The 261,115-nt window shown below is 41.7% G+C and overlaps 29 protein-coding genes and 3 pseudogenes across 29 annotated transcripts; 17 read left to right on the top strand and 15 right to left on the bottom strand.

The window, feature by feature from the left end:
- Nucleotides 1-1,461: 1,461 nt before the first annotated feature.
- LOC121609260 (extracellular calcium-sensing receptor-like) lies at nucleotides 1,462-5,897 on the bottom strand. The gene is made up of 9 exons (XM_041940845.1): nucleotides 5,731-5,897; nucleotides 5,165-5,459; nucleotides 4,916-5,002; nucleotides 4,444-4,713; nucleotides 3,933-4,136; nucleotides 3,569-3,844; nucleotides 2,697-2,921; nucleotides 2,487-2,610; nucleotides 1,462-2,375 (listed from the first exon to the last, which is right to left on the bottom strand). Exons 1-9 carry the CDS (start codon nucleotides 5,895-5,897, stop codon nucleotides 1,462-1,464), a joined length of 2,562 nt encoding a protein of 853 aa, XP_041796779.1.
- A 2,653-nt stretch (nucleotides 5,898-8,550) lies between these two features.
- Nucleotides 8,551-13,417, top strand: LOC121609353 (extracellular calcium-sensing receptor-like). Its single transcript, XM_041940957.1, has 8 exons — nucleotides 8,551-8,699; nucleotides 9,128-9,422; nucleotides 9,524-9,813; nucleotides 10,101-10,396; nucleotides 10,804-11,009; nucleotides 11,104-11,325; nucleotides 12,309-12,432; nucleotides 12,519-13,417. Exons 1-8 carry the CDS (start codon nucleotides 8,593-8,595, stop codon nucleotides 13,415-13,417), a joined length of 2,439 nt encoding a protein of 812 aa, XP_041796891.1. The 5' UTR covers nucleotides 8,551-8,592.
- A 1,125-nt stretch (nucleotides 13,418-14,542) lies between these two features.
- LOC121609511 (extracellular calcium-sensing receptor-like) lies at nucleotides 14,543-19,267 on the top strand. Its single transcript, XM_041941160.1, has 8 exons — nucleotides 14,543-14,643; nucleotides 15,043-15,337; nucleotides 15,439-15,728; nucleotides 16,019-16,314; nucleotides 17,266-17,471; nucleotides 17,607-17,828; nucleotides 18,170-18,293; nucleotides 18,369-19,267. The coding sequence occupies exons 1-8, from the start codon at nucleotides 14,615-14,617 to the stop codon at nucleotides 19,265-19,267; spliced, it is 2,361 nt and encodes a 786-aa protein (XP_041797094.1). The 5' UTR covers nucleotides 14,543-14,614.
- Nucleotides 19,268-22,064: 2,797 nt separating this feature from the next.
- LOC121609258 (extracellular calcium-sensing receptor-like) lies at nucleotides 22,065-27,187 on the top strand. Its single transcript, XM_041940842.1, has 8 exons — nucleotides 22,065-22,159; nucleotides 22,385-22,679; nucleotides 22,784-23,073; nucleotides 23,354-23,649; nucleotides 24,519-24,724; nucleotides 24,869-25,090; nucleotides 26,080-26,203; nucleotides 26,289-27,187. Exons 1-8 carry the CDS (start codon nucleotides 22,131-22,133, stop codon nucleotides 27,185-27,187), a joined length of 2,361 nt encoding a protein of 786 aa, XP_041796776.1. The 5' UTR covers nucleotides 22,065-22,130.
- Nucleotides 27,188-30,572: 3,385 nt separating this feature from the next.
- LOC121609257 lies at nucleotides 30,573-34,345 on the top strand (annotated as a pseudogene).
- Nucleotides 34,346-38,530: 4,185 nt separating this feature from the next.
- LOC121609256 (extracellular calcium-sensing receptor-like) lies at nucleotides 38,531-49,070 on the top strand. Its single transcript, XM_041940840.1, has 9 exons — nucleotides 38,531-38,628; nucleotides 39,141-39,435; nucleotides 39,536-39,648; nucleotides 45,006-45,182; nucleotides 45,507-45,802; nucleotides 46,770-46,975; nucleotides 47,114-47,335; nucleotides 47,963-48,086; nucleotides 48,166-49,070. Exons 1-9 carry the CDS (start codon nucleotides 38,600-38,602, stop codon nucleotides 49,068-49,070), a joined length of 2,367 nt encoding a protein of 788 aa, XP_041796774.1. The 5' UTR covers nucleotides 38,531-38,599.
- A 5,074-nt stretch (nucleotides 49,071-54,144) lies between these two features.
- LOC121609444 lies at nucleotides 54,145-59,031 on the top strand (annotated as a pseudogene).
- A 3,844-nt stretch (nucleotides 59,032-62,875) lies between these two features.
- Nucleotides 62,876-69,247, top strand: LOC121609551 (extracellular calcium-sensing receptor-like). The gene is made up of 8 exons (XM_041941213.1): nucleotides 62,876-63,024; nucleotides 63,410-63,704; nucleotides 63,801-64,090; nucleotides 64,413-64,708; nucleotides 65,490-65,695; nucleotides 65,834-66,055; nucleotides 68,138-68,261; nucleotides 68,349-69,247. The coding sequence occupies exons 1-8, from the start codon at nucleotides 62,918-62,920 to the stop codon at nucleotides 69,245-69,247; spliced, it is 2,439 nt and encodes an 812-aa protein (XP_041797147.1). The 5' UTR covers nucleotides 62,876-62,917.
- A 3,614-nt stretch (nucleotides 69,248-72,861) lies between these two features.
- LOC121609255 (extracellular calcium-sensing receptor-like) lies at nucleotides 72,862-77,741 on the top strand. Its single transcript, XM_041940839.1, has 8 exons — nucleotides 72,862-72,959; nucleotides 73,345-73,639; nucleotides 73,734-74,023; nucleotides 74,306-74,601; nucleotides 75,452-75,657; nucleotides 75,796-76,017; nucleotides 76,633-76,756; nucleotides 76,843-77,741. The coding sequence occupies exons 1-8, from the start codon at nucleotides 72,931-72,933 to the stop codon at nucleotides 77,739-77,741; spliced, it is 2,361 nt and encodes a 786-aa protein (XP_041796773.1). The 5' UTR covers nucleotides 72,862-72,930.
- Nucleotides 77,742-85,674: 7,933 nt separating this feature from the next.
- LOC121609451 (extracellular calcium-sensing receptor-like) lies at nucleotides 85,675-90,658 on the top strand. The gene is made up of 8 exons (XM_041941094.1): nucleotides 85,675-85,823; nucleotides 86,209-86,503; nucleotides 86,597-86,886; nucleotides 87,200-87,495; nucleotides 88,279-88,484; nucleotides 88,621-88,842; nucleotides 89,535-89,658; nucleotides 89,745-90,658. Exons 1-8 carry the CDS (start codon nucleotides 85,717-85,719, stop codon nucleotides 90,656-90,658), a joined length of 2,454 nt encoding a protein of 817 aa, XP_041797028.1. The 5' UTR covers nucleotides 85,675-85,716.
- A 4,994-nt stretch (nucleotides 90,659-95,652) lies between these two features.
- LOC121609250 (extracellular calcium-sensing receptor-like) lies at nucleotides 95,653-100,574 on the top strand. The gene is made up of 8 exons (XM_041940835.1): nucleotides 95,653-95,753; nucleotides 96,264-96,558; nucleotides 96,661-96,950; nucleotides 97,221-97,516; nucleotides 98,186-98,391; nucleotides 98,629-98,850; nucleotides 99,467-99,590; nucleotides 99,670-100,574. The coding sequence occupies exons 2-8, from the start codon at nucleotides 96,298-96,300 to the stop codon at nucleotides 100,572-100,574; spliced, it is 2,304 nt and encodes a 767-aa protein (XP_041796769.1). The 5' UTR covers nucleotides 95,653-95,753; nucleotides 96,264-96,297.
- A 3,412-nt stretch (nucleotides 100,575-103,986) lies between these two features.
- On the top strand, nucleotides 103,987-108,642 carry LOC121609249 (extracellular calcium-sensing receptor-like). Its single transcript, XM_041940834.1, has 8 exons — nucleotides 103,987-104,297; nucleotides 104,625-104,919; nucleotides 105,021-105,310; nucleotides 105,598-105,893; nucleotides 106,443-106,636; nucleotides 106,752-106,973; nucleotides 107,535-107,658; nucleotides 107,738-108,642. The coding sequence occupies exons 1-8, from the start codon at nucleotides 103,987-103,989 to the stop codon at nucleotides 108,640-108,642; spliced, it is 2,637 nt and encodes an 878-aa protein (XP_041796768.1).
- A 1,211-nt stretch (nucleotides 108,643-109,853) lies between these two features.
- Nucleotides 109,854-117,175, top strand: LOC121609247 (extracellular calcium-sensing receptor-like). The gene is made up of 8 exons (XM_041940828.1): nucleotides 109,854-109,951; nucleotides 110,458-110,752; nucleotides 110,855-111,144; nucleotides 111,499-111,794; nucleotides 112,319-112,524; nucleotides 112,653-112,874; nucleotides 116,074-116,197; nucleotides 116,277-117,175. Exons 1-8 carry the CDS (start codon nucleotides 109,893-109,895, stop codon nucleotides 117,173-117,175), a joined length of 2,391 nt encoding a protein of 796 aa, XP_041796762.1. The 5' UTR covers nucleotides 109,854-109,892.
- A 1,467-nt stretch (nucleotides 117,176-118,642) lies between these two features.
- On the top strand, nucleotides 118,643-123,395 carry LOC121609244 (extracellular calcium-sensing receptor-like). The gene is made up of 8 exons (XM_041940826.1): nucleotides 118,643-118,791; nucleotides 119,292-119,586; nucleotides 119,692-119,981; nucleotides 120,278-120,573; nucleotides 121,288-121,493; nucleotides 121,632-121,853; nucleotides 122,289-122,412; nucleotides 122,497-123,395. The coding sequence occupies exons 1-8, from the start codon at nucleotides 118,685-118,687 to the stop codon at nucleotides 123,393-123,395; spliced, it is 2,439 nt and encodes an 812-aa protein (XP_041796760.1). The 5' UTR covers nucleotides 118,643-118,684.
- A 1,509-nt stretch (nucleotides 123,396-124,904) lies between these two features.
- LOC121609243 (vomeronasal type-2 receptor 26-like) lies at nucleotides 124,905-126,701 on the top strand. The gene is made up of 3 exons (XM_041940825.1): nucleotides 124,905-125,015; nucleotides 125,588-125,711; nucleotides 125,791-126,701. The coding sequence occupies exons 1-3, from the start codon at nucleotides 124,905-124,907 to the stop codon at nucleotides 126,699-126,701; spliced, it is 1,146 nt and encodes a 381-aa protein (XP_041796759.1).
- A 3,777-nt stretch (nucleotides 126,702-130,478) lies between these two features.
- LOC121609240 (extracellular calcium-sensing receptor-like) lies at nucleotides 130,479-134,697 on the bottom strand. The gene is made up of 9 exons (XM_041940821.1): nucleotides 134,465-134,697; nucleotides 133,861-134,155; nucleotides 133,643-133,729; nucleotides 133,123-133,392; nucleotides 132,668-132,874; nucleotides 132,290-132,565; nucleotides 131,717-131,911; nucleotides 131,471-131,594; nucleotides 130,479-131,392 (listed from the first exon to the last, which is right to left on the bottom strand). The coding sequence occupies exons 1-9, from the start codon at nucleotides 134,695-134,697 to the stop codon at nucleotides 130,479-130,481; spliced, it is 2,601 nt and encodes an 866-aa protein (XP_041796755.1).
- A 1,688-nt stretch (nucleotides 134,698-136,385) lies between these two features.
- On the top strand, nucleotides 136,386-140,455 carry LOC121609482 (extracellular calcium-sensing receptor-like). The gene is made up of 12 exons (XM_041941130.1): nucleotides 136,386-136,535; nucleotides 136,734-136,889; nucleotides 137,041-137,193; nucleotides 137,285-137,489; nucleotides 137,752-137,942; nucleotides 138,024-138,218; nucleotides 138,376-138,506; nucleotides 138,618-138,714; nucleotides 138,886-139,009; nucleotides 139,165-139,637; nucleotides 139,802-139,882; nucleotides 140,099-140,455. Exons 1-12 carry the CDS (start codon nucleotides 136,386-136,388, stop codon nucleotides 140,453-140,455), a joined length of 2,313 nt encoding a protein of 770 aa, XP_041797064.1.
- A 5,046-nt stretch (nucleotides 140,456-145,501) lies between these two features.
- On the top strand, nucleotides 145,502-149,536 carry LOC121608851 (extracellular calcium-sensing receptor-like). Its single transcript, XM_041940249.1, has 12 exons — nucleotides 145,502-145,651; nucleotides 145,850-146,005; nucleotides 146,168-146,320; nucleotides 146,409-146,613; nucleotides 146,840-147,030; nucleotides 147,112-147,306; nucleotides 147,464-147,594; nucleotides 147,706-147,802; nucleotides 147,974-148,097; nucleotides 148,256-148,728; nucleotides 148,883-148,963; nucleotides 149,180-149,536. Exons 1-12 carry the CDS (start codon nucleotides 145,502-145,504, stop codon nucleotides 149,534-149,536), a joined length of 2,313 nt encoding a protein of 770 aa, XP_041796183.1.
- An 808-nt stretch (nucleotides 149,537-150,344) lies between these two features.
- Nucleotides 150,345-155,534, bottom strand: LOC121609238 (extracellular calcium-sensing receptor-like). Its single transcript, XM_041940819.1, has 9 exons — nucleotides 155,527-155,534; nucleotides 155,219-155,392; nucleotides 154,407-154,695; nucleotides 152,956-153,042; nucleotides 152,238-152,699; nucleotides 151,974-152,177; nucleotides 151,682-151,888; nucleotides 151,365-151,488; nucleotides 150,345-151,246 (listed from the first exon to the last, which is right to left on the bottom strand). The coding sequence occupies exons 1-9, from the start codon at nucleotides 155,532-155,534 to the stop codon at nucleotides 150,345-150,347; spliced, it is 2,457 nt and encodes an 818-aa protein (XP_041796753.1).
- A 3,795-nt stretch (nucleotides 155,535-159,329) lies between these two features.
- On the bottom strand, nucleotides 159,330-166,694 carry LOC121608853 (extracellular calcium-sensing receptor-like). The gene is made up of 9 exons (XM_041940251.1): nucleotides 166,561-166,694; nucleotides 165,428-165,716; nucleotides 162,460-162,546; nucleotides 162,014-162,205; nucleotides 161,320-161,589; nucleotides 161,056-161,259; nucleotides 160,764-160,970; nucleotides 160,357-160,480; nucleotides 159,330-160,231 (listed from the first exon to the last, which is right to left on the bottom strand). The coding sequence occupies exons 1-9, from the start codon at nucleotides 166,608-166,610 to the stop codon at nucleotides 159,330-159,332; spliced, it is 2,325 nt and encodes a 774-aa protein (XP_041796185.1). The 5' UTR covers nucleotides 166,611-166,694.
- A 4,707-nt stretch (nucleotides 166,695-171,401) lies between these two features.
- Nucleotides 171,402-174,622, bottom strand: LOC121609237 (extracellular calcium-sensing receptor-like). Its single transcript, XM_041940817.1, has 6 exons — nucleotides 174,534-174,622; nucleotides 174,122-174,404; nucleotides 173,435-174,007; nucleotides 172,960-173,082; nucleotides 172,598-172,721; nucleotides 171,402-172,309 (listed from the first exon to the last, which is right to left on the bottom strand). The coding sequence occupies exons 1-6, from the start codon at nucleotides 174,620-174,622 to the stop codon at nucleotides 171,402-171,404; spliced, it is 2,100 nt and encodes a 699-aa protein (XP_041796751.1).
- Nucleotides 174,623-176,219: 1,597 nt separating this feature from the next.
- On the bottom strand, nucleotides 176,220-180,962 carry LOC121609236 (annotated as a pseudogene).
- Nucleotides 180,963-182,676: 1,714 nt separating this feature from the next.
- On the bottom strand, nucleotides 182,677-186,068 carry LOC121609235 (extracellular calcium-sensing receptor-like). Its single transcript, XM_041940816.1, has 6 exons — nucleotides 186,022-186,068; nucleotides 185,506-185,776; nucleotides 184,582-185,385; nucleotides 184,175-184,405; nucleotides 183,757-183,880; nucleotides 182,677-183,590 (listed from the first exon to the last, which is right to left on the bottom strand). The coding sequence occupies exons 1-6, from the start codon at nucleotides 186,066-186,068 to the stop codon at nucleotides 182,677-182,679; spliced, it is 2,391 nt and encodes a 796-aa protein (XP_041796750.1).
- Nucleotides 186,069-187,079: 1,011 nt separating this feature from the next.
- LOC121609233 (extracellular calcium-sensing receptor-like) lies at nucleotides 187,080-193,032 on the bottom strand. The gene is made up of 10 exons (XM_041940814.1): nucleotides 193,020-193,032; nucleotides 192,118-192,265; nucleotides 191,153-191,441; nucleotides 190,941-191,027; nucleotides 190,395-190,586; nucleotides 189,960-190,229; nucleotides 189,696-189,899; nucleotides 189,404-189,610; nucleotides 188,096-188,219; nucleotides 187,080-187,981 (listed from the first exon to the last, which is right to left on the bottom strand). The coding sequence occupies exons 1-10, from the start codon at nucleotides 193,030-193,032 to the stop codon at nucleotides 187,080-187,082; spliced, it is 2,436 nt and encodes an 811-aa protein (XP_041796748.1).
- Nucleotides 193,033-194,455: 1,423 nt separating this feature from the next.
- Nucleotides 194,456-199,236, top strand: LOC121608852 (extracellular calcium-sensing receptor-like). The gene is made up of 8 exons (XM_041940250.1): nucleotides 194,456-194,586; nucleotides 194,729-195,077; nucleotides 195,631-195,918; nucleotides 196,441-196,992; nucleotides 197,093-197,314; nucleotides 198,018-198,141; nucleotides 198,254-198,726; nucleotides 198,814-199,236. Exons 1-8 carry the CDS (start codon nucleotides 194,576-194,578, stop codon nucleotides 199,234-199,236), a joined length of 2,442 nt encoding a protein of 813 aa, XP_041796184.1. The 5' UTR covers nucleotides 194,456-194,575.
- Nucleotides 199,237-201,587: 2,351 nt separating this feature from the next.
- Nucleotides 201,588-204,792, bottom strand: LOC121609232 (extracellular calcium-sensing receptor-like). The gene is made up of 6 exons (XM_041940813.1): nucleotides 204,704-204,792; nucleotides 204,309-204,591; nucleotides 203,612-204,184; nucleotides 203,137-203,259; nucleotides 202,775-202,898; nucleotides 201,588-202,486 (listed from the first exon to the last, which is right to left on the bottom strand). Exons 1-6 carry the CDS (start codon nucleotides 204,790-204,792, stop codon nucleotides 201,588-201,590), a joined length of 2,091 nt encoding a protein of 696 aa, XP_041796747.1.
- Nucleotides 204,793-210,962: 6,170 nt separating this feature from the next.
- LOC121609231 (extracellular calcium-sensing receptor-like) lies at nucleotides 210,963-214,231 on the bottom strand. Its single transcript, XM_041940812.1, has 6 exons — nucleotides 214,109-214,231; nucleotides 213,714-214,002; nucleotides 212,661-213,473; nucleotides 212,293-212,520; nucleotides 211,986-212,109; nucleotides 210,963-211,885 (listed from the first exon to the last, which is right to left on the bottom strand). Exons 2-6 carry the CDS (start codon nucleotides 213,966-213,968, stop codon nucleotides 210,963-210,965), a joined length of 2,343 nt encoding a protein of 780 aa, XP_041796746.1. The 5' UTR covers nucleotides 213,969-214,002; nucleotides 214,109-214,231.
- A 3,607-nt stretch (nucleotides 214,232-217,838) lies between these two features.
- LOC121608711 (extracellular calcium-sensing receptor-like) lies at nucleotides 217,839-221,085 on the bottom strand. The gene is made up of 6 exons (XM_041940011.1): nucleotides 220,937-221,085; nucleotides 220,537-220,825; nucleotides 219,525-220,337; nucleotides 219,210-219,437; nucleotides 218,935-219,058; nucleotides 217,839-218,758 (listed from the first exon to the last, which is right to left on the bottom strand). Exons 2-6 carry the CDS (start codon nucleotides 220,789-220,791, stop codon nucleotides 217,839-217,841), a joined length of 2,340 nt encoding a protein of 779 aa, XP_041795945.1. The 5' UTR covers nucleotides 220,792-220,825; nucleotides 220,937-221,085.
- A 399-nt stretch (nucleotides 221,086-221,484) lies between these two features.
- Nucleotides 221,485-228,716, bottom strand: LOC121608705 (extracellular calcium-sensing receptor-like). Its single transcript, XM_041939998.1, has 6 exons — nucleotides 228,556-228,716; nucleotides 228,038-228,335; nucleotides 227,100-227,870; nucleotides 226,657-226,884; nucleotides 226,356-226,479; nucleotides 221,485-222,398 (listed from the first exon to the last, which is right to left on the bottom strand). The coding sequence occupies exons 1-6, from the start codon at nucleotides 228,585-228,587 to the stop codon at nucleotides 221,485-221,487; spliced, it is 2,367 nt and encodes a 788-aa protein (XP_041795932.1). The 5' UTR covers nucleotides 228,588-228,716.
- Nucleotides 228,717-230,074: 1,358 nt separating this feature from the next.
- LOC121609230 (extracellular calcium-sensing receptor-like) lies at nucleotides 230,075-236,597 on the bottom strand. The gene is made up of 6 exons (XM_041940811.1): nucleotides 236,404-236,597; nucleotides 235,886-236,183; nucleotides 234,928-235,719; nucleotides 234,526-234,753; nucleotides 234,226-234,349; nucleotides 230,075-231,000 (listed from the first exon to the last, which is right to left on the bottom strand). The coding sequence occupies exons 1-6, from the start codon at nucleotides 236,574-236,576 to the stop codon at nucleotides 230,075-230,077; spliced, it is 2,541 nt and encodes an 846-aa protein (XP_041796745.1). The 5' UTR covers nucleotides 236,577-236,597.
- Nucleotides 236,598-237,846: 1,249 nt separating this feature from the next.
- On the bottom strand, nucleotides 237,847-243,599 carry LOC121609228 (extracellular calcium-sensing receptor-like). The gene is made up of 6 exons (XM_041940806.1): nucleotides 243,406-243,599; nucleotides 242,887-243,184; nucleotides 241,912-242,706; nucleotides 241,514-241,741; nucleotides 241,221-241,344; nucleotides 237,847-238,772 (listed from the first exon to the last, which is right to left on the bottom strand). The coding sequence occupies exons 1-6, from the start codon at nucleotides 243,492-243,494 to the stop codon at nucleotides 237,847-237,849; spliced, it is 2,460 nt and encodes an 819-aa protein (XP_041796740.1). The 5' UTR covers nucleotides 243,495-243,599.
- A 1,272-nt stretch (nucleotides 243,600-244,871) lies between these two features.
- Nucleotides 244,872-260,019, bottom strand: LOC121609227. Its single transcript, XM_041940805.1, has 12 exons — nucleotides 259,826-260,019; nucleotides 259,310-259,607; nucleotides 258,348-259,139; nucleotides 257,952-258,179; nucleotides 257,636-257,769; nucleotides 252,682-253,570; nucleotides 251,272-251,489; nucleotides 250,751-251,048; nucleotides 249,780-250,571; nucleotides 249,383-249,610; nucleotides 249,077-249,200; nucleotides 244,872-245,797 (listed from the first exon to the last, which is right to left on the bottom strand). Exons 1-12 carry the CDS (start codon nucleotides 259,996-259,998, stop codon nucleotides 244,872-244,874), a joined length of 5,100 nt encoding a protein of 1,699 aa, XP_041796739.1. The 5' UTR covers nucleotides 259,999-260,019.
- Nucleotides 260,020-261,115: the final 1,096 nt, after the last annotated feature.

Genomic DNA, 261,115 nt, shown 5'->3' with positions numbered 1-261,115 from the left:
AGGTAACAAAGACAAGACTGATGTGAACCTTGGGTCATACAAGACATTCTGGCACAGGACGGGGAAAACGCAGACAATATATACACGAGGTAACAAGCAACAGGTGGAGACAATCAGGGCGGGGCAGACAATCAGACAGGCGGGAAACACACCAGGAAGTCAGGGACCTGAAACGAGAGGGCAGTTCTTTATTGGCTTATATAAACCCATGGTACAGTCTCCCCAAAGCATGCAGTTAAGGCACTATCTCCAATAGTAGGATACTAAGCGAGGCTCAGAAGAAAACATTTAATGACCAGGATAACCATCTGAACTTGGTGAGGTGTCTTAAGACACTGCCATTCTAGCAAGTCATAGGCATGTGGAAGAACTGTGCTTGAGAACAGGTCATGTATGGGGCAGTGATAAAGAGGGCGCACTTGCTTGTGCATTTCAGGTGATTGGTCTGTCCCCTGGCAGATGTGGTGGTAGTGGAGCTTCCATGATTGTTCTTGCCAAAGAGAGATACTTTACCCCAAACTCAGAGAACCTGCGTAACCTGGTAGCCAAACATTGTCCATTGGTGCAAATAAACCTAATAATAAGGGATTTTACTGTATTGTAATGCACTGTTACGTCAACTTGAAGGTTTCTCTCTGCCAGTTACGAAATTACTTAATTGGAGTAATGGAAATATGCTGGTTGTCCATTTCGCTTGATGACAATTACATAAACCAATAAGCAATCATTTATTGAACCTCAAAATATCATAAAATTGTTTAAGCACTGCAGTACCATTACTATAATTAAATGTTATACAATGAATTAAATAGGATGCTAGAAAAATGCTGGCAAGTCCTGTTTACTTACTGTTGCATATTAAAAGTAAATCATACTATCAATCAAACCATCAAGGTGAGTAACATTTGACCACAAAATGCAAAATATCTGCTGTGTTTATATTGATGACAGAATCACTATTCTTTTGGAAGCCTGTACATACAAAGAAAAAAGAAAAGAGGCCATGCTGAGAGCCAGACCCAGCCAGCTATAAGTTATTTAAAGACTTAGTTGAATTAAGAACTTTATTAATCAGGTGTAAAGCCAAAAAGTGACTATCAACTGGAAATCCACAGAAGTTGAAATCACATCGATCATAGAGGGAAATTTTATTTTAATATTTAAGTCTGTATGCACATAGAACATTAAAGCAGATGTGTATTTCAGTATATGGAACTGTGGGATTCTCTGGACAATGATTTAAAATGTTGAAAATGTTGCTCAAATATGATTACATTTAAGAAAATTAATAAAGAAAAAATAATGGGACACTATGAACGTGCTGTATAATATTTATGTTCAGGTATACTGTGTCAAGCCTATGCCATGAGGGAAAAACAAGAAAGCAACTTTTAATATGTATCAATTATAAGCAGAGCGCTCTTGAAGGTATGAAAAATAAAGAGAGTATTATGTGCTGAATTACATCTTAGGGGTGGCTCGACCCATGATCGCTTTCTTTGTGTTCCTCTCTGGTCTCAGCAGGATTATGAAACATTTGGGTCCAAACAGAGCCACCAAGAGACCAAAACTGGAGGCCAGGATGGCAAACACCTCCACTGCATCTGCATATTTGCCAGGTGAGTTGACATAAGCAGGGACAAAGGCCACCCACACAGCACAGAAGATCAGCATGCTGAAAGTAATGAGCTTGGCCTCGTTGAAGTTGTCTGGAAGATTCCTTGCCAGAAATGCCAACAGGAAGCTAAGGATAGCCAATGAGCCAATGTAACCAAGTAAAATTGCAAAACCAACTGTGGACCCAACAACACACTCATAAACTATCTTATCTTTGTGGTATTGAGTGTTTTTATGAGGAGCTGGTGAAGCAGAGACAATCCAGGCAGTGCAAATCGCTGCCTGAATAGATGTAAGAACAATCACTGTCCCTCTCTGCTGCAAAACACCAAACCACTTCAGACTGGCTCCACCTCCTGGCTTGGAGGCCTTGAACACAGCCAGAACCACCATGGTTTTCACGAGGATGCAAGAGACACAAAGCACAAAGCTGATTCCAAATGCTACATGTCTCAGCTGGCATGTCCACAGACTGGGACGACCGATAAACAGCAGTGAACACAGGAAACATAGTTTGAGTGATGCCAAGAGCAGGAAACTCAGTTCTGAATTGTTGGCTCGGACCATGGGTGTGCTGCGATGATAGATAAAGATCCCCAGGACAACAGCACAGATAAATGTGCCCAGCAATGATGCAGCAGTCAAGCAGATACCCAGAGGCTCATGGTAGGAGAGGAACTCTGTTTTCTTAGGTACACAGTGGTCACGCTGGGGGCTGGACCAGAAGTCCTCTGGACAACTCGTGCACTCAGTGGAGTCTGGTGAAAAGAGGAACAATGTTAAGTAAATATCTGGATTATTTGCTCAAATAGATTTTCTTTCATTAACTACGAAAAACTGAATTACGTTGTTTTATATATGATACCAACCTGTTTCATTGCTGATCTTTCCCTCAGAACAAGGTATGCAGTCAAAACAGCACACAGGTTGCCCTTTCTTCCTGGCCATGCGAGTACCTGGTGGGCAGCTCTCACTGCAAACTGACTGGGGTGGCTGTGAGGATTAGAGTTTACATTGTTTTACATCATTTCATGCTGCTGTTTGAGTTGTTTGGAAACATCAGTAAAAACAGTAGGGACCTGTTTGGATTCAAAGTTCCAGAAAATTCTGCCTTCATCAAGTGTGAGTTCTTCACCTTTGGCCGACTCTTTAACCTCACCCACATTCTGAATCTTTGTTGTTCCATCAGGGAGCCACAGCCAGTTCATGACGTCATATATTGGTAAGGCATCACCATTCTCATCAAACGACACTTGATCACCAAATGCTGTGGTGAAGTTTACTTTATCCAAATAATAAACCAGCTTCAAATGGGTGAAAGGAATCAAATAACAGATATTTAATGAACAAATTCCATCCAAACATATACCTGATTCAGAATAGCAATCAATTGTTCTTTGCTTCATTATTATAAAGTATTCTTCGTTCTAGCTTTGCTGAAATTTTGTTGTTTAAAGTGTAACATAACACCAGGCTCAAAAACTTCCTGCTCTGGTTCAAAGTTTCAAGTCTGTTTCATCTCTGACCACACCAAGTTAAATCCACTGGAGGTCAGCAAAGACAACATTTTCAGGGGGTGTTAAGTTACTCTTCAAATGACAAAAACAGAATAAATTAACCTTTCACAATTTAGTCAATTTTTTGAGGCACCAGGCTATTTTGTCTGATGTTCTATGTGTGTGTGGCATGACATGTTTGCAACTTGTGTTGTAAAATTGCAAATAAATGACCTTGATTCCTTGATTATCACTGTCACAAAACATAAAGGAAATTTGTTTTGAATTAATATTTTACTTTGTAGAAGGCCTTTTCACTGTCATGTCATAGCAGGATCATGTGTTATTATATTAAAAATAGTATTCCCACTTATACACTACATTCAGTTAGTACCTCAAGGTGCAGCAGCTGTATTTGGAAACATAAAAAGGTGAAGTGTAAACTGATGTCACACCTGCCATGGCTCCAGTCTTTGTAAAGTGGCACAGCTGTGCCCACTGAAAGGCCCTCTGCCTGGCACACAGTGCAGCATGTCATCAAGGGCATACGCCAGAGCATACACAGCTTTGTACACGTTGTACTCTGGCCTGAGGTTTGAAATATCAAACAGCTCATTCTCCACATTATGTAGGTCTTCCTGTCCAGTACATAGTGCTCCACCAGATTCCACCCAACCTGCTGGAGGTGGTGGAAATTTACAATGAAATATGTCTTCCCAAAATTGATTTACCTGAAATGTGATAAAAAATCAGTGTTAACAAAAATAATGACAATTTAGTAATGCTGCAACAAGTCAGATTATAAGATTAAACTCTCACTATACTATTTCCATAGTTGTTGTGGTGCTGGTTAGGGTGTATTCTTAACAGGAAGTCATTGAACCCAGCCATTTCTCCTCGACGGATGGCAATGCCCAGTGTACCACCCAGATACGGCATGAAGTCGGGGGTCTGGAGTACATCAACTGATGTCCAGGCTTCACTGGCCATCCACTGCAGCCCTGTCACATTCTGCCTCACCACCTGCAGTTTGCATTATAAAACAATTTTTTTTTCCAGATATCTAAGGCACAAATTTAGTCTCCTTTGTGGTATTTCCTCAACTTCATAAAATTATGCTGTGGTAATATATGTAATCTTCACTTTATTTTTCTTTGGTTGGCCTACTGCAGTATGAAAAAAGAAGAAGAATAAAGAATTGCACTTTGTGAATGTGGACCTTTTTATTCTTCTAAATCTGAGCATATGCATGCACACATAAGAATGAAATCAAAAACTGTTGACTGTTAACTGATAAAATACTATTTTAAGTGAGTATTTTGAACCCAACCTCCTCCATTAGTTGATAAATGTGGATTTCATGTGCAAACACAATGACCACGCGAGCTGTGGATTTCTTCATCACATCCACAATCCTCCTGAGTTCAGCTTGATCATTGCCCCAAGGCAAAACCTCTAAGTAGGCCAGACAACCTTCACCAGACTGGGCCAAGCTGGATTGGAAGGATCTGGCTACATGTAGCCCATAGTCATCATCACTGATCAGCAGGCCAATCCAAGTCCAGCCAAAGCGTCTCAGAATCTGAATCATAGCACGCACCTAATCAGATAAAAATAATGTTTGAGTTACCCTGAGATTCACATTATAATTAAAGGTAATTCAGTGCTATCATCTCACACTACATGCTTTCAAGCACAAAGCACACATTTCCTGATTGGGGATTATTTGGGGACACTTATTTTAAAATTTGCTGTACTCGCTGTAAAACATATTTTCCAGTCATTCTGCTAATTAGTTTCACCTGGAAAGCATCGCTTGGGATTGTTCTAAAGAAGGATGGAAACCGTTGCCGATCACTCAGGCAGGAACACGTGGCAAAATGACTCACCTGAAAAGAGACATACAGAATGCACACAGGCTGTGTTCAGTATTTAATACAAGCAAAGTAAGGCATTTGGAACATTAAACCCACTTCAACAATTTAACAACATTTACTATAAAATAAATTCATAAACAGCCTACTCAAAGCACAGAAGAAATGTAAACTCACCATGGGCAGTCTGAATAAACCTAGCACATTGGAGGTTGCAATAGAAAATGTTGAGTAGGAATCACCCACAATCCCCAGGACCGGAGGCGCCCCTGAACAGTTTTCCTGAAGCAGAAACTGCTGCTCTTGACCACTGGCCAGCGCCAAGGCAGCTCGAAATCCAATAACAAGCGCACCACAGTTATCATAAAGACTGTATCCCAGAGTCACATTAGGGAGCAGATTCGAGTTTCTGTTGATCTCATCAACGGCAAACACCATCGCCATGGCATGCCTGAACCCTTGAGTGTCAAAGCTAAAACACAAAATGTTTCGCTTAACTAAAGATATTGTGAGAATGCAAGTACAGACCTATATTATTCACAGTACAAAATTATTCAAACATCCTGTATTAATATGTCCTACCTTTAGCAACTACTTGCAACTGTAGAAATATCTCAACATCTAATTAAAGACCCGAATTAAAGTAAATGACACATATCTCAGCATAGTTTTTTTGTGTTAACTTCTCAATTCATATAAAGACACATAAAGACTTGATGCAGTTTGCTATGTGTGAGACTTACCCTTTGCAGGTGGGTTGTTGTGGCTCTGAAGTGAACGTCCACTCAGGGAAGAGTGAGGTGTAATGGACCTCAACCAGGCCACCCAAAATCACATCCCCAGCCTTGTGCAACCCATTGAGATGAAACTGTCTCCGTAATTTACAAGATGGGGAAAGGGAGGAAGTCATGGAGGAGAAAAAAGGAGAGAACAAAAGCAAGATTAGGCAGACACAAAGGGGTAAGTATATGTCGAAACATAGCCCCATAACTGCACTCCTCCCATCACCCCTGTTTCTAATCTTGATGCATGGTTTCTTAATTTTATATGCAAGACTATGTCATCTTCTTTGCGCCTTTTCTGTCATTGATCATTGTGTCATTGTTTAATCTTTCACGCCACCTATCAGAGCAGTCATTAGTGTGGGCGGAACAAAACACACAGAGTATATCGATTCAGTACAGGTGCAGTGTTAAGAGTGTCATGACTAAACATACAAATAATTTTATTTGTTCATTTGTGTACAACATTAACAACTATTTCTTGTGCCAAAAAACATACATACATATAGAGTTACTTAAATGTTGAGTTCTTTTTTCTGGTATCTGCAAATTGAAGCCCATCCCCAATCCTTGTCTCTAAAACTCAATCACATAAAGAATATTGACGTTCTTGGAATTATGGGGAAAAAAAAAAAAGTTTTCACCCCAGAAACATATTGAGGGGAAAAAAAACTTAATTATAGTGAGAAAAGTAAAAACAAAGCAAATGCAAAATAAAAAAGCATTTAAAGAAAGTTTTAAAAAGCAACTGTAATCCAGTTTTTGAAATTTAAATTAATACACTGAATTGCTCAAAGACTCGGTCAAATATGTGGCAGTTCTTGAAACAGATAGAATGCAAAGCATTTGCAAAAATTATTTTGCATGAAATATAGGCTTGTTTTTAAAAGAATGGTTTGTAAATTAACTGCTATTTTGAGCCGCCTTAAGGACAGAGATGAAAAATAAAATGTTTCATAGAGGAGACAGAAGTGTCTACTTACTGAGCATCACTGCAAATATGTAAATCTAAAGCATCTGATGGTTTTATATTTGTCACAGCTGCACACATCAGATTGCAAAGAAAATAAAAGAATCAAGCTGCCAAAAACGGGCCACCACATTTAGTATCTGAGGCATTTCAGGCACCTTTTCAGGCCTATTCCCAATGTTGACACCACCCGTAGTCAAGCAGTAATTACTCCTACTCTACTTTGACGTCTATAGCATAAAGAGATTAGCATTTTGTTGAACATGCTGTAGAATGATAAGTTGCAGCCTCTGCAGGTCTAAAAAAAAAAAAAAAAAAGTGACATTTGCGGTTTTCAAATTTGATCCAGCAGAGAATACTGGCTGTTGTATGCATCACTTAAAAGCTGTGGGTTGCTGTGGATCAAATATGGCTCAATGTGCCCCACAACACACACACATACACACACACACACACACACGCACACAGGCTCCCTTCACCCCACGTGAACTCAAACTTTCTCGCAGAAGCTGTGCGGTGAAAAACAATATTGGATGATAACTACTGTTTTCAATCATTTTCAGTTAAATAAGTTAAATAACAGGGTCAAATTTGACCCGCCAAAACAAAGGGCGTGGTCAGCTTTCTAACACATTACAAGGCTCTCTAACACATTACAAGGGTTAACCACAGAGCTGTAAGTCATCTGTGAAACAGTTTCTCAGTTTGACTATGATGTCCTCTAGGTGGTAGTAGTGGTAGCTTACGGTATACCTGGGTGGCACCTTGCATTTGAGAGTAAGGTAAGACATGCACATGTGACCATGCAAGGTCGGTTACCTCATTAGGTCTTTTGTTGCTCAGTGAAACCCTACATACAAATTTCATTTTAACTGAGTCACAGTCAAACATGCATGTTCACATACACTGGCAGAAGCAATAAAGCATGGATTCAAAATATCAAATATCACACCATAAAATGTGCAAAATAAATTTTACCTACATATTGGCCATTTTTAGAGCAACATCTGAGTTTATCGAAGTCAGTTCTTTTCTGGTGGCTTTATATTAGGCTTTCCTACCATCATTTTAAACTATCATCATTCTAAATGGTATTGCTGTCATGGTTGAGCTCAACATCAGACTCAGCTAAAGTTCTTTTTCAAGTTAAAATACAGTGAATCAGGCTAAATATCCAGTGCTTCCCATATAGCTTAGATAAATTAATGCTATCTGGTGGACCATAGACTGCTTCAAAGTGTGTATATCAACTATTATACTCTCAGTTGATTATTTGCAATTGAAGCAGATTATAGAAAAGCAGGATTTTGAAAGGGAGACAAGAAAGTTGGATAACATCATGGATTAAAAAAAAGATATTATTTCCAAATAAATCATAGTGGAACAATAAATCTTGTGTTTTAATTAAAACAGGATTAAACCACTCAACCGACTGAAGGTGTGAATTTGTCAAGTTGAACTGTAATATGAGGTAAAACTAAGCCAAAATGCTGAAAGCAGCATACAGAAAACACTTGAGCAAATCAAAGAACACTGTGTTAGGGCAGATGACGTACACTAAAAGGAGGGAAGTTTTTATTTGAAAGCCTTTATAAACCAGTCAAAACACACACACACACACACACACACACACACAGTATGCCCACAAGCAATCACAGATGGAGATCTCAGCTCTCTTTATTGGCCTGATCTTGTCTCTGGGTTTGTGTGAGCTGAGCTCAGCTCAGTCCTTCAATGGTTCTCTGGATGGTCTGATACAAAGGGCTGGGCTTACAGAGGATAGGACTGGTGGTACTGAGGCCTCATCTGTGAAATGTAAGCTGCAGGGTGCCACTCGTCTCCCTGCATTCTCAATGGATGGTGACTACAACATCGGGGGTGTTTTCTCCATACACTACTACATGCACACAGTGAGGCGTAGCTACTCCACCATGCCTAAGCCACAAAAGTGCACAGGGAGGTTAGTAAGAGGGAGAAGTGGTGAATTAGAGGATGTTAGACTCTGTGGGCTTAGAAATGTGTTGATCTGTATGGTGTGTTTACAATAATATTGCAAAGCTTTTGTATAGTGTTGAAACTTTTATTTTATTCATCTATTCATTTATTCGCTGACTTATATTAACTTCCAAATCATTGTTTGCCCATTTAAAGCGTAGGTATTGTTTTTGCAAAAAAATAATAGAGTGTGACTTTATGAAAAGCTAAGCATTTTTGTGTTTTTAACTGAAAATATTGGCGTGTACAACAACTTTCTTAATATTTTACAGGATAGAGACAAATTAAATCAGTTATGGTCCAGAATTGCTGTGTTCCTGTATTGTTAGTTTTATTTTATTGTTCTCCTCATCATACCTAAATGTGAACAGTGATATCAGTGTCTGTGTGCAGCATTGACTCCCGTGAACTGCGCTTCTCACGCGCAATGGTCTTTGCCATTGAGGAGATTAATAACAGCACGGAGCTTCTTCCGGGCATCAAACTCGGTTATCAGATCCACGACTCATGTGCCTCAGTACCTGTGGCCGTGCATGTGGCATTCCAGCTTTCAAACGGACTGGACCCGGTGTTTCACACCGGTGACAACTGCTCACAATCTGGTATGGTGATGGCTATCGTCGGTGAGTCTGGGTCCACGCCATCCATCAGCATGTCGCGCATACTCGGGTCTTTTAACATTCCTCAGGTGAATATTTTGAATTTCTGACAAAGTATATGTTTAATACAGGCTAGTGCTGATGTCTTTTGTCTGTCTGATCAAAGAATCACACTTTTGGTTTCCTATAGGTGAGCCACTTTGCCACTTGTGCATGTCTGTCTGATAAGCAGCAGTACCCGAGTTTCTTCAGAACAATCCCGAGCGATCAGTTCCAGGCTGACGCACTGGCCAAGCTGGTAAAACACTTTGGCTGGACTTGGATAGGTGCCGTCCGGTCTGATTCAGACTATGGCAATAATGGGATGTCATCTTTCCTGGAAGCAGCACACAAGGAGGGAATCTGTGTGGAATACTCTGAATCTTTCTATCGGACCCACCCACGGAGTAGGATCCAGAGAGTAGCTAATGTTATCCGCAGGTTTCTGCAGCACTTTTTTTTTTAAATCTTTGTACTGACACTGACCCTCTGCACACAAAACCACAAAAAATGTTCAGCCAAATACAAAATGTAATATTATTTTACCTTCAATTTCAAATTGGAAATACATATTTTGTTGTCATGTTTAATTATCTCATGTTTATTACTCATAAGGTTACAAAAAATAGAGGGTCTGTGAGTCATAAATATTTGTTGATTTGTTGGTGTTAACACTCTTACCTTGCATTGGTATAATATAACATAGGCCCACTATAATGTCTCTCCAGGTCGACAGCGATGGTTATTGTGGCATTTGCAGCATCTGGAGACATGAGGCTCCTGCTGGAGGAGCTGTCGCTTGAGGCTTTTCCACCTCGTCAGTGGATAGGCAGTGAGTCTTGGGTAACTGACCCGGACATGCTGAGGTTCAGCTTCTGTACTGGAGCCATCGGATTTGGCATTCAGCAATCTGTCATCCCAGGTCTGAGAGACTTCTTGCTGGATCTCTCTCCCACTGAAGTGGCTGCCTCTCCAGTGCTGACTGAGTTCTGGGAGGATTCATTCAACTGCAGGCTGGAAAAAAGTGAGAAAGTTGATCTGATTTCTAACATAGTTGACATTCACAGTTGGGTCCTTGTCATGTTGTTTTGTTGATTGTGTATCTGAGTGGAGCTTCCTATGTTACAAGGTCATCAGCTGCTTGACAAGACAGTTTAAACCTAAAACAGGCCCCAACATACACTGAAACAGAAGCTATTTCAAAGAAAACACATGAAAGAATGTCTCCAAACTGTACTTTCAAATGCAATGTAAAGTAAGCATGTTTTATCAATAAATTACAAGAACATAGATACATGGATTTTTGCAAGATACATTTGGCAATACAAATAGAGGGCAGCAAAGACGAATGAGAAACACAAGAGAAAGAATCATAATGTAATTTCACGGCCAAGGCTATAAACACCTTCCTCTGTCTCTGTGTGTTTTTAGGTGCAGCCACAGACGAGAGTCTGTGTGATGGGACTGAAGCCATTGACACTCTCCAGAGCCCGTACACCGACACATCTCAGCTCCGCATCACAAACATGGTGTACAAGGCTGTTTATGCAATAGCACATGCCATTCATAATGTAGTGTGCCGAGACACAAATTCTACAACTCAGTGTGACAAATTAACCAGGATAGAGGCCAAACAGGTCAGTCAAAGTGAATAAGTGATTCATTTATTCATTTAATTTACATGTTTTCATTTATTTAAACTCTGTATCTTACTTTACTTCATCCTCACAGATTCTTACTCAGCTGAAAAAAGTCAATTTTTCCCAAAATGGTTATGACGTGTCATTTGATGCCAACGGGGATCCTGTGGCCAAATATGAGCTGGTTAACTGGCAAAAAACTGAGAGTGGCAGCATTGAGTTGGTGACAGTCGGGCTCTATGATGCATCGCTGCCGGTGGGCCAGAAGTTCCGCATCAACAGGAACCTCACCTGGATGGAGGGTGGCATTGAAGTAAGGAGCTCTTTGCAGAAATTTAACAAATTCAAATTCAATGATCTCAAAGGTTGGGACATGCATTTTTTGTTCCTGTTCCCACCTGTCAGTTGTGGCTGTGAAGAGATCTATTCCTAATGCAAATACAATGTCAGAGATGTGGGATAAAATCCACTGTCCTCATTCTGTGTAAAAATGGTGCCAAAGAGAGAAGCATGAAAGTATGAAAATATGTTTTGTTGCTGAGTGGCAGCAGAGGCATCATAACAAAGGGGGAATTTGTGCTAAATTTACTGTAAATTTAGAGGACAGCCATATGATTTGTCTAAAATCTGAGTGCTGAAGCCTTATTTTAGCTTCACTTGAACTTCAGACCTTATTTTTACACAAACCGAGTACTGTTGGTTTTATGCCCCAGGAGTTACATTGAAATGGCTTTATGAAGGGATTTCTCCGCTGCCAGTACAAACAACAGGAATGGTTACAATTACCAGTCACATTTTCAATATCGAAATTGGCATATGAAAATTGTTTCAAGACAGACTTGAAAAAAATGTGAATGTGTCCTTCAATGGACCAATGTGTAGGATTTAGTGACATCTAGTGGTGATGTTGGAGATTGCAACCAACTGAATACCCCTCCTTTGCAAGCATGTAGGAGAACCCACGCTGGCCTCGAAGCTTATGACAAATGCAAAAGCCACGCTCTAGAGCCAGTGTTTGGTTTGTCCATTCTGGGCTGCTGTAGAGACATGGCCGTGCAACATGGTGGACACCTTTGAAGAGGACCCACTCTGTAGATATAAAGAACTCACTCTAAGGTAACAAAAACACAGCAATTCAGATTTTCAGGTTATTAGACACTAATGAGAACATAAATATGGATATTGTGTTCCATTGTTGGTAATATGTCACCGTAAATCCTACACGTTGGACCTTTAACCCTGAGAGCTGTGTAGCACACCTGAATATGTGTGAATTTGTCTGTATCTATGTTCCAGGTGCCTGTGTCAGTGTGCAGTGACAGCTGTGCTCCAGGAACTCGTAAAGTGCTGCAGAAAGGAAAACCCACCTGCTGTTATGATTGTGTACCATGTCCTGAGGGAGATATTAGCAATGCTACAGGTATTTTTTATTTATTCTTTTTTTTTTCATATCTAAAATTTCAAATATATAACAGCTAAAAGCCCTTTTTGATTTTGTTTTTTCAGATTCCCCTGATTGTTTCCCTTGCCGAAAGGAGTTTTGGCCTAATGCAGAGAGAGACACTTGTTTCCCCAAACCTGTAGAGTTTCTCTCCTTTGACGAGGTCCTTGGAATCATCCTGGCTGCATTCTCAGTTGGTGGAGCCTGTCTTGCCATTATAACAGCAGCAGTGTTCTTTCGTCACAGGTCATCCCCGATCGTCAGGGCCAATAACTCTGAGCTGAGCTTCCTGCTGCTCTTCTCTCTGACTCTGTGTTTCTTATGTTCATTAACTTTCATTGGAGCACCCTCTGAGTGGTCCTGCATGCTGCGTCACACAGCGTTTGGGATCACCTTCGTCCTCTGCATCTCTTGTGTTCTGGGAAAAACAATAGTGGTGTTAATGGCCTTCAAAGCTACACTCCCAGGCACTAATGTCATGAAATGGTTTGGTCCATTACAGCAAAGGATGACTGTAGTGTCTTTCACATTTATTCAAGTTTTAATATGCACTATTTGGCTGGTTGTTAGTCCCCCTTTTCCTATGAAAAATCTATCCACATACAAGGAGAGAATCATCCTGGAGTGTGCATTAGGCTCAGCTATTGGGTTCTGGGCTGTGCTCGGGTACATAGGCCTACTGGCTGTCTTTTGCTTTGTGTTAGCTGTCCTCGCCCGGAAACTACCTGATAATTTTAATGAAGCCAAGCTTATCACTTTCAGCATGCTGATATTCTGTGCAGTGTGGATCACCTTTATCCCAGCGTATGTCAGCTCTCCTGGGAAATTTACTGTGGCTGTGGAGATATTTGCCATTCTGGCCTCCAGTTTTGCACTAATACTGTGTATATTTGCTCCAAAGTGTTTCATCATATTGTTTCAGCCAGAGAAAAACACCAAGAAACATTTAATGAACAAAGATTAATCCTAACAACTGAGGTCTGGAAAAAGTTAAGCTATTACATAACATACAGACCTTTTGCTGTGCACATTCAACATAGTCTTCACGTGATTGGTTTAAATATTTACATGGACACATTTTTTTCATTTCGTACATTCTGCATGTCAGTGTGTTTTTAATGTCCTTTTAAAATGTTGTAGTCTTATTTTACAAATATTTTTTCCTCGTGTCTCAATAAAGTGTTATTACTCATGCAGCCCCACAGAAAAATCTTCGAGAGGAGTTCAGATTAAGATTAATCCTAACATCTGAGGTTTGGAAACAGTAAAGATGCAACATAACATTGAGACTTTATGCCATGCACTTTCAACATAGTCTTCACCTGACTGATTTAAATATTTACACATGAGTTTTTTTTCATTTAACATTGTCCTGTATATTTTCTAGATTTCAATGTTTTTTTCTGAATATCGTTTTAATATCTTATAGTCTTGCAAATACTTTAGCCTCTTGAACTAAATAAAGTACAAATTTACAACAAAATGTGTGCTAATGAGTTCTTGTCTTCATGATCAAATCATGTCAATATATTACAATGGAACAATAGCTCTTGTGATTTATTTAAAACCACATAACCACTTTACAGTGTGCATTTGTTCGGCTTAACTATAATATGAGAGCAACTAAAGAAAAAAAGGTCCAAGGGGTAGACAACATTTGTGAGACACAGGGTGTTGACAATGTTAAGTTTACTTCATGGAGATTACATCATGCATGAATCTTACGACAAGAGTTCATCAAAGGGCACAAGGTCAGGGCGTTCTCTCTCTGATGTGCAGTACGATGACGTTAAGTAGAAGGAGGGACGCTTTTGTCTGAAAATCTACATAAACCAGTGAAAACACACATTCAGTCTGCCCACATGCAGACACTTGAGGGATGGAGATCTCAGCTCTCTTTATTTGCCTGATCTTGTCTCTAGGTTTGTGTGAGCTGAACACAGCTCTTGCCTTGAATCTTTTTGGGGATGGTCTGATACAAAGGGCTGGGCTTACAGAGAATAGGCCTGGTGCAGGGGTCAGTGCTGAGGCCTCATCTGTGAAATGTAAGCTCCAGGGTGCCACTCGTCTACCTGCATTCTCAACGGATGGTGACTACGTCATTGGGGGTGTTTTCTCTATACACTACTACACCCACACAGTGAAGCACAACTACACCACCATGCCTGAGCCACTTACGTGCACAGGGAGGTTAGTAAGAGGGAGAAGTGGGAGATGAGAGCACGTTGCACTGTGTGGGCACAGAACTGTTTTGATTTCTATCTGCTTTATGTTGCAAAAACTTTTGTGTAGCAGTGAAATATTAAATACACAAAAACTATTTATTATAAACAGGAAAACAATAAATTAAGATTTTACAAATATGAATATTTTAATCCCTGCATAAAAATTCCTGTGATTTTCATACTGATATCTAGTCCTGTGCTTTACAGTTTAGTGGTCAGGTGACGTGTATTTAGTTCACAGATGCAGTTCGGCTATCAGGCTGCTGTCCATAACTGTGAATTGCTGTTCATCTTTATTGTGTGTTTTCTGTTATTGTCCTCATTATGTGAAAATGTGAACAGTGATATGAGTGTCTGTGTGCAGCATTGACTCGCGTAAACTGCGCTTCGCACGCGCAATGATTTTTGCCGTTGAGGAGATTAATAACAGCACGGACCTGCTGCCGGGCATCAAACTCGGTTATCAGATCCACGACGCGTGTGCCTCAGTGCCCGTGGCGGTGCATGTGGCATTCCAGCTTTCAAACGGACTGGACCCGGTGTTTGACACCGGTGACAACTGCTCACGATCTGGTACGGTGTTGGCGATCGTCGGTGAGTCTGGGTCCACGCTTTCCATCATCATGTCGCGCATCATCGGGCCCTTTAAAATTCCTCAAGTAAATATTTTGGATTCATGGCAAGATATGTGTTTAGTACAGGCCAGTGCTGTTTTTGTCTTTCCAGAAAAATAACAGCCGACGCTGTTGTTTTTCTTCAGGTGAGCCACTTTGCCACTTGTGCATGCCTGTCAGATAAGCAGCAGTTCCCCACTTTCTTCAGAACAATCCCGAGCGATCAGTTCCAGGCTGATGCACTGGCCAAGCTGGTAAAACACTTTGGCTGGACTTGGATAGGTGCCATCCGGTCCGATTCAGACTATGGCAATAATGGGATGGCGTCTTTCCTGGAAGCAGCGGAGAAAGAGGGGATCTGTGTGGAATACTCTGAATCTTTCTTTCGGTCTCAGCCACGGAGCAGGATCCAGAGAGTAGCTGATGTTATCCGCAGGTTTGTACATCACTTTTTGGGCTTTTGATCTCTAAGCCGACACTGACCCTCTGCACACAAAACCACAAAAACTGTATAGTCAAATGCTGTCATACTATCTAAGTGGCAATTTTGCACATACAATTTTTCATCAAACTTATTTCTCTTATATTTCTTCCAGATATTATGTTAGAATAGAGTCAGTGAGACCAGTGCTGTACATTCATCATACCAAAAACTAATGTTTCTTTGGGTTGACTTTCTTGATACTTGCATTGGTATAATATTATGCACTATAATGTCTCTCTCAGGTCGACATCTATGGTTATTGTGGCATTTGCAGCTGCAGCAGAAATGGGGCTGCTGCTGGAGGAGCTGGCACTTGAGCCTTCTCCACCTCGCCAGTGGATAGGCAGTGAGGCCTGGGCCACCAATCCAGACATGCTGAGGTTCACCTTCTGTGCTGGAGCCATCGGAGTTGGCATTCAGCAATCTGTCATCCCAGGTCTGAGAGACTTCTTGCTGGATCTCTCTCCCACTGAAGTGGCTGCCTCTCCAGTGCTGACTGAGTTCTGGGAGGATTCATTCAACTGCAGGCTGGAAAAAAGTGAGAAAAGTTGATCTGATTTTTTTTTTTTTTTTAAATCGTTGACGTTCACAGTTGGGTCATTATAGTTGCATTGTTTTGCTGATTGCTTGTCTAAATGGGGCTTACTGTGTTAAAAAGTCATCAGCTACATTAAACTCAAAGCCTAGATTTCTGTCAAGAGGGGAAAACTATTGGAAAGAGACATGAAGTGGACATAAGGTGCATCTCAGTGAAAAACATCACTTTATGATTTCAGTCTGGGTGTAGGGGCTGTGTCGTAGGCCAAGTCCTGGTATATTGAATGTGTTGGTCGGATGAGGGTTAAACACATTAAAACAGGTCACGGCAGTTGGTCATGAATGGAAAAGTTGGACATTTTTTGTCTTTTATAAATGTGACTCAACATTTGATGACTGATTTGTGTTAATGTGAGCTGTTTTTCATAAATATAAAAGAAAACAGGGCCGGACACCTGCTGAAACGGCAGCTACTTAAAAGAAAATAGATGAAGGCATGTCTGCAAAACAGGACATTAAAATGAAATGTAAAATAAGCATGTTTTATTAATGTATAAGAACAATATCGATGTGTGGTTTCTGTGGGTACATTTGGAGAGTTAAATAAACAAAAAGACAGCAAATAAAGAAAAGTAAACACATAAGAAAGAATAATAATATGATAATAAGATAAAATAAGATAATAAGATCAAACTTTATTGACACCACGCCCAGGAAATTCAGTTGTTACAGACAGCAAGAATAAAAGGATGAGGTAGAAAAAGAACAAACTGAAATTAAAAAAAATAAAATAGGATACAAAATAGAAATAAAAGAAAATCAACTATATATTTGGACATTATATACAAACGAGTATAAAAATTATGTTGCCTTGTGAAGGATGGCTCAGTTACACAAAGGAAACGTATCGTCAAGGCTACAAACACTTTCCTCTTTCTCTGTATGTTTTTAGGTGCAGCCACAGACGAGAGTCTGTGTGATGGAACTGAAGACATCGAGACTCTCCAGATCTCGTACACCGACACATCTCAGCTCCGCATCACTAACATGGTGTACAAGGCTGTTTATGCAATAGCACATGCCATTCATAATGTAGTGTGCCGAGACACAAATTCTACAACTCAGTGTGACAAAGTCAGCAGTGTAGAATCCAAACAGGTCAGTCAAAGTGAATAAGTGAACACTGCAATGTCCCATTTACACGATAATGTACCTTTTATGATATGAAATATCCAATTTACTTTATGTTTTCCTTTCTCTGTCTCACTGTGTTACTTTACTTCATCCTCGCAGATCCTTGCTCAGCTGAAGGAAGTGAATTTTTCCCAAAATGGTTATGATGTCTCATTTGATGCCAACGGGGATCCTGTGGCCAAATATGAGCTGGTTAACTGGCAAAAAACTGAGAGTGGCAGCATTGAGTTGGTGACAGTGGGGCTCTACGATGCATCACTGCCGGTGGGCCAGGAGTTCCGTATCAACAGGAACCTCACCTGGGTGGAGGGTAGCACAGAAGTAAGGAGCCCAAAAGCAAAAATCTGACAGATTCAAATTTCAAATTCAGCAGAGTGAGATAGTATGAACGTATGAACAGGGAAAGTAACAAAAAGAAGGAATTTACACTGAAAGGCTGTAACTCGTGAATACAATTAAAATATAGGGGATGTTGGATGGATTCACAGCCCTCGTTCTGTGCAATAATAGTGTCCAATCTTCAGATAATATGAGTCTTCATTTTCTGTTTGAAAATGTGTTCCCTTGCTGAGCTGTGGCTGAGTGATAATAACAGAAAGAGGAAATGTGAATGTTCTCTGAGTTTGTCTGGATCTCACTGCTGAGACATTTTTATTCCACAGGTGCCTGTGTCAGTGTGCAGCGAAAACTGTTTTCCAGGAACTCGCAAAGTTCTGCAGAAAGGAAAACCCATCTGCTGTTATGATTGTATACCATGTCCTGAGGGAGAGATTAGCAATGCTACAGGTAATTTTTTGTAGTGCACATCTACAACATTAAATACTGGTAAAATCCTTTTTTGATTTTGTTGTCTTTTTTCAGATTCCCCTGATTGTTTCCCCTGCCCAAAGGAGTTTTGGCCTAATGCAGAGAGAGACACTTGTTTCCCCAAACCTGTAGAGTTTCTCTCCTTTGACGAGGTCCTAGGAATCATCCTGGCTGCATTCTCAGTTGGTGGAGCCTGTCTTGCCATTATAACAGCAGCTGTGTTCTTTCGTCACAGGTCATCCCCGATTGTCAAAGCCAATAACTCTGAGCTGAGCTTCCTGCTGCTCTTCTCTCTGACTCTGTGTTTCTTATGTTCATTAACTTTCATTGGAGCACCCTCTGAGTGGTCCTGCATGCTGCGCCACACAGCGTTTGGGATCACCTTCGTCCTCTGCATCTCTTGTGTTCTGGGAAAAACAATAGTGGTGTTAATGGCCTTCAAAGCTACACTCCCAGGCAGCAATGTCATGAAATGGTTTGGTCCATTACAGCAAAGGATGACTGTCGTGTCTTTCACATTTATTCAAGTTTTAATATGCACTATTTGGCTGGTTGTTAATCCCCCTTTTCCAATGAAAAATCTATCCACATACAAGGAGAGAATCATCCTGGAGTGTGCATTAGGCTCAGCTATTGGGTTCTGGGCTGTGCTCGGGTACATAGGCCTACTGGCTGTCTTTTGCTTAGTCTTAGCTGTCCTCGCCCGGAAACTACCTGATAATTTTAATGAAGCCAAGCTGATCACCTTCAGCATGCTGATATTCTGTGCAGTGTGGATCACCTTTATCCCAGCGTATGTCAGCTCTCCTGGGAAATTTACTGTGGCTGTGGAGATATTTGCCATTCTGGCCTCTAGTTTTGGACTAACATTCTGTATATTTGCTCCAAAGTGTTTCATCATATTGTTTCAGCCAGAGAAGAACACCAAGAAACATTTAATGAACAAAGATTAATCCTAACATCTGAGGTCTGGAAAAAGTTAAGCTATTACATAACATACAGACCTTTTGCTGTGCACATTCAACATAGTCTTCACGTGATTGGTTTAAATATTTACATGGACACATTTTTTTCATTACGTATATTCTGGATGTCAGTGTGTTTTTAATGTCCTTTTAAAATGTTGTAGTCTTATTTTACAAATATTTTTTCATCTTGTCTCAATAAAGTGTTACTGAGTTCTCTCTCAATGTTTGATATAATAATTTAAAATACATGAATGTGATGTGACTAAACCACTTGAGAAGATATCTGGTGTTTATAATGACATCTTTACAAGAGGACAACAGAGACAATGACACTGATTAGGGATTACATTACTCATGCAGCCCACAGAAAAATCTTAGAGAGGAGTTCATCAAAGACCACTTGGGTTGGCCCCGGGTTTGGTTGTGATCTATTATTATTATTATTATTGCTGTTACTGGATATTAATGTGACTTATCCAAATATTTATTTCGTATTCAATTATCTTGCACGATTAGTGAATGGGGTCTTGTGTTTTTATTGTGGGATGAAAGTCTCAAAGAAGGTTCTGTTTCTGATAATATGGTTAAGTACACCATCTGCTGGTGATCCACTAGACTGGTTTTGAGTTTGGTCCCCAATGGCTTTAGGACAGACATGCCCTGTTTATAATGTTTAATTTTGACTAGCAATTGCTAATGGTCAGCAATTACCTGAATAGTTGACAAGTTTGAGCTTAGCCAGCACGGCCAGTGTACAGCATTGACTCAGATCTTGCCGTACGATGTCTGATCTGAGTAAGTTTAATGATCGAGGATTGAGACTGAAATGCAGAGGTTCCCTTGACCGGACATTACCGATAAATAGAACGAGACAGCTAGCAGCAAGATCGCAGAAAACCAAACATCATTGCATGAATATGTTATTACTTTCTAAAAGATAATGAGTAAGATCAATTGCTGAAGCAATTCACAAAATAGTGACTGAGAACAATAAGCAGATGCAATGAGTATGAAGGAATTAACAGAATGTGATGAATATAAATTAATTACCAACAATCCCTCATTGAACAAGAATTTTAAAATACAGGCCAATGTCTAATATGTATGCCTCCAAGTGAATACCTGCTCCCCTGTACTTGAGGTAAGGTAAGAAAGTAGAGCCCCTATTACAGAATTTATGGTAATAGGTCCTTTTCGGAGGGGTGTACCCTGGGAAAATTTAAACAATGTGTCAGTTTGGACAAACGCTTGGAAAACTGATAAATATTGCAACCTAACTGGAATTGTATGAGAAAGGTGACCAGAATGTTGAACCCGGAAGAGAAGACCAGTTAATATTAATAGTTGTGATGGAGACAGGTACATTAGGTTTGACACACATTGGTTCACATGCCATGAAGGGATGCAGTGGTTACACGGTAGAGAGAAGCAATAACCCCAGGCCCAAAGGGTGAAGGGTGAACCCTGTATTGCTGCAGTAGAGGAGGAAATTACAAAAAACCTCTACCAAGCATGACCAGTGTCACAAAACAGTTGCTGGAGATTGATTTGAGATTCTGAATGCGAATCATTCTTTGGACTGGTGCTGCCATACGCAGGGGAATCATGAGGCTTGTTTTTTTATATCTTGCGATGAAAGATTCTTTGACATTACAAGTGGATATTGCTGTTTCCCACTTGTTGTCGGCTGACTTATGTAGGCCAGAGAGTGATGAGCAGCTTGGACACAAGCCTTTGCTGAACAGGAAGGGAGGCTGCACACAAGGCAAGACAGCGATGAGGGACACTGAGGGACGGCAGGAGCGGGAGCAGTTTCTGTGGACTGAAAGCAAGGACTTGCTTGTGGTTCTAGAAGATGCATTGTCTCTCATCCAAGAGGCTACTTCAGTTCTATCTGACTGGTGGGAAGTCTAGGGTATTTATCCTCTTGCAGGATCATTGACCCGTCAAGCTGATAAGTGGTGTCATAGACCACCTCCTCAGTTCAGTGTTGGTCTTTCAAGTTTGACATGGATGGCTTCTTTTACTCCTCTTTCAAATCACCTGTCTTAACTGGCCAAAATATGGATAGTATTGTCCTCAATTGTCACAATGTTGCTGTTTTACTGACTTTGTTTTGCACGAATAACTGACCCAGGCTCTCGGACTAGTGGGGTGAGACTACACGACTGCAGCAATTCTTTACATGGTAGGCTGCACCATCAGGTCACAATTAACTCATACTGACTTAATCAAACTTTCAGTGTCCTCACTGAAATACACAGGAAATAAGCATATAATTTCATTAGAATCTTTTAATAAATAACCCTACATAATATTGAACAATATGAGTCCATTTCTGCATTAAAAAATAAGAAAAAAATGTGATTTGATTTGACTTTGATTGTCATGGCCTGCCCATAAAAAACAAATGCTCCGCCTGTTACTTTCCTCGATTGGAAGGCCTGCGGGAAGGGCGTCCTCTCTCTAGTCTGCAGTAAGATGACGTACAGTAGAAACGTAGATGACGTACAGTAGATTATTCTGAAAAGGCTCTATAAATCATTGAAAACACACATGCAGTATTCCCACATGCAACACTTGAATCATGGAGATCTCAGCTCTCTTTCTTGTCCTGATCTTGTCTCTGGGTTTGTGTGAGCTGAACTCTGGTTTTGGTCTGAAACAAAAAGCTGGGTTTACAAAGGGTAGGACTGGTGCTGGGGTTAGAATAGAGGCCTCGTCTGTGAAATGTAAGCTCCAGAGTACCGATCGCCCACCTGCATTCTCAATGGTTGGTGACTACACTATTGGGGGTGTTTTCTCCATACACTACTACAAATACACAGAGAAGAATAATTACACCACCATGCCTGAGCCACTAATGTGCACAGGGAGGTTAGTAAGAGTGAGAAGTGGTGAATTAGAGAATGTTACACTGTGTGGGGATAGAACTGTTTGATTGGTAACTGTATTGTATTTTTGGTTCAAAGATGCAGTGCAGCTATCATTTATTGTCCACAACTTTGAGCAGTCGTTTTGCTTTATTGTGCTTTCTGTTAAAATTGTGAATTGTCCTCATCATGTGTAAATTTAAACAGTGATATCAGTGTCTGTGTGCAGCATTGACTCCCGTGAACTGCGCTTCTCACGTGCAATGATTTTTGCTGTTGAGGAGATTAATAACAGCACGGAGCTGCTGCCAGGCATCAGACTCGGTTATCAGATCCATGACTCATGTGCCTCAGTGCCCGTGGCGGTGCATGTGGCATTCCAGATTTCAAACGGACTGGACCCAGTGTTTCACACCGGTGACAACTGCTCACAATTTGGTATGGTGATGGCTGTCGTCGGTGAGTCTGGGTCCACGCTTTCCATCATCATGTCAGGCATCTTCGGACCATTTAAGATTCCTCAAGTAAATATTTTGAATTCATGGCAAGATATGTGGTGAATACAGGCCAGTGCTGGTTTTTGTCTTTGCTGAAAAAAAAATTAGCCGACGCTGTTGTTTTTCTTCAGGTGAGCCACTTTGCCACTTGTGCATGCCTGTCTGATAAGCAGCAGTACCCAGGTTTCTTCAGAACAATCCCGAGCGATCAGTTCCAGGCTGATGCGCTGGCCAAGCTGGTAAAAAACTTTGGCTGGACTTGGATAGGTGCCGTCCGGTCCGATTCAGACTATGGCAATAATGGCATGGCGTCTTTCCTGGAAGCAGCACAGAAGGAGGGGATCTGTGTGGAATACTCTGAATCTTTCTATCGGACCCACCCACGGAGCAGGATCCAGAGAGTAGCTGATGTTATCCGCAGGTTTCTGCAGCACTGACCTTCAGTGTGCTGACACTGACCCTCTGCACACAAAGCCACAAAAACTGTTTAGTCAAATGCTGTCATATAATCTAAGTGGCAAATTTGCACTTACATTTTTTCACCATACCCATTTCAAGTTTTTTTTACCGATATTATTAAAAAAGTAGAGTCAGTGAGACCAATGTTGTACATTTATCATACCAAAAACTAATGTTTCTTTGGGTTGACTTTCTTGATACTTGCATTGGTATAATATAATGCACTTTAATGTCTTTCTCAGGTCAACAGCTGTTGTTATTGTGGCATTTGCAGCTGCCACAGAACTGGGGCTGCTGCTGGAGGAGCTTTCACTTGAGCCTTCTCCACCTCGCCAGTGGATAGGCAGTGAGGCCTGGGTCACCAACCCAGACATGCTGAGGTTCACCTTCTGTGCTGGAGCCATCGGAGTCGGCATTCAGCAATCTGTCATCCCAGGTCTGAGAGACTTCTTGCTGGATCTCTCTCCCACTGAAGTGGCTGCCTCTCCAGTGCTGACTGAGTTCTGGGAGGATTCATTCAACTGCAGGCTGGAAAAAAGTGATAAAGTTGATCTAATTTTTTTGAATAGTTGACATTCACAGTTGGGTCATTATAGTTGCATTGTTTTGCTGATTGCTTGTCTAAATGTAGCTTCCTGTGTTAAAAAGTCATCAGCTACGTTAAGATCAGACCACAGATTTCTAGTGAGAGGGAAATCTTTTGATAATGAACAAAGACGTGGACATAAGGTGCATCTCAGTGAATAACATCACTTTATGATTTCAGTCTGGTTGTAAGCGTTGTGTAGTAGTCCGAGTCGTTGTATATTGAATGTTAGGATGAGGGTTAAACATATTAAAACAGGTCACGTCAGTTGGTCATGAATGGAAAAGTTGGACATTTTTTGTCTTTTATAAATGTGACTCAACATTTGATGACTGATTTGTGTTAATGTGAGTTGGTTTTCATAAATAAAAAAGAAAACAGGGCCGGACACATGCTGAAACGGCAGCTACTTAAAAGAAAATAGATGAAGGCATGTCTGCAAAACAGGAAATTGAAATGAAAAGTAAAATAATTTATATTATAAATCTATAAGAACAATATAGATGTGTAGTTTCTGTGATGTACAGTTGTAGAGTTCAATAAACAAAAAGAAAGCAAAGATAGACCAATTTAAGATAAAACTTTATTGACACCGTGCCCAGGAAATTTAGTTGTTACAGACAACAAGAATAAAAAGAACAAATTGAAATTAAAGAAATTAAAAAAGGATACAAAATAGACATGAAAATCAACTTTATATTTGGACATTATATACAAAAGAGTATAAAAATGATGTTGCCTTGTGAAGGATGGCTCAGTTACACAAAGGAAACGTATCGTCAAGGCTACAAACACTTTTCTCTTTCTCTGTGTGTTTTTAGGTGCAGCCATAGACAAGAGTCTGTGTGATGGAACTGAAGACATTGAGACCCTCCAGATCCCGTACACCGACACATCTCAGCTCCGAATCACAAACATGGTGTACAAGGCTGTTTATGCAATAGCACACGCCATTCATAATGTAGTGTGCCGAGACACAAATTCTACAACTCAGTGTGACAAATTCACCAGGATAGAGGCCAAACAGGTCAGTCAAAGTAAATAATTGATTAAAAAATGACAATAAATGGCATTTCTTTCACAATAATACACTTTTTTGATATGTAGTGTTCATCTGATTTCATGGTTTCCTTTGTCCCCCTCACTCTCTTACTTTACTTCATCCGCACAGATTCTTACTCAGCTGCAGATAGTAAATTTTTCCCAAAATGGTTATGATGTGTCTTTTGATGCCAACGGGGATCCTGTGGCCAAATATGAGCTGGTTAACTGGCAAAAAACTGAGAGTGGCAGCATTGAGTTGGTGACAGTAGGGCTCTATGATGCATCACTGCCGGTGGGCCAGAAGTTCCGTATCAACAGGAACCTCACCTGGATGGAGGGTAGCACAGAAGTAATGAGTCCAAAAGCAAAAATCTGTGGCTGAGAAACAGACAGAGGAAATTTGAATGTTCTCTCAGTTTCAAGGAGACCACATGATTTGTCTGAATCTCACTGCTGAGGCATTTTAATCCACAGGAGTTACAGTGAAATGGCTTTATGAAGGGATATCTTTGCTGCCAGTATAAACAAAAGAAATGGTTACAATGACCACTAACACTTTCAATATACAGTGCAAACTGGCATGTGAGTATAATTGTATCTGTTTCCTTTAAAGGACCAGCATGTAAGATTTATTGGCATCCAGTGGTGATCCAGTGGTGATCCAACTGAATACCCCTTGTTTCACCCCTCTACATTCTGGACCTTAAATGCTAAGAAATGGTGTATCACACCTGAATAAGTGTTGGTTTGTTTGTACGACCAGTTCTCACTCCCGACTCTCACATAAGGACGCTTGGTCAGAACACCTTGGTATTACTTAAGGCACTGGGTTCCCTTTTAGCCTCATTTCTCGACTTGCAGGGTAGTCCCCTAGAGACTATTCTATAGACAGTCAGTTTTCCCTACCAATCTGTGAAATTACATAGTATAAAGAGCAAGAAAAGTCTGTATTTGGAGAATGGTGGCATGGATGTATGAATCAAGCACAGGACTTTCATGCAGCACAATGGGATTTGTGTTCTGTGTGAAAACTAAAGTGAAGACCGATTTTTTTTTTTTTTTAAGTGAAGTCACATAAGTAATTAATTTGCTTATTTTGAGCCAAACCATGTTTTTTTTCCTAAATCTAACCAAGTTGGTTTGGTTCCTAAACCTAAGCAAAGTGTGACCGTGTCACAACTCTAACCATGTTTATTCTTATTGTTAGCAAGTTTTATTTTGAAAGTGTAACTGGATAGTGTCTATATATTATTCCTACCTTGACCAAGGAGTTGACAATGACAAATTAAGCTATGTGTCAAGTTGGGAGTTAGAATTTGATTTGCATCTATGTTCCAGGTGCCTGTGTCAGTGTGCAGTGACAGCTGTCCTCCAGGAACTCGTAAAGTTCTGCAGAAAGGAAAACCCGTCTGCTGTTATGATTGTGTACCATGTCCTGAGGGAGAGATTAGCAATGCCACAGGTAACTTTTTGTAATGCACAACTTTAAATACATGTCAATACAATCCCTTTTTGATTTTTGATTTTTTTTTTTTTTTTTTTTTCAGATTCCCCTGATTGTTTCCCTTGCCCAAAGGAGTTTTGGCCTAATGCAGAGAGAGACACTTGTTTCCCCAAACCTGTAGAGTTTCTTTCCTTTGACGAGGTCCTAGGAATCATCCTGGCTGCATTCTCAGTTGGTGGAGCCTGTCTTGCCATTATAACAGCAGCTGTGTTCTTTCGTCACAGGTCATCCCCGATCGTCAGGGCCAATAACTCTGAGCTGAGCTTCCTGCTGCTCTTCTCTCTGACTCTGTGTTTCTTATGTTCATTAACCTTCATTGGAGCACCCTCTGAGTGGTCCTGCATGCTACGCCACACAGCGTTTGGGATCACCTTCGTCCTCTGCATCTCTTGTGTTCTAGGAAAAACAATAGTGGTGTTAATGGCCTTCAAAGCTACACTCCCAGGCAGTAATGTCATGAAATGGTTTGGTCCATTACAGCAAAGGATGACTGTAGTTTGTTTCACATTCATTCAAGTTTTAATATGCACTATTTGGCTGGTTGTTAATCCCCCTTTTCCAATGAAAAATCTATCCACATACAAGGAGAGAATCATCCTGGAGTGTGCATTAGGCTCAGCTATTGGGTTCTGGGCTGTGCTCGGGTACATAGGCCTACTGGCTGTCTTTTGCTTAGTCTTAGCTGTCCTCGCCCGGAAACTACCTGATAATTTTAATGAAGCCAAGCTGATCACCTTCAGCATGCTGATATTCTGTGCAGTGTGGATCACCTTTATCCCAGCGTATGTCAGCTCTCCTGGGAAATTTACTGTGGCTGTGGAGATATTTGCCATTCTGGCCTCCAGTTTTGGACTAACATTCTGTATATTTGCTCCAAAGTGTTTCATCATATTGTTTCAGCCAGAGAAGAACACCAAGAAACATTTAATGAACAAAGATTAATCCTAACATCTGAGGTTTGGAAATAGTTAAGCTATAACATAACATTTAGAGCTTTTGCTGTGCACATTCAAAACATTACATGGTCACATTTCTTTTCATTACATATTTTCTAGATCTCAATGTCATGTTGTATTCTTATTTAATTGATTTTTTTCATTGTGTCTCAATAAAGTGTGACTGAGTTCTCTCTCAACATTTTGATAAAATAATATTAAATATATGATTGTGGTGTAATTAAACCACTTAACAGATATCTGGTGTTTACAATGACATCTTGACGAGAGGATAACAGTGACAATGACACTGATTAGGGATTACATTACTCATGCAGCCCACAGAAAAACCTTAGAGAAGAGTTCATCAAAGACTACTAGGGTTGGCCCTAGGTTTGGTTGTAATCTATTACTAGTATTTTTATTATTATTGTTATTATTATTGCTGTTACTGGATATTAAAGTGACCTATCCAAATATTTTTTTGTATCCATCTTGCAACATTAGTGTATGGAGTATTAGTATTCTGTTTTTATTGTGGGATGAGAGTCTCCAAGAATTGGTTCTGTTTCTGATAATATGGTCAAGTACACCTCCGCTGGTTATCCACTAGAATTGTTTTGAGTTGCGTGGAACAAGATGAATGACGTCAACCTCTCGAAACTTTCGAGTCAGTGTGATGCTTCTAGACCAGAGCTGCCCAATATGTCGATCGAAATCTACCTGACAATCGCAAAGGTAGTGTGGGTAGAACGCATGGCACTAACAAAGTAGACGTCAGCCCATCATCCGTCCTCACTATGAAATTTGTCACTTGATTGACATACGGGGCAGCCAGTCTGACATCTGACCTTTTCTGACACATGTTTCATGCACATGCACATGCATACAATGCAAAAGTCTAGCAGGCTAGCGAGATAACCTCCAATTTATTACTTTTAAACTTAAATGATATAAAAATGAGTGGGGAACCTGGACAAAGTAAGAGGTCAAAAACTTACTACTTTCATATGGAGTGGGAGGTGGACTTTTTTTCACTATGTCATTTTTGAAGTGTGTTTGCCTAATCTGCCAGTCTGCCTTCACTATACCAAAGAAGGGAAATGTGGAGCGGCATTTTCAGACTGTTCATAAAAACTCTGACACTGATTTCTCTCCGAAATGCGAGCTAAGAAGGAGAAAGGTGAAGGAATTAAAATCTCAGTTGTCCAGACCACAGTCATTTTTCTTACAGATAACTTCAAAAGCGAAGGCAGCCACGGAGGCTTCGTCCCGGGTGAGTCACTTCATCGTGAAGAACAAAAAATCCTTCCAAGATGGTGAGATGGTTAAAGAGGCGTTCGTTGAAGCAGCTGACTCGTTGTTAGGAGACTTTAAAAACAAACCAAAAATACTATCTTTGATCAAAGCTCTCCAGCTATCAAGAAGTACAGTTACATGGCGAAGTGAAGCCATGGCCGAGGATTTGACCCAGCAACTTTGGAAGGACATCGCAGATTGCAAGTGTTTCTCGCTGGATGAGTCTACAGATGTGAGTGACACAGCCCAGTTGTGCATTTTTATGTGAAAAGAGTAGTTGGTAACAGTACTGCCCATGAAAATACACATGTGAGGAGAGGACATGTTTCAGTCTTTCAAAAGCTTTATTGAGAAAACCCAGCTCCCAGTGTGCAAATTAGTGTCCATCACCGCGGACGCCTGCGATGGTTAGCCGCTCGAATAGATTTCTTCCAGAACTTCCAGAACCTCGCATCAGAGCTGGAGATGCAAGGGAAGTCAGGTGTGCAACTTGACAATGCACGCTACACAGAGCAGATTGACAACTGTCAATAATGACAGTTTCAAGACTTTGCTTTATTCGAGCCAATCTACTACATTCATGTCCTACCCTTTTCAGGAAGATGCTGAGGTTGTTTTGCTTGCAACACTGTTTCACTTGAACTCTTCTGGAGGATGAGATTTTCATGCAGTTATGCAAGCTACACCAACATATATTGTGCATATAAAGAATTCTCAGTGTATTCATAAATAAATATATGTTTTGCATTTTTATAGTAGGTAGATCATTTTGACTGTCATTTTATAAGTAGCTCACAAGCCGAAAAAGTGTGGGCACCCCTGTTCGAGACAGTTTAAGGCTCATATCATTGCATTTAACATTTATGGTAAAAGGCTGCAGTTTTACACGGCCCAACCTGAGCCACTGAAGTGTAGTACGCAATCCTAAATGAAATTTTAATCAGGAGAGACATGTGATTGAAGTAAAGATAACTGTTCATGATGGCAGATGAAATGTGGCAATGAAGTCTTATGAGAAAGTCCTTGGGCCTTAGACTCTACAGTGAAATTTTGTAATCAAAGGACATGGCCCTGAGCAGAAGCAAGATAAATCTCCCCCAAAATAAGGAGCATGGGTCTCCCCAAAACCACAACCCGATATTTCCCACAAAAGAATGCTTACCTACCAAGCAGGAATGAAACAGGCCACAATTTAACAAACAAAGATGGCATAATCTGCTAATAGATGAAACACAATAAAGTGCATTACACAGAAAAAATCAGGTTAAGTGATTAAAAATAGAATGAAAGAATAGAAACAAAATGTGTCCGGCAATGGCTAGGTTTTATTTATTTTTTATTTTTTTCGTTTAATTTGTTTTGCTTAGCCAGCAATGGCAAGAGGACAGTAATGCCCTGCCTCCAATGGATAGCAGTGACCTGAAATATCTGGCCAGCAATGGCCAGAGGACAGAGCAATAACTGTCAAAATAATTACAATATGTTTTTTTTTCTTTTTTGACCCTTTCAAGCTTGGTCAGTAATGGCTATAGGACAGACATGCCCTGTTTAGAATGTATGACTTTGGCCAGCAATGGCTAATGGTCAGCAGTTACCTGAATAGTTGACAAGCTTGAGCTCTTTTGACAAATAACCCTACATAATATTGAACAATCTGAATCCAATTCTGCTTCAAAAAATAAGAAAAATTTGATTTGAATTTGATTGTCATGGCCCGCCCATAAAAAAAAAAAAACAGCTCCGCCTGTTTCTTTCCTCTATTGCCAGGCCTGCGTGAAGGGCGTCCTCTCTCTGGTCTGCAGTAAGATGACGTACAGTAGAAACAGGGAAGATTATTCTGAAAGACTATATAAATCAGTGCAAACACATACAGTATTCCCCCATGCAACACTTGAATCATGGAGATCTCAGCTCTCTTTATCGGTCTGATCTTGTCTCTGGGTTTGTGTGAGCTGAACTCTGGTTTTGGTCTGAAACAAAAAGCTGGGTTTACAGAGGGTAGGACTGGTGCTGGGGTTAGAACGGAGGCCTCGTCTGTGAAATGTAAGCTCCAGGGTACCGATCGCCCACCTGCGTTCTCAATGGTTGGTGACTACACTATTGGGGGTGTTTTCTCCATACACTACTACAAATACACAGAGAAGAATAATTACACCACCATGCCTGAGCCACTAATGTGCACAGGGAGGTTAGTAAGAGGGAGAGTGGTGAATTAGAGAATGTTACACTGTGTGGGGATAGAACAGTTTGATTTGTATAATGTGCTTGTAATTGTGTAGCATTGAAATGTTTAAAAAAATGAATTTCAGTATTTTAGATTTATTTTATTTTTTTGTCACTGAGTGCGTTGAAATACATGTGCATTTTGGATTCATATCTAGTTCTGTCTTTTCAGTTTTTGTAGACAGGTAACTGTGATGTATATGTTTGACAGATGCAGTGCAGCTCTCATTTATTATCCATAACTATGAGCCATAGTTTTGCTTTATTGTGCTTTCTGTTAAAATTGTGAATTGTCCTCATCATGTGTAAATTTAAACAGTGATATCAGTGTCTGTGTGCAGCATTGACTCCCGTGAACTGCGCTTCTCACGTGCAATGATTTTTGCCATTGAGGAGATTAATAACAGCACGGAGCTGCTGCCGGGCATCAAACTCGGTTATCAGATTCATGACTCGTGCACCTCAGTGCCCGTGGCCGTGCATGTGGCGTTCCAGCTTTCAAATGGCCTGGACCCAGTGTTTCACACCAGTGACAACTGCTCACACTCTGGTATGGTGATGGCTATTGTCGGTGAGTCTGGGTCCACGCGATCCATCAGCATGTCACGTGTCATCGGGTCCTTTAACATTCCTCAAGTAAATATTTTGAATTCCTGTCAAACTATGTGTTTCACACAGGCCACTACTGATCCCTTTTTTTCTTTCTAATTAAAGATTCACACTGCTGTTTTTCTTCAGGTGAGCCACTTTGCCACTTGTGCATGCCTGTCTGACAAGCAGCAGTACCCGAGTTTCTTCAGAACAATCCCGAGCGATCAGTTCCAGGCTGACGCGCTGGCCAAGCTGGTGAAACACTTTGGCTGGACTTGGATAGGTGCCGTTCGGTCCGATTCAGACTATGGCAATAATGGCATGGCATCTTTCCTGGAAGCAGCCCAGAAGGAGGGGATCTGTGTGGAATACTCTGAATCTTTCTATCGGACCCACCCACAGAGCAGGATCCAGAGAGTAGCTCATGTTATCCGCAGGTTTCTGCAGCACTGATTCTGCTTTTTTATCTCTGTGCTGACACTGACCCTCTGCACACAAAACCACAAAAACTATTCTGTGGATTAATTAAAGATTATTTTGTTATCTCATTGGTTAATTGGAAATCTATTTTTATGATGTTTTTTTTCTGTCACATATTTATTTCTGATATTGCTGTAACTATATTGTAAGTGAGACCAATGCTGTATATTCAACACATCACAAAAAAAGTAGGCTTATCTCTCATATATCTTTTTGTTGACTATCTTTATACTTGTATTGATAAAATATAATGCATTACTGTGTCTCCAGGTCGACAGCTTTGGTTGTTGTAGCATTTGTGGCCTCTACAGAACTCAGAATCCTTCTGGAGGAGTTGTCACGTGAGCCTTCTCCACCTCGCCAGTGGATTGGCAGTGAGTCCTGGGTAACTGACCGAGACATGCTTAGATTCACCTTCTGTGCGGGAACCATTGGATTTGGCATTCAGCAATCTGTCATCCCAGGTCTGAGAGACTTCTTGCTGGATCTCTCTCCCACTGAAGTGGCTGCCTCTCCAGTGCTGACTGAGTTCTGGGAGGATTCATTCAACTGCAGGCTGGGAAAAAGTGAGAAAGCTGATCCAATTTTTGATGTAGTTGGCATTCACATTTGGGCCTTACAGTTGTGCTGTTTTGTTGGTTGTCTGTCTGATGGGAATCAGAAGAGTTTCTCCAAGACATACTGAGAGGGTTAAAAAAAAAAAAAAAGAAAGAAAGCCGAAACAAATAGTAAACTAATAATAATATGATATCATTGAGAAGGCCAGAAACACCTTCCCCTTTCTCTGTGTGTTTTCAGGTGCAGCCACAGACAAGAGTTTGTGTGATGGAACTGAAGACATCGAGACTCTCCAGAGCCCGTACACCGACACATCTCAGCTCCGAATCACAAACATGGTGTACAAGGCTGTTTATGCAATAGCACATGCCATTCATAATGCAGTGTGTCGGGAAACAAGTTCTACAACTCAGTGTGACAAATTCTCCAAGATAAAGCCCAAACAGGTCAGTCAAAGTGAATAAGTGAACACTGCAATGCCCCCTTTTCAGTATAATGTATAATGACATGAAATATTCAATTTGTTTTTCTTGGATTTTGTTTCTTTAAACCCACTGTCTAATTTTACGTCATCCATACAGGTTCTCAATCAGCTGAAGAAAGTGAATTTTTCCCAAAATGGTTATGATGTGTCATTTGATGCCAACGGGGATCCTGTGGCCAAATATGAGCTGGTTAACTGGCAAAAAACTGAGAGTCGCAGCATTGAGTTGGTGACAGTAGGGCTCTATGATGCATCACTGCCGGTGGGCCAAGAGTTCCGTATCAACAGGAACCTCACCTGGGTTGAGGGTGGAACTGAAGTAAGGAGCCCAGAAGCCATAATTCATAACGGAAGAGCTGAGAAGCTCACCTGAATATTTGCGAGTTTGTTTGTATCTATGTTCCAGGTGCCTGTGTCAGTGTGCAGTGACAGCTGTCCTCCAGGAACTCGTAAAGTTTTGCAGAAAGGAAAACCCACCTGCTGTTATGATTGTGTACCATGTCCCGAGGGAGAGATTAGCAATGCTACAGGTATATACTTTTCTTTTAAAGGCATATTCATGTCATCAAATATATAACAGCTAAAAGCCCTTTTTGATTTTGTTGTCTTTTTTCAGATTCCCCTGATTGTTTCCCTTGCCCAAAGGAGTTTTGGCCTAATGCAGAGAGAGACACTTGTTTCCCCAAACCTGTAGAGTTTCTCTCCTTTGACGAGGTCCTAGGAATCATCCTGGCTGCATTCTCAGTTGGTGGAGCCTGTCTTGCCATTATAACAGCAGCAGTGTTCTTTCGTCACAGGTCATCCCCGATCGTCAGGGCCAATAACTCTGAGCTGAGCTTCCTGCTGCTCTTCTCTCTGACTCTGTGTTTCTTATGTTCATTAACTTTCATTGGAGCACCCTCTGAGTGGTCCTGCATGCTGCGTCACACAGCGTTTGGGATCACCTTCGTCCTCTGCATCTCTTGTGTTCTAGGAAAAACAATAGTGGTGTTAATGGCCTTCAAAGCTACACTCCCAGGCAGTAATGTCATGAAATGGTTTGGTCCCCCACAACAAAGAATGACTGTAGTGTCTTTCACATTTATTCAAGTTTTAATATGTACTATTTGACTGGTTGTTAGTCCCCCTTTTCCAATGAAAAACCTATCCACATACAAGGAGAGAATCATCCTGGAGTGTGCATTAGGCTCAGCTATTGGGTTCTGGGCTGTGCTGGGGTACATAGGCCTACTGGCTGTCTTTTGCTTTGTGTTAGCTGTCCTCGCCCGGAAACTACCTGACAATTTTAATGAAGCCAAGCTGATCACCTTCAGCATGCTGATATTCTGTGCAGTGTGGATCACCTTTATCCCAGCGTATGTTAGCTCTCCTGGGAAATTTACTGTGGCTGTGGAGATATTTGCCATTCTGGCCTCTAGTTTTGCACTAATACTGTGCATATTTGCTCCAAAGTGTTTCATCATATTGTTTCAGCCAGAGAAGAACACCAAGAAACATTTAATGAACAAAAATCAGTCACAAGACTTCTGAGGTTTGGAAATCATTGAGATGGCAACGTACTCTGTAGAGCTCATGCTGTGCATCTTGTTGATTTAAATTTTTATTTTTATGTATTTTCTAATATTCTCTAGATTTCAATATAAGTTTTGAATGTCCTCTTTGATATTTTCTTGTCTTATTTTCTGAATTATTTTTCATCACTTTTAAATGAAGTCAAAATTCATTATTGGAATAACGACACTTAAACTGGGTGTGAAAATCTATTGTGAATCTGGCGCGTCATCCACAGTGATTCTTAAAAAGGCAATATTCGTGAAATGTTTGCATGGCGAATGAAAATGAATATTCCACTAACTTTCCCATTTACATGCAGCCATGCATACTCCCATTAACGAACACACCCTCCCTTTTTCATGAGCTCATCCACCCGCTGGATAAAGTCAGCATTCCAATATTTTTGCATATCCAATAATATGTTGATATTGAAGTCTTTCATAATGCTTAAAAGTGTAGTCAGTTTCTCCCTACGACCAGAAATGTAAACTTTTCTTTTGTGCATGCCTCTCTACCCCAGCTGTTGGCTAGGCAACACAAAGAGCTGACCATAAAAAACCAGTTGGGACCCATGTTTTAAATATGCTGTCGACATGTCCTGAGAATTCTACTAAAACCTAGATAATAGTATTATATCCCCGATTAAATTGGAAATGCTCCATGAAGAATAAGGCCAAATTTAGACAAACCAACCAGAATATGCTTGTAAAATGATTTGTGTTAAATTTACAATATTGTCATAAATGGAATAATAGTGGAATATTAGTGTGCATGTAAAAGTACACAGTGAGACTAATGAAGGTCTTGAAACACAGGCAGAAATGTGAATTTGCAATCTTTATAAAGCAGCACAAATACAAACAACACAAATACTTTTGTTGCGTCTGTGTGGTATCTGAAGTACAAATAATAATACAGAAATATTGCATGGTAGGTAACTCTTAACAAGGAATGATGAGCACAGGGATGGTCAATCAACTGCATTTATTTATTTTTTGTGGTCTTACTGACCACTCAAATTACTTATTCACACACTGGTGGCACAATGTATGAATGCTGCCGGGAACCCACAAATTTGGGTTCAATATCTTGCCCAAGGATACTTGGACATGTAGACCACAGGAAACCACCATAGGATATGTGAATGGTCACTTTACCACCTAAGCCACGGCTGCCCTACAGTCAAATGAAAGCAAATAAGTTAAAGGATAACTTTCGTTTTTTACAACCTCGACCTTATTTCTAGCATCAAATACGACCATTTACTCACCCAGACAACTTTGGTGGCATTTGGAGTCGTTTTGAAGAAATTAGCCCCAGTGGAGCGGCGCGTATGTAAGGGATAATGCCCGACGAGGTGTCCATTATCAGAAATGAATGGACGACGCGGAGGCGTGAACCGTCCGACGCGAATTTCTGATAATGGACACCTCGAAGGGCATTATCCCGCTTATTCCATGGTCACTTACGAAAAAAATAAATATTAAATCAATTATGAATACCTTAATGTTGTTTTTCACAAGAAGCGGCTGAGCAGACTATTTAATATCTCTCATTGCGAAGCATTGCCAAGGTAACCAGCTCTGGCCACAGAACCTGCAGCTCAATCGGCCACAGCTCTTATATTAGGCCTAATCAGTGAAGGGAAGTGAGATGATTGCTTAACGTTATGTTACGTTACAAAGTATCATTTCAGGACAAGTATACCTCTTACCGCTTGTGTATGTCCAGAGGATGATGCGAAAATTTGTTTCCTAAATCATTTTTATTGCAAGAAATAGCCTCACTCTGATCATTAAATGGGTATCAAGCAAGTAAGTCAAACACAAAACCTCTCAGGTTTTGCTTGTGTGGGTCGTTTGGATCCTTATGATTTTTAGTGTCAGGATTATGCGCTACGCTGACGTATTCAACGCCATCCTCGTCTGTCTGGCTGTTGAAAGATGTCATGGTCAGCTCACGGTTCCCCTCCCTGCCACGCCGAGCCAAACACAGCTGGATGTCAAACCACACCTTTCTGACGAGGCCGAGGGGTGTCTCGGGAGACAGCGCAGATGAAGTTTATCTCAAGGTCTGACTCAGGGATACGAGGATGGTGGAAGCTGGTGTCTTTCCCACTCTTTCTGAAATGCTTCAGTATCACCTTAACCAAAACAGCATTACTACCCTTGAACACAGTGTCGCTAATGATGTTGACATTTCTTAAGTGTCGATTAATGCCAACTCTCAAACTCCGAAAACTGGCAACACTGTATTCTCCTCCTTCCTTCGTTGACAGGACAGACGCATAAAACAGTCGCAAAATGTAATTGAGAGTAATGGCAGTGTAGCTCTCAAAGTTGATGTCCATGTTTTTCTGAGCTAGGAAGTCTCTTAATGTTTTAACTGCCCATTTTGTGGTTTTCTTCGTGTTTACCTTGTCCTTTTCATCCTCTAAATTGTTCAGTTCGTCCGGTGTCACCTCCTTGTGTCGCATCTCCTTCTTATATTCTCTTCTCTCTTTCTCTTCTGCTGCATCGCAGTCTTCAAAATGATCAAATTCACCAAATAGGTTAAATGAAACTATAAAATCACTCATGTTTTGTCTACTGTCTTGCCGTTGTGATAAATAAACTGTGAAATAACGTATGTTACCATATGTTCTGAGTTTCTGTTGCCACGGTTACCAACTAGCGTTTGAGCCAGCGCAATCATTTAGAACAATCAGGCTATTTGACCGGAACTTCTTTTATAGATGTCCTATAACACTTTTTAACGGACACCCTGCAGCCAATCAGAATCGAGTATTCACCCAGACCATGGTATAAATCCGTATAAGTACTCGGTGCACCCATGCGCAGCCTCCATATAACGCATAATCTGCGGCGAAACTCGTTCATATTCCAATATTTTGTTGTGATATGTTTGATACGCAATAACGGACCATAGCTGTGCCAAACTACAGCTAAACTAGCCGACCGCCACAGAGTTAGCTGTGTTGTGGCTGGCTGCTCGCAGCACGCGGCATTCGGAAATGATATCATCCATGTCAGAGATGGTTGCCTAGAGACGCCGGATGTTGATAACATGCCACCACGGGCTCAGAGGGGAATAGCACCAGCATATCGTAACAAAATATTGGAATATGAACGAGTTTCGCCACAGATAATGCGTTATATAGAGGCTGCGCATGGATGCCCTGAGTACTCACATTATACGGATATACGTGCCGCTCCACTGGGGCTAATTTCTTCAAAATGACTCCAAATGCCACCAAAGTTGTCTGGGTGAGTAAATGGTCAGATTTAATGCTAGAAATAAGGTCCAGGTTGTAAAAAACGAAAGTTATCTTTTAAGCATTTAACTAATTAGTTCCAACACTCTGCACCAGCACATTATATCCAATTTATATTCTCATTTGAAGAATTTGCTCACACACTCACACTTATGCATGTAGGGAAACAGGACCACAAGAGGAAGGTCCCAAATGCAGTTGCCAGGAGTTGAAGCAGTTCACCAAAAAATCTGAAGGTACAAAAGGGTTATGAGATACTATAACGATGGCAAGGGTCAAATTCAGAAACTGTAATATGAGCAATAGGAAGCAAAAAAGGTGCAGGACAAAATTATGGTAAATTTACAAGATGAGAAAAGAGAGAAAGACATTTGATGGACATTATATTGTACATGGAGCCCACAGAAAAGACTTGGACAAGAATTTATCAAAGAACAGCGCATCCTATCGCTGATGTTTACTGTACAGAAGGGAAGCTATGTTTACTAATGGAGATTGTGTTATGCATGCAGCTCACAGAAAGACTTGGACAAGACTTCATCAAGGAGCACAAGGTCAGGGCGTACTCTTTCTGGTGTACAGTAAGATGACGTACAGTAGAAGGAGGGAAGCTTTTGTCTGGAAGTATATATAAACCAGTGAAAACAATATCCTCACATGCAGACACTTGAGGGATGGAGATCTCAGCTCTCTTTATTGGCCTGATCTTGTCTCTGGGTTTGTGTGAGCTGAACTCAGCTCTTGCCTTGAATGGTTCTGGGGATGGTCTGTTACGAAGGGCTGGGCTTACAAAGGATAGGGCCGGTGCAGGGGTCAGTATTGAGGCCTCCTCTGTAAAATGTAAACTCCAGGGTACCGATCGTCTACCTACGTTCTCAATGGACGGTGATTACGTCATTGGGGGTGTTTTCTCTATACACTACTACAAACACACAGAAAAGCACAACTACACCACCATGCCTGAGCCACAGACATGCACAGGAAGGTTAGTAAGAGAAAGATGTCGTGAATTACATTGTGTGGTGATAGAAATGTTTTGATTTGTACTGTATGTGCTTTACAATCTTGTTGCAAAATTTTTGTGTCTATTTCTTTTCTTCTTCAATTTACACATGTCAAATGAGTATTTGGTCATATAAATTTGAGGTATTATATTTATAAAAATAGCAGAGTGTGTATATGAAAAAGAAGCATTTTGTTTCTTAGCTGAAAATATCTTTATTTAACACCAGTTTTATATTCAGGAGGATAAAACAAGACAAGACTTAAGATTTAGTTTATTTTTATTCCATGCATTGAAATTGCTGTGAACTTCAAATGTTATTTAGTTTTCAGACAGGTTACTGTGATGGATATTTGGTTCACAGATGAAGTGCAGCTATCATTTATTATCCATAGCTGTGACCTGTAGTTCTGCTGAATTGTGTTTTCTGTTAAAACTGTGAATTGTCCTCATCATGTGTAAATTCAAACAGTGATATGAGTGTCTGTGTGCAGCATTGACTCCCGTGAACTGCGCTTCGCACGTGCAATGATTTTTGCCATTGAGGAGATTAATAACAGCACGGAGCTGCTGCCGGGCATCAAACTCGGTTATGAGATCCATGACTCGTGCACCTCAGTACCCGTGGCGGTGCATGTGGCATTCCAGCTTTCAAACGGCTTGGACCCCGTGTTTCACACCGGTGACAGCTGCTCACAATCTGGTGTGGTGATGGCTATCGTCGGTGAGTCTGGGTCCACGCCATCCATCAGCATGGCACGTATCCTCGGGTCCGTTAACATTCCTCAAGTAAGTATTTTGAGTGTCTGTCAAACTATGTGTTTCATACAGGGCACTAATGATGTTTTTGTCTCTTTGATTGAAGAATCACATATTTGGTTTCCTATAGGTGAGTTACTTTGCCACTTGTGCATGCCTGTCTGATAAGCAGCAGTACCCGAGTTTCTTCAGAACTATCCCGAGCGATCAGTTCCAGGCTGACGCGCTGGCCAAGCTGGTAAAACACTTTGTGTGGCGGTTGGTATTGTCTGTGCTGTTATTTTGAAGGTCCATTTCCTGTGTTCTGTTTTGTGGGCTGTAACTTTACGTTTTGTTTTCCTGAGGCTCCCTTCCCCCCCGATGCGTCGAGGAGTGTTTGGGCACACCTGAGTTCACTTCAGGAGATTAGGACGCCTATTTAACCTCTGCGGAGTGACTCCTCGACGCCAGAGTATACTTCCACGTACCGTGGTATCAGTTGGTCTCAGTCTCCTGTGGTATAGTACGTTTTGATAGCTTGCTGAACTTTTTTGATTAATTGTTTGTCTCTTCTCTCTTTGTTCCAGTGCCTCCCTTGCCCACACAGCCCAGCACTCTCTGGACCTCTCTGAGTTCGTGTTTTGTTTGGACCTCACGCTGCCAGCGATTGTTTCAGTTATTGCCTGTTGTTGCAAAATAAACTTTTGTTAACCTTCTCCGTTTCCGCTCCTGGGTCTCTCTCTGCACCCGCCGTCACAGAATACTCTGGCCAAACATGGACCCAGCGGATTCGGACCCCTTTCGAGCGGCGCTCGCCCATCAAGGACTACGTCTCGGCCAGCACGAGGACATGCTGCGGGGAGTAATGGAGGCAGTACAAGGTCTCAGCGTCCAAGTCCGTGACCTCACCGCTTACCTCAGCCGCACGGACACCCGTGGCTCTCCTTCCTCCCCAAGTCCCACACCAGCGCCACCCCCACCGGCAACCGCTGCAGCCCAATCTACCTCTCTGTCTGTCTCTCAGCGTGAGCCGTATGTGCCGGCCCCCGAACCCTTTTCAGGTGAAGTTGGTAATGCTGGGGGGTTTATCTTGCGCTGTTCACTAGTATTTGATCAACAACCCCTTAGTTATCCTTCTGATAGAGCTAAGATAGCTTATACAGTTAATTTGTTACGGGGCAGGGCAGCGCAGTGGGCTACAGCGTTATGGGAACAGCACTCCCCCATTCTCTCGTCTTTCGACAGTTTCTCGAGGGAACTTAGTCGTATTTTTGATCATTCACGACAGGGGCAGGAAACTGCTAAACGCCTATTCTCCTTGGCGCAGGGAGCGAGATCAGTGGCAGATTACTCTATTGACTTCCGTATCGCAGCTTCAGAGAGCGGGTGGGGGGAGTTAGAGCTACGAGGTGTTTTCTTTCGGAGTCTTTCTAGTGAGTTAAAGGACGAATTAGCTTCCAGAGATGAACCCGATTCCTTAGAGTCATTAATCTCCCTCGCCATACGCATAGATAACCGCTTGAGAGAAAGACAGAGAGAGAAAGCCCAGACTCGCCTCTCTCATGTTCACGAGCCAGCTTCCCTCGCTCCCCCTTCAGCCAGTGGCGGATCCTCCGGCCACTCCGCTGCTCCCTCCACGTCCTCCTCTCACCCTTCGGAGCCCATGCAGTTGGGTCGGACCCGTCTCCACCCCAGCGAGCGGCAGCGACGTTTCAGCCAGCGGCTCTGTATCTACTGTGGCCAGGGAGGTCATTTTCTCGCTAACTGCCCTCAGACGCCAAAAGGGCAGGCTCACCCGTGACGGAGAGCGCACTGGTGAGTCAGACATCCCCTAATCCCAGCTCTCCCTCCCGTATTACCGTGCCCTCCTGTCTGCTTTGGGGTCGTGAGTCGCTTCCCATGAGGGTTCTGATTGACTCAGGGGCAGACGAGAGCTTCATCCACACCGAACTAGCCACCCAGCTTAAGCTCCCCCTTGAATCCCTCCCGGTGCCCAGAAATGTAACCGCCTTAGACGGCCGACGTATAGCTCAGGTCACTCAACGTACGGTCCCGGTCACGCTCATAATCTCTGGGAATCATAGAGAAGACATCCAATTCTTCGTCATTCCTTCCCCTCAGATTCCCCTGGTGTTGGGCCTCCCCTGGTTGCTTAAACATAACCCCCAGATAGACTGGACTACAGCTAGTATCTCCACCTGGAGCCCATTCTGTCATGCCCACTGTCTTCGTTCGGCCAACCCCTTTTCTTCCCGTGTTTCTCCACCACCTCCCACGCCCCCTGTCCTTACCTCCGTGCCTCCCGAGTACCATGACCTAGCCCCTGTGTTCAGTAAAGAGTTAGCCCTGTCCCTGCCTCCTCATCGCCCCTACGATTGCTCCATAGACCTCCTCCCTGGTGCTCCTCTCCCTTCTAGTCGGCTGTATAACCTGTCACGCCCCGAGAGGGAAGCCATGGAGACATACATCCAGGATTCTCTAGCCTCTGGACTCATCCGCCCCTCATCCTCTCCGTTTGGGGCTGGCTTCTTTTTTGTTAAGAAGAAGGACGCCTCCCTTCGCCCCTGCATCGACTTCCGTGGACTTAACGACATCACCGTTAAGAACAGGTACGCTCTCCCTCTCATCGACCCCTCCTTCGAACCACTCTGCTCCGCCACCATCTTCTCCAAGCTTGATCTGCGTAACGCTTATCACCTCGTCCGGATAAAGGAGGGTGATGAGTGGAAGACAGCTTTCAACACACCGTTAGGTCATTTCGAATATTTAGTCATGCCTTTTGGTCTCACCAACGCCCCCGCTGTCTTCCAGGCTCTCATTAACGATGTCCTCAGAGACATGTTAAACCGGTTTGTTTTCGTTTATTTAGATGACATATTGATTTTCTCTCGAGATCTAGAGGAACATAGACAGCATGTAAGACTAGTGCTTCAGAGACTTCTTGAGAATAAATTGTTTGTTAAAGCGGAGAAGTGCGAGTTTCACTCTGACTCCGTGGGTTTCCTCGGCTATATCATCGCCAAGGGTCAGCTAAGACCCGATCCTGCCAAGATCCAAGCTGTCACGGATTGGCCCGTTCCCACCACCCGGAAGGAGTTGCAGAGGTTTCTCGGCTTCGCTAACTTCTACCGCAGATTTATCCGTGACTACAGTAAGGTAGCTCTTCCCCTCACTAGACTTACTTCTGTGAAAATCCCCTTCCAGTGGTCTCCCGATTCCCAACAGGCTTTCGCCCAGCTTAAAGCACTGTTTACCTCTGCCCCGGTGCTCAAACACCCCGATCCCACTCGTCAGTTCGTGGTCGAGGTGGACGCTTCCGACTCCGGTGCTGGTGCCATCCTCTCCCAGAGAGACCCTCAGACTCATAAACTGCATCCCTGTGCTTTCTTTTCCCGCCGCTTATCCCAGGCCGAGCGGAATTACGACGTCGGGAATAGAGAGTTGCTGGCTGTGGTTTGGGCGCTTCAAGAATGGAGGCACTGGCTGGAGGGCGCTACGGTTCCCTTTTTGATCTGGACTGATCATAAAAACCTCGCCTACTTACGCACCGCGAAGAGGCTTAATCCCCGCCAAGCCAGATGGGCTCTGTTTTTGAGCCGGTTCAATTTCACCCTCTCCTATCGCCCCGGCTCCCGTAACACTAAGCCCGACGCCCTGTCCCGTCTCTATGCCCCTCCCCTGGACTCGGAACATCAGGATGTCATCCTCCCGCCGGCTTGCATCGTGGGTATGGCTACATGGGAGATCGAATCCCTCGTGCTCCAGGCGCAGAAGCAACAACCGGACCCTGGTTCCGGTCCCCCCGATCGCAAGTTTGTCCCGGATTCGGTCCGGTCGCAAGTTCTCCAGTGGGCTCACTCCTCTAGACTTACCTGTCACCCTGGTTTCCACCGCACCCTCCAGTTCCTCCGTCAGAGCTTCTGGTGGCCGAGGATGTACCGCGACACCCGTGCATTTATTGCCGCTTGCTCTGTCTGTGCCAGGGGAAAAGCTTCTCATCATCCCCCTGCGGGGTTACTGCACCCCTTGCCCGTCCCAAGCCGCCCATGGTCTCACATCGCCGTGGACTTTGTTACTGGTCTTCCTCCATCTGAAGGTAACACCGTCATCTTAACTATTATTGATCGCTTTTCCAAGTCTGTGCATTATGTTCCCCTGCCTAAACTGCCTTCTGCCCTCGAGACTGCTAGTCTACTCGTGACTCATGTGTTCAAGCTTCACGGGATTCCCCTCGACGTGGTCTCGGACCGGGGTCCACAGTTCGCTTCCCAGGTGTGGCAGGAGTTCTGTAAGGCGGTGGGGGCCACGGCAAGTCTGTCCTCTGGTTACCATCCCCAGAGTAACGGCCAGACAGAGCGAGCTAACCAACATCTGGAGTCCGCTCTTCGCTGCGTGGCTGCTCATCATCCCGTCTCTTGGAGTACACACCTGCCTTGGATAGAATATGCCCACAACTCCCTCTCCTGTTCGGCCACAGGTATGTCACCGTTTCAGTGCTGTTTGGGTTATCAACCTCCCTTGTTTCCCGAGCAGGAGACTGCGGTATCCGTCCCTTCTGTGAAGGAGCACCTCCGGAGGATTAAGGAGGTATGGCAGTCTGCCAGAGCTGCTCTCACCCGCTCCACGGAGAGGAACCGACGGCTGGCCGACGCTCGCCGCGTCTCCGCCCCCGAGTACCGACCGGGTCAGCAGGTGTGGTTGTCGTCACGAGATCTTCCGTTGGATGTCGAGTCACGTAAGCTCTCTCCCCGTTTTGTCGGTCCTTTCGAGGTGTTGAAGATCATTAATCCGTCTGCCGTCAGGCTCAAGCTACCAGACTCTATGAAGGTCCACCCCACCTTCCATGTTTCCCTGTTGAAGCCGGTGCATTCCAGCGAGCTCAGCCCGCCGGCCGCCGCCCCACCTCCCCCCCGCCTCATTGATGGTCATCCCGCCTACACGGTGTCACGGATCTTGGATGTCCGTCCACGCGGCCGTGGTTTCCAGTTCTTGGTGGATTGGGAGGGTTACGGTCCAGAGGAGCGTTCCTGGGTCTCCAGGGGACTCATTCTGGATGACTCTCTCCTTCGGGACTTTTATGCCGCTCACCCGGACAAGCCGGGTAGAACGCCTGGAGGCGTTCGTTGAGGGGGGGGTACTGTGGCGGTTGGTATTGTCTGTGCTGTTATTTTGAAGGTCCATTTCCTGTGTTCTGTTTTGTGGGCTGTAACTTTACGTTTTGTTTTCCTGAGGCTCCCTTCCCCCCCGATGCGTCGAGGAGTGTTTGGGCACACCTGAGTTCACTTCAGGAGATTAGGACGCCTATTTAACCTCTGCGGAGTGACTCCTCGACGCCAGAGTATACTTCCACGTACCGTGGTATCAGTTGGTCTCAGTCTCCTGTGGTATAGTACGTTTTGATAGCTTGCTGAACTTTTTTGATTAATTGTTTGTCTCTTCTCTCTTTGTTCCAGTGCCTCCCTTGCCCACACAGCCCAGCACTCTCTGGACCTCTCTGAGTTCGTGTTTTGTTTGGACCTCACGCTGCCAGCGATTGTTTCAGTTATTGCCTGTTGTTGCAAAATAAACTTTTGTTAACCTTCTCCGTTTCCGCTCCTGGGTCTCTCTCTGCACCCGCCGTCACACTTTGGCTGGACTTGGATAGGTGCCGTCCGGTCAGATTCGGACTATGGCAATAATGGCATGGCATCTTTCCTGGAAGCAACACAGAAGGAGGGGATCTGTGTGGAATACTCTGAATCTTTTCATCGGGCTCACCCACGGAGCAGGATCCAGAGAGTAGCTGATGTTATCCGCAGGTTTGTACATCACTGATTGTGCTTTTGTCCCTTGTACTGAAACTAACCTTCTGCACAAAACCAAAAAACTGTTTAGTCAACCATGTGATTTCGGATTATTTTATTATCTTAGTAGCTTATCTTAGTAAAAGTGTACCTTTAATCATCATGTTTGTATCTCTCATATTTATTATTGATATTTTTGTAAAAAATAAAATTTTAAATGAGTGAGACCAATACTGTAAATTCACAACACAAAAATAAATAAAACTTAAGGACATTTCTTTCCCTTAGGATATTGATGCTTGCATTCATACAATATAATGCATTGCAATGTCTCTCCAGGTCGACAGCTATGGTTATTGTGGCATTTGCAGCCTCTGGGGAACTGAGGATCCTGTTGGAGGAGCTGTCACTCAAACCCTCTCCACCTCGCCAGTGGATTGGCAGTGAGGCCTGGGTCACCAACCGTGACATGTTGAGATTCACCTTCTGTGCTGGAGCCATCGGATTTGGCATTCAGCAATCTGTCATCCCAGGTCTGAGAGACTTCTTGCTGGATCTCTCTCCTACTGAAGTGGCTGCCTCTCCAGTGCTGACTGAGTTCTGGGAGGATTCATTCAACTGCAGGCTGGAAAAAAGTGAGGAAGGTGATCTGATTTTGAACACAGTTGACATTCACAGTCCAGTCCTTGTCGTTGCGTTGTTTTGTTGATTGTCTGTCTGAGTGGAGCTTCCAACACTGTGTTAAGATCAAAATCAGATTTCAATTGAGAATGAAATCTATTGATATTAAACATGAGGTGGACATAAGGTGCATCTTTGTGAATGATCTCACTGGAGGATTTTAGGTCAAGTGAAGCCTCTGTGGTCTTTCAGAAGGTGCTTTATGAACTTGGCTGTTGCACAATGCAATGACATCCTTAACACAAGCACCCAGTATGTAGACAGTCTCCAGGCCACCAAGCTAATTGATATTAAAACTGGACCAGCTACAGAAGGTGTGTATAGGTTATTATACAGACAATGATTTCAGATCTGATTTCAGATTCATTCATGTATTTAAACACATTAAAATACATAGCATGTTCATCTGATATTCCAGTTCCAATGGTGCAAACCATACATTAGTCTTCTTTTTCTATTTTGAATTGTTAAGAACAGCTCTACAAAAGCAACATGTCTGTTAATTCCAGCTTGTTTTACATATTACTGAACACTTTACATTCAAAAGGGAACCTGTTCTTCTTTAAATCTGGACAGATTTTGAAGCCTCCAGATGGTCCTACCAATGACTGGTTATTTCTTCATTCTTATTAATAGTTACTGTTGCTCTGATATCTCTTTCGGCCCTTTCATTTGATAGTCTGGCTGAATCAAAGTATAGTGTTTTGTTCTCCATGTACAAACTATAGTACTATTGTGTTGCAAAATCTTCATGCAAAGTAACATCTATTTGGACAGAGGCCTTCCTACAACCTAAAAGCATGAAAGCCCATTTAAAATTACAGAGAAGCTGTCTCAGCCAATTAATTGAATTGAATCAAGCCTTTGTGGCAAGCAGCTCCAAATTTTCAAACACCTTCCTCTGACTATATATTCTTTTAGGTGCAGCCATAGAAAAGAGTCTGTGTGATGGAAATGAAGACATTGAGACTCTCCAGAGCCCGTACACAGACACATCTCAGCTCCGAATCACTAATATGGTGTACAAGGCTGTTTATGCAATAGCACATGCCATTCATAATGTAGTGTGCCAAGACACAAATTCTACAACTCAGTGTGACAAATTCACCAGGATAGAGGCCAAACAGGTCAGTCAAAATGAATATGTGAACACTGCAATGCCCCTTTTTCAGTAAAATGTACCTTTTATGATATGAAATATTCAATTTTTTTTCTTGGATTTTGTTTCTTTAAACCCACTGTCTAATTTTACGTCATCCATACAGGTTCTCAATCAGCTGAAGAAAGTGAATTTTTCCCAAAATGGTTATGATGTGTCATTTGATGCCAACGGGGATCCTGTGGCCAAATATGAGCTGGTTAACTGGCAAAAAACTGAGAGTGGCAGCATTGAGTTGGTGACAGTAGGGCTCTACGATGCATCACTGCCGGTGGGCCAGGAGTTCCATATCAACAGGAACCTCACCTGGATGGAGGGTGGCACAGAAGTAAGACTAACATATTAACATATTCTAATTTGAAATTTGGTGATCCCAAAAGGTACAATATGTCACAGGTGTGTATAGGAGGGTGCACTTGTCCAAACTGGCTGTGAAGAGACCCATTCTTCAAACCATTCCAGTGGAAGAGGTGTCAGATAAAATCCACAGTCCTCATTCTGTGCAAAAATGGCTTACAAAATTCAGATATGACAATTCAGCAGTGTGAGATCATATCAAGTGGATATATTCCAAAGTTAAATTGTGCCCCTTTTGAGCATAGACAGAGGAATATAACAAAAATATGTAATTTATTTAATTGTACAAAAGGGGGCATAACTCTAGAGGATAACCACTTGGTTTGTCAAACTGTGACTGCCGAAGACTCATTTTGGCTTCAGCCAGTTTTAGAACACATTTTTGCACAAAACAAGTGCTGTAGATTTTGTTCCCCAGCAGTTGCACTGAAATGGCTTTAGGAAGCCATTTCATCACAGGCAGCATAGAGATGGTAACAGTGACCAACAGCACTTTCAATACACATGGTGAAAAAAAATATGAATCTATCCTTTAGGATCTAAGAACTGCGTAGCACACTTAAATATATATATGAGTTTGTCTGTATCTATGTTCCAGGTGCCTGTGTCAGTGTGCAGTGACAGCTGTCCTCCAGGAACTCGTAAAGTGCTGCAGAAAGGAAAACCCATCTGCTGTTATGATTGTGTACCATGTCCTGAGGGAGAGATTAGCAATGCTACAGGTCATTTCTTTTTTGTAATTCACATCTACAGTATCAAATATATGACTACTAAAAGCCCTTTTTTCATTCATTTTTTCAGATTCCCCTGATTGTTTCCCTTGCCCAAAGGAGTTTTGGCCTAATGCAGAGAGAGACACTTGTTTCCCCAAACCTGTAGAGTTTCTTTCCTTTGACGAGGTCCTAGGAATCATCCTGGCTGCATTCTCAGTTGGTGGAGCCTGTCTTGCCATTATAACAGCAGCTGTGTTCTTTCGTCACAGGTCATCCCCGATTGTCAGGGCCAATAACTCTGAGCTGAGCTTCCTGCTGCTCTTCTCTCTGACTCTGTGTTTCTTATGTTCATTAACTTTCATTGGAGCACCCTCTGAGTGGTCCTGCATGCTGCGTCACACAGCGTTTGGGATCACCTTCGTCCTCTGCATCTCTTGTGTTCTAGGAAAAACAATAGTGGTGTTAATGGCCTTCAAAGCTACACTCCCAGGCAGCAATGTCATGAAATGGTTTGGTCCCCCACAACAAAGAATGACTGTCGTGTCTTTCACATTCATTCAAGTTTTAATATGCACTATTTGGCTGGTTGTTAGTCCCCCTTTTCCAATGAAAAATCTATCCATATACAAGAGGAGAATCATCCTGGAGTGTGCATTAGGCTCAGCTATTGGGTTCTGGGCTGTGCTCGGGTACATAGGCCTACTGGCTGTCTTTTGCTTAGTGTTAGCTGTCCTCGCCAGGAAACTACCTGATAATTTTAATGAGGCCAAGCTTATCACCTTCAGCATGCTGATATTCTGTGCAGTGTGGATCACCTTTATCCCAGCGTATGTCAGCTCTCCTGGGAAATTTACTGTGGCTGTGGAGATATTTGCCATTCTGGCCTCCAGTTTTGGACTTACTTTCTGTATATTTGCTCCAAAGTGTTTCATCATATTGTTTCAGCCAGAGAAGAACACCAAGAAACACTTAATGAACAAAAATCAATCCTAACATCTGAGATCTGGAAATAGTAATAATAGCTATAACATAACATAGCGCTTATGCTGTGCATGTTGAACTGTCTTCACTGTTCATTTATAATTCTACACGTCCAAGTTTTTTCTTGTTACAAAATTTTGCAGATTTCAATGTCATTTTTAAATGTCCTTGTAATTTGTATTTCTTATTTTACAAATTATTTGCTGTCATATTGCAAATAAAGTCAAAATTGTTGTTAGAATAAACATAGTCTGTTTACATTTATTGTTGCTGTCTGATCAAGACCTGCACAGGGTTTTTTATTTTAAAATTTTATCCAGATTCTTGACACCATTCCTGTGTTTGACTTCCTGTTGATGCGTATTCTCCGTGGAGCAGAGTGGGGCTCTTCTGAAACACAGACGGAATGTTCCTGGTGGAATTGCACACATTGTCTTAAATGGCAGTCAGCTCCATCAGACACTTTGCAGACAGAACACAAATGTTTTGCGCCTGGTGGAAATAGGGATTATGAATGCAAGGAAACAGGATTACAAGAGTTTGGTCCCAAATGCAGACACTAGAAGCAGAGGTGAATCATTGGTCCAGGGTGAACTAAGCAAAAATGCCAGACATGTGCTATGCTAGATACAAAAGGTACTAAAACAAACTTGTGCAGAGATGGTGGAACACAGAGATCAAATAAACTAACCCCTAATTGCCATCATGTGAGTAATATCCCGATTCCGTCTGCAACATGTAGAGCATCGCTGATGGGGCTCTTTGCCCTAAATGCTGTAAATAATTTCACTTTTTTTATGCAGCTTTAAGCCACAATATTATAATAAAGTTGAGAAAGGTATCTGCCCCCCATTCCATTGCTAAAGCACCATCTTCCAACCTTACCTTGAAAGGAAGGCACTGCCATCGCAACAGACATACGGGAACATCACCATTTTGCCGGCTGATAAAGGAAGATGCATAGTGGTTCTAAACACAGCTAAATACCATGCTATGGTGACCAGTCTACTCAGCGACACAGCCACCCATGAGACACTGAGGCAAGATCCCACTGGCAGTTATAAGAAGAAAGTAATCAACAACTTACAGCTTCTGAAAAAGGACAAAGCCATCAACTGACCACCATATTACCGCCTGTACCACGGGGAAGCCACTCCTTGCACTTATGGACCCTAAGATAAACAAGGAAGGAGCCCCAGTCAGATCCATCAGCAGAAGCACCAACTAAGTTACTTACGCCAAACATCTAGCCAACATCCTAGCTCCTTTGCTTGGCAACACTCCACACCACATAAAACAACAATTGCTAACAATTTTGGACTGAGATGAAACCATGGTATCCTATGATGTCATGTCACTCTTCATATGCATTCCCACCCTGGAAGCAGTAAAGACTGTAAGTGAATGAGTGCCACAGGACAGCACTCTCTCTAACAGAACCAACCTCACCCCAGATCACACACGTACACAAGTAGGCCTCTGCCTGACAACCACCTTCCAGTACAACCAGGGCTTCTACAGACAGACGCATGGCTGTGCCATGGGGTCTCTGGTCTCACCTGTAGTGGGCAATCACTATATGGAGAAAGTGGAGAGCAGAGCCCTGATCTCCTTCACGGGAACTGCCCCCAGTTTAGGTCCATGGATGACACCTGGGTCAGAATTAGAACACATAAAGTGGAAGCTTTCACAGATCACATCAATGCAGTGGACAGCAACATAAAGTTCACTCAGGAGAATGTTAAAGGAAACAGTCTTTTTGGATTGTGCATACCTTACACTGCGGGAGTATCTGAAAAACTCAACAAACACCACATCCCTGTGCACTGGTTATTCAGATCCCAACTGGCTCACTAATTCCCATCATCACAAACTCCAGGCCAAAGAATGTTCATAAATCTACAGTAAATTGTTGCAACACGATCCTGATTTCATTCCACTCCTATTAATTAACGCAACTTTGCATGTGTAGAATCCAGAATTGATTTTAAAATTTTAATCACCTATGAAGCACTTCATGGACTGTTCCCCACTCATATTTCTGAATTACTTTGTTCCCTCCTCATGGTAAGATCATGGAGGTACTCTGACCAAGGCCTTTTGGCTGTCCAAAATTCTAGACTTAAAAACAAAGGTGACCAAAACTCTCACCCTCTGGAACCAAATTTCTCTAGTTTTAAATTTGCAGAATCTACTTTTATACTAATTTATTAACCAAGGAGAGGATAAAAATGAGGAACAGATGAACCCAATCAGGACATGGCAGACAATTAAACAGCTAGTAAACACACACAAAGACAGCAGGACATGTTATTTTCTGTGGTCTCTGTGGGACCTCAGTTGTTTGATGGGGTTGCCCCTGGTGTTCAGGGAATGCAGGATCAGGACTGGAAGGTAGGAGGTTAGCCGGCTAATGACGGGCAGGTCCTTGACTGAGCAGCAGTTGTACTGCCACACTTGTGCATGCAGGGAATACAAGAAGTAGAAATGCAGATGCTAGAGGCAGATTTGAAGAAGCTCAAAGAATGTATTCATACAAAAATCCAAAAGGAAAAAAAAGGCTTACATGCCATGTAACAGCCAAGCACGTGGCAAACTAGTTAAGTCACCATACGTTTAATAATAATAAAAACATCTTCACAAACGCACAAAGAATGTCTACACTGTCTAACTGCTTGCAACAACTAGTCAAGCAGTCTCTTAATAACAATGTGGTGACAAGGGAATTGCAAAAGCAACAACTTCCCTTACTGACCAAAGGGCCCGACAATTCACCACTTGAAAGATGTTGAACTGCTGTAACTTGGAGTTTCTGAAGTAATTCAGTACATCCATAACAAAAATGTGTGGAACTGAGTTGTGTCTCTGCTTTTTGATAAACTTTTTTGAAATATACCACATGACACAAAAAATAATGATTTATTGTGGACAGAATTAAACCACATAAACTACCCACTGAAGATATGCATTTGTTACACTTAATTATGATTTCAGTTCATGTTTCGGTCCTCTGCTGTCTTGGAGAAAATATTATATAAACTTTATATGAAGTGGTTGCAGTGGTTTTACAATACCATCACTGAATCCTGAACATAGAACCCAGTATGTTATCAGTGTCCAGGCCACCAAGATAAAGAGGGGTTAAAAGGTGGACTTACAATAGATGTGTAGGCATACATTTCTGACATGCTAGTCTTTCCGTTGGGGTCCCGTGGAGTGTTGTGGGACATCCCAGATGCTGCATGACAGGTTGTTTAGCATGTCACACAACACAGGAAAAGATGCCTGATTGTGGTTCACGATCGACCACAATGTTGGTAACTGGTCGGCCACAGCAAAATCACCTCAAAACAGAGCCAGATTTGTATAGTCTGATCCGGGCATCAGGAACAGAACTGCTGCAGCTTGGGAACTGGTGACTGCAACAGCTTGGGAACTAGTGACTGCTAATCAAATAGCGATTAGGCTGAGTTTCAGGCCAATGGACACCGTGCTGTGGCTAACATGTTGGAGTCAAGCACACTAGAAGCTAGATGGCTCAAGGCTAGCAAGTTGGATGCTAACAGACTGGACATCAGGTTGGCGCTAGTAGGCCAGGAATTAGGCTGGGGGCTGGATGCTAGCTGGATCCCAAGATGGCGGCGTGTGCAGATGCAGCAGCTCATAACTCCTGTGCTTCACTTTTTTTGTTCGTTTTATTTTACTCATGTCTACCATCACCACTGTTCTAGAAACTTTGACACAGTACAGCAGGTCAGAACTGTTGAACTTTGTAGTACAGTTAGGACTCCACACACCCCCTAAACTGGACTGCTACGGACCCCCCCCTGGCGGTGAAATGCCGACCGTTCAAGCTGGTCAGAGAACTCTCGTCCATTGTTATTGTGGCAGCGGTAATCATGAAGTGCTTTGAGCGGATTCTTCTCAGGTACATCAGAGGCTTCATCCCCTCGGACCTAGACAGCCTACAGAGGGAATTGGTCCACAGAGGATGCTGTCTCCATCACCCTGCACACAGTCCTGACCCACCTGCAGCAGCCCAACACCTACGTCAGGATGCTATTTGTAGACTTTCTCACAGCTTTCAACACCGTCAACCCAGACAAGCTGGCGCTGAAGCTACACGCGGTGGGTCTGCCTACCTTACTGTGCCACTGGATCAGAACTTTCTCAACGACAGGCCTCAGGTGGTGAGAATAGGGAACGCAACCTCATCCCCTCTGGTCTTTAGCATGGGCAGGCCACAGGGTTGTGTGCTCAGCCCAGCCCCCCATACCGTGTTCGCTCATGACTGTGCTGCCATACACCACACCAACACAGTCGTGAAGTTTGCGGACAGTAGTGGGTCTCATCTCAGATAACAATGAGACCCACTACAGAAAGGCGATACACCAGCTCACCTATGTGTTGTTAAATAATGTTATTAAATATATTATTGTCTTACTGGATTAATTAATTCCTATCATGACCTAAATTAATTTTAAATTCACACCAACACATGTATTGTACTGTGAGAGTGTAGGAAAAAATTATGGTAAATTTACAAGACGAGAAAAGAGAGAGGGAAATTTGATAGACAGTATAATAAACATTGGAGCCCACAGAAAAGACTTGAAAAAGAATTCATCAAAGAACAGCGCATCCTATCGCTGATGTTTACTGTACAGAAGGGAAGCTATGTTTACTAATGGAGATTGTGTTATGCATGCAGCTCACAGAAAGACTTGGACAAGACTTCATCAAGGAGCACAAGGTCAGGGCGTACTCTTTCTGGTGTACAGTAAGATGACGTACAGTAGAAGGAGGGAAGCTTTTGTCTGGAAGTATATATAAACCAGTGAAAACAATATCCTCACATGCAGACACTTGAGGGATGGAGATCTCAGCTCTCTTTATTGGCCTGATCTTGTCTCTGGGTTTGTGTGAGCTGAACTCAGCTCTTGCCTTGAATGGTTCTGGGGATGGTCTGTTACGAAGGGCTGGGCTTACAAAGGATAGGGCCGGTGCAGGGGTCAGTATTGAGGCCTCCTCTGTAAAATGTAAACTCCAGGGTACCGATCGTCTACCTACGTTCTCAATGGACGGTGATTACGTCATTGGGGGTGTTTTCTCTATACACTACTACAAACACACAGAAAAGCACAACTACACCACCATGCCTGAGCCACAGACATGCACAGGAAGGTTAGTAAGAGAAAGATGTCGTGAATTACATTGTGTGGTGATAGAAATGTTTTGATTTGTACTGTATGTGCTTTACAATCTTGTTGCAAAATTTTTGTGTCTATTTCTTTTCTTCTTCAATTTACACATGTCAAATGAGTATTTGGTCATATAAATTTGAGGTATTATATTTATAAAAATAGCAGAGTGTGTATATGAAAAAGAAGCATTTTGTTTCTTAGCTGAAAATATCTTTATTTAACACCAGTTTTATATTCAGGAGGATAAAACAAGACAAGACTTAAGATTTAGTTTATTTTTATTCCATGCATTGAAATTGCTGTGAACTTCAAATGTTATTTAGTTTTCAGACAGGTTACTGTGATGGATATTTGGTTCACAGATGCAGTGCAGCTATCATTTATTATCCATAGCTGTGACCTGTAGTTCTGCTGAATTGTGTTTTCTGTTAAAACTGTGAATTGTCCTCATCATGTGTAAATTCAAACAGTGATATGAGTGTCTGTGTGCAGCATTGACTCCCGTGAACTGCGCTTCGCACGTGCAATGATTTTTGCCATTGAGGAGATTAATAACAGCACGGAGCTGCTGCCGGGCATCAAACTCGGTTATGAGATCCATGACTCGTGCACCTCAGTACCCGTGGCGGTGCATGTGGCATTCCAGCTTTCAAACGGCTTGGACCCCGTGTTTCACACCGGTGACAGCTGCTCACAATCTGGTATGGTGATGGCTATCGTCGGTGAGTCTGGGTCCACGCCATCCATCAGCATGTCACGTATCTTCGGGTCCTTTAACATTCCTCAAGTAAATATTTTGAATCTCTGTCAAACTATGTGTTTAATACAGGGTACTGCTAATCTGTTTTGTCTCTCTGATTAAAAATTTACACTGCTGTTTTTCTTCAGGTGAGCCACTTTGCCACTTGTGCATGCCTGTCTGATAAGCAGCAGTACCCGAGTTTCTTCAGAACTATCCCGAGCGATCAGTTCCAGGCTGACGCGCTGGCCAAGCTGGTAAAACACTTTGGCTGGACTTGGATAGGTGCCATCCGGTCAGATTCGGACTATGGCAATAATGGAATGGCATCTTTCCTGGAAGCAGCACAGAAGGAGGGGATCTGTGTGGAATACTCTGAATCTTTTCATCGGGCTCACCCACGGAGCACGATTCAGAGAGTAGCTGATGTTATCCGCAGGTTTGTACATCACTGATTGTGTACCTTTAATCATCATGTTTGTATCCCTCATATTTAATATTGATATTGTAAAAATAAAATTTTAAATGAGTGAGACCAATACTGTAAATTCACAACACCAAAACAAATAAAACTTAAGGACCCCATTTCTTTCCCTTAGGATATTGATGCTTGCATTCATTCAATATAATGCATTGCAATGTCTCTCCAGGTCGACAGCTATGGTTATTGTGGCATTTGCAGCCTCTGCGGAACTGAGGATCCTGTTGGAGGAGCTGTCACTCGAACCTTCTCCACCTCGCCAGTGGATTGGCAGTGAGGCCTGGGTCACCAACCGTGACATGTTGAGATTCACCTTCTGTGCTGGAGCCATCGGATTTGGCATTCAGCAATCTCTCATCCCAGGTCTGAGAGACTTCTTGCTGGATCTCTCTCCCACTGAAGTGGCTGCCTCTCCAGTGCTGACTGAGTTCTGGGAGGATTCATTCAACTGCAGGCTGGAAAAAAGTGAGGAAGGTGATCTAACTTTGAGTTGAGATTCACAGTCAGGTCCTTGTCGTTGTGTTGTTTTGTTGATTGTCTGTCTGAGTGGAGGTTCCTGTGTTAAAACACTGGGTTAAGATCAAACCTCAGATTTCTATTGAGAGGGAAATCTATTGATATTGATCAAAGACATAAGGTGGACATAAGGTGCATCTCTGTGAATAATCTCGCTTGAGGATTTTAGGTCAAGTGAGCCCTCTGCGGTCTTTCAGAAGATACTTTATGAACTTGGCTGTTGCACAATAAATAATAAGCACCCAGTATGTAGACAGTCTGCCGGCCACCAAGCTAATTGATATTACAAACTGGACCAGCTACAGAAGGTGTGTATAGGTTATTATACAGACAATGATTTCAGATCATTCATTTATTGAAGCACATTAAAACACAAAGCATGTTCATCTGAAATTCCAGTTCCAATGGTGCAAACCATGCATTAGTCTTCTTTTTCTATTTTGAATTGTTAAGAACAGCTCTACAAAAGCAACATTCTTTAAATCTGGACAGATTTTGAAGCCTCCAGATGGTCCTACCAATGACTGGTTATTTATTTATTCTTATTAATAGTAACTGTTGCTCTGATATCTCTTTCAGCCCTTTCATTTGATAGTCTGGCTGAATCAAAGTATAGTGTTTTGTTCTCCATGTACAAACTATAGTACTATTGTGTTGCAAAATCTTCATGCAAAGTAACATCTATTTGGAAAGAGGTCATTCTACAACCTAAAAGCATTAAAAGCCCATTAAAAATTACAGAGAAGCTGTCTCACCCAGCTGATTGAATTGAATCAAGCCTTTGTGGCAAGCGGCTCCAAACTTTTCAAACACCTTCCTCTGACTATGTATTCTTTTAGGTGCAGCCATAGAAAAGAGTCTGTGTGATGGAAATGAAGACATTGAGACTCTCCAGAGCCCGTACACAGACACATCTCAGCTCCGAATCACTAATATGGTGTACAAGGCTGTTTATGCAATAGCACATGCCATTCATAATGTAGTGTGCCAAGACACAAATTCTACAACTCAATGTGACAAATTCACCAGGATAGAGGCCAAACAGGTCAGTCAAAATGAATATGTGAACACTGCAATGCCCCTTTTTCAGTAAAATGTACCTTTTATGATATGAAATATTCAATTTGTTTTTCTTGGATTTTGTTTCTTTAAACCCACTGTCTAATTTTACGTCATCCATACAGGTTCTCAATCAGCTGAAGGAAGTAAATTTTTCCCAGAATGGTTATGATGTGTCATTTGATGCCAACGGGGATCCTGTGGCCAAATATGAGCTGGTTAACTGGCAAAAAACTGAGAGTGGCAGCATTGAGTTGGTGACAGTAGGGCTCTATGATGCATCACTGCCGGTGGGCCAGGAGTTCCATATCAACAGGAACCTCACCTGGATGGAGGGTGGCACAGAAGTAAGACTAACATATTAACATATTCTAATCTGAAATTTGGTGATCCCAAAAGGTACAATATGTCACAGGTGTGTATGGGAGGGTGCACTTGTCCAAACTGGCTGTGAAGAGACCCATTCTTCAAACCATTCCAGTGGAAGAGGTGTCAGATAAAATCCACAGTCCTCATTCTGTGCAAAAATGGCTTACAAAATTCAGATATGACAATTCAGCAGTCTGAGATCAAATCAAGAGGATATATGGACAAACTGTGACTGCTGAAGACTCATTTTGGCTTCAGCTAATTTTAGAACACAATTTTGCACAAAACAAGTGCTGTAGATTTTGTTCCCCAGCAGTTGCACTGAAATGGCTTTAGGAAGCCATCTCATCACAAGCAGCATAGAGATGGTTACAATGACCAACAGCACTTTCAATACACATGGTGAAAAAAAATATGAATCTATCCTTTAGGATCTAAGAACTGCGTAATACACTTAAATATATATATGAGTTTGTCTGTATGTTCCAGGTGCCTGTGTCAGTGTGCAGTGACAGCTGTCCCCCAGGAACTCGTAAAGTGCTGCAGAAAGGAAAACCCATCTGCTGTTATGATTGTGTACCATGTCCTGAGGAAGAGATAAGCAATGCCACAGGTATTTATTTTTCTTTGAAATGCATTTTCAAATCATCAAGTATATAACAACTAAAAGCCCTTTTTGATTGTGTTGTCTTTTTTTCAGATTCCCCTGATTGTGTCCCTTGCCCAAAGGAGTTTTGGCCTAATGCAGAGAGAGACACTTGTTTCCCCAAACCTGTAGAGTTTCTTTCCTTTGACGAGGTCCTTGGAATCATCCTGGCTGCATTCTCAGTTGGTGGAGCCTGTCTTGCCATTATAACAGCAGCTGTGTTCTTTCGTCACAGGTCATCCCCGATCGTCAGGGCCAATAACTCTGAGCTGAGCTTCCTGCTGCTCTTCTCTCTGACTCTGTGTTTCTTATGTTCATTAACTTTCATTGGAGCACCCTCTGAGTGGTCCTGCATGCTGCGCCACACAGCGTTTGGGATCACCTTCGTCCTCTGCATCTCTTGTGTTCTGGGAAAAACAATAGTGGTGTTAATGGCCTTCAAAGCTACACTCCCAGGCAGCAATGTCATGAAATGGTTTGGTCCTCCACAACAAAGAATGACTGTAGTGTCTTTCACATTCATTCAACTGTTAATATGCACTATTTGGCTGGTTGTTAGTCCCCCTTTTCCAATGAAAAATCTATCCACATACAAGGAGAGAATCATCCTTGAGTGTGCATTAGGCTCAGCTATTGGGTTCTGGGCTGTGCTGGGGTACATAGGCCTACTGGCTGTCTTTTGCTTAGTGTTAGCTGTCCTCGCCAGGAAACTACCTGATTATTTTAATGAAGCCAAGCTTATCACCTTCAGCATGCTGATATTCTGTGCAGTGTGGATCACCTTCATCCCAGCGTATGTCAGCTCTCCTGGTAAATTTACTGTGGCTGTGGAGATATTTGCCATTCTGGCCTCCAGTTTTGGACTAACATTCTGTATATTTGCTCCAAAGTGTTTCATCATATTGTTTCAGCCAGAGAAGAACACCAAGAAACACTTAATGAACAAAAATCAATCCTAACACCTGAGGTCTGGAAATAGTTAAGCTATAACATAACATAGCGCTTATGCTGTGCATGTTGAACTGTCTTCACTGTTCATTTATAATTTTACATGTTCAATTTTTTTCTTGTTTCAAAATTTTGCAGATTTCAATGTCATTTTTAAATATCCTTGTATTTGTATGTGTTATTTTACAAAATATTTGCTGTCATATTGCAAATAAAATCAAAATTGTTGTTAGAATAAACATAGTCTGTTTACATTTATTGTTGCTGTCTGATCAAGACCTGCACAGGGTTTTTTATTTTTAAATTTTTTACAGATTCTTGACACCATTCCTGTGTTTGACTTCCTGTTGATGCGTATTCTCCGTGGAGCAGAGTGGGACTCTTCTGAAACACAGACGGAATGTTCCTGGTGGAATTGCACACATTGTCTTAAATGGCAGTCAGCTCCATCAGACACTTTGCGGACGGAACACAAATGTTTTGCGCCTGGTGGAATTAGGGATCATGCATGCAAGGAAACAGGATTACAAGAAGTTAGTCCCAAATGCAGACACTAGAAGCAGAGGTGAATCAGCACAATAATCCAGATGTACAGAAGAAATGGTGATGAATGCAAGGGTGAAATCCAAAAAAGGCATTGGTCCAGGTGAACTAAGCAAAAATGGCAGACATGTGCTATGCTAGATACAAAAGGTACTAAAACAAACTTGCACAGAGACGTTGGAACACAGAGATCAGATGAAGTAACCCCTAATTTCCACCATGTGTGTAACATCCCCATTCCATCTGCAACACGTAGAGCATTGCTGATGGGAAATTTTATCCAGCTTTAAGCCACAATATTATAATAAAGTTAATAAAGGTATCTGCTGCCCTTTGCGTTGCTAAAGCACCATCTTCCAACCTCACCTTCCAAGAAAGGAAGGCACTGCCATCGCCACAGATCGACAGGAACATCACCATTTTGCCGGCTGATAAAGGAAGATGCACAGTGGTTCTAAACACAGCTAAATACCATGCTATGGTGACCAGTCTACTCAGCGACACAGCCACCCATGAGACACTGAGGCAAGATCCCACTGGCAGTTATAAGAAGAAAGTAATCAACAACTTACAGCTTCTGAAAAAGGACAAAGCCATCAACTGACCACCATATTACCGCCTGTACCACGGGGAAGCCACTCCTTGCACTTATGGACCCCAAGATAAACAAGGAAGGAGCCCCAGTCAGATCCATCAGCAGAAGCACCAACTAAGTTACTTACGCCAAACATCTAGCCAACATCCTAGCTCCTTTGCTTGGCAACACTCCACACTGCACAAAACAACAATTGCCAACAAAATTGGACTGAGATGAAGCCATGGTATCCTACGATGTCATGTCACTCTTCATATGCATTCCCACCCTGGAAGCAGTAAAGACTGTAAGTGAATGAGTGCCACAGGACAGCACTCTCTCTAACAGAACCAACCTCACCCCAGATCACACACGTACCCAAGTAGGCCTCTGCCTGACAACCACCTTCCAGTACAACCAGGGCTTCTACAGACAGACGCATGGCTGTGCCATGGGGTCTCTGGTCTCACCTGTAGTGGGCAATCACTATATGGAGAAAGTGGAGAGCAGAGCCCTGATCTCCTTCACGGGAACTGCCCCCAGTTTAGGTCCATGGATGACACCTGGGTCAGAATTAGAACACATAAAGTGGAAGCTTTCACAGATCACATCAATGCAGTGGACAGCAACATAAAGTTCACTCAGGAGGATGTTAAAGGAAACAGTCTTTTTGGATTGTGCATACCTTACACTGCGGGAGTATCTGAAAAACTCAACAAACACCACATCCCTGTGCACTGGTTATTCAGATCCCAACTGGCTCACTAATTCCCATCATCACAAACTCCAGGCCAAAGAATGTTCATAAATCTACAGTAAATTGTTGCAACACGATCCTGATTTCATTCCACTCCTATTAATTAACGCAACTTTGCATGTGTAGAATCCAGAATTGATTTTAAAATTTTAATCACCTATAAAGCACTTCATGGACTGTTCCCCACTCATATTTCTGAATTACTTTGTTCCCTCCTCATGGTAAGATCATAAAGGCACTCTGACCAAGGCCTTTTGGCTGTCCAAAATTCTAGACATAAAAACAAAGGTGACCAAGCTTTTGTGGTTCAGGCTCTCACCCTCTGGAACCATATTTCTCGAGTTTTAAATTTGCAGAATCTACTTTTATACTAATTTATTAACCAAGGAGAGGATGAAAATGAGGAACAGATGAACCCAATCAGTAGTCTCTGTGGGACCTCAGTTGTTTGATGGGGTTGCTCCTGGTGTTCAGGGAATGCAGGATCAGGACTGGAAGGTAGGAGGCTAGCCAGCTAATGACAGGCAGGTCCTTGACTGTCATATTGCAAATAAAGTCAAAGTTGTTGTTGGAATAATCACAGTCTGTTTACATTTATTGTTGCTGTATGATCAAGACCTGCACAGGGTTTTTTATTTTAAATTTTTTTCCAGATTCTCAACACCATTCCTGTGTTTGACTTCCTGTTGATGCGTATTCTCCGTGGATCAGAGTGGGGCTCTTCTGAAACTAAAACCAAAGGTGACCAATCTTTTGTGGTTTAGGCTCTCACCCTCTGGAACCATATTTTGCAAGTTTTAAATTTGCAGAATCTACTTTTATACTAATTTATTTACCAAGGAGAGGATGAAAATGAGGAACAGATGAACCCAATCAGGACATGGCAGACAATTAAACAGCTAGTAAACACACACAAAGACAGCAGGACATGTTATTTTCTGTGGTCTCTGTGGGACCTCAGTTGTTTGATGGGGTTGCTCCTGGTGTTCAGGGAATGCAGGATCAGGACTGGAAGGTAGGAGGCTAGCCAGCTAATGACGGGCAGGTCCTTGACTGAGCGACAGTTGTACTGCCACACTTGTGCATGCAGGGAATACAAGAAGAAGAAATGTAGATGCTAGAGGCAGAATTGAAGAAGCTCAAAGAATGTATTCACATGCCATGTGACAACCAGGCCGGTAGCGAACTAGTTAAGTCATCATACGTTCAATAATGATAAAAACATCTTCACAAATGCACAAAGAATGTCCACACTGCCTGACTGCTTACAACAACTGGCAAAGCAGTCTCTTAATAACAATGTGGTGACAAGGGAATTGCAAAAGCAACAACTTCCATTACTGACCAAAGGGCCTTACAATTCATCACTTGAAATATGTTGAAAGGCTGTAACTTGGAGTTTCTGAAGTAATTCACTACATCCATAACAAAAATGTGTGGAACTGAGTTCTGTCTCGACTTTTTGATAAACTTTTTTGAAATATACCACGTGATACAAAAAATAATGATTTATTGTGGACAGAATTAAACCACATAAACTACCCACTGAAGATATGCATTTGTCAGGCTGAATGAAGACTTGTATAAGATATAAGATGTTAACAATGACAAGTTGACAAGAAGAGAAAAAATAGATTATATTTACATGCAGCCCAAACAAAGGCCTTCGACAACACTTCATCAAAGACCACTTGGTGAAGGCGTTCTCTCTCGCAGATGTGAGATGACGTACAATAGAAGGAGGGAAGCTTTGTTCTGGAAATCTATACATACCACTGAAAACACACATGTAGTCTGCCCATATGCAAACACTTGAGGGATGGAGATCTCAGCTCTCTTTATTGGCCTGATCTTGTCTCTGGGTTTGTGTGAGCTGAACTCAGCTCTTGCTTTGAATGGTTCTGGGGATGGTCTGATACAAAAGCCTGGGCTTACGAAGCATTGGACTGGTGCTGAGTTCAGTCCTGAGGCCATCTCTGTGAAGTGTAAGCTCCAGGGTGCCACTCGTCTACCTACGTTCTCAATGGAGGGTGATTATGTCATTGGGGGTGTTTTTGCCATACATAGATACAAGCACACAGAGAAGCATAACTACACCACCATGCCTGAGCTACAAAGGTGCACAGGGAGGTCAGTAAGAGGGAGAAGTGGGAGATAAGAGTTTGTAACACTGTGTAGCGATAGAAATGGTTTGATTTCTATAATGTCCTTACAATCATGTTGCATCGTTTTGTGTGATAATGAAAACAAATTACAAACAACAACTACAAACAAATTAGGACTGTGGATATTTGACAATTGTCAGTTCTTGCTTTCAAATTCCTGTGAGGTTTGGACTGACACTAATCCTATGTTTTGAATTTTGTGGTCCGTTCAATCTGATCTGCATTTGGTTCACAGAGGCAGTGCAGTGATCAATCATTGTCCAGGATTGCAATTCTGATTTATTGTGTGTTTTCTGTTAAAAGTGGGAAGTGTCCTCATTATATGTAAATTTGAACATGTGTCTGTGCAGCCTTGACCACCGTCAACTGCGCTTCTCACACGCAATGGTCTTCGCCATTGAAGAGATTAACAACAGCACAGAATTGCTGCCGGGTATCAAACTTGGTTATCAGATCCACGACTCGTGTGCCTCAGTTCTAATCGCTGCACAAGTGGCATTCCAGCTTTCCAACGGCCTGGACCCGGTGTTTGACACTGGTGACAACTGCTCACAATCTGGTATGGTTATGGCTATCGTCGGTGAGTCCTCATCCACACGATCGATCAGCGTGTCTCATGTCATCGGGTCCTTTAACATTCCTCAAGTAAATGTTTTGAAATTCTGACAAGATATGTGTTCAACACAGGCCACTGTTTTGTCTCTCTCATTTAATATTCATGCTTTTGCTGTTTTTCTTCAGGTGAGCCACTTTGCCACTTGTGCATGCCTGTCTGATAAGCAGCAGTACCCGAGTTTCTTCAGAACAATCCCGAGCGATCAGTTCCAGGCTGATGCACTGGCCAAGCTGGTGAAACACTTTGGCTGGACTTGGATAGGTGCCATCCGGTCCGATTCAGACTATGGCAATAATGGGATGGCATCTTTCCTGGAAGCAGCACAGAAGGAGGGGATCTGTGTGGAATACTCTGAATCTTTCTATAGGACCCACCCACGGAGCAGGATCCAGAGAGTAGCTGATGTTATCCGCAGGTTTCTACAGCACTGATTGTGCTGTTGATCTCTGTTCTGATTCTGACCGTCTGCACACAAAACCTCAAAAAGTATTTAGTCAAATATGAGATTTGGGGTTGTTTTTTATGGTCTTGGTAAATTGGAAATGATTTTTTTTCAGGTTTACTTCTCTCATATTCTTCTACACTTCTTTCATTTTTATGTTGTTTGAAAATGGTCAATTATGGGACCAATATTTTACATTGAGCACACCAACACGAAACACAAATCTGTTTTTTCTTTGTGTTAACTGTTTTCAAGTATATATTGGTATAATTGATAGACTATAATGTGTCTCCAGGTCCACATCTATGGTTATTGTGGCATTTGTAGCCTCTACAGACATGAGGATCCTGCTGGAGGAACTGTCACTCCAGGCTTTTCCACCTCGTCAGTGGATTGGCAGTGAGTCCTGGGTCACCAACCCAGACATGCTGAGGTTCACCTTCTGTGCTGGAGCCATCGGATTTGGCATTCAACAGTCTGTCATCCCAGGTCTGAGAGACTTCTTGCTGGATCTCTCTCTCACTGAAGTGGCTGTCTCTCCAGTGCTGACTGAGTTCTGGGAGGATTCATTCAACTGCAGGCTGGAAAAAAGTGAGAAAGCTGATCTGATTTAACATTGTGGTTGTGTTGTTTTGTTGATTTCCTGTCTGAGTGGAGTTTCCTGTGTTAAAAAGTCATCAGCTGCATGAAGATCAAACCCCAGATTTCTATTGAAAGACAAATGTATAGATATTGTACAAAGACATGAGGTGGACATAAAGTGCATCTCTGTAAATAATTTCACTTAATGATTTCAGTTCATGTTTCGGTCCTCTGCTGTCTTGGAGAAAATATTAAATTAACTTTATATGAAAACTGCAGTGGTTTTTATGATGCCATCACTGAATCCTGCACCCAGTATGTAGTCAGTCTCCAGGCCACTAAGACAAAGAGGTTAAAAATTGTACTGCATGATATCTGTCAGTTACAATAGATGTGTACGTCTAAATGTGGTAATGTGCTGACTATGACTTCGGATGATTTTTTCACTTGAAACACATAAACTGTGAAGGTGATTAATGAAAAATTTGTGGACATTGTCTTTTATACATGTGACTAATAACCAGATGACGAATTCATGTTTACATGAAGTTAACACAAAGTAACATTAACTGAAACAATGTCTTTAAAACTGCATTTGAAATGTAATTTAAAGTAAGCATGCAAGTAAATTAGAAGAATTTACATATACAGGTTTTTGCAAGGTACATTTGTCAGATTAAATACAATTGGCGGGCAGCAAAAATTAATGAGAAAAACAAGAGAAAGAATATTAATGTAATTTCATTGCCAAGGCTTTAAACACCTTCCTCTGTCTCTGTGTGTGTTTTAGGTGCAGCCATAGATAAAGGTCTGTGTGATGGAAATGAAGACATTGAGACTCTCCAGAGCCCGTACACCGACACATCTCAGCTCCGCATCACAAACATGGTGTACAAGGCTGTTTATGCAATAGCACATGCCATTCATAATGTAGTGTGCCAAGACACAAATTCTACAACTCAGTGTGACAAATTCACCAGGATAGAGGCCAAACAGGTCAGTCAAAGTGAATAAGTGAACACTGAAATGCCCCTTTTTCAGTATAATGTACTTTATATAATATGAAATACTCAGTTTATTTTACATGTTTTCCTTTATTAAAACTAAATGCCTTATCTGATGTCATCCATACAGGTTCTTGCTCAGCTGAAGAAAGTGAATTTTTCCCAAAATGGTTATCATGTCTCATTTGATGCCAACGGGGATCCTGTGGCCAAATATGAGCTGGTTAACTGGCAAAAAACTGAGAGTGGCAGCACTGAGTTAGTGACAGTAGGGCTCTACGATGCATCACTGCCGGTGGGCCAGGAGTTCCGTATCAACAGGAACCTCACCTGGGTGGAGGGTGGCACAGAAGTAACGAGCCCAAAAGCCATAGTTTAATATATTCAACTTTCACATTTAGTAATCTCAACGGGTGCAACATGTGTTTGTTGCACCCCTGCAATAGTGACTGTGAAGAGATAAATTCCGAATACAATTCCAGTCTAAGATGCATGGGACAAAATCCATTATGCTCATCCTGTGAAAAAATGTCTGAAATTCAGATGTGAGACTTTCACAGTGTGAGATTCAAAAATCAAGTGGCTGTCTTTCAAACTTACATTATTTTCAGTTTGAAAATTTGTTTGTATGCTGAGCTTCGGCTGAGGAAACAAAAAGAAGGAATTTGAAGTACAAAGACCATAACTGGGAGATAACCACTTGACTTGTCTAACTCTGACTGCTGAAACGTCATTTAAACTTCATCTGAACTTAAAAAAATTTGTCTGAACAAAACAAGTACTCTGGATTTTGTTCCCCCGAGTAGTTAGATGAGATGGAACACCCTGCAGTTGTTGACGGGGTTAGTTGTTCGTTGCCCAGCACTTGTCTTTACTCCACAGCCAGAGCCAAAAGCTCCCTTTCTTGGCCTCCTCCACTAGCTCTTTGGTTGCCTTCTTTAGGTTCCCTCTAGCTACTCCTGCGTCCCTCAGCAAGCGTGTGGTTGACAGCCCCACATAGCCTCGACCTCTACTGGATAGATGGTGATCTTCCAGCCAGCCTCCGGGCACTCAGCAGCCAACTCTGAGTACTTGGCCTTCTTTCGCTCGTAGGCAGCCTCAATCCCCTCCTCTGCTGGTGTTGTGAGCTAAATGAGGAGCAAAGATTTTGCCTTGGTGGACCACGCCACAATGTCAGGGTGGAGAGTTGTGGTGGTGATCTTGACCGGGAAGCGGAGCTGCCTGTCGAGGTTGACTCTCATGCCCCACTCCTGGCCAGGGGAAAATGGCTTACGTGTTTCTCTCAGCCTGATGTCCTGTCTCCGTCCCTCTAGCACCTTGGCTAGCTTTCTCAGGACCTGGTCATGGCGCCATGTATAGTGTCCCTGGGAGAACACGATCTTACAGCCTGACAATATATGCTGGAGGCTTGCATTAGGGGTATTGCAGAGTGTGTTCACTCCTGAACCACTGGTGAAGGATCTGAGGACAGGGAAGCGTATCGTAGGTACAAGGATGAGGAAGCTAAGCCTTGGCAATCTCTTGGTTTTGTAGCTGACTGATGGCTTGGTCGACCTCAGTTTGGGCATTCCACTACAGACCGGTCAGGACCTTGGCTTTTGCATCCCTTACAGACTGGTCAGCGGACTCAGCTTGAGCATGAGCCCCAGACGTCAGCTTGTCCATCCTTTTCAGGAGTCTTGATGTGTATGCTGTCGTCTGGAGGAGGCTGGTGATGTCATCCATGTACGTCCTCAGTGGGGGTAATCTCTGCCCAGATGGTAGCTTGATCCCTCCAACTATTTGTCTTGCTCCAACAAGGAGGCTGCCACAAAGGATGGAAGAGATGGCACAACCCCTTGCGATTCCTACTTCTAGCCAGTGCCAACTAGTGTTGAAATCTTGGAGGGAAAAGCACATCTGCAGGTCATTGAATTAGGTCATAACCATGTTCTTGATGCAGGAGGGCATGAGGAAGAACTCCATGGCATGGTTGATCAGCTGGTGTGGGACTGATCCATACGCATTTGCCTCTTCACGTCTCCAGCCCAGCGGGCACTTCCACCCTCCCCAGACCACCTTCACCTGCCCCTGCTCCCCCACACCCACACAGACTCTTCCCAACACCAGCCCCCCTCCGTCCCCCACCCTCTGCAGCACACCCCAGTCCCCCCCTGAGGGGGACTGGGGTGTGTGACTGGGGTCCCATTATTGCCATAGTCCGAATCGGACCAGATGGCACCTATCCAAGTCCAGCCAAAGTGTTTCACCAGCTTGGGAGGCAGTAGTCACTGGGTTACCAGTGCGCACAGTAGCATGTGAATACGATTTACTCAAGTCTTGAAATCTCATACACTGTGAATGCCGTTTGCTCCAGACTTAAAAACATGTGAACCTATCCTTTAACCCTAAGAGCTGGGAAGCACACCTGAATATGTGTGAATCTATGTTCCAGGTGCCTGTGTCAGTGTGCAGTGACAGCTGTCCTCCAGGTACTCGTAAAGTGCTGCAGAAAGGGAAACCCATCTGCTGTTATGATTGTATACCATGTCCCGAGGGAGAGGTTAGCAATGCTACAGGTATTTATTTTTCTTTGAAATGCATGTTCACATCATCAAATATATAACAGCTAAAAGCCCTTATTGATTTTGTTGTCTTTTTTTCAGATTCCCCTGATTGTTTCCCTTGCCCCAAGGAGTTTTGGCCTAATGCAGAGAGAGACACTTGTTTCCCCAAACCTGTAGAGTTTCTTTCCTTTGACGAGGTCCTAGGAATCATCCTGGCTGCATTCTCAGTTGGTGGAGCCTGTCTTGCCATTATAACAGCAGCTGTGTTCTTTCGTCACAGGTCATCCCCGATTGTCAGGGCCAATAACTCTGAGCTGAGCTTCCTGCTGCTCTTCTCTCTGACTCTGTGTTTCTTATGTTCATTAACTTTCATTGGAGCACCCTCTGAGTGGTCCTGCATGCTGCGCCACACAACATTTGGGATCACTTTCGTCCTCTGCATCTCTTGTGTTCTAGGAAAAACAATGGTGGTGTTAATGGCCTTCAAAGCTACACTCCCAGGCAGTAATGTCATGAAATGGTTTGGACCTTCACAACAAAGGATGACTGTTGTGTCTTTCACATTTATTCAAGTTTTAATATGCACTATTTGGCTAGTTGTTAATCCCCCTTTTCCAATGAAAAATCTATCCACATACAAGGAGATAATCATCCTGGAGTGTGCATTAGGCTCAGCTATTGGGTTCTGGGCTGTGCTCGGGTACATAGGCCTACTGGCTGTCTTTTGCTTAGTCTTAGCTGTCCTCGCCCGGAAACTACCTGACAATTTTAATGAAGCCAAGCTGATCACCTTCAGCATGCTGATATTCTGTGCAGTGTGGATCACCTTTATCCCAGCGTATGTCAGCTCTCCTGGTAAATTTACTGTGGCTGTGGAGATATTTGCCATTTTGGCCTCCAGTTTTGGACTAACATTCTGTATATTTGCACCAAAGTGTTTCATCTTATTGTTTCAGCCAGAGAAGAACACCAAGAAACATTTAATGAACAAAAATTAATCCTAACACCGGAGGTCTGAAAATAGTTAAGCTATAACATAACATAGTGCTTATACTGTGCCTGTTGAACAGTCTTCACTATTTATTGAAATATCTTCATGTCGAAGTTTTTTCTTGTTGCAAAATTTTGTAGATTTCAATGTGATTTTTAAATGTCCTTGTCATTTTTTAAGTCTTATTTTACAAATTATTTGCTGTCATATTGCAAATGAAGTCAAAGTTTGTTGTTGGAATAATGGCACTTACACTGGGTTTGAACACTGGTTGGAATCTGGAACTTCATCCACAGTGGGATAATGGAGTTTATGCAGAGGCAGGGATGTAGATTTGCTAACTTTGTCTAGCAGTCGAAATGAGGGCACAAATATGTTTGGAGGTGTGTGGTGTATGAAAAAAAAGCAATGATACAGAAATATTGAATGGTAGCTAAGATGTTAAGGAATTATGAGCATAAGAACCTAAGCAAAGAAGCACAGCAGATAACAAAATAGTGCCAGTTCTCGCCGCCTGTAGATTAAACCAATAACTTTGAATTTGAAGAACTTGTCACTCTTACCCCAATGTGTTTTAGTTCCATCTGTTTTGGCTGCCTGATTTCCTTGACTTGCTCAGATTTTGCTGATTAGGTGATTTTTTTTTATATTTGTGCTTCGACCGTGGGCAAGCAGACTTCATTGGTAAATGGTGTCTTTTTTTCTTTTTTCTTTCTTTGTATATGTTTTTCAGATAAATATCTATTTTTGTGCATTATGTCCATAAGAGGGAAAACCAGTATGAGAGGCATACTAGTTGTTTATTATTTCAACAAAAATGTCATTTAAAAGATCAACATACCGACACATTACAAATTAAACTAATAAAATAAATCCTCTATGGTGTTGTTGAATTCAATCAATGAAAGTGATGTGTGCATATTTGCACCGGTTCACTGGGGTCCTGGAAGACTTCAGTGTCCCAGACAAACGGAAGGAATTCCTGTCACCTTATCTGATTCTGGACCCTATTTTCCCATGTTTTTGTGTCCAAGTGACTAATGGAGACGAAAAAAAAAAAAATCATGCCAGCAGCCACGAAAAAATGCAATTTAATCCCTCTGGGTGTTCGTGTCTCATCACTAAAATTGCAAACTGCATACTAGATGCTAAATTTTGGCCAAATCAGTATGTACTACTAGTATAGAAGGCTGCGTCAAATACTGTCACACACAAGACACATCAAGGCAGGATGGGAAGTGGTGTCAAAAAACAAAACAAATAAACTAAAGTCAAAACAAAACTTGCCAGTTTTCTAGACTACCGCTTATTTCCATGTCAAGTTAGTAGGGAGAGCGCTTGGGTGCCCTTATTGTCACGTCAACTTGCTGCAGAAAGACATACAGGTTGTGTGTCTGAGCGTCATACAGGTTGTGTGTGTTTGTTCGGACACTGTCTGAAGAGGCAAGGGGGAGGGGGGCGGGGGATAGACTGATGCCACCAGGCCACACAACACAAACTGCTTCCAAATAAATTGTATTTCATAATTAACATAGACCCATATGTCTACATTTAATTGATTGAGTTATGTGAAAAATGCAAAAATAAATAAATAAATAAAAATCGACGCAAATTTGTTTACGTCACGTGACTCCGGACTCCAGTTGACTGACGGGTGAACGGACGGTGTTGGCAAAAGGTAATGCGAAAGGTCATGTTATGGAGTCGTGTCTTAAATGAAGATCATGGATCAAACAAAAAGACCAAAGAAGCCATCAGGTGCCCAGTTTCAAAAAAGAAAAAAAGAAGAAGAGGAGAAACGGGCAAAAGAAAAAGGTATGCAGATTTCTATGAGCGATGTGAGGGACGGTAGGCTATCGGCTATTTATTAGCCTCTTGCTAATATGTTGCCAAGCTACAGAAGACGACTGTATTTGATATTTAGTTTTGCTGAATTAGCAACTATTAGAACTGAGGCATCATGTCATGCAACTAATTTCACCCATGGGCAACCTAGTCTAGTTTGTGTTTGCAACACAACAAGTGCAAATTCACACAGCAGTCCTGACCGTGGACTTTATTATTCCTATCGCTAAATGCTAAGTTAAATAACTTCTAACATACATTGACATGGTATTTTGTAAGCTACATGTGATGTAGCTTTTTAAATAGTTTGTAGTATGTTATGCTTAGTTAATAGAATGTTAAGAAATGTTAATAAAATGTGCATTATGGTAATTTTATTTGGGTAACTGATGCATGTGTGATGTCAGTGTGATCTAACTTGCATGTTGTATCTTAATTGTAAATTCAGGGGCAATTCTGAAATATTTTGGGGCTGGAGCACCCACTGGCCAAAATGAGGACACTTGCACAGCAGCCACAGACATGGCCCTTGAGTCTGATGAGGAGCCATCTACCTCCTCAGCCACATGTTCGTTGCAGGAGTCCTCAGGTGTGTGTGTGTGTGTGCGTGTGCGTGTGCGTGTGTGTGTGTGTGTGCACGACTGTGTGTGGGTGGTTATGTGTGCATTTTTGCATATTTTTTTTACTTTTGTAAACACTATAGATGCTGTGAATAACAAGTATACTAATGAGAATACCATTTTCTCTTTGTTAGAAATGCCTCAATTAGAAATCCCACCAAATACTGTGCCTGAGGATGAGCCTCTGTCTGCTGACCCTGCTAATTGGCCTTCAGTTCTGACCGACAGAATTCGGAGACAGCTGGCTTGTAGAGGACCAAGTGAGTTACCTGCTGACTGTTTTTTCTTTGTCCTAGTTACATTTTTTGTATTTATTAATATATTTAATAAAGTAATCCAAAAAATGCAATGTATTGTTGTGTTGTTTGGGGGTAAGTCCTTTGTTTGTGGAGGGGTTTTTTTTTGGGTGGGGGCGCCAAGGGATGGTTCGCCCAGGGCACTAGTCTAGCCAGAACCGCCTCTGCCAAAGGGCCTTACAATTCACCACTTGAAAGATGTTGAAAGGCTTTAGCTTGAAGTTTCTGAAGTAATTCAGCACATCCATAACCATCCATAAAAATTTGTGGTACTGAGTTCTGTCTCAACCTTTTGAAAAACTTTTTTGAAATATACCACATGATACAAAAAATAATGATTTATTGTAGACAGAATTAAACCACATAAACTACCTACTGAAGATACATTTGTTAGGCTCAACTAAAAGTTGTATGAGATATAGGATGTGAACAATGATATGTTTACAAGAAGAGAAAAAAGAGATTAGATTGTAAATGCAGCCCAAACAAAGTCTTGGATAAGAGTTCATCAAAGACCACTTGGTGAAGGCGTTCTCTCACGCTGATGTGAGATGACGTACAATAGTAGGAGGGAAGCTTTGGTCTGGAAATCTATATAAACCAGTGAAAACACACATTCAGTCTTCCCACATGCAAACACCTGAGGGATGGAAATCTCAGCTCTCTTTATTGGCCTGATCTTGTCTCTGGGTTTGTGTGAGCTGAACTCAGCTCTTGCTTTGAATGGTTCTGGGGATGGTCTGACACAAAAGCCTGGGCTTACGAAGCATTGGACTGGTGCTGAGTTCAGTCCTGAGGCCATCTCTGTGAAGTGTAAGCTCCAGGGTGCCACTCGTCTACCTACGTTCTCAATGGAGGGTGATTACGTCATTGGGGGTGTTTTTGCCATACATAGATACAAGCACACAGAGAAGCATAACTACACCACCATGCCTGAGCTACAAAGGTGCACAGGGAGGTCAGTAAGAGGGAGAAGTGGGAGATAAGAGTTTGTAACACTGTGTAGCGATAGAAATGGTTTGATTTCTATAATGTCCTTACAATCATGTTGCATCGTTTTGTGTGATAATGAAAACAAATTACAAACAACAACTACAAACAAATTAGGACTGTGGATATTTGACAATTGTCAGTTCTTGCTTTCAAATTCCTGTGAGGTTTGGACTGACACTAATCCTATGTTTTGAATTTTGTGGTCCGTTCAATCTGATCTGCATTTGGTTCACAGAGGCAGTGCAGTGATCAATCATTGTCCAGGATTGCAATTCTGATTTATTGTGTGTTTTCTGTTAAAAGTGGGAAGTGTCCTCATTATATGTAAATTTGAACATGTGTCTGTGCAGCCTTGACCACCGTCAACTGCGCTTCTCACACGCAATGGTCTTCGCCATTGAAGAGATTAACAACAGCACAGAATTGCTGCCGGGTATCAAACTTGGTTATCAGATCCACGACTCGTGTGCCTCAGTTCTAATTGCTGCACAAGCAGCATTCCAGCTTTCCAACGGCCTGGACCCGGTGTTTGACACTGGTGACAACTGCTCACAATCTGGTATGGTGATGGCTATCATCGGAGAGTCCTCATCCACACGATCGATCAGCGTGTCTCATGTCATCGGGTCCTTTAACATTCCTCAAGTAAGTGTTTTGAAATTGAGACAAGACGTGTTCAACACAGGCCACTGTTTTGTCTCTCTCATTTAATATTCATGCTTTTGCTGTTTTTCTTCAGGTGAGCCACTTTGCCACTTGTGCATGCCTGTCTGATAAGCAGCAGTACCCGAGTTTCTTCAGAACAATCCCGAGCGATCAGTTCCAGGCTGATGCACTGGCCAAGCTGGTGAAACACTTTGGCTGGACTTGGATAGGTGCCGTCCGGTCTGATTCGGACTATGGCAATAATGGCATGGCGTCTTTCCTGAAAGCAGCGCAAAAGGAGGGGATCTGTGTGGAATACTCTGAATCTCTCTTTTGGACCCACCCACGGAGCAGGATTCAGAGAGTAGCTGATGTTATCCGCAGGTTTCTACAGCACTGATTTGTGCTTTTGATCTCTGTTCTGACACTGACCCTCTGCACACAAAACTTCAAAAACTTTTTAGTCAAATATGGGATGGAAGATTTTTTATGTTCTTGGCAAGTTGGAAATGTGTCTTTTTTTGATCATGCTTATTTCTATCATGTTTATCATGTTGTTTGAAAATGGTAAATGGTGGGACCAAAACTGTACATTTGGCATACCTACACCAAACACAACTCAAATTTCTCTTTGTGTTAACTATCTTAAAATGTATGTCTCTCCAGGTCGACAGCTGTGGTTATTGTGGCATTTATAACCTCTGTAGACCTGGGGATTCTGCTGGAGGAACTGTCGCTCAAGGATTTTCCACCTCACCAGTGGATTGGCAGTGAGGCCTGGGTAACTGACCCGGAGATGCTGAGGTTCACCGTCTGTGCTGGAGCCATCGGATTTGGCATTCAGCAATCTGTCATCCCAGGTCTGAGAGACTTCTTGCTGGATCTCTCTCTCACTGAAGTGGCTGCCTCTCCAGTGCTGACTGAGTTCTGGGAGGATTCATTCAACTGCAGGCTGGAAAAAAGTGAGAAAGCTGATCTGATTTAACATTGTGGTTGTTATGTTGTTTTGTTGATTGTCTGTCTGAGTGGAGTTTCCTGTGTTAAAAGGTCATCAGCTGCATGAAGATCAAACCCCAGATTTAATTAAAAGAGAAATGTATCGATATTGAACAAAGACATGAGGTGGACACAAAGTGCAGCTCTGTGAATAATCTCACTTTATGATTTCAGTTCATGTTTCAGTGCTCTGCTGTCTTGGAGAAAATTTTGCCTGAACTTTATATGAAACTGCAGTGGTTTTACAATACCAACCACTAAACCTTGAACCCAGTATGTAGTCAGTCTCCAGGCCACCAAGGTAAAGAGAGGTTAAAAATTGTACTGAATGATGTAACTGTCAGTTACAATAGATGTGTAGGTCTAAATTGGTCCCTGAGATGACGGTGACTTCAGATGATTTATTCATTTGAAACACATTAAAACAGGTGAGCTGTGAAGGCGATTAATGAAAAGTTTGTAGACATTGTTTTTCATACATGTGACTGATGACCTGATGACGAATTCATGTTAACATAAAGTTTGAAAACATAAAGTTAAAAAAACAGGCCCCAACATACACTGAAACAGTTGCTATTTAACAGGAAATATATGAAAGAATGTCTCCAAAACTGCACTTTGAAATGTAATGTAAAGTAAGCATGTTTTATAAATAAATTAGAAGAATATCCATATTCAGGTTTTTGTAAGGTACATTTGGCAGATTAAATACAATTGGAGGGCAGCAAAAATGATGAGAAACAGAAGAGAAAGAGTCATAATGTAATTTCATTGGCAAGGCTATAAACACCTTCCTCTGTCTCTGTGTGTTTTCAGGTGCAGCCACAGACGAGAGTCTGTGTGATGGGACTGAAGCCATCGAGACTCTCCAGATCCCGTACACAGACACATCTCAGCTCCGCATCACAAACATGGTGTACAAGGCTGTTTATGCAATAGCACATGCCATTCATAATGCAGTGTGCCAAGACACAAATTCTACAACTCAGTGTGATAAAGTCACCAGGATAGAGTCCAAACAGGTCAGTCAAAGTAAATAAGTGAACACTGCAACGCCCCTTTTTCCGTATAATGTACCTTATATGACATTAAATATTCAGTTTATTTTACATGTTTTCATTTATTTAAACTTAGTGTTTTATTTGATGTCATCCATACAGATTCTTACTCAGCTGAAGAAAGTCAACTTTTCCCAAAATGGTTATGATGTGTCATTTGATGCCAACGGGGATCCTGTGGCCAAATATGAGCTGGTTAACTGGCAAAAAACTGAGAGTGGCAGCATTGAGTTGGTGACAGTAGGGCTCTATGATGCATCACTGCCGGTGGGCCACGAGTTCCGTATCAACAGGAACCTCACCTGGATGGAGGGTGGCACAGAAGTAACGAGCCCAAAAGCCATAGTTTAATATATTCAACTTTCACATTTAATCATCTAAAAGCAATAGTGACTATGAAGAGATCAAATCCTAATACAATTCCAGTCTAAGACGCATGGGACAAGATCCATTATGCTCATTGTGTGAAAATTCAGATATGAGACTTTCACAGTGTGAGATTCAAAAATCAAGTGACTGTCTTTCAAACTTACATTTTTAGTTTGAAAGTTTCTTCATTTGCTGAGCTGCGGCTGAGGTAACAAGAAGAAGAAATTTGGAGTACAAAGACCATAACTGGGAGATAACCACTTGATTTGTCTAACCCTGACTCCTGAAGTCTCATTCTAACTTCTTCTGAACTTAAAAAAATCATCTGAACAAAACAAGTACTCTGGATTTTGTCTCCCCCAGTAGTTATATTGAAATAGCTTCACAACCAGACTTCTTCACAGCCATTGTGGACAAGAGGAATGGTTACAATGTCCAGTAACACTTTCAATGCCCATACTGTGAATGCCGTTTGCTCCAGACTTGAAAAAAATGTGAACCTATCCCTTAACTCTAAGAGCTGGGAAGCACACCTGAATATGTGTGAATTTGTCTGTATCTATGTTCCAGGTGCCTGTGTCAGTGTGCAGTGACAGCTGTCCCCCAGGAACTCGTAAAGTGCTGCAGAAAGGAAAACCCATCTGCTGTTATGATTGTGTACCGTGTCCTGAGGGAGAGATTAGCAATGCTACAGGTATTTATTTTTCTTTGAAATGCATGTTCACATCATCAGATATATAACAGTTAAAAGCTCTTTTTGATTGTGTTGTCTCCTTTCAGATTTCCCCGATTGTTTCCCTTGCCCAAAGGAGTTTTGGCCTACTGCAGAGAGAGACACCTGTTTCCCCAAACCTGTAGAGTTTCTCTCCTTTGAGGAGGTCCTAGGAATCATCCTGGCTGCATTCTCAGTTGGTGGAGCCTGTCTTGCCATTATAACAGCAGCAGTGTTCTTTCGTCACAGGTCATCCCCGATCGTCAGGGCCAACAACTCTGAGCTGAGCTTCCTGCTGCTCTTCTCTCTGACTCTGTGTTTCTTATGTTCATTAACTTTCATTGGAGCACCCTCTGAGTGGTCCTGCATGCTGCGCCACACAGCGTTTGGGATCACCTTCGTCCTCTGCATCTCTTGTGTTCTGGGAAAAACAATAGTGGTGTTAATAGCCTTCAAAGCTACACTCCCAGGCAGTAATGTCATGAAATGGTTTGGTCCATTACAGCAAAGAATGACCGTAGTGTCTTTCACATTTATTCAAGTGTTAATATGCACTATTTGGCTGGTTGTTAATCCCCCTTTTCCAATGAAAAATCTATCCACATACAAGGAGAGAATCATCCTGGAGTGTGCATTAGGCTCAGCTATTGGGTTCTGGGCTGTGCTCGGGTACATAGGCCTACTGGCTGTCTTTTGCTTAGTCTTAGCTGTCCTCGCCCGGAAACTACCTGATAGTTTTAATGAAGCCAAGCTTATCACCTTCAGCATGCTGATATTCTGTGCAGTGTGGATCACCTTTATTCCAGCGTATGTCAGCTCTCCTGGTAAATTTACGGTGGCTGTGGAGATATTTGCCATTCTGGCCTCCAGTTTTGGACTAACATTCTGTATATTTGCTCCAAAGTGTTTCATCATATTGTTTCAGCCAAAGAAGAACACCAAGAAACATTTAATGAGCAAGGAATAATCCTAACATCTGAGGTCTGGAAATAGTTAAGATATAGCAGAACTCAGTGCTTATGTCGTGCATGTTGAACTGTCTTCACTGTTAATTGAAATATCTACATAGTTTTTTCTTGTTGCAAAATTTTGTAGATTTCAGTGTGATTTTTAAATGTCCTTGTAATTTGTATGTCTTACTTTACAAATTGTTTGTTGCCATATTGCAAATAAAGTCAAAGTTTGTTGCTGGAATAATGACCCTTACACTGGGTTTGAACGCTGGTTGGAATCTGGAACTTCATCCACAGTGGGATAATGGAGTTTATACAGAGGCAGGAATGTAGATTTGCTAACTTTGTCCAGCAGTTGACATGAGGGCACAAATATGGTTGTAGGTGTGTGGTATCTGAAATATAAGCAATAATAAAGATATATTGAATGGTAGCAAGTTGTTAACGAATTATGAGCATAAGAACCTAAGCAAAGAAGTTCAGCACAAAACAAAATAGTGCCAGTTCTCGCCGCCTGTACCACCGCCGCCTTACCCCAATTTGTTTTAGTTCCATCTGTTTTGGCTGCCTGATTTCCTTGACTTGCTCAGATTTTGCTGATTATATAATTTTTCCTTGAAATTTGTGCTACGACCGTGGGCAAGCAGACTTGATTGTTAAAATGGTTTCTTTTTTAAAAAGATTATTTTCTTTTTTCTTTCTTTGTATATCTATTTTTCGATAGATATCTATTTTTGTGCATCACGTCCATAAGAGGGAAAACCAATACTGTCATGCCCTCTACCTCTGGCTCCACCTAGTGGAGCATCCGTTATCCTGTTTCTGCCTATTCTGACGGGCTGGAGACACACCTGTTCCTGATCCTGGATCAACTGATGATTGCAGCTGTGGCGAGGAGTGGCCTTTCGTTATTCTCTCTTCAGTCCACATTTTAAGAAGCCAGCTGACCACGACTCGATGCCAGATCATAAAAGATCATCAGTTAGTCTGTCTGTTTTTGGTTTGCACATAGATTCTCTGGCTGATGAAAAACTCTGTTCTAACTCTGGTTTGTTTGTGCTCTAGATACCCTCCTCGCTGCCTTGTCCCATCTGCCATTCCTCAACCTGTTCCGTTGCATCTACTGGCTCCATTCCACCATCATCCACCTTCACCCCCCACCATCCAGGAATCTTCCTGCCCTGTTTTCAGCCTGTCATCTCCGGCTCCCTCTCTCTGGTTCCTTGTGTTAGCGTTTAGTTATTTAGCTCGTCCTCTCAATAAACCTAGGTAAGGTTATTTTCTGTTAGTTATTAAAGTATTTCAGTTTTTGTTCGATAAAGTATTTAGTTAGGTAGTTCCCCTATGCAGTTTCTCCACCAGACCATTAGAAGACTGTCTTGGTTTTCAGTTGGTTTTCAGCATGGCGGACTATGCGGTGGAGTTCCGTACGCTGGCGGCAGAGGGCGGATGGAAAGACGCCCCATTTTACCAGGGAATGTCTGAGTTGATAAAGGATGAATCGTCCTCCCATGATGATCTGCCTGAGCTGGATTCCCTTGTGGCCGTTGCCAGTCGCCTCGTCCGTCGCTTTAGGGAGAGACAACGAGAGCAGACTTTTTGATCCAAGAGTGGAAGAAATCCATTAGCAAATGCCTTGCCGCCGCCTATCATGGTAAACCAGTCTTTTGTTTCTGATTCTGAGCCTATGCAGGTTGGGGGAACTCTGGTCACACTATAGGAGAGGGATCAGAGAAGAAGAGACAATGCCAGTTTGTACTATGGAGTTGTGGGTCACTACGTTTCAGCCTGCCCTAAGAAGGCAGACAAAGACAGGGCTCACAGGAGGCATTCAGGTGAGCTGAACTTCCACTACCTCCTCTCGGCATCTGCAGTTACCCGCCTCCCTATGCTGCAATTTTCAAACTTTCCCTGTTTCTGCTATGATTGATTCAGGTGCTGAGGAGAACTTTTTGGACAGTAGCCTCGCTGAACAGCTCCAGATCCCTCTGGTCCCCTTAGAAACACCTGTGGAGGCTCATTCCCTGAATGGTTTGCCCTTGGCCCAAGTAGATGAAAAGGCTGTTCCTATAACTTTGATTATTGCTGGCATCAATCAAAGTTATGTCACCAAGAAACATTAACTTTTCATTTATAGGAACATTCAAATCCCACAGTTGTCCCCAGATTGACTGGAGCAAAGAGGTAGTGAGGTCCTGGTGTTCATGGTGCCACGAAACCTGCCTCCGGTCAGCTCTGACTCCAGCCTCAACCATGCCGAAGGCCTCTCCTAAGCCCATCAATCTCTCTAAGGTACCTAAAGAATATCATGACTTAGCCCCTGCTTTCAGTAAAGAAGATGCTCTGTGTTTACCGCCTCACAGACCCTCTGACTGCGCCATTGATCTGCTACCCGTATAACCTGTCCAAACTCGAGGTCTCACCTGCTGTGGGAATAATCCGTCCCTCCTCTTCCCCAGCTTGCACCAGATTCTTTTTTGTTGATAAAGGGGACTCAACCCTCAGACTGCGTATAGATTTCCATGGCTAAAATGACATTACGGTAAAGAACACCTATCCGTTACCTCTGATTAACTCTGCCTTTTCTTTGCTACACGGTGCACAAATTTTCTCCAAGCCTGATCTCAGAAATGCCTATCATCTTATTAGGATTAGAGAGAGGGACAAGTGGAAGACTGCTTTCAACACTCCGTTAGGGCATTTTGAATATCTGGTAATGCCATTTAGTCTCACTAAAGCTCCAGCTGTTTTCCAAAACTTGCATAATGACATTTTGAGAGACATGATCAACAGATTCGTATTTGTCTATCTAGATGATTTCCTGATTTACTCTCGTGACTGTGATCAACATGTACAACATGTTCGCATGGTATTGGAACGCCTATGGAAAAATAGGCTCTTTGTAAAAGCAGAAAAGTGTGAATTCCATGTTTCAACTGTCTCTTTCCTGGGCTATATTGTCTCTCAAGGCCAGATTCAGATGGATCCACTAAAACTGACTGCCGTAAAAAAAAAAAAAAAAAAAAAGGCCAATCCCGGAGACCGGGAAACAGCTGCAACATTTCCAAGGTTTTGCAAACTTCTGCCGTCAGCTCATCCGGGATTATAGCAAGGTGGCTGCACCCCTCACTGCCCTGACCTCCACCTCTCGCCTTTTTGCCTGGACTCAGGAAGCTGATACTGTCTTCTTAGAACAAAAGGTTTGTTTCACCTCTGCACCTATACTAATTCAACCTAACCCTAACTCTCAATTCATTGTCAAAGTAGACGCATCTGATTCTGGAGTGGGCGCAATCCTGTCCCAGCAGAGCTCCAACTACAACAAGTTGCACCCACGGCGTCTTACCCGGCGGAGAGAAACTACGATGTAGGTAACCGAGAACTCTTAGCTGTAAAACTGGCACTAGAGGAATGGAGATACTGTCTTGAGGGGGCCAAACAACCATTCATCGTCTAGATTGACCATAAGAACTTTGAATATATTCGTACATCTAAGAGACTAAACTCCAGACAGGCATGATGTACTTTGATTCTTCGGTTTAGGTTTACTCTAACCTAACGTCTGAGGTCCCGTGATGTGAATCCTGATGCTCTCTCTCACCAGTTCTCTGCAGAAGAAGGGGCATCTGATCCTGAACCCATCCTGCCTTCAACGTGCCTAGTCGCGTCACTCACCTGGGAAGTTGATTATAAGGTTCGATGAGCACAGACACTGCACCCTGACCCAGGTAATGGCCCTCTTCATAAATTGTTTGTGCCTGATTGTGTCTGTTCCCAGGTCCTTCAGTGGGCACGCTTCTCTCGGCTGTCCTGTCATCCTGGAGTGTCCTGCACCTTGGATGTCCTGAAGCAACAATTCTGGTGGCCGTCAGCGGAGAAGGATACTGAGGAGTTTGTTGCAGCCTGTATGGTGTGTGCCAGAAATAAGAATTCTAACTGCCCCAATTCTAGCTTTTTGCAAATCCCTACCAGTGCCTTAACGTCCCTGGTTGCATGTAGCTGCGGATCTCATCACAGGTCACCCCGTATCGAGAGGTCATACAGCCATTTTCACCATAGTCGATCGTTTTTCTAAAGCTGCTCATTTAATCCTCTGCCCAAACTCCCTTGGGCCAGAGAGACTGCTGACCTGATGGTGAAATGTGCTTTGTCTGCAAGGTATCCCTGCTGATATCGTTTCAGATCGGGGGCCGCAGTTTGTGTCGGAAGTGTGGAAGGCATTCTGCACAGCTTTGGGAGCCACGGTTAGCCTGACTTCTGGCTATCACCCGCAGTCCAATGGACAGACCGAATGGGCAAACCAGTCTCTGGAAACATTTTTAAGATGTCTAATCTCAGAGTACCTCACTACCTGGAGCAAACAGCTCTCCTGGGTTGAGTATGCACACAACTCCTTGGTTAACTCATCCTCTGGTTTAATAGGATGCTCGATAGGATACAAGCCTTCACTATTTCCATCGCAAGAGCTGGAATTGGCAGTACCATCTGTGCAGCACTTCATCAGTCAAAGACTCTGAAAGAAGACCCGGGCATCTCTCCTGCGTGCCAATCAAAGGATGGAGTCACAGGCAAATCAGCGGCGCACCCTGGCCCCAAACTATGCAGTTGGTCAGAAGGTCTGGTTAAAAGCCGAGTGTAACAGAGTAAGAAATAACCTTCATGATGAGTTTCTACAAAATTTATTTGCTTGTCCTGTATATAGTTTTGGAGACACCTAGTGGATTAATGGCGCATTGTTTTAAAATTGTTTTTGCAACTGTCTGTGACATACACCATAACCGTAAGCAATACTAGCATGTAGTCTGAAAGTTAGAGACACTTATGTGTACATATGGTAACTTTATTCATGAGTATCATTCGTGGTTGAATGTAGTTCATGCTAGTTAGCAAGCCATGCATCAGCTGGCTTTTTCCTGGCCGTAATGTTTGCACTATTTAGTCATTTATGTTACACTGCTCTCAAAGTTTGCAGTTGCACTCGTGATGACAACTGTGCTCTGTTCTTTTATTTTTTTTTTTTACCAGCTCCGGAATAAAGGCAGCAAATCCTGTGTGGCTGTGCCGTCCTTCCTGCACCATAAACTCAAAATGACATATCCATGATAAGTCCACAAATGAACACTAACTGTTACACAAGGACCTTCCTCTGAGAGTGGAATCCAAGAAGATGGCTCCCCGGTTCATTGGTCGTTTTGCTATCTTAAAGATTACCAATCCCAGTGCGGTCCATCTAAAGCTCCCTTAGATGGAGTGCTGTCATGACCTCCACCTCTGGCTCCACCTAGTGGAGCATTCATTACCCTGTTTCTGCCTATTCTGATGGGCTGGAGATGCACCTGTTCCTGATCCTGGATCAACTGATGATTGCAGCTGTGGCGAGGAGTGGCCTTTCATCATTCTCTCTTCAGTCCACTATTTAAGAAGCCAGCTGACCACGACTCGACGCCAGATGGTAAAAGATCATCAGTTCACCCTCCGCCATCCAGGAATCTTCCTGCCCTGTTTCCAGCCCGTCATCTCCAGCTCCCTCTCTCTAGTTCCTTGTGTTAGCTTTTAGTTATTTAGCTCGTCCTCTCAGTAAACCTAGGTAAGGTATTTTCTGTTAGTTATTAAAGTATTTCAGTTTTTGTTCGATTAAGTATTTAGTTAGGTAGTTCCCCTTTGCAGTTTCTCGACCAGACCGTTAAAGGACTGTGTTGGTTTTCAGTTGGTATTGTTTTTAGTTCAGTAGTAATATTCCCCTCCGTCCGTTTGAGGGTGCGAGTAGTTTATTTCTAATTTGGTTTTTCCTATGCCCTCGTCTGCCATGTACCCTCATTGTGACAAATACGAGACGTACTAGTTGTTGATTATTTTTTAAAATTATTGTTGATAATTGATATTGTTCTCTTGATCATTGATTCCAGGATAAGTTTCATAGCCTGTTGTTTTGCACTCAGCGAAGAGGTCCCTGGGTTGCTTGAAAATAAACCTGTGTTGTTTTATATCTCTGCATCTGAGTCCTGAATTGAGTCCCGGCCTGACAGTAGACACTGGCCAGTATGGACTCAGCAGAGACCAGCCAGCTCAAAAGCTCGCTTCTCCTGTCAGGAGGAGTTTCAGGCAGCCATGGCATCGCAACTAGGACAACTATTGTCACAAGTGTAGGACCTGATCGATCATCTTCAACAAACTACCAGGCCCCCGGTGGCCTCCCGCCGCAGCAACCCCGGTTCAGAACATCCCCATCGCCGGAGCGAGACCCAAGCTTGCCCCACCTGAGCGATATTCTGGGGAACCGGGTCAGTGCAAAGCATTCATGATAGACTGCTCCATACATTTTGAACACTCTCCATATGCATTCCCCACAGAGCGGTCCAAATTGGCTGACAGCGGAGTGGGATCGAGAATTGCCACTTTGTGATTCTCTCAAAGATTTTAAAGAGGGTCTGGTGAGAACCTTCAACCCTGTGACAACCAGCAGAGATCAAGTTAGAGAGCTGAGTGGGCTAAAACAGGGCGGTGGAAAGTGGGTGGAACTCTACAGCTCTCTATGATGGGTTTCTGAAGGGACTCTCGACTGCCATTCAGGAGATGTTGGTACTGCTGGATCAACCACCAGATCTGGACTCTCTAATTACTCTGGCCATCCAAACGGATAACCGTATCCTCGAACTGGCGACGCCAAGGTAACCGATCGTCAGAGGAGAGGCACCCACGCACCCAGCCTGCCGGCTGGCGTTTTGACACTCGCTCTCAGACTCCCTTCCGCCCTCTTCCAGTGCTTTTACTGCGGGGAGTCCGGTCACCTCATTGCCTTGTGTCCCAGCAAGAGGCCCAAGCCGGTGAGTTCACCCACTCCCCCAGATTGTTTTCCACGAACTCTGACGCCTGTCCAGGTAAAACACAGCACCACCACCACTAATCTTAAAGCACTCATAGGCTCAGGGGCCAATGAGAGTCTGATGGCCGGGGACTTGGCAGTCGAGCTGGGGCTCAAGTCCAAAGCCCTGCCCTGCTCCCTCCGTGCCCCCCCCCCCAAGTTAAACGCCTATTGGCTGTAATACTACACATAATACACTAGCTATTGGTCAGAGACAATTATTATGCAGATATTAAAAAAAGGAGAAGTGATGAACCACGTAAATATAGGAGAAACTATCCATTGAGGAAACAAGTTATCATACAGTTTAAGAATAATGAGAACATCTTCAAAAACGCACACAGAATGTCCACACTGCATAACTGTTTGCAACAAGTAAAGCATCTCTAAGTGACGATGTGGTGGTCAGGGAATTGCACAAGCAACAACTTCCCTAACTGACCAAAGGGCCTTACAATTCATCACCTGATAGATGTGGAAGGGCTGTGACTTAGTGTTTCTGAATAAATTCAGCACATCCATAACGATCCATAAAAATGTGTAATACTGAGTTCTGTCTCAAGTTCTTGATAAACTTTTTTGAAATACATCATGTGGTACAAAAAACTATGTTTTACTATGGACAGGATGGAACCACATCAACGACCTACTGAAGATATGCATTTGTTAGGCTCAACTAAGAGTTGTATGAGATATAGGATGTTAACAATGATTCATTAACAGAAGAGAAAAAAGAGATTAGATTGTACATGCAGCCCAAACAAAAGCCTTGGACAAGAGTTCATCAAAGACCACTTGGTGAAGGCGTTCTCTCGCGCTGATGTGAGATGACGAACAATAGAAGGAGGGAAGCTTTGGTCTGGAAATCTATATAAACCAGTGAAAACACACATTCAGTCTGCCCACATGCAAACACCTGAGGGATGGAAATCTCAGCTCTCTTTATTGGCCTGATCTTGTCTCTGGGTTTGTGTAAACTGAACTCAGCTCTTGCTTTGAATGGTTCTGGGGATGGTGTGATACAAAGGGCTGGGCTTGGGAAGCATTGGACTGGTGCTGAGTTCAATACTGAGACCATCTCTGTGAAGTGTAAGCTCCAGGGTGCCACTCGTCTACCTACGTTCTCAATGGAGGGTGATTACGTCATTGGGGGTGTTTTTGCCATACATAGATACAAGCACACAGAGAAGCATAACTACACCACCATGCCTGAGCTACAAAGGTGCACAGGGAGGTCAGTAAGAGGGAGAAGTGGGAGATAAGAGTTTGTAACACTGTGTAGCGATAGAAATGGTTTTGATTTCTATAATCAATCAGTCATGTTGCATCGTTTTGTGTGATACTGAAAACAAATTAGAAACAACAACTCCAAACAAATTCAGACAATGGCTATTTGACGATTGTCAGTTCTTGCTTTTAAATTCCTGCAAATTTTGGACTGACATGGAGTCATATGTTTTGAATTTTGGTCGTCAGTTTGAGCTGTGATCTGTATTTGGTTCACAGAAACAGTGCAGTGATCAGTCATTGTCCAGGAATACAGTTCTGATTTATTGTGTGTTTTCTATTAAAAGTGGGAAGTGTCCTCATTATATGTAAATTTGAATGTGTCTGTGCAGCCTTGACCACCGTCAACTGCGCTTCTCACACGCAATGGTCTTCGCCATTGAAGAGATTAACAACAGCACAGAATTGCTGCCGGGTATCAAGCTTGGTTATCAGATCCACGACTCATGTGCCTCAGTTCAAATTGCTGCACAAGCAGCATTCCAGCTTTCCAACGGCCTGGACCCGGTGTTTGACACTGGTGACAACTGCTCACAATCTGGTATGGTGATGGCTATCATCGGAGAGTCCTCATCCACACGATCGATCAGCGTGTCTCATGTCATCGGGTCCTTTAACATTCCTCAAGTAAATGTTTTGAAATTCTGACAAGATATTTGTTCATCACAGGCCACTGTTTTGTCTCGCAAGTTTAATATTCATGCTTTTGCTGTTCTTCAGGTGAGCCACTTTGCCACTTGTGCATGCCTTTCTGATAAGCAGCAGTACCCGAGTTTCTTCAGAACAATCCCGAGCGATCAGTTCCAGGCTGACGCGCTGGCCAAGCTGGTAAAACACTTTGGCTGGACTTGGATAGGTGCCGTCCGGTCTGATTCAGACTATGGCAATAATGGGATGGCGTCTTTTCTGGAAGCAGCGCAGAAAGAGGGGATCTGTGTGGAATACTCTGAATCTTTCTATCGGACCCACCCACGGAGCAGGATCCAGAGAGTAGCTGATGTTATCCGCAGGTTTCTACAAAACTGATTTGTGCTTTTGATCTCTGTTTTGACTCTGACCATCTGCACACAAAACCTCAAAAAGTATTTAGTCAAATATGAGATGGAGGATTGTTTTTTATATTTGTGGTAAATTAGACATGCATCTTTTTTTTTATCCGGTTTATTTCTGTCATATTGTTACTAATGTTGTTTGAAAACGGTCAATGGTGGGAACAATACTGTAAATTCAGCACACCAACACCAAATGTAGTCCAGTTTCTCTTTGTGTTAACTGTCTTAAAATTTATATTGGTATAATTGATAGACTATAATGTCTCTCCAGGTCGACAGCTGTGGTTATTGTGGCATTTGTAGCCTATCCAGACATGAGGATCCTGCTGGAGGAGCTGTCGCTCGAGGCTTTTCGTCCTCGCCAGTGGATTGGCAGTGAGGCTTGGGTAACCAACCCAGACATGCTGAGATTCAGCTTCTGTGCTGGAGCCATCGGATTTGGCATTCACCAGTCTGTCATCCCAGGTCTGAGAGACTTCTTGCTGGATCTCTCTCCCACTGAAGTGGCTGCCTCTCCAGTGCTGACTGAGTTCTGGGAGGATTCATTCAACTGCAGGCTGGAAAAAAGTGAGAAAGCTGATCTGATTTTTAACATAGTTGACACCACAGTTGGGTCCTTGTGGTTGTGTTGCTTGTTGATTTCCTGTCTGAGTGGAGTTTCCTGTGTTAAAAAGTAATCAGCTGCATGAAGATCAAACACCAGATTTCTATTGAGAGGGAAATTTATTGATGTTGAACAAAGACATGAGGTGGACATCTCTGTGAACAATCTTACTTTATGAATTCAGTTCATGTTTCAGTCCCCTGCTGACCCCTGAACCCAGTATGTAGTCAATTTCCTAGCCACCAAGATAAAGAGGTTAAAAACAGATATCATTAAGGATAATGATATCTGTCAGTTACAATAGATGTGTAGGTCTAGTTGGGTTTCTGAGGTGATGGTGACTTCAGATCATTTATTCATTTAGAACACGCTGAAACAGATGAACTGTGAAGGTGATTAATAAAAATTTGTGTACATACATGTGACTGATGACCTGATGGCTGTTAACATAAAGTTTGAAAACAAAAAGTTAAAAAAGCAGGCCCCAACATCAACTGAAACACTAGCTATTTGAAAGGAAATATATGAAAGAATGTTTCCATAGCTTTAATTTGAAATGTAATGTAAAGTAAGCATGTTTTATAAATAAATTAGAAGAATATCCATGTACAGGTCTTTGCAAGGTACATTTGACAGGTTAAGTACAATTGGAGGGCAGCAAAAATTAGAAACACAAGAGAAAAAATCACACTGTAATTTCACTGCCAAGGCTATAAACACCTTCCTCTGTCTCTGTGTGTTCTTAGGTGCAGCCACAGACGAGAGTCTGTGTGATGGGACTGAAGCCATTGACACTCTCCAGAGCCCGTACACCGACACATCTCAGCTCCGCATCACAAACATGGTGTACAAGGCTGTTTATGCAATAGCACATGCCATTCATAATGTAGTGTGCCGAAATACAAATTCTACAACTCAGTGTGACAAATTCACCAGGATAGAGTCCAAACAGGTCAGTCAAAATGAATAAGTGAACAATGCAATGCCCCTTTATTCGCATAATATACCTTTCATGATATGAAATATTCAATTAATTTACATGTTTTCATTTGTTTAAACTCAATTCTTATTTGATGTCATCCGCACAGATTCTTGCTCAGCTGAAGAAAGTCAATTTTTCCCAAAATGGTTATGATGTGTCATTTGATGCCAACGGGGATCCTGTGGCCAAATACGAGCTGGTTAACTGGCAAAAAACAGAGAGTGGCAGCATTGAGTTGGTGACAGTGGGGCTCTACGATGCATCACTGCCGGTGGGCCAGGAGTTCCGTATCAACAGGAACCTCACCTGGATGGAGGGTAGCACAGAAGTAAGGAGCCCAAAAGCCATAATTTGAAACAAAACATGTTCAAATTTCACATGCATTCATCTCAAAGGGTACAAGATATGTTTTTGGTCCCTTTCCCCCCTGGAAATAGTGGCTGTGAAGGGATCCATTCCTAATACAATTCCAGTCTAAGACACATGGGACAAATGCCTTATGCTCATTGTGTGAAAAAATGTCTGAAATTCAGATATGAGACTTTCACAGTGTGAGATTCAAAAATCTATTGGCTGTCTTTCAAACTTTCATTATTTTTAGCATGTTAGTATGTATGTAAATTTCTTCATTTGCTGAGCTGCGGCTGAGGTAACAAGAAGAAGGAATTTGGAGTACAAAGACCATAACTGGGAGATAACCACTTGATTTGTCTTACTCTGACTGCTGAAGGCTCATTTGAACTTTGTCTGAACTTAAAAAAAAACAAACATCTGAACTAAACAAGTACTCTGGATTTTGTGCCCCCAAGTAGTTACATTAAAATGGCTCACCACCAGACTTCTTCACAGCCATTGTGGACAAGAGGAATGGTTACAATGTGCTTTCAATCAGTCTTTTCAATGCACATACTGTGAATGCCGTTTGCTCCAGACTTGAAAAAAATGGGAACCTATCCCTTAACCCTAAGAGCTGCGAAGCACACCTGAATATGTGTGAATTTGTCTGTATCTATTTACCAGGTTCCTGTTTCAGTGTGCAGTGACAGCTGTCCTCCAGGTACTCGTAAAGTGCTGCAGAAAGGAAAACCCATCTGCTGTTATGATTGTATACCATGTCCCGAGGGAGAGGTTAGCAATGCTACAGGTATTTATTTTTCTTTGAAATGCATGTTCACATCATCAAATATATAACAACGAAACGCCCTTTTTGATTGTGTTGTCTTTTTTCAGATTCCCCTGATTGTTTCCCTTGCCCAAAAGAGTTTTGGCCTAATGCAGAGAGAGACACTTGTTTCCCCAAACCTGTAGAGTTTCTCTCCTTTGACGAGGTCCTAGGAATCATCCTGGCTGCATTCTCAGTTGGTGGAGCCTGTCTTGCCATTATAACAGCAGCTGTGTTATTTCGTCACAGGTCATCCCCGATCGTCAGGGCCAACAACTCTGAGCTGAGCTTCCTGCTGCTCTTCTCTCTGACTCTGTGTTTCTTATGTTCATTAACCTTCATTGGAGCACCCTCTGAGTGGTCCTGCATGCTGCGTCACACAGCGTTTGGGATCACCTTTGTCCTCTGCATCTCTTGTGTTCTGGGAAAAACAATAGTGGTGTTAATGGCCTTCAAAGCTACACTCCCAGGCAGTAATGTCATGAAATGGTTTGGTCCTCCACAACAAAGAATGACTGTAGTGTCTTTCACATTCATTCAAGTGTTAATATGCACTATTTGGCTGGTTGTTAATCCACCTTTTCCAATGAAAAACCTATCCACATACAAGAAGAGAATCATCCTGGAGTGTGCATTAGGCTCAGCTATTGGGTTCTGGGCTGTGCTCGGGTACATAGGCCTACTGGCTGTCTTTTGCTTAGTCTTAGCTGTCCTCGCCCGGAAACTACCTGATAATTTTAATGAAGCCAAGCTGATCACCTTCAGCATGCTGATATTCTGTGCAGTGTGGATCACCTTCATCCCAGCGTATGTCAGCTCTCCTGGTAAATTTACTGTGGCTGTGGAGATATTTGCCATTCTGGCCTCTAGTTTTGGACTAACATTCTGTATATTTGCTCCGAAGTGTTTCATCATATTGTTTCAGCCAGAGAAGAACACCAAGAAACATTTAATGAACAAAAATCAATCTAAAAGTATCTGAGGTCTGGACATAGTGGCAGTATACAGAACATTCAAAATCCTTTTCACTTGGTTGATCTATTTGTAAAGGTTTTCAACATACATTTATTTTATTTTATATATTATTGTCTTTACATTTTTTTGCTTGCATGTGCTTAATAAAATCTAAATTCTTCACAAAAATGTCTGGTGCTGAGGTCTGTATTGATTTTTTGATTAAATCATTTCAAGTATTTCATAGTGGAACAAAAAATCTTGTGATCTATTTGAGACGGGATTCATCTACATAACCTATAAAAAGTGTGTATTGGTTTGTCTTAACTGTAAGTCGTAAAAAGTGTCAGGGTACCTAAATTTGAAGGATATTGGGTGTTTACAATAGTAACTTTACAAAGCAAGACAGGGACATACAATACCAGGGTCAGAGATATGGGGCAAAATCTACAGTCCTCATCCTGTGCAAAAATGTTCACAGGGAAAACAACTGGAGCAATGGCAGCAAGGCACACACTGAAAAAAATAAGCAAGAAGACACCAGTAACATCACAGGAGGAAAAAAAGCAAGGCAAAGCAGCAAGAATGCATGTTGTAACGCTGGATACAACAAGGGAACGAGTGACTCTACCCAACAGGACAGAATTAGCTGGCACAGGAGTGGAGGTTTATATGGAGTGGCTGATTGGTGGGAATTGAGGCCAGGTGTGCCTCATCTTCTGAAATGTCAGGGAGAGACTGAATGCCAAAACCAGCCGTGCCTCCTGCCACACACGCCCTGCATGGAGAGAAGAAAAAAAACAGAGAGAGGAAAGAGAGAAACAGAAAAGTGATCAGCTTATCAGGCTAACCCAGTTTATCAGGGAACCTGCAGTCCCAAAGTCCCGAAGGAGATCAGATTCCAGAATACGGGCTTTAGAAATCCAGGACCTCTCCTCTGGCCCAGTAATGGGCCCCGGATTGGCAGGCGACCAACATCTTTCCCTCCCTATCTAAACTATGTCACTTTGATACTTATTGTGGAAACATTGATACCATATGCCCGTGGTGGCATGTTATCAACATCCAGCGTCTCTAGACAACTACCTCTGACGTGGATGATGTCATTACCGAACGCTCAGCCAGCCACAACACGACTAACTCTGTGGCGTTCGGCTACGAATACGCAATAACAAACCATAGCTGTGTCACGGCCCTGGCCGTGTCACAGGTTTCCTTGTGTTTCCATTTTTCTTGTCCTCTGTTTCTCCCCCTCCCCCTGTCTGGGTCTGTGTGTTTGTGCTGTGGGCGTGGCAACTCCCTCACTCTCCTGGGTCCCTGATCGCTGTGATTCAACTCACCTGCTCCCTGCTGCTCACCTGACATCCATCCAGTAATCAACCCTGCAGTATAAAACACCGGCTCTCCTCTCCAGTCTTCGCCAGATCGTTGTGTCTACCGGTGTGGATCACCGCCCGCCTGCCTGCCTGCCTGCCTGCCCGCCCGCCCGCCCGCCCGCCCGCCCTTCCAGCCAACTCAAACCCCTCCAGCCTGGTTAGCTTCCCTGCCTTCAACCCACTCCCTCAGTCTTCATTCCCCGGATTTTCCCCCTCTGCCACATTCATCATCTTTGTAATAAACCCCTTTTTGCACTCTCCTTTTGAGTCTGTGTCCTGCATTTGGGTCCTCCTCCGTGTTTGCAACAAGCTGTGCCAAACTACAGCTAAACTAGCCGACTTCAGGCTCAGAGGGGACCAGCATATCATAACAAAATATTGGAATATGAACGAGTTTCGCCGCAGGTTATGCGTTATATAGAGGCTGCGCATGGATGCCCCGAGTACTCGCGTTATACGGATATACGCACCGCTCCTCTGGGGCTAATTTCTTCAAAAACGACTCCAAATGCCACCAAAGTTGTCTGGGTGTCTAAATGGTCGTATTTAATGCTACAAATAAAGTCCAGGTTGTAAAAAACAAAAGTTATCCTTTAATCTCCAGACAATCCACTGCAGTTGAGACACCTACAACCAAAACAAGATGGTTATCCACAGAAAAACGTTTTCTCCTTTCCACTTAAGATAAGATAAGATAAAACTTTATTAATCCCATGCTGGGGAAATTAAATAAATTAGCAAAGGGAAGTGCTTGTCTTCTGTTTTTCTTTTGTGTTTTCAGCATTCCAACTTCCAGAACCACATGCAGAAGGGTGCTATCTTGCCTCCACTTACTCTCTGGAGCATCAGGCTTCAAATGACACTTCATTTGACCAATCATAATCTGGCATATGAAGTTTAGCAACCAGAGAAGCCAATAACAGTCAGGCTTTAACCAAGGTTCTCCTTCTTGTCCCACGTGCGAAGATCAAGCTATCACAGCCGATTTCATGGATGCCAATGAAATTCTGAATACGCAGATAAGCCACTTCAGCATGTTATTTACAGCTCTGGCAACTCATATCAAAGATTTCTGGGATATTAGCAATATTACACACAATTGTAAGCTATAAATGTATATTACATCATGTACACGTGCAAGAAAAAAAACATAATATTGGTTCTTATCCTTGATCGAGCAGCATGGGCCAGCAGTGACAGATTTTTTACATACCACATTATCCTTACATTCCAGGATGGCCGCAGAATTTCAACCAAAGAACTTACTGGGGAACATTAGATCATGAGCTCCATTGTCATGTCTTGCAGCTTACGCTTTGCTGAATAGCAACCCGTGCTGCACACCACCCCATCCAGCCACAGCATGCACCCTCACCAGTTCTCTCAGTGGCTCACTCCCTTTCAGCCCCAAATGAATAAATCCCTACTGTCTTCTGCAGCCTGCCCCCTGCAGCTACCCTGCCATCCATCACCCCAGCCTCTGCTGGATCTTCAAACTATAAACTGCCATATGCCATCCATCACCGAAACAATCTTCTCATCATTACACCACAATGGAGTTCCTCTCTCATCAGACAAATGGATTAAAGATTCACCATACAAGTCTACATCAGTAAAATTAAGTTCTTTACAAAATCGCCCACAGTGGCACCATGTCCCTCCATGTTCCACTCTTGCATCAGCTTGTTAATTAAAGGCCTTGCGAGGCCTACACCTAAACATTCGCCACTCACTTCAGACCTCCTTGCTTGTTGCAAAATGCTTCACTCAGATTGTCTGTCTCAGATCATAGGCTAAGTATCGACATCTCATCCATTCCTCCAACTCTTATGTATCACCTTTATACAGCGAGACTAACCAGTCCGGTTCACCTCAACCCGTCCACCTCTTTGTCTAGATTCATTCCAAGGTCCCACAAACCTTTCGATGATTACATGAACTATGAGTAGCCATTCATGCTTTCCCCCCAAGATCCTCTGATGGTCTCAGAAACAGGCCAAGCGGCCTGCAATTTCACCACCACTTCTGGAAAATCTTATCCAGATCAGGAAGACACTCTGGACATTCTGCTCTGAAACTACCACTACCACTACCACTTACTGAGAGATCAGAAATGCCCACAAGCAGCTTTTCTCTTGACGTTCCTTTTGGAGCTTTAACTGAAAATCCGAGAACATCTGAAATGGCTGTTGCCCCACTCTGAGCCTCTATCCCCTGGCTACATCCTGTCTCCTCACCAGCAGCTCATACTGGTCACTGCACTCCATCCCTTCATCCATGACCCGGATCTCCCCCTTCATCCTCTCCTTCTCCCCCCTTCTTCCCCTACTCTTGAAGCTCAGTTCGGGACAAGGGAAACTTTCAGTGACCAACAGAGAAAGTTTGCTCTGGGAGCTCAAACTACTTCACTCAATGAACTCCACTCAACGAACATGCCTCCACCTTTATGCAGTTTATGAGGTGGTCATTGCATATTTACCTAATTATTTCCTGTGCACCTCCAACAAGGAAGAAACACAAAAAATTGTAGGCATGTGCTATTACGCCAACTTTCCTGTTTTACCTTCAGTCACACCAAGAGCATTGTGTCTCCCACTCAATATCTGCAATTCTAACCTGCTTCATTTTAAGCCTTGGTGTCACAATGCATAGTGGAAAAAAATTTGCAAGCGTATTGACCGAAACTAGGAGCAGGACTGATGGCTTCAGTACTTTCAGTTGTCCTTTGAGGTGTAATAAGGATGAACTCCGGAAGGAAGAACTGGGTATGAGAAATAGTTTAAGTTCTGAAAAGTATAGACACATCCAATGGTAAGTCAGTTAGATAATTGAAGGCAGTTTTTTTGTTGCTTTCAAATCCCAGGGAAGAGGAAATAATCAGGCCAAAAGTCAGTAATGATGGAAGCTTTATTTCTTTGCATTTCCACTGTGCTGTTTTCTTTCATGGAAATAAATGTTTAAGTTAAAAAGAAAGCTACTTCGAATGTGGAACAATTCTGAGCAGATGACTCTAAAAGGAAAGTGAAATACAGACAGCATCATCAATATCTGCTTTATGACCTGGGGCTGGATGGATCCAGTATTGCTTTCTTTGTGTTCTTTGGTTTCAGCAGGATTATGTAACATTTGGATCAAAATCATGCCACGAAGAGGCCAAAGGAGGTGACAATGTCAAAAACATCCACTGCATTATTGTCTGGAGAGTTGACATATCAGGGACAAACACCACCTACAGAGCACAGCATGTGAAAGTGGGCAAACAAAAAAAAGGCTAAGGGTTGCTCTTGGGCAAGAGTTCAATAAAGACCACAAGGTAAAAGCGTTTTCTCGCTGATGTGAGATGACATACAATAGAAGGAGGGGAACTGTTGTCTGAAAATCTATATAAATGATTGAAAACACACATACGGTATGCCCACATGCAGACACTTGAGGGATGGAGATCTCAGCTCTCTTTATTGGCCTGATCTTGTCTCTGGGTTTGTGTGAGCTGAACTCAGCTCTTGCCTTGAATGGTTCTGGGGATGGTCTGATACAAAAGGCTGGGCTTACAAAGGATAGGACTGGTGCAGGGGTCAGTGCTGAGGGCACATCTGTGAAATGTAAGCTCCAGGGTGCCACTCGTCTACCTGCATTCTCAACAGATGGTGACTATGTTATTGGGGGTGTTTTCTCCATACACCACTACAAACACATAGTGACGCATAACTACACCAGCACGCCTGAGCCACTAAGGTGCACAGGGAGGTAAGAGTGATAGGGAGAAGAGATGGATAAGAGTTACACTGTGTGGGGATAAAAATGTTTTGATTGTTATGATGTCCTTACAATAGTGTTGCAAAACTTTTGTGTGGTATTTAAAACTGGGGGAAAAAAATCCATATCATTAATCCATGCAATACAATTCCTGTCAATTTTAGAGCATTTTCTAATCCTATGTTTTGAATTTTACTTGGCAGATAATTCTTGGATGTGGTTAACAGATGCAGTGCAGCTATCAGTTATTTTCCACAACGATGAATTGCAATGTATGTTTTCTGTTAAAATTGTGAGTCGTCTTTGAATTGACTGATATCTAGTCCTGTTTTTTACATTTTGGTGGTCAGGTAACTCTGACGTGTATTTAGTTCAAAGATGCAGTGCAGCTATCAGGCTGCTGTCCATAACTATGAATTGCTGTTCTCCCTCCTTGTGTGTTTTCTGTTATTGCCCTTATCATATATAAATTTAAACAGTGATATGAGTGTCTGTGTGCAGCATTGACTCCCGTGAACTGCGCCTCTCACATGCAATGGTCTTTGCAATTGAGGAGATTAACAACAGCACGGACCTGCTGCCAGGAATTAAGCTCGGTTATCAGATCCATGACTCATGTGCCTCGGTGGCCGTGGCAATGCATGCAGCATTCCAGCTTTCAAATGGACTGGACCCAGTGTTTTACACCGACAACGAATGCTCACAATCTGGTATGGTGATGGCTATCGTCGGAGAGTCTGGGTCCACACCATCCATCAGCATGTCACGCATAGTCGGGTCTTTTAACATTCCTCAAGTAAATATTTTGAATTTATGGCAAGATATTTGTTTAATACAAGCCAAGACTGATCTCTTTTTTTCTCTCTGATTGAAGATTTACACTGTTGTTTTGCTTCAGGTGAGCCACTTTGCCACTTGTGCATGTCTATCTGATAAGCAGCAGTACCCGAGTTTCTTCAGAACAATCCCGAGCGATCAGTTCCAGGCTGACGCACTGGCCAAGCTGGTAAAACACTTTGGCTGGTATTGGATAGGTGCCATCCGGTCAGATTCGGACTATGGCAATAATGGGATGGCGTCTTTCCTTGAAGCAGCGCAGAAAGAGGGGATCTGTGTGGAATACTCTGAATCTTTCTATCGGACCCACCCACGGAGCAGGATCCAGAGAGTCGCTGATGTTATCCGCAGGTTTCTACAGCACTGATAGTACTGTTGATCCTTTTAGTGACCCTGACCCTCAGCACACAAAACCACAAAAACTAACTGTGTGTTAATCTTGTTTATTTCTCTCATATTTGTTGCTAATATTGTTAGTCTAGTATTGGTCAATGAGACCAGTTTTGTACATTTAACAGATGAAAAAGCGTCCAGTATTTCTCATGTTAATTTCTAGTAACGATATAATAATTGATCTTTAGACTAGTATCATATGATGCATATGATATTATGTCTCCCCAGGTCGACAGCTACGGTTGTTGTGGCATTTGCAGCCTCTGGAGACCTGAGGATCCTGCTGGAGGAGTTGTCATATGAGCCTTCTCCACCTCGTCAGTGGATTGGCAGTGAGGCCTGGGTAACTGACCCGGACATGCTGAGGTTCAGCTTCTGTGCTGGAGCCATCGGATTTGGCATTCAGCAATCTGTCATCCCAGGTCTGAGAGACTTCTTGCTGGATCTCTCTCCCACTGAAGTGGCTGCCTCTCCAGTGCTGACTGAGTTCTGGGAGGATTCATTCAACTGCAGGCTGGGAAAAAGTGAGAAAGCTGATCCAATTTTTGATGTAGTTGACATTCACATTTGGGCCGTACAGTTGTGCTGTTTTGCTGATTGTCTGTCTGGTGGGACTATTCTGGACCAAGTTCAACAGCTGCTTTCACATTTCTATTTACACGATGTATTGATGTTGTATATTGTATACATTGTATTGGCAATGACATGTGGTGGACACACTAAGGTCATCTCAATTCATGATTTCAGGAAGTTTTGGCCCTCTGCTGTCTTTGCGAAGATTTTTTTTATGAACTTGTCTGCAGTGGTTTCACAGTGCTAACATTGAATTCTGACCACAACCACAGAGTAAAGACACAATTTCCAGGTCACCAAGCTGAATAGAGATTAAAAGTAGTATTTAATGGCATGTATCAATAACTAGCTATCTTTTCTTTATTTAAAACACACAAAAATCAGTCAAAGTTCTGTACATTTTTTGCTTTTTAAAAATGTGACGAATTGTCCGAAGACTGACATGTATCAACATGTACTGGAATACATGAAGCTAAAAACGACCAGTTTCTGCAAGACACGTTTGCCTGGTGAAATAAAACAAAAAATAAATAAATAAATAAATAAATAAAAAGAATAATAATGTAATCTTGCCATTGTTAAGGCGATAAACACTTTCCTCTTTTTCTGTGTGTATTTAGGTGCAGCCACAAACGAGAGTCTGTGTGATGGAAATGAAGACATTGAGACTCTCCAGAGCCCGTATACCGACACATCTCAGCTCCGCATCACTAACATGGTGTACAAGGCTGTTTATGCAATAGCACATGCCATTCATAATGCAGTGTGTCGGGAAACAAGTTCTACAACTCAGTGTGACAAATTCACCAGGATAGAGTCCAAAAAGGTCAGTCACAGTGAGTAAGTGAACACTGCAACAGCCATTTTTCAGTACAATGGGCCGTTTATGATCATAAATGTTCAGTTTATTTTACCATCCATCCATTTTCTTCTGCTTATCTGGGGCCGGGTCGCGGGGGCAGCAGTCTAAGCAGGGATGCCCAGACTTCCCTCTCCCCAGAAAAGTTTATTTTACATTTTAATTTATTTAAACTCAATGTCTTATTTGATGTCATCCTTACAGATTCTTGCTCAGCTGAAGAAAGTCAATTTTTCTCAAAATGGTTATGATGTGTCATTTGATGCCAACGGGGATCCTGTGGCCAAATATGAGCTGGTTAACTGGCAAAAATCTGATAGTGGCAGCATTGAGTTGGTGACAGTAGGGCTCTACGATGCATCATTACCGGTGGGCCAGGAGTTCCTTATTAACAGGAACCTCACCTGGATGGAGGGTGGCACTGAAGTAAGGAACATGATTTGACTTATTCATATTTGAAATTCAGTCATCTCGATGTGTGTTTGTGGTCCCTGTTCATCCCATCCATAATGACTTTCAAGAGTTCCATTTCTTATGCAATTTCAGTATCAGAGAAGTGGGACAAAATCCACTCTCCTCATTCAATGTCCAAAAATTCAGATTTAAGACCTCAGCAGTCTGAGATAGATATAACAAGCTGTAGTAGGACACAAACAAAAATCAGGAATTTTGTTCTCAAAAAAGTGTGGAAGATAATCAATTTCCTCTTCAGACCTTATTTTTACACAAAACAAGCGCTGTGTATTTCGCCCCCCGATCACTTATGCTGAAACGGCTTTAGGTCGGGATCCCATAACAGCCAGTCTGAACAAAAAGAACACTGACAAAGACCAATATTACTTTCTATGTATAATTTGTTCTTTATCGTCTTATTTCACATTTTTTTCACTTATTTCACTGTGTGTAATTCTGCTGCTGCACTGCAATTTCCCAGCTTGGGATAAATAAAGTATATCTATCTATCTATCTAAAATGTGAACCTGTCCGAAGAGCTGCGTAGCACACTTGAATATATCTGAGTTTGTCTGTATCTATGTTCCAGGTGCCTGTGTCAGTGTGCAGTGACAGCTGTCCTCCAGGAACTCGTAAAGTGCTGCAGAAAGGAAAACCCATCTGCTGTTATGATTGTGTACCGTGTCCTGAGGGAGAGATTAGCAATGCTACAGGTCATTTCTTTTTTGTAATTCACATCTACAGTATCAAATATATGACCACTAAAAGCCCTTTTTTGATTCATTTTTTCAGATTCCCCTGATTGTTTCCCTTGCCCAAAGGAGTTTTGGCCTAATGCAGAGAGAGACACTTGTTTCCCCAAACCTGTAGAGTTTCTCTCCTTTGACGAGGTCCTAGGAATCATCCTGGCTGCATTCTCAGTTGGTGGAGCCTGTCTTGCCATTATAACAGCAGCTGTGTTCTTTCGTCACAGGTCATCCCCGATCGTCAGGGCAAATAACTCTGAGCTGAGCTTCCTGCTGCTCTTCTCTCTGACTCTGTGTTTCTTATGTTCATTAACTTTCATTGGAGCACCCTCTGAGTGGTCCTGCATGCTGCGCCACACAGCGTTTGGGATCACCTTCGTCCTCTGCATCTCTTGTGTTCTGGGAAAAACAATAGTGGTGTTAATGGCCTTCAAAGCTACACTCCCAGGCAGTAATGTCATGAAATGGTTTGGTCCATTACAGCAAAGGATGACTGTAGTGTCTTTCACATTTGTTCAAGTTTTAATATGCACTATTTGGCTGGTTGTTAATCCCCCTTTTCCAATGAAAAACCTATCCATATACAAGGAGAGAATCATCCTGGAGTGTGCATTAGGTTCAGCTGTTGGGTTCTGGGCTGTGCTCGGGTACATAGGCCTACTGGCTGTCTTTTGTTTTGTGTTAGCTGTCCTCGCCCGGAAACTACCTGATAATTTTAATGAAGCCAAGCTGATCACCTTCAGCATGCTGATATTCTGTGCAGTGTGGATCACCTTTATCCCAGCGTATGTCAGCTCTCCTGGGAAATTTACTGTGGCTGTGGAGATATTTGCCATTCTGGCCTCCAGTTTTGCACTAATACTGTGCATATTTGCTCCAAAGTGTTTCATCATATTGTTTCAGCCAGAGAAGAACACCAAGAAACATTTAATGAACAAAAATCAAAACTAATGCATCAGAGGTTTGGAAAAAGTTAAGATGAACATACAATTTACAATCCTTTGCACAGTCAGTCTTTATTGTGTTGATTTAAGTATTTAAACGTGCAGCTGTCTTTTACATTATATTTTCTGGATTCCATTGTAATTTTTGAAGGTCCTTTTAACATGTCATTGTCTTATTTTAACTTTTCACGATATTATCAATAAAGTTAAAGTCATGAGTTGAGTTGGATCTCAACATTTTGACAAAATTATTGGTTTTTGAAAAATTTCTTTGTATTTCTTAAAACCTACTTAAATGGTGAAAATCCAAGTGTGATCCAGAATGAGGGAACAAAGTTGTGGCATATTACAGAGTACAATCAAAGTAAAAGCTGGTTATATTGCCATTAGTGTTTTTGCAACAATCTTAGCAAACTCCTGCCCCTCAATGTCACCAAAACACAACACTGATTCCAAACAAGCTGGGACAGTGTGCAACTCATAAATAAAACATAATATAATAATTTGCGAATTATTTTTGTCACACTATACAAAAACAACATAATTAATGTCATCAACCCATCAACTTCATTGAACTTCATGCTTATTCTAAATGTGATGACAGCTATACGTTTCAAACGATTTTGGACCGCTCCAAAAACACCTGTTTGGATCATTCCACAGGTAAACAGGTTGATTGGTAACAGGTGATAGTATTATGATTGGGTATGAAAGGAGCATCCTGGAAAGGCTCAGTCGTTCACAAGCAAGGATGGAGCGAGGTTCACCACTTTGTGAACACATGATTGTAGAAAGGATGTTACTACATGGAATTTCAACTTGGTTTAAAAGTGTGTGTGTGTGTGTGTGTGTGTGTGTGTGTGTGTGCGTGTGCGTGCGTGCGTGCGTGTGTGTGTGTGTGTGTGTGTGTTGGTGTGTCTGTCCAGAGAGCAGCACTCTCTGCTCCACACAAGTTGAAAAATGTCGATCAGTATATTTATTCAGTGCCTCTTTATTGTGCATAAACCTTGTGTTCAAGCATGTATTGTCAAAACAAATAGACCTGAAGTGTAAATGAATGCTTCAGGTCATGGTTATGTTCGTGGGACACGTAATATTGATTTACTGCATTAGAATATATTGACAAACCACTGCCAGAGCACTGCTGTGTTGGCATTTTCCTCACAGTACAAGAGGGTTGCCTCGATGTGACTGACAGTTGCTGAAAGTAACTTGCTTATGCAAGCCTGCTTGGAGTCTCTGGTTGTGGTCCTGTGTTTGAGTGGGCCAAATTGCCTCGTCTGCAGTCACCATGACCAGGACTTGAATCCTGGAAAAGGATGTTGGTGTCTTTGTTTTCTGACATTGTGGTACCCATGATAGCTTTCTTTGTGTTTTTCATTGATTTTAGCAGAATTATGCAGCATTTGGTTACAAACCCAGCTATCAAGACGTCAAAACCGGCAAATACCACTGCATCTGCATATTTGCTCAGTGAGCTGACTTAAGTACGAACACACCCACACAGCACAGCATGTCTGCATACTGAAAGCAATGAGCTTGGCCTCATTAAAAGATCATGTGATTGCTTGAAATCGCAACAGGAAGCTGAGGATAGCCTGTCAATCTTATCAAGTAAAACTGCAAAGCCAACTGTGGACCCAATTACACACATGACACATTACACTGTCTTGTTGTGGCACTGAGTGTTTTCATGAGGCCTTGGTGAGGAAGACACAAGTCAAACACAGCAAATTGCTGTGTATGGGCATAAGAACCATTGCTGTCCTTCTTTCCTGGAGAGAACCAAACCACTACAGAGTGGATCCACCTGTTGGATTTGAGCCCTTGAACACAGCCAGAACCACCATGGTTTTCACCGGGATGAGGGAATATGCCAGGGCACAAACAGCCTTGGGAATATTGTACTTGTGTGCATGTTAGGAATTTCTGCCAAGTCCCTTTCAGTGCTGGCCCACCTTGTTCATCCAGTTCACAGTTGTGGAGAAATACGACTTTACACATTTCATTTTACCACCCTTTGAGTTCAGTTCAGCAGCACAAGGGAATGTGCTACACTTTCAGTGACCAACAGAGAAAGTTGCTCTGGGAACTACAGGTTTTTCATCAAATCCTTCACTCTTCAAATATCAGATGCTGCTGCTTGGGTTGTTGCTCACATCAATGTTAATCAAAAAGTTTGTGGTGTTTGCACATTTTGATAATTATTTGCAAATCACTTCCAACAAAGAAGAAGCACACAAATTGGCAGACATGTGCTATTAGGCCAGCTTTCCTGTTATGCTGTCAGTCATGCCAAGAGCATTCTGTCTCCCACTCAGAAGAATATCTGCATCTAGAAATGAAGTCTGTTTCATTCTAAGCCATGGTGTCACAATGCAGAGTGGAATAATTTGACCTTGTGTTGACCTTGGCTAGGAGCAGGAATGATGCGTCAGTAATTTGAGTTGTTCTTTAGGGTTTAGTAAGGATGAGGGACTGGCTTTGAGAGAGTTTGAACTTGAAATGTAAAGCTGAATCAAAGGGTAAGTCAGTTAGATACTGGTGCCAAGGCTACGCTATGTGGAATAAAATAATATATTTTTTACATGTGAACAGATGGTAATACAGCTGTCTTTCAGAGTCAGAAAGTTGAAGACATTTTTTTTCTTGCTCTCAAATCCCAGGGAAGAAGTAATATAAATAAGGTTAAAAAGTCTGTAATGATGGAAGCTTTACTCCTTCTCATTTCACTGTGCTGTTTTATTCCATCTAGAGCAGATGAATCTGAAAGGAAAGTCAAACATTGACAGCATCATCAGTGTCTGCTTTAGGTCCTGGCTGGATGGATCCAGTGGTGATTTCTTTGTGTTATCTTTGGTCTCAGCAGGATTATGTAACATTTGGCTCAAAACTGTGCCACCAAGAGGCCAAAACTGGATGTCAAAATGGCAAAAACGTCCACCGTATCTGCATTGTTGCCTGGAGGGTTGACATTTCAGTGACAAAGGCCATCTAATGAGCACGGCATGTGAAAGTGGGTATTCCAAGAACGCAGACAAATACTGATAACAAGTTCCTCTATGAAAGGGAACTCACACAACAGTTTATTAATATCATAAGCATATATTTTACTGTGCATTATCTTCAAAATATATTTGTGGAATTTAAAATTAATTGCTCAATTAATTTAATTGATGATTAATTTTACAATAAAAGGTGTGGAATTTGTTTTTTTTACTTTCATGTGAGATGAAAAAAGCAACAAGGTTTGAGGGTTGTAATTGGACAAGAGTTCATCAGAGACACTCAGTAAAGGCGTTCCCTCTCTGACGAGCAGCAAGTTGACGTACAGTAGAAGGAGGGAAGCTTTTGTCTGAAAATCTATATAAACCAGTGAAAACACACTTTCAGTCTGCCCACATGCAGACACTTGAGGGATGGAGATCTCAGCTCTCTTCATTGGCCTGATCTTGTCTCTGGGTTTGTGTGAGCTGAACTCAGCTCTTGCCTTGAATGGTTCTGGGGATGGTCTGATACAAAGGGCTGGGCTTACGAAGCATAGGCCTGGTGCAGGGGTCAGTACTGAGGCCTCATCTGTGAAATGTAAGCTCCAGGGTGCCACTCGTCTACCTGCATTCTCAGCGGACGGTGACTACGTCATTGGGGGTGTTTTCTCCATACACCGCTACAAACACATTGTGAAGCATAACTACACCAACATACCTGAGCCAATAAGGTGCATAGGGAGGTAAGAGTGAGAGGGAGAAGTGGGAGATAGGAGGATGTGAGACTATGTGGGTATAGAAATGTTTTAATTCTTATGAATTGCTTACAATAGTGTTTCATGCATTCATTGGACAATTGTCAATTCATGCATTAAAACTCCTGTGTATTTTCGACTCTGTTTTGAAGTTTTGTGGTCAGGCAATTCTTAGATTTGGTAAACAGATGTAGCAAAGCTATCACTTATTTTCCATAACTATGAATTGCTGTTCTCCTTCTTGTATGTTTTCTGGTTAAATTGTGATCTGTCCTCATCATGTGAAATTCAACAGTGATCTGTGTCTGTGTGCAGCATTGACCCCCGTGAATTGCGCCTCTCACATGCAATGGTCTTTGCCATTGAGGAGATTAACAACAGCACAGACCTGCTGCCAGGCATTAAGCTCGGTTATCAGATGTATGATTCGTGCGCCTCAGTGCCTGTGGCGGTGCATGCGGCATTCCAGCTTTCAAACGGACTTGATCCAGTGTTTGACACCAGTGACAACTGCTCACAATCTGGTATGGTGATGGCTATCATCGGTGAGTCTGGGTCCACGCAATCCATCAGCATGTCACGTGTCATCGGGTCCTTTGACATTCCTCAAGTAAATATTTAGAATTTTGGCAAGATATTTGTTTAATACAAGCCAAGACTGATCTCTTTTTTTCTCTCTGATTGAAGATTTATGCTGCTGTTTTTCTTCAGGTGAGCCACTTTGCCACTTGTGCATGCCTGTCTGATAAGCAGCAGTACCCGAGTTTCTTCAGAACAATCCCGAGCGATCAGTTCCAGGCTGATGCGCTGGCCAAGCTGGTAAAACACTTTGGCTGGACTTGGATAGGTGCCATCCTGTCCGATTCGGACTATGGCAATAATGGGATGGCGTCTTTCCTTGAAGCAGCGCACAAGGAGGGGATCTGTGTGGAATACTCTGAATCTTTCTATCGGACCCACCCACGGAGCAGGATCCAGAGAGTAGCTGAGGTTATCCGCAGGTTTCTGCAGCACTGATTCTGCTTTTGATGCTTTTAGTGACCCTGACTCTCTGCACACAAAACCACAAAAACTGTTTCATCAAATATGAGTTGGAGGATTATATTATCATTATGTATGGAAATGTATCTTTTTTAATCATGTTGATTTCTCTCATATTTGTTGCTGATCTTGTTCATCAACAGACGAAAAAAGTGTATGTCCAATATTCCTCGTGTTAATTTCTGTTAACTATATAATGATTGATTTTTAGACTGGTGTAATATGACACATTATAATGACTCTCCAGGTCGACAGCTATGGTTGTTGTGGCATTTGCAGCTTCTGGAGACCTGAAGATCCTTCTGGAGGAGCTGTCGCGTGAACCTTCTCCACCTCGTCAGTGGATAGGCAGTGAGTCCTGGGTCACCAATCCAGACATGCTGAGATTCAGCTTCTGTGCTGGAACCATCGGATTTGGCATTCAGCAATCTGTCATCCCAGGTCTGAGAGACTTCTTGCTGGATCTCTCTCCCACTGAAGTGGCTGCCTCTCCAGTGCTGACTGAGTTCTGGGAGGATTCATTCAACTGCAGGCTGAAAAAAAGTGAGGAAGCTGATCTGATTTTTTGCATAGTTGAAATTCAAAGGTGGGCCCTTGAGGATGTGATTGTTAATTACCTGCCTGATGGAACTTTCTTGTACAAAAAAGTCTACATCTGCTTAAAGGTCAAACCCCAGATTTCTATGGACAGGGAAATCACTTGATTTTGCACAAAGAGATGAGATGGAGATACGAAGGTGAATCTCTTTGAATAATCTCATTGGGCCCTCTGCTGTCTTGGAGAAGATTTCATTTAAACTTGTCTCACAATACCAACACTTCAGTCCTTTACACAAGCACATAGCATATGCACAAACTCCATGCCACCAAGCTAATCACATATCAAAAGTTGTATTGAATAGAGTGAATTGAATCAGTGACTAACGATTGGTTGGTGAACAACAGGGATCAACACAAAGGGAAACAACATACATCTGTTTCTGCAAGACAAATTTGCTTGGTTAAATAAAGCAAAAATAAATAGTATAATATTGTAATTTCATTGCCAGTGCTCAAACACCTTCCTCTGTCTCTGTGTGTTTTTAGGTGCAGCCACAGACAAGAGTTTGTGTGATGGAACTGAAGATATTGAGACTCTCCAGAGCCCGTACACCGACACATCTCAGCTCCGAATCACTAACATGGTGTACAAGGCTGTTTATGCAATAGCACATGCCATTCATAATGTAGTGTGCCGAAATACAAATTCTACAACTCGGTGTGACAAAGTCACCAGGTCCAAACAAGTCAGTAAAAGTGAATAAGGGAACACCCCAAAGCACTTTGTGGATATGTAATATTCATTTGATTTCAGATGTTCCTTTTTCTCTCATACTCTCCTACTTTACTTGATCCTCACAGGTTCTTGCTGAGCTGAAGAAAGTAAATTTTTCCCAAAATGGTTATGATGTGTCTTTTGATGCCAACGGGGATCCTGTGGCCAAATACGAGCTGGTTAACTGGCAAAAAACTGAGAGTGGCAGCATTGAGTTGGTGACAGTGGGGCTCTATGATGCATCACTGCCGGTGGGCCAGGAGTTCCGTATCAACAGGAACCTCACCTGGATGGAGGGTGACACACAAGTAAGGAGCCCAAAAGCAAAAATTGAAGATATTTCAATTTCAAGTTGATTCATCTCAGTCCGATATGTGTTTTTTGTCCTGTTCATCCAATCCATACTGGCTGTCAAGAATTCCATTCCTTGTGCAATTTAAGTAGAGAAAAAGGGGAAGAAAATCCACAGTCCTCATTTTGAGCAAAAATTCAGATGTGATACTTCTGCAGTCTTACATAGACATAACAAGTGGGCATTTTCTGAGTCACACTTTTCATTCCCCCTTCATTTTTTTCCGAGAAAGTGTTATTATTGAGCTGTTGTACTGGAATCGAAAAAAAAGCATGAATTTGTTCTGAAAAGAGTGCAAGTTTGAAAGAAAATGGCTTTATTTGTATAACTCAACTGCTTGGGTTGAAATTCAAACCTTATTTTTACACAAAGCAAGTGCTGTGGATTTTGTACCTCCAGCACTTAAATTGAAGTCCAATTACACTTTCAAAATACACAAAAATGTGAACCTTTGACAAAAAAAAGAGCTGCATAGCACATTTGAATACATCTGAGTTTGTCTGTATCTATGTTCCAGGTGCCTGTGTCACTGTGCAGTGACAGCTGTCCTCCAGGAACTCGTAAAGTGCTGCAGAAAGGAAAACCCACCTGCTGTTATGATTGTGTACCATGTCCTGAGGGAGATATTAGCAATGCTACAGGTCATTTCTTTTTTGTAATTCACATCTACAGTATCAAATATATGACTACTAAAAGCCCTTTTTTCATTCATTTTTTCAGATTCCCCTGATTGTTTCCCTTGCCCAAAGGAGTTTTGGCCTAATGCAGAGAGAGACACTTGTTTCCCCAAACCTGTAGAGTTTCTTTCCTTTAATGAGGTCCTAGGAATCATCCTGGCTGCATTCTCAGTTGGTGGAGCCTGTCTTGCCATTATAACAGCAGCTGTGTTCTTTCGTCACAGGTCATCCCCAATCGTCAGGGCCAATAACTCTGAGCTGAGCTTCCTGCTGCTCTTCTCTCTGACTCTGTGTTTCTTATGTTCATTAACTTTCATTGGAGCACCCTCTGAGTGGTCCTGCATGCTGCGTCACACAGCGTTTGGGATCACCTTCGTCCTCTGCATCTCTTGTGTTCTAGGAAAAACAATAGTGGTGTTAATGGCCTTCAAAGCTACACTCCCAGGCAGCAATGTCATGAAATGGTTTGGTCCCCCACAACAAAGGACTACTGTAGTGTCTTTCACATTTGTTCAAGTTTTAATATGCACTATTTGGCTGGTTGTTAATCCCCCTTTTCCAATGAAAAATCTATCCACATACAAGGAGAGAATCATCCTGGAGTGTGCATTAGGCTCAGCTATTGGGTTCTGGGCTGTGCTCGGGTACATAGGCCTACTGGCTGTCTTTTGCTTAGTCTTAGCTGTCCTCGCCCGGAAACTACCTGATAATTTTAATGAAGCCAAGCTTATCACCTTCAGCATGCTGATATTCTGTGCAGTGTGGATCACCTTTATCCCAGCGTATGTCAGCTCTCCCGGGAAATTTACTGTGGCTGTGGAGATATTTGCCATTCTGGCCTCCAGTTTTGGACTTACTTTCTGTATATTTGCTCCAAAGTGTTTCATCATATTGTTTCAGCCAGAGAAGAACACCAAGAAACATTTAATGAACAAAAATCAAAACTAATACATCAGAGGTTTGTAAATATCGAAGAAGGCAACAAACCATAAAGAGCTTATAATTAATAATTATACTGAGATGATTGAAATATTTACATTTGCAGGTTTGTAATGACATTTTGCTCTTTTTTTCGATATGTTTGAATGCACTTTTAACATGTTATTGTCATTTTTACAAATGTTGTTTTATCATGTTCTTAATAAAGTCAAGATTCATCACAAAAATGCAAGGGAGTTATTTCTTGACAATTTAATAAAATCATCAACATTTGAAAAAAAATCCTTCTTTAACTAAATAACATGTTTATTCATGTGAAATTAAAAAAGGGTTCAAGTTAGATGCAGAATAAGGAAGGTAAATTCTAGCAAATTAAACACAGTACAATCAAAAGAAGAGTGAAGTGCTTTGCAACAATTTTAAGAGAATCCTGTTGTTCCTCGCAACCAAAGTACTTTTTTGGAAGAAATGAACAGCAGCAACTGCAAAAAATGAGGATGCAAGGCTCAACTGTTCTTTTCAACATAAAATAGAATTTGATAATGAGAGCCAGCAATGACAAGGACTGCAGTGCATGGGTAAGCAGCCATTCAAATTTGGGACAAAATTTCAGAAAATGCAGAGAAATACCTGCAACGATTTCGTCTTTTTCATCAGAGGGAAACATCAGCAATGAGACTGTTTGGTGTCCATCGTAAAGCCCCCTACATTTCTTCTGAGTATGCCATATTTTTTGCGACATTTTTCTTAATTTAACTGAAATTAAGATAAACCAAAAAAAATGTGCCAGAGAAGAACAGAATTAGGAAGAAATCTAAGAGACAGGGAGGGAAACTTGATGGAGATTATGTTGTACATGCAGCTTGTAGAGCACAAAGAGACCATTGGTTAGGGCATCCTCCCTCTGATGCGCAGCAAGATTACGTACAGTAGAAGGAGGGAAGCTTTTGTCTAAAAAATCTACATAAACCAGTGAAAACACACTTTCAGTCTGCCCACATGCAGACACTTGAGGGATGGAGATCTCAGCTCTCTTTATTGGCCTGATCTTTTCTCTGGATTTGTGTGAGCTGACTGCCTTGAATGGTTCTGGGGATGGTCTGATACAAAGGGCTGGGCTTACAAAGGATAAGATTAGTGCAGGGGTCAGTGCTGAGCCCTCATCTGTGAAATGTAAGCTCCAGGGTGCCACTCGTCTACCTGCATTTTCAATGGATGGTGACCACATCATTGGTGGTGTTTTCTCCATACACAACTACATGCACACACTGAAGCACAACTACACCACTATGCCTGAGCCAATAAGGTGCACAGGGAGGTTAGTAAGAGGGAGAAGTGGGAGATAAGAGGATGTTAATGCTGTGTGGAAATGTTTTGTTTTGTATGATGCTCTTACAATTGTGTTGCAAAGCTTTTGTGCAGTGTTGAAAACTGTGCCAAATCAGTATTTGGACATATAAATTACAGGCATGATATTCACCAAAAACAGTAGAGTTGTTTGAAAAGGAAGCATTTTTTGTATTAGAAACTTCAATTTGTGTAATACCAGTTTTAAAAATATTAAACAGGTTTTAAACAAGATAACTCTTTAAATTTAAGTGACTATTGTGAATTGGTGCCTTAAAATTCCTGTGAATATTTGACTGTCATCTAATCCTAGTTTGAGTTTTGGTGGTCATGTAACTGTAGAATTTTTTCACAGACGAAGTGCAGCTGTCAGTTATTTTCCATAACTATAAACTGCAGTTGAGTGTTTTCTATTGAAACTGTGAACTGTCCTCATCATGTGCAAATTCGAACAGTGATATCAGTGTCTGTGTGCAGCATTGACTCCCGTGAACTGCGCTTCTCACGTGCAATGATTTTTGCCGTTGAAGAGATTAACAACAGCACAGACCTGCTGCCAGGCATCAAACTTGGTTATGAGATCCACGACTCATGTGCCTCAGTGCCCGTGGCGGTACATGTGGCATTCCAGCTTTCAAACGGACTGGACCCAGTGTTTGACACCGGTGACAACTGCTCACAATCTGGTATGGTGATGGCTATCGTCGGAGAGTCTGGGTCCACGCCATCCATCAGCATGTCACGCATAGTCGGGTCTTTTAACATTCCTCAAGTAAAAATTTAAATTTCCTGTCAAACTATGTGTTTAATACAGGCCCCGACTGATCTCTTTTTTTCTCTCTCATTCAAGATTTATGCTGTTGTTTTTCTTCAGGTGAGCCACTTTGCCACTTGTGCATGCCTGTCTGATAAGCAGCAGTACCCGAGTTTCTTCAGAACAATCCCGAGCGATCAGTTCCAGGCTGATGCGCTGGCCAAGCTGGTAAAACACTTTGGCTGGACTTGGATAGGTGCCATCCGGTCCGATTCAGACTATGGCAATAATGGGATGGCGTCTTTCCTGGAAGTAGCACAGAAGGAGGGGATCTGTGTGGAATACTCTGAATCTTTCTATCGGACCCACCCACGGAGCAGGATCCAGAGAGTAGCTGATGTTATCCGCAGGTTTCTACAGCACTATTTGTGCTTTTGATCCTTTTAGTGACACTGACACACAGCACACAAAGCCGCAAAAACTGTTTAATCAAATATGAGATAGAGGATTATTTTATTGTAGTGGTGAATTGAAAATACATTTATTTTAATTATGTTTATTTCTCTTATATTTGTTACTGACATTGTTATAAAAGAAAAGTCAGTGAGACCAGTGCAGTACATTTACAGTAATGCACCATCATTTGTTTGTCCATTATTTCTGTTGTTCATTTGTGTTAAGCATTTTATATTTATTGACAATTTTGTATTTAAATTTCATAGCATGATGATTATATAATATAATGCACTCGTATGTCTCTCCAGGTCGACAGCTATGGTTATTGTGGCATTTGTAGCATCTGGGGACATGAAGATCCTGCTGAAGGAGCTGTCACTTGAACCCTCTCCACCTCGTCAGTGGATTGGCAGTGAGTCCTGGGTAACCAACCCAGACATACTGAGATTCAGCTTCTGTGCTGGAACCATCGGATTTGGCATTCAGCAATCTGTCATCCCAGGTCTGAGAGACTTCTTGCTGGATCTCTCTCCCACTGAAGTGGCTGCCTCTCCAGTGCTGACTGAGTTCTGGGAGGATTCATTCAACTGCAGGCTGGAAAAAAGTGAGGAAGCTGATCCTATTTTTGACTTAGTTGACATTCACAGTTGGGTCCTTGTGTTGTTTTGTTGATTGTTTGAGTGGAGCTTCCTGTGTATAAAAGTCATCAGCTGCTGTCAGATTTCCATCAAGAGGGAAATCTACTAATATTAAACAAAGACATGAGGTGGACATAAGCTGCATCTCTGTGACTAATATCACTTGAAGATTTCCTTTCAAGTTGAGGCCCTTTGATATCTTGGAGAGGATTTTGTATGTACTTGGCTGCACAGTAACAACACACAAGTCCTGAGCACAAGCATCCAGTATATAGGTAGTCTCGAAGCTACCAAGGTAAATCAAGATTAACAGTTGCACTTACTAGCATGGATCAGTGCCTGTATACAAATGTGGAACTAATTAGGCTGCACTGACAATGATTTGAGATTATTGTTAGTACAGCATTAAAAATAAGAGTCAATGAAGGTTATATCATAATGTAATGTCATTGTCTTTCAAACACCTTCCTGTGTCTCTGTGTCTTTTTAGGTGCAGCCATAGATCAGAGTCTGTGTGATGGAAATGAAGACATTGAGACACTCCAGATCCCGTACACCGACACATCTCAGCTCCGCATCACTAACATGGTGTACAAGGCTGTTTATGCAATAGGACATGCCATTCATAATGTAGTGTGCCAAGACACAAATTCTACAACTCAGTGTGACAAAGTCACCAGGATAGAGGCAAAACAGGTCAGTCACAGTCAATAATTGACGGGCATTTTTTCACAATGATCAATAATTTCTTGATCTGTAATGTCCATCTGATTTCATAGTTTCCTTTGTCCCCCTCATTCTCTTACTTTACTTCATCCGCACAGATTCTTACTCAGCTGCAGAAAGTCAATTTTTCCCAAAATGGTTATGATGTGTCTTTTGATACCAACGGGGATCCTGTGGCCAAATATGAGCTGGTTAACTGGCAAAAAACTGAGAGTGGCAGCATTGAGTTGGTGACAGTGGGGCTCTACGATGCATCACTGCCGGTGGGCCAGAAGTTCCGTATCAACAGGAACCTCACCTGGGTTGAAGGTGGCACAGAAGTAATGAGCCCAAAAGCAAACATGTAGCACATCTAAGTTTCACATTTGGTAAATACACTGCAGACACACAGCAGCTGTCAGAGTTTATATTTTATAGAGAAATACTAGCTTTTCTGGGTGAATAAATTTTTATGCAGCTCAAAAAGGTGGACACACAAGGGCATGCAAAATAAGAACAAGAACTATTTTTCAAGTAATGTGCAACTTACAAGTAGGGCACAACTTTCAAGTAAGAGGCAAAAATCCAATACAAAATACAAGATACCAATATAAGAAGAAAAAAAAAAGTGAAGTAAAAAATAAAGAACTAAGCTATACAGGATAAACATCTGAACCACAGGATAAACATCTGAACTAAACATTCGAGCAGTTAAATATGTGCGCAGTAGTGCAGTTGTGCAAAGTAGCAGTGTGCAATAGTCGGTTTGAGTCCAGCATATGGATGTGTGTGAGATAAAGTGCGTGTGTCCATGTGTGGTGTCGGTGTGTAGTGAGTTCGGAGTTGTTGTGTTGGTTATTGTTTTTGTCGCCCTCCCCGAGAGGTGTTGAAGAGCCGTACAGCGTGGGGAAGGATCGATCGTTTCAGTCTGTCCGTAGAGCAGGACAATGACAGCAGTCTGTCACTGAAGCTGCTCCTCTGCCTGGAGATGGTGCTGTGCAGTGGATGATCAGGATTGTCTATTATGGGCAGGAGCTTGTTCAGTGACCGTCGCTCTGCCACAGATGTCAGACTGTCCAGCTCTGTGCCAACGACGGAGCCTGCCTTCCTCACTAGTTTGTCCAGGCGTGCTGCGTCCTACTTCTTCAGGCTGCTTCCCCAGCACACTACTGCGTACAGGAGGGCACTCGCTACCACAGACTGGTAGAAAATCTGCAGCAGCTTTTTGCAGATGTTGAAGGACGCCAGCCTTCTGAGGAAGTACAGACGGCTCTGTCCTTTCCTGCACAGAGCGTCAGTGTTGGCAGTCCAATCCAGTTTCTCATCCAGCTGCACTCCCAGAAGTCCACCACCATCTCCCTGGTCTTGGTGGTGTTGCGGAGCAGGTGGTTGGAGTCACACCATGTGATGAAGTCCTGGATCAGTTTCCTGTACTCATCCTCTTGTCCACTCCTGATACAGCCCACTATTGCTGTGTTGTCCGCGAACTTCTGTACATGACAGAGCTCTGAGTTGTACTGGAAGTCGGACATGTACAGGGTGAACAGGACCGGCGAGCACAGTTCCCTGTGGTGCTCCTGTGCTGCTGGCCACAGTGTTGGACCTGCAGTCCCCCAGCTTCACATACTGAGGTCTGCCAGTCAGGTAGTCTGTAATCCATGCCACCAGGTGTGTTTCAACTCCCATCTCTGTCAGTTTGTCCATGAGGAGCAGTGGCTGGATGGTGTTAAAGGCACTGGAGAAGTCCAAGAATGTAATCCTCACAGCACCACTGCCTCTGTCCAGGTGAGAGAGAGATCGGTGTAGCAGGAAGATGATGGCATCCTCCACTCCCGTCTTCTCCCGGTAAGCAAACTGCAGAGGGTCAAGAGCGTGGTGGATCTGTGGCCTCAGGTGATGGAGCAGCAGCCGTTCCATGGTCTTCATCACGTGTGACGTCAGGGCGACCGGCCTGAAGTCATTCAGCTCACCAGGATGTGGTTTCTTAGGGACTGGAATGATGCAGGATGTCTTCCACAGCTGGGGAACCCTCCCCTGTCCCAGGCTCAGATTGAATATGCGCTGAAGGGGATGTCCCAGCTCCCTCGCACAGGCCTTCAGCAGTCGTGGTGACAGTCCATCTGGACCTGCGGCTTTGCTGGGGCGCAGCCTCTTCAGCTCACGACAGACCTGAGCTGCTGTGATTGTCGTGGGTGGTGTGAGGGGAGGAGGGGAGATGTCCTCATCTGTGTTGGTGATGGCTTGCGGGAGTAGGAGGGTGGGGGCTGCTGTGCTCAGAGGTGTGAATGGGTTGGGGTGATCAAATCTATTGAAGAAGTGGTTGAGCTGGTTTGCCCTCCCCACATCCCCCGAAGTGTGGGCACCCTTCTTGGAGCTGCAGCCAGTGATGGTCTTCATCCCCTCCCACACCTCCCTCATGTTGTTGTTCTGCATCCTTACTTCTAATTTCCTTCCATACTGCTCCTTCGCCTCTCTGAGCTGGACTCTGAGTTCCTTCTGTACCCTCTTGATTTCCAGTGTATCACCATCTTTGAAGGCTTTCTTCTTCTGGTTCAGAAGTCCTTTGATGTCACTGGTAATCCAGGGCTTGTTGTTGGCAAAGCAGCGTACAGTTTTTACTGGAACAACAGTGTCCATACCGAAGTTAATATAGTCTGTGGTGCAGTCAACCATCTCCTCCATGTTCTCGTTGTGAGACCCCTGCAGTGCTTCCCAGTCTGTGGTCTCAAAGCAGTCTTTCAGAGCCTGCTCGGCTTCAGGAGACCACTTCCTGAAAGAGCGTGTTGTTGTTGGTACTCTCCTCACTCTTGGTGTGTAGTGAGGTTTGAGCAGGACCAGATTGTGATCTGCTTTCCCCAGTGCTGGCAGGGGGGTGGCTCTGGATCAGTTCTTCACGTTTGCATACATCAGATCTATAGTCCTCTTCCCCCTGGTGTTACAGTCCACGTACTGGTGAAAAGCAGCCAGTGTATTGTCCAAAGTGACATGGTCCCCAGAGATTAGCACAAGGGCCTCAGGATGCTGTGTTTGAAGTTTGGCCACAGCGCTGTGGATGACGTCACACGCAGCCTCCGCGTCGGCGCGCGGCGGAATGTAAACAATGAGAACAATGGCATGGCTGAACTCCCTGGGCAAGTAATAGGGACGGAAACTTACAGCCATGAGTTCAATATCCCTGCAGCAGCTGGAGATTTTAATGTTCACATGCCCAGGATAGCACCACTGTTTGTTTACATACAGTGCGAGTCCTCCTCCTTTGCGCTTCCCACAGGCTCTTGTGTCTCTGTCCGCTCTGACTGTGCTGAAGTCAAAAGACAAATAGCATGAAATGAAATTAAATAACACCGCACAAGACAAATACAAATTTAAAGTTCTAAACCAGGCTATTACACTTACAATGACCAAAAACACTTTCAATACACAAATTTGGCATACATGTATTATTTTAAGTAAGACCTGAAAAAATGTGAACCTTTCCTTTAATTATCAGAGTTGTGTAGCACACCTGAATATCTGAGTTTGTCTGTATCTATGTTCCAGGTGCCTGTGTCAGTGTGCAGTGACAGCTGTCCTCCAGGAACTCGTAAAGTGCTGCAGAAAGGAAAACCCATCTGCTGTTATGATTGTGTACCATGTCCTGAGGGAGAGATTAGCAATGCTACAGGTCATTTCTTTTTTGTAATTCACATCTACAGTATCAAATATATGACTACTAAAAGCCCTTTTTTCATTCATTTTTTCAGATTCCCCTGATTGTGTCCCTTGCCCAAAGGAGTTTTGGCCTAATGCAGAGAGAGACACTTGTTTCCCCAAACCTGTAGAGTTTCTCTCCTTTGACGAGGTCCTAGGAATCATCCTGGCTGCATTCTCAGTTGGTGGAGCCTGTCTTGCCATTATAACAGCAGCAGTGTTCTTTCGTCACAGGTCATCCCCGATCGTCAGGGCCAATAACTCTGAGCTGAGCTTCCTGCTGCTCTTCTCTCTGACTCTGTGTTTCTTATGTTCATTAACTTTCATTGGAGCACCCTCTGAGTGGTCCTGCATGCTGCGTCACACAGCGTTTGGGATCACCTTCGTCCTCTGCATCTCTTGTGTTCTAGGAAAAACAATAGTGGTGTTAATGGCCTTCAAAGCTACACTCCCAGGCAGTAATGTCATGAAATGGTTTGGTCCCCCACAACAAAGGACTACTGTAGTGTCTTTCACATTTGTTCAAGTTTTAATATGCACTATTTGGCTGGTTGTTAATCCCCCTTTTCCAATGAAAAACCTATCCGTATACAAGGAGAGAATCATCCTGGAGTGTGCATTAGGCTCAGCTATTGGGTTCTGGGCTGTGCTCGGGTACATAGGCCTACTGGCTGTCTTTTGCTTAGTCTTAGCTGTCCTCGCCCGGAAACTACCTGATAATTTTAATGAAGCCAAGCTGATCACCTTCAGCATGCTGATATTCTGTGCAGTGTGGATCACCTTTATCCCAGCCTATGTCAGCTCTCCTGGGAAATTTACTGTGGCTGTGGAGATATTTGCCATTCTGGCCTCCAGTTTTGGACTAACGTTCTGTATATTTGCTCCAAAGTGTTTCATCATATTGTTTCAGCCAGAGAAGAACACCAAGAAACATTTAATGAACAAGGATTAATCCTAACATCTGAGGTTTGTAAATATTGAAGAAGGCAGCATACCATATAGAGCTAATAATGAGTAATTATACTATATATAATTATATAGTTCATTGAAATATTTACATTTGCAGATTTTTTATGACATTTTTTCTTTGTTTCGATATAATGTTTAAATGCACTTTTAATATTTCATTGTCATTTTTACAAATATTGTTTTATCATGTTTTGAACAAAGTCAAAATTCATCGTTTCTTGACAATTCAATAAAATCATTGACATTGGAAAAAAACCTTTTCTTGAGCTAAAAAACATTTTAATTGATGTGAAATTTAAAAAGGTTCAAGTTTGATGCAGAACGAGGGAGGTAAATTCTAGCACAATCAGAAGAAGAGCTTAGTGCTTTGCAACAATTTTCACAAAATCCTTGCAACCAAAATATTTTTTGGCAGAAATGAACTGCGGCAATATTAAATTATAAATTTCACTCCAAGCTAAACTGAGTTGACAGCCCTGTGAAGGAGATTTCTCATCACTGGCTGTCAGACACTGATCATGTTTATTGTTGCACAGAACAGACTTTTTCAATGTTAGTGAGGTCTTGTGCTAAATGCTGCATAATTTCATCAGTGGAGCTGCTAATAAATCAGCAGTTTTTAACAAAAAATGTGAATGATTTTCTCTGTGACAACAATGTGTTTGAAAAGCTCCCGTCTGGTTTTAGAGCCCAGCACAGTGCAGAAACAGCTCAAGTCAAATTTGTGAATGACCTCAGAATGAACAGTGATGAGAAAAGGCTGTCTGTGCTGGTCCTGGTGGATCTCAGTGCTCCATTGGACAGTGAGAGCTGGCGATGACATTCCAAATTTGGGACAAAATTTCGGAAAATGCAGAGAAATACCTGCAACAATTGCATCTTTTTCATCAGAGGAAAACATCAGCAATGAGACTATTTGGTGTCCATTGTAAAGCCCCCTACATTTCTTCTGAGTATGTCATATTTTTCGCTACATTTTTCTTAATTTCAGTTGAAATTAAGAAAAATAATAAACCAATGCAAAAAATGTACAAGGGAAGAACAGAATTAGGAAGAAATCTGGTGTGTGATGATAAACTTATAAGAGATAAGAGACAGGGAGGGAAACTTGATGGAGATTATGTTGTTCATGCAGCTCGTAGAGCACAAAGAGACCATTGGTAAGGGCATCCTCCCTCTGATGTGCAGCAAGATGACGTACAGTAGAAGGAGGGAAGCTTTTGTCTGAAAATCTACATAAACCAGTGAAAACACACTTTCAGTCTGCCCACATGCAGACACTTGAGGGATGGAGATCTCAGCTCTCTTTATTGGCCTGATCTTTTCTCTGGGTTTGTGTGAGCTGAACTCAGCTCTTGCCTTGAATGGTTCTGGGGATGGTCTGATACAAAGGGCTGGGCTTACAAAGGATAAGATTAGTGCAGGGGTCAGTGCTGAGGCCTCATCTGTGAAATGTAAGCTCCAGGGTGCCACTCGTCTACCTGCATTCTCAATGGATGGTGACCACATCATTGGTGGTATTTTCTCCATACACAACTACATGCACACACTGAAGCACAACTACACCACTATGCCTGAGCCAATAAGGTGCACACGGAGGTCAGTAAGAGGGAGAAGTGGGAGATAAGAGGATGTTAATGCTGTGTTGGCATCGAAATGTTTTGTTTTGTATGATGCTCTTACAATTGTGTTGCAAAGCTTTTGTGCAGTGTTAAAAACTGTGCCAAATCAGTATTTGGACATATAAATTACAGGCATGATATTCACCAAAAGCAGTAGAGTTGTTTGAAAAGGAAGCATTTTTTTTTTGTATTTCCAAACTTAAATGTGTGTAACACCAGTTTTATAAATATTTAACAGGTTTTAAACAAGTTAACTCTTTAAATTTAAGTGACTATTTTGAATCTGTGCCTTAAAATTCCTGTGAATATTAGACTGTCATCTAATCCTGGTTTGAGTTTTGGTGGTCATGTAATTGTAGAATTGCTTCACAGACGAAGTGCAGCTGTCAGTTATTTTTCATAACTATAAATTGCAACTGAGTGTTTTCTGTTAAAACTGTGATAAATCTAAACAGTGATATCAGTGTCTGTGTGCAGGCTTGACTCCCGTGAACTGCGCCTCTCACGGGCAATGGTCTTTGCCATTGAGGAGATTAATAACAGCACGGAGCTGCTGCCAGGCATCAAACTCGGTTATGAGATCCATGACTCATGTGCCTCAGTGCCCGTGGCCGTGCATGTGGCATTCCAGCTTTCAAATGGACTGGACCCGGTGTTTGACACCGGTGACAACTGCTCCCAGTCTAGTATGGTGATGGCTATCATCGGTGAGTCTGGGTCCACGCCATCCATCAGCATGTCACGCATCTTCGGGTCCTTTAACATTCCTCAAGTAAATATTCTGGACTCCTGTCAAACTATGTGCTTAATACAGGCCACTGCTGATCCCTTCTTTTTTCTTCTCTGATTCAAGATTTATGCTGCTGTTTTTCTTCAGGTGAGCCACTTTGCCACTTGTGCATGCCTGTCTGATAAGCAGCAGTACCCGAGTTTCTTCAGAACAATCCCGAGCGATCAGTTCCAGGCTGACGCGCTGGCCAAGCTGGTAAAACACTTTGGCTGGACTTGGATAGGTGCCATCCGGTCCGATTCAGACTATGGCAATAATGGGATGGCGGCTTTCCTGGAAGCAGCCCAGGAGGAGGGGATCTGTGTGGAATACTCTGAATCTTTCTATCGGACGCACCCACGGAGCAGGATCCAGAGAGTAGCTGATGTTATCCGCAGGTTTGTACATGACTATTTGTGCTTTTGATCCTTTCAGTGACACTGACCCTCTGCACAAAAAAAAACAAACAAAAAAAACAACAACACAAAAACTGTGTGTTAATCATGTTTTTTTCTCTCATAATTGTTGCTGATATTGTTAGTCTGCAATGTCTAGTATTGGTCAGTGAGACCAATATTGTACATTTAACAGATGAAAAAGTGTATGTCCAGTAGTTCTCATGTTAATTTCTATGAACAATATAATGATTGATCTTTAGACTGGCATAATATGATGCATTATAATGTCTCTCCAGGTCAACAGCTATGGTTGTTGTGGCATTTGCAGCTTCTGGAGACATGAGGCTCCTGCTGGAGGAGCTGTCGCTCAAGGCTTTTCCACCTCGTCAGTGGATTGGCAGTGAGGCCTGGGTAACTGACCCGGAGATGCTGAGATTCAGTTTCTGTGCTGGAGCCATTGCATTTGGCATTCAGCAATCTGTCATCCCAGGTCTGAGAGACTTCTTGCTGGATCTCTCTCCCACTGAAGTGGCTGCCTCTCCAGTGCTGACTGAGTTCTGGGAGGATTCATTCAACTGCAGGCTGGAAAAAAGTGAGAAAGCTGATCCAATTTTGATGGAGTTGACATTCACATTTGGGCCGTACAGTTTTGCTGTTTTGCTGATTGTCTGTCTGGTGGGACTTTTCTGGACCGAAGTTCAACAACTGCTTTAAGATTTCTATTTACACAATGTATTGATGTTGTACATTGTATACATTGTATTGGCAATGACATGTGGTGGACACACTAAGGTCATCTCAATTGTTGATTTCGGGGGTGTGGCCCTCTGCTCTCTTTGAGTAGATTTTGTGTGAACTTGACTGGAGTGGTTTCACAGTGCTAACATTGAATTCTGACCACAAGCACAGAGAAAAGACACAGTTTCCAGGTCACCAAGCTAAATGGAGATTAAAAATAGTATTTAATGGCATGTATCAATAACTACCTATCTTTTATTTCTTTAAAACACACAAAAATTGGTCAAAGTTCTGTACATTTCTTGACTTTTAAAAATGTGATGAATTGTCCGAAGACTGATTCGTGTTAAACTGTACTGAAATACAACAAGCTAAAAGATAAAACAGGGACCAGAATAAACTAAAACAGCAGCTGTTGAAAAAATGAAATAAAATTATTGAGGTACGTCCTAAAACAGTAACATACTAAAATATGAAAGAAGAAGAAGAAACACATAAAAATAATGATAATGTAATCTTGTCACTGTCAAGGCATTAAACACTTTCCTCTTTCTCTGTGTGTTTTTAGCTGCAGCCACAGAGGAGAGTCTGTGTGATGGAACTGAAGATATTGAGACACTCCAGATCCCGTACACCGACACATCTCAGCTCCGAATCACAAACATGGTGTACAAGGCTGTTTATGCAATAGCACATGCCATTCATAATGCAGTGTGCCGAAATACAAATTCTACAACTCAGTGTGACAAATTCACCAGGATAGAGGCCAAACAGGTCAGTCAAAGTGAATAGGTGAACACTGCAATGCCCCTTTTTCACTATAATGTACATTTTATGATATGAAATATTCAGTTTATTTTACATGTTTTCATTTCTTTAAACGCTGTGTCTTACTTTACTTCATCCTCACAGATTCTTGCTCAGCTGAAGAAAGTCAACTTTTCCCAAAATGGTTATGATGTGTCATTTGATGCCAATGGGGATCCTGTGGCCAAATATGAGCTGGTTAACTGGCAAAAAACTGAGAGTGGCAGCATTGAGTTGGTGACAGTGGGGCTCTACGATGCATCACTGCCGGTGGGCCAGAAGTTCCGTATCAACAGGAACCTCAACTGGATGGAGGGTGTCTCAGAAGTAAGGAACAATGATTGAACTTATTCATATTTGAAATTCAGTAATCTCATAGGGTACGATGTGTGTTTTTCTGAGATAGATAGAACAAGATGTAGTAGGACACAAACAAAAATAAGGAATTTGTTCTTCAAAAAGTGTGGAAGATAATCACTTTCCTCTTTGAGCTTGGACTGCTGAAGCCTCTTTGAGCTTCAGTTGAACTTCAGACCTTATTTTTACACAAAACAAGTGCTGTGGATTTTGCCCCCCGAGCACTTATGCTGAAACGGCTTTAGGTCGGGATCCCAAAACAGCCAGTCTGAACAAAAAGCTGGGCTAATAAAGGATAACAGTTACAAAGACCAATAATACTTTCTATTCATCCAAAATGTGAACCTGTCCGAAGAGCTGCGTAGCACACCTGAATATCTGAGTTTGTCTGTATCTGTGTTCCAGGTGCCTGTGTCAGTGTGCAGTGACAGCTGTCCTCCAGGAACTCGTAAAGTGCTGCAGAAAGGAAAACCCATCTGCTGTTATGATTGTGTACCATGTCCTGAGGGAGAGATTAGCAATGCTACAGGTCATTTCTTTTTTGTAATTCACATCTACAGTATCAAATATATGACTACTAAAAGCCCTTTTTTTATTCATTTTTTTTTTGCAGATTCCCCTGATTGTTTCCCTTGCCCAAAGGAGTTTTGGCCTAATGCAGAGAGAGACACTTGTTTCCCCAAACCTGTAGAGTTTCTCTCCTTTGACGAGGTCCTAGGAATCATCCTGGCTGCATTCTCAGTTGGTGGAGCCTGTCTTGCCATTATAACAGCAGCTGTGTTCTTTCGTCACAGGTCATCCCCGATCGTCAGGGCCAATAACTCTGAGCTGAGCTTCCTGCTGCTCTTCTCTCTGACTCTGTGTTTCTTATGTTCATTAACTTTCATTGGAGCACCCTCTGAGTGGTCCTGCATGCTGCGTCACACAGCGTTTGGGATCACCTTCGTCCTCTGCATCTCTTGTGTTCTGGGAAAAACAATAGTGGTGTTAATGGCCTTCAAAGCTACACTCCCAGGCAGTAATGTCATGAAATGGTTTGGTCCCCCACAACAAAGAATGACTGTAGTGTCTTTCACATTTATTCAAGTTTTAATATGTACTATTTGGCTGGTTGTTAGTCCCCCTTTTCCAATGAAAAATCTATCCACATACAAGGAGAGAATCATCCTGGAGTGTGCATTAGGCTCAGCTATTGGGTTCTGGGCTGTGCTCGGGTACATAGGCCTACTGGCTGTCTTTTGCTTAGTCTTAGCTGTCCTCGCCCGGAAACTACCTGATAATTTTAATGAAGCCAAGCTGATCACCTTCAGCATGCTGATATTCTGTGCAGTGTGGATCACCTTTATCCCAGCGTATGTCAGCTCTCCTGGGAAATTTACTGTGGCTGTGGAGATATTTGCCATTCTGGCCTCCAGTTTTGGACTAACGTTCTGTATATTTGCTCCAAAGTGTTTCATCATATTGTTTCAGCCAGAGAAGAACACCAAGAAACATTTAATGAACAAGGATTAATCCTAACATCTGAGGTTTGTAAATATTGAAGAAGGCAACATACCATATAGAGCTAATAATGAGTAATTATACTATATATAATTATATAGTTCATTGAAATATTTACATTTGCAGATTTTTTATGACATTTTTTCTTTGTTTCGATATAATGTTTAAATGCACTTTTAATATTTCATTGTCATTTTTACAAATATTGTTTTATCATGTTTTGAACAAAGTCAAAATTCATCGTTTCTTGACAATTCAATAAAATCATTGACATTGGAAAAAAACCTTTTCTTGAGCTAAAAAACATTTTAATTGATGTGAAATTTTAAAAGGTTCAAGTTTGATGCAGAACGAGGGAGGTAAATTCTAGCACAATCAGAAGAAGAGCTTAGTGCTTTGCAACAATTTTCACAAAATCCTTGCAACCAAAATATTTTTTGGCAGAAATGAACTGCGGCAATATTAAATTATAAATTTCACTCCAAGCTAAACTGAGTTGACAGCCCTGTGAAGGAGATTTCTCATCACTGGCTGTCAGACACTGATCATGTTTATTGTTGCACAGAACAGACTTTTTCAATGTTAGTGAGGTCTTGTGCTAAATGCTGCATAATTTCATCAGTGGAGCTGCTAATAAATCAGCAGTTTTTAACAAAAAATGTGAATGATTTTCTCTGTGACAACAATGTGTTTGAAAAGCTCCCGTCTGGTTTTAGAGCCCAGCACAGTGCAGAAACAGCTCAAGTCAAATTTGTGAATGACCTCAGAATGAACAGTGATGAGAAAAGGCTGTCTGTGCTGGTCCTGGTGGATCTCAGTGCTCCATTGGACAGTGAGAGCTGGCGATGACACTCCAAATTTGGGACAAAATTTTGGAAAATGCAGAGAAATACCTGCAACAATTGCATCTTTTTCATCAGAGGAAAACATCAGCAATGAGACTATTTGGTGTCCATTGTAAAGCCCCCTACATTTCTTCTGAGTATGTCATAATTTTCGCGACATTTTTCTTAATTTCAGTTGAAATTAAGAAAAATAATAAACCAATGCAAAAAATGTACAAGGGAAGAACAGAATTAGGAAGAAATCTGGTGTGTGATGATAAACTTATAAGAGACAAGAGACAGGGAGGGAAACTTGATGGAGATTATGTTGTTCATGCAGCTCGTAGAGCACAAAGAGACCATTGGTAAGGGCATCCTCCCTCTGATGTGCAGCAAGATGACGTACAGTAGAAGGAGGGAAGCTTTTGTCTGAAAATCTACATAAACCAGTGAAAACACACTTTCAGTCTGCTCACATGCAGACACTTGAGGGATGGAGATCTCAGCTCTCTTTATTGGCCTGATCTTGTCTCTGGGTTTGTGTGAGCTGAACTCAGCTCTTGCCTTGAATGGTTCTGGGGATGGTCTGATACAAAGGGCTGGGCTTACAAAGTATAAGACTGGTGCAGGGGTCAGTGCTGAGGCCTCATCTGTGAAATGTAAGCTCCAGGGTGCCACTCGTCTACCTGCATTCTCAATGGATGGTGACCACATCATTGGTGGTGTTTTCTCCATACACAACTACATGCACACACTGAAGCACAACTACACCACTATGCCTGAGCCAATAAGGTGCACACGGAGGTCAGTAAGAGGGAGAAGTGGGAGATAAGAGGATGTTAATGCTGTGTTGGCATAGAAATGTTTTGTTTTGTATGATGCTCTTACAATTGTGTTGCAAAGCTTTTGTGCAGTGTTGAAAACTGTGCCAAATCAGTATTTGGACATATAAATTACAGGCATGATATTCACCAAAAACAGTAGAGTTGTTTGAAAAGGAAGCATTTTTTGTATTCAAAACTTAAATACGTGTAATACCAGTTTTATAAATATTTAACAGGTTTTTAACAAGTTAACTCTTTAAATTTAAGTGACTATTTTGAATCTGTGCCTTAAAATTCCTGTGAATATTTGACTGTCATCTAATCCTGGTTTGAGTTTTGGTGGTCATGTAACTGTAGAATTGTTTCACAGACGAAGTGCAGCTGTCAGTTATTTTTCATAACTATAAATTGCAGTTGAGTGTTTTCTATTGAAACTGTGAATTGTCCTCATCATGTGCAAATTCGAACAGTGATATCAGTGTCTGTGTGCAGACTGTAATTATCAGAGTTGTGTAGCACACCTGAATATCTGAGTTTGTCTGTATCTATGTTCCAGGTGCCTGTGTCAGTGTGCAGTGACAGCTGTCCTCCAGGAACTCGTAAAGTGCTGCAGAAAGGAAAACCCATCTGCTGTTATGATTGTGTCCCATGTCCTGAGGGAGAGATTAGCAATGCTACAGGTCATTTCTTTTTTGTAATTCACATCTACAGTATCAAATATATGACCACTAAAAGCCCTTTTTTCATTCATTTTTTCAGATTCCCCTGATTGTTTCCCTTGCCCAAAGGAGTTTTGGCCTAATGCAGAGAGAGACACTTGTTTCCCCAAACCTGTAGAGTTTCTCTCCTTTGAGGAGGTCCTAGGAATCATCCTGGCTGCATTCTCAGTTGGTGGAGCCTGTCTTGCCATTATAACAGCAGCAGTGTTCTTTCGTCACAGGTCATCCCCGATCGTCAGGGCCAATAACTCTGAGCTGAGCTTCCTGCTGCTCTTCTCTTTGACTCTATGTTTCTTATGTCCATTAACTTTCATTGGAGCACCCTCTGAGTGGTCCTGCATGCTGCATCACACAGCGTTTGGGATCACCTTTGTCCTCTGCATCTCTTGTGTTCTTGGAAAAACAATAGTGGTGTTAATGGCCTTCAAAGCTACACTCCCAGGCACTAATGTCATGAAATGGTTTGGTCCTCCACAACAAAGAATGACTGTAGTGTCTTTCACATTTATTCAAGTTTTAATATGTACTATTTGGCTGGTTGTTAATCCCCCTTTTCCAATGAAAAACCTATCCACATACAAGGAGAGAATCATCCTGGAGTGTGCATTAGGCTCAGCTATTGGGTTCTGGGCTGTGCTCGGGTACATAGGCCTACTGGCTGTCTTTTGCTTAGTCTTAGCTGTCCTCGCCAGGAAACTGCCTGATAATTTTAATGAAGCCAAGCTGATCACCTTCAGCATGCTGATGTTCTGTGCAGTGTGGATCACCTTTATCCCAGCGTATGTCAGCTCTCCTGGGAAATTTACTGTGGCTGTGGAGATATTTGCCATTCTGGCCTCCAGTTTTGGGCTAGTGTTCTGTATATTTGCACCAAAGTGTTTCATCATATTGTTTCAGCCAAAGAAGAACACCAAGAAACATTTAATTGTGAGAATGCCAGTTTACTGTTGAATGACGGAGGTAAATGCTAACATTTTATATGCAAGATGGTTGCATTGTTATATATGCTTTGCAACAATGCTTGAAAATTCCTGTCCTGTTATGTCACCAAAATGCATTTTTATAGAATGAAATGCAGCCATTTCCAAATATATGGATGTTAGTCTCAACTGTTTACTTGCAACATACATAATAATGTAATTCCTTTTATACATGTTGTAGTTCTCTATTAAAAACATCTCAATTTGTAGAAAATTCTGCATACAGGAACGTTGACTGAAGCACTGACGCTCCAGTCTACTGTTAACTAGTGTCTGCTCTTCTGCAGCTTATTGGAATCTTTAATGGACTTTAAACCCATTCAAGCACCAGTAACTATTCAGAGGTTTCTACCTAATTTACAGAGCAATGACAGTGGGCCAACTTGGAAGGCCAGCAAGACACGACCTTATATCTGACAGTAAAGTGCAAGGGCAGTGGTCTCTCACATTTATATGTGTATATATATATATATACCGGCTCAGACGTCGCCCGGGTTAACAAGGTCTGAGTCAGTTGCTAGGGAACCAGGGCAAACTGATGGGAAATGGACTACTGGAACACACAGTGCCCACCATGGAAAAGATGGCTAGATGCCAAGATAAAGGCAGCACGGAGAGAAGTTACCCAGCTAGCTGAACTGCAGAAAGGCAACATGGTGAATAAAGGGCCACCCATGAAGTACAAATCACTCTCCATACCAGAAGCACTCGACACTGCCAAACAGCAACTAACAGCTCTGGCCACCCGGTTGAAGGGGTACACCAAGGAGGGAGAGGCTAGGAGAATAAACAAGCTGTTATCCACTGAACCAGCCAAGGTGTATTCTCAGTGGCAGGGTAAAGACAACTGGTCAGACCCACCAAGAGCTGAGGTGGAAAGATACTGGAAAGACATATGGGAAAGAGAGGCATCAGACCTAAGAGCTGACCACAGCAACCTCCCAGAACAAAGACCAGTAACCATCTCAATGGCAGACATCCAAGAAAGAGTGTCGAAGATGAAGAGCTGAGCAGCACCAGGCCCCGATATGATCCATACGTACTGGCTGAAGAAGCTAACTGCACTCCATGAATGCCTAGCACACAGATGAACCAGCTGCTGAGGGATGGGACCCACCCAGAGTGGCTAACCCAGGGCAGGACAGCCCTAATCATGAAGGACCCGCAGAAGGGACAATTACCTGTCTCTGCACAACATGGAAGGCCCTGTCAGGCATCATTGCAGCAAAAATGAGTAAGCATGTAGCTCAATACATGAGCGAAGCACAGAAAGGATTGGCAGTAACACCAGAGGAGCCAAGCACCAGTTACTGATTGATAGAACAGTCGCCCGAGACTATAAGACCAGCCTGTGCACTGCCTGGATTGACTGCAAGAAAGCCTACGACTCAATGCCACACATATGGATACTGTCATGTCTGGAGCTGTATAAGATCAACAGGAACCTAAGGGCCTTCATCCAGAACTCGATGGAAATGTGGAAGACAACCCTTGAGGCCAATTCAAAGCTGATTGCCCAAGTTAACATCAAATGCGGCATATACATAAGGAGATGCGCTATCACCACTGCTGTTCTGCATAGGCCTGAACCCCCTCAGTCAGATCATCACGAAGAGCGGCTATGGGTACCGATTCCATAGTGGGGCAACAATTAACCACCTGCTCTACATGGATGACATCAAGCTGTACGCCAGGAGCAAGCGAGAAATAGACTCACTGATCCACACCACCAGGATCTACAGTGATGACATAGGGATGTCATTTGGATTGGACAAGTGTGGCTGCATGGTCTCAAAGAGAGGCAAGATGATCAGGACTGATGGGATTGACCTACCAGAGGGCAACATAGGTGATATCCAAGACAGCTACAAGTACCTTGGCATCCCACAGGCTAATGGAAACCATGAAGAGGCCACAAGGATGTCAACCAAAGCCAAATACCTCCAGAGAGTAAGGCAGGTCCTGAAAAGTCAGCTGAATGGTAAGAACAAGATCCGAGCAACTAACAGATAGAGGAAGTGGCTGATATCAAGAAATCCTACCAGTGGCTGGAAAATGCAGGACTGACAGACAGCACAGAGGCACTAATCATGGCAGCACAAGAACAAGCCATAAGCACAAGAGCCATAGAGGCCAGGATCTACCAGAATAGATCAGACCCAAGATGCAGACTGTGCAAAGAAGCCCCTGAGACAGTCCAGCACATAGTAGCAGGATGTAAGATGCTAGCTGGATCAGTATACATGGAGAGGCACAACCAAGTGGCTGGGATAGTATACAGGAACATATGCAACCAGTATGGAATAGAAGTACCCAAATCCCAATGGGCCATACCACAGAAAGTGGCTGAGAACAACAGGGCCAAGATTCTGTGGGACTTCAGCTTCCAGACTGACAAACAGCTCCTGGCCAACCAACCGGGCATAGTGGTGGTGGACAAAGAGCAGAATAGGGTGGTGGTAATAGATGTGGCGATCCAAGCTGACGCCAACATCAGGAAGAAGGAACACGAGAAAATTGATAAGTACCAAGGGTTAAAAGAGCACCTGGAACAGATGTGGAAGGTCAAGGCTAGTGTGGTCCCTGTAGCAGTGGGGGCACTCGGGGCAGTAACCCCCAAACTGGGAGAGTGGCTCCAGCAGATACCAGGAACAACATCTGAAGCCTCACTCCAGAAGAGCGCAGTCCTAGGAACAGCCAAGACACTGCGCAGAACCCTCAAACTCCCAGGCCTCTGGTAGAGGACCCGAGCTTGAGGATGACACAGATACCAGAAGGAGATTTTTTTTATTATTATATATATATATATTCTCTTTTAGATTCCTCTTGCAACATTTTGAAACACATCACACACTTCCTTATTTTGTTATTGCACTAATTTTGACGTCCCTACAATACCCTGCTATCTTTTGAAACTCATGTGACCCGTGTTGTAAATTGTGTTGAATTTCCAAACAATAGCACTGAATAAATTCAACTAGTGTTTCTGTCTAACACCTGTCCAATGTCAAATGCTACAGAGATAATATTTAGCACCAGGAAACAATAAAGATGCACCAGCAGCATATTTCTGAAATCTCATTTTAGAAATATTTACTCTCACATTTTTCAGTTAATGTTCATGCCAATATTTTTTTGTGTGAACAACAGTTTGTCAGGAAAAACAAAATAAAAAATACAGAAATTAGCAGTTTCCACTACACACGACACAGAGTATTTTAAATTAGTCCAGGGCATTACTGAAACTGTCCATTAATGATGCAAAGTGAGCTTTAATGCAGCTTCAGGATCTGGACCTGCAGCCATAAGAGAAGGTGATGTGTGTTGGTCAGTGTTTTTGACAAAGCTGTTAATCAGTTATAAAGGGGCCTTTAGTTTAAGAGCTGAGTGTTTAGTCTTTAGGAAACCACAACCTCATCCACCAATCTTCATTATTTTTCTTCCCATGGCTATTTCCAGTCATGAAATTTGTAATTATCGGACTATGTCTCACACTATATATCCCCTTTGCAAATGGCCACCTTAACATAGTGGGAAGGTCAGTGTGTTCCCATGACCCTGGGAGATGTGTTTTTGGAGGCAGTAGCTCCTGGTACCCAGGTACCCTACAACTGCCATGCCAAGAAAAGTTTAGTCTAGTTGGGTTAATGATTCCCTCAGTTGTTTTGTTGTACACCTTCTCAAAAGTGTGACTGTAGGCAACTATCTGCTTATGAGAAGATCAGTGCTGCATTGAAACAGTGATGTTTTATGACTTTGGGGTACCCCGACCCATGATAGCTTTCTTTGTGTTCCTCTCTGGTCTGAGTAGGATTATGAAACATTTGGGTCCAAACAGTGCCACCAAGAGACCAAAAGTGGAGGCCAGGATGGCAAATACCTCTACTGCATCTGCATATTTGCCTGGAGAGTTGACATAAGCAGGGACAAAGGCCACCCACACAGCACAGAAGATCAGCATGCTGAAAGTGATGAGCTTGGCCTCATTAAAATTGTCTGGGAGATTCCTTGCTAGAAATGCTATCAGGAAGCTGAGGATAGCCAGGAAGCCAATATAACCAAGTAATACTGCAAAACCAACTGTGGACCCGACAGCACACTCATAAACTATCTTGTCATTGTGATATTGAGTGTTTTTGTGAGGAGTTGGTGAGGAAGAAACAAGCCAAGTTGTACAAATTGCTGCCTGGATGGATGTAAGAGCCAGAACCGTCCCTCTCTGCTGCACAGCACCAAACCACTTCAAACTGTTTCCACCTCCTGGCTTGGAGGCCTTGAACACAGCCAGAACCACCATGGTTTTCACCAGGATGCATGAGACACAAAGCACAAAGCTGATCCCAAATGCTGCATGTCTCAGCTGGCATGTCCACAGTCTGGGGCGACCAATAAACAGCAGTGAACACAGGAAACATAATTTTAGTGATGCTAAAAGCAGAAAGCTGAGTTCTGAATTGTTGGCGCGTACCATGGGTGTGCTGTGATGATAGGTGAAGATCACCAGGACAACAGCACTAACAAATGTGCCCAGCAATGATGTGGTGGTCAAGCAGATACCCAGAGGCTCATGGTAGGAGAGGAACTCTATTTTCTTAGGAACACAGTGGTCACGCTTGGGACTGGACCAGAAGTCCTCTGGACAACTGGTGCACTCCATAGAGTCTAAGAAAAAAAGGGAGTTGTTGAGATACAAATGTATATTATGTATTCAGAGTCCAATGTTTAAAACTGAATACCAACCAGTCTTATTGCTGATCTTTCCCTCAGAACAAGGGATGCAATCGAAACAACATTCAGGTTCGCCTTTCTTCCTGGCCATGCGGGTACCTGGAGGGCAGCTCTCACTGCACACTGACTGGGGTGGCTTTAGGGAGGAAAAGGAATTTTTATTATTCTACATTGCATGACACACTAGTGAGTTCTACAAGGGGTGTCTGAAAAATCAGAAGTAACCTTTTTTGATTCAAAGTTCCAGAAGATTTTCACTTCATCAATTGTGAGTTCTTCATCATTGAAGGCCGACCTCTTCACCTCACCCACACTCTGAACCTTAGTTCTTTCACCAGGGAGCCAAAGCCAGTTCATGATATCATATATTGGTAAGGCATCACCATTCTCATCAAATGATACTTGATCACCAAACGATGTGTTGAAATTGACCTTTTGCAAATAATGCACAAGCTACAAATGGAAGAAAGAAGATGCAAAAACATAAAACATGTGACAGAGTATACAAAAGAATGCAGTGATTAGTGTGCAGTCCTTTCTTATTTAACTCTGCATACCACTCAAATTAGGTACTTGGAAAGCATAAGAATCTAGCATCATGAATGCTAATATATAAGCTGTGTTTTTCTATATTCACTATCTATGAGTGTATTCTGGCACACAATGTATTCACCAAGTGTACTCGGCTGATGTATACATAATAATTTGCTATTTGTGCTATTCTTTTCCTGTTAATGTTCTGCAATTCAGAACATGCGATTAGTTGGCACCTTATGATGTAGTACAGGATTTAAAAATGTACAGCAGGCAGAGTGTAAACTGATATCACACCTGCCAAGGCTCCAGTCTTTGCAAATAAGCACAGCTGTGCCCACTGAAAGGCCCTCTGCCTGGCACACAGCGCAGCATGTCATCAAGGGCATACGCCAGAGCATACACAGCCTTGTACACATTATACTCTGGCCTGAGGTTTGAAATGTCCAATAACTCTGTCTCCACGCTCTCTAGATCTTCCTGTCCAGTGCATAATGTCCCCCCAGCTTCCATCCAACCTGCTGGAGGTGGAGAAAATCTGCACTGAAATGTGTGTTCCCAAAACTGCCTCACCTAAGAAGAGAGAGGCAGAAAGAAAATCAACATTAAAAAAACGAATGACAATTTGACATCTCAGTGCTGATCAGACAGCGAGGTAAAGAAAAAGGCCATCACTATGCTATTTCCATAGCTGTTGTTGTGGTGTTGGTCAGGACGTATTTGCAGGAGGAATTCCCTGAGCCCTGGTATTTCTCCTCGACGGATGGCGATGCCCAGTGTGCCACCCAGGTATGGCATGAGGTGGGGGGTCTGGAGCACAGCAGCTGCTGTCCAGGCTTCACTTGCTATCCATTGTCGGCCTGTCACATTCTGCCTCACCACCTGCGCATGGCATTATCCAACACGTTCGTCATGAATTTTTTTTGATGACACTAATTTTTAATCTAACATGATAAATGCAAATATAAAGTTTGTTTATTCAATCAAATCATCTTCCACAGCATCATATTTACAGAGATGGATGTACCTCCATCATTCCAGAAAGAAATTACAACTCCTTCACTGCTGTCTTTTATGTTATAGATTCCAAAATGAATCTGTGTAATATTATCATAACATTTTATTCTCACCTCCTCCATGAGATGAATCATGTGACTCTCATGTGCAAACACAATGACCACACGAGCTGTGGATATTTTTATCAAATCCACAATCCTGCTAAGTTCAATTGGATCATTGCCCCAGGGCAAAATCTCTAAGTATGCCAGACAGCCTCCACCAGACTGAGCCAGGTCAGACTGGAAGGATCGGGCAGCGTGGAGTCCATAGTCATCATCACTGACCAGCAGACCTGCCCAAGTCCAGCCAAAGTGTTTAAGAATCTGAATCATAGCGCGCACCTAATGATATGAAAGAAATGAAAATAATTAGTCTGCATACTAAAATGCATGCACAGAAATTGCATATATACAACTCATGGAAACACTAATGACATGTAAAGCACATACATATACTGTACTTTGATACATAAAACCAAATCTGCTTCTTTTAGAGGAGAGTCAGTGGAACTGCACTGCCACACTCCTGGTGGGGCCGTGTTTAATTCAGATAAATATTTTTGACAGTTCTTGTTTTGCTGCTTTAGTTTACCTGGAAAGTGTCACTTGGGATTGTTCGAAAGAAGGATGGAAAGCGCTGTCGATCACTCAGGCAGGGACATGTAGCAAAGTAACTCACCTGTGAGAGATGTGTACACACAAGGGGTATTAATTTCTTTCTGGGTAGTAGACCCAATTGAGACACTTTGAACATCATAATCACGCTCTGGTGGCAAGTGTAAAAAGTTTAAAAAGATATAATAAACTTACAATTGGCAGTTTGTATAAACCTATCACACTCGACATGGCAATTGTGAATGTTGAGTATGAATCACCCACAATACCCAGGACTGGAGGGGTCCCCAGACAAGTCTTATCCAAAAGAAACCGCTGCTCTTGACCACTAGCCAGTGACAATGAAGCACGAAATGCAATTCCAAGTGTGGCACAGTTGTCATAAAGACTGTATCCCAGAGTCACATTCGGGAGCAGGTTGGAGTTTCTGTTGATCTCATGAATAGCAAAGGCCATGGTGTGAGCATGCCGGAACCCTAGAATATCAAAGCTAACACATAATGTGTCACAATTAACAAGTAACAAAAAATGTGTCACCTGTGAGAACTGAAAATACAGAAAAACTGCTGGGCCATTGTTACTAACACATTATCTTAAATAATCTTATTTTACCATGTCAGAATATAAAAACATTTGTAATTTATACTTTAAAAATATGTTTTGTCATGAATGCTCACATTGTCCATAAATTGATCATAGAATTCTGAGGACAGTTGTTCCATGTTATTTTCTACCCTAAATACTGTAACTAGAGGAGAATAACCAGACCACTTTTCTGCTGTATGTGTGTGAAACTCACCCTTGGCACCTTGGCTGATTTGGCTCTGAGGTGAAGGAAAGCTCAGGGAAGACAGACGAGTAGTGGACCTCAAACAGCCCACCCAGAACCACATCGCCAGCCTTGTGCAACCCATTGAGATGAAACTTTCTCTGTATTTCACAAGATAAGGAAAGAGAGGAAAATACAGGCAGTAAGAAAGAGGAGTAGAACAAAATGTAGAGGTGCAGGTATGTGTCAACAAATAGCGCCATAACTGCCCTCCTCTTTTCACTAGTCACTTAATTTTATATATGGGACAATGTCACACCCCTCGCTGATTTACGTCATTGTTTGTTTAATCTTTTGCACCATCAGTTTTTGCAGGAGATTTAGGGGCAGGACCTAATACACATACCAATTGTTAATGGATTGAAAGTTAATAATATAAGATTAATTGTCTAAATTGACTTGAGTCGAAGTCCACTACATGCTTTTGTTCAGGTTTCAAATGGGTGAAGCATATGATGTTCTTTTGTTTAGTTGGGACTGAATAGTCAAATTTATCTCAAATATTTAAACATTTTAATATGGAGGGCAAATTTCTGGATGGTATACACTCTACTTTACAAACCCCCCAAAAAAAGTGAGTCAGACAGACCTTTGAAAATGTACAGTAGCTTTGTTATATGACATCCAGCAGATGGTAGCAGTCTACCAAGCCATGTTCTAATTCCTCTCTTGTTTAGGGATAAGTGGCAACCGGTTTTCTTTAATATTTCGAACAAGAGTTGAATTTATTTTTAAAACGTCACTAAAATTCCAATATTTACTATTTCTGTGCACAGTCTAAAAACACAGAAGTTAAATAAAAATGTCAAATTGGGTTTACTTGTTAAAATTCCCAGGAATTAATTCCACATAGTTCTGGCGAATCACTGTGACGACAGAAAGAAAATATTTTTCATCCTGTAGTTTACATTCTCCATGCTATGCTGGACTGTTTCAGTTTTAGATTTCCAAGGTCAAATCGCACAAAGTGTGCTCACACTTATGACCCAACAAATCATACCCTACTCATTTACTTCCTTTTTTCATTCTAAGTCTGAGATAAAATTATAGTATTTTTTATAAAGAACAGGGAGGGGGTAAAGAGTGGGACTTTCTTTTCTTTTATCACAGTAATTTTCATTCATGTGAGCCACATCTTCTCGTCTCTCCTGTGCCATTGCTTTTCATTATGATAGGCTGATCCATCAATGACTCATATGACCCATGGAATGAAGTAAGCATCACAGTTTTTATATAGTTCCTTCATTAGCCTTTCAGAGACTGTTGGAGAAGTACACACACACACACACACACAGTTTTTATGGGGCCACTATGGACACTTCATTCAACCCTTATTGGGGCTTCACCCTGGCTGCTTCTTTGTGCATTTTTTGGCTCTATTTTTCCAGTGTTTTCTGATATTCCCAAATGCACAAAGGGAATTAAAGAACTAAGTTTACAGAGAGGTGTGATGAGAGATGGAAGAAGTATAAGAGAGAGGCTGACTGGTTTGGGGACAGAGGAAGGGAGTGGTGTTGCTTCAAGCGTACCTAAGTGTGTGAAACTAGTAGACAGTGAGCATCTGGCATTGCAGTCAGGGGGAGATGTTGTAATTGGAGGGTTGTTTCCTCTACATTATGTGGCCCCTAAGCCACAGCACAGCTACCAAAGGAAACCTCATCTTACACCTTGCAGCGGGTGAGGACACACTTTAGTATCTGATCATTTTCAGAAAAACAAGACAAAAATAATTCCCTCTTGCTGTGATTAGATGTCTTTGTTGCTCCTGCACTGTGGACATGTCGTGATTCATTTTGTGCTCTGATACTGTGTTTTCCGTCTCACGATGAATCACACAGACTGACTACTTTATTGAACTTTCTCCAGGTTTGATCACAGAGCCTTCCGCTGGATGATGACCATGGTGTTTGCAGTGGAGGAAATTAACAGTAATTCAAGCCTGTTACCAGGTGTTAAACTGGGCTACTGGATTGTAGACAGCTGTGACCATGTCCACACCAGCCTGCATGCCCTTTTCTCTTTAGTCAGTCACTCCAAAGCTGTGATGAGTGGGGTGCAACAAATGGAAGAAACTGAAAAAAGATTAGATATGCTAAAGGATAATGGTACAAAAATTGAGGGAGTGAAGACAGTAGAAAAAACAAGAAAGAAAATGATGCTGACCACTTTGAAAAAGGGGAGCAGTGAAATTACTTTAGGAATGCCTCACAGTCTTGAAAATAATGGAAACTGCATGAAGGCAAATGTAACAGAGGAGAGAATGGAAAAGGGCACACAATGTGAAACCTTGCCCTCATGTCTGGCTGGCTCTCCTGTGTCTGCTGTGATCGGTCTTGCGTCATCTTCCCCTACAAGAGCTGCAGCTCACACTCTTGGGCCTTTCGACCTCCCACTGGTAAGAGACAAAGGAAAAGGCAGGATTCTGCACAGCACTGTTGTTTTCATCTGCAACACTTGGTTTTTGTAATTAATCACCCAATAATCTTTTTTCTTGTTTTCTTCAATCTCATTTCAGTAATGATAAAATGAACTTTATCTCCCTATAGGTGAGTTATTTTGCCACTTGTACCTGTCTTACTGACAAGCATATGTACCCGTCATTCTTGCGGACTGTGCCGAGTGATCTCTTTCAAGTTCGAGGTCTTGTTCAGCTGGTCACCTTCTTAGGCTGGCTCTGGGTGGGCACAATTGGGACCACGGTGAGATAAAATAGACTTTTTTTTTATAGCCAGTCATTAGTCAGTCAAACACACCAAGATGAATTTCAAGACCTGTCTCAAAACATTTCAGGATGACTACAGTCATTATGGCATCCAAGAATTCTCTAATCAGTTCAGACAACAAGGTGGGTGTCTTGCATTTCATCTGACTATCCCCAAATCACCAACAGCAGCTGAGATACAAGATATGGCAGACAGGCTGCAGAGTTCAACTGCACAGGTAGTGGTGGTCTTTGCTACAGAGGGACAGCTGCTGGATCTGCTCTCAGAGGTCAGCACTCAGTTTATGTATATGACAAGTAATAGCTGATGACAATAAGCAGTTTTTAACATAATAATATAAAAATTAGGAATATACACAGAATTTTGGTGTCGATGGTAATCTCCTCTTTTTTATTTTCATCATCACATTTGTTCATTTGTGCACACCTTTTTTGCAGCTGGCTCAGAGAAATGTGACAGGGATCCAGTGGGTAGCGAGTGAAGCCTGGGTGGCCGCTGGCCTTCTGACCTCACCCGAATTCCACCCTGTCCTAGACGGCACACTGGGCTTTTCCTTCCCTGGAGTTAGGATCCCTGGCTTGAAAGAGTTCCTGCTGAATGTCCGCCCCTCTCCCAGACCTGGGATGGAATTTGTGAACATGTTCTGGGAAGAGCTGTTTGGCTGTCGGCTCAAGTTTAAAAGAGCTGGATCCAAAGAAAATGAAGTTGATACCATGAATATTTCTGTGTTGTTGGTCAGGTCTAATGTCAGAAACGAAAGCACATTCAAGTCAGCTGATGAAAACTATAAAGTTGCTGGTGAAAAGCCTGTTTGCACAGGTTTAGAGGATCTGAGATATACTGACAGCAGTTATACAGATGTGTCTCAGGTCAGAATATCCTATAATGTGTACAAAGCTGTATACGCCATCGCCCATGCTCTGCACACGTTATTGAACTGTGATTCTGCAGCACACAGCAAGGGAATGTGTGAGAAACATAAATCATTTTCTTCCAGGCGGGTAAGTTAAACAAGTGCAATAGATCTACATATATATGAATAAATTAAATACAAAGTTGAAATATGAGATAACTTAATTTTTTCAGTTATGAGTTCTTGCATCATTTTTGTGGCCGATATGTTCTCTCTCTTTGTTTTTTGTTCCGTCTTTCATGCAGTTGCTGCATCATTTAAAAACAGTGAATTTTACCAACCAGTTTGAGGAGAAGGTATATTTTGACTCCAACGGAGAGCCAGTCCCTCTCTATGACATCATTAACTGGCAAAAGGACAGCAAGGGTCAAATTAGGTGAATTATTATAATTCAAAACACAGGAATAAAACTGTCTGACAAATCATGATTGAGAACCATTATTTGTGTTTATCCTAGTTGATGGCATGAATTTTATTCTGTGTTCAGATTTGTTAAAGTGGGAAGCTATGATGGTTCAGCTCCCTTAAAACAACAGTTGCAGATAGAGAAGAACACCATTGTTTGGACAAATGGACAGTCACAGGTGGGTCATGTGTCCCCTAATCTGATTTCACAGGACAATACATTTGATGAGGGATTTATGAATATAATATTGCCATTTTTCTTCTGTGAAAGAGACATTTGTTTCACCAAGCATTTATAGTCTACAGCAAAGCAAATCCTGATGTGTAATTTTCCACCTTTATTTATTCAGGTGCCTGTATCTCAGTGTACTGCTCCATGCCCCCCTGGCAGCAGGCAGGCCAGACGTCCTGGAGAGCCCCACTGTTGCTTTGATTGTTTGCCCTGTGCAGAAGGAGAGATCAGCAACCAGTCTGGTAGAACATTTCTGTTTTGTTCATCTTTAGATTTTCTAACTTCTGTAAGAATCGAAATACTTTATTAGCACAGAAATGTTGTAGATCTGGACAGCGATCAAGGCATGTTGTGTAGATGCAAACTGCATACTGCTGTCCTCTATGTGTCCCCAAAGGTTCCACCGAGTGCATGAAATGTCCTGAGTACCACTGGTCAGACAAAGACAAGGTGAAATGTGTGGCTGGGGTAGAAGAATTCCTGTCTTTCTACGACACCATGGGCATCATCCTGGTCACGCTCACACTGCTGGGTGTCGTCCTGACAACCATCATCACTTCTGTCTTTCACCGTTTCCGTTCCACACCGATCGTCAAGGCCAACAACTCAGAAATAAGTTTCTTGCTTCTCCTGTCACTCAAACTTTGCTTCTTGTGTTCCCTGGTGTTCATTGGTCAGCCGTCTGTGTGGTCATGTAGGCTCCGCCAGGTAGCGTTTGGGATCAGCTTTGTCCTCTGTCTGTCCTGCCTCCTCGTTAAGACCATTGTGGTTCTCTTGGCCTTCCGAGCTAACGTACCTGGTACCAGGGCTCCAAAGCTGTTTGGTCCCTCTCAACAAAGGACTCTGATCCTCTGCACCACAGCTCCTCAGGTGGGAGGACTATAGGACCATCAGTGATATTAACCTCAACTTGTGACCATTTTAACTTTAACTTTTTTTTTAAACTTAAATCAGGTTTTTTCAATCATGCACAATTTTGGATATATTCTTTCGTTTGTTTTTGGTTATTACCTGTCTTCACATCTTGTCATCAGGTTTGTCTCTGTGCTGGCTGGCTTTCGGGTGCGCCCCCCTTTCCATTCAGGAACCCAAACTACCAAGCTTCCACTGGAAAAGTAAGAACAACAGCATCTCACAATGTCTTTTTTTGATATTACTAATTAAGGTCAGAGATGTTCACATGTTACACAAAGGGGCTTTAATGTTCATGACTGAGATCACAAAAGCAACAGAACACATATTAATATAAAATGAGCCACTTCACACCCTCATGTGAATTGTTCTTTATATATTGACTGATCTCTATTCATGTTTCTTTTGGACATAATTAGATTGTGGTGGAGTGCAAGGAGCCATGGCCTCCTGGATTTTATCTGGTCCTGAGCTACATTGGCCTCCTGGCCTTCCTCTGCCTCCTCCTGGCATACCTTGGACGCAAGCTTCCTGATACGTTCAATGAGGCGAAGCTCATCACCTTCAGCATGCTGATCTTCTGGGCTGTGTGGATCTCTTTCATACCAGCTTATGTCAGCTCTCCTGGAAAGTTCACTGTGGCTGTGGAAGTATTTGCTATATTAGCCTCCAGTTTTGGACTGTTACTATGTATTTTTGTACCAAAATGTTATATAATTTTACTGCGGCCTGAGAGAAACATTAAGAAAGGCATGACTGGAAAATATATTCGATGAACTCAGCACTTATGTTGATATAGAGATAATATAAGCACACATTTTTTAATTTGAATTCATGAAAATACATTGTCATTGTTAAAATTGAAAAAAAAAAGTTGGAAGAGTTGAATGTAACAAAATAAAAGTCCACATGAAACATGCTCCCCTGTTTTGATTTAAATAATATACTTCAAGTAGAGCCCTGACTGAAAGTTACTGTGGATTAATATGACTGGATTTTGTGTATACTTTTTCCTTTCATTCTAAGGTGCCTCTTAGACAATAATTCTTCTGGTGAAAAGTTAATTTATCTTTTATTCGACTTCTGACGACATAGTTAATAAAAAGTATGTGGTGTACCAGCTCTATACAGTCTAGGCTAGTTGTCAGTGTCTGTGCTACTTTCCTCCAGATTCAAGAGCAGCATGAAGGCTACATTTAGGGACCTTCATTGAACATAAGCGCACACATATTAACATCCCATTTGGCAAGTATCACAGCTTATAAATGCTTTTTATAGCCAGCCAAGAAGATCCAATGACGAGGCCTCTTGGATGAGAGGTGAAACATCTTCTAGAACCTCAGAGCAAGTTCAGTTGCCTTTGGAAAGCACGTACAAGTGCCATGACCTGGTAGCTGGGTTGGCTTGTTAACAATGCTATGTCCTCTCACGGTTCCTGGCACCACAGTGTTTGTTTGTTTGTTTGTTTGTGTTTTTATTTTATGGGGATATAGTCTGTTTTGATCTCCTGTCTGTCCCACATACTTGCATCTTCGAGTCTACTTTGAGTGTCATCTCTTGCCACATTCTCTAGGACTCGGACATCTGAGTTTTGGCCTCGTAAATTTCCTACAACATTTCCACCACTTTTCACAAACACACACACAAACACTTTGTCCCAACCTGGCTTTCCTGGCTAAGATTCTAACTGAGTTCTACCTGACTCGGTCAGTCCAGCTGTGGTCACTTTCACCTTCTGAGGAAGAACAGCAGGTCAAGTAGCTCCAAGTCATGCTGTACCCTTCAAGGCCTTGGTGGCCCCCTACTTAGATTTGTATCTGTTTCAAATCCAGTTATTTGGGGACATACTTTGGGGACTAGATAAATCTAGTCTGTCTCACTGGATTGTTGACACAATTCAGCAGGTGTATGTATTTTCTGGTGTGCCTTTCTCATCTGAGATTTGGGCAGACTTGACTAACCTCTTTTGCTACTATATGCACAGCAGCCACATGATCACTTTAATTCACAATTTAGAGGTTCTTCCATCTGAATATAAAAGCTACTCACCCATTCGGTGTGTGATTGATTGCTGGGTGTGGGTCATTGGTAGATGACTAGGTAATGTGGGCTACATGCTTATTCTTGACCATTAGTTGTCTCTTTAGGTCATTTTAGCAACTGGCTAAGCCACTCATGTTCGGCCTTTGCATCTTGCGAGGACTATATCAGCTCTCCATTTGGTCGGTCTTGCCTCTTCCAGACTAACTTGAGCTGCCCTTCTGCCTGTCAGTCTTGGCCTTTGTGTTTGCGGGGCCTTAACCTGGTTGGTATGTACAGTACATAGTGTAAACAGTTCCTTTGCTACTTGTTGATCGTGAACTGGGCTTGTGGGCTGCACTTTCTCCTTACAGTTTGACCCTGTACATATGGGATATGCAACTGAGAGAAGAGATTGTCTCTCTTACTTCAGAAACCAATGTAATCCATGATACTAATTAATGTATTTTGACAAAAGGTGTTGATTTTAGCCAAGGAAATTATGCAATGGTACAATGCAAAGCTTTTTAATTAACAATTGCTTTCTAATAGCTAAGCGAGATTCAAGGCAGACGTGGGCAACTAGGAAGTTGCAGTTCTATCCCTGTCCAGGCTCATGTAGTGAAGAGTTTGAAGGAATTTAATAAAAGGTAAAATGCATATTTTTGGCCAAATCGGAAATTATCACTACACTGACACATATGATTCCAGAGAATAATTACCAGTGACTTAGTTAATTTAAACACAAGATAATTGTGCTCAAAAAGAGTATTCATTCTCAGTGAAGAACCTTGGACCCCTAATCTGCCTCTATACATGCTATGTCTGCGGGTCATCAGGTGGAAACCTCCCTTCAACGGTGTTTTGCCTACTTAGTCCCACGACACCTCCAGGAGGCTAGACGGTGAACTCTGGCATCCCAGAGTCACCCCCCCTAGTGCCAGTTCACACTGCTCCTATACAATCCAAACAGCACTGCCACGTTAAACTGACCCAGACCTGTTTAGGAGATGCTCTAGTCAGTGGCCAGTACCAATGCTACCATTTCGCTAATGCTAATGCTAAATGCTAACTGCTAACTGCTAAGAAGAACAGAAGAAGACAATACAGCTAGATTCACCTATACTGTTAATGATAACTGCTAGATGCCAATGCTAACTGCTAAGATACTATCATACTATTAATTGCACCAATAAAAGCAGGATGTGGGGATGCAAACCCTGGTTCGGGTAGGGGGTAGAAAGTTTAGAGGGTGCTAAAGGTGGAGGCCTAAGCCACAGACTAGAATTAACAGCCTCTTTTAACATTTCTTTCCAGAAGCAAACAAAACAGGAAGACAACCAAAAAAAGAACAAAAAAACAAGCCAACTCTGTATCTTACAAGACAAACTCACCTGAACAGGCCACATGGTCCCAAAAAGAGACTCTAGCTGGCCACACCTCCACCTTATCTACACTTCCTCTTCCTGGATCTCTTCCTATTGGGAGAGAGAAGATGGGGCAGGAAAAGCAGAGTAGAGGAGAGGTGTCTTGTTCAGACTTTAACCTCTTCAGCCGGATTAGGCATGCATGTCCTCTGCCTCCCCCTACTTCCTCACTGCCTTTATTTCACCCCCCAACTACTATTATTTCTCCTAATCCATATCCACTGACTAGACCCAGCAGCCTCACCTGACATCTCCCTCACTGTCTTCCTCAAATTTTGCCCCTGCGCTCCCAGCTCCCTCAACAGTGAAACAGCTGACCCTGCAACAAAACCTCTTCCATCCCCTCTGCTCAGATTCTGTGTTTAAATCTGCATACCTAGTCTTCTTCCTTTCATAAGCTGCCTCCACTGAATTTTCCCAAGGGACTGTTAACTCAATAAAATACACAATCTTTTTACTCATGGACCATAAAACAATGTCCAGCCTCAGATTACTATAAACTATTTCCTGGGGCACAACTAGCTTTCCTCCCAAGTCCACCTGCATTTGCCAATCATCAGCCCCTACCAGGCGGCCACCTACCTGCCTTCTCCCTGACTTAGCCGCTCTATTTTTCTTCCCCTCCCGAACAAACTGCACACCTAACCTCTCCTTTCTAGAAGTTCCAGAATTCACCTTCTTCCTTCTCTCTTCAATGCCTGCAGCTAAGCTTCTCAGCACCTGATTATGCCGCCATGTTATGCCTTGTAATAAGCTAATTCGACAACCTGACAAAATGTGCTTTAAACTTGCTGTACCTGAGCAGAGTGGGCACGAGAAACATGTTGTCTTCACCGAGAGACTTTTTTAAGACAAGTATAAAGGACGAACAGAGAGCTTCATCACACGGTGCAACAACAATCACTGGAAGCTCAATATCAGCAAAGCCAATTCGCTTGTGGTGGATGACAATGCTTTCAAGATGGACGTTGCTGCAAAGAAGCAACAATTCCAAACCGTGGACGCTTCACAGACTCCGTCAACCAGGTAGCACAGAAGACCTACACAATCACCACAGTTTCAAGGTGGACAACTAAGAATAATATCACCAATTTAGTATCCAACCAATTGTGAAGTATGGTCACCATCTCCCCTTCCGTTCTTGAGTTATGGTGTTGAATAATGGCCGGGAAATGGGACAGATGTATGGACGGGCAACCTGGACATGTAAGGCTTCAGAGAGGCAGCTCTGGCTGTCGCCACCACAGAAGTGTAAAAATCATCAAAATTGTATGTCTTTACCAAACAGCAATGATAGCTGACTGCTAAGGCGCTTACATTCAAAATCAGATCCACCAATTCCTTGTTACATTTGGGCCCATATGAACATTTATCAACTGATGAGTTTATATACACAAAACATCACACAACACGAAACTTCAGTCCACTAAAAAATAAAAGCACATTATAAACATACATCATGGATAATATGTAGATGCCAAAATTTACTGTACAGTAGAGGTAAAACAAAAAAAAAAAAAAAAAAAGTGTTTTTAGCAATGAAGCTTGGTGTGTTCATTATGATTAGACTCAGAAAAAAAACATAAAATCTTTGGATAGCACCAAAACCAATTTTTGACTTTGATTGGTTGAGCCAGCAATGACTCATTTGACCGATGAAATGAAGTAAGCATCACAGTACTCATATAGTCAACTTCATTAGCCGTTCAGAGGCTGTTGGAGAATCATCATCTCCAGCACACACACACAAAGTCTTCATGGCGTCAGCATGCACACTGCATTCAACCCTTGTTGGGGCTTCGACCTGGCTGCTTCTTTATGCATTTTTTGGCTCTGTTTTTCCAGTGTTTTCTGATATTCCAAAATGTGCAAAAGAAAGGAAAGAACTGCGTTTACAAAGAGGAGTGATGAAAAGAGAAACTACAACAGAGAGACTGAGTGGCTTGGGGATTGAGGGATTGAGTGGTGTTGTTTTGAGGTTACCTAAATGTGAAAAACTGATAGACACTGAGCCACTGGCGTTGCAGTCAGGAGGGGATGTTGTGATCGGAGGGTTGTTTCCTCTACATTATGTGGCCCCTAAGCCACAGCACAGCTACGAAAGGAAACCTCAGCTTGCACCTTGCAGCAGGTGAGAACACACTTTGTATCTGACATAGTCCGACATTAAAAAAAGATAACATTTTCAAAATTAAGAGACTGAAATAATTCCTTCTTGCTGTGATTAGATCTCTATGCTGCTCATCCTTTTCTGTTTAAATGATCTGATTCATATTGTACTCTGATAATGTGTTTTCTGTCTCACAGTGAATTACTTAGACTGTTTGCAACTTTATGGATTTTGTCTGCAGATTTGATCATATAGCCTTCCGCTGGATGATGACCATGGTGTTTGCAGTGGAGGAAATTAACAGTAATTCAAGCCTGTTACCAGGTGTTAAACTAGGCTACAGGATTGTAGACAGCTGTGACCATGTCCACACCAGCCTGCATGCTCTTTTGTCTTTAGTCAGTCACTCCAAAGCTGTGATGAGTGGGGTGCAACAAATGGAAGAAACTGAAAAAAGATTAGATATGCTAAAGGATAATGGTACAAAAATTGAGGGAGTGAAGACAGTAGAAAAAACAAGAAAGAAAATGATGCTGTCCACTTTGAAAAAGGGGAGCAGTGAAATTACTTTAGGAATGCCTCACAGTCTTGAAAATAATGGGAATTGCATGAAGGCAAATGTAACAGAGGAGAGAATGGAAAAGGGCACACAATGTGAAACCTTGCCCTCATGTCTGGCTGGCTCTCCTGTGTCTGCTGTGATCGGTCTTGCATCATCTTCCCCTACAAGAGCTGCAGCTCACACTCTTGGGCCTTTCGACCTCCCACTGGTAAGAGACAAAGGAAGGCAGGATTCTGCACAGCACTGTTGTTTTCATCTGCAACACTTGGTTTTTGTAAAAACTCACCCAATAATCTTTTGTCTTTCCTTTTTTTCTTGTTTTCTTCAATCCCATTTCAGTAATGATAAAATGAACTTTATCTCCCTATAGGTGAGTTATTTTGCCACTTGTACCTGTCTTACTGACAAGCATATGTACCCGTCATTCTTGCGGACTGTGCCGAGTGATCTCTTTCAAGTTCGAGGTCTTGTTCAGCTGGTCACCTTCTTAGGCTGGCTCTGGGTGGGCACAATAGGGACCACGGTGAGATTAAGACTTTTTTTTTATAGCCAGTCATTAGTCAGTCAAACACACCAAGATGAATTTCAAGACCTGTCTCAAAACATTTCAGGATGACTACAGTCATTATGGCATCCAAGAATTCTCTAATCAGTTCAGACAACGAGGTGGGTGTCTCGCATTTCATCTGACTATCCCCCAATCGCCAACAGCAGCTGAGATACAAGATATGGCAGACAGGCTGCAGAGTTCAACTGCACAGGTAGTCGTGGTCTTTGCCTCACAGGTACAGCTGCTGGATCTGCTCTCAGAGGTCAGCACTCAACATCTGCAGTATTAAAATTAAAAATATAAGAATTAGGAATATTCAAATAATGTGTGTGCTCATGATAATCTCTTTGTTTTATTTTCATCATCACATTTGTTCATGTACACCTTTTTTGCAGCTGGCTCAGAGAAATGTGACAGGGATCCAGTGGGTAGCGAGTGAAGCCTGGGTCGCCAGTAGCCTTCTGACCTTACCCAAATTCCACCCTGTCCTAGACGGCACACTGGGCTTCTCCTTCCCTGGAGTTAGGATCCCTGGCTTGAAAGAGTTCCTGCTGAATGTCCGCCCCTCTCCCAGACCTGGGATGGAATTTGTGAACATGTTCTGGGAAGAGCTGTTTGGCTGTCGGCTCAAGTTTAAAAGAGCTGGATCCAAAGAAAATGAAGTTGATACCATGAATATTTCTGTGTTGTTGGTCAGGTCTAATGTCAGAAACGAAAGCACATTCAAGTCAGCTGATGAAAACTATAAAGTTGCTGGTGAAAAGCCTGTTTGCACAGGTTTAGAGGATCTGAGATATACTGACAGCAGTTATACAGATGTGTCTCAGGTCAGAATATCCTATAATGTGTACAAAGCTGTATACACCATCGCCCATGCTCTGCACACGTTATTGAACTGTGATTCTGCAGCACACAGCAAGGGAATGTGTGAGAAACATAAATCATTTTCTTCCAGGCAGGTAAGTTAAACAAGTGCAATAGATCTACATATATATGAATAAATTAAATACAAAGTTGAAATATGAGATAACTTAATTTTTTCAGTTATGAGTTCTTGCATCATTTTTGTGGCCGATATGTTCTCTCTCTTTGTTTTTTGTTCCGTCTTTCATGCAGTTGCTGCATCATTTAAAAACAGTGAACTTTACCAACCAGTTTGAGGAGAAGGTATATTTTGACTCCAACGGAGAGCCGGTCCCTCTCTATGACATCATTAACTGGCAAAAGGACAGCAAGGGTCAAATTAGGTGAATTATTATAATTCAAAACACAGGAATAAAACTGTCTTAAAAATCATGATTAAGAACCATTATTTGTGTTTATCCTAGTTGATGGCATGAATTTTATTCTGTGTTCAGATTTGTCAAAGTGGGACGCTATGATGGTTCAGCTCCCTTAAAACAACAGTTGCAGATGGAGAAGAACACCATTGTTTGGACAAATGGACAGTCACAGGTGGGTCATGTGTCCCCTAATCTGATTTCACAGGACAATACATTTGATGAGGGATTTATGAATATAATATTACCATTTTTCTTCTGTAAAAGAGACATTTGTTTCACCAAGCATTTATAGTCTACAGCAAAGCAAATCCTGATGTGTAATTTTCCACCTTTATTTATTCAGGTGCCTGTATCTCAGTGTACTGCTCCATGCCCCCCTGGCAGCAGGCAGGCCAGACGTCCTGGAGAGCCCCACTGTTGCTTTGATTGTTTGCCTTGTGCAGAAGGAGAGATCAGCAACCAGTCTGGTAGAACATTTCTTTTTTGTTCATCTTTGGATTTTCTAACTTCTGTAAGAATCGAAATACTTTGCTATTAGCACAGAAATGTTGTAGAACTGGACAGCGATCAAGGCATGTTGTGTAGATGCAAACTGCATACTGCTGTCCTCTATGTTTCCCCAAAGGTTCCACCGAGTGCATGAAATGTCCTGAGTACCACTGGTCAGACAAAGACAAGGTGAAATGTGTGGCTGGGGTAGAAGAATTCCTGTCTTTCTACGACACCATGGGCATCATTCTGGTCACGCTCACACTGCTGGGTGTCGTCCTGACAACCATCATCACTTCTGTCTTTCACCGTTTCCGTTCCACACCGATCGTCAAGGCCAACAACTCAGAAATAAGTTTCTTGCTTCTCCTGTCACTCAAACTTTGCTTCTTGTGTTCCCTGGTGTTCATTGGTCAGCCGTCTGTGTGGTCATGTAGGCTCCGCCAGGTAGCGTTTGGGATCAGCTTTGTCCTCTGTCTGTCCTGCCTCCTCGTTAAGACCATTGTGGTTCTCTTGGCCTTCCGAGCTAACGTACCTGGTACCAGGGCTCCAAAGCTGTTTGGTCCCTCTCAACAAAGGACTCTGATCCTCTGCACCACAGCTCCTCAGGTGGGAGGACTATAGGACCATCAGTGATATTAACCTCAACTTGTGACCATTTTAACTCAAATCAGTTTTTTTCAATCATGCACAATTTTGGATATATTCTTTTGTTTATTTTGTTTGTTTTCAGTTATTACCTGTCTTCACATCTTGTCATCAGGTTTGTCTCTGTGCTGGCTGGCTTTTGGGTGCGCCCCCCTTCCCATTCAGGAACCCAAACTACCAAGCTTCCACTGGAAAAGTAAGAACAACAGCATCTCACAATGTCTTTTTGTTGATATTACTAATTAAGGTCAGAGATGTTCACATGTTACACAAAGGGGCTTTAATGTTCATGACTGAGATCACAAAGCAACAGAACACATATTAATATAAAATGAGCCACTTCACACCCTCATGTGAATTGTTCTATATATATTGACTGATCTCTATTCATGTTTTTTTTGGACATAATTAGATTGTGGTGGAGTGCAAGGAGCCATGGCCTCCTGGATTTTATCTGGTCCTGAGCTACATTGGCCTCCTGGCCTTCCTCTGCCTCCTCCTGGCATACCTTGGACGCAAGCTTCCTGATACGTTCAACGAGGCGAAGCTCATCACCTTCAGCATGCTGATCTTCTGGGCTGTGTGGATCTCTTTCATACCAGCTTATGTCAGCTCTCCTGGAAAGTTCACTGTGGCTGTGGAAGTATTTGCCATATTAGCCTCCAGTTTTGGACAGTTGTTCTGTATTTTTGTGCCTAAATGTTACATAATCTTACTGCTTCCCGAGAGAAACATTAAGAAAGGCATGATTGGAAAATATCCTCGATGAACACATTTACGTTGTCTGATGTCACCGTATGTGGCAATCAAACACGAGCACACACTTTTTGATTTGATATTATGAAAATACGTTTTTGTAGTTGAAGTCTGAATATTTTAATGTGAAGCAAAATAAAATGTCACATGCAACATGTTTCCATGTTTTATTTGTGTGTATGAAAAGGTAACATTGAGCAAACTCCACCTTTAATCATGTTGTCATCTTTGTGCACAATTGTGCACCTTTTTTCTGGTCCTTTCCGTGATGCCTGTATCCTTGTGTCATGCTCCATGCATCTCCCTGCCTGCAAGTTATCCATGATCTAAAAGCCTAGTTTCTTCATTAATGGAAATTCATGGATTAAATGAATCACAAAACATGCTTGCATTTAATTCCCTCAAGAGGAACACAGTGCTTTGCAACCATCAGAGTCTTTTGGGAAAATGTTATCAATAATTACTTAATTATTACTTAATTATTGTTGATTTTCTTGTCTGGTGTGTACATTTCTGAATCCATTGACCTCGAATCAATCCAAAACTGAAACTCACGAGAAGCAGGGAAGAGGATCAGCAGAAAATCTTTATTCAAGAAGTGAAACACAGAAACTCCAAAGAACATTCAGTGCTATTTTTTTCTGTTTCTTAATACATGAATGTCATAAGCTTCCTGTAGTTATGCTTGTACATTTTCTTGTACATTGTACTTCAGTTGGGATGCTGCAACATCAAATGCATACAATTGTAGCTGCCAACACAAATGGAAAATAACTAATTTGTGACAACTCAAAAACATGAAAAGGATAATTTAGGTCATGCTATTTCTTTTCTTTTCCCATCAGGTGCTGCTTTGTATTCTTTTCTGGCTTCAGTAAAATTATGTAACACTTTGGAGCAAACAGGCAGAACAACAAGCCAAAGCTGGACGCCAGAATGGCAAATGACTCCACAGCATCTGCATAATTTCCAGGAGAGCTGATATAAGCAGGGATAAATGCCAGCAATACAGCACAGAAGATCAGCATGCTAAAAGTGATGAACTTTGCTTCATTGAAGTTTCCCGGCAACTTACGAGCCAAAAAGGCCAGAGCAAAGCACAGACAGGCCTGAAGACCAATATATCCCAGAACACACCAGAATGCCAGGCTAGAGCCCACACTACACTCCAGTATGATCTTTGAGCGTTCATACTGTGTATTTCGTGATGGAAAAGGGGGGGCATCAATGAGCCAGGCAGCGCAGATAACCACCTGAACCAGAGTGCAACTGAAGATGATGACCCTCTGCTGCCTGGGCCCCAGCCATTTCATCATGTTGTCCCCTGGCCGGGTGGCAGTGAAGGCTGCCAAAACAACTAGAGTCTTCCCCAAGATACAAGAGAGGCACAATGAAAATGTGATGCTAAAGGCAGTGTGGCGCAGCATGCAGGACCAAAATGTTGGCTCTCCAATGAACACCAGCGAACACAGGAAACACAGAGTCAGTGCGAACAGGATGAAGAAGCTGAGTTCAGAGTTATTCACGCGGACGATGGCTGTGCTTCTATGATAGAAAAAGACTGCAAAGACAGCTAGAGTGAGGCAGGCACCCACCACAGAGGTCACTGTCAGGGCTATACCCAAGGAATCATAGGCCAAGAACTCCACCTTCTTGGGGATGCAGGCTGTTCTGTCCTTGTTTGACCAGAAGTCCTCAGGACAGAATGTGCACTCTATTGAATCTAAAGGCAAGAGGAACAAAAGAAGAGAAGCTCATTTTAAATATTTACCATTCAATATGACCTGTCTTTAACAGAATATATTACACTGGAACTGTTTTGAAGTTTATTACTTGCTCACTTGTCTGATTGCTAATTTTGCCACTTTCACATGGCACACAGTCAAAGCAGCAAACAGGTTCCCCACGACGGGCAGCCTTCCGAGACCCTGGAAGACAGCTGGCGCTGCATACAGACATCGGCACCTATAGAGGAAATAATGGCTTTCAGCTTCTCAGTGAGTGTGCTGAAATATTTAGTCAATTGCTTAATTAGTCCAATGTCTGAAAAAAAACTTGTGATAACTGCATGAGTGTCTTTGTTTTTTGTACTATTTGAAAACAATAAATTAAAAAAAAAAGAGAGAGAAAAGCAGCTCGCCTCACTCTGATGCCCAGCCCATATTATTCTGTCCTCCTGGATCACCAGCTCGTCGCCGACAGGCTTGGCCCCGTCGAACAACCCCACGATGACAAACTCAGTTTTTCCACCTGTGCCTCTTTGCCAGTTGATGATATCATAATATGGTATTGAGTCGCCCCTCAGGTCAAAGTTCACCTCCTCTCCGGCAATGTTAAAAGTAACTTCCTGTAGGTAGTATTGGAGCTTGAAAAGCAAAAGATGATATGAAATACTCTTTCAAAAAAGATTTTCAATGTAATACTGTAGCAGCAAGAATACTGGATAATACCTGCCAGGGCTCTATATTGTTGCTTTGAGCACATGAGTTGCTTTGGAAAGGCCCACTGCCTGGTTGACAGAGAAGAAGGTTGTGGAGGGAATGAGCAATCGCGTATACAGCCTTATAGACGTTATATGCCGCTCTGGGGCTGGATGTGTTCATGTAGGCTGAATGTTGCTCCAAAAGGGACTCCTGCCCCGAGCAGGGAGGCAACTGGGAGCCAGAGGACAGAGAAGGGCTGCACCCATACAGAGCCTCCCACAGCTCCTTTACCAAAACATTATTGGGATACATCTGAGGGTTTACCGTCTGCAGGTAGTCACTGAGTCTGGATATATGTCCTCTTCTGATGCCAAACCCTATGGTGCCCCCCATGTAAGGGTAATACTCGCTCCCTGTGAAGAAAGTTGCTGTGACCCAGGCCTCACTGGCCACCCATTGGATTCCAGTGATGTTCTGCATCATGTAGTCTCTCAAGAAAGGTATCATCTCCCCCTCAGCTGAAAATACCACAACCACTTTGGCCAAAGAGCTACGCATCACCTGGATGATCTCCATCGCCTTCTGGCGACTGTAGAGTAGAGGGATAATTTCTTGGTATGCAACACAAACTTTGGTACCCTGTAATTCTCTCAGTAAACCTTCCACAGCAGAGCGGCCATATTCACGGTCCCCTCGCACCAGCCCCACCCAGGTCCAGTTGAAGCGCACCAGCAGCTGAGCAATGGCCTTCACCTGTGTTCAACAGAAGAATGCCTGCTTACTTGGTCTTAAAACACATATTTTGAGGAACAAATTATTCATTAATTAATTTATCTGACATTATTTTACTTTTCTTTGCTAATTGTACTGTAGAGACGATTGAATTTAGCATGTACAAGCCTTTTCGCGAAACAGCACCAGACAAACCAGAAATATAGGACATTTTCAAAAGATCTTTTTGATAAACACTGAAAGGTTTATCAAACCAAATCTGAGGCCAAACTGTCACCTGATAGTCATCATTTGGGATTACCCTGAAGAAGGTAGGATATTTTCTTCTGTCAGAGAGACACGAACATGAAGAAAAGTAGCTGATCTGTGTAAAGAAGGAAAAAGAGGGTGCAGCATTGCATTGCAAAACTGATAACATGAATAAGCACAATACAGCTTTATCAGTGACAGGTGTTCATTTTGAAAAAAACATTTGAGTGGCTTTTTGTTTTAAGTATTTGAAAAATTGAAACGTCAAGTTGAGGTCATCGATTTTGTGAAATTCTTACATAAATATCCTGCAGCTAAGATCTATACTGATAAAAAAAAGAAAAATAAAAACTACATTGAGGGGATAGAAATTGTCAATGGCAAAATCAATGGAAACAAACTTGGTCTGAGCAATGCAGAATTTATATGTACCAGAAGTCCAATTCAAAATTTGGACAGCAGAGCATTTTAGAGGAAATTTTATGAACAGGCAAAGTCTGGTGAAGTACTGAAATATATTACATTGACACTTGCGCAGTGTCGAATACATTTTTGGGTCATGCACATCCCATGCCACTTTGAGATGTTTCCAGTCAGGATGCTTTCTGCTGAACTGATCATGACAGGTTCCCTAGTGATTCTGATTGACAATTACCTAAAACTGCTGACCTGCTCCACCTCAGCTCCACTGATGTAGACAGGGGTTGTGTACCTTTGCCTCATTTGTCCGAAAATCAATGATCAGCTCCTTGGTTTTGTTGACATTGAGCAGTAGGTTGCTGTCTGTGCACCACCCTGCAAGATTGGTACTTGATGTTGTCTGCAAACTTGGCAACAGAGTTCTCTCCCAACGATTTCCCATCACTAGGTTAGCCTTAGTCTTATTTTGCCGATTTCACCAAGGAGAACTGAGATTAATTTTAGTTGTAGAGAATGTTGGAATTTAATGAGAGAAATTATGGTGAAAGAAAATGTTTAATCCAATACAAAATAATGCAGAATAATTTAATAAATATGCTACAAATACATCAGGGAACTGTCTTACACATGGATTTACAGTTATATTGACATATGCTGTCAGGGAATTGTTGAAGTGTCAAGTGATTCAATTCAATTCAGTTCACAAATCACAACCAAAGTTGTCTCAGGACACTTTCCATATAGAGCAGGTACAGACCAAACTCTTTAGCTACAGAGACCCACCAAATCCCTCATGAGCAAGCACTTGGAGACAGTGTCAACTATTTATTTATATTTAACATACTCCATTTAGATACTGAGGTCGACCTTCTTCATGTTATATGTGGGTAAATGTGTGTTGTAGGTTTTGTTTGATTTGCTTTCTGTTTTTTTAGTCTGTGTTTTTTAGTGATGTGAAGTGTATGTAATGCAGATTGTATAAATTGAGGAATCAAACTAAAATCTATCAATCAAGTACTGCTTTCTGGGGGGATGACAATGGAAAAGAGTCATCATTACCATCGGTATTCTGAACGGCTGCAGGATTCTTGACAACACAATAGACAGAGCAGAACCAGATTCCCCAATCACAGCGAGGAGCGGAGAGGCACCGCTGCACATCAGAGAGTCGTCCTCAATCAGCCCGTTCAGTACAGCCAGAGCAGCCCTCTTGCCAGTCAGTGGATATGCACATGAATCAAAGATTTTGTATCCAAGGGTGTAATTGGGTAAAAGCTCTGTACTCTGGTTTATCTCCTCCACTGCCAGCCTCATAGTCTGAGCCCAGCGGAAAGCCCGGGGATCAAAGCTGTAGCCAAGCACACACAAATGCACACACCACACACCATAAATGGAGAAAGGGACAAATTAAAAGCAAAGACTCGGCTATAATTTGAAGAGTGAATGAATTGCATCTTTACACCAATCTTGTGATGATGTAACCAAGTGGTTTCCTATTGCTTTGTCAGTATTTCCTCATTATTTTTTCCCCGAAGATATGTCTTTGGTAATGTTTTACTTTACTGTTCTGTAATTTATAAACAATTACCTGATTAGCAAAAGAAGAAGCAAATAACTTAAACACTACTTGGAATTAATTTGGAATTTGCATTACACACCCATAAAATAAAGTATGTCTTTTTGTGAGATCTTTCTAGAACGTAAATCTGTCACTCGCTGTACCTCTCATGCTAAATTATCATTGTGTTCAATAATTTCATAAGTACAAATACAAGGTGAGTAATCCACTTATTAAAAGATCTTCAAAAAACATGTTAGTTGGACAAAATCAGACACCATCATGATTTACAATCCACAATTATTAAACTCACCCATTACACTTCACAGGCATTGGTCTGTAGGTGTTGTTGAGGTCTGGCATCTCCTGGTTATAGTGAATAGGGAAGGTCCCCCCAATAACAAAGTCACCCTTGGCCACAAAGGCTGGCTGAAAGCTGTTTAGAAGCTTACACACCTTGGCTGCAAATGGGGGTGGAGAGGTGACGCTGGAAATTGGGTTAGTTAAAGTGAGGACACAGACAGAATAAAGAAAGGGAAATAAGACAGGTAGAGTCATATTGTTTGATGTCTCCAAAGAGAGAGAGAGAGAGCAAGGAATTCTGCAAGTTATATACAGTACATGACCATCTCATTCTTGCATCTTATTAATGACAGAGTGACATTGGATTGGGCATCAGAAGCCTGATTTTCTAGAGTGGGTGGGTGCAGATTGGATAGAATGATACATCTGGATAATGATACTCCGAATAAAATGTCTTATGAGGAAAGTCATTTCTGTAAATGCCAGTTTATTTTCCAGTTTATTAGGTACGCCTAGTTAAGGCTCATGCCTTTTGGAAGAAACAGGTTCAGAGAGGTGATTCATTTTGACCAGCTGTAGCTGGTGTAAAGTGCTATAATGGGGTGTTCAAATAATGAGTAGACCATTTGCGGCAAGCAGGTCATCCATTACTCCCATAGTTGTTGGTTTTATCCTCATTTACTGTTCACATGTTGAAGTGTACTTGGTCAAGACACTAAACCCTAAATTACTCCCAGTGGTGAGACGGCACCTGACAAGCTAGCTTGCTGCACACAATGTGTGTGTGTGTAAAAGGGTGAATGTGAACCAAGTTCTAAAGTGCTTTGGATCAGAGTTTCCGTTGTCCTGGAACTGCTGTTTCTTTCAGATAAAATCTGTTGACGGCTGACATACCTAAATTTGTCATCAAGTGCAGTGAAAATAATTACCAAGTTCGAGCTTAAAATATCCAATCTGTACACACTGTCTTCGTGCTTTCATTCAATACTGGACCAATTTCAAAGATTATTGTCCCCATTAGTCCCCACACATAATATTTGACCGAAACGTTAATGCAGAGACAATGAAATCTTTCAGGACATGTGGACCAACGGCAATTTTTTAACTGAGACCCTGCCTTGGATATTATTGCTATATGAATATAGGCATTTACCAAGAATTTATTGGATATTCTTCGTTTGCCATTCCTGTTCAATTAGAAGTAAAACACCTATCCAAGGCATATCTAAACTACTTGAACCATTTGGAGTAGAGTGGTTCAATGCATGTTTTGAAACGTAACAATATGAAGCATTATCCCAGCAGTCAGAATCACTGTAAGTGCGACTGGCATTAAGCAGTAGAAGTTTGAACCCCCACACCCTTATTAACCAAAATGTCTAAAAGGAGAAAAGTGGACACAGACTGTAGAGCAAGCTCATGCACCATCAAGACCTCCTTACGGAGCGCTCATTTGCTATCTCTGTGGACAGGGAGATCATACCAAACCAATGTGCCCCAAAAATCCAGCTAAGATAACTCAAATGTGTTTTGTCCCTCACCAGAAGTTTGACTTTGAACCTCAGAGTAATCAGTCCATGAAAACGACCACTGTAAAGGTGTTGGTCATGCTGCCAGCCAGTGACAGCAAGCTGCTGGCAAAGTTGCAGGGGCCTTGTGAGGTGGAGAGAAGGCTTGGGCCCACCACTTATCAAGTTTCCACCCCAGGGTACCAGCATTCCAGTCGTGTGCTCCATGTGAACCTTCTCAATGGGTGGGTTCCAAGAATGGAGAAGGGAGCAGAGGTGTTGCTGATCCGTGGTGTTAAGGAGGAAGAGAAGGTAGATGACCAATACTTGCCCTCATCGACATCAGCTGAACTTGATTTGTGCCATCTCTCTAAAGACCAGCAGTCAAAGGTGGAAACGGTACCAAATCCAGTAATAATTCAAGAGCACAGATCTGGTGGAGGATGACATTGTGTTGAAAGAGGGTGCAACAGTGAGACGTATGAGTTACAGGATGCCAGAGCGACTCCTGTTGCCACTGAAGAAGGAAGTGGACCTCATGCCGTCCCTAGGAATCATTCAACTTTCAAAAACGGAGTGGTGTAATCCTGTTGTTTTGGTCCCCAAAAAGGATGGAAGAATAAGATTTTCTCTTGACTTTTGGTACCTGAATGCTTTTTCAAAGTTTGATTCAACTCTGCAAATTGATCTCATTGAGCGTCTGGGGAAAGCAACGTACCTGACTACCACTGAACTGTGCAAGGGGTACTGGCAGGTACCCCTGAGCCAGCGGTCTCAGGAGCTAACAGCCTTCAAGACTCCTTAGGGACTGTTCCAGTTCACTGTGTTGCCATTAGGATTGCATGGCACCCCAGCAACCTTTCAAAGACTGATGAACCAAGTACTCTGCCAGACGTCTGATTTTACATGTGCATATCTCGATGATATTGTTGTTTACAGCACCAACTGGGAGGAGCACTTGGAGCACCTGAGGGAAGTTCTGGACTGCCTGCACTCTGCAGGCCTGACAATCAATCCAGCTAAGTGTGTTCTTGCCAGAGCCAAAACAGATTACCTGGATTACACCATTGGAGATTAGTTGATTGAGCCACAAGTGTATAAGGTCCATGCAATTGAATCATGTTATCTCTTCCACAAACCCAGAAGCAACTCAGATCATTCCTTGGGATGGCTGGCTTCTACCATCGGTTTATACCAAACTTCTCAGCCAGGGCTGCTCTGCTGACAGACATGACTGGCCCACGGCTCCAACAAGGTCCAGTGGACAACACAGGCAGTGGGAGCATTTTGGAACATCAAGCAATCCCTGAGTAAGAATGCAATTCACCATTGTCCAGATTTTGGTAAAAGATTTGTCCTGCAAACTGATGCATCTGAGAGGGGTATTGGAGCTGTGCTTCTGCAGGGTCCACCAGAGGACCGACATCCTGTTGCCTACATTAGTCGCAAGCTAATCCCCAGGGAGATCCGCAATTCGAAAGTAGAGAAAGAAGCCTTGGCAATCAAGTAGGCACTGGATTCCCCAGTATTACCTGCTGGGGAGGGAGTAAACTTTGGAGACTGATGTATATATTGACTCTTTTCTTGCAAATAAATGTTTTTCTACCTGTGACTCCTTATTTTTTTTTCCATTGTATTGTATTTTCAGACTTCACATACTGCAAAGAAAACTAGATCATACTTATTTTCTTAACAACACAATATTATTGTTTGAACCTAGGAAGATTCAAGCAGCTCAGCTTTGTTTGATGGCTTGTGACCCTCCATCTTCTGGTGATTAGGCTGGCCATGACAGGGTCTTAATCTGGTGGTCCTTTATCCACACCTTGATTGACCTAGCTGTGTGGCATGGAGCATTGTCCTGCTGGAGAGAATCAATCCTCAGAGCTGGGGAACATTGTCAGAGCAAAGGGAAGCATGTTTTCTTCCAGGATAACCTTGTATGGGGCTTGATTCATGCGTCCTTCGCAAAGACGAATCTGCCCGATTCCAGCCTTGCTGAAGCAACTCCAGATCTCCACCAAATTTCACAGTGGGTGCGAGACACTGTGGCTTGTAGGCCTCTCCAGGTGAGATGATCAGGTGTTGGGCAAAGCTGAAAATTGGACTCATCAGAGAAGATGACCTTACTCCAGTCCTCCATGGGCTAATCCGTGTGGTCTTCTGCAAACCATGATTTTGAAACTTTACTTGTTAAATAAGATTTGGTTCAGGTGATCACCTAATCAGTACCTCATTCAGTATAATGAGGTGTGCTTGTGTTGGAATTTAATAGACACTGGAATGGAATGGCTGTTATACATGCAGAGATCCTGATTTCAGAAAAAAATTGCAGTCGTCTCTGAATTTTTTCCAGATGTTTGTTTGATTTATTCATAGCAACAGTGTTGTACAGGGTTTTGTGAAAGTCACACCTTTTGGGATGGTTTTATCAATAACAGACTAGTTATTATAAATATTCTTGTCGCGTGTGTAGATTTCTAAACCCATTGACCTTGAATCAATCCAAACCTTATTTTGTCCTTCTTGTAACTATATTTATTGATTTACTTGTCCATAAATTGGGAAGACTTTTTTTTTAACATTGAACATAAAAGGATAATTTATGTCATGCTACTTCTTTTCTTTTCCCATTAGGTGCTGCTTTGTATTTTTTTCTGGCTTCAGTAAAATTATGTAACACTTTGGAGCAAACAGGCAGAACAACAAGCCGAAGCTGGATGCCAGAATGGCAAATGACTCCACAGCATCTGCATAATTTCCAGGAGAGCTGATATAAGCAGGGATGAATGCCAGCCATACAGCACAGAAGATCAGCATGCTAAAAGTGATGAACTTTGCTTCATTGAAGTTTCCCGGCAACTTACGAGCCAAAAAGGCCAGAGCAAAGCACAGACAGGCCTGAAGACCAATATATCCCAGAACACACCAGAATGCCAGGCTAGAGCCCACACTACACTCCAGTATGATCTTTGAGTGTTCGTACTGTGTATTTCGCGATGGAAAAGGGGGGGCATCAATGAGCCAGGCAGCGCAGATAACCACCTGAATCAGAGTGCAACTGAAGATGATGACCCTCTGCTGCCTGGGCCCCAGCCATTTCATCATGTTGTCCCCTGGCCGGGTGGCAGTGAAGGCTGCCAACACAACCAGAGTCTTCCCCAGGATGCAGGAGAAGCAAAATGAAAATGTGATGCTAAAGGCAGTGTGACGCAGCATGCAGGACCAAAATGTTGGCTCTCCAATGAACACCAGCGAACACAGGAAACACAGAGTCAGTGCGAACAGGATGAAGAAGCTGAGTTCAGAGTTATTCACGCGGACGATGGCTGTGCTTCTATGATAGAAAAAGACTGCAAAGACAGCTAGAGTGAGGCAGGCACCCACCACAGAGGTCACTGTCAGGGCTATACCCAAGGAATCATAGGCCAAGAACTCCACCTTCTTGGGGATGCAGGCTGTTCTGTCCTTGTTTGACCAGAAGTCCTCAGGACAGAATGTGCACTCTATTGAATCTAAAGGCAAGAGGAACAAAAGAAGAGAAGCTCATTTTAAATATTTATGATTTAAATATGACCTGATTTTAACAAAATATATTACTAGAAGTGTTTTGATTTTTATTACTTGGTTTCAAACTCACTTGTCTGATTGCTAATTTTGCCACTGTCACATGGCACACAGTCAAAGCAGCAAACAGGCTCCCCACGACGGGCAGCCTTCCGAGACCCTGGAAGACAGCTGGCGCTGCATACAGACACCGGCACCTAGAGAGCAAACAATGGCTTTCAGCTCTGCAGTGAGTGTGCTGAAATATTTAGTCAATTGCTTAATTAGTCCAATGTCTGAAAAAAAAAAAAAAAGATAACTGAGCCATTGATGAAACATTAACACCAATATTTGCTGGTGCCACTTCTCAAATTTCAGGATTTGCTTTTCTCACTTGAACATCACTATAAATTTAATGTCCTCATTTTTGAGCTGCTTGAAAACATTAAAAAGAAGAAAAAAGAGGGAAAAAAAGCATCTTGCCTCACTCTGATGCCCAGCCCATATTATTCTGTCCTCCTGGATCACCAGTTCTTCGCCAGCAGGCTTGGCCCCGTCAAACAACCCCACGGTGACAAACTCAGTGTTTCCGCCTGTGCCTCTTTGCCAGTTGATGATATCATAATATGGTATTGAGTCGCCCTTCAGGTCAAAGTTCACCTCCTCTCCGGCAATGTTAAATGTAACTTCCTGTAGGTAGTATTGGAGCTTGAAAAGCAAAAGATAATATGAAATACTCTTTCAAACAAGATTTTCAATGTAATACTGTAGCAGCAAGAATACTAGATTATACCTGCCAGGGCTCTATATTGTTGCTTTGAGCACATGAGTTGCTTTGGAAAGGCCCACTGCCTGGTTGACAGAGAAGAAGGTTGTGGAGGGAATGAGCAATCGCGTATACAGCCTTATAGACGTTATATGCCACTCTGGGGCTGGATGTGTTCATGTAGGCTGCATGTTGCTCCAAAAGGGATTCCTGCCCTGAGCAGGGAGGCAACTGGGAGCCAGAGGACAGAGAAGGGCTGCACCCATACAGAGCCTCCCACAGCTCCTTTACCAAAACATTATTGGGATACATCTGCAGGTTTACTGTCTGCAGGTAGTCACTGAGTCTGGATATATGTCCTCTCCTGATGCCGAACCCTATGGTGCCCCCCATGTAAGGGTAATACTCGCTCCCTGTAAAGACCGATGCTGTGACCCAGGCCTCACTGGCCACCCATTGGATTCCAGTGATGTTCTGCATCATGTAGTCTCTCAAGAAAGGTATCATCTCCCCCTCAGCTGAAAATACTACAACCACTTTGGCCAAAGAGCTACGCATCACCTTCACAGAGAGGCAGATTAGGAAGGAGGACGAAAGTTTCACAAGGAAGGAAGGCAAAAAGTTATCAGGTTAAAAATAATTAGCATTAAGTAAGACGGACACATAATCTGAAATAACTGTTTTTTGTCTGTGTCTCCACAGAATTAGTCAGATTTAAAAATGTCCAAATATGGTGACATCTAGTGGTAAGATCAAAAAAGTCACTACTGCAGAGAGCAGTGTGAGCCAATATCGCCCTAAGCATGGATCCAACCTGGGAGACACTAAGTTATACAGGTGGAAAGCAACATGTAGACCGCAACAACTTTTAACAGGATTGTGTGAGTTTTATGACAAAACTAATGCAGGAATTGGCACTGATGTGGAAAGAGTAACAACAACAAAAAAAGATTCTAATGCTAATTCAGGATGTTTTTGCGTCTACCTGGATGATCTCCATCGCCTTCTGGCGACTGTAGAGTAGAGGGATAATTTCTTGGTATGCTACACACACTTTGGTACCCTGTAATTCTCTTAGTAAACCTTCCACAGCAGAGCGGCCATATTCACGGTCCCCTCGCACCAGCCCCACCCAGGTCCAGTTGAAGTGCACCAGCAGCTGAGCAATGGCTTTCACCTGTGTTCAGCAGAAGAATGCCAACTCACTTGGTCTTAAAACACATATTTTGAGGAAAAAAGGAATTATTCTGACATTATTTTACTTTTCTTTGCTAATTGTACTGTAACGACAATTGAATTTAGCATGTACAAGCTTTTTCATGAAACAACATCAGACAACCCAGAAATATATGACATTTTCAAAAGATCTTGTCACTGCTTCATCACTGAAAGGTTATCAAACCCCTTTTAAATCTGAGGCCAAACTGTCACCTGATAGTCATCATTCGGGATTACCCTGAAGAAGGTAGGATATTTTCTTCTGTCAGAGAGACACGCACATGAAGAAAAGTAGCTGATCTGTGTAAAGAAGGAAGAAGAGAGTGCAGCATTGCATTGCAAAACTGATAACATGGATAAGCACAGTACAGCTTTATCAGTGATCGGTGTTCATGTTGAAAAAGCATTTGAGTGGCTTTTTTTTGTTTATCTAATCTTAGAGTTGAGGTCATCGATTTTGTGAAATTTAAACATAAATATCCTGCAACTAAGACCTATACTAATAAACTTATGTTGGAGAGGGAAATAGAACTGCTTGCCTATCCTAAAAGGTAAAAACATACATTCTGTAAACCTTATTGAAAACAAACGACATGGAGAAATATCAAAGTATTCTGATTGAGCCAAATTTATTTCCATAAAGCATCAGCTCCACTGATGTAGACAGGGGTTGTGTACCTTTGCCTTATTTGGCCGAAAATCAATGATCAGCTCCTTGGTTTTGTTGACATTGAGCTGTCTGTGCACCACCCTGCAAGACTGTTTGAAGTTGTCCAAACTCCCTATCTGAGTTTGCAGTTTTGTGTAGCATGACAAAGAGAGGGCTGAGCATACAGCCCTGGGGGGCTCCGGTGTTCAGCAATCGAGTGGAGTTGTGACCACGAATCCAACGTGTATGTGGTCTGTTGTGAGGAGTTTGGAAGAATGTGGGATTCAAGTTTGCCAGCCAGTGTCATGGGGATGATTGTGTTGAATGCTGAGCTGAATTCATCTAACACTCAGATGTAGGTGCTGTCAATCTGTATGAATATGTGTGTGTCTGAGTGAATGTGAGTCGAGATTGCATCCTCTGTGGATCTGTTGGCTCTGAGTGCCAACAGGATGAATCAAGAAAGACTCGAAAGTCAATCTGCATGCACTAAACAGAAGCATTTTTCATTCACTTCCGCCTGTGAATTGAATAAACTTGTTCCTCTTTAAGAGAGACAGTCTTTGATTTCCCATCACTAGATGAGCCTGAGTCTTATTTCACCCATTTCACACAAGCCCCTCGTCCTGCAGCAGCACCAGGTGACATCCACCCTGAGGAGGATCAACACCCGCAGAGCAACAGGACTGGATAAGGTGTCAGGCAAGACTTTGAGGACATGCGCTGACCAGCTAGCAGGAGTGTATCTGGACATCTTCAATCTGTCCCTGCAGCTGTCTATGGTTCCTGAGTGCCTCAAGTCCTCCACCATCATTCCGGTACAGAAGAAGACATCCATCACCTGCCTGAATGACTACCGGCCTGTTGCTCTGACCCCAGTAATCATGAAGTGTTTTGAGTGGATTATTCTCAGGTACATCAGAGGTTTCATCCCCTCGGACCTAGACAGCCTTCAGTTTGCCTACAGAGGGAATCGGTCCACAGAGGATGCTGTCTCCATCACCCTGCACACAGCCCTGACTCACCTGCAGCAGCCCAACACCTATGTCAGGATGCTATTTGTAGACTTTAGCTCAGCTTTAAACACCGCCATCCCAGACAAGCTGGCACTGAAGCCACACGCAGTGGGTCTGCCTGCGTCTCTGTGCCACTGGATCAGAGACTTTTTCACCAACAGGCCTCAGGTGGTGAGAATACGGAGCATAACATCATCCCCTCTGGTCCTCAGCACGGGCACGCCACAGGGTTGTGTGCTCAGCCCAGCCCTCTTTGCCCTGTTTACTTATGTGGCCATCCACCCCAACAACACAGTCGTGAAGTTTGCGGACGACACTACAGTAGTGGGTCTCATCTCAAATAACGAGACCCACTACAGAGAGGAGATACACCAGCTCACCCAGTGGTGTTCAGCCAACAATCTGGTGTTGAACACGCCGGTGAAGAAGGCACAACAAAGGCTCTTCTTCCTCAGGAAACTGAAACGGGCTGGACTCTCCTCTCGGTTGCTCGTCAACTTCTACAGGGCCACAATTGAAAGCATCCTCTGCTTTAGTGTGACAGTGTGGTATGGCAGCTGCACGGCACAGGAGAGGAAACAACTGGCAGGGGTGGTTAAAACTGAACAGGGCATCGTGGGCTGCCCAATTCCTTACCTAGACTCTGTATATGAAGGCCAGGTCAGGAAGAGGGCAAGATCCATCGCCATTTTATTTTATTATTACTTTCTTATATTTCTTATTGTTTCTAACATGGGGGTTGCAATACAAATTTCATTGACATGCTATGCTCAGTGATAATGAAGACGATCTTGAATCTTGAATCTTGAATCTTCACCAAGGAGAACTGATATTAATTTTAGTTGTTGAGAATGTTGGAATTTAATCGGAGAAATTATGGTCAATGAAAAGGGAACTGTCGTACTTTTTTTTTAATTTACAGATTTATTGACATATGCTTTAAGGGAATGTTTCAAAATTCGAATTTAGAGCACTGGTTATCAGACATATGGGGTCGAAATCAATTTCAATCTATCAAATCATACATTTCAAGTTATATCACAGGATAAAGTAACATTCCATGGAGCTGAAATACACTTATCCTCCTACACTACCACACTCGAAAAAAGCCCAGTTTGAAATCGTGGGGAGACATATTACAAGCAATGCGTAATCACTTTAAACTTTGAACAGAAAAACTTTTTTATTGCTGTTATTATTGTTGTTTTGGGAGTGTTTTTTTTTTTTTTTTAGGAATGTAAGATAGGTCATGGTAATAAAGTGGTCATGACCAAGTCATAAAATTGAAGTGTCAAGTGATGAACAACAAAGATTGGTGTATGAAGATACTGAGGTTGACCTTCTTCATTTTATATGTGGGTAAATGTGTTTTGTTTGATTTGCTTTCTGTTTTCTGAGTCCATATTTTTTAGTGATGTGAAGTGTATGTAATTTATATATATAAGAAATCAAAGTAAAATCTATCAATCAAGTACTGCTTTCTGGGGGGATGACAAAGGAAAAGAGTCATCATTACCATCGGTATTCTGAATGGCTGCAGGATTCTTGACAACACAATAGACAGAGCAGAACCAGATTCCCCAATCACAGCGAGGAGCAGAGAGGCACCGCTGCACATCAGAGAGTCGTCCTCAATCAGCCCGTTCAATACAGCCAGAGCAGCCCTCTGGCCTGTCAGTGGATATGCACATGAATCAAAGATTTTGTATCCAAGGGTGTAATTGGGTAAAAGCTCTGTACTCTGGTTTATCTCCTCCACTGCCAGCCTCATAGTCTGAGCCCAGCGAAAAGCCCGGGGATCAAAGCTGTAGCCAAGCACACACAAATGCACACACCACACACCATGAATGGAGAAAGGGACAAATTAAAAGCAAAGACTCGGCTATAATTTGAAGAGTGAATAATTATTTTGATACTCATTTGCATTTGATATTCATTTTGTGCAATACTTTTTACTACTGTTTACTATTTGGCTATTTTATTATTTTGTTATGTATATAATCTTTTTACTGCTCGCTATTTTTATATTTTTATTATGTATAGTTTGTTCTTTATAGTCTTATTTTCACTTATTTCACTGTGTGTAATGCTGCTGCTGCACTGCAATTTCCCAGCTTGGGATAAATAAAGTATATCTATCTATTGCATCTTTACACCGATCTTGTGATGATGTAACCAAGTGGTTTCCTATTGCTTTGTCAGTATTTCCTCATTATTTTTCCCCCAATATGTTACCAAGATGTATTTTTGGTAATGTTTTTCTCCACATATCTGTAATTTGCAAACAATTACCTGATTACAAAAAAAAAATCTTATGTTGAAATGAATTTTTTGAGAAAATTAATATTTTGTTCAATTCCAATTAAGTGCTTGTGTAGCCTACAGCAAATTACTATTTTCGAAACACTACTTGGAATTAATTTGGAAATTATTAGGGAATTACACAAATACAAAATAAAGTATGACCATGTCTTTTTGTGAGATCTTTCTTGAACCTAAATCTGTCACTCACTGTACCTCTCATGCTAAATTATCACTGTGTTCTATAATTTCATAAGTACAAATACAAGTTGAGTGATCTTCAAAAACATGTTTGTTGGACAAAATCAGACACCATTATGATTTACAATCCACAGTTATTAAACTCACCCATTACACTTCACAGGCATTGGTCTGTAGGTGTTGTTGAGGTCTGGCATCTCCTGGTTGTAGTGAAGGGGGAAGATACCCCCAATAACAAAGTCACCCTTGGCCACAAAGGCTGGCTGAAAGCTGTTTAGAAGCATACACACCTTGGCTGCAGATGGGGGTGGAGAGGTGACGCTGGAAATTGGATTAGTTAAAGTGAGGACACAGACAGAATAAAGGAAGGGAAATAAGACAGGTAGAGTCATATTGTTTAACGTCTCCAAAGAGAGAGAAAGAGAGAGAGCAACAAATTCTGCAAGTTATATACAGTGCATGACCATCTCATTCTTGCATCTTATTAACATGTGACATTGGATTGGGCATCAGAAGCCTGATTTACTAGAGTGGGTGGATGCAGATTGGAATCAATGATACATCTGGACAATGATACTGGAATAAAATGTCCTATGAGGAAAGTCATTTCTGTAAATGCCAGTTTATTTGCCAGTTTATTAGGTGCATCTAGTTAAGGCTCATGCAGTTGAATGCAATAAATCCTACCTTCATGAGGGTTACCGTGTCCTGTTTTTGGAAGAAACAGGTTCAGAGGGGTGAGATATTTTGACCTTATCAGCTGTAGTTTGTGTAAAGTGTTATACTGAGGTGTTTCAAATAATGACTGCACCATTTGCCATTTTGTCAAAATCGTCAAAATCTGTTGACACATTTAAATTTGTCATAACATCAAGTGAAAATAATTCCAGAGTTCGACCTGGAAATGTTCCAGTTTCCATTCAATACTGGACCAATTTCAAAGATTATTGTCCCCGTTAGTCACCTAAACACATAATATTTGACTGGAATGTTGATGTTGACCAAGATTGTGGGCCAACAGAATTTTTTTAACTGAGACCCTGCCTTGGATATTATTGCTATATGAATATAGCCATTTACCAAGAATTTATTGGATGTGCTTTGCTTGCCATTCCTGTTCAATCAGAATAAAACATGTATCGAAGGAATATCCAAACTACCTTGAACCATTTGGAATACAGTGGTTCAATTATGTTTTGAAACGTAACAATCTAAAGCATTATCCCCAGCAGTCGAATCACTGTAAGTACGACTGGCATTGAGCGGTAGAAGTTTGAACATGCTGAAGTACACGGTTTTTATTTACACCTGGATATTTTCTTGCAAATAGATGCCTGCAGGTGACTATCCCCCCCTTATTAGTGGGAAAACACAATCAGACCCTAGTGCATGTTACAGCATATGATAGCAATGACATAAAAAAATCAGATTTTATGTATGTTTTCCTAATGGTATGTGTAGGTGCTGTCCAAACTAAGGCCATGTGGTATATTTATATTGAAAAAAAAAATCTTTATTTATATTAAGGCAATCTAAACTAAGCACAGAAAGTAAGAAAATTTGTGTTTGGTGGATTATTCCTTTGGTGTAACCATGCTTCTTGGCAATAAATCTTCTGTTGGAAAGCCAGTTTATTTCCCTTTTAAATGGTGCCACATTTGTAAGCAACAGTGGAATGAGCTGAGTATGTGGGTTGTGCCCATGAAAAATTCAAATATTCAAAAACTTCTTTACCAATGCAAAACATCTTATTTTGCTGTTGCTATTGGCTCTTGATTTGAGCTTCTGGTACCCTCAGGTGCTGACAATCAGGTTAGCACCTGATTGTCAGCACCTTTTCTCACTGGAGGCAATCTCAATGCAGAGTTCAAGGGGTTTTAACAGACTCTAACAGACAGAACAGGTCCAGACGAGGTCCAAAGGTGGAGTAGGATGATCCAAGGTCTCCACGAGGAGTACAGACAGACAGGATACAGACGAGGGTTTGAGTGGTCGGTTTTCCACATAGGTCTCACAGGGAGAGCGGACTGGGACAGGTCAGGGTACTGAGCACAAAATGAAACAAGACAAACTGATAGACTAGGCATGAAGGTCTTTGTCGTTACCACAGTAGTAGGCAGACGATTCAACAAATACCGGTAGATTGTCCAGGGTTCCTATACTGTGTAGCTATGTGGTCTTGATTGTATGATTGAGCACACCTGTGCTCAACCTGGGGGGAGCCTGGCCCGACCTGTCAGCCACCCCCTCGAGTAATGCCACTCACGAGATAGACGGGAGAGACAGACCGGAGGCCAAGCAATCATTTGATTATCGACAGGTGTTTTGAACAGACACTGCACTAGTTTTAATCACATATCTTTGTGTTGTAATATTAAAAATTCATGCTGGCATACAAGAATGCAAACCTTTGTGAAATACTGTAGCCCCCAGTGCTAGCTTTCCTCACATGGAAGCAGTTTTCCCAAGTCATACAGCTATTGACAGAATATTACAACTAATCACATTATAATTAAATTTTTCATTTAAATAATACGGTACTGTACTATATATTAATATACTGCAAACTTTATTATATTGCATGTTGAGTAAAGTGGAACAGAATTTATTAATGGTTCAAGGGTTATATTTGATCTGTACTTTTAGTGCATTAGTTACAGTAAATGTTAATGACAGCAATAAACGTCTGGGGATGGAGACATTTTTTTTTGATAGTGAATGGAATTTGCACCAAAAAAATAAAATAATAATAATCTAATGCTAGTAATACAGTATTTTTTTTTTGTTTGAATTTAAAATTGCTAATGTACACGAATGTTGAAAAAATTGTAAATTTGTTTAGAAATGTTGAAATATTAAAGTTTTTTTTATTTATATTTGGAAATTAAACACAAACATCAGATTCAGACATTACATTTTGTTTGTTTGTTTTAGTCTCCAAATGTACTTTAGACAAAACAATGACGTGTATGTAGGACTGAATAAACTGGTCTGAAAAAGGTATTTAGTTATGGTTCTTAGAGGCATTAATTATTCATCATTTTTACATATGTGTTCTTTGACGTATATATACTTTTAATTAATTGAAGCATGTCCCCAAATTGTCATGACCCGTGCCTTGCACGCCGGTTTTTGTTAAGTGTTCTCTTGTTGATTTTGCCTCATTCAGTTTGTAAGTGTTCATTGTAGTGTCTTTGTTCAGGTTCGTTTCTCTGTGTATTCCTAATGTCTTCTAGTCATGCCATGTTTTATGTGCTTGAGTTTCTAGTCTTGTCTTAGTCTATAGTCATGCCACGTTTTATGTAAGAGTTTTGTATTGTCTTAGTTCTCTACCCTTGCCCTGTCTTGTTGGTATTTTTGTTAAGTTTCCCATTGTGTCTTGTCTTTGCCTGGTTTTCGTTACTTCCTGTTTTATTTTGAAGGTTCATGTTATGTGTCCTTTTGTTACTTTATTTCCTGTGTTTTCTCTCCCGTGTGATTGTCTGATCGTTTCCACCTGTGCGTCATTAGTGTTTGCCCCTAGTGTATTTAAGTCCGTGTCTTCCCTTTGTCCTTGTCGGTTCGTTGTCTGAGAAACCATAGTCAAAGTCATAGTCTAAGTTATCGTTATAATTCTTGCCATAGTCCCATAGTGAGTGTTTGTTGTGTTGTTTCTTTGTCATGTCCGAGTCTGGTTTCACGTAAGTGTTTCTGTGCTGTGTTAACTTTGTTCACGTCCGTGTCGTGTTTCATGTGTATGTCTCCTTGGTTTGCCTTTGTCCTTTGTTTCAGTCCCTGTAAATTTGTTTCTTGTCTTTGTTCTTGTCCACGCTGTGTTCTCTGTGAGTTTTCCTCTTATTATTTGCATAGTCAAGCTTTGTTTTGTTTTCGCTAACTATAGCCGAATTTCAGTTCCTTGTTAGATTGTCCCTTGGTTTTGTTTTATTTAATAGTAGTGTTGTCTCCCTCCGAGTTCTCAAGAAGTGATTTTGTTTCTGTTGTTTTGTTAGTTAAGTTCTCAAGGTCTTTCATAGCTTTTGTGTTTTCCTCCTTCGGGAGCGCTTTCTGTTCTTTATTTTATTTATAGTTTATTCCTAGTCATGTCATTAGTCCTGCCCCAGTTCATGTAATTGAGTTTCTATTCTTGTCTTGTTATAGTTCTGCCACAGTTTATGTAATTGAGTTTGTAGTCTTCTTTTGTTATAGTCCGCCACGTTTTGTGTTAGAGTATCTGTGCTGCCCCTGTCTCATCCATGCCCCATTGTGTTTTGAGTTAGCGTGTTTCCATCACTCAGTTTTTTTCCCCCTCAGTGTTCCCTTGTTGTGTGTATAGCCCTTGTCCCTAGAGTGTGTGTTTTATTATAGTTTCCTTACTTGTAGATTTTCGTTGTGACTCAATAAACGTATTAATTTGATTCTAGTGCATTCCTTAGTTTGTCTGTGTTCATGTCCTTCCAGTCGTGAGTGGTTTTCCGTGTCTTGTCTGTGATCATGTCCATGCCACGTCTCATGTAAGTGTTATCTGGTCTTGTCTTTGTTTGTGTTACCATGCCATGTACCTTGTCAATGTTTTCCCATAGTGTCTTACCATAGTCTATGTCCCCTTTGTTTGTCTGCACCTGGGTTCAACCCTGAGATTCCCCTCATAGTTTCCCTAGTTCCCCCCTTCCTGACACAAATATAAGCAAATCATATTCTTAAAACACTTTTTTCTGCAAATAGTCAAAATAATCTTTTTCACAGCACTTACATGTACTTACATATGAAATTATAAACAAGGAATGATAATTCATACTATTACAGAAATCATTTCCGTCCATGTTTTTCTGCCACAGTACAACACATCTTTCATCTCTTCCATCTCTAAAGTCATGTTAAATAGAATATTTATTCATTAAATGTCACACCTGTAGATATATACCAATGCTACCAAACCTATACTTGTGTATGACTGCTTCTGTAGTACATTACATAAAAGTTAGGTAAAATCATCTTTTAAAATTAAGTGATCATAAGCTTTTGTTCACCGTTTTCCCCATGACATGTTTCTTGGTATTTGTCTCTGGCTTGATCAATATTATGTAGCATTTAGGTGCAAAAATGCTAATTAATAAGCCAAATGCTGAAGATAAAATTGCAAATATTTCCACAGCTACAGTGAACTTCCCAGGAGAGCTGACGTACGCTGGGATAAAGGTGATCCAGACAGCGCAAAATATCAGCATGCTGAAAGTGATAAATTTAGCTTCATTGAAGTTATCAGGCAACTTTCTTGCTAGAAATGCCAGGACCAAACATATTATTGCGAGGATCCCTATGTACCCCAGAACTGCATAGAAAGCAGCCTCAGAGCCTGTGTTACATTCTAAAATGATCTTCTTATTGCTGTATTTGAAAACCATGTCTGGGAATGGTGGGTTTAACTTGAGCCACAACACACAAATCACTATTTGAATCAAAGTACAGGAGCAAACTATGATCCTTTGCTGTGCAGGACCAAAATTTCCTGCAACTTTGTTGCCAGGAACTGTGGCTTTGAAAGCTGTAACAACAACAATAGTTTTTCCCAAGACACAGGAAATGCAAAGTGCAAATGTCACACCAAAAGCTGTGTGGCGCAGCATGCACGTCCAGACTGTGGGTCTGCCGATGAACGTGAGGGGACAGAGAAAACACAAAAACAGAGAAAACAAGAGGAAACAGCTCAGCTCTGAGTTGCTGGCTTTTATCACGGGAGTTTCTCTGTAGCGGATAAAGATCATCATTGTGGCCAGCGCCAGGGAGGCCCCCAGCAGGGATACAACTGTGATAGCTATTCCCATCGGCTCGTGATATGTTAGGAATTCAATTGTTCTAGGAACACACTCATCTTTTCTGTCATTAGACCAGTATTCCTGTGGACAGGGGGTGCAGTCAGCTGCACCTATAAACATAATGAATCAGTTCAGTGTCTGCCCCTTCAGCAAATATTTGATATTTGACTACATAAATCACATGTACTAGAATGGACATTTTGAGAAAATGAAAAGAAGAGGAAAAAATACAATGAAATTTAAAGCATGAAAACTGGGAAGCAATACTGACAATAATATTTTAGACATGAAATACATGCAAAGACTAAGTACATGACATTGATATTATCACCATATTGCTCTGATATTGATATGTCAATGTTTGTTTAGTATGGAACACACGCTTTTGATACCTGTCAAGTTGGCTATCGTTCCATCAGCACATGTGATACAGTCAAAACAGCAGGGTGGTTTTCCCTTTATTTGAGCTTTCCTGGTTCCTACTGGACAAACATTAGCACACACCGATGTCGGAACCTGAGAAAAAAAAAACAACATTTAAACATTTTAAAATATAACAATAGCACAGCTACATTAAGTTGACATTATGTTTAAAAAGAAAACATGGTTCAAACTCTCCAAGCTTACTGTATGAGAAAAATGTCTTCATGATTACCATTTTCCCTGTCCTCCACACAATTTCTTTCTCCTGGATGCTGAGCTTATAATCACCATTAGCAGCAGAAGCAAAATGACCAAGTGTGACATGTTGCACTTGCCCATCTATCAGCTGCCAGTTAATAACATCATAAGAAGCAGGAGGGTCACCATTGACATCAAAAAAGATATTATCCCCAAATAGATTCCTAAAATTGACCCTTTGTAGATGATCAGTGACCTGAGAAAAGGGATAGGTAGATGGTGTTTATATTAGTAAGACATTCATTGTTTGTTTGCAGACCTTTGGACACATTGCAGATTTTACTTGTACTGTTTCTCACCTGTTTGGGATGAATTTCTGATATATTCAAACATGGCCTCACTGTTTTTTCTCCAACTGGATGGCAGAAAACCAGCTGATGGAGCGCATGTGCAACGGCATAAACTGCTTTATACACATTATAGGACACTCTGAGCTGTGTGACATTGAAGAACACATCCTGGGAATTCATAAGTGTCTCATTGCCTTTGCATATTACAATTGTTGCCTCGGTACTGGTGTGTCCAGGTGAAACAGGTCTACATCCCACCATAATTTTCCAGAAGTCCCTCACAAATGCTGCACTTAGATCAGAATAAGGATTAATACCTGTAAGAAATGGTTTAAGGTTCGGAATAGCCATCTTTTGCACCACAAATCCTAGGGCTCCACCAAAAGCTTGGTAGATTTCAGGTGTGGAAGGTTGATTTGCAGTTATCCAGGCCTCACTGCCAATCCACTGAATTCCTGTAATGTTCTGTCTCACAACCTCTTTCATCAAAGGGTAAAAGTCACCCTCTGGAACAAAAGCAAGGATGACTTTGGCAGTTGACTGCTTGATCATTTCCACAACCTCAAGAATTTTATCCATAGTGTACGTACGTAGAATTGTCCCGACAAATGCAATACAAACCCCGAGCTTTCTGACCTCTTCAGTAAAAGCCAGGATCCCATTCCGCCCATAGTCATTGTCTGACTGTATGGCCCCAATCCACTGCCAGCCAAAACGTTTGACCAATGCTGCCAAAGCTTTTGCCTGGAAGTAGTCGCTGGGGATTGTTCGAAAAAACGTCGGATATTTAGCTCTGTCACTCAGGCAGGCACATGTTGAGAAGTAACTTACCTAGAAAAAGAACACCAAAACAAACCTGGAAAAAGTCTCAAAACAAGCACCACAAAAGAATCAAATATCACAGAACAGCAATGCAATAAAACATCTCATTTAATCTCTTACTACTGGCACTTGAAATGGTCCAAGAGCTCCGGCCACAGCTAAAGACTGAGATGATCCTGCCTCTGCTATGACTGCAGATATAGCTGGAGGACAAGGTGCAGTCAATTCTATCTCCTCTGGTCTACTAGCCAGTGTAAGTGCAGCACGCAGTGTATTTGTAGGAGAAGAGCAAGAGTCGACAATCCTATAGCCAAGAGATATATTTGGTAGTAGAGCAGAATCTTTGTTGATTTCTTCAATTGCAAATATCATCACTTGGGTCCACCGAAAAGCTCGCAGGTCAAATCTAAAAAGGTTTTGGTGATCGAAATAGGTTGCAAGATTAAAAAGCTGCTGCTGTACATGTACATGCAATCGAAAAATGTATAAGATGAAGAGTGACAAGTATGAAGTATGGAAAAGTCAGATATATTACCGTGCACACTTCACTCCAAATGGTTCGCTCTCGAAAGTAGAAGTGCTACTTATGTCCTTGTTGAAAACGGGGAAAATCCCCCCAATCATTATGTCTCCCTGCTTGAACAAACTTGGCATATTAAACCTACCAAATAGCTCACAGCCAGAAACTGTGTTTAGGAATAGAACAAACAGAGATAACATAATAGCTCTGTGCAGCTCATGTATGTTTGCTAGGCATTGTAGAAAAGAGATCATCTCTTATAACAACTGCATCAGATGCAGATAGATGTGCTCTCTTCATAAAAGGTTAATTAATTTCCCACAGGGCAGAGCAATCTAAGATGGGTTTGTAAGGGATGGGTTTGGCAATGCGCTTGACTGCATAAACAAACTTTGCTGTAAACAATTTTCAAACCTGAGATTCTACGGACTTTGTTGTTCTTTGATTGTGTTAATTTGGACTACACCACTTAATAGATTTTGGTTGGTAATAACACAATGCTTCATAATAAACACTGTCTGTGTGTTTCTGTGATGCTGTAACTGCTGCTGAAATGATTCTTCTGATAAAATGAAGCATAACATTCATTAAGTAAGTGATTATCATCAGAAATCTTATGCATTGTTTTGCAGACTGGCCAAAGTAGAGATATTGATAAATCCAGTCAGGTCAGATGCTGTTAACAGCTGTGGGAAGAGCATTATGTTTTTGGGGTTGTCTGTACATCCGTCTGTATGTCCATAAATATGTGCGTCTATACAAATGTCCAATTCTTGTGAATGTGTTAGGAACACCTTCACGTAATTTCTTCAAAATCAGCACCAACGTCAGCCTGAGTGAAGGATGGATTGATAGATTTTGATGGTCAAAGGTCGAGATTACTGTGCCCTCAAAAAACACGTTTCTTCCCTGAGGACCAAGTAGGACCTCCTATTTCATCTATACAGTGGACAATAGCCAACAAGCGTCCACTGTGAAAGGGAAAGCCCTGATTGTCTTGTGTAGAGATGGGGCCAGGAAAACTGATAGCAGATGACTTCCACTTTGTGTAGCCAGTGAAGTAAGAGGATACGCTACTTCAGTGTTTAATTTATAACCAAGTCAATAAATTGAGTACATATAGAGATGATACACCTTAATTAAAACAATAAATATCGTAAATGGCCTCATTATAGTGGAACCTAGATACCATGCTGTGATCCCATTGTGTTTTCCAAGCAAAACTCAGTTTACTTAGATTTCAAGTGTGGTATCCTGTTACATTATGTGCTTGTGCGATCCTTGATTCTTATGTTTGCATCCTTTTGCATATCTTCTGCACAGGATCACTGATTGGCTGCACAATAAAGTTGATTAACAACTGCCTTGCCAGTGGATACTTTGATGGCAGTTGTTGATGGAGGGAAAATGTTTTGTGCTGTCTATATTACTCACTTTTATGCTTTTTAAAAAGTCTGTCTGACGCCACCCCATAAAAAAATTGTGAGGGGAAACATTTCGGTAATGTTTATCAAATCATCAAAGAAGAATGGGACAAAAACTGAGACAGTGTGTTAAATTAACCCATCGCAACAAATAAAAGGTTGTGAAATCCACCAACATTGATTACTTCTAATTTATCTCTTCGACCATGCGATAAAATTGGTTTATTTGTTGTCACATTAAGGTCAATGGTTTCGGAGGAGACTTCAGAACTAAAGATTAAAGAGCTCTTGCTGGCAACTTCCCTATCAAATGTTTTTTGGAGTTTCGTTCAGGCCTGAATATAATAATATAACACTTCGGGAAAAAAATGCATGCCAGCAAACCAAAACTGGAGGCCAGGATGGCAAATATTTCCACAGCTACAGTGAACTTCCCAGGAGAGCTGACGTACGCTGGGATAAATGCGATCCAGACTGCGCAGAATATCAGCATGCTGAAGGTGATCAGTTTGGCTTCATTAAAGCTGTCTGGCAGCTTTCTGGCAAGAAAAGCAAGTATAAAACACAAGACAGCAAGAAGTCCGATATAACTCAGCACAGCCCAGAATCCAACAGCTGAACCCAGGGCACACTCCAAGATTATCTTTTCTTTATAGTACTTCATATTCATCTTTGGGAATGGAGGGTTGATTGTCAGCCAAAGTATGCAGATCACAACCTGAATGAGGGTAAGAGTCAGAACACTGAGCCTCTGCTGTATAGGACCAAACCATTTCATGACATTTCTGCCTGGAAGTGTGGCTCTGAAGGCCATTAAAACAACAATAGTTTTCCCAAGAACACAAGAGATGCAGAGGACAAAGGTGATGCCAAACGCTGTGTGTCGCAGCATGCAGGACCACTCGGAGGGCCGGCCGATGAAGGTCAGAGAGCACAGGAAACACAGTTTTAAGGAGAATAGTAGCAGGAAGCTCAGCTCAGAGTTGTTGGCTTTTACGATTGGAGTCTCTTTATGAGTCAAAAAAATTATTGATGTCAGAAAAGATAGAAAAACGCCTACACAGCCAAATCCTGTTAAAACTGCTCCCATGATCTCTTTGTAGGAAAGGTATTCAACAGGTTTTGGAAGACATTGCTCTTTCTTTTCATTTGGCCAAAATTCAGGTGAGCAGCTCAAACAATCTGGAGAATCTGTAAAGTAAGTGAAATCAAACAGAAATACAAATGTTCCACGTAAATATAGAAGATATTCTTCAAAATATTATTATATTTTATCTATCTTCTTATTAATCCTTAAACAAGAAAACAAACATGACATGAATAAATGTGAATAAACTTGAAATCCTTACTCACTTGTCTGATTACTTATTGTTCCCTCAGGACACTCAAAGCAGTCGAAACAGCACACAGGCTTAAACTTGTTCATTGCTTTACGGGTCCCTGGTGGGCACGGTTCTCTGCAGACAGACCTTATCGCCTGATAAGGCAAAACACACATGTATACAAAAATACAACAACATTCAAAGAAAAAAAACAAATTTACACAGAAATTTCATTCTGTATCATGTCCAGACCACCTCTCCACCCTACATATTTCATCTGTGTGAGGACTGACACCTGCGTGGTCAGCTCACGTGGCGGCCCGTAGGTATATGTAGGGTGCAGAGAAAGTCTCCCCAGACATGGATTACACATGCAACTTTTCATTCAATTTACCTCATCGCTGCTTCCTCCCCAAACTATTTTGATGTTGTCTTTGAGTTTGAATTTTTTCCCATCTGGAAAAGAGGTATCATATTGACCAATACTGACAATCTCAACAGAGCCATCTTCTTTCATCTGCCAGTTCACTAAATCATACTGGGCAACTGAGTCTCCATTTTCATCAAAGAAAACCTTGGCCCCATTCTGTGTTGTGAAGTTCACATACTTAATATGTTCCAACACCTACAGAGAGCCAATCAACACATTTAAGTATACATTCACCTTACAAGCAAAACAGAACCCATCAAGACATTTAGTGTTCTAAATGAATACCCAACATTTTAAATTTTTGCATTGACCACAATAATGAAAACATTAATTACTACATACTATGCCTGAATAAATCTATCAGAACTTACTAGTTTAGGACGAACTTGGCTCTTGTTCACACAGGGCTTTCCCGTGGTTGGATTCGAGCCATTTTTGCATTGCAATAGTGTGTGAAGTGCATATGCAACCAAGTACACAGCTTTGTACACATTGTTCTCAGCCCTGAAATGTGTCACGTCTGTGTAGTCACTGGAGACTGTCCTGAGATCCTCTGTGCCCGTGCACATAGCAGAGGTATTTGATGGAGAGAAGCTGCAGTCGAAGAATTTCTCCCAGATAGCTGCAATTACAGCGCTCTGTGGTTCATCAGAAGGTTTCAGGCTTAGTAAGAATTCACCGAGACCTGGTATGGATGCCTGAGGGAGAGCAAAGCCCATTGCCCCCTGTAAAATGTTTTGTCTCTCAATAGAAGACAGGTCTGCTTGTGTGATCCAAGACTCACTGCCAAGCCACTGCTTCCCAGTTATGTTATAATTCTCCATTTCTGACAGGAACGATTTGGTAAAAGACAAGGACATAAACAACAGGACCACCTTTGACGAGGATTCCCTTAGTGTCTGTGCAATAGTATTTAACTTTGAGAGGACATGAGATGTGTCAGAGTAAGGTAATCTGTATTCAACACATATGCCCACTTTCTTTGCTTCCTTAGTGAATTCAGCTGTGCCTGTCTCTGAGTACAGTTCTTCAGAATAAATGATCCCAACCCAGCGCCAGTCAAAGTATTTCATGAGCTGCACCAGACCGATGATTTGAAATTGATCACTTGGCACAGTTCTGAAGAATGTAGGGTAGAGTCTTTTGTCACTCAAACAAGCACAGGTTGAAAAATGGCTAACCTTCAATGAAAAAAACAAACAAACAAACCTTAAATACAATACATAGATATATTTGTAAATATGGAAATATGCATAAATGAACAGGACAATGAAATTGGACAATTTGCAGTTCTTTCCCAATCTTTTTTTTCTCACCTGTGGAATGGATAATGGGCTTAATATGATGTTTATGTCCTTACTCACTCCAGAAGATGAATGGCCTAAGAGAGCCTGGACCTGACCACTGCAGCCCTTTGAATCCTCTCCACTTACAGCTTCGATGGCTGCTATAGCCTATAGCCCAGACTCGCGTTGGGAAGGAGCTTAGTATCTCTATTGATCTCCTCCACGGTAAAAATCACTGTCCGGGCAAACTTCAATTCCCTGTCGTTCCATCTGCAGACACAGTGGTTAAGTGTTGACACATTGATAAACTGATAAACATGTTATTACAGCTGATCATTTTGCATTACATCAGATTGGCACATTAAACTTGCTATTTAATTCTGACATTACATACATGTTTTACATATATTAAGCACACTTACTTTTTGCAGTATGTATATGGAAGTGCCTGGTAGCCATTGTCTATCAATGTTTGTGTTCTACTCATAGAGAAAACTCCTCCGATAATGAGATCACCTTCTTTTGAAAATTCCATGAACCCTGTTTGCCCGATTATTTTGCATGTTTGGTTCTCTGATTTTGTCCTTGCCAGAAGAGTGATTAAGATAAAGGCAATCCAACCCATCATGAGCCCTCCCCTTCACTGAAGCAATTCTGACCTGGGAGGGGACCTTTATAACTTTTTGTACCATAAGACATCATCGGTACGAAAGATAATTTGGTTCTTCCACACTTAACTGCACTTCTAAGGAACTGATCCTGGTGGTGTCCAAGACAAAGCCTGATTTACCTTTTCTCTGAGAATCAAGTGTTGAATTCGAAAAAAAAAAAAAAAATGGAATCTGATACATTAAGATGCACAACATTATATTTATTTAACTGCTTCAGGTGGTCCTCAGACATCCACTGAGAGATGACTGCCAGGCATGTAGAGATTCATGCTCCCACTTAGTGACTTGTTGCAAAGAGCAAAGAGGAGGGCAGGTCGGCTGAGCCTGCCAAGAAGTAAATTTGCACAGTGATGGACAGTGATTAGTGAAGCCACAGGGTTCAGAAACAGATTTATCCCCAAGTTACCCACTAGGAGTTGTCCTTGAGCTAGGGTGTGAAAAGGCAGAGTGCAGAACCTGAGACTCCCGGTTCTTGGAAGGTGGAGAGGGGGATCCGGTGGTTCATTGTGTCAAACGCAGCTGAAAGGTCTATCAGAATGACAATGGAAAAGACACTGAATGCTTTAGCTGCAGTGAGTCCTTCTGTGATGGCAAGGAGGGCAGTCTCAGCAGAGTGGCCTGCCTTGAATCTAGACTGATGTGGGTCAAGAAGTTTGTTCTGGTGGAGAAATGCATAAAGTAAATTGATTGAAGACAGCACCCAAATGTTTCAGAAGAAGAAGCAGGACAGAGCTGTAATCCTTTCCATCAGGAAGGTTGAGTTGGTGTTTTTTTTAGAACACAGGTCCCTGTGTAAAACACCCCCCCCCCCCAAAAAAAAAAAACAACCTGAATGCAGTCCTTTGCAAATGACCCGAATTTACCATTAATGGTTCTATATAGTGTACCCGAGCCCATGTAGTAATATCATTTATACAATCATGTGCTTCACAAAGTGGTGAACTTCACCCCATCCTTGCTTGTGAACGATTATCCCTTTGAGGATGCCCCTTTCATACGCGATCATGATGCTATCACCTGTTACCAATCAACCTGTTTACCGATGGAATGATTTTTGAAGATTCTACAACTTTCCTAGTCGTTTGCACACGTCCCACATCGAGAACTGCACTGAAAGGGTAACTTGGAGAGAATCTGTGTCTGAACTTTGTGGGGTCCCTTGGGGTTCTGTTTTGGGTTCTTTTCTCTTTCCACCAAGTCACTTGGCTGTGTTATTCAATCTGCATAGCTGTGGTCTTTCCTTCCATAGCTATGCAGAGGACATTCAACTAATTATGTCTTTTACCTTGTCTGAAACCCAGGTGGGAGCATGATCGATCATCTAAGTGCTTGGCTGACCTCTCACGGTGGATGTTTACACAGCACCTGAAGCTCAACATCAACAAGGAGTCGGGTCAAAGGAGTTCTTAAAGGAGTTCAGCTGTTCGTGCACTTGCATGATTTTTGCAGTTTTCGGGTTGATTCCACATGGTGGAATGTACTTATTGTAACTCACTTTGAATATAAACGTCAGCCAAGTAAATATCTTTTAATGTAACAACTTGGTATGAAAAGCTGACACTTTTGATTGAGTCAGTCCCACCTGTAATGATGAGGGAGCTGTGTACAATTGAACACCTTTTTTTCTGCTCATCAGCATGGCGCCTATAGCCCTGTCCTGCTCCATGTTCCTCCCTCCCTGTGTATTCCATCCAATGATCTTGAACAAAAACTTCACAACATGTTAGTCATACAAAATCTGACTCTGTTTATTCAAAACAGTAAATTAAATCCTCCTTAAAGGGGCCTTAAAGGGGCTTAGAGGGTAAATACGGACTGAATGATGAATATTTAATGATGCAAAAGGCAATGATCAAGAGTTAGAAAGTCTGATGAATGGAAATACACATAACGTAATTTTGCAAAAGATAGTTCACATTCCAATTTATTTGGCGCACCTAGTTAAAAAACTAATGCATTTGAATGTGATTAATTCCACCTTCATGAGGGTTGTAATGTTCCATTCTGGAGAGAGGTGCTGATTCAACTTTATAGTCGTTTTGGAGGCTACAGTAGTGTTTATAATTGTTCTCACTCAGTGTAACTGGAAGTTGCTAACAAGATGTGTATGGTATATGCGAAGCTTCATGTTGAAAAATTATGCTGAAGAGGTATCAAGTGCCTTGAATTGTGACTCCAAAGGGTCCTGACCAAGCAAACATATTTGAGGAGTTGGGAGTGAGAATATGTTGGGTTGTTACATTAAGATGAGATAAAATATGACAATTTTTTATGAATCCCACAGCAGGGAAATTTGCAGTGGTACAGCAGCAAAGGGGGTTGTGTAATAGAAGGAAGTATCGATGTCAATCAGTGTCACCAAGAGTATTTTTGACTGGTTTTCTATGTCGGTTTACAGGCCATCACCTATTTGGTGTGCCAAATGATTTAGACCCATATCAGTGTGGTAGAGTGCAAAGGATATAAAGGGGTACTTCTGTACCTTGATTCAGAGTACATTATGCCATCGAGAGCTATTGTCACTAAACACATTGAACAACACCATGGCTCAGTGTCTTCATGCTGTTGTAAATGTATATTACTACATTAAATACATTAAATATCAAGAAAACTGCACAGCAAAAATGTTGTCTTTGACAATTGTGGACCTCCAGGGTAACGCAAGGCTGATACGTAGCACAGTTAGATTTCACGAGTGGTTCCCTGTAGAAATGTTATGTCCTTGCACCTCTGGCACATCTTTTATACAGGGGCACTGATTGGCTGAACAAGAAAGTTTCTCAATCACAATTTTGAACAACATTAATATAATGTAGTTATAAACTAAATGTAACTGTCAAATGATCTAATAAAATAGGACAAAGACTGAGTCAGAGTCAGTGTCATTTATTCAACACATTACAACAAATAAAAGGTCATGAATTACATCAATGCCATGTTTTTCTACTTTATCTCTCAGACTATACAATAAAATGGGTTTATTTGTTGTCACAGTGAGGAATAAAATCTTGGATTTAAATATAGATCAGAGAGTTCTTGGTGGTATTTTACCCATCAAATGTTTTTTGGAGTTTTGTTCAGGCCTGAATATAATAATATAACACTTCGGGAAAAAAATGCATGCCAGCAAACCAAAACTGGAGGCCAGGATGGCAAATATTTCCACAGCTACAGTGAACTTCCCAGGTGAGCTGACATATGCTGGGATAAATGCGATCCATACTGCGCAGAATATCAGCATGCTGAAGGTGATCAGCTTGGCTTCATTAAAGCTATCTGGCAGCTTTCTGGCAAGAAAAGCAAGTATAAAACACAAGACAGCAAGAAGTCCGATATAACTCAGCACAGCCCAGAATCCAACAGCTGAACCCAGGGCACACTCCAAGATTATCTTTTCTTTATAGTACTTCATATTCATCTCTGGGAATGGAGGGTTGATTGTCAGCCAAAGTACACAAATCACAACCTGAATGAGGGTGAAAGTCAGAACACTGAGCCTCTGCTGTATAGGACCAAACCATTTCATGACATTTCTGCCTGGAAGTGTGGCTCTGAAGGCCATTAAAACAACAATAGTTTTCCCAAGAACACAAGAGATGCAGAGGACAAAGGTGATGCCAAACGCTGTGTGTCGCAGCATGCAGGACCACTCGGAGGGCCGGCCGATGAAGGTCAGAGAGCACAGGAAACACAGTTTTAAGGAGAATAGTAGCAGGAAGCTCAGCTCAGAGTTGTTGGCTTTTACGATTGGAGTCTCTTTATGAGTCAAAAAAATGATTGATGTCAGAAGAGACAAAAATACGCCAACACAGCCAAATCCTGTTAAAACTGCTCCCATGATCTCTTCGTAGGAAAGGTATTCAGATGGTTTTGGAAGACACTGATCTTTCTTTTCATTTGGCCAAAATTCAGGTGGGCAGCTCAAACAATCTGGAGAATCTGTAAAAAAAAAACGAAATCATATAGAAATATAATTACACACACTTAAATATAGAAAATATTCTTCTAAAATATTATTACATTTGATCTATCTTCTTATACATCCTTAGAATAAATATGAGAACAAACATGAATAAACGTGAATAAACTTGAAATCCTTACTCACTTGTCTGATTGCTTATTGTTCCCTCAGGACACTCAAAGCAGTCGAAACAGCACACAGGCTTAAACTTGTTTATTGCTTTACGGGTCCCTGGTGGGCACGGTTCTCTGCAGACAGACCTTATCACCTGATAAGGCAAAACACACATGTTGAACCTCAAAAATACAACAAAATGTTTTGTATGTAACTGACATTGCAAAGTTTAAAATGTGACTATGAAGTAAAGACTGTCCTTCAAAAAAAAAATAAAAATTTACACAGAAATTTCTGTATCATGTCCAGACTACGTCTCCACCCTACATATTCCATATGTGTGATGACTGACACCTGTGCAGTCAGCTAACATGGACTAACTCTTTAGACATATCACCTGCAGTCTCCCCAAACATGGCTTACACATGCAACTTTCAGTTCACTTTACCTCATTGCTGTTTCCTCCCCAAACTATTTTGATGTTGTCTTTGAGTTTGAATTTTTTCCCATCTGGAAAAGAGGTATCATATTGACCAATACTGACAATCTCAACAGAGCCATCTTCTTTCATCTGCCAGTTCACTAAATCATACTGGGCAACTGAGTCTCCATTTTCATCAAAGAAAACCTTGGCCCCATTCTGTGTTGTGAAGTTCACATACTTAATATGTTCCAACACCTACAGAGAGCCAATCAACACATTTAAGTATACATTCACCTTACAAGCAAAACAGAACCCATCAAGACATTTAGTGTTCTAAATGAATACCCAACATTTTAAATTTTTGCATTGACCACAATAATGAAAACATTAATTACTACATACTATGCCTGAATAAATCTATCAGAACTTACTAGTTTAGGACGAACTTGGCTCTTGTTCACACAGGGCTTTCCCGTGGTTGGATTCGAGCCATTTTTGCATTGCAATAGTGTGTGAAGTGCATATGCAACCAAGTACACAGCTTTGTACACATTGTTCTCAGCCCTGAAGTGTGTCACGTCTGTGTAGTCACTGGAGACTGTCCTGAGATCCTCTGTGCCCGTGCACATAGCAGAGGTATTTGATGGAGAGAAGCTGCAGTCGAAGAATTTCTCCCAGATAGCTGCAATTACAGCGCTCTGTGGTTCATCAGAAGGTTTCAGGCTCAGTAAGAATTCACCAAGACCTGGTATGGATGCCTGAGGGAGAGCAAAGCCCATTGCCCCCTGTAAAATGTTTTGTCTCTCAATAGAAGACAGGTCTGCTTGTGTGATCCAAGACTCACTGCCAAGCCACTGCTTCCCAGTTATGTTATAATTCTCCATTTCTGACAGGAACGATTTGGTGTAAGACAAGGACATAAACAACAGGACCACCTTTGACGAGGATTCCCTTAGTGTCTGTACAATAGTATTCAGCTTGATTTTGTTCGTCTTAGAGTAAGGTAATCTGTATTCAACACATATGCCCACTTTCTTTGCTTCCTTAGTGAATTCAGCTGTGCCTTTCTCTGAGTACAAGACTGAAGAATAAATGATCCCAACCCAGCGCCAGTCAAAGTATTTCATGAGCTGCACCAGACCGATGATTTGAAATTGATCACTTGGCACAGTTCTGAAGAATGTAGGGTAGAGTCTTTTGTCACTCAAACAAGCACAGGTTGAAAGATGACTAACCTTCAAAGAAACAAAGAACATGTTTAATACCATGTAAAAAACACGTAAAAAATGGAAATATGCATAAACAAATAGAAGAATTCAAATTTGACACTTCAGTCTATCACCATTTATTCTCACCTGTGGAATGGATAGTGGGCTTAGTATGATGTTTATGATTTTACTCACTCCAGAAGATGAATGGCCTAAGAGAGCCTGGATCTGACCACTGCAGCCCTTTGAATTCTCTCCATTTACTGCATCTATGGCTGCTCGTATCAGGTTTTCGCTCCCACAGCCGTTAAACAGCCTATAACCCAGACGCACGTTAGGAAGGAGCTTGGTATCTTTGTTGATCTCCTCCACGGTAAAAATCACTGTCCGGGCAAACTTCAATTCCCTGTCGTTCCATCTGCAGACACAGTGGTTAAGTGTTGACACATGACTGACAAACATGTTATTTCAGCTGATCATTTTGCAATACATCAAGTCGGCACACAAAACTTGCTATTTTCCTTTAACATTGCATACATGTTTTATATATTTTAAGCACAGTTACTTACTTGTTGCAGTATGTATATGGAAGTGCCTGGTAGCCATTGTCAATCAATGTGCGTGTACTGCTTATAGAGAAAACCCCTCCAATAATAAGATCACCTTCTTTTGAAAATTCCATGAATCCGGTCTGCCCGACCATTCTGCATGTTTCATTCTCTGATTCTGTCCGTGCCAGCAGAGTGAATAAGATGATAGTTATCCAACCCATCACGAACCACCCTCCCCTTCACTGAAGCAGGTCTGACCAGGGAACTGACCTTTATAGCATTTTCTACCATGAGAGAGACATAACCAGCCAATGTGAGCACACTCACAAATCTCTAAAGATCATTTCATTTTTCACACATCACTGCACGTTTAAGAAACTGATGCAGCTGACTGACATGTAGAAGACAGAAGGCCTGATTTACCCTTCTTTTTGTCAGAATCAATCTTCAGTATATAACAGTATTTTTAGACAGTAAAATATATTTAATTTGTTGTGGATACATGATGTACTGCACAGTATTTTGTTGAGAATACATTTTTGACCATGATATAACTAGTATGTCATGATGTTGTTGAGACCTGGCTACCTTATTCTGCACTCTGGTATCAAATGATCAAATAAATAATCCAACAATACAGAAGATATTTTTTGTTGAAGTTCTTAATAAAAATAATTAATTCATGCTTCATTCATATCTAAACTGAGGTAAAAATGACACATTCAGTTTCATTTCAGTGTCACTCATGCATAACTCATGGGTATAGCCCTGACTGTGACGTCTGCCGTAGGTGCCTGTGTGTGTTTGTGTGTGTGTGCGTGTGTGTGTGTGTGCATGACCATGTTATAAAACATTAGCACGCAGTTTTTTTGTGAAAGTCACAGCCTTTTTGGGATGGTTTAATCAATAACTAACTACTTATGATGAACATTCTTGTCTAGTGTGTGTATTTCTGAACCCACTGACTTGAATCAACCCAAAACTTATTTTATGCTTCTTGTAATTATATTTATTGATTTACTTGTACAGTGTGTGAAATCGGCAGGCTGCGATTTTAGTTGCCTCCAACTATCACCGCCATGTCTATGCAATTGTGAAACAAACCATAAACTGGAAAAGTAATTTTTATTAACATTGAACATTGAACATAAAATGTTAATTTATGTCATGCTACTTCTTTTCTTTTCCCATTAGGTGCTGCTTTGTATTTTTTTCTGGCTTCAGTAAAATTATGTAACACTTTGGAGCAAACAGGCAGAACAACAAGCCAAAGCTGGACGCCAGAATGGCAAATGACTCCACAGCATCTGCATAATTTCCAGGAGAGCTGATATAAGCAGGGATAAATGCCAGCCATACAGCACAGAAGATCAGCATGCTAAAAGTGATGAACTTTGCTTCATTGAAGTTTCCCGGCAACTTACGAGCCAAAAAGGCCAGAGCAAAGCACAGACAGGCCTGAAGACCAATATATCCCAGAACACACCAGAATGCCAGGCTAGAGCCCACACTACACTCCAGTATGATCTTTGAGCGTTCATACTGTGTATTTCGTGATGGAAAAGGGGGGGCATCAATGAGCCAGGCAGCGCAGATAACCACCTGAACCAGAGTGCAACTGAAGATGATGACCCTCTGCTGCCTGGGCCCCAGCCATTTCATCATGTTGTCCCCTGGCCGGGTGGCAGTGAAGGCTGCCAAAACAACTAGAGTCTTCCCCAAGATACAAGAGAGGCACAATGAAAATGTGATGCTAAAGGCAGTGTGGCGCAGCATGCAGGACCAAAATGTTGGCTCTCCAATGAACACCAGCGAACACAGGAAACACAGAGTCAGTGCGAACAGGATGAAGAAGCTGAGTTCAGAGTTATTCACGCGGACGATGGCTGTGCTTCTATGATAGAAAAAGACTGCAAAGACAGCTAGAGTGAGGCAGGCACCCACCACAGAGGTCACTGTCAGGGCTATACCCAAGGAATCATAGGCCAAGAACTCCACCTTCTTGGGGATGCAGGCTGTTCTGTCCTTGTTTGACCAGAAGTCCTCAGGACAGAATGTGCACTCTATTGAATCTAAAGGCAAGAGGAACAAAAGAAGAGAAGCTCATTTTAAATGTTCAACCTGATCATAACAAAATACATAAAATATGAACTGTTGTGATTTTTATGACTTGGTTTCAAACTCACTTGTCTGATTGCTAATTTTGCCACTGTCACATGGTGCACAATCAAAGCAGCAAACAGGCTCCCCACGACGGGCAGCCTTCCGAGACCCTGGAAGACAGCTGGCACTGCACACAGACACCGGCACCTGGGGAGCAGACAATGGCTTTCAGCTCTGCAGTGAGTGTGCTGAAATTATAGGTCACTTGCTTGATTAGTCCAATGTCTAACAAAGACCTTTGTGATAATTACTTACTTTATAGTTAAACAGATAAATAAGTCATTAAACAGCTCCTCAAATATGAGGACATTATGTTTTTCTCTGTTGAAAACACATTCTCACTCCCAATTCATCACATATGTTTGCTTGGCACTTTTTAAGGCGCTGGGTGTCTCTTAGATTATTTTTCAATATGCAACCTCTTCGGTCAAATTAGCAATAATATGTAATGTTAATGTTATACATAATAACAAACATTGTGAAGCCAAAACTACCTGGTTAAGTTTCAGTTAAGATCGTGGTTTGGCTTAAAAGCTTGAAACATGTACATTAGTTTCGTTTCGTTTTGTTATTTACATACATACATTAAATTACGTACATTTCTTCACTTACAAAAGAAATCAACCTTCACTTTTGGTTTCACATGTGACATGAACCCCGTTCTCTTGGGTGAAAGTCCTTTACTTTACCCATCCACCACCCCAAAAACTGCACTTCTCTCATGCTTTATAGTTTTTCATTTGACGCACTGGGAGTGAGAACAGATTGCTGTTGAACATTGTGAATTAAATGTGTCTGCATTTTGTACTGTTGTTGGACATCGCAAGCAATTTGCAGTCACCACTCTAGATTATTGTGATTTTGTGTCTATTGCCTGACATTATATTGACAAAACAATAAATTTCAGCATTTATTAAGCAATTCCTGCTTAATAATCATGGTGTAAATAATTGTTTGTTTACAATTAACATTTTTTTTCTAAACTATTAGGTGGGGAGGCTTTGCTGTAATTTGCACAATGCACTTTTAAAAGCTTTTAAAGATGTGTAGTTCAATTCAATATGTATAAATATGAATGTAAAATGGAAATGTAATAAAATGACTACTTGTATTTGTTTCAGAAAGTTAATTTATTTATGCTTGTGTTTCAAAAGCAGGATTTGATTTTCTCTTGACTCTCTACTGTTCACTGTCTGAATGCAAACAAACTCAGGTCCAGCTTGTTCTGCCCACCTGACTTACCTCCACCTCAACCTACAGAACTTCAACAGTTGGCATCTGATGAAGGTAAAAACACAGTGTGAGCAGCTTGCCTCACTCTGATGCCCAGCCCATATTATCCTGTCCTCCTGGATCACCAGCTCTTCGCCGGCAGGCTTGGTCCCATCAAACAACCCCACGGTGACAAACTCAGTGTTTCCGCTTGTGCCTCTTTGCCAGTTGATGATATCATAATATGGTATTGAGTCACCCTTCAGGTCAAAGTTCACCTCCTCTCCGGCAATGTTAAAAGTAACTTCCTGTAGGTAGTATTGGAGCTTGAAAAGCAAAAGATAATATGAAATACTCTTTCAAACAAGATTTTCAATGTAATACTGTAGCAGCAAGAATACTAGATTATACCTGCCAGGGCTCTATATTGTTGCTTTGAGCACATGAGTTGTTTTGGAAAGGCCCACTGCCTGGTTGACAGAGAAGAAGGTTGTGGAGGGAATGAGCAATCGCGTATACAGCCTTATAGACGTTATACGCCACTCTGGGGCTGGATGTGTTCATGTAGGCTGAATGTTGCTCCAAAAGGGACTCCTGCCCCGAGCAGGGAGGCAACTGGGAGCCAGAGGACAGAGAAGGGCTGCACCCATACAGAGCCTCCCACAGCTCCTTTACCAAAACATTATTGGGATACATCTGCGGGTTTACTGTCTGCAGGTAGTCACTGAGTCTGGATATATGTCCTCTTCTGATGCCAAACCCTATGGTGCCCCCCATGTAAGGGTAATACTCGCTCCCTGTGAAGACAGATGCTGTGACCCAGGCCTCACTGGCCACCCATTGGATTCCAGTAATGTTCTGCATCATGTAGTCTCTCAAGAAAGGTGTCATCTCCCCCTCAGCTGAAAATACTACAACCACTTTGGCCAAAGAGCTACGCATCACCTTCACAGAGAGGAAGATTATGAAAAGTTTCACAGGGAAGAGAAAGCAAAAAAAAAAAAAAACGTTAAAATTAAGGGATGTTAAGCATGCTTGAAGGAAGTAATCAGCACCTACTCTAAAAGGATCTTTATGTGACATAGATCTATAAATCTACTCTCTATCTACCTGGATGATCTCCATTGCCCTCTGGCGATTGTAGAGTAGAGGGATCATTTCTTGGTATGCTACACACACTCTTGTACCCTGTAATTCTCTCAGTAAACCTTGCACAGCAAAGCGTCCATATTCATGGTCCCCTCGCACCAGCCCCACCCAGGTCCAGTTGAAGCGCACCAGCAGCTGAGCAATGGCCTTCACCTGTTTTCAACAGAAGAATGCCAACTCACTTGGTCTGACAACACAGTTTAAATAAAAGGAAAAATTCTGACCATCATTTACATATTCTCTGCTCTTCATTTTGCATAGCACTGCAAGGTAATATATGACATATTTAGTGAGAAGATTCTGAATTTAAAAATACTGACGATTACCTACTTTGTTGTTTGAGAAGATTTCACAATCTACGCCTTCAAACTTTTTTTACACTGTTTTTCACTCGATAATGTTAGACAACACAGATATATACTGTATATACAATTTTCAAAAGATCTTCGTCATGCTATGGTACTAAAAGGTTATCAAACCCCTCTTAGTTTTTGGCCAAACTTTCACCTGATAGTCATCATTTGGGATCACTCTGAAGAAGGTAGGATATTTTCTTCTGTCAGAGAGACATGCACATGATGAAAAGTAACTAATCTGTGTGAAGAAGGAAAATGAGAGTACAGTACAGGTGAAACAGATAATAGGGAAACATAAATGTTTTTGTGCATTACAGATTTTAAAAGGTTTTTTTTTTTTTTTTTTTTTTTTTTTTTTTTTACCATTGGGATTCTGAACGGCTGCAGGATTCTGGACACCACGATAGACTGAGCAGAACCAGATTCCCCAATCACAGCAAGGAGTGGAGAGGCACCACTGCACATGACAGTGTCATCCTCACTCTGCCCGTTCAACACAGCCAGAGCAGCCCTCTGGCCAGTCAGTGGATATGCACATGAATCAAAGATTTTGTACCCAAGGGTGTAATTGGGCAATAGCTCTGTCCTCTGGTTTATCTCCTCCACTGCCAGCCTCATAGTCTGAGCCCAGCGGAAAGCCCGGGGATCAAAGCTGTAGTCACACACAGAAATGCACACATGCAGACAGCAAGCATGGAGAAAAGGTCAACTCTATGTTTTGATCAGAATATAGTTTAAGTTGCATCTTTGTTGTAATTTAGTTGCTGAGCAGTCTCTTTTTGCTTTGTCCATATTTTCTCATCCCTTTTTCTTCAGGATTTGTCTTTGGTAATGCTTTATTTTACTGGTATATAATTTACAAATTTCCTAATAATTTCCAAGATGTTATCTTGAAAGACCCATATACTTCACAACTAATTTTATGAAAAATATATGCATTGTTAAACTTGTACGCTTCCAAATATCAGTTCAAATTAGTTGCTTCTGTAACAAACTGTTGAGCAGGAAATTTCCTGGAAATTATTAAGAAATCACACACCCATAAAATAGAGCATTACCGTTTCTTTTTGTGAGGCTCTGGAACATTCTCGAATTCTCAAAATCTCTAATTTACACTAAAAGTGCAAGTTAGTGCAAGCTATTATTCAAGCAATGAAGTGATCTTACATGTCAGGCTAAATTAAAATTGCTGTATTGCATATACATGCAATGTATAATGTTGGCAATATATGTTAATACATGCTGCATACTCCATTTATTAGAAAAGAAGTTTCACATCATGATTGTTGCCTATTGATTGGACTCAAACAAAGATGTATTGAACTCACCCATTACACTTCACTGGCATTGGTCTGTAGGTGCAGTTGAGGTCTGGCATCTCCTGGTTATAGTGAAAGGGGAAGATCCCCCCTATAACATAGTCACCTTTGGCCACAAAGGCTGGCTGAAAGCTGTTTTGAAGCATACACTCTCTGGCTACAGATGGAAGTGGAGAGATGAAGCTGGAAATTGGGTTAGTTAAAGTGAGGACACAGACAGAATAAAGGAAGGGAAATAAGACAGGTAGAGGCATATTGTTCGAGAGCTCCAAAAAGAGAGAGAGAGCAGGGAATTAGACAAGCTATATATAGTACATGATCTTCTCATTTTGCATCTTTTTAATGACAGAGTGACACTTGATTGGACATCAGCACTTCCTTATTTATTGAAGTGAGTTTATACAGATTAAATGAAATGATGTCACAGGACAATGATACCAGACATAGGATGTAGTAAGAAAAATGTAAACGCCATTTTTCTTGCCAGTTTATTAAGTACACCTAGTTAAATATAATGAAATAAATACCTTTGTGAGTATTATATTGTTCTGTTCTGGATAAAACTTTTTGGAGGCTGTAGTTTGTGACACTGTTAAATGTATTGTGTTGTACATATGTTTCAAATAATATTGCATATGTCTGACAGTAGAATTACACCTCTGCTTTAGATAGAATACAACACAGCTGTTGACGCGGGCCATGTAACTGCAATCCAAAGCTTCTTTTTGGGGGTTCCAGTCTACTTTCTTCCCTTTTACATGCAGAACAACTGTGATTGTGTATTGGGCTTTCAGCACTGCCAAAACATGAATGACTATACAGAGGTTCAGAGAACTGTAATGTTATGGTTTCCACTGAGACTTGGCTCGACCCTTGATCCCAGACTCGGCCATTGTTCCTGAGGGGCTCACCATTCACCACCATTACCTGACAATACAATCAGGGTAGAGAAAGGTGGGTGGTGTCTGCCTCATGATCATCAGCCAGTGGTGCTCAGACGTTGAGATAATTAAGGGCTATTTAACTCATGCAGAACACCTTACGATTGGACAGTGTCCTATATCTCGAAGTTTACATTGGTCATTCTCAGAGCAGTGTACATTCCACCACACGCCAACACTAACTAACACTACTGCTTTTACTGCTATTTTAATAATGCCAACCTGAGAAAAGTCCTGCCTCGATATAACCAGCATATTTTCCGTATTGTTGTAACACTCTCGACCATGTTAACGCTCACCTCCATGAAGGATATAATGTCCTCCTTCGTTCCACTTCATTCCCCCCTCAGCAAATCAGACCACCACTGTAAGCAGAAACTCTGTCAAGACAAGCCAATAACGCAGACCACTCACCTCGTCCAAATAGTCAGACTCTGTCCTATGTCACTGCTGTAGCACTACAGAGTGGTATGTGTTCCAGGACAGCAACAATGACACTTGTGCAGTGATCCTTGGCTACATCTGCAAATTTAACAATGACAATGCACTGACGATTACTGTATGGACATTCCGAAACCCTGGGCTAGTACGTGCCAGTCTTCAAGCATGGACTGACACTTACAACTTGGATGAATACAGTCAATCCAGGTATATGCTTCCAAGAGCTATCAGCAATGCTTACAATACAGCAACAAAGTGGAGTTCAACTGCCAGGGCTCCAACCCTAGGACATGTGGTCCAGACTAAGATCTATAAAAGACTGCAAGAGGAAAACCAGCAATGCTGAGATAATGTGTGAAAAGATAATAATAAACTGAACATCTTCTACGCACGTTTTAATGGCACATTCCAGGCTAAGGGAGTACAAAAAGCCCGGACGACAAGAAGAGACAGGAAGGACAGGCACTCAACTCCATCAGTGGAACTACAGTGGAAAGAGTCAGCAGCTCTGAGGACAACACGAACAAGAACTGATAAAACAAATCAAAGAACAAAAACAATAAATCATGTGTCAGTAATCAACAATGTATTTTTCAATAACTGAGGAGCTGATAATGAATATACTTTTTTTTCATTTTGGATAATATATGGTCACACTACCCCAGGATCACACGCTGTTACCTTTAATGATGTCATAGCTATTGTAGCTGGGCGGTCCCCTCATCTTAATGTGTGCTAACAACTGTATATAAATCAGTTGTGTCCTGAAATATCATAATCCTTTATATGTGACCAGAAAGAGAAGCTACTATTATATTCAGCCATTAAAATCTCGAACATCTATATCGAACATTACTGCATCAGAGCCGGGGATGGCGATATCAGCAGTAAAGCTTTTCATGTTTATTTCTCTCATTGGGGGCAAACCTGGTGTACCTACTGCTCTGGATAACTGTGTTTTCTTGGGGGAAGAGGAAAAAAACAGTTTGTATGAAGATGGAGATGTTGTTATAGGGGGCTTATTCCCTCTACACTACAGCCCTGTATCTTCTCTTCCTACTTACAAAACAAAACCAACACCTAATATGTATAAATAGTAAGTGAATATTTGAATGTATTTGATATTTGCTGGCTTGTGTGATGTGCATCATGTTCATTTTATTGGATTTGTGTCTAGGGTATTTCAATACTGGTTTGTTTTTGTGCTGTGTGACAAACTGCTTTTCACTTCTGCACAGTTTCAGCGCTCGTGCCTTGCGCTGGATGCAAACCATGACTTTTGCAATCAAAGAGATCAACCAGCGCAGTGACCTTCTGCCACAGCTCAAGCTGGGTTTCCACATCCGTGATAGTTGTGATGACATACCTGTGTCTCTGACAGCTTCTTTGCTGCTGGTGAACGGCCAGCCAGAGAGAGGTTCCAGAGCCGAGAGTGGAAAAAAAGACAAAGGTCCAAAAAGTAACCTTGGCTCTAATTTAGGTTGTGCTGCTGTACAAAGGTCTGTGTCCCCAGTAATCATAGGAGATGCTGCCTCTGGGGTGTCCATGGCTTTGTTGAGAAGCCTGGGTTCTTTCCATATCCCCCTGGTGAGACTGCCTGACGGTCTGTGCACTTTTGTTATGATAATATTAATAATATATGTGTTTTTGCCTTGTTAAAACAGTCTTGTACATTTTCTTTATCTTAATGAAATGTCATACGATTGCCACACACTTTCCTGTGAAAAGAAAAAGCATGGCCCCATTTCAGGTTTGTTTAAAATCATTTATTTTGCACTAGGATTTAGCAAGTATTTTTTTTTTCAAACCACAGAGAGACACTTAATCCATCAATTTGTTTGAAAAATTCAAAATCACATTTACACATTTCATTTTTTCACTTGACAATTTTTTTTTTTCATTTCATCATTTCAGATGTCCTTATTTTAAAATCAGTATTAATTATCTTCCAGTTTTACGTCAAGTAGTTAAGTCACAGGACTCCAAACTCCCCTTTTTCATTTCAAGTGTTGGGAAAATTCCAGGTAACTGAATGCTTGTAAAGACGATGGTATTGTTTGGTGAAATTTGATGCTTGTCAACAGCTTTTTCAGTGAGCCAAAGTGTGCAACAGGGTAACTATTGTTTGCTATAATACCAGGTGAGCTATTTTGCATCCTGCAGCTGTCTGAGCAACCAAAGGGAGTTCCCCACATTCATGCGTACCATGCCTAGTGACGCTTTCCAGGTCAGAGCCCTGGTCCGGCTGGTTAACTATTTTGGCTGGACCTGGGTGGGAGTCATTGGGGTCGAATCTGATTATGCTCGCTTTGCCATCCAGCTCTTCCTGCAAGAGTCAGTGCAGTACGATGTCTGTGCTGCCTACACTCACTTCTACCCCGTAGTCCTGAGTCAGCAGGCTCTAGATGAGCTTCTGGATGTTATCCAGGTACCTATGGGTCAATACAAATTTTTCATACATACAGGGAGTAGACAAAATAACATGAACACTATAGTGAACCTTTCTTTATACTGTATAGTCAAGGAGATATGGCATAGTTAGGGCAACAATTAAACCTGGCGTCCTTCAACCAGGTGTGAAGGTCATGAATTTATATACATTTATACACACATGTCTTTCATAAGTCTAGCAAAATAATTAGAAATGTGACCTAAATGTTTTAATATTGACTGCACCAATCCTGAAAATTCTAGTTTGTTTCATTGATTGAAGTACTGAGTATTGATTGAGTGTTCAGGCAGTAGCAATAAGCACAAAAATACTTTAAGACTGAAATAGAGTTTTAGTCACCTAAAATTAATTGTTGTCTCAGAAACACTGTCATGGCTGCCTTAGCTTTGATTGAGGTCCAGTTGTAATGTTACTGTCTTAGAATAATATCATGTTAAAAAGTGTTCAATAGTTGACATTGCATTACATATTAATGATATCTACATTTTCACTGTTCAGATGGCGTCGTCAAAGGTCATCATTAACTTCTCCGGTGAGTCAGAGATGCAGGGCATTCTGAGAGAGACCCAACGTCGGAATATTACTGGTCTGCAGTGGATCGCTAGTGAGGCTTGGACCACTGCCAGATCACTCTGGGAAAAGTTTGGAGATCTTCTCACAGGAACGCTGGGATTTGCAATCCAGAGAGCTGATGTGATTCCAGGGCTGAAACAACACCTCACTCGTCTCAGACCATCCTATATTTATCAGTCAGCTTTCTTAGCAGAATTTTGGGAAGAGCTGTTTAACTGTCGACTTAACGGGTCACTGAACAACCACTCCCATGGGGTCGACAACTACTTCGACAGATTGCCATGTAAAGGGACGGAGGATTTAAGTGAAGTTTACTCTCCTTTTTCTGATGTGACACAGCTAAGAGTGTCCTATAATGTCTACAAAGCTGTGTATCTGGTGGCCCATGCCTTGCAAGATATGAGTAACTGCATAGTTGGACAGGGCCCGTTCCTTAATGGCACCTGTGCAAACCCAAAGAATTTTAAATGTTGGCAGGTGAGATTAACTCTAAATTGAATATTATAATAAAACAGTGAGAAAGAAGTCAAGTCCACCATAGTTTGTGTTTGGGTAACTTTTTTTATGCCTCCCTCAGCTAATCCACTACATGAAGCAAGCTAATTTTTCTGCACTGGGGGAAAAAGTCAACTTTGATGAAAACGGTGACCCTATTGCTTATTACGATCTCTTGAACTGGCAAAGGAGGCCTGATGGCTCACTACATTTGGTAAAAGTAGGTTTCTATGACGCCTCCTCGTCTACTGGACGCAGCCTGGTCATAAATGACTCAGTGATTCAGTGGCCTGTTGGAAAGCAGGTGTGTTCTCTGCAAACAGGTCTGAGACCATGTTCACCTCTTCGGCTGTTGTATGTACTGTTGATCAACACCTCAGCTAATTTGTTCTTCTTAGTATGCAATATAATTCATTTTTAATAAAGCAGAATAAAATATCACCTTCATATCTAATATTCTTACATATTATATATTATTCTTACTTGTATATGGATTTTGCAAACTTAAACCCAATTAATAACCCAACACTCTGATAACAATTAATTTTTGGAAAATTACAAAATTGTCTCACAGTTACAAAATCAATCATGCAATCATGTTCACAACAAAAAAATATATATGCATGTCTTTTTTAAAATTATATTATTGGGAATTGTTGCTTAACAATGGTGTTACATCTGACAAAGGCAGGAGCATCGGTTCTTTGTTGATCATCTAGAATTAAAAAAAAGTCACTCTTTGTCTGATAATAATTACAGGATTGTCACACCATTATTCCCTCCTTATTCTGTTAATTATTTAACACACTAATTTGTAGTTCAAAGAATTCTATTCATTTTAAGTTTTAACACTGCTTTTATATTTCACGCTGATTTTGGTTTGCATAGATTCACCTTTCAGTCTGAAATAGAGTTATCAGACACAAGTATTGCACAACAAAGCAGAGATGCTGGTGAATATTGGTTTAAATCAGTGTCTTTCTGAGTGGCTGAATTCTGCCTCTCAGGCTTCCCGGTCTGTATGCAGCGACAGTTGTCCTCCAGGTTCCCGCATCGCCAGGAGAAAGGGGGAACCCATCTGCTGTTTTGATTGTGTCCCCTGTGCTGAGGGAGAAATTAGCAATAAGACTGGTGTGTTGCGTTCTGTCTTTTATCTCCAGTGTTACCCAAATATAAACTGACCTATGTGAATCAGAATCTGGCGTCTCCAAGCTAAAATGTTCTTTTCTCTCTCCATTGTCAGATTCTTTAGAGTGCTCACACTGCTCAGAGGACACATGGCCTAATAAAGCCAGAGATCTCTGCATCCCAAAGACTATTGAGTTCCTGTCTTTCCAGGAGTTGTTAGGTATTGTTCTGTGTGCTGTATCTGTCTTTGGGGCGTGTATTTCCCTCTCTATCCTCATCATATTCTTCACATACAAAGACACACCACTTGTTCGGGCCAACAACATGGAGTTGAGCTTCCTTCTCTTGGTATTTCTTGCTGTCTGTTTCCTTGTTGGCCTGTTGTTCATCGGTGAGCCTTCAGACTGGCTTTGCCGCATCAGGTATCCAGCATTTGGGATCAGTTTTGCCCTTTGCCTTTCATGCCTCCTGGCAAAGACAGTGGTGGTCCTAATGGCCTTTAGGTCCACGCTACCAGGAAGTAAGGTCATGAAGTGGTTTGGACCCAACCAGCAGAGAGCCAGTGTGCTTGTCAGTGCAGCTGTGCAGGTAGAACCACTTTCCATAAGTCAACTAGATAAATATTTCTTCAACTGTGTCAATTAAAAATCAATATCCTTTTTTCCCTCCACTCAGGTAATAATATGTTTAATCTGGCTGCTCACCAGCCCACCTCATGCCAACAACAACAGAGATTACCACAGTGCTACCATCATCATTGAGTGTGTTACTGGCTCAGAGATCGGCTTCTGGTGTGTTCTTGGATACATCGGCATCTTGGCCTGCATGTGCTTCCTAATGGCTTTTTTAGCTAGGAAGCTGCCAGATAATTTTAATGAGGCAAAGTTCATCACCTTCAGCATGCTGATATTCTTTGCTGTGTGGATTACTTTTATCCCAGTTTATGTGAGCACAGCTGGGAAATACACAGTGGCTGTCCATATTTTTGCTATTTTAGCTTCAGCTTTAGGTCTCCTTTTTTGCATTTTTGCTCCAAAGTGCTACGTCATAATTCTGAAACCAGAAAAAAACAACAAGAAAAACATGATGCAAAGATGAAAATGATGGCACATTACACATGTGAAAAATAATTTCCATGCACAAGAAAGACATTTTAATGAAATATGTGTGTGTTGTGATATGAACTATTAAAGATTTATGCTGTAAATACAATAAAGAACACCTTCTGGAACACTTTAACACTTTTTTTTAATGATGTGACTATTGATAGTATGTTACAACTACCTCGTTAAAACTGTACTGATAAAATCTTTAGAATTTGAAGAATTGCCATCAAAACATAGTTGAGGGATTTGCATTGCAGGCAAAGGCAGGAGCCAAGGTGAAGTGACCTTTGGCATTCTGGGTCTCTGGCAGGGAAGGAACCAGAGTAGGAGGTTTAGCAATAACGACAAGACATAGTTGCACTCATTTTAATGCAAGCCACAGCATCTGGAACCAAACTACAGCAGAGGGGTTGCTCTCTCTCATTTCCTATTGAGTGTGAGATGTTGGGCGAGTGTGGGGATACTCATGAGTCCAGGGCTGTGTGCTGTGTGTTGAACTTTTCCCTGCAAGAGAGCAAGAGGGTAACCTCTATGCGACTGCAAGTCACTGAAGGCACTGACTGTACTTATGCACAGAACAGCAGTTCAGAGTACCCAGTATTCTAGGAGTCTCTGGGTGGCCCCCAGAAGCATATTGCCTAAGATGACAGGAGCAGAGATGTCAACTGATTACCATCTGGTGGTGAGTTTGATCAGATGACAGGGGAGGCTGGCAGACAGATGTGGTAAACACAAGTGAGCACTGAGGGTGAAGTAGGGATGTCTGGTTCAGGCCGCTGTCCACAAGGTCTTCAACTCCCTTTCTTTCCCTCTGTGTGCTGGTCCCGTCAACATCTCCTCAGCAGCTGTCCACAAAGCTTTGGCTGACAGCCACTACCACTGGTGCAATGATCAGGTGCTCAAGGCAGCTGCAATGGTTACCACACCCATTCAGTAGAATGAACACCACCCCAGGAAGAAAACCATTTCCTTTTCTCAAAGCTGTCATGGGAGTTTTCACATAAAGCTAATGTCCCCTGGGGAGTCCTGCAGAGGTTACTATGGGAGTATGGAGTACTGAGGCCTTTGCTATAAGCCATCCAGCCCTTGTATAACCAAAATGATAACTGTGTCCATATTCATGACACTAAGTCAAACCTGAACCAGAGTTCAGAATTCATTCTATACACTTTGCTGATGATGTGGTTCTGTTGGCTTCATCAGACTGTGGCCTTCAGCACACAATGGGGTGGTCTGCCGTCAAATGTGAAGTGGTGTGGCTGAGAGTCAGCACTGCCAAGTCTGAGGCCCTGGTTCTCTGCTGGAAAATGGTGGATTGTTCTGTTCAGATTGCAAGCAACAGACTTCAAGTATCTCTGGGTCTTGTTTTACAAGCAAGGGCAAAATGGAGTATTAGATGAAGAGGCCAAATGGTGCAGCATCCACAGAAATGTGGGTGAACCGAACCATTGTTGAGGAGTGGGACATCTGGAGTAACTTGCTTAGCCACCAGGACCTGGCTCCAGATATGTGGCAGAAAATGAATGGATGGGAGAAGATGTAATTCAATTTTTTATTTCAATTTTGCCTATAACTTTGATTAAATCTTGATTAAAAGTTTAAAGTACATCAACAACTATAAATTATGACAATAAAATAATAAACATGTTGAGACAGTGATAGAGTTTTTTCATCTTTTCATGCAGACTGATCATTGTGATTTGCATCTAAAAATGACTGAACGATATGATGACAGAAGAGTCTCTGTGAAAATATTAGGGATGATGGGAAAATAGCTTCAAAAATGTATATATTATATTTTTTTTTAATCAACAAATGTATTCCATACAAAATAATGATGGGCTTCTTGTACTTAATAGAACTAAATGATAAATTATTAATTATTTGTTTTTATTTTAAATGCATAGCCTATTTAATTTTAATTCATTACAGACTACTGTAAGCAACTCATATTCTTTGCACATATAACAATTATGTTAACGGCCTAATTAACAATTACAACTTTGCTTTTCACAGCAATTACAAACACAAACATTTTTTTTGGATTAGGAAATAATAAACAAGGCATTTTAATTAATCAATATCAAGTAATCATTTCCATTAATGCTTTTCTCCTACAATGCAATACATTACATCTTGTGTATCTTTAATGTAATATGATGGATAAATCATTTCAGTAACTGAATATGAGATTTACAGATGCAAACTCTGTATTGCAGTGTCTGTATCTGTAGGATATAAAATGCAACAAAATCTGGCTATACTCTTGTATCTCTGAAGTACATTACATTAAAGTTATAAGTAACAGAGCCATCATCTTTTGAAATTAAGAAATCACATTTTTTAATTCAAATTTCTTCCCATGACATGTTTCTTGGTATTTGTCTCTGGCTTGATCAATATTATGTAACATTTAGGAGCAAAAATGCTAATTAGTAAGCCAAATGCTGAAGATAAAATTGCAAATATTTCCACAGCTACAGTGAACTTTCCAGGAGAGCTGACGTACGCTGGGATAAAGGTGATCCAGACAGCGCAAAATATCAGCATGCTGAAAGTGATAAATTTAGCCTCATTGAAGTTATCAGGCAACTTTCTTGCTAGAAATGCCAGGACCAAACATATTATTGCGAGGACCCCTATGTACCCCAGAACTGCATAGAAAGCAGCCTCAGAGCCTGTGTTACATTCTAAAATGATCTTCTTATTGCTGTATTTGAAAACCATGTCTGGGAAAGGTGGGTTTAACTTGAGCCACAACACACAAATCATTATTTGAATCAAAGTACAGGAGCAAACTATGATCCTTTGCTGTGCAGGACCAAAATTTCCTGCAACTTTGTTGCCCGGAACTGTGGCTTTGAAAGCTGTAACAACAACAATAGTTTTTCCCAAGACACAGGACATGCAAAGTGCAAATGTCACACCAAAAGCTGTGTGGCGCAGCATGCACGTCCAGACTGTGGGTCTGCCGATGAACGTGAGGGGACAGAGAAAACACAAAAACAGAGAAAACAAGAGGAAACAGCTCAGCTCTGAGTTGCTGGCTTTTATCACGGGAGTTTCTCTGTAGCGGATAAAGATCATCATTGTGGCCAGCGCCAGGGAGGCCCCCAGCAGGGATACAACTGTGATAGCTATTCCCATCGGCTCGTGATATGTTAGGAATTCAATTGTTCTAGGAACACACTCATCTTTTCTGTCATTAGACCAGTATTCCTGTGGACAGGGGGTGCAGTCAGCTGCACCTATAAACATAATGAATCAGTTCAGTGTCTGCCCCTTCAGCAAATATTTGATATTTGACTACATAAATCACATGTACTAGAATGGACATTTTGAGAAAATGAAAAGAAGAGGAAAAAATACAATGAAATTTAAAGCATGAAAACTGGGAAGCAATACTGACAATAATATTTTAGACATGAAATACATGCAAAGACTAAGTACATGACATTGATATTATCACCATATTGCTCTGATATTGATATGTCAATGTTTGTTTACTATGGAATACGTGCTTTTGATACCTGTCAAGTTGGCTATCGTTCCATCAGCACATGTGATACAGTCAAAACAGCAGGGTGGTTTTCCCTTTATTTGAGCTTTCCTGGTTCCTACTGGACAAACATTAGCACACACCGATGTCGGAACCTGAGAAAAAAAAAACAACATTTAAACATTTTAAAATATAACAATAGCACAGCTACATTAAGTTGACATTATGTTTAAAAAGAAAACATGGTTCAAACTCTCCAAGCTTACTGTATGAGAAAAATGTCTTCATGATTACCATTTTCCCTGTCCTCCACACAATTTCTTCCTCCTGGATGCTGAGCTTATAATCACCATTAGCAGCAGAAGCAAAATGACCAAGTGTGACATGTTGCACTTGCCCATCTATCAGCTGCCAGTTAATAACATCATAAGAAGCAGGAGGGTCACCATTGACATCAAAAAAGATATTATCCCCAAACTGATTCCTAAAATTGACCCTTTGTAGATGATCAGTGACCTGAGAAAAGGGATAGGTAGATGGTGTTTATGTTATTAAAATATTCATTGTTTGTTTGCAGACCTTTGGACACATTGCAGATTTTACTTGTACTGTTTCTCACCTGTTTGGGATGAATTTCTGATATATTCAAACATGGCCTCACTGTTTTTTCTCCAACTGGATGGCAGAAAACCAGCTGATGGAGCGCATGTGCAACGGCATAAACTGCTTTATACACATTATAGGACACTCTGAGCTGTGTGACATTGAAGAACACATCCTGGGAATTCATAAGTGTCTCATTGCCTTTGCATATTTCAATTGTTGCCTCGGTACTGGTGTGTCCAGGTGAAACAGGTCTACATCCCACCATAATTTCCCAGAAGTCCCTCACAAATGCTGCACTTAGATCAGAATAAGGATTAATACCTGTAAGAAATGGTTTAAGGTTCGGAATAGCCATCTTTTGCACCACAAATCCTAGGGCTCCACCAAAAGCTTGGTAGATTTCAGGTTTGGAGGGTCGTGCTGCTGTTATCCAGGCCTCACTGGCAATCCACTGAATTCCTGTAATGTTCTGTCTCACAACCTCTTTCATCAAAGGGTAAAAGTCACCCTCTGGAACAAAAGCAAGGATGACTTTGGCAGTTGACTGCTTGATCATTTCCACAACCTCCAGAATTTTATCCATAGTGTACGTACGTAGAATTGTCCCGACAAATGCAATACAAACCCCGAGCTTTCTGACCTCTTCAGTAAAAGCCAGGATCCCATTCCGCCCATAGTCATTGTCTGACTGTATGGCCCCAATCCACTGCCAGCCAAAACGTTTGACCAATGCTGCCAAAGCTTTTGCCTGGAAGTAGTCGCTGGGGATTGTTCGAAAAAACGTCGGATATTTAGCTCTGTCACTCAGGCAGGCACATGTTGAGAAGTAACTTACCTATAGAAATAAATCAAGAAAAATCTTTAAAAAATAAACAAAAAGCCTCAAAACAAGCACCACAAAAGCACTGAATATAACAAAACAATAATGCAGTCAAACATCTCCTTTAATCTCTTACTACTGGCACTTGAAATGGTCCAAGAGCTCCGGCCACAGCTAAAGACTGAGATGATCCTGACTCAGCTATGACTGCAGATATAGCTGGAGGACAAGGTGCAGTCAATTCTATCTCCTCCGGTCTACTAGCCAGTGTTAGTGCAGCACGCAGTGTATTTGTAGGAGATGCACAAGAGTTAAGGATCCTATAGCCAAGAGATATGTTTGGTAGTAGAGCAGGATCTTTGTTGATTTCTTCAATTGCAAAAATCATCACATGGGTCCACCGAAAGGGTTGCAGGTCAAATCTAAAAAGGTTTAGTTGAGTGAAAGAGGTTGTAAGATTTAAAAGCTGCTGGTATATATGTACATACAATGAAAGTTTGAACTTAAATAAAAGTCAGATGGCTTGAAACTTACCCTGCACACTTCACTCTGGGTGGCTCACTCTTAAATGTAGAAGTACTAGTTATCTCTTTGTTCCAAACTGGGAAAATCCCCCCGATCATTATGTCTCCCTGCTTGGACATACTTGGCATGCCAAACCTACCAAATAGCTCACAGCCACAAACTGTGTTCAGGTAGAGAACAAACAGAGGTAAGGTAATAACTTTCTGCAGGTCTTGCATGTTTGCCAGGCATTTTTTAAAATCGATGAGGGCACAGCCTTTATAACAACTGTGTCAGATGCAGGTCGATGTGCTCTCTTCATGAAAGGTTGATTAATTTCCCACAGGGCAGAGCGATCTTAGATGGGTAAGATTAGTACAATAGGGAAAGGTGATCACACATTATGTAACTCTCAAACACGACCAGACCCCAATGCCAGAAATCTACTGGTCACAGTTAACTTTTCAAAATACTGAAATATGCATTGATCTTTATAATTCATAAAATAAGTAGCTTCATAGAGATGTACATTATATTAGATGTACTGTAAGTATGTAAATACTGGAGAAGTAGTAAAAATGACCTAGAAAAAGAATGTAGGATTGTTTTTTCCTATCCTTTTATGCTAGATGGCCTATTTATGCAGCTGTGTATGTGTCTTTAAATATATATTCATGTAATATTTCATTAATAATATCCAAAACTGAGACTAAAATTTACATAAAACAGATGCACACTAAATGAAGAGAGTAAAGCCCTCCTGCTCTCACACAGCTCGTGTGCCATTCCAGGACAGTTCGCACAAAGTGTGCGGATGGACCCCCATGGCAGCAGCTAACATGGATATCCTGTCAGACACATCACCTGCGGTGGCCACAGTAATACACAGGGTGCTGACATAGTCTCACCTCTCAAAGAACCTGGTTTACACATGCACAGACAACCATCCATTCACTTTACCCATAACGTCCTCATACCTTAACAACTGAATAGATTGATTGCCATTGACTCCCAGCAGTTACAGTTTGCTTAGGTATAGGCAGCAAAACAGCTGGTTAGGTTTAGGCAATAGGTGTAATTGGTTTAGGTTTAGGAGAAGACCATTGGTTCAAAGACAGAAGTAAGTTACTGTTCTGTACGTGATGTAATGGAAGTATGTTATGTAACTTAAGTACTACTTTCTGCAGTCTTTCTATTTCACAATGTTGTCACTGGTACTCTCCAAGAGTCAAAGATGTGGTTTTCGGAGTCATTGGCAATCGAAACATTCAGTTGTTTAATATGAAGATGTGTTGCAATATCCTTTATGCAATCATATGTTTCACAAAATGTTGAACCTCACCCCTTCCTCGCGTGTGAATGACCGAGCCTTTCGAGGATGCCCCTTTCGTACCCAATCATGATACCAATTAACCAATTACCAATGAACCTGGAATGCTCTTTCTGTACTTGGCCTAACATTTATTTCTATGTATTTAAAGTCACTTGTGCGCTATTATAAATTAATGTACAATTAATTAATGACAACAAATTACAACAAATTAATGTAGTTTTAGGAATGGTTGCACTCAATTATTTAATTATTTATTGAAAGTTAATGCGCAATACATCATTTTGTATTCACCCATAAGCTTACTGTAAAGCTTTACATTACTGTGTCATAATACAACATTAACATAAATTAACACAGGAGACATTTTCAATAAAGAAAAAAAAACTTTAATATGCAGGTCTGTACAACTGTTCCTTGAAGCCAGAAATTGTGTAAAATAGTAGAAGAGCTAATGAAACTTTTATTTTTATTTTATTTTTAAATGCTTCTCGCTTTTATTTGGGCATGCAGATGTTTGATTAACACTACTAAAATAAATATGTTGCAAGCTAAAATACTCATGTTAAATAAACTATGTTTGTAAAGCTGCATGCTTGGGAGGTAGGAATAAAGGAAAGAACACACAGCATTATAGATTAAAATGTAGACTTTTTTCTAATATATTTGCTAAATTTGCATATCATATTTGATTTGATATACACAATGGCACACTTAATGTTTATTTTATTTTTTTCGTTTATTTATTTTTTTTATTTTAGATTAGCCTGTTGATCATAATAACCAATACATACTTTGTTGGTACCCTTGAATTTTGAAGACAGGTTATCAGTTGCACATTCAAGAGGAAACTCAAAAAATGTAATTTAGTCAGGACTGATTGTAGCAAACTGGGAAGTGAGACAAACACACAGTACAAAGTAGCCAGTAGCTCAGTCTGCCCTAACACAGGCCACAGGTCTTCAGACCAGTGTTTTACATTCTTATTTGGAAAAGGAGGGCTGGAGATTAACCAGATACACAAAACAGTAACAGGCAGAGCCCTAAACTGCTGCTGTGTGGTACAAAACAATTTTATGACAGTATGAGTAGCACTGCAGACAATTAGAACATGCACTGTTGTACCTAGAGCACAAGAAAAGCAGACAACAAAAGAGATCCCAACAGCTATCCGGGACCACTCAGTGCGCTGATGGGTGGTGACTGATGGTGAAAAATGGTGCCATGTCATGGTAAAAAACATCACCATTGTGGAGTTAGTGCCAGGAGCAGGACCGACTCTGTGTGGTGATATTTTTACTCTTGTCATGTAGATTCCAAGCAGGAACACAGCCGCCAGAGAAAACCTTGCAACCCATCTACTGGTGTCTGTAGGCTGCACACCTTCCACTCTGCCTGCGTAAGCAGTAATTTTGATGGAGGAAACGGATCTGAGGAAAACATTTACGAATGAATGACTTATTGAATGAGTGATCTTTGTTTTTAATATTACCTGCTTGTGTGAGAAATGCCTCTTTTGGACAGTCGGGTGCATAGAACTTTGATGGCTTCTGTTGACAAGATATGAATATTAGTTACTTCAGACACTCACATTCATGCAAATACAGTTGAGCAATATGGCAGTATATAGTACGCAGTGAGATGATATAAATTTGTCAACTATCAGACTTTTCTATAGCATTTGTACTGTGGCAACTGTACAGAATATTCGCAACAATACACATAAATTCAAAGAATTACCAAAAAAATATTTATTCTGCTGAGGGTTTCTCAATTGAATTTCCAGAAAATATATTATATTATAATTATCAATATAATAATATAAAATTGCACTGTACATACAGTGATTTTTCCTGTATTGCCCACACTTATGTGTAGCCCTGAAAATATTGGATTTTTATACAAATCACGCATAAACACATACACACAAGGTCTTTTTGCAATCACCTCAAAATTCAGATTGCTTGATATTTGTCCTCACAGTATCCATCACTGACAGTAAAAAGTGAAATGTATAACCTGCTTTATACAGCTTAATTAATAGCTAGTAAATAGCTGCCATGGTTGGAACAATTCTGCTTTTTACTGTGTGTTACTGTGTTTGTATCTGCTACGATTCCTCCAGCAGAGACGAGCACTGGTGATACAGTAAAACCAGCTACTCTTGAGAGACTGAGGCAGTATTAAGGCACCACAAAAAAAACTTTCAGTGTACATAAGCCTTTTTTGATTCTACTGAGGACACCATGCTCACTTTAATGAAGATAAGGAATTCTGGCAATGCAGATCCAAGTTCTCTGTACCAAAAGCCTTGCAGGAGTATGACTTCAAGGTTGCATGCCTTACAGATGCAAATGCAATCCATTGTTTTCCAGTGGTCCATTCCAACAAGGGTAATGTTGAGAACAGATGAAGGACCAATATTTCTGTAATTCAGATGTGTGCTGTGATTATCAGTCTTTATCTGCATGAAGAAAAATTACAAACATATAAGATTATAATGCATTTCATAATTAATGCACACGTTCCACACAAAAATTGAAATAATTGTTCAGTGTGCTGTTCTGAATTCAGATTTGAATATGATGATTCTTCTTAACATCAACCTCTAGTGCTCACCTCTACTGTAAGTAGAAGACAGCTGGTCTGGTATACCAACAACTGCTGAAACTGACACTTCTCTCCATTCACAGCCTCCTTCGCTCTTTGCAACACGTTCACACAGCCATTAAAGAACCTGCACTTTGAGGTCACACCAGCAAAGAGTGTACAGTCTTTTTTGATCCTGAAGGCAACACTCATTTCAGGACATCTAAACAGGAAATAAAAACATCAAACATCACTTCATATCACATCATGTTGCAAATTATCACATATTCTGCTGTTATACACTGTGTCAATCACCCAACTGCTCACCATTTGTAGCGACACACATACTAAACTGCAATTCAAAAAGCAAAAAAATTGTGCAATACTGGGAAAACATCTAACAGTGCAACATGAGAAGTGTAATAACCCAACTGTGAGACTATTATATTGTATATAATTAAAGTAAACTGACTTCGAATTGTAACTAACTCATAAAGGTTCCTCTAGAGATTGTCTAATTGTCTTTTGAGGGGTCTCTCAATGTGGTATTTAGGCCCCCATAATTCAGACTGGTTCCCTGCTGAGGAGATCATTAAATTTCAAGCTAATTGCTGATGAATCTGTGGGAAACCACACTGGGTTATCTATGTCCTTGACAAAACAAGAAAAAGCAAGTTAATGAGCAAGATACAAGTGAAGTAAATTAATAGAGAAAACACTGTAATATACCAAGAATTTACTCACCTCTCACATGTCAGTGTCATTTTTGTTTGCTCATGAATAACAGCCTTTTTATATGATGGATTTGAGCCATGTTTCTCTTCATGATGCACACACTGACTGAGCTCAGTACTCCGGTCCAGTCTGAGCCGTGTGCCAGATGACACCATCCAAGTGAACAGAGTTAAGAAGACAAATGTGACAGTCATCTCAGAGCCTCGCCTTTGGCACAGCCAGAATTCTTGGACGGATGTGTTTTATAGCTTCCTTTCTGATACTCAGGTGTAGGAGGCAACTTAGTGGGCCATCCTCAGAGGTCCATGCAAATTTTTTTTTTTTTTTTTGGCGGAAGACGAAAGACTGAAGGATGTCAGGCATGAAGAATAACCTGACAAGAATACACGTGGGCCCTGTTGCAAAATAACAATCAATCTTATCGGTGTAGAGTGTTTACTAGGGCTGAACTGGTCAAATGTTTTACAGCTGATTCTGAAAAACTGAACTAAATTGTGAATGTGTTATATGATTGTTAATAAACACTGAATAAATTTTAATTAAATCCTGTATTTAACTGTCATGTAGGCCATGTAGTGCATTAACCAAGCATATATGTAATAATTTATGAGGCGGCTGTTGTCACTGAAGTTAATTAGCTACTTTGTTAATTGATTAATTAGCCAGATGCTGAAATTATTGATACACTAACATCTAATCCCATGGGCTGCATTAGTAAGAAACTGGATTATTGAAGAACAACTACATCATGTAATGCTTGTTGCACGTTCTGTCCATACACTGCACTATAGCCCTCCACAATAAACAACAGGCTTTTTTCATGTATACCATCAAGGTATATTACAGTAGTAAAAGCATAGATGTAAATAATGAAAAATTATTCCTTAAACTCAGGAGTTACACCTTTGGTTTGTCTACTATTTCAGGTCAAAATGTTTATTTGTTGGATCACAAACTTATCATTTGTCATTTTAAGTTCCAGATATACAATAAACAGATATGCATGGGGTTCTGTGCACTCGGTGTTTGCATGTTCACACATGTTCACTGGAGCCATATGGTCCATGCAGAAATGATGATGATGAATTCCTGCACCCTTAAGGAAAGAGGTAGATGACAAAATTGACATCATGCTGACCTGATGCCTGTCAGGAATCATGTCTGAATCATGTTTTGTGGGTTTTTATTTTCAGATTTGTGCAGAAAAATATTGCAAATTCACCACAACCTTGAAGAAAGAAGAAAGTTACAAAAAAATCTAGTAGCTTAAGCTTTGTGGGCTATATATATATATATATATATATATATGTGTGTGTACTGTTTTGGACTTCTTATAATAATATACTTGTTATAACATATGTTATGTGCTGTACATGTGTAGTGTTATGACATATAAATGAATATACGATGTTGAGTGAGGCTAATTAATTAAGCAATGCAAAAATCAACTACATATTAATGATTATGTATGTCATGCAACATTATGGAGAACAACTTTTGAAAAGTAGGAACAAGTACTTCAGGAAGAATGGTACAGTAGGTTCCTTTATATGATGGGAAAAAACAGCAGTGACAGTAAGTAATTAATCAACAATAAGACATAAGGAAGAAGAAATTAATTGCAGCAACATAAAATTAACAGTGAAAGTCATGAATGTCTTTTGTTTTTCCCATTATATGCTTTTTGGTATTTTGTTCCGGTCTCAGTAAAATTATATAACATTTGGGGATAAAAATGCAGAAAAGAAGTCCATAACTAGAGGCAAGAATGGCAAATATCTCCACAGCCACCGTGAACTTCCCAGGAGAGCTGACATATGCTGGAATAAAGGCGATCCATACTGCGCAGAAGATCAGCATGCTGAAGGTGATGAATTTAGCTTCATTGAAATTATCCGGTAACTTTCGAGCCAAAAAAGCAAGAACAAAACAGAGGACAGCTAAGAGTCCGATGTACCCTAACACTGCCCAGAACCCCACAGGTGATCCAAGACTGCACTCAAGAATAATTTTCTCTTTGTAGTGGTTCATATTTTTGTATGGAAATGGAGGATTTATTGTCAACCAAATTATGCAGATTGCAACCTGTATGAGAGTGAAACCCAGAACACTGAGCCTCTGTTGTGCAGGCCCAAACCATTTCATCACATTACTACCTGGAAGTGTGGCCCTGAAGGCCATTAACACCACGATTGTTTTCCCCAGAACACAAGAGATGCAGAGGACAAAGGTGATGCCGAACGCTGTGTGTCGCAGCATGCAGGACCACTCAGAGGGCCGGCCGATGAAGGTCAGAGAGCACAGGAAACACAGAGTCAAGGAGAAGAGCAGCAGGAAGCTCAGCTCAGAGTTGTTGGCCCTGACAATAGGAGTTTCCCGGAAGTGAAAGAACACTATTGCTATCATAGTTGTCAAAGTCACCCCCATCAAGCAAAATAATGTTAAAATTAACCCCATTATCTCTGCGTAAGACAGAAATTCAATTTCCTTCAAAATGCATTTATCTCCTCTGGTATTCGGCCAATAATGTATGGGACATTTGAGGCACTCCAAAGAGTCTGTTTTTGAAAGAGACAAAAACATTGATTAGGTCCTAATCAGGGAGACAGAAAACACGTACCAAATACAGTGTAAAATTTCTGTTTTTCTTAATCAAACCTGTAGCGTTGCTGATTTCTCCTTCTCCACATGGTATACAGTCATAACAACAAACAGGTTTTCTTTTCTGCAGGACTTTCTGTTTTCCTGGGGGGCAGCTCTCACTGCACACTGACACAGGCACCTGGTGCATGTACATATATGTGGAGGAGTTGTATGTCACTTTTTTTATTGATATTTAATTTGAACATTATTTAGTAACATTAAATCAAGTTATATAACCCAGCACGTCAGTGGATTATTAAATGTTATGCAGAATAGCATTGTGACTGACAAACCAGAAATGTGAGAACAAAGCAATATGTACCGTATTACTTTCTCCTCCCCACACTATCTTCATGCCGTTCATTATAAACTGACGCTCACTGGGCAAAGTGGCATCAAAAACACCGACTGCTGCGACATGCATGGTCTCTGAGGTTATGTGTTGTAAATTTGTAAGTTCATATCTTGCTGGTGAATCTCCATTCTGATCAAAAGTCACTCTTTCCCCCTGACTTGTTGTGAAGTTCATATTCTGTAAATAATGTAGCACCTGTAGAGAAGAGAAGGGTCTTAAGTACAGCAAGCTCTCTATCTTTGCAATTTTGTGTAATTTCAAATTACATCTGAGTTTTATAGGACATGAATAAATTAATTATTTCAAAACAATAACTCCTTTGTTTTCTTCTTCACCTGCCATGGTTGAATGTGTTTAGTATCAGCACAGCTGCCATTGTAGAAAGGGCCTTTCCCCTCTTCACATGTGGCCAGGTTGTGGAGAGCATGGGCCACGGCATAAACTGATTTGTATACATTATTAGTGAATCTCAGCTCAGAAACATTTGTGAAATATGATTCAACATTCTGCAAGCTCTCGGAGCCGCTGCACGGCTTTTTTTGTGCGTTTGCAGCTTCATCCAGAGCGCAGTCAAACATGTCTTCCCAGAAATCTCTGACAAACAGACTGTCAGGAAACTGTGAGGGGTGGAGCTGTCTCAGGTGCTCCTCCAATCCTGGGATCTTAGCTCGGCTGACGACGAAGCCCAGGGAGCCCAGCAGGATGCTGCGCCCCTCACTGTCAGTCAGAGAGTGATCTGTGATCCAGGCGTCACTGCCAATCCACTGCATTCCTGTGATGTTCTGCTTGTACAACTCAGTTGCCAGCACATTCACTTCTCTGTGGGACATGAAGGCCACAATGACTTTAGAGGTGGAGTACTTCACAGTTTGAACCACTTTTGTCAACTCATGAAGAGGACCTGTTTGCTCAAATGCCTGGTAGTACTCTACGCACACCCCCTCTTCTTGTGCAGCTTGTATAAATGTGGCAATCCCGTTGATACCGTAGTCATTTTTGTTGCTTATTGCCCCCACCCAGGTCCAGCCGAAGTGCTTGACCAGCTTTGCCAGGCCTCTGCTCTGGTGGAGGTCACTGGGAATAGTTCGGAAGAAGGATGGAAACTCTTCTCTGTTGCTGAGGCAAGCACAGGTTGCAAAGTGGCTGAGCTGTGCAAAAGAATTTTAGAAAAATAGAAATTTGTTCACTACACATTAATCATCTTAAAAAATTTCATACAGCACAAAATAAGTTTAAATTATTCATCATTAGACAAGTTAAACAAGAAACTCTTTGAAATCCAAAATTAGAGATATCCAAGATTACCATGACTCAAATAACAGTGATTTACAATACTTTTAAGTGGGTGCTTTCATATTTATTTATGCACATAAAAGTACAATACTTACCACTGGTATCTGGAACCTTCCTATAATCCGAGCAAATCCCATCGTGGGTGCAGAGCCAGAGTGGCCGAGTACAGCCTGTGCAGTGTCAGCCTTTGTACAGTTCCTCTCATCTATGATCTCCCTCTGCCCGTTTGCTAAATCTATAGCAGACTTAATAATGTTTGTCATTCCGCAGGAATTATATATTTTGTAGCCCAGTGTGTGGTTGGGAAGGATCGCAGGATTTTGATTTATTTCCTCAATTGCAAAGATCATGGTCTGGGCAAATTTGAATTCTCTTACATTGATCCTAGAAAAAAAAAAGACATTTTCAAAAATAATTTGATTTGCAAAAAAAAAAAAAAAAGTAGTGAACAAGACAGCATACAACAGAAGAAATCCACACACATACTTACTGCAGGCACGTTGGAGGATCAGGTAGGGTTTGAAAGGTGGGAGCCTTGCCTCTGTATCCTGTGCGAAAGGTGAAAATGCCACCTAAGATGAAGTCTCCAGCGTTGGTCAGCTCAGGTGGTTGTGCCCTCCCCTGCAGCCAGCACACAGGCATCCCCCTCCTAATCAAAAGAACCAGAAGGACCAGCTCGAATAGTGGCATTGCTTCACTCTGCAGGCTGGCCTCTTTAGCTCTGCCTCACCTGGCACTCTTTATACCCTGCCTTGGCCTTTTCAGCCGAGCTCACGTCCATGCCCATGTCCATGGACCTGATGCTTCAGGGTGTAAAGTAAATGATGCAGATGTCCCCAGGGACAGAGAAAAAAAAAGTATGCAATAGACACAACCACAAAATATTTCTTATTTGTCTTATTTTGTCGTTCCATTCCATAGCTTTTTAAAGTATGTTTTCTTTTCTTTGACACAGAGGTCATGTTTTGTCTCCTGTTTGTTTGTGTGTTTGTGACTAAGCAAACCGGGTTCAGATTCTGTATTTTTTTTTTAAAGAATTTATTAACACTGTGAGAGGAATTTTTCAAACATTTTCACTATTTTCTCATAGAAGCTCTGAAATAGCTTAAATGAAAAAAAGAAATCATACATGGACTACATGTATGTATACATGGATCATACTTTTTTCCCTAATTTTCAAATATTGAAAATATGAATTTAGTAGAATGTGTAGCCTTTTGTATGACTGTTTCATAACTTACTGGTGTATCTTTATTGTACAGATTGTATTGGCTATGTGTGTGTGTCATGTGGCAACACCAAAGACAGAGATTTTGATGCAATGCAGTATGTTGCAGTGTTTCCTGTTGCAAATGTTGATGCTGTCTATCATCACTACTAATGATAGATTTACCACCTAGTTAGTTGATCACGGTTTCACTGCATACTGAAAACAATGAAATAAAACAATCAAACAAATGTTATACCACATATTCATTGCTTTGCAGCCAAACAATGCTGTATGCTCCATCGGCAGCTGAACTAGGGAGGTGGAAAGCCTAAAAAATCTAAAATCAACTCATATTTCACTGTACCATTGTATTGCTCTTGTCGATCAACTTGTTCACAAAAAAGGCAACCATAAAATTACATTTGACACTCTGTGATGCAACCGTTTTACGGATTATCTCAAGTGATATCGTTATCGGGCAAAAATAAATTTAATTTGGATTTAAAACAGATAAAATAGCATTTCAATGGCTGAATGTTACTTCCTGGCGTCATGCAGGCCTGGTATACTGCAACTGCACAATAAGAATAAAGAGATTTTCTGCTGTAATACAATTAAAAATTCAGACTGATAAGTCGTAGTATTGGTCAGAAACGTTTGGACCCTATGCCCTTATGGACAGCAGCTAGATGTTGATAAACACAAAGGGACATTGGGCAGGAGATTTAGGCCCTTTGTGGTCTCCCAGGGCTCTCTAACTGAAGAGTAAGTAATCCAAAACATGATCAGTAGCAACATGTAATTTTATTTTATCATTGTAACTAAAACATATTGTTTAGATTGCTGGTAGGCCCAACAATGGCAATGCACAGCAAAGATGATGTCAGGGCTAAAAGACAAAAAATAACAAGGAAGGACGTGGCAGAGAGATCAAAACAAACCCTTAATTGACTTAGAATATAACATTTACATGTTGTGACAAAGGTGTTCATTAATATAGATCCTCGAGGCTATATGCCACCTGTTGTTCTTGTTGTGTAAAAGGATGAGGCAATCTCCAGTTTTTAATCTCTTGTGTCTCCCTGCTGCAGCTTTCCCACAAGAGTCAAGCCACTGGGTAATGAAGCCATGCTCACAACAGATGGGGTCTTATTTATCTTCCCATGTTTTTCTTCCATGTTGTTTTAGTGTATGTACATGTGTCACCTTTATTTCTGTTGGATTGCATCATTGTATATTTGAACTTTGAGTATCAGTGTCTGTGCAAATATGTTTTTTAAATACATGTCTGGGAAGTTCTGGGGTCATGTTGCAGGCCGCATGCTTAATTGAACCTTATCAGAATCACACTTTAGTAGTGTTGTCATAAAGTTTCTCGCTTACACAGTTCTTACACAGTTCTTCTTTACAGGGAAGTGGCATTAGATTATGGTACATCTTGCACTCTAACCACTGCCTGACATGTTCTGCACAGTGGCCACCTTTTCATCCTTGTATTCCTGACCTCATTTTAACCCCAGCCTGGCCTGTAAAGCTGCAAAATTCCTCTCGGGACTAAAGCCACTCTTTTTCTTCTACCATAAACTACATAGTATCTTATGAATGCATGCCCCCTTAACATCCCCCTTATCCGCTATTGTTGCATTTTAACTTTCAATATTTGCTGGAGACACTGGTTCAAGAAAATGTTAATGAAGCTGAGCCAAAGATGTAAAAAAACAATGGCAGCCATACTATATCAGCAATGTTTGGATGATTTTCATTATTTTCGTCATACATCCTGCATGACAGATCTGGACAAATATGAGGGGCAAAGACAGTGAATTTATCCACATCCACATCTTCTACAGTGCATTCACACAAAGAGCTCCTACGGACAGGAGAAATGGTTGTAGGGACTAATATGTCTTTCAATGTACTTATGGAAATGTGAGTACTGCATTAAGATTCAGTAAAACATTAAACTATCCATTAATCTGATTACATCTAATTACAAAAGTGAGAGTAAGAAATTGGGATACTTTAAATTACAGCAGATATACCTTTCAGCTGTAATTAATTAATTGAAACAGGGGTGAAGAAGTTTTGTAAGTGAAGTTTGCATACCGTGTCCTTAACCCTTGTACGGTCTATCTATCTATCTATCTATCTATCTATCTATCTAGCGATCTAGCGATCTAGCTATCTCGCTAATACAGTTAAACTGAATTCCAATGTCCAAAGTAGGATATGGCAGTAGGCAACTATCTTAGAGAAATGAAATAAAGGCCTATTCCATAGTCCAAATCACATCTAGCATGCTTTGGCTCCTATATATATTATATGTCTCATATTACTCATCGTAGAGGCAGTAATAGTAATAGTTCTGGTTGGTACTGCACCAGTAAGTTATTTAATTGGAGAACCAAAATTATATTCGAAGCAAGCTGTAATCTTTCATCTAAGAGCATAAACTTTCTGTTGAACTTCTTATATCTCTCTGTCATTAAAAATACTATGTAAAAGAACTACATCATCAGTTGTAATGCAACAGTACATAAAACATTTAAGCGCCCTTATAATAACAAAATTGCTTTGAGACTCCAGTCAGCTCTGTGAACAGAACTACACACTTCTTTTCGTATACTACCTTGCTAATTTGGTGCAACTATTACGAAATGTTGTGTTGCTGTTGGTGCCAGTAGTTTATCAATGTTGGGGGCTTATTTCATGAAGTATGGAAATATTCTTAATATTCTTTACTTATTTGTCATTTTGTCAGATGCTGTACATATAGACAACGTTCTTTTAAGTTTTTTTTTTACTATTTTAGTTGTGGAGGACAGTTTTTTTTCTGAATAAATGTGTAAAAAATAACACTCGACAGACTTGAATGTAGTTGAAGATGTATTTATTGAAACAAATTCAGATGCAGTAAGAAACACTATGTCCACATTACATTTTGGTTGCAAAAAAAAAAAAAACACTGCAGCAACAGACGCAAAACACACAGAAGTGATTTGAACAATGGTTAATGATGTATGTCATGATAAGTTGTCTTTCCCATTATGTGCTTTTTAGTGTTCTGCTCCGGCCGAAACAAAATGATATAACATTTTGGTAGAAAAATGCAGAGAAGTAGCCCATAACTGGAGGCCAGAATAGCGAATATCTCCACAGCTACAGTGAACTTTCCAGGAGAGCTGACGTACGCTGGGATAAAGGCGATCCATACTGCGCAGAATATCAACATGCTGAAGGTGATAAATTTGGCTTCATTGAAATTGTCAGGCAGTTTCCGAGCCAGAAAAGCAAGAATGAAGCATAACATGGCCAGAAGTCCTATGTATCCAAGTACAGCCCAAAAGCCTACAGCTGAGCCCAGAGCACACTCCAAGATGATTTTGTCGTTAAATTGCAACAAATTTTTGGAAGGAAAAGGAGGGTTGATTGTCAGCCAAAGAACGCAAGTTAAAACTTGTATAAGAGTGAAAGCCAGAACGCTGAGTCTCTGCTGTGCCGGCCCAAACCATTTCATCACATTACTACCTGGAAGTGTGGCCCTGAAGGCCATTAACACCACGATTGTTTTCCCCAGAACACAAGAGATGCAGAGGACAAAGGTGATGCCGAATGCTGTGTGTCGCAGCATGCAGGACCACTCAGAGGGCCGGCCGATGAAGGTCAGAGAGCACAGGAAACACAGAGTCAAGGAGAAGAGCAGCAGGAAGCTCAGCTCAGAGTTGTTGGCTCGTACCAGTGGGGTTTCTCTGTGGCAGTAGAAGACTAGTGTTGTGATCATTGTGAGAAAAACTCCCAGTAGAGAAAATAAGACTAACAATGTTCCCAGGATTTCATCATATGCCAAAAATTCGATTGCTTTGGGGATGCAGGCATCTTTCTGCTCATTGGACCAGTACATTGGTGGGCATTTCATACAATGTATTGAATCTGCAAGATAAAAATAAATTAAATAAATGTGCAGTTAAATCAATGTTTTGGTTTCGGAAGTCAGCATTGATAAAATTGGATGTCTGGTTTTCTGTTTTATTTACCTCATGTCATGATGTGTAACATATACTATTGCATTTCAAGCAAAATGAAATACTGCTCCATTGTTTATTTACCTGTTAAATTACTGATCTCGCCTGCTGGGCAGGGTATGCAATCATAACAGCAGATGGGTTTTCCTTTCTGCAGCACTTTACGAGTTCCTGGGAGACAGCTGTCACTGCACACTGACACAGGCATCTCCTATGCACATAAACACAATTCATAAACACAGTTTTTCTGCAATCAAGATGTGTGGTTGAATAGACATAAAAAACCCCCACCATATCGAGATTTTTTAAGCAATTTTCAGTAAATCTGAGAACAGTCCAAACTGTACTCTCTATTTTACCTCTGTCAGCCCATTTCTCCAGACAATTTGGATGTTATTCATGACAAACTGCTGACTCTCTGGAAGAGAGGCATCATAAATGCCAACTGTCACTCCTTCCATGGTTCCTTTATTTGTCATTTGTAAATTAACAAGTTCATATCTTGCTGGTGAGTCTCCATTGCTGTCAAAATAGACTCGTTCCCCTTCTTCAGTGGTAAAATTCACAGTGTTCAGAAAGTGCAAGACCTAATAAAGAAATTACAGGGATTAAATCAAATTAAATGATGATGATTCATGCTGTTATCACTCTGTCAAACTTCCCTGCCTCCTTACCTGCCATGGTTGGATGTTTTTGGTATCAGCACAGCTGCCATTAGAAAAGAGCCCTTTGCCCTCTACACATTTAACCAGGTTGTCAAGAGCATGAGCCACTGCGTAAACTGACTTGTATACATTATTAGTGAATCTCAGCTCAGACACATCAGTGAACTGTGATTCAACATTCTGCAGGCTCTCAGAGCCGTTGCATGGCTTTCTTTGTTTGTTTGCAGCTTTGTTCAGAGTGCAGTCAAACATGTCTTCCCAGAAATCTCTGACAAACAGACTGTCAGGGAACTGTGAGGGGTGGAGCTGTCTCAGGTGCTCCTCCAGCCCTGGGATTTTAGCTTTGCTGACAGTGAAGCCGAGTGAGCCAAGCAGGATGCTGTGTCCCTCACTGTCAGTCAGAGAGTGATCTGTGATCCAGGCGTCACTGCCAACCAACTGCAGTCCTGCAATGTTCTGTTTATACAGTTCTTTTGCCAACAACTTAATTTCTCTGTGAGACATAAAAGCCATAACCACTTTGGCAGTGGCATGCTTAATGATCTCTATTATTCTCAGCAGGCTATCAGGGGGATCTGATGATGAAAATGCTTCAGAATACTCAATGCACACTCCATATTCTTGTGCTGCCTGTATAAATGCAGCTATGCCATTGAGGCCATATTCATTGTGCACAGCTATAGCCCCAATCCAGGTCCAACCAAAGTGCTTGACCAGCTTTGCCAGTGCTCTGCTCTGGTAGTAGTCACTGGGAATAGTTCTGAAAAAAGTAGGATACTCTTTCCTGTTGCTCAGACAGGCACATGTGGCAAAATGGCTGATCTGCAGTGAAAAATACAAACATTTTAATGGCACTGAAAGAGTGGTATCACTGCATAATCATAAAATCTATATAGATTCAGCCTTCAGTTATCATTTTGCAGAACACTGTAACAAACTGTAAATATTTTCAACAGCACATTGTTACATTAGACTTAATTAAATAAAATTAAACTTCAATTACTTTGCTTCTTTTACTTACCACAGGTATCTGAAACCTTCCAACAACTTGTGCAAATGCAATAGTTGGTCTTGATCCTGAATGTCCCAAGATAGCTTGCACTGTTTCAGTTTTAGAGCAATTGCCGTCAGTGACTTCTCCCTCTAGTCCACTCACCAGAGACAATGCAGCTCTCAGTATGTCCATAGTTCCACAGTTATCATAGATCTTGTAGCCAAGTTTAAAATGTGGGAGCAAATGAGGATTTTTGTTGATCTCATTTATAGCAAAAATCATTGCTTGAGCAAATTTGAATTCTCTAAAATTGAAGCTGGGGTGATGAAAGATAGGATGACAAAATAAATCTTTATATTTCTCTTTCAAATACAGTAAAAAAATTGAGCATGGACCATTTAAAATACATTGACCTAATAATACATACTTCTTGCATTTTCGTACTTCTGGAATTTTCTGAAATGTGTTAATTACATAATCCTGCCCTGTGCGAAATGAAAAGATGCCTCCAATAAAAAGGTCGCCATCTTTGGCCAGCTCAGCTGGTTGTCCTGAGCCTTGCAGTCGGCACACAGAGTTTCCCTTCTCAATCAGCAGAACCAAGAGGATCAGCTTCAACAATGGCATAGCTCTGCTCCTCTCTTCATGCCGGGCGAAACAGCTCTACAGCCCATTGCAGGGATTTATACACATTCAACAACGTGGGGGAAGTTGTCATGGTTGAACTTCAGCCTCAGGAGACTAGAGGAAGCCAAACAAGTCAAGCCACAGATGTTTTTTTTTTTTTTTTTTTTTTCTGTGAAACTGAATTTATTGTTTGATTGCAGTTTCATGAACTACATTAATGGTTGTGAAATCAGAAAGCAAATTGGTATTAGGCTTATGCATTTATTGCACACACACACATATATATATATATGCATATATACATAAAGTGCAACTCTTAAAAAAAAATAAAGATGCCTAGTTGATTTTTCAGAATGATTTTGCTGCCGCCTTCCACATCATACTCTTCTTTGTGTTCTTCTCTGGTTTCAGTAGGATTATATAACATTTTGGAATAAAAATACAAATCAGCAGTCCAAAACTTGAAGCCAGAATAGCAAATATCTCCACAGCAACACTGAACTTCCCAGGAGAGCTGACATATGCTGGAATAAAAGAGATCCAAACTGCACAGAATATCAACATGCTAAAGGTGATAAATTTGGCTTCATTGAAATTGTCAGGCAGTTTCCGAGCCAGAAAAGCAAGAATAAAACATAACACGGCCAGAAGTCCAATGTACCCAAGTACAGCCCAAAAGCCTACAGCTGAGCCCAGAGCACACTCCAAGATGATTTTGTCCTTAAATTCCTTAAAATTCTTAAATGGAAAAGGAGGAGAAATTGTCAACCAGAGGACACATATGACAATTTGTATAAGAGTGAAACCCAGAACACTGAGTTTCTGCTGTGCAGGCCCAAACCATTTCATCACATTACTACCTGGAAGTGTGGCCCTGAAGGCCATTAACACCACAATTGTTTTCCCCAGAACACAAGAGATGCAGAGGACAAAGGTGATGCCGAATGCTGTGTGTCGCAGCATGCAGGACCACTCAGAGGGCCGGCCGATGAAGGTCAAAGAGCACAGGAAACACAGAACCAGGGAGAAGAGCAGCAGGAAGCTCAGCTCAGAGTTGTTGGCCCTGACAATAGGAGTCTGCCTGTATCTGAAGAAAATGAACGCCACAACAGCAGTCATAAATGTTCCAGAGAGGGAGGCTGCAGTGAGCAGTGCTCCCATAATCTCTTCATATGACAGAAACTCTGCCTCCTTCTTTACACAGGCATCTCTTCTCTCATTTGACCAGAACTCAGGGTCACATCTCACACATGTGATGGAATCTGAAAAATATTAAGGCAGGTGTTAGACTTATTCACTGCATTTGTCTTCTTTTGTCTCCATGTTGCATCTTTTCTATGCCGACAAGACAGACAATACATGATTATCACATGATAAATGTGGAACCTTATGACATGGTATCATGTATCCTTTAGAAAGGATGTTGCAGAAGGGCTGGATAGACTAGATAAATCAGGGCTCCCAGGAAAACTGAGGTTGTGGTGTTTGCAGTTTGGCTTTTATCCTAGGTTAATGTGGCCAATGTCAGTATATGAAGTCCCATTATCTGTAGCAGAGAGAATGGAAAGGCTGGTTAGCTCTTATGTTAGAAAATGGTTGGGTGCTCCCAGGTCCTTAAGCGATGTAGCTTTGTATGGGAAAGGAATGCTTCAGCTGCCAGTATCCAGTCTAACAGGTTTAACAGAGGAGTTTAAATGCACTAAGGTTAGGACAGAACTGTTGTTATCTGGTAGTAAGGACCTGTTAGTTAGCAATGTGGTTCCGAATCCTACTAGGGGGAGGAAATGGAACCCAAGAGCGGCAGTGCAGGAGGCAGAGGCAGCTTAGGCATGCAGAAATAGTAGGAAATGTTCAATTTGGCCGGGGAGGCTTGGGGCTTGGCCCAGGCAAACCAGTGTGGAACAAAGCAGGTCTAAAGGAGAAAAGAAAGCTTGTAGTGGAACAGGTGCGTAGGCAGGAGGAGTTGTTAAGGGGGCAAAAGCAGTTGGTCAGGCCAAACAGGGACAATGGTTGAATTGGGAAGGTGTTGAGAAGAGGAAACTTAGTTGGAGGGACCTGTGGAATATGGAGGATAGGGGCGACATACGATGTGTTGCCAACCCCGCAGAACCTAAGACTCTGGGTACAGGGCGACCAATCGTGCCCACTCTGCTCAGGTACAGCAAGTTTAAAGCACATTTTGTCAGGTTGTAGAATTATCTTATCACAAGGCCGGTATACATGGCGGCATAATCAGGTGCTGAGAAGCTTAGCCGCAGGCATTGAAGAGAGAAGGAAGAAGGTGAATTCTGGAAGTTCTAGAAAGGAGAGGTTAGGTGTGCAGTTTGTTCGAGAGGGGGAGGAAAATAGAGCTGCTAAGTCAGGGAGAAGGCAGGTAGGTGGCTGCCTGGTAGGGGCTGATGATTGGCAAATGCAGGTCGACTTGGGAGGAAAGCTAGTTGTGCCCCAGGAAATAGTTTATAGTAATCTGAGGCACATTTTTTATGGTCCATGAGTAAAAAGACTGTGTATTTTATTGAGTTAACAGTCCCTTGGGAAAATTCAGTGGAGGCAGCTTATGAAAGGAAGAAGACTAAGTATGCAGATTTAAAGACAGAATCTGAGCAGAGGGGATGGAAGACCAGGGTTTGCCCAGTGGAAGTGGGGTGTAGAGATTTTGTTGCAGGGTCAGCTGTTTCACTGTTGAAGGAGCTGGGAGTGCAGGGGCAAAATTTAAGGAAGACAGTGAGGGAGATGTCAGATGAGGCTGCTAGGTCTAGTCAGTGGATATGGACTAGGAGAAATATCAGTAGTTGGCTGGGGGGTGAAATAAAGGCAGTGAGGGAGTAGGGGGAGGCAGAGGACATGCATGCCTAATCCGGGAGGAGAAGAGGTTAAAGTATGAACAAGAAACCTCTCCTCTGCTCTGCCATCTTCTCTCTCCCAATAGGAAGAGATCCAGGAAGAGGAAGTGTAGATAAGGTGGGGGTGTGGCCAGCTAGAGTCTCTCTTTGGGACCATGTGGCCTGTTCATGTGAGTTTATGTTGTAAGATACAGAGTTGGCTTGTTTTTTTTTTTTTTTTGTTTTTTTTTATTGGTTGTTTTCCTGTTTTGTTTGCTTCTTGAAGGAAATGTTAGGGTTTGTTGCTTCTTCAAGGAAATGTTAGAAGAGGCTGTTAAATCTAGTCTGTGGATTCGGCCTCCACCTTCAGCACCCCTACCCCCTACCCGAACAAGGGTTTGTATCCAATCCCTACTTTCATCTTTGATTCTACCTCTTTACTTTCTATCCCCTACCCGAACCAGGGTTTGCATGCCCACACCCCGCTTTTATTGATGCTGTTGGTGAGAGGCAGGTGTAGATGATGGTAGTGCGGCACTTCGCAGTTACATGTGGCATCTAGGCCTGTGGTAGAATTGTAGCAGTTAACCCTATAATGCCTGACCCAAGAAATAATGGACAGAAAATTCTATTTTTTTGAATTTGAAGACTTTATTTGGCCCTTTAACAATTTAAAATTGTTTTTTTTAAATAGCAAATATGTTTTTTTTGTTTGTATCGTTTTTAGCAAAGTTTTTACCATATAGTAAATTAAAACGTTTCAGAAATGCATGTATCAAATATGATATCCACGGCATTATAGGATTAGCAATAGCTAAAGCGGTGGTAGTATGATAGTATCTTAGCAGTTAGAATTGGCATCTCGCAGTTAACATTAACTGCTCTTCTTAGCAGTTAGCATTTAGCTTAGCAGTTAGCATTAGCATTAGCTAAATGGTAGCATTGGTACTGTATTGTCTTCTGCTGTTCTTCTTAGCAGTTAGCATTAGCATTAGCTAAATGGTAGCATCGGTACTGGCCACTACCTGGAGCATCTCCTAACCAGGCCTGGGTCAATTGAACGTGGCAGTGCTGTTTGGATTGTGTAGGAGCAGTGTGAACTGGCACTAGGGGGGGTGACTCTGGGATGCCGGAGTTCACCGTCTAGCCTCCTGGAGGTGTCGTGGGACTAAGTAGGCAAAATACCGGTTTCCGAAGGGAGGTTTCCACCTGATGACCCCCAGAGGCGTATTAGGAATCACTGCTCTTTGACATGTACAGAGACAGATTAGGGGTCCAAGGTTCTTCACTGAGAATGAATCCTCTTTTTGAGCACAGGTATCTTGTGTTGAAATTAACTTGAATGATCTGGGTCTTGTAAGCATGAGATAGAGAGCAAAGAGTTGTTATTCATTATTTCTCATTCATTTTCTTTATTTCTTAATAACTAAGTGTTACACATTTTGTATCTGGAAAGATATCATGATGTTTTTAAATGTCAATTTTCACTTCTGCAGCACAAACACAATTTTGTGCAGTTTCAAAAAAACAGATGGTAAACCTCTGCAGATAAGACTGAAAGCATTTTGCATGCCAACGTTGGGAACCGGTTGAATAGGTTTGGTTAGACATTAATTATAGATTTCGAATATTGTTTTAATGGTAATAATACAATTATAATAGGAATTAATAATTACTGGGCACCATCCTGGGACCAAAACTGAACTGTGGATGAAGGTTTACGAGGGGTATTCACTTTAAATGTCAACATTTGAGGACTATTCTCGATTTCTCAGGCTTACAGTAAAGGTTTGAATCTGAGAACTGACCGTCACAACCAGCTGTTATCACAATGCATATAAACAAATAATCACAGACAACTGGTCCTTAATAGGACAATAAAGCTGTCCTATTGAGCTGAGTCATGCTACCATGTGATCTGTGGATTTAAGGTGGATGCAAGACAAGGCACATGGATGTCTGTGTGTGGGGGTTAGTAAAGGAGAGAAAGGAAAAGGCACTCAAATGAGGAGATCCTAACCACCGTGGAAAGACACAATAACACAATAACACAATAACTGTGTATCTCCTCCTGTTCCTCCTGTTCAGTGAGAGTAGGTTTGCAGTGTGGCCAGAGATAGCAGACTCAGCACTGGTTTGATCACACAGACTGGGATCACTAGGAGGCAGCCATCAAGGCTGTGCTCCCTCCAGACTACCATTCCCTTACACGCTTCCCCACTAACAGAATTAAAAATATCTGATCTATTGATTTTTGGTTTTCATAAAAGATGACATAATTACTGTAATATCCATGCCTTTGAAATCAGTTTGTAAAATTATGCCATTCTTAACACTGGCAGGTGAACATGACAACTTTTAGATTTTTGTTTTCTCTTGCATTTAATGTTACTGCACCTGTGATGTTGCTAATATCTCCTTCTGCACATCTTAAACAGTCATAGCAGCAGACCGGCTTTCCTTTCTGCAGAACCTTGCGAGTTCCTGGTGGACATTTCTCACTGCAAAGGGACAGAGGCACCTGCATGAACAAAATGAAAAACGTATGAGGATTTACTTTTGCAAAGTTTTGTCTCTGTAACAATCTATTGTAAATTTTCATGCTTCAACACAATCAACACAACAACTAATAACTTGGACAAGTATAACAGTTCTAATAGATTTTCTATAAAATTACAGCGATCACATGGCAGCTTACCTGTTGCGAGTTCTGTGCCCAAATAATAGACTTGTCTTGCAGATTTAGCTGTTTGTCTGCAGGTAAAGATGCATCATGAAGACCAACTGTGACGAAGTCCACAATGCCATTTTCTGTTGGCTGCCAGTTTATAATTTCATACTTTGCTGTTGGGTCTCCATTCTCATTGAAGTAAACCTCATCGCCTCCCTTTGTTTTGAACTGAATCTTCCTTATGTGTTGTAAAATCTATGATGATATGCATCAAGCTAGATCATTGTCTGACAAACCTTTTTCAGATGTATTATCACAACAGCATAATATACTGGTTGTAACAATTTACTTTTCAAACTTTATACCATTTTTATTTATTTATCTATTTATTTTGGTTAATGTGACTTAATGTAAAAATTTATAATTCAATACTCTGCTGGTCAGCTCACCGTGAATGAATCCAGCTGCACCTTGTGACATGTTTGATCACAGCCGAGGATACGATGAAGTGCATGGGCCACAGCATACACTCCTTTATACACATTGTAAAAGATAGGCATGAGTGACATATCAGTGAAGCTGTTTTGTACTCCAGTCAGATCTTCATGTCCAGTACATTCACTCTGATTCCCTGCTGATGACTCTGACTGCTTGAACTGACAATGAAATAATGTCTCCCAAAACTCTGTAAACAATTCGTTACTGGATGTATTGAGCGGCTTCACATCCAAAATGAACTCTCTCATGCCACTGACATGTGCTTTGGGGATGGACAGGCCTATGGCACCATCCAGAATGTGATGTCTATCCATGGCTGCAGTTTGGGAATCTAAGATCCAGCCTTCACTGCCTACCCACTGATACCCAGTCAAGTTGTGGTGAGACAATGCATGTATCAGCACATCCATATCCATGTGGGAGAGAAAAGCAACAATCACCCTGGAAGTGGAAGCCTGAATAATGTCAACTATCTTTTTAATTTTGTCTGGTGGATCTGTTCTAAAGAAAGACACAGAGTACTCCAGACAGATGCCAAGCTGCTGGGCTGTTTCTGTGAATGTGGCCATGCCATTATTGCCGTAGTCATCATTTGTTCTAATGGCTCCAACCCAAGTCCATCCAAAGTGCTTGACCAACTGGGCCAGGGTTCTGCTCTGGCAGTAGTCACTGGGTATTGTTCTGAGGAAGGATGGGTACTTGGTTTTATCACTGAGACAAGCACAAGTAGCAAAGTGGCTGATCTAAAAGAAAAAAAAAAAGAAATTGAATCCTGGGATAAAGATGTAAATATACAACATTTGCACAGAGCACTGCAATTACTTTGACCCTTTGTGATATAACCAGCTGGAATAACTACAGAGTAATACGTTTTCAGACATTTAATTTAATTTTCATCAATCTTACCCACCAGTGGGATATGAAAGGGTCCGATGACAGTAGCTATAGCCATGCAAGGAGACGAAGAGGTTTCTCCCAGAATGGCCTGTACTTGGGCAGGTCTGGCACATGGTGTCTTGAATGGCGTAGATACAACTTCATTACCATTAGCCAAAGCCAGTGCCACTTGTACTCCTCTAGAAATGGACCCACAGGCATCATAGATCTTATAGCCCAGAGAGATGTCAGGCAGTAGGTCAGTGCTGTTATTAATCTCCTCTATAGCAAAGAGCATAGCCTGAGCAAACTGGAACCCTCTGAAATTCAAACTTGATGTGGACAGACACAAACAGATGAAATTGCAAACACTTTGTACTTAAAGAAGAAACAATATAATTGTAATTGAAAGCATTTGATGGTCTTAATATAAACAGCATGTTTTTTCTGATTTTAATACTTAGTTTGATTACCTTTCTTACCTCTCTTGTATCCATGCTCACTTCCTCTTTCATATTTTACATTCATATAGATTTCTAGCATATACTTTACCTTGCACATTGCAGTGGCAGTGGTTTGTGCATGTCGGTATCCTGTCTGTCTTTCCACCTGCTGTGGAAAGAGAAGATTCCCCCCAATATAATGTCTCCATCCTTAGATAGCTGGGGGCTCTCAGGATCCCCTCTCCGCCTGCACACCAGCTCCTCAGCCTGAGAGAAAGACACCACCAACAACAGCTGTAAGAGTGCCCAACCCTGCTCTGGCCACCTCTGTGTGGAAGTCATACTGTTTGAGAGAGCTAAACCACTGGGTGGCATCACATGTACTTTAATGTAAATGATAAGCTGGCACTGGCGTTTATACATTTTGCAGCACCGTAAAATATAATAATAGAACAATGATGTTCGATCTCTATGGACCTACACGGTGGACAAGAGGAGGGATGTACGCAAACAGGAAAAGAGTTTTGAGTCTTGGTCGATTTTTTATACCGTAACCCCCAAACTGGGACACGAATGCATACAGTTCGTTCCTGCAGGTGCACACATATGCATTTTACACAAACTATAGGGGTTTTCATCAGGATGAGGGACGGCTATTTTCATGCTGTCATGAATGGACCATTTTCTTTGCCAAGTACTTTTCAAAGGAAGGAGCAAGCGTCTTGGAAAAGACAGACTTTCTCTTGGGCATGACAGCTAACCATTAGCATACTGGCAGGTTCCGTTGGCAAGAGCCACAAATATCATAGTTTACTGCTTACCTGGGACTCGCAGGCTAGCAATTGATTGACTCACATAAAGACAAATCAGTATTGAGTAGAGACATGTTGTGCATCGTTTTTGTTTTTATTTTGGGTTAGGTAATAGTACGTTTGACAAAACATAATAAACATCTGCGTAAGAACTGAAAAGAAGAAGAATGAATCAAAACAGTCCACTTGCGAGCACCAAAACTAAACAACAGAAACAGGCTTGAGTGGTGAAAGATAGAACGAGAAAATATATCTCATATTAATGTCTCAAATATATTACATTTATGGGCTACACGTAAACCACTAAAACTGTATAGGCCTAATAATACGCGCTTCTCGCATTTTCATAGTTCTTGAACTGTCTGAAATAATCCTGTCCTGTGTGATATAAAAAAAATCAGCTCAAAGTCACATGGCAGGGCATGTACACGTTCACTAACAAGGGGAAAGTTGTTGTGACTGAATTCAAGTTTCAGGAGACCAGGAGAACCCAAACAAGTTAAGATACACATGTTTGTGTGTTGACCTGTGGATTTTATTCTTTGGTCACAGTTTTATAATCTGTTAGTGTTGTGACATCAGCAGGGAAACAAGTATCAGGCTTGTGCATTTTCTTGTACTTACCTTCAGGTTGATACGACTGCATATTACATTGTATTAATTTCTGTCATTTTCAATATGTTATTTCACAAATGAAATCATTGGAAAAATACAGGAGTACAATGCAAGACTTACAAGTAAAAATAAAATGCAGATGGATGTCTTCTTGACCGTCTGGTCAAATTATCATGTCAAATTTACAGCACTAGAGTGCCATTATTTTAAGCTTTCAGGATGATTTTGAGACCCCTTCCCCATCATGTTCTTTTTTGTATTCTTCTCTGGTTTCAGTAAGATTATATAACATTTTGGAATGAAAATACAAATCAGCAGTCCAAAACTTGAAGCCAGAATAGCAAATATCTCCACAGCAACACTGAACTTCCCAGGAGAACTGACATATGCTGGAATAAAGGAGATCCATACTGCGCAGAATATCAGCATGCTGAAGGTGATAAATTTGGCTTCATTGAAATTGTCTGGCAGTTTCCGAGCCAGAAAAGCAAGAATAAAACATAACACGGCCAGGAGTCCTATATAACCTAGTACAGCCCAAAAGCCTACAGCTGAACCCAGAGCACACTCCAAGATGATTTTGTCATTAAACGTCCTAAAATTCTTAAATGGAAAAGGAGGTGAAATTGTCAACCAGAGGATACATATGACAACTTGTATAAGAGTGAAACCCAGAACACTGAGTCTCTGCTGTGCAGGCCCAAACCATTTCATCACATTACTACCTGGAAGTGTGGCCCTGAAGGCCATTAAAACCATGATTGTTTTCCCCAAAACACAAGAGATGCAGAGGACAAAGGTGATGCCGAATGCTGTGTGTCGCAGCATGCAGGACCACTCAGAGGGCCGGCCGATGAAGGTCAGAGAGCACAGGAAACACAGAGTCAAGGAGAAGAGCAGCAGGAAGCTCAGCTCAGAGTTGTTGGCCCTGACAATCGGAGTCTGCCTGTATCTGACGAAAATGAACGCCACAACAGCAGTCATAAATGTTCCAATGAGGGAGGCTGCAGTGAGCAGGGCTCCCATAATCTCTTCATATGACAGAAACTCTGCCTCCTTCTTTACACAGGCATCTCTTCTCTCATTTGACCAGAACTCAGGGTCACATCTCACACATGTGATGGAATCTGAAAAATATTAAAGCAGGTGTTAGACTTATTCACTACATTCGTCTTTTTTGTCTCCATGTTGCATCTTCTCCATGCCGACAAGACAGACAAAACATGATTATCACATGAAAAATGGGAAACCTCATGACATGGTATCATCTTGAATGACCTGTGTCTAATAAACACGAGATAGATTGCTAAGAGGTGTTATTCATTATTTATTGTTCATTTTCTTTATTTCTTAATCACTAAGTGTTACACATTTTGTTTCTAACATGATGTTTTCAAATGTCAATTTTCAGTTCTGCAGCACAAACACAATTTTGTGCAGTTTCAGAGAAACCTCAGAGGTATAACCTCTACATTAAGACTGAAAGTATTTTGCATGCCAATGTTGGGAACTGGTTGGAGCAGGTTTGGTTAGATATGAACTAGAAAATTCTAATACTATTGTAATTGTAATAATATAATTATAATAAGAATGAACAATTATAGGGCACCATCCTGGGACCAAAACTGAACTGTGGATGCAGGTTTAAAAGGGGTATTCACTTAAAATGTCAACATTTGATAACTATTCTAGATTTATCAGGCTTACAGTGAAGGTTTGAATCTGAGAACTGACTGTCACAACCAGCTGTTATCACAATGCAAACAAACAAATAATCTCAGACAACTGGTCCTTAATAGGACAATAAAGCTATCCTATTGAGCTGAGTCATGCTACCACGCTATCGATGGATTTAAGGTGTGTGTGGATGCAAGTAAAGGCACAAAGATGTCCGTGTTTGGGGGTTAGTAAAGGAGAGAAAGGAAAAGGCACTCAAATGAGGACAGTAACTTTCTCTTTTAAATCGTATGGGTTATATAAACAAGATGGATGGGAAAGCCAACTCATTCTTCCGAACTTGGTTGGGGCTGCCACGGTGCCTGTCTGACACAGGCTTCTTCGGAAAGAACACCCTCCAACTGCCGCTTCAGTCAATCAGTTTGGGCTACAAGCAGGAAAAGACCAGGCTCGCGTTTGAGCTGAGCCTGCTGACCAGTCGGTAAGGGATGCGAAAGTCAAGGTTCTGACAGGTCGGAAGTGAAATGCCCAAACTGAGGTTGACCAAGCCATCAGTCCGGAACAATACCAAGAGATCGTTGGCAGAGTCCAGGCAGGAAAAGCAGGGCTCAGTTGGGGAGAAGCACCACGGTTCTGGTCCAAGGCCAGCCACAAATAGAGAAAGGAGAAGGTGGGAGCAGAGGTGACGAGAATGGAGGAAGAGCGCTACAAGATCAAGGCTGTGTCCCAGGGCCGACAGGGGAACTGGATAACCTGGGAGGGAGTCGCCAACCAAAACATGACCTGGTCAGACCTGTGGAAGATCCCGCAGGCAAGGCTTTGCTTCCTCATCCGCTCGACCTACTATACGCTTCCCTGTCCTCGGAACCTTCACCAGTGGTTCGGGAGTGAGGAAAGCTGCACACTCTGCAATGCCCCTATTTCAAGCCTCCAGCACATATTGTCAGGCTGTAAGATCACACTTGCCCAGGGACGCTCCAGAAGGCGCCATGACCAAGTCCTGAGAAAGCTAGCCGAGGTGCTCAAGGGAGAGAGATAGGACAGCAAAGGGCTACCACCAGCAGAGAACCACAACCACATCAACTTTGTCACAGACGATGGCAGGAGAAGAAACATCAGGCTGAGAGAAACACCTAAGCCATTTTCCCCTGGCCAGGAGTGGGACATGAGAGTCGACCTTGACAGAAGGCTCCGGTTCCCGGTCAAGATCACCACCACAACTCTCCGCCCTGATATTGTGGCATGGTCCACCAAGGCAAAATCTGTGCTCCTCATTGAGATCACAACACCAGCAGAGGAGGGGATTGAGGCTGCCTACGAGCGAAAGAAGGCCAAGTACTCAGAGTTGGCTGCTGAGTGCCCGGAGGCTGGCTGGAAGATCACCATCTATCCAGTAGAGGTCAGATGCCGAGGCTACGTGGGGCTGTAAACCACATGCCTGCTGAATGACGCAGGAGTAGCTGGAGGGAACCTAAAGAAGACAACCAAAGAGCTAGCGGAGGAGGCCGAGAAGGGGGATTTTGGCTCTGGCTGAGGAGGAAAGACAAGTGCTAGGGAAAGAACAACTAACTCAGTGGCACTGGTCTGCAGAGTGTAACACGTAAACTGTGGGGGGCAGGGAGACGTCCCTGTCACTGCTCCGCCACCAGGAGATGTTCCAGGATTAAAGGAGCGAAATGTTGGTGAATGGTGGTTCCTGGCTGATGACCCTGCAGCTGACTCGTGGGCACCGGAGGATGTGTGACAGGCAGCAATGCCGAGCAGGTGTTCCATCTCCCCTATAGAATTAACTTTTTCGCGTGGTAGCATGACTCAGCTGAATACGACAGCTTGATTGTCCTAAACTGCTTAAACTACAATAAAGCTCACAGTAACACATTACTATTAACCTGTCTCTGCCCAGACAATTGCTTCCTTGCTTCAAAGGCTGATTAGCATGTGTTTAGTCAGTCTGACAGGTCTGGTGGAGTTTCTTCCAGCTCAGACAAGGACAGGATTTGGCCTCATATGGCAGTTAAGGAAACAGCGAGAGCTGACTTGATTGAAAGAGAAGAGGGCACAGAAGTTATCCCTTTCTGTAAGAAAACATGTTATGTGTATTATTTGCCTGCTGCAGGCAAGGTGACACCACTGGTTAAACTGCAATTTCGCGAGCATGCAAACATGTTCAGTGCCTGTTGCTTAGGCTAGTTGAGGTATAAATATGCATTTCAGAAAGGGATACTTCTTGTAGCAACTTGACATTGCAGGAGAAAGGCACTGTGGACAATGGTGTGTCGATTATTATATCTTTGCTGATGCCATGTCACAGGAACTCCCCTGAGTTCCAGTGGGTCTTGTGTGGAATGGTAAACCAGGATTTTGGTTTGCACCAAATCTCACAGTCAAGTTCTTTGTTTAGCCAGTGTTAAAAATAACTTCTTAGAAATGTTTGCAGAAAACAATATGGCAACACAATAACTGTGTCTCTCCTCTTTTTCCTGTTCCTCCTGTTCAGTAAGAGTAGCTTTGCAGTGTGGCCAGAGGCAGCAGACTCAGCACTGGTTTGAACACACAGACTGCGGCCATCAAGGCTGTGCTCCCTTCAGACCAACATTCTGCCATTTCTTAATATTGGCAGGTGAACATGACAACTTTTAGATTTTTGTTTTATCTTGCATTTAATGTAACTACACCTGTGATGTTGCTTATTTCTCCTTCTGCACATCTTAAACAGTCATAGCAGCAGACAGGCTTTCCTTTCTGCAGAATCTTGCGAGTTCCTGGTGGACATTTCTCACTGCAAACTGATCGAGGCACCTGCATGAACATAATGAAAAATGTATGAGGATTTACTTGTGCAAAGTTTTGTCTCTGTAACCATCTGTACACATTTTGATGCATCAACACAATCAACACAACAACTAATAACTTAGACAAGTATAACAGTTCAAATAGATTTTCTAAAAAATTGCAGTGATCACATGGTAGCTTACCTGTTGCAAGTTCTGTGCCCAAATAATAGACTTGTCTTGGAGATTCAGCTGTTTGTCTGCAGGTAAAGATGCATCATGAAGACCAACTGTGACAAAGTTCACAATGCCATTTTCTGTTGGCTGCCAGTTTGTAATTTCATATTTTGCTGTTGGTTCTCCATTTTCATTGAAGTAAACATCATCTCCTTCCTTTGTTTTGAAATGAATCTTTCTGATGTGCTTTAATATCTATGATGATATGCATCAAGCTAGATCATTGTCTGACAAACCTTTTTAGATGTATTATCACAACAGCATGATAGACAGACTGTAACAATTTACTTTTCAAACTTTATACCAGTTTTTTTTGTTAATGTGACTTAATATAATAATCATAATTTAAGACTCTGCTTGTCAGCTCACCGTGAATGAATCCAGCTGCATCTTGTTACATGTTTCGTCACAGCCGAGGATACCATGAAATGCATGGGCCACAGCATACACTCCTTTATAGACATTGTAAGAAAGAGACATGAGTGACATATCAGTGAAGCTGTTTTGTACTCCAGTCAGATCTTCATGTCCAGTACATTCACTCTGATTCACTGCTGATGACTTTGACTGCTTGAACTGACAATGAAATAATGTCTCCCAAAACTCTGTAAACAATTCGTTACTGGATGTATTGAGCGGCTTCACATCCAACATGAACTCTCTCATGCCACTGACATGTGCTTTGGGGATGGACAGGCCTATGGCACCATCCAAAATGTGATGTCTATCCATGGCTGCAGTTTGGGAATCAGAGATCCAGGCCTCAGTGCCTACCCACTGATACCCAGTCAAGTTGTGGAGAGACAATGCATGTATCAGCACATCCATATCCATGTGGGAGAGAAAAGCAACAATCACCCTGGAAGTGGAAGCTTTGATAATGTCAATTATCTTTTTTATTTTGTCTGGTGGATCTGTTCTAAAGAAAGACACAGAGTACTCCAGACAGATGCCAAGCTGCTGGGCTGTTTCTGTAAATGTGGCCATGCCATTATTGCCATAATCATCATTTGTTCTAATAGCTCCAACCCAAGTCCATCCAAAGTGCTTGACCAACTGGACCAGGGCTCTGCTCTGGTAGTAGTCACTGGGTATTGTTCTGAGGAAGGATGGGTACTTGGTTTTATCACTGAGACAAGCACAAGTAGCAAAGTGGCTGATCTAAAAGAAAAAAAAAAGAAATTGAATCCTGGGATAAAGATGTAAATATCCAACATTTAAATAGAGCAGTGCAATTACTTTGATCATTTGTGCTATAACCAGCTGGAATAATCACAAACTAGTATGTTTTCAAACATTTACTTTCATTTTCATCAATCTTACCCACCAGTGGGATATGAAAGGGTCCGATGACAGTAGCTATAGCCATGCAAGGAGACGAAGAGGTCACTCCCAGAATGGCCTGTACTTGGGCAGGTCTGGCACATGGTGTCTCGGAGGGTGCAAATACCAGTTCATTACCATTAGCCAAAGCCAGTGCCACTCGTACTCCTCTCGAAATGGACCCACAGACATCATAGATCTTATAGCCCAGAGAGATGCCAGGCAGTAGATCAGTGCTGTTATTAATCTCCTCTATAGCAAAGAGCATAGCCTGAGCAAACTGGAACCCCCTGAAATTCAAACTTGATGTGGACAGACACAAACAGATGAAATTGCAAACATTTTGTCCTTAAAAAGGAAACAATAGGACTGTAAATGAAAGCATTTGATGGTATGAACACCATGTTTTTTTCTGATTTTAACTTCAAACTTAGTTTGATTACCTTTCTTACCTCTCTTGTACCTATGCCCACTTCCTCTTACATATTTTACATTTATATAGATTTCTAGCATATACTTTACCTGGTGCATTGCAGTGGCAGTGGTTTGTTCATGTAGGTATGCTGTCTGTCTTTCCAGCTACTGTGGAAAGAGAACATTCCCCCCAATATAATGTCTCCATCCTTAGATAGCTGGGGGCTCTCAGGATCCCCTCTCCGCCTGCACACCGGCTCCTCAGCCTGAGAGAAAGACATCACCAACAACAGCTGTAAGAGTGCCCAACCCTGCTCTGGCCACCTCTGTGTGGACGTCATACTGTCTAAGAGAGCTCAACCACTGGGTGGCATCACATGTACTTTAATGGAAATCACTGCACTGGCATTTATGCATTTTGCAGCACCATAAAATACAATTATAGAACAATGATGTTGCATCTCTCTGGACCTAGAAGGTCGACAAGAGGAGGGAGGTGCCAAAACTGGAAAAGAGTTTTGAGCCTTGGTCAATTTTTTATATCTTGATCCCCAAACTGGGTCACTAATGTATGCAATTAGTTCATGAAAGTGCACGTGTATGTGTCTTTACACACACCATAGGGGTTTTCATCAGGAAGAGGGATAATTGTTTTCTAAACTCTAATGAATGGACCATTTTCTTTGCCAAGTACTTTTCAAAGGAAGGAGCAAGCATCTTGGAAAAGACAGACTTTCTCTTTGGCATGACAGCTAACCATTAGCATACTGGCAGGTTCCGTCAGAAAGAGCCACAAATGTCATAGCTTACTGCTTACCTATGACTCTGGGTTACCAATTGATTGACTCACATAAAGACAAATCAGTGTTGAGTCAAGACATGTTGTGAATCGTTTTTGTTTTTATATTGGGTTAGGTAATCGTAAGTTTGACAGAACATCCGCATAAGTGCTGAAAAGAAGAAGAATGAATCAAAACAGTACAGTTGCAGGCACCAAAACCAACCAACAGAAACAGGCTTGAGTGGTGAAAGATAAAATGATATAACATATCTCATATTAATGTCTCAAATATATTACAAATCAGGCTACACATAAACCACTAAAACTATATAGACCGAACAATATGTGCTTGTTGCACTTCCGTTGTTCTTCAACTGTCGAAAATAATCCTGTACATATTCAATAACAAGGGGAAGGTATCGTCGCTGAATTCAAGTTTCGGGAGACCCAGAGAAACCAAACAAGTTAAGATCAGACAAGTTAACTGTGGATTTTATTCTTTGGTCACAGTTTTATAATCTGTTAATGTTGTGCCATCAGTAGGGAAATAGTACCGGGCTTGTGCATTTTCTTGGACTTGCCTTCAGGTTGACACGACTGTATATTTCATTGTATTAATTTCTGTCATTTTCAATATGCTATTTCACAAATGAAATCATTGGAAAAATAAATGCAAGACTTACAAGTAAAAATAAAATCCAGATAGATGTCATCTTGACAGTGTGGTAATCAAATTATCATGTAAAATTTCTGACAGCACTAGAATGCTATTATTTGAAGCTTTCAGAATGATTTTGAGACCCCTTCCCCATCATGTTCTTCTTTGTGTTCTTCTCTGGTTTCAGTAGGATTATATAACATTTTGGAATGAAAATACAAATCAGCAGTCCAAAACCTGAAGCCAGAATAGCAAATACCTCCACAGCAACACTGAACTTCCCAGGAGAACTGACATATGCTGGAATAAAGGAGATCCATACTGCACAGAATATCAACATGCTGAAGGTGATAAATTTGGCTTCATTGAAATTGTCAGGCAGTTTCCGAGCCAGAAAAGCAAGAATGAAACATAACATGGCCAGAAGTCCTATGTACCCAAGTACAGCCCAAAAGCCTACAGCTGAGCCCAGAGCACACTCCAAGATGATTTTGTCATTAAACGTCTTAAAATTCTTAAATGGAAAAGGAGGAGAAATTGTCAACCAGAGGATACATATGACAACTTGTATAAGAGTGAAACCCAGAACACTGAGTCTCTGCTGTGCAGGCCCAAACCATTTCATCACATTACTACCTGGAAGTGTGGCCCTGAAGGCCATTAAAACCACAATTGTTTTCCCCAGAACACAAGAGATGCAGAGGACAAAGGTGATACCGAATGCTGTGTGTCGAAGCATGCAGGACCACTCAGAGGGCCGGCCGATGAAGGTCAGAGAGCACAGGAAACACAGAACCAGGGAGAAGAGCAGCAGGAAGCTCAGCTCAGAGTTGTTGGCCCTGACAATAGGAGTCTGCCTGTATCTGAAGAAAATGAACGCCACAACAGCAGTCATAAATGTTCCAATGAGGGACGCTGCAGTGAGCAGTGCTCCCATAATCTCTTCATATGACAGAAACTCTGCCTCCTTCTTTACACAGGCATCTCTTCTCTCATTTGACCAGAACTCAGGGTCACATCTCACACATGTGATGGAATCTGAAAAATATTAAAGCAGGTGTTCAACTTATTCACTGCATTTGTCTTTTATTTTGTCTCCATGTTGCATCTTCTCCATGCCGACAAGACAGACAATACCTGATTATCACATGAAAAATGGGAAACCTCATGTACATGGTGTCATCTTGAATAATCTGTGTCTTATAAACATAAGATCGAGAGCAGAGAGGTGTTATTCATTATTTCTCGTTCGTTTTCTCTATTTCTTAAAAAATAAGTGTTACACATTGTGTATCTGGAAAGATATCACGATGTTTTCAAATGTCAATTTTCAGTTCTACAGCATAAACACAATTTTTTGCAGTTTAAGAGAAACAGATGGCCAACCTCTACAGAAAAGACTGAAAGTATTTTGCCTGCCAATGTTGGTGCTGATGTATGGTGCTGTTGTGTGTGTTGGAGCAGGTTTGGTTAGACATTAATTAGAAATTTCTAATACTGTTATAATTGTAATAATATAGTTGTAATAGGAATTAATAATTACAGGGAACCATCCTGGGACCAAAACTAAACTGAGGATGAAGGTTTAAAAGGGGTATTCACTTAGAATGTCAACATGTGAAGACTATTCTAGATTTCTCAGGCTTACAGTGAAGGTTTAAATCTGAGCACTGACTGTCACAACCAGCTGTTATTACAATGTAAACAAACAAATAATCACAGAAAACTGGTCCTTAATAGGACAGTAAAGCTGTCCTATTGAGCTGAGTCATGCTACCATGCTATTGGTGGATTTAAGGTATGTGTGGATGCAAGTAAAGGCACATGGATATCTGTGTTTGGGAGTGAGTAAAGGAGAGAAAGGAAAAGGCACTCAAATGAGGAGATCCGAACCACCATGGAAAGACACAGTGTCTTTTTCTTATAAATAATACGGATGGGAAAGCCAACTCATTTATCCAAAAGTGGTTGGGGCAGCCATGGTGCCTCTCTGACACAGGCCTCTTTGGAAAGAACACCCTCCAACTGCCGCTTCAGTCAATCAGTTTGGGCTACAAGCAGGAAAAGACCAGGCTCGTACTCAAGCTGAGTCTGCTGACCAGTTGGTAAGGGATGCGAAAGCCAAGGTCCTGACAGGTCGGAAGTGGAGTGTTGGTGGCTACAACACCAACAGATTGTTGGCAGAGTCCAGGTTCTGGTCCAAGGCCAGCCACAATGAAAGAAAGGAGATGGTGGTAGCAGAGGTGACGAGAATTGAGGAAGAGCGCTACAAGATCAAGGCTGTGTCCCAGGGCCGACAGGGGAACTGGACAACCTGGGAGGGAACCGACCGAAACATGACCTGTGGAAGATCCCACAGGCAAGGCTTAGCTTTCTCACCCTCATCCGCTCAACAAACGATATGCTTCCCTGTCCTCGGAACCTTCACCAGTTTTTTGGGAGTGAGGAAAGCTGCACACTCTGCAATACCCTATTGCAAGCCTCCAGCACATATTGTCAGGCTGTAAGATTACGCTTGCCGAGGAAGTCCTGAGAAAGCTAGCCGAGGTGCTCAAGGGAGAGAGATAGGACAGCAAAGGGCTACCACCAGCAGAGAACCACAACCACATCAACTTTGTCACAGACGATGGCAGGAGAAGAAACATCAGGCTGAGAGAAACACCTAAGCCATTTTCCCCTGGCCAGGAGTGGGACATGAGAGTCGACCTTGACAGGCAGCTCCGCTTCCCAGTCGAGATCACCACCACAACTCTCCGCCCTGATATTGTGGCATGGTCCACCAAGGCAAAATCTGACGTTAAATCAAACAGGGACATCCCTGTCATTGCTCACCCACCAGGAGATGTTCCAGGATTAAAAGAGTGAAACGTTGGTGAATGGTGGTTACTGGCTGATGACCCTGCAGCTGACCCGTGGGCACCGGAGGAGGTGCAACAGGCAGCAATGCCAAGAAGGTGTTTCATCTCCCTGTACTATTAACTTTTTCATCCTTACTCGGGAACAGTGACTGTTTCACATGCAAGGAGTTGAGGGAATGTTGCCTAGGCTAGTTGAGGTATAAATGTGTATTTCGGAACGGGACAACACCTGTAGCAACTTGATATTGCAGGAGAAAGGCACTGTGGACAATAGCGTGTCGATGATTGTATCTTTGGTGATTTGATGGCATTGTCACAGGAGTTCCAGTGGGTCTTGCTTCTCGAATGGGAAAAAATCTCACACTAAGGGTCTTTGTTTAGCTAGTGTTGATGGCAACTTTTTAGAACTTTTTTAATGAAAACAATATGGCAACACATTCACTGTGTCTCATGAACAGAATTTAAAATATCTTATCTATTGATTTTGGTCTGCTTAAAAGATGACATAATACCAAAATAATCCATGCCTTTGAAATCAGATTGCAAAATTCTGCCATTTCTTAACATTGGCAGGTGAACATGACAACTTTTAGATTTTTGTTTTGTCTTGTATTGAATGTAACTACACCTGTGATGTTGCTTATTTCTCCCTCTGCACATCTCAAACAGTCATAGCAGCAGACAGGCTTTCCTTTCTGCAAAACCTTGCGAGTTCCTGGAGGACATTTCTCACTGCAAACTGATCGAGGCACCTGCATGAACAACGTATGAGCATTTACTTTAAGTTAAGTCTCTGTAGCCATCTATTATATATTTTGATGCATCAGTACGATCAACACAACACAACAACTTTTAACTTACACAAGTATAACAATTCAAATCGATTTTCTAAAATATTAAAGTGATCACATGGCAGCTTACCTGTTTCGAGTTCTGTGCCCAAATAATAGACTTATTTTGCAGATTCAGCTGTTTGTCTGCAGGTAAAGATGCATCATGAAGACCAACTGTGACAAAGTCCACAATACCATTTTCTGTTGGATGCCAGTTCATAATTTCATACGTTGCTGTTGGGTCTCCATTCTCATTGAAGTAAACATCATCTCCTTCCTTTGTTTTGAACTGAATCTTTCTTATGTGTTGTAAAATCTACAATGATATGCATCAAGCTAGATCATTATCTGACAAACCATTTGCAGATGTATTATCACAACAGCATGATAGACTGACTGTAACAATTTACTTTTAAAACTTTAAACCATTTTTTAATGCGACTTAATGAACAAAAATAAAATTTGATCCTCTGCTGGTCAGCTCACCGTGAATGAATCCAGCTGCACCTTTTTGTTACATGTTTCGTCACAGCCGAGGATACCATGAAGTGCATGGGCCACAGCATACACTCCATTATAGACATTGTAAAAGATAGGCATGAGTGACATATCAGTGAAGCTGTTTTGGACTCCAGTCAGATCTTCATGTCCAGTACATTCACTCTGATTCACTTCTGATGACTTTGACTGCTTGAATTTACAATTAAATAATGTCTCCCAAAACTTTGTGAACAGTTTGTTCCTAGATGAATTGAACGGCTTCACATCCAACATGAACTCTCTCATGCCACTGACATGTGCTTTGGGGATGGACAGGCCTATGGCACCATCCAAAATGTGATGCCTATCCATGGCTGCAGTTTGAGAATCAGAGATCCAGCCTTCACTTCCTACCCACTGATACCCAGTTAAGTTGTGGTGAGACAATGCATGTATCAGCACATCCATATCCATCTGGGAGAGAAAAGCAACAATCACCCTGGAAGTGGAAGCTTTGATATTTTGAACTATCTTTTGTATTTTGTCTGGTGGATCTGTTCTAAAGAAAGACACAGAGTACTCCAGACAGATGCCGAGCTGCTGGGCTGTTTCTGTAAATGTGGCCATGCCATTATTGCCGTAATCATCATTTGTTCTAATGGCTCCAACCCAAGTCCACCCAAAGTGCTTGACCAACTGGGCCAGGGCTCTGCTCTGGTAGTAGTCACTGGGTATTGTTCTGAGGAAGGATGGGTACTTGGTTTTATCACTGAGACAAGCACAAGTAGCAAAGTGGCTGATCTGAAAGAAAGAGAAAGGGAGAGAGAAAAAAGAAACAGCATCCTGGGATGAAGATGTGAAATATACAACATTTACATAGAGCACTGCAATTATTTTGACCCTTTGTGCTATAACCAGCTGGAATAACTACAGACTAATATTTTGGACACATTTAATTTCATTTTCATCAATCTTACCCACCAGTGGGATATGAAAGGGTCCGATGACAGTCGCTATAGCCATGCAAGGGGACGAAGAGGTCACTCCCAGAATGGCCTGTACTTGGGCAGGTCTGGTACATGGTGCCTCAGAGGGTGAAGATACAACTTCATTACCATTAGCCAAAGCCAGTGCCACTTGTACTCCTCTAGAAATGGACCCACAGACATCATAGATCTTATAGCCCAGAGAGATGCCAGGCAGTAGATCGGTGCTGTTATTAATCTCCTCTATAGCAAAGAGCATAGCCTGAGCAAACTGGAACCCTCTGAAATTCAAACTTGATGTGGACAGACACAAACAGATGAAATTGCAAACACTTTGTCCTTAAAATAGAAACAATAAAACTGTAAATGAAAACATTTGATGGCATCAATATAAACAACATAGATATTTCTGATTTTAATGCTTAGTTTGATTACCTTTTGTGCCTCTCTTGTGTCTAAACTCACTTCCTCTTACATATTTTTCATCTATGTTGATTTCCAACATATTTTTTACCTTGTACATTGCAGTGGCAGTGGTTTGTTCATGTAGGTATCCTGTCTGTCTTTCCACCTACTGTGGAAAAAGAACATTCCCCCCAGCATAATGTCTCCATCCTTAGATAGCTGGGGGCTCTCAGGATCCCCTCTCCGCCTGCACACCAGCTCCTCAGCCTGAGAGAAAGACACCACCAACAACAGCTGTAAGAGTGCCCAACCCTTCTCTGGCCACTTCTGTGTGGACGTCATACTGTTTAAGAGAGCTCAACCACTGGGTGGCATCACATGTACTTTAATGTAAATGATAAGCTGGCACTGGCATTTATACATTTTCCAGCACCGTAAAATATAATAATAGAACAGTGATGTTGGATCTCTATGGACCTACATGGTGGATAAGAGGAGGGAGGTGCCCAAACAAGTCTTTGTCTATTTTTTATATTGTAACCCAAAAACTGGGACACTAATGCATACAGTTAGTAATGTGCAAGAGTACATTTATGTGTTTTTACACACACCATACGGGTTTTCATCAGGATGAGGGATGGCTATTTTCACACTGTCATGCCAAGTACTTTTCAAGGGAAGGAGCAAGCGTCTTGGAAAAGACAGACTTTATCTTGGGCATGACAGCTAACCATTAGCATACTGGCAGGTTCCATTAGCAAGAGCCACAAATGTCATAGCTTACTGCTTACCTATGACTTGTAGGCTAGCAATTGATTGACACACATAAAGACAAATCAGTGTTGAGTAGAGACATGCTGTGCATCGTTTTTGTTTTTATGTTGGGTAAGGTCATGGTAACAGGCTTGAGTGGTGAAAAACAGAATGAAACAATGTATAGAATGAAACAATAGAATGAAACAAATGTATTACAAATTGGGCTACACATAAACCACTACAACTATATAGGCCTTACAATATGTGCTTGTTGCACTTCCGTTGTTCTTAAACTGTCTGTAATAATCCTGTCCTGTGTGAGATTTAAAAAAAAAAAAAAAATGCCCTCTTGGGGCAGTTAAGATGGTTGTGTTGAGCCTTGCAGTCAGCACACAAAGTTTCCCTTCCCCATTTGTGGAACCAAGAGGAGTATCCTCAACAATGACATAACTCTGCTCTGCTCTTCAGCACATGGCATGGCTTGGTACATGTTTGAGAATAAAGGAGAAGTGATCGTGGCTGAATTCAAGTATCAGGAGACCCGGAGAAACCAAACAAATTAAGATCAGAAAAGTTAACTGTGGATTTTATTCTTTGGTCCCAGTTTTATAATCTGTAAATGTTGTGACATCATTAGGGAAATAAGTATCGGGCTAGTGCATCTTCTTGTACCGGCCTTCTGGTTCATATGACTGTATATTACATTGTATTAATTTCTGTCATTTTCAAGATGCTATTTCACAAATGAAATCAGTGGAAAAATACAGGAGTGCAAAGCAAGACTTCAAAACAAAAATTTACAAAAGCACTACAATGCCATTATTTTAAGCTTTCAGAATGATTTTGAGACCCCTTCACCATCATGTTCTTTTTTGTATTCTTCTCTGGTTTCAGTAAGATTATATAACATTTTGGAATAAAAATACAAATCAGCAGTCCAAAACTTGAAGCCAGAATAGCAAATATCTCCACAGCAACACTGAACTTCCCAGGAGAACTGACATAAGCTGGGATGAAAGTGATCCATACTGCGCAGAATATCAACATGCTGAAGGTGATAAATTTGGCTTCATTGAAATTGTCAGGCAGTTTCCGAGCCAGAAAAGCAAGAATGAAACATAACATGGCCAGAAGTCCTATGTACCCAAGTACAGCCCAAAATCCTACAGCTGAGCCCAGAGCACACTCCAAGATGATTTTGTCATTAAACGTCTTAAAATTCTTAAATGGAAAAGGAGGAGAAATTGTCAACCAGAGGATACATATGACAACTTGTATAAGAGTGAATCCCAGAACACTGAGTCTCTGCTGTGCAGGCCCAAACCATTTCATCACATTACTACCTGGAAGTGTGGCCCTGAAGGCCATTAACACCACGATTGTTTTCCCCAGAACACAAGAGATGCACAGGACAAAGGTGATGCCGAATGCTGTGTGTCGCAGCATGCAGGACCACTCAGAGGGCCGGCCGATGAAGGTCAGAGAGCACAGGAAACACAGAGTCAAGGAGAAGAGCAGCAGGAAGCTCAGCTCAGAGTTGTTGGCCCTGACAATAGGAGTCTGCCTGTATCTGAAGAAAATGAACGCCACAACAGCAGTCATAAATGTTCCAATGAGGGACGCTGCAGTGAGCAGTGCTCCCATAATCTCTTCATATGACAGAAACTCTGCCTCCTTCTTTACACAGGCATCTCTTCTCTCATTTGACCAGAACTCAGGGTCACATCTCACACATGTGATGGAATCTGAAAAATATTAAAGCAGGTGTTCAACTTATTCACTGCATTTATCTTTTTTGTCTCCATGTTGCATCTTTTCTATGCCGACAAGACAGACAATACATTATTATCACATGAAACATGGATAACCTCATGACATGGTATCATCTTAAATGATCTGTGTCTTCTGAACATGAGATGTCAATGTTGGGAACTGGTTCGAGCAGGTTTGGTTAGACATTAATTAGACATTTCCAATACTGTTATAATTGGAATAATATAATTTCAATAGAAATTAATAATTGCAGTGCACCATCCTGGGACCATCAGTGATCTTTGGATGCAGGTTTAAAAGGGGCATTCGCTTTAAATGTCAACATTTGAGGACTATTCTAGATTTATCAGGCTTACAGTGAAGGTTTGAATCTGAGCACTGACTATCACAACCAGCTGTTATCACAATGCAAACAAACAAATAATCTCAGACAACTGGTCCTTAATAGGACAATAAAGCTGTCCTATTTAACTGAGTCATGCTACCACACTATCGTTGAATTTAAGGTGTGTGTGGATGCAAGTAAAGGCACAAAGATGTCCGTGTGTGGGGGTTAGTAAAGGAGAGAAAGGAAAAGGCACTCAAATGAGGAGATCCTAACCACCGTGGAAAGACACAGTAACTTTCTCTTGTCAATAATATGGGTTATATAAATAGAATGGATGGGAAAGCCAACTAATTCTTCTGACAGTGTTTGGGGCAGCCACGGTGCCTGTCTGACACAGGCCTCTTCGGAAAGAACACCCTCCAACTGACACTTCAGTCAATCAGTTTGGGCTACAAGCAGGAAAAGACCGAGCTCGTGCTCAAGTTGAGTCCGCTGACCAGTTGGTAAGGGAAGCAAAAGCGAAGGTCCTGACAGGTCGGAAGTGGAATGCCCAAACTGAGGTCGACCAAGCCATCAGTCGGCTACAACACCAAGAGATTGTTGGCAGAGTCCAGGCAGGAAAAGAAGGGCTCGGTTGGGGAGAAGCACCACGGTTCTAGTCCAAGGCCAGCCAGAAAGAGAGAAAGGAGAAGGTGGTAGCGGAGGTGGTGAGAATGGAGAAAGGGCACTACAAGATCAAGGCTGTGTCGCAGGGCCGACAGGGGAACTGGACAACCTGGGAGGGAGTCGCCAACCAAAACATGACCTGGTCAGACCTGTGGAAGATCCCGCAGGCAAGGCTTAGCTTCCTCATCCGCTCTACCTACGATACGCTTCCCTGTCCTCGAAACCTTCACCAGTGTTTCGGGAGTGAGAAAAGCTGCACAATCTGCAATACCCCTAATGCAAGCCTCCAGCACATATTGTCAGGCTGTAAGATCGTGCTCACCCAGGGAAGCTACAGAAGGTGCCATGGCCAGGTCCTGAGAAAGCTAGCCGAGGTGCTAGAGGGACGGAGACAGGACAGCAAAGGACTACCACCAGCAGAAAACCACAACCACATCAACTTTGTCACAGAAGGTGGCGGGAAAAGATACATCAGACTGAGAGAAACACCTAAGCTGTTAGGAGTGGGACATGAAAGTTGACTTCGACAGGCAGCTCTGCTTCCGGGTCAAGATTACCACCACAACTCTCCGCCCTGACATTGTGGCATGATCCACCAAGGCATAATCTGTTCTCCTCATTGAGCTCACAATGAGAGGAGGAGATTGAGGCTGCTTATGAGCGAAAAAGGGCCACGTACTCAGAGTTTGCTGCTGAGTGCCGGTAGAGGTCGGATGCCGAGGCTACGTGGGGCTGTCAACCACATGCTTGCTAAGTGACGCAGGAGTAGGTGGAAGGAACCGAAAGAAGGCAACCAAAGAGCTAGCGGAGGAGGCCAAGAAGGGGAGCTTTTGACTCTGTCTGAGGAGGAAAGACAAGTGCTGGGGAAAGAACAACTAACCCCATGGCACTGGACTGTAGAGAGTACCACCTATCAGCTGCGGGGGGGGCGGGGGCAGGGAGACGTCCCTGTCACTGCTCACCCACCAGGAGACGTTCCAGGATTACAGGAGCGAAACGTTGGTGAATGGTGGTTCCTGGCTGATGACCCTGCAACTGACCTGTGGGCACCGGAGGAGGTGCGACAGGCAGCAATGCCGAGCAGCTGTTAAATCTCCCTTTACAATTAACTGAATCTTCATTACTCAGGAACCCGCGATGCCAGCTCAACCTGTTCAGCCATGGCACTGGTCTTTTAACCGTTAAAATGCAGCTTACTGGCTTTACATGTGGTGGAAGAAACCAACATAAGTGCAGCCCTACTGTGGGACAACACAATCAATGTAACGTATTAGGGACACAGAAACAAGCAACAAGCACAATGATTGAGGTATCTCAAACAGCAAGAACAGCAGGACAGGAAGGCCCGTTAATTTTACAACAATACAGTTACGCTTGAAATACAATACAAGCTCACATTAGCACACTACTATTAACCTGTCTTTGCCCAGACAATTGCTTCCTTGCTTCAAGGACTGATTAGCATGTGTTTAGTCAGTCTGGTCAGTCTGGTGAAGTTTTGTCAAGGTCAGACAAAGACGGGGCTGTTGTTTCGATTCATTAGTGAATTCAACGGCAGGTTGGCCCTCATGTGGCAGCAGCGGAAACAGCGAGAGTTGACTTGATTGAAAGAGAGGAGGGCATAGAAGTTATCCTGATCTGTATTGAAGAAAATGTGTTATGTGTATTATTTCCTTCTGCCGGCAAGGTGAGACCAATGGTTACAAGGCAATTCCGTAAGCATCCAAACATGTTCAGTGACTGCTTCACATGCAAGGAGTTGAGGGAATGTTGCCGAGGCTAGTTGAAGTACAAATGTGTATTTAGGAATGGGACAACTCCTGTAGCAACTTGATATTGCAGGAGAAAGGCACTGTGGACAATGGCGTGTTGATGATTGTATCTTTGGTGATGTGATGACCATGTCACAGGAACTCCCCTGACTTCCAGTGGGTCTTGTTTCTCAAGTAGGAAACCAGGATTTTGGTTCATACCAAATCTCACACTCAGGGTCTTTGTTTAGCCAGTGTTAATGGCAACTTTTTAGAACTTTTTTACAGAAAACAATATGGCAACACATTCACTGTGTCTCACTGTACCACAAACAGAATTTAGAATATCTGATCTATTGATTTTGGTTTTCTTAAAAGATGACATAATTACTGTATAATCCATGCCTTTGAAATCAGTTTGCAACATTCTACCATTTCTTAACATTGGCATGTGAACATGACAACTTTTAGATTTTTGTTTTGTCTTGCATTGAATGTAACTACACCTGTGATGTTGCTTATTTCTCCATCTGCACATCTCAAACAGTCATAGCAGCAGACAGGCTTTCCTTTCTGCAAAACCTTGCGAGTTCCTGGAGGACATTTCTCACTGCAAACTGATCGAGGCACCTGCGTGAACAAAATGAAAAACGTATGAGCATTTACTTTTACAGAGTTTTGTCTCTGTAACCATCATTTATACATTTTGATGCATCAACACAATCAACACAACACAACAACTATTAACTTACACAAGTGTAACAATTCAAATCGATTTTCTAAAATGTTGCAGTGATCACATGGCAGCTTACCTGTTGCGAGTTCTGTGCCCAAATAATAGACTTGTTTTGCAGATTTAGCATTTTGTCTGCAGCTAACGATGCATCATAAAGACCAACTGTGACAAAGTCCACAATGCCATTTTCTGTTGGCTGCCAGTTTATAATTTCATACTTTGCTGTTGGGTCTCCATTCTCATTGAAGTAAACATCATCTCCTTCCTTTGTTTTGAAATGAATCTTTCTTATGTGTTGTAAAATCTATGATGATATGCATCAAGCTACATAATTATCTGACAAACCTTTTTCAGATGTATTATCACAACAGCATAATATACTGGCTGTAACAATTTACTTTCAAACTTTATAGCAGTTTTTAAATGTGACTTAATGTAAAAATTATAATTTTATACTCTGCTGGTCAGCTCACCGTGAATGAATCTAGTTCCCTCTTTTTACATGTTTCATCACAGCCAAGGATACGATGAAGTGCATGGGCCACAGCATACACTCCTTTATAGACGTTGTAAAAGATAGGCATGAGTGACATATCAGTGAAGCTGTTTTGGACTCCAGTCAGATCTTCATGTCCAGTACATTCACTCTGATTCACTGCTGATGACTTTGACTGCTTGAACTTACAGTTAAATAATGTCTCCCAAAACTTTGTAAACAGTTTGTTCCTAGATTCCTTGAGCGGCTTCACATCCAACATGAACTCTCTCATGCCACTGACATGTGCTTTGGGGATGGACAGGCCTATGGCACCATCCAGAATGTGATGCCTATCCATGGCTGCAGTTTGAGAATCAGAGATCCAACCTTCACTTCCTACCCACTGATACCCAGTCAAGTTGTGGTGAGACAATGCATGTATCAGCACATCCATATCCATGTTGGAGAGAAAAGCAACAATCACCCTGGAAGTGGAAGCTTTGATATTTTGAACTATCTTTTGTATTTTGTCTGGTGGATCTGTTCTAAAGAAAGACACAGAGTACTCCAGACAGATGCCGAGCTGCTGGGCTGTTTCTGTAAATGTGACCATGCCATTATTGCCGTAATCATCATTTGATCTAATAGCTCCAACCCAAGTCCACCCAAAGTGCTTGACCAACTGGGCCAGGGCTCTGCTCTGGTAGTAGTCACTGGGTATTGTTCTGAGGAAGGATGGGTACTTGGTTTTATCACTGAGACAAGCACAAGTAGCAAAGTGGCTGATCTAAAAGAAAAAAAAGGGAGAGAGAAAAAGAAACAGCATCCTGGGATAAAGATGTGAAATATACAACATTTACATAGAGCAGTGCAATTATTTTGACCCTTTGTGCTATAACCAGCTGGAATAACGACAGACTAATATGTTTGTAAACATTTAATTTCATTTTCATCAATCTTACCCACCAGTGGGATATGAAAGGGTCCGATGACAGTAGCTATAGCCATGCAAGGGGACGAAGAGGTCACTCCCAGAATGGCCTGTACTTGGGCAGGTCTGGCACATGGTGCCTTGAATGGCGTAGATACAACTTCATTACCATTAGCCAAAGCCAGTGCCACTTGTACTCCTCTAGAAATGGACCCACAGACATCATAGATCTTATAGCCCAGAGAGATGCCAGGCAGTAGATCGGTGCTGTTATTAATCTCTTCGATAGCAAAGAGCATAGCCTGAGCATACTGGAACCCTCTGAAATTCAAACTTGATGTGGACAGACAGACAGATGAAATTGCAAACACTTTGTCCTTCAAATAGAAACAATAAAATGGTAAATTAAAGCATTTGATGGCCTTAATATAAACAACATCGACTTTTTGTTCAGATTTTAATACTTAGTTTGATTACCTTTATTGCCTCTCTTCTATCTATGCTCACTTCCTCTTCCATATTTTACATTCATATAGATTTCTAGCATATACTTTACCTTGTACATTGCAGTGGCAGTGGTTTGTTCATGTAGGTATCCTTTCTGTCGTTCCACCTGCTGTGGAAAAAGAACATTCCCCCAAACATAATGTCTCCATCCTTAAATAGCTGGGGGCTCTCAGGATCCCCTCTCCGCCTGCACACCAGCTCCTCAGCCTGAGAGAAAGACACCACCAACAACAGCTGTAAGAGTGCCCAACCCTGCTCTGGCCACCTCTGTGTGGACGTCATACTGTCTAAGAGAGCTAAACCACTGGGTGGCATCACATGTACTTTAATGTAAATGATGAGCTGGCACTGGCATTTATACATTTTCCAGCATCGTAAAATATATTAATAGAACAGTGATGTTGGATCTCTATGGACCTACATGGTGGATGAGATGAGGGAGGTGCGCAAACAGGAAAAAGAGTTTTGAGTCTTGGTCTATTTTTTATATCGCAACCCCCAAACTGGGACACTAATGCATACAGTCAGTTAATGCAAGTGCACATTTATGCGTTTTTACACACACCATAGGGGTTTTCATCAGGATGAGGGATGGCTATTTTCACACTGTCTAGAATGGACCATTTTCTTTGCCAAGTACTTTTTAAAGGAAGGAGCAAGCGTCTTGGAAAACACAGACTTTCTCTTGGCAGGCTTGAGTGGTGAAAGATAGAATGAAACAATTTTTCTTCATATTAATGTCTTAAATGTATTACAAATTGGGCTACACATAAATCACTAAAACTATATAGGCCAAACAATATGTGCTTTTTGCACTTTCGTTGTTCTTAAACTGTCTGAAATAATCCTGTCCTGTGTGAGATTTAAAAAAAAATGCCATCTTGGGGCAGTTAAGATGGTTGTGTTGAGCCTTGCAGTCAGCACACAAAGTTTCCCTTCCCAATTAGGGCAACCAAGAGGAGCATCCTCAACAATGACATAACTCTGCTCTGCTCTTCAGGCTGGGCCAATCAACTCCAAAGCACATGGCATGGCTTGGTGCATGTTTGAGAACAAAGGGGAAATTATCGTGGCTGAATTCAAGTTTCAGGAGACCCGGAGAAACCAAACAAGTTAACATCATACAAGTTAACTGTTGATTTTATTCTTTGGTCCCAGTTTTATAATCTGTAAATGTTGTGCCATCAGTAGGGAAATAAGCATCGGGCTTGTACATCTTCTTGTACCGGCCTTCTGGTTGATATGACTGTATGTCACATTGTATTAATTTCCGACATTTTCCATATGCTATTTCACAAATTAAAACATTGGAAAAATACATTTACAAGTACAATGAAAGACTTAAAAGTAAAAATAAAATCCATATAGATGTCTTCTCAACAGCCTGGTAATCAAATTATTATGTACAATTTATAACATTAGCAGAATGGCATTATTTTAAGATTTCAGAATTATTTTGAGAGCCCTTCACCATCATATTCTTTTTTGTGTTCTTCTCTGGTTTCAGTAAGATTATATAACATTTTGGAATGAAAATACAAATCAGCAGTCCAAAACTTGAAGCCAGAATAGCAAATACCTCCACAGCAACACTGAACTTCCCAGGAGAACTGACATATGCTGGAATAAAGGAGATCCATACTGCACAGAATATCAACATGCTGAAGGTGATAAATTTGGCTTCATTGAAATTGTCAGGCAGTTTCCGAGCCAGAAAAGCAAGAATGAAACATAACATGGCCAGAAGTCCTATGTACCCAAGTACAGCCCAAAAGCCTACAGCTGAGCCCAGAGCACACTCCAAGATGATTTTGTCATTAAACGTCTTAAAATTCTTAAATGGAAAAGGAGGAGAAATTGTCAACCAGAGGATACATATGACAACTTGTGTAAGAGTGAAACCCAGAACGCTGAGTCTCTGCTGTGCAGGCCCAAACCATTTCATCACATTACTATCTGGAAGTGTGGCCCTGAAGGCCATTAACACCACAATAGTTTTCCCCAGAACACAAGAGATGCAGAGGACAAAGGTGATGCCGAATGCTGTGTGTCGCAGCATGCAGGACCACTCAGAGGGCCGGCCGATGAAGGTCAGAGAGCACAGGAAACACAGAGTCAAGGAGAAGAGCAGCAGGAAGCTCAGCTCAGAGTTGTTGGCCCTGACAATAGGAGTCTGCCTGTATCTGAAGAAAATGAATGCCACAACAGTCGTCATAAATGTTCCAATGAGGGAGGCTGCAGTGAGCAGTGCTCCCATAATCTCTTCATATGACAGAAACTCTGCCTCCTTCTTTACACAGGCATCTCTTCTCTCATTTGACCAGAACTCAGGGTCACATCTCACACATGTGGATAGGAATTAATAATTAGAGACCCATCCTGGGACCATAAGTGAACTTTGGATGCAGGTTTAAAAGGGGTATTCACTTTAAATGTCAACATTCGAGGACTGTTCTAGATTTATCAGGCTTACAGTGAAGGTTTGAATCTTAGCACTGACTGTCACAAACAGCTGTTATGACAATGCAAACAAACAATCACAGACAACTGGTCCTTAATAGGACAGTAAAGCTGTCATTTTGAGCTGAGTCATGCTACCATGCTGTTGATGGGTTTAAGGTGTGTGTGGATGCAAGTAAAGGCACATGGATATCTGTGTTTGGGATTGAGTGTCATGACCCGTGCCTTGCACGCCGGTTTTTGTTTAGTTTCTCTTGTTGATTCTTGCCATTGCCTCATTTAGTTACTTTTGTCTCAGTCATGCCATGTTTTGTATTAGTCTCTATCCTTGCCATGTCTTGTTTGTATTTTGTTAAGCTTCCCATTGTGTCTTGTCTTTGCCTGGTTTTGGTTACTTCCTGTTTTATTTTGAAGGTTCATGTCATGTGTCTTTGGGTTGCTTTACTTCCTGTGTTTTCCCTCCCGTGTGATTGTCAGATTGTTTCCACCTGTGTCTCATTAGTGTTCCTCCCTAGTGTATTTAAGTCCGTGTCTTCCCTTTGTCCTTGTCGGTTCGTTGTCTGAGAAACAAAAGTCATAGTCCAAGTCTGTGTTCTTGTTATACTTCATGCCATAGTCCCATAGTAAGTGTTTGTCGTGTGATTCCGTGTCAGGTCCGAGTCGTGTTTCATGTAAGTGTGTTTTTGCTGCGTTGCCTTTGTTCATGTCTTGCTTTATGTAGGGTCCCTGTCCTTAGTGTTGTCTGTGTTTCCCTTGATTGTTAAAGTCCCATGCCATGTTCTGTTCAGGTGTGTTGTTTGAAAAGTTTATAATTTAGTTTTTTGCCTAGCCGGATTGTCCTCCTCGTTAAGAGTGATTTTCTGTTAGATTACTTTTGTAATTTAGATTCTCGTTCTTCCATTTACTAGTAGTGAATTTTGAGTTGTTAGTTTTTCATATCTAGTTCCTTCAGTAGTCAGTTCTGTTTTCCTAGCCCATTGTCCTTTCCTCCTTCGGGAGTGTTTTCTGTTCTTTATTTTATTCACTGAAAGTTTGTTTCTAGATTTGTCAATGTGTTAGTTCTGCTCCAAGTTTATGTAATTAAGTTTCTTCTCTTGTTATAGTCCGCCACCTTTTGTGTTAGAGTTCTTGTATTGCCCCTGTCTCATCCATGCCCCATTGTGTTTCTTGAGTTAGCGTGTTTCCATTGCTCAGCTTTTCACTGTGTTGCCTTGTTGTGTATATATAGCCCTTGTCCTTAGAGTGTGTTAATTTTAGTTCCCATAGTTGTGTCTTTTGTTGTGAGTAATAAATTTATTTAAGTTGAATCTAGCCTATCCCTTGGTTTGTCTGTGTTCATGTCCTGATTGAGTTTTCCTTTTATTGTATTGTCCATAGTCTTGCCCTGTGTGTTAGTGAGTCCCTTGTGTTGCCCTAGTCTTGTCTCGTTGTGTAGCGTGTTATTGTTTATCCATAGTCTACGTCCCCTTTGTTTGTCTGCACCTGGGTTCAACCCTTTGTTTCCCCTCATAGTTCCCCTCATAGATCCCCCTAAGACCCCACATTCCTGACATTGAGTAAAGGAGAGAAAGGAAAAGGCACTCAAATGAGGAGATCCGAACCACTGTGGAAAGACACAGTGTCTTTTTCTTATAAATAATATGGATGGGAAACAAATAATCTCAGACAACTGGTCCTTAATAGGACAATAAAGCTGTCCTATTGCGCTGAGTCATGCTACCACACTATTGTTGGATTTAAGGTGTGTGTAGATGCAAGTCAAGGCACAAAGATGTCCATGTGTGGGGGTTAGTAAAGGAGAGAAAGGAAAAGGCACTCAAATGAGGAGATCCTAACCACCGTGGAAAGACACAGTGACTTTCTCTTGTCAATAATATGGGTTATATAAATAATATGGATGTGAAAGCCAACTCATTTATCCGAAAGTGGTTGGGGCAGCCATGGTGCCTCTCTGACACAGGCTTCTTCGGACAGAACATCCTCCAACTGCCGCTTCAGTCAATCAGTTTGGGCTACAAGCAGGAAAAGACCAGGCTCGTGCTCAAGTTGAGTCTGCTGACCAGTTGGTAAGGGATGCGAAAGCCAAGGTCCTGACAGGTCGGAAGTGGAATGCCCAAACTGAGGGTGACCAAGCCATCAGTCGGCTACAACACCAAGAGATTGTTGGCAGAGTCCAGGTTCTGGTCCAAGGCCAGCCACAAAGAAAGAAAGGAGATGGTGGGAGCAGAGGTGACGAGAATGGAGGAAGAGCGCTACAAGATCAAGGCTGTGTCGCAGGGCCGACAGGGGAACTGGTCAACTTGTGAGGGAGTCGCCAAATGAAACATGACCTGGTCAGACCTGTGGAAGATCCAAAAGGCAAGGCTTAGCTTCCTCATCCACGTTACCTATGATACCCTTCCCATTCCTCGGACCCTTCATCAGGGGTTCGGGAGTGAGGAAAGCTGCACACTCTGCAATACCCCTAATGCAAACTTCCAGCACATATTGTCAGGCTGTAAGATCGCGCTCACCCAGGAAAGGTTCAGAAACGCCATGACCAGGTCCTGAGAAAGCTAGCTGAGGTGCAAGAGGGACGGAGACAGGACAGCAAAGGGCTACCACCAGCAGAACAACAACAACATCAACTTTGTCACAGAAGGTGGCGGGAGAAGAAACATCAGGCTGAGGGAGATGGCCCTGTCAATGCTCTGCCACCAGGATATGTTCCAGGATTACATGAGCGAAAACGTTGGTGAATGGTGGTTCATGGCTGATGACCCTGCAACTGACCTGTGGGCACCAGAGGAGGTGCGACAGGCAGCAATGCCGAGCAGGTGTTCAATCTCCCTTTACAGTTCACTGAATCTCCATTCCTGTTCAGCAATGGCACTGGTCTTTTAACCTTTAAAATGCAGCTTACTGGCTTTACATGTGGTGGAAGAAACCAACATAAGTGCAGCCCTACTGTGGGACAACACAATCAATGTAACGTATTAGGGACACAGAAACAAGCAACAAGCACAATGATTGAGGTATCTCAAACAGCAAGAACAGCAGGACAGGAAGGCCCGTTAATTTTACAACAATACAGTTACGCTTGAAATACAATACAAGCTCACATTAGCACACTATTATTAACCTGTCTTTGCCCAGACAATTGCTTCCTTGCTTCAAGGACTGATTAGCATGTGTTTAGACAGTCTGGTCAGTCTGGTGAAGTTTTGTCAAGGTCAGACAAAGACGGGGCTGTTGTTTCGATTCATTAGTGAATTCAATGGCAGGTTGGCCCTCATGTGGCAGCAGCGGAAACAGCGAGAGTTGACTTGATTGAAAGAGAGGAGGGCATAGAAGTTATCCTGATCTGTATTGAAGAAAATGTGTTATGTGTATTATTTTCCTTCTGCAGGCAAGGTGAGACTACTGGTTACACTGCAATCTTCCTGAGCATCCGAACATGTTCAGTGACTGTTACACATGCAAGGAGTTGAGGGAATGTTGCAGAGGCTCGTTGAAGTACAAATGTGCATTTTTGAATGGAAAACCTCCTGTAGCAACTTGATATTGCAGGAGAAAGGCACTGTGGACAATGGCGTGTTGATGATCGTGTCTTTGATGTGTGATGGCCATGTCACAGGAACTCCCCTGACTTCCAGTGGGTCTTGTTTCTCGAATGGGAAACCACAATTTTGATTCAAACCAAATCTCACACTCAGGGTCTTTGTTTAGCCAGTGTTAATGGCAACTTTTTAGAACTTTTTTACAGAAAACAATATGGCAACACATTCACTGTGTCTCACTGTGCCACAAACATAATTTGAAATATCTGATCTATTGATTTTGGTTTTCTTAAAAGATGACATCATACCAAAATAATCTATGCCTTTGAAATCAGTTTGCAACATTCTACCATTTCTTAACATTGGCATGTGAACATGACAACTTTTAGATTTTTGTTTTGTCTTGCATTGAATGTAACTACACCTGTGATGTTGCTTATTTCTCCATCTGCACATCTCAAACAGTCATAGCAGCAGACAGGCTTTCCTTTCTGCAAAACCTTGCGAGTTCCTGGAGGACATTTCTCACTGCAAACTGATCGAGGCACCTGCATGAACAAAATGAAAAACGTATGAGCATTTACTTTTACAAAGTTTTGTCTCTGTAACCATCATTTACACATTTTGATGCATCAACACAATCAACACAACACAATAACTATTAACTTACACAAGTATAACAATTCAAATCGATTTTCTAAAATGTTACAGCGATCACATGGCAGCTTACCTGTTGCGAGTTCTGTGCCCAAATAATAGACTTGTTTTGCAGATTCAGCTGTTTGTCTGCTGGCAACGATGCATCATAAAGACCGACTGTGACAAAGTCCACAATGCCATTTTCTGTTGGCTGCCAGTTTATAATTTCATACTTTGCTGTTGGGTCTCCATTCTCATTGAAGTAAACCTCATCTCCTTCCTTTGTTTTGAACTGAATCTTTCTTATCTGTTGTAAAATCTATGATGATATGCATCAAGCTAGATCATTATCTGACAAACCTTGATCAGATGAATTGTCACAACAGCATAATATACTGCCTGTAGCAATTTACTTTTCAAACCTTATACCAGTTTTTTGGTTTATGTGACTTAATGTAAAAATTTAATACTCTGCTGGTCAGCTCACCGTGAATGAATCTAGTTCCCCCTTTTTACATGTTTCATCACAGCCGAGGATACGATGAAGTGCATGGGCCACAGCATACACTCCTTTATAGACGTTGTAAAAGATAGGCATGAGTGACATATCAGTGAAGCTGTTTTGTACTCCAGTCACATCTTCATGTCCAGTACATTCACTCTGATTCACTGCTGATGACTTTGACTGCTTGAATTTACAATTAAATAATGTCTCCCAAAACTCTGTAAACAATTTGTTACTGGATGAATTGAGCGGCTTCACATCCAACATGAACTCTGTCATGCCACTGACATGTGCTTTGGGGATGGACAGGCCTATGGCACCATCTAGAATGTGATGCCTATCCATGGCTGCAGTGTAAGAATCAAAGATCCAGGCCTCAGTGCCTACCCACTGATACCCAGTCAAGTTGTGGAGAAACAGCTCGTCTATTATTACATACAACTCCGTGGGGGAAAGGAACGTGACAATCACCTTGGAAGTGGAAGCTTTGATCATTTCAACTATCTTTTGTATTTTGTCTGGTGGATCTGCTCTGAAGACAGACACAGAGTACTCCAGACAGATGCCGAGCTGCTGGGCAGTTTCTGTAAATGTGACCATGCCATTATTGCCGTAGTCATCATTTGATCTAATAGCTCCAACCCAAGTCCACCCAAAGTGCTTGACCAACTGGGCCAGGGCTCTGCTCTGGTAGTAGTCACTGGGTATTGTTCTGAGGAAGGATGGGTACTTGGTTTTATCACTGAGACAAGCACAAGTAGCAAAGTGGCTGATCTAAAAGAAAGAGAGGGAAAAAAGAAATTGCATCCTGGGATAAAGATGTAAAATATACATAACATTTACACACTGCAATTATTTTGACCCTTTGTGCTATAACCAGCTGGAATAACTACAGACTAATACGTTTTCAGACATTTAATTTAATTTTCATCAATCTTACCCACCAGTGGGATATGAAAGGGTCCGATGACAGTAGCTATAGCCATGGAAAGAGACGAAGAGGTCACTCCCAGAATGGCCTGTACTTGGGCAGGTCTGGCACATGGTGCCTTGGATGGTGTAGATACAACTTCATTACCGTTAGCCAAGGCCAGTGCCACTCGTACTCCTCTAGAAATGGACTCACAGACATCATAGAACTTATAGCCCAGAGAGATGCCAGGCAGTAGATCGGTGCTGTTATTAATCTCCTCTATAGCAAAGAGCATAGCCTGAGCAAACTGGAACCCTCTGAAATTCAAACTTGATGTGGACAGACAAAAACAGATGAAATTGCACTTTTTCCTTAAAATACAAACAATAGAGTTGTAAATGAAAGCATTTGATGGCATTAATATAAACAAAATGTTTTTTTCTGATTTCAATACTTAGTTTGATTACATTTCTTTCCTCTCTTGTATCTATACTCACTTCCTCTTCCATATTTTACATTTGCATAGGTTTCCATCTTATTTTTATACCTTGTACATTGCAGTGGCAGTGGTTTGTGCATGTAGGTATCTTGTCTTTCTTTCCACCTGCTGTGGAAAGAGAGCATTCCCCCCAGCATAATGTGTCCATCCTTAGATAGCTGGGGGCTCTCAGGATCCACTCTCCGCCTGCACACCAGCTCCTCAGCCTGAGAGAAAGACATCACCAACAACAGCTGTAAGAGTGCCCAACCCTGCTCTGGCAACCTCTGTGTGGACGTCATACTGTCTAAGAGAGCTCAACCACTGGGTGGCATCACATGTACTTTAATGTAAATGATAAGCTGGCACTGGCATTTATACATTTTCTAGCATCGTAAAATATAATAATAGAATCGTGATGTTGGATCTCTATGGACCTACATGGTGGACAAGAGGAGGGAGGTGCGCAAACAGGAAAAAGAGTTTTAAGTCTTGGTCTATTTTTTATATCGCAACCCCCAAACTGGGACACTAATGCATACAGTTAGTTCATGCAGGTGCACACATATGCGTTTTTACACACACCATAGGGGTTTTCATCAGGATGAGGGATGGCTATTTTCTCACTGTCATGAATGGATGTGTTTTCTTTGCCAAGTACTTTTCAAAGGAAGGAGCAAGCGTCTTGGAAAAGACAGACTTTTTCTTGGGCATGACAGCTCAAGTGTGGCAAGAGCCACAAATGTCATAGCTTACTGCTTACCTATGACTTGTAGGCTAGCAATTGATTGACACACATAAAGACAAATCAGTGTTGAGTCGAGACATGTTGTGCATCGTTTTTGTTTTTATGTTGGGTAAGGTCATGGTAATTTTGACAGAACATAATAAACATCTGCCTAAGTGCTGAAGAACAACTAGAATGAATCAAAACAGTGCAGTCGCAGACACCAAAACTAAACAACAGAAACAGGCTTGAGTGGTGACAGATCGAATGAGATAATATATCTCATATTAAGTTCTCAAATGTATTACAAATGGGGCTACACATAAACCACTAAAACTATGTCGGCAAAACAATATGTGCTTGTTGCACTTTTGTTGTTCTTGAACTGTCTGAAGTAATCCTGTCCTGTGTGAGATAAAAAAAAAAAAAAAAAAAAAAAAAAAACATGTCATCTTGGGGCAGTTAAGATGGTTGTGTTGAGCCTTGCAGTCAGCACATAAAGTTTCCCTTCTCCATTTGCGGAACCAAGAGGAGCATCCTCAACAATGGCATAACTCTGCTCTGCTCTTCAGGCTGGACCAATCAACTCCAAAGCACATGGCACGACATGGTATATGTTCGTGAACAAAGGG

Source organism: Chelmon rostratus, chromosome 7, assembly GCF_017976325.1.
Source record: "Chelmon rostratus isolate fCheRos1 chromosome 7, fCheRos1.pri, whole genome shotgun sequence".
In the NCBI taxonomy this organism is placed as follows: domain Eukaryota; kingdom Metazoa; phylum Chordata; class Actinopteri; order Chaetodontiformes; family Chaetodontidae; genus Chelmon; species Chelmon rostratus.
This window is presented reverse-complemented; position numbering and strand designations above follow the sequence as displayed.

Coding starts and splice junctions, on each gene's coding strand:
- LOC121609244 (XM_041940826.1), top strand. CDS start 118,685: ATGGATGGTGACCACATCATTGGTGGTATTTTCTCCATACACAACTAC. Junction 118,792..119,291: donor CCAATAAGGTGCACACGGAG/GTCAGTAAGAGG, acceptor GTCTGTGTGCAG/GCTTGACTCCCGTGAACTGC. Junction 121,854..122,288: donor GGATGGAGGGTGTCTCAGAA/GTAAGGAACAAT, acceptor TCTGTGTTCCAG/GTGCCTGTGTCAGTGTGCAG.
- LOC121609232 (XM_041940813.1), bottom strand. CDS start 204,792: ATGATCGGGGGGATTTTCCCAGTTTGGAACAAAGAGATAACTAGTACT. Junction 204,185..204,308: donor TTGGACCATTTCAAGTGCCA/GTAGTAAGAGAT, acceptor TTATTTCTATAG/GTAAGTTACTTCTCAACATG. Junction 202,487..202,774: donor AACGATAGCCAACTTGACAG/GTATCAAAAGCA, acceptor TTATAGGTGCAG/CTGACTGCACCCCCTGTCCA.
- LOC121609482 (XM_041941130.1), top strand. CDS start 136,386: ATGATGACCATGGTGTTTGCAGTGGAGGAAATTAACAGTAATTCAAGC. Junction 138,219..138,375: donor AATCATTTTCTTCCAGGCGG/GTAAGTTAAACA, acceptor TCTTTCATGCAG/TTGCTGCATCATTTAAAAAC. Junction 138,507..138,617: donor GACAGCAAGGGTCAAATTAG/GTGAATTATTAT, acceptor TTCTGTGTTCAG/ATTTGTTAAAGTGGGAAGCT.
- LOC121609258 (XM_041940842.1), top strand. CDS start 22,131: ATGCCTGAGCCACTAATGTGCACAGGGAG. Junction 22,680..22,783: donor GACCATTTAAGATTCCTCAA/GTAAATATTTTG, acceptor GTTTTTCTTCAG/GTGAGCCACTTTGCCACTTG. Junction 26,204..26,288: donor AGAGATTAGCAATGCCACAG/GTAACTTTTTGT, acceptor TTTTTTTTTCAG/ATTCCCCTGATTGTTTCCCT.
- LOC121609511 (XM_041941160.1), top strand. CDS start 14,615: ATGCCTGAGCCACTTACGTGCACAGGGAG. Junction 15,338..15,438: donor GGCCCTTTAAAATTCCTCAA/GTAAATATTTTG, acceptor GTTTTTCTTCAG/GTGAGCCACTTTGCCACTTG. Junction 17,472..17,606: donor GCAGTGTAGAATCCAAACAG/GTCAGTCAAAGT, acceptor TCATCCTCGCAG/ATCCTTGCTCAGCTGAAGGA.
- LOC121609255 (XM_041940839.1), top strand. CDS start 72,931: ATGCCTGAGCTACAAAGGTGCACAGGGAG. Junction 76,018..76,632: donor GGATGGAGGGTGGCACAGAA/GTAACGAGCCCA, acceptor TCTATGTTCCAG/GTGCCTGTGTCAGTGTGCAG. Junction 76,757..76,842: donor AGAGATTAGCAATGCTACAG/GTATTTATTTTT, acceptor GTCTCCTTTCAG/ATTTCCCCGATTGTTTCCCT.
- LOC121609230 (XM_041940811.1), bottom strand. CDS start 236,576: ATGTCTTTCTCTCAGGCTGAGGAGCCGGTGTGCAGGCGGAGAGGGGAT. Junction 236,184..236,403: donor CTGCCACTGCAATGCACCAG/GTAAAGTATATG, acceptor GTCCACATCAAG/TTTGAATTTCAGGGGGTTCC. Junction 234,350..234,525: donor GGGCACAGAACTTGCAACAG/GTAAGCTACCAT, acceptor ATGTTCATGCAG/GTGCCTCGATCAGTTTGCAG.
- LOC121608705 (XM_041939998.1), bottom strand. CDS start 228,587: ATGCACAAACCACTGCCACTGCAATGTGCAAG. Junction 227,871..228,037: donor GACCCTTTCATATCCCACTG/GTGGGTAAGATT, acceptor TTTTTCTTTTAG/ATCAGCCACTTTGCTACTTG. Junction 226,885..227,099: donor GTGATCAAACATGTCACAAG/GTGCAGCTGGAT, acceptor ATATCATCATAG/ATTTTACAACACATAAGGAA.
- LOC121609551 (XM_041941213.1), top strand. CDS start 62,918: ATGGAGGGTGATTATGTCATTGGGGGTGTTTTTGCCATACATAGATAC. Junction 63,025..63,409: donor CTACAAAGGTGCACAGGGAG/GTCAGTAAGAGG, acceptor GTGTCTGTGCAG/CCTTGACCACCGTCAACTGC. Junction 68,262..68,348: donor AGAGGTTAGCAATGCTACAG/GTATTTATTTTT, acceptor TCTTTTTTTCAG/ATTCCCCTGATTGTTTCCCT.
- LOC121609256 (XM_041940840.1), top strand. CDS start 38,600: ATGCCTGAGCCACAGACATGCACAGGAAG. Junction 45,803..46,769: donor CAACTGCAGGCTGGAAAAAA/GTGAGGAAGGTG, acceptor ATATTCTTTTAG/GTGCAGCCATAGAAAAGAGT. Junction 46,976..47,113: donor CCAGGATAGAGGCCAAACAG/GTCAGTCAAAAT, acceptor TCATCCATACAG/GTTCTCAATCAGCTGAAGAA.
- LOC121609227 (XM_041940805.1), bottom strand. CDS start 259,998: ATGTCTTTCTCTCAGGCTGAGGAGCTGGTGTGCAGGCGGAGAGTGGAT. Junction 249,611..249,779: donor GGGAACTAGATTCATTCACG/GTGAGCTGACCA, acceptor ATATCATCATAG/ATTTTACAACACATAAGAAA. Junction 245,798..249,076: donor AGAAATAAGCAACATCACAG/GTGTAGTTACAT, acceptor AATATTTTTCAG/ATTCCATCACATGTGTGAGA.
- LOC121609247 (XM_041940828.1), top strand. CDS start 109,893: ATGCACACACTGAAGCACAACTACACCACTATGCCTGAGCCAATAAGG. Junction 111,795..112,318: donor CAACTGCAGGCTGGAAAAAA/GTGAGGAAGCTG, acceptor GTGTCTTTTTAG/GTGCAGCCATAGATCAGAGT. Junction 116,198..116,276: donor AGAGATTAGCAATGCTACAG/GTCATTTCTTTT, acceptor TCATTTTTTCAG/ATTCCCCTGATTGTGTCCCT.
- LOC121609238 (XM_041940819.1), bottom strand. Junction 152,178..152,237: donor TGTATCCCAATAATGTTTTG/GTAAAGGAGCTG, acceptor TCTGGCTCCCAG/TTGCCTCCCTGCTCGGGGCA. Junction 151,247..151,364: donor CAAAATTAGCAATCAGACAA/GTGAGCAAGTAA, acceptor TCTTGCCTTTAG/ATTCAATAGAGTGCACATTC.
- LOC121609451 (XM_041941094.1), top strand. CDS start 85,717: ATGGAGGGTGATTACGTCATTGGGGGTGTTTTTGCCATACATAGATAC. Junction 87,496..88,278: donor CAACTGCAGGCTGGAAAAAA/GTGAGAAAGCTG, acceptor GTGTGTTCTTAG/GTGCAGCCACAGACGAGAGT. Junction 88,485..88,620: donor CCAGGATAGAGTCCAAACAG/GTCAGTCAAAAT, acceptor TCATCCGCACAG/ATTCTTGCTCAGCTGAAGAA.
- LOC121608711 (XM_041940011.1), bottom strand. CDS start 220,791: ATGATTTTTGCTATAAATGAGATCAACAAAAATCCTCATTTGCTCCCA. Junction 220,338..220,536: donor GAAGGTTTCAGATACCTGTG/GTAAGTAAAAGA, acceptor TTTTCACTGCAG/ATCAGCCATTTTGCCACATG. Junction 219,438..219,524: donor AAAACATCCAACCATGGCAG/GTAAGGAGGCAG, acceptor TTTCTTTATTAG/GTCTTGCACTTTCTGAACAC.
- LOC121608852 (XM_041940250.1), top strand. Junction 196,993..197,092: donor AGAATTTTAAATGTTGGCAG/GTGAGATTAACT, acceptor TGCCTCCCTCAG/CTAATCCACTACATGAAGCA. Junction 197,315..198,017: donor AGTGGCCTGTTGGAAAGCAG/GTGTGTTCTCTG, acceptor TCTGCCTCTCAG/GCTTCCCGGTCTGTATGCAG.
- LOC121609260 (XM_041940845.1), bottom strand. CDS start 5,897: ATGACTTCCTCCCTTTCCCCATCTTGTAAATTACGGAGACAGTTTCAT. Junction 2,922..3,568: donor AAAGACTGGAGCCATGGCAG/GTGTGACATCAG, acceptor ACCCATTTGAAG/CTGGTTTATTATTTGGATAA. Junction 2,611..2,696: donor GGAACTTTGAATCCAAACAG/GTCCCTACTGTT, acceptor TAATCCTCACAG/CCACCCCAGTCAGTTTGCAG.
- LOC121609249 (XM_041940834.1), top strand. CDS start 103,987: ATGGAGATCTCAGCTCTCTTCATTGGCCTGATCTTGTCTCTGGGTTTG. Junction 105,311..105,597: donor GTAGCTGAGGTTATCCGCAG/GTTTCTGCAGCA, acceptor ATGACTCTCCAG/GTCGACAGCTATGGTTGTTG. Junction 107,659..107,737: donor AGATATTAGCAATGCTACAG/GTCATTTCTTTT, acceptor TCATTTTTTCAG/ATTCCCCTGATTGTTTCCCT.
- LOC121609235 (XM_041940816.1), bottom strand. CDS start 186,068: ATGCAGAATGGTCGGGCAGACCGGATTCATGGAATTTTCAAAAGAAG. Junction 185,386..185,505: donor GCCCACTATCCATTCCACAG/GTGAGAATAAAT, acceptor GTTTCTTTGAAG/GTTAGTCATCTTTCAACCTG. Junction 183,591..183,756: donor AACAATAAGCAATCAGACAA/GTGAGTAAGGAT, acceptor TTTTTTTTACAG/ATTCTCCAGATTGTTTGAGC.
- LOC121609231 (XM_041940812.1), bottom strand. CDS start 213,968: ATGATCTTTGCAATTGAGGAAATAAATCAAAATCCTGCGATCCTTCCC. Junction 212,110..212,292: donor GGGGAGGAGAAAGTAATACG/GTACATATTGCT, acceptor TACATGCACCAG/GTGCCTGTGTCAGTGTGCAG. Junction 211,886..211,985: donor AGAAATCAGCAACGCTACAG/GTTTGATTAAGA, acceptor TTTCAAAAACAG/ACTCTTTGGAGTGCCTCAAA.
- LOC121609243 (XM_041940825.1), top strand. CDS start 124,905: ATGGATGGTGACCACATCATTGGTGGTGTTTTCTCCATACACAACTAC. Junction 125,016..125,587: donor TAAGGTGCACACGGAGGTCA/GTAAGAGGGAGA, acceptor TCTATGTTCCAG/GTGCCTGTGTCAGTGTGCAG. Junction 125,712..125,790: donor AGAGATTAGCAATGCTACAG/GTCATTTCTTTT, acceptor TCATTTTTTCAG/ATTCCCCTGATTGTTTCCCT.
- LOC121608851 (XM_041940249.1), top strand. CDS start 145,502: ATGATGACCATGGTGTTTGCAGTGGAGGAAATTAACAGTAATTCAAGC. Junction 145,652..145,849: donor TAGTCAGTCACTCCAAAGCT/GTGATGAGTGGG, acceptor AATTGCATGAAG/GCAAATGTAACAGAGGAGAG. Junction 148,729..148,882: donor TCTGCACCACAGCTCCTCAG/GTGGGAGGACTA, acceptor TCTTGTCATCAG/GTTTGTCTCTGTGCTGGCTG.
- LOC121608853 (XM_041940251.1), bottom strand. CDS start 166,610: ATGCCAGACCTCAACAACACCTACAGACCAATGCCTGTGAAGTGTAAT. Junction 162,206..162,459: donor TCCCGAATGATGACTATCAG/GTGACAGTTTGG, acceptor TGCTGAACACAG/GTGAAAGCCATTGCTCAGCT. Junction 160,232..160,356: donor CAAAATTAGCAATCAGACAA/GTGAGTTTGAAA, acceptor TCTTGCCTTTAG/ATTCAATAGAGTGCACATTC.
- LOC121609237 (XM_041940817.1), bottom strand. CDS start 174,622: ATGATTGGGGGGATTTTCCCCGTTTTCAACAAGGACATAAGTAGCACT. Junction 174,405..174,533: donor TTTGGAGTGAAGTGTGCACG/GTAATATATCTG, acceptor AAACCTTTTTAG/ATTTGACCTGCGAGCTTTTC. Junction 173,083..173,434: donor GGGACTTCTGGAAAATTATG/GTGGGATGTAGA, acceptor CCCTTTTCTCAG/GTCACTGATCATCTACAAAG.
- LOC121609233 (XM_041940814.1), bottom strand. Junction 191,442..192,117: donor ATGCCAGTGAAGTGTAATGG/GTGAGTTCAATA, acceptor GTGTGACTACAG/CTTTGATCCCCGGGCTTTCC. Junction 190,230..190,394: donor GGGCAATGGAGATCATCCAG/GTAGATAGAGAG, acceptor CTCTCTGTGAAG/GTGATGCGTAGCTCTTTGGC.
- LOC121609240 (XM_041940821.1), bottom strand. CDS start 134,697: ATGGCGCTATTTGTTGACACATACCTGCACCTCTACATTTTGTTCTAC. Junction 132,875..133,122: donor TGATTCATCTCATGGAGGAG/GTGAGAATAAAA, acceptor TGCCATGCGCAG/GTGGTGAGGCAGAATGTGAC. Junction 131,393..131,470: donor AAAGATCAGCAATAAGACTG/GTTGGTATTCAG, acceptor TTTTTTTCTTAG/ACTCTATGGAGTGCACCAGT.
- LOC121609228 (XM_041940806.1), bottom strand. CDS start 243,494: ATGCTGGGGGGAATGTTCTTTTTCCACAGTAGGTGGAAAGACAGACAG. Junction 241,345..241,513: donor GGGCACAGAACTCGAAACAG/GTAAGCTGCCAT, acceptor TTGTTCATGCAG/GTGCCTCGATCAGTTTGCAG. Junction 238,773..241,220: donor AGAAATAAGCAACATCACAG/GTGTAGTTACAT, acceptor AATATTTTTCAG/ATTCCATCACATGTGTGAGA.
- LOC121609353 (XM_041940957.1), top strand. CDS start 8,593: ATGGATGGTGACTACAACATCGGGGGTGTTTTCTCCATACACTACTAC. Junction 10,397..10,803: donor CAACTGCAGGCTGGAAAAAA/GTGAGAAAGTTG, acceptor GTGTGTTTTTAG/GTGCAGCCACAGACGAGAGT. Junction 11,010..11,103: donor CCAGGATAGAGGCCAAACAG/GTCAGTCAAAGT, acceptor TCATCCTCACAG/ATTCTTACTCAGCTGAAAAA.
- LOC121609250 (XM_041940835.1), top strand. CDS start 96,298: ATGGTCTTTGCAATTGAGGAGATTAACAACAGCACGGACCTGCTGCCA. Junction 98,851..99,466: donor GGATGGAGGGTGGCACTGAA/GTAAGGAACATG, acceptor TCTATGTTCCAG/GTGCCTGTGTCAGTGTGCAG. Junction 99,591..99,669: donor AGAGATTAGCAATGCTACAG/GTCATTTCTTTT, acceptor TCATTTTTTCAG/ATTCCCCTGATTGTTTCCCT.